Source organism: Aythya fuligula, chromosome 9, assembly GCF_009819795.1.
Source record: "Aythya fuligula isolate bAytFul2 chromosome 9, bAytFul2.pri, whole genome shotgun sequence".
NCBI lineage: Eukaryota > Metazoa > Chordata > Aves > Anseriformes > Anatidae > Aythya > Aythya fuligula.
Window position 1 is genome coordinate 2759874 of NC_045567.1, and position 233821 is coordinate 2993694.

The window sequence follows — 233821 nt, forward strand, 5'->3', positions numbered from 1 at the left end:
CCAGAAAACATATCTAATTCAGGTTTCATCCAGCAAATGACATTTACACTGGTTGTGCCCACTGCACAATTTTAATTTAATTTATTAAAACCCATACATAAGCTGCAGGCACTTTTACTTTGGTTCAACTTAGACTATTTTCTGTTTAACATAAATTGATCTAGTCTATGTCCAACCAAAATCAAATAGGCCTTTACAATAATTGACCACAGAACAATTTAGACCAACTTCAAGTTTGTTTAACGAAGTTACATTGGTGCATCTTTAGAAGAGACTTTGCATAGCCTAGCACACTCAGATGAAACCCTAATCCTGCTCTAGCTTTGCCTATCACTCTCCTTTCTTTCTTTTTTCCTTTCCTTGAACACATTACTGTTTTTTGTTTGTTTGTTTGTTTTAATTCATTTTTAATTCTAAATGAGCAAAGTATAAATATATGGTACACCTAGTCAAGTAAACATATCTGATAGTTTTTCATGATGAATGTCCCTGTGCACATGTGAAATGCAATAAAGCAAATTGTTCTTGGTTAATAAAAGCAACAGAAGAAATAATTATCTCCCTAACTTGAAGCAGGAGTTACCACAAAGGTACAGAAGTAGAATTATTCCTGAAGTTTCCCAAAGCAGAGAGCAACAAAGATGCTAGATATACTACCTTAAGTAAGGCAAGTGAAGAACATAACTAAAATCTTCTCCAGAAGAAAAATCACTGACAATAATGAGCATGTAAACAGACACTCAAGTACAGTAGGAAACGTTTACTTAATTAAGCAGAAGACACTGGTGCATGCTTACCTTGAGAAACTATTACACCCTCATAACCTGAAAATCATTCTTAGCAGGTAGAACTAGATCGAGAATGGTATCGTTGAAGACAGCCACAAATATTAAAGCCATACTTAAAACTTCAAACAAAACGAGAGCTTAAACACTGCAATTCAGTATGGTACTGCTATTCAGTGTGGTACTGCTATTCATGTACTAAGACTAGTTACAAGGGGACAAAAGGTAGCTTAAAGCTCACCTTTATGCCTTCCAGTGAGATAGAAAGTCAAGTTAGTAGCATATAATGATAAGAGAAGTAATTACTTTAGCATACCTTAGTTGAAGTTGAAAGAATATTCCACCATATCTTGAAACCAGAGCTCAACCACTATTATACATAATTTTATAAGCTCATATGACAGTACTGAACTATTGTAGGTTCACAAACAAGTATTTGTCACATGGGAAGCTCAGTTAAAGATTTAATATCAATTATATCTCTAATTTCAAGTACCTAGGTGAATTTCTCATAGGGCTGGGCATTCGGTAATATTTGTTGGGGGAAAAAATAATGAGAAAATTGAGTCTTTGGGGAAGAAAAAACCCACATATACTGTTGTATCTGATACCTTTTGCAGGAAAACCTTGATCCTCCAATAAGGAAAGCCCTGAAATGCAACACATTAGAAACTGCATTTCAGTTTCTGAAAGTCAAAATTTTCCTACATTGGTTGTGTTTTTGTGCTGGATTACAAACTTAATATTGCAGCATGACCAAAGAATTCCCAAATCTTCCCCCAAACAGCATGGATAAGATCTAACAATTGTGTACAGCTAGAGGCGGCAGATTATGGAAGAAGTAAAATACTATCAGGCATCCAAACTGTAAAACAACATCACAACATCACTAGACCAACATATTTAGTTTTGGACAAACCCACCCAATAGCAATATTTGCGTTTTTCCAATAAAGCATTATTTCCCCACAGGAACTATTTCCATTTTTCAAGCAACTCTACAGGAGATTTCCCTATGTATTTTATGCTTAACAAACATTCTCCTGGTAATAATTGCTTAATACTGTGTGAAACCATTACCGTGGAAGAGTTTGATTATTTTGGAAATAGGCTTTTTCAACATAATGGAGCACTTCCTGAGCTGATACAAAATGGCTTCCTCCTGCTGAAGTGAAGGAACTGTGCTTCAAACTATTCTAATTTAAGACATGTTGATAATTTGATGTAAATTAAGTCCTCTAAGTCATTACAAAACTATCTTGTTTAAGTGACCCTATAGAGAATTTGGTGCACTCTGGTTCATCGAGAACTCAAATTTTCAGTTTTACATCTCAAGGAAAAGACGCGACTACCATTGGTCTGGGTAGGCAATAGCTGGTACAGCATCCCTCAGGTTTGAAATTCAAATAAAATAGTACAAGTTGGAAAAATGTTCATCAGCTACAGATCTTTACTTAAGAAATTAGATTTATCTTAAAAAAAAAATGTTTCATGTGATATTACAGTAATTAAGCTGAAATTAATTTCATAACATCTGTTAATTTTTTTTTTTCCCTGATCCATCTGGCTTAAACATTTCACATGGCATCTTCTGTTAATCAAATAGGTTATTTATCAAGTGTCATCATTAAGACTTACAAACAAGCCCAAGATATAAAGGCAACGTTTAGTTAACTGTACAGTACCATTTTCAAAATGGAGGAACTATACTTGCAGCTTGCAACAGAGGCTCAGACCACTCACAACTTCTTAAAAACAACCAGTCCATAACCAGTAAATCAGTCACTTAGTTATGTCTCCTAACACTGAGAATTTATTGACAACACTAAGATTTTTTGGTTTGTTTTGGGGTTTATATAGAAATGACAAACATTCAGGTTGTTCACTGAAAAATCATTTTTTAATGATGTTTGAGATTAAGTGCTGTAGGATGGATTTTTTTTTTTTTTTTTTTTCCAACTTACAACTACAAATGCCAGAAAACTTAGTTTTCTGAAATGAAAACAGTTAGGTACAGGATTGTTGCTTTCTGCAAATACTGTGGTATTCTCAAAATCCAAAATAATACTCTCTGCTCAAAATTTATCAATTTAATCAGAAACTGATTTAAGATGTAAAAGAGAACAATAGACAGTAGGAGCAACAACAGATAAAGAACAAGAATGGTCCCCAGGAGCATTTGCCAAGTTACTTACATTATTTGTTCATGTTCTGTATATATTTGTTATAAAAAGTAGCTGCTGATCTCTGACCATATATATAAATCTGCAGTTACATGTTCAATAAAATTCAGTAGTCCTGTTACACAAGCAAATCATATATAGAACATTGCACAAAACAGTAATTTGGTATGCATCTGATGCCTTTCTTTTACAGTAAGCAACTAAAAATTTTAAAACATAAAATGCTTTGATTAGCGCTGGATTCATTAAATAGTGACAGATGCTAGTATTAATTATGCATTGAGTGGATCATTTTCCTATTACATTTCTTTTGTTACCAGCTTCATCTTTCTAGTTATCAGCCTGTCCTGTAAGCAGATTAAGCAGACTTTTTTTTCCTCCCTTCTTTTTTTGATGTCTATTGCTTGTTTGATCAAAACGAGTGACCGACCTTTTCTATACTATCCCACCATCTGGATTCCCCTCTTGCACTTTTCAAAGCCTGTACTTATAATCTGAAAGACAATTTATCAGAAATTTTATTTTGAAAGGTTGTTTGTGTGGTTATCTCAAGTCATTTTACGTTCCATGTTGTAAGCCCTATGATTTACTGCCTGCTTCATAAAAACAGATAATGTCTATTGTTGCTTGTGACAAACGTTGCCAAATTATAACTGGCATATCAAATATTAATTTGGCATTTCAAGAATGATTGAAGAACACGTACAATGAAAGGTAGCTGGAAAAGCATATGTTAAACAAGTTGCCATCTTTGTTGGCAGCCTCAAGCCAAAAAAAATAAATTCCCATTCTATGTAACATTATACACACAAAACGAACTATCCACTATTCCCATAAATTGTACAAGGATTCCCAATACACACAAGGATTTTATGGCCAAACATGTTTTCTAGTTAGTACATTTTTCCTGACAGGTACACCAACCTCTCCATAACAAACCAAAGCACTGCTGGAAAAAAAAAAAAAAAAAAAAAAAAAAAAAAAAATTGAAAGTACAAATGGCAAAGTCGTTCATTTACAAATAATTTCTGCAATAAACCAAAAGATTATGAATTGGAAGATGGCAGTGGAGAAGATAGATGTTGGAATAGTAATTGATCAAGGGATAATTGAGTCAGTAAAGTGATTTTGGTAGAGAAAGTTAAATACAATGCTAAAATTTAAATTACACAGAATTTTCCAGAAGACACAGGGAAGTAACAATACCTTTGCACTAGGCTCTCATAAGACTCACTGTTTAAAACAAAAGTTCAAATGGTAAGAAACACAGAGAAAAGATACTACAGTGACCAGGAAGTATAGTCTATTTTGTGATTGGAAACTGAAAAAAAAAAAAGAAGAGCATATTTATTAAAAATAATTGAAACATATACATACATGAACACGTATATATACAGAACATTGTTATCCACATATAATGGCATTATTTATGCTAAAGGACATCCACATAAAAATTAAACTGTAAATTAGCCTGTATAACCGCATTTTCTGCCATTAGAGAAGTATTGATCTGGAGCAGTTGTTCTGTCTGAAGCAGCAAGGCAAAAAGAAGCATCACCACCTTTGAAATACATCAAGCCCCATGTATGCTGTGAGGTTCTGTTCCATGGCTAGATGAAACAGTGTGCAGTAGGACTCAGTGGCTTGAGAAGTCTCCTTCAGTCTTCTGTTTCTGCAACTAAACTGGTAGATGCCCATGCAGGAAGAACACCTGGGATAGTTACCCTGCATTTGTGAAATTATGATTAAAGCCTTAAAATAACTATTTGAAAAAAAAATAAATCTTTTCACCACTGGTTCACAAGATTTCTTCTACACAACCCCGTTGAGCTGTATTCTGTGAATACTCATTTATACACCTGAACTTCTATACAGCTTTTATACAGTCTACTTTTAGAACTGTGTGCAATGAGTTACAAGGCTCCTCCTTCAGCTTCCTCCTTCAAGTATTTTATGCAGAAACTATTTGGCAATCTTCCCCTGTCAGTTTCTCAATGGAACTGCATACTTCCTAGTGAGTAATCGATACCTTTGTTTAAGAAGTCCTGATTAATGCCTCTATATTTAAAATATAAATTGTAATTGTAATTGAATTTGGATCTGAAATGGAAGCTGTTTCTTGCTGCAAAAGATAAAGTTAGCATCAGAGTCTCCTGGTCACATTTGGGCTGCAAATACATCCATGCAGATGAGAGGGTATATTTCCAGCTAATTTTTCCAACTACTGTTGCACACTTGATTAGTTAAAACAATTCAGAGTATCCTCTGCTTTTGTCTGGTTCCTATTCTCCTACCTTGCTTGCTTGCAGCAGGCCTTGCCTTCCTTTCTCCAGGTGTCCTACTTTCTCTAGATTTAGTAATAAATTAAATTAGCAATAAATGTTTTCTGACTTATTTTTGCAGTAATAAAATAATTTATGTGCTTACAGCAGATGTGTACCCTTGTAGTATCACACCTTTGGGACTTCTTTGTCCTGCTTTGTCCTCTGCCTTTTAATATTATCCTATACATAGACTCAGCAAACTTCTGCACGTATGCTTATCTCTGCTCTTAGAGACATCCTTTCTTTTAGTCTCTAGCAATTCCAATTCATTTATGGTTTGTCATACAATATACAATAACTTGGGCCTACTGTATTGATCATGAGACAGCAGTCGACTTCAAAAACGCCTTCTGGAGAACATTCCTGTTGTGGAAAACATCCCCATCTCCAGGCTGCATCATGGAAAAAAGATTTCAATTGCCTAGAGTGAAGGGAAAAAGCTAAACAAAACACACTGACTTTCCACAGGCTTCTCTGAACAGAAAGCATGCTGCAATGCACTGGCTTCTTCCTCAGGTGCGATTTCCTCGTCCAGCTGAGATTTTTGTCTTAGTAGTTTCTTAAAACTTTTTGCATTTGCACAGGATTTCTGATTCTACTATAGTTTGACTTGTAGTCATGGTCAGGCTTTCAGGGTATCAGCTAACTAACACGTATATACACTCCATAGCTGTATAAACCATTCCCAGTAAATCAGGAACTTCATCCTGGAAGAGTTGAATTTACTGCTCATGTAAGGCCCAAGAAGCCAATTCAAAGTAGAAACACACTCACAGAAATACAGGAGCCTTCATACAAATTCACCATCCAGTTACTTTTTTTTTAAAAAAAAAAAAAAAAAACAACAAACAATGCACCATTTTGAAACCACTGACTTTGAATAATGGCACTATTCAAAGTAGCAAACTTCAGCATTCATGTAACTATGTGCAAGGTTGTAGCCTTACACCACATGATCTTTCAGGCACTGGCGATCATTTATTAGGAGAACTGCTGAATAGCATACTGGAAACATGAACCAGTACCTGGGCCTCCCAGATGCTACCACAATACAGCTCAACATGCTTTATGTGACCCGTAACTTGGCACTTCAGCGATGCACACACCTTGAATTCCTATTTTTCTCACAGGCCTCTTCTCAGGAGGCTCCACAGCCTGCAGAAAGGCTAACTAGCAACCTAACTTTTACATATATAGCAGTTAAAACTGGAGAGATTACTATGTGAAGTTAGTTGTTTTCAACAATAGGTAATTGAAATGTGATTGAATTTGGAAGTTTTGCTGGAATTAGATACGTTAGCTCCAGAGGATACAATGATATGTCCAAGTACTTATATTCACTACATTATACTCAAATGAGCTTACTGTACTAAAATCAAATGCAAGTTTTTCAAATCACCAAAACCAACTAGTTTTCAATGACGCCAACTTCCTGATAATGCTTTTGTGCAATAAACACTTACAAAATAGTTGTTGTGTACTTCCACTGACTGTTGGCTTCTTGCACAGCTTACCATAACAGACTTCAGTTTAAGGATATACTTGGGCAACTGAAACCAAAACCAGACATCTGAAGTATTTCACAGGAAGCCTATAAGAGAACTGAAAAACTCTAGATAATATAAGAAACATCTTATTTTTATTATCTGGGTGCAAAAACAATCGTTAAACAGCCCGTAACACTCAACTGATATTCCACAAAGAAGCAGAGCACAGACGCGATTCCCATGAGGTCCACGGGAGAGGCCCCTTACAAGACCTCAGCTCTGGAACAACGCACACTTCTCTGCTGTCGCGCAGTGCCGTAACTGCTCAGTTCTGGTGGAACTCAAAGCTCCCCAAGGTTGCCCTGCAGAGCCATACCTGAAAGAAAGTTTTGGAGGAGATTGAAATAAACGCTGCTTCTGAAACCATTAAAGGCATTGGTGATTTAAGAAATCCTGGCACAAGAGAAACCAAGAGGAGCATACAAAATACAAAACACAGGTCATTTGGAACAGCAGCTTAGCTTCAGTTTCCCACCTCTCCCTACATTTAATTTCTGCATTGCCAACCTAAGGGTTCCCTCACCCCTCGATGGTAGGTTCTCTGTCTTCATTTAGAAGAATTCTAAATTCTAAATTCTTCTATTCCCATTCTTCATTTAGATCTTCTATGTGCATTTTTTTCTCAACCATAGTAGTTACTCTGAGAGCACAGCTAAGCTTTTTTTTTTTTTTTTTTTTTTTTTTTTTTTTTTTTTTTTTAAGAACACTGCGCTGTTGTTTAAGGATTTGTTGCTTGCTTGTTTATTTTCCACGTCAGTATCTCATTTATCCGCGATGCAGCTTCGCAGCGTTAGTCTGCTTCCAGGTGACGGAATCACAGACGCACACAAACTTTTCCCGGCTGCCAAGCCTCTGGGGGCATTCCCCCCTCTCAGCCCCCCCCCGGTGCCTACCCAGCCCCCTTCCCGTGGGCTCAGGACGCCGCGGGCAGCCCCCAGCCCCCAGCCCCGGCTCCCCTCCCGCACGGGCGCTCCCGGGAACGGGGGGGAGCCGCCCCCGGGCCGGGCGGCAGCGCCGCCATCTTGGGACGCCGGCAGGCGGTGCCCATGGCAACCAGGAAGAGGCGGACGGCGCGCGGGGTCACCGCCGGCCCGGCCCCCTCTTAAAGGCGCAGGCCCACCCCCGCCGCCGCGCCCGCCCGGGGTCCCGTCCGCCTTCCCCCCCCCCCCCGCCACACCGCGCCGCGCTCCCCCCGCCGCCCCCCGCCCGCCCTCACCGCCCCCCGCCGCGAGGGGAGGCCCCGAGCGGGCCGCGGGGCGCCGACCCCGGCGGAGGGATACGCCTGGCCGAACGGCGGCGCGCAGGCGGCGGGCCCCGCACGCACACGGGAGCCGCGGGGGCTGCGCGGGGGGCGGCGGCGGCGGCGGCGGCCGGGGCCGGGCGTGGAGCGCCCGCAGGGCCTGAGGGGGGGGGCGCGCGGAGCCCCGGCGCTGGGAGAAAGTAGTCCCCCGGGCCGCCCCCCCCCGCCCCCCCCCGCGCCGCTGGAAGGGGTTCGGCGGAGCCGGCGGAGGCGGCGCCGCTCGGTGCTGCGGCTTCAGCTGATAATTGAAGGGAGGAAGGCGGCTGCCGCCGGGAGGAGGGGAGGCGCGGAGCGTCTGCGGAGGCCGCACCGGGACAAACTAGGTACCCGCCGCCGGCCGTTGGGGGGGGGCTCCGGGGCTCCCCCCGCGCCCCCCGGGCCCCTTGTGTCGTCCCCGGCGTTCCGCCAGCCGGGGGGGCTGGGGGGTGGCGGCGCGGCGCCATCCCGGGGCATTGTTGTGGGCTGGGGGGGGCGCGGGGCCTCCGCCGGGGTGAGTGGGGAACGGGGCGGGGGGGGGCGTTGGGGGTCGGGGGTTGGAGGGGGGGGGGGCCGGGGAGGGGAGCGGGGCCTCAGAGCGGCCGGGCGCTGCGTGCCCCCCGCTGCGGGGCCGGCACGGCTCGGCCGGGTGTGCGGGGGGGGAGCGAGGCCTCCCCGGGGCCCCCCGGAGGCCGCAGGGGGCTGCCCCCCCCCCCCCCCCCCCTCGATCCGCTGCCCTTCCGCCTCCGCGGCCTCTCCCTCAGGGCTGCCCTTTCTTTTTTTTTTTTTTTCTTTTTTTTTTTTTTTTTTTCTTCCCCTCTTTCCTTATTTTGCGCATCGAATATCTCAGAGAGAGAGGAAAAAAAAAAAAAAAACCAACAAAACCACCAGCAGCAGCTCTTATTTCCTTCCCCTCCCCTCCCGGCTGGCTAAAAATGCTAAATAATGGCCCGGCGTCCATATTCCACGGGCTTTCGTGGTGGGGGGGATGGAGGGAGGAGGAGGAGGGCGGTGGGCAGGGAATGGAGGCGCTCGTCGGGCTGGAGCCCAGCGCCGGCCGCCTGGCAGGGCCATTATGTGCTCTCCTTTTCTTCCCGCAGCTCGCGCTTCGGAGCCGCTGGGTTATTTTGTTTTATTTTTATATTTTTTTTCTCGCTTTCGGTCGCGAAGCGAGCTGCCGGCTCCTCGCCTCCTCTTGCATAACGCCTCGCACTCGGCAGCTCCGGGCCCGGCCTCCCCCGGCCCGGCCTCCTCCTGCCCCCGGCCCGGGGGGGCGCTGGGGGCTGCCGGGCCCCGCCGGGCTGGCAGCGACCCCGGCCGTGTGCTGCGGGAGCCCCGCAGGCCCGTCTTCCTGCTGCTGCTGCTGCTGCTCAACTTTTTTATTGTTCCCCCTTCCTGCCCCCCCACCTCCCCTCCTCCCTCCTCCAGCGCTGCCTTTCTCCACACTCGGGGGGTTTTCAGGGCCCGGGAGCCCAAAAGTCTGGCCCGCGAGCTGGAAAATAATGGGGGGAAGAATGGAAAGTTGTGTCAAGGGCTTTGGGGGAAAAACATCGACGTATCGAACAAAGGTCCTGCCTGTGCTGGAGAGAGAGGCCTGCGTGTGAGGCCTGATTGTGTCGCATTTACACACGGGGAAGAAACGAGTGCTTGGTACCGGCCTAAATTTATTCTGTAACTCTGGCGTGCTGCTTGGAAAGGCTTTCAGAGTCCGTGCAGTGTGTTTTCAGGGTGGTTTGATTATGCGTGGCGATCTAATAATAATTTGAAATATTTGTTTTTTTTCCAGAAGACTGCTTAGTGTCTTTTTTTCCTACTTTGTTCAGCGGAAATAATATTGATCCAGGTGTTGAAACACCACAACGCAAAAGTTGACTCAAACGGGATAACTTCCCCAGTTTGTGTGCTGTGTATTACCAGTATTGAGCTTCCTGGTGCTTTAAAGGTTGGCAGAAAGAGGAGTTAATTAGTTACCACCTGACAAATATGAAGTACATCCTTCATAATTGGGAAGAAGAGGTATTCTAATGATTTAAATTTAAATTAATTTTGCAAGCTTTTCGTAGGAGAACTGTCACTGTGGATGTGCTTTCTTTAAAAGAAAGACTTGAGATGCAAGTGTTGCAGTGATTGCTTCTGTTTATCTCTGCTCTATTCTCTTTGCAGTTCTCTCTCTTCCCCCCACCCCAACACTGTAAATTTAACCCTGGGGTGGTTTTTTTTTTTTTGGTGTTTAGTTTCCCCTCAAACATATTTGAAAGTTTTTTTTTTCATTGTGGTTAAAAAAATATATTTTTTTAATATTTGCATATACAAATATAATCAACATGAAGGCAGTACTTGGAAAACAACTGTATACCTTTTTCTTGCTTGGTAGCCTATCTAATAAATATTGGCAGGGGTTACATATATTCATGAAAATATTAGTATTTCAGTTTCTGCAGCTAATATTTTAACACTAAACTAAGATGCTTAAAAGCAGGGTTCTGGTGAGTAAATACTGTAAATAACACTTCTAGTAGTTCTTACAAGCATACACGTCTTCAACTTGTCACAGTTTCTACATTTGTAAAATGTAGCTTATTGTGTGTGGTTCAGCTGTGTATATAGAGTAGCTTTCTGGTTTTGATCTTAATGGAAGGCTTTATCTAAAGCATTTGTTGTTCAATGTCTCTTGCGTTAGAAATATAGGTTGTCTGATTTTTCTTTCACTCCTAGGATTTATAAAAAATGCTGGGAGTAAGCTTGTCTTGATGATTTTTGAGTCGGCATGTTCTCCAGTCTCCAGATGGCTCCATAGGTAGGAGTCTAAACAGGCCTTAGTGTTAGTAGGGAAACTGTAGGTCATCCACGGTGTGGCATTACTGCTTATTAATACAGCAGATCTACTTCAGCAGGAGTGCTGCTGTGTTGAGTAAGAGGCTTAGGAAAATGGAGTCTTTTTGTGTCCTGCAAAAGTTCTTCTGGCCAGTGACCGGTAGGGAAATAACCTGTATCTTCCCAGTAAATGGCTGATGGCAGCTGTCATTCTCGATCAGGAGAGATGCGCAAGTTCATTTTCTTTGTTTTTCTTTTTATATTGTATTTTGACTGTCTTCAAACCCAAGATGGAATGATTTTATAAGAACAAGTCCTCACCATGATTTTCTTCTATGTTTACAAAATCTGAAGCCCAAAACTATGGGCCACAAGGACTCTGCATTGCTAGTATAGCATTTTCTTAGCGACCTAATATAGTTGACTTTAACTCATCACGGCTTGGTGCATGAAATTTTCTTGAGTCTTTAAGATTACTGATAAGTAGTTATTTACTTTGAGACAATCCAGTAAGATAACCTGACTAAATCCTTTTTGTTGCTCAGCAGTGAAGCTGAAGCCTGAGCAGGAAAACTGTTTGACTAACCTGCATGTTTGTACTTATTTTTCAGTGTAAGTGAAGCTCAGAACTATCTGTGTTAGTTCTTTAGGGTAAGCTACTTTTTCTAACTAGCTAATTAGTAAGCAGCAAGTAGAACACTTCTGGTCACAGGTCTGTCCTCTGTCACACGATACTAAATTACTGTGACAATGTATAATCAAATCCCAGAGTTGTTCAATGTGGTATGCTGTCCTGTTGTCAAAAACTTGGACCTGGAATATTGCTGGGATCTTCCATTGGCCAGTCTGATGATCTATGTCCTGTTAATCACCTGTAAAATTAGTAACACTCCCTATAAAGCACTTTGTGGACTCTATGACAAATTCATAGTCTTGGAAACTTCTCATCAGGCTGTCACCGCCCAATTCAGTACTGACTGTGAAGGTAGTAATACGTCTGAATTTCTTGGCAGTAGGATAACAGGCTACCTTTGGGTCAGTGGATTTACTTTCCCAAAGTAGTAATGTTTACTGTGAAATTGATCTTAATACTTTAATCTATGCACAGTATCAGAACAGGCTTATGGCAGTATATGAACCAATTTCTTAGAGTGCTTCCATGGTAAAGTTTTAATTTAGGCCATGAGCCTGGTTACTGGAATACAAAGTCACATTAACTCTTTCCTCATGAATTTTTTTTTTCAATGTACGTGAAATAATGTCTCTCAAGGAGCTAAACCATCTTCATGCTTCTCACTGGTAATCGAGCATCTGAATGTGACCAAATACTTACATGTAGCTGTTTGGTTCAGGATGTCTTTTAAACAAAGTAATTGCACACAAAACATGAAGTCAGTGATCTTGTATGAGCAGGAGATTTCTAGCTGCATGTGATACCAAGTCAGTGTGAAAAACAACCTAAATCAACTAGCAGCCATTGGGTGCTTTCAAAGTCTGGTGATGGTTACTTTACTGTGGAGGTTAGTTTTGAGGAGCAATTGTTCTCCAAATCCTGCCATGTGAGAAAATCTTTCTCATCAAGTTGGCAGAATCTAGCTGTGTAAATACACAATCATGTTCCCCTTTAATTCTGTCTGGCAGCCAGGGTTTGAGCGCACACAGCTGATCTGTTTACTCGCACTGTCTGTAAAAAGGCTTGTCTTGTAATGTACTGGCTGTTGCCAGTCTTACTTGACTCACAAACATACTCGGTACAAATGTGGCAGAAAACTGCTGTGTATGAGAGTAACAGTCTACTTTCAAAGTGAAGACTTGCGTAGGAAAAACTGGAAAAGTTAGGTGTGTATCAACAAGGTGTTCATCAGGGATCTAGTACTATCTGTGGTTTTCAAGCCATACTTGCCTTCAGCTGATCAAAGAAAGCCTTTCTTGCCATTGTTCATAGAAAAAGCAAGTTTAGAAAGGACTTCTGGAGGTCACTTGGTCCTGCTCCTGCTTGGCCTTTTCTGCTTTTGAATAAATAGGCTTTAATTGATTAGCAAACTGATAAAATTACACCATCTTCTTGAGTGATAAAAAAGGGAAGGAAAAAAAAAAAGAGGTGGATTCTGGAAGGCTTCCATGATGTGTAGCAGTATGGTGCTGTGTCACAGAAGGGGGGTGAAAAATCACGAATTTTTCAGTGTTTTCTGAATGAATTGGTCAGCTTTGTGATGCTGGCTGCCATGAAGTGCATGATAAGCTGCCAAGATTTGACCTTCTTAAAAGGTATGAAGGGACTGAGTCATCTCCTGGAATGTGAACCTTGTGTTGTAGGGAGCAATTTGGTATTTCAAAATGGAAGCTGAGCTCCCTGCTATTTGTACTCCTTGAACAAGAGGGCTTTCTTTAAGCTCTGAGAAGCAAGGTATATTTTGTGTTTTTTTTTCTCCATTCAGAATAACTTGTTATTGACCACCATTACTTTATTGCCTAACATCCAAGTAAGTAAACTTAGTGTAAAGAAAGGCGAATACTTGTTAGGCTTTTGCAAAAGTGGAAGGTTCAAAGATACTGTTTCCTGATGTGCATGTATTATTTGGAGGCAAGGGTGTTAAACTTCTAGATGGCTGACTAGTTATGAGGCAGGCATTACTGTGTATCTCTTTTAGGTTTGTGGCTGACTACTGTGCTGTTTTGAAAAAGTGGTTAATATTGTTGTTAAAGCAGAGCAGTAACTGTAATGGAGAGTTTGTACTTTGCACCTCACAGTTAGTTACTAAATGTAAAACCATTAGGAAAAAATAGGCCTCGGATAAAATTTCCTAGGTAATCTAGTACATACGTCTGCTCCAGGGTAACTAGGTCTAGCCTTTTGCTATCTTTGCTCTTTAGAAATCATGCGTGCTTGTACTGTTCTTCTTTCTCTGTGTCTTACTTGCTTCCCTGTGAGCTTGTTATGGCTTGTCTTATCTATCTGAATATATGATATGAGAAGGTGTCTCTGTGCCATGGGCTTCCATGTGATTTAACTCTGGTCTTCACCTCCTCTCTTAGTCTAAGGCTGGTTAAATATACAAGCACAGGTGAAGGAATGTGCAAATCAAAAATACGTATGTAGTATCTTTTTAGTTGAGAATGGATCTTTTTTAGGAGCAATGTAGGTGTTGCAGTTTTGCCCCCACTGCCTCTACCACCGCACATCAGGGACTTGCATTAATTGATGCTGGAATAATGAACACTTACTCAAACTCCTGGAGTTAGTGAGGCCTGCTGCCTTCATGTCATACACACTTGTAGCATATGACTGTGGTAGACGTCTACTTTTGGATCAAATAACAATGTAAGATGCAGTTAACAGCAGGGCTAGAAGATGACTTTTTTTTTTCCATGTTTGTGTTTTCAAATCCCTTCTGTAATTAAACTTATTCAGTATGAAGAGTGTCCTTTCCTGGTCTTAGGAAGGTGTGTGCACTGCAACTGAGCCTTCTGAACACAGCTGAAGTGGGGCAATGCACTTAAAGAGAACTCATGAAGAAATAGGCTGTCTGCTGAGTATAGGCTTGGAGCTCAGCCTTACGGAATGAATTTTCTCTTCCTCTTTATTTTGACGATAAGCTCAGTTATAATCAAGATACTGAGTGGGAGCCATGATTTCTGATTAGGACTTCTTATCTGACCTTCACAGCTCTTCCAGGTATAGCAATGTGATGAACTCATCCATCCTGAGTGGTGGGGGAGAGGTGGGAAGCCACCAGCTTGAACGGGGGGCCTGCAGGCAGTTGTAGTCTGCGTGGCTGAGCTGGAGTGAACGGTACCCAAAAAGATGTTGCATAGCTAGGTTTCAGGCCTTTGTTTTGACTGCTGGTGTTACTTAAATCGATTCAAGCGACAAAAAGGGCATAAATTTTATTGCTGTACGTTGAAATGCAACCTGAAGTTAAATCAGAACTTGAGGGGAGGCTGCCACTTTCACTGACTGTCACTGAAAGGAAGCGGTGGAAGCTGCGTGGCCTTGGCAAAACTTCAGTCAGGATTCCAAGTGTCAAAAGCAGTGCTTTACAGATGACCCATGTTCTGTCTTGTGCGCGTTTGTTTAATGAGCGTGCATGTTGCCATTTCTTACCGTGGTGGTTTCCAGCAGATAGTCAGCTTTCTGCAGTAAAGTAGTAGCAATAAGAATGAAGGCTGCTATTATACCGTAAGGTTATGGATAAGGATTAAAGGCATCAGTTCTGTTCCCTTCCTCTCTTACCAAAAGCTTGGCAGAAGAACAAATAAAATTCTTTCCCCCCCCAAAAAAAAAAGATAGCAAGTATGCTTTCTTCAGATCTCTTGTATGGCAACTCTAAAGTTGAAATAGTACTGCTGCATCCTCCCTAGTTGTCGTTTACCTCAATTATTTGTAGACTCATAGCTCAGTGTAGGTCCCAGCCACGTTTTATACTAGGCTATTGACAGAAGACGCCAGCTCAAAACTTTCATCAACACTTCAACTACAACTGAAAGAAGCATTTTTAAGAGAAATACCATTGTATGGCTTGATCTGGAAATTGCAATGCTTGATTGAGAGAATGGAAATAGAGTTCTCTTCAGGTTAACTGTGAAGGGCAGAGATGAATGTTGTGGAATTCAGTATGTGAAGGAATGCCCCATTAAATGCCTTTCATTCATGTTTAAACACTTGAGCACTATGGTCAAAGTAGGAAAAAAAAACCCCTCTTACTATTTTTTAATAGCACAGGGATTCTTAACATACTGCTGAAACCAAGCTGGAGCCGGAACAGAATGGGCACTGAAGGCTCTGCCTTGGCTGTGTGCAGATGTGTTCAAGTAAGCTAGACTCAGAGAAGTATAAATTTGGAAATACGAAGTAAACACAACTTCAGTAATGAGTTACTTCTTGAGAGCACACTTAGAATTAATGTTGCCGTTGCCTTTGAGACTTCACTGAAGTGACAATCAGTAATTTCAGTCTGTGTCAAAATACCCTACAGTGAACATATTTGTTGCTATATAGCTTCCAGAGGTGGTTTGGAGTAACGTATGTTGCCTGGGTACGTCAGGCTTTCCTCTGTGATAGACTTGGTCAAAAGCTGCTCAAACTACTTGTGTAGCTTTAAAGGTAAATTCCTGTTAGGTAACTGAACCCAGTGGATAAATTTAATGTAGCTGCATCATCTACTTTTCCAAACTCTACTCTGTGTATTTTGTTCAGGTAAGGTCGGGGTTTCTATCACATTGGGATCTTTACAAATTCTAACCATGATTCCTGCTGGCAGCATCTGCAGTGTCACCAGAACCACTCCATCCATTCCCTCCACTTGTTCTTAGTAGTTTGGTTGTCCTAAGCTCGCCTGGCTTCTGTCTGCACTGTTTCCTTGTTGCTTTTTTTTTTTTTTGTTTCATTCCCACTTAAAGCTACTGGAAACCCTGTTAGATATCACATGTACTACTAATGCAAGTGAATTTATTCTTACTGTAGCAGTGTTGGAGTATTTTTAAAAAGTTATTCAGAAGTAAGCCCAGTGGGTTGCTACGCGTCACAAAATTGTTGAATGTGTCTGACAGTTGTTGTCATCTAAAAGCTATTCCCCTTCAACTAAGAAATGGTTTCTTCCTAACAGACTTTTAGATTTGTGTTGGTTTCCTTTAACAAAATCCCAACAGGCTCTTTGGAAAGCCAGTGCAGTAAGATGGCAAATCAAAACTAGGTAGCAGGTGATACTGGAAATTGCTCTATCAGCAGAGTTAAGGTGATATTTTGTCCGTCTTTGTTTTGTAACCCATTCTGAAATAAGTTGTCTTAAATGTTTAATAACTCCATTGCAAAATCTGTGTTAACCTCTCCTAGTGCTCCCATGTTTTAGTCTGCTAGTTCTACAAGGAGCTCTTGCCAAAAAAAAAAAAAAGTGTAGTTGGTTTGGTTTTCTGAATGTATCAACTTCTGGCACTATTCCGACCCCACCCCTCCCTACATCTGGGAGATATCAAACTTGAACATATGGGCACAGAGTGACACAGCAAGAGGAGGATCGAGCTGGATAAACAACCTCTGCATAGAATAACCCTATCCAAGAGTGTGGAGTATGGTTTGTGGCTTTTTTATTTTAAATCCTAGAAGTCCCTGCTTATAGTGCAGTAAGTTGCTTTGTGGAGAGCTATCTTCTGCCTGCTCCCACCCGAGCAGGAGGTGTGGGTACAAGTTCTCTTCCCTTAGTTGCCACCAAGCTTATTCTTGGTAGGACCATGGGACGGCAAGGAAAACTTCAAACTGCAGACAGTAAAGGCGTGCTTCTTCCCACTGTCATCTCTGACCTCTTCACTGCTTGCCCCAAGTGTCTCAGTCCCGAGCAGCACTAGCATCTCCTTTCTGTTGGTTGGCCTACAGAACTTGGCATTCGTAAGCTGCATGTCAGGACAGTGAAGTACTGCTGCCTAGGAATAAGCTTAGTAAGGGACTTCTTAATGTCAAAAGTGTAATCTGCTAACGCTGTTTGTACATCGCGTAAATCTTCAATTTGCAAGTGTCTAAAAAGCAATTAAGTGCCTGTGTTAGTTTTGTTTCTATACTTTTTTAATTCTTCAGTCCTCCTGAAAGATTCTTTTGGCATGCCTTTTATTGAATTTAACTATTGTGCAGCTTCCAGCATGGAAGTTTGCATAGCTCTGTTCTGCCTGCTAACTGTTTTAGTACTGGACTCTCATTTAAAGTAACTTTCTTCTCATGGTGTCTTACCCTTGGCCCTTACAGAAGGCTTTTATAACCTTGATGTTGCCAGGCTAAATAATACAGGCTTTATTAGTCATCTCCTGTAAGAGCGTTTTTCTGTTCTTTCAACTGGAATTCCTCTCTGTTGACCAAGGCCAACTGTGACGGGATAGAGATGCCAGATAAAGGCTTTGTGCAAAAGCGCTGGAGGTTCATCGGTTACTCTGTTACTGTGGATGCCAAAGTATTGTTACCTCCCCAGCCTGTCCCCAGATACACAGCATATCAGCCTGTGAGTATTGGGAGTGTGTAGTCAGTAATGCTTATTTCAGCTGACAAGGTCTTGGCTTATAGTAAAACCTTTGGTGTAGTACTTGGGTATGGGATCTCCATGCTGCTTGGTATTACTGCACTTCATTGTATTGCAGGTATCTTGTTAGAGTAGTTTACTCTTCCATAATTTTGACACGTGATTAGTATTTTAGTTGAGGGAAGAAGTGAGGGGAATTTTACAGTTTTTGATTGTTTTGGAAAAATGTTACAAGGGAACAAATCTGGCTTTAGGTAACCACATAGGTAATATGATTATGTTGAAATAAGCGTAGACTGTAACAGTTATAAAGCTTTCATCTTATTTCATGCTTTCCTTCTGTGGATAATACTCTGCTCATCATTACAAATACTTTCTGCTAAACTCATTTTGTGGTGTATTCTATTTGGATGCTACTTAAGTGAACGGCTGTTTAAATAGTTTTGGATTCAACAAAACAAATAAAGCAGTGTGTGACCTCTCTTCCCTAAGCATGGAAGTAGTAGCAAGAGTTCTCCTTCCAAAAACATCTTATTTCTGGAATTTGAAGTTACCCTGTCACTGCTGAAATAATTGTTCAAGGCTTAAGTGCATCACAAATGTAAGGTTTATTGCCTGCCTTCAGATGTTAAAAAATATTTAAGCATCCATAACTTACAGGAACTGATTTCCAGTGTCTTTCTCAGCTTTGGGCTTCCAACCGTAGTAGCAGCATATGAGTATATGGAGTCTACCTATGACAGAAGGAACTACAATGCATTAGGCAATTATTCTTTCTCTCTGTAGTCTGCTTGCTGTAACAGACAGCTTTGGAACTGACAGGGGTGCAAAGCCGTAGTTTGATTGTCCTCATCAAAGAACACTTGGCCTCTTGCTAAACTCTGGTTCGGTGAGAATGTGTCTGCTGCTTTCACAGAGTAAACAAATACAATTTCATGCTGCTAATGATGTAGAGAAGGAAGGTAAGGGGAGGTAAGCTGTCCTGCGGAAAGTATTTGAAAGAACCAGTCTTAAATCTTAGTTTCTCAGAAAAGGGGAGTGCCCATTCCTGGAAATACTGTCAGCACTAATGGGATCTCTTTTTAAAGTGGTTTGGCTTTTTCTTTTGTTTTTAAAGCTAGGGAGATGATGATTCTTCATTGTGTTTCTGGATCATTTTTGGCTGAGGGTGCTTTAAATGCCTTATTTTTAGCCTGAAATACCTTGTTGGCAGCTAAAGGCAAAAAGGAAGAGGAAAAACCAAAGGTGATGGTATGTTTAAGCATTCAGTTTATATGCCACTGACTCTGGCCATGTTGTCATAAATATTATATCCGTGCCATCAATGCTAGTAGCTCGCACAGGGTTCTCTACACTTAGCTTCCTTGAGGGAAGGTGTTTGAAAGATATTAACCTGCCACGTGTCAGTCTTGAACAATTGTGGTGAGGCATTGAAGGACCTGAACTGAACTGTGTTCAGTTTTTGGGCCCCTCGCTACAAGAAGGACATGGAGGTGCTTGAGTGGGTGCAGAGAAGGGCGACGAAGCTGGTGAGGGGCCTGGAGAACAAGTCCTACGAGGAGCGGCTGAGGGAGCTGGGCTTGTTCAGCCTGGAGAAGAGGAGGCTCAGGGGTGACCTTATCGCTCTCTATAGGTACCTCAAGGGAGGCTCTAGTGAGGTGGGGGTTGGTCTGTTCTCCCACGTGCCTGGTGACAGGACGAGGGGGAATGGGCTTAAGTTGAGCCAGGGGAGTTTTAGGTTAGATGTTAGGAAGAACTTCTTTACCAAAAGGGTTGTGAGGCATTGGAACAGGCTGCCCAGGGAAGTGGTGGAGTCACCATCCCTGGAAGTCTTGAAAAGACGTTTAGATGTAGAGCTTAGGGATATGGTTTAGTGGGGACTGTTAGCGTTAGGTCAGAGGTTGGACTTGATGATCTTGAGGTCTCTTCCAACCTAGAAATTCTGTGACCTAGCGTTTTGTGCCAACTTCCATGAATGCTGCTTGGAGATGACAAAGTGCGACAAAAAGATGCAAACTATTCAATTTCCCCTGAAACTCAGAGAGTTGGTGTTAGGTGTAGGGGCTTCCAAGCACCAGCACTGTGTGTGTGTTACACATGATCTAACCTTTTTATAAAAAATAAATAAATAAATAAATAAACCACAAGAAATATCAAATAGCAAAGCTAACGCAGTCAAAAAAAGTCCCATGCTTACTTTAGAAGGGTTTGATCTTTTCTGCTGTTCATCATCAATGAAAGTGACAAGTGCAAGTCCAGACCTGTAGCAGCTACCAGCAGAAGCTCAACCTGCTCTAGAGTATAGCGATTTAAATGGGTACATTAAGTAGTGGTGCATCCAAAATTGAGGTAGTCGGTTGCTTGCTAATAGTGTTCCAGGTTATGGCATCAGACTTGAGTTGTACCTATTCTGATGTTTGCTATGGCACTGGGGAGGGTGGGGTTGTTGGTGGCCCAGCTCTGAGGTGGAAGGAATTTCAGCTTATGTATTTGTAACTGGCTATCAGCTACGCTGCGTTATTCTTTCTACTTTCATAGATTGAGCAACCATTTGTGGTGGTGAAGTTGATCTAATTTCAGGTTGTTTCAGCAGAATTTGGAAGGTTTTATTGCTGAGAACTGGTGATATAAACTTGTACAGATGCAGTCATCTGTATTTTGACCTAGCTCCTGAAGTTTGATACACCCAATTCAGCATGAAATCAGCCTGTGCAGGCATTAGAGTGAGGCTGACAATTGTACCTTATCCCCGTACTTTCTGAGATGTTTGTGTAAGAGCAGGGGCTTGGAGTAATGACATACTCCAAGGCAGCAGCTTTGGATAAATACATGTAGTCAGAGAGCATCTTCTGTCAAGTACCTAAGACTTTCACTTAGGTTTTGGGTGAGAGGAACTGACTTAATTCTAGCTCATTAAGGTGATCATGTTCACTAAGATGTCTCCCAAGAGCTGTGGTTGGGTTTTTACCCCCCTCAGTACTGGGGTACTCTATGGAGTACAGAGTGGAGTCCTGCTGCAAAACTGCACAATGATAGCTCCAGTGCTCTAATGACTGTTCTGTTCTCTCTCTGTAGTCTGTATGGTGACTTCAGTGGTAAGTTAAGTTGTGTATGAAGAGTATTGGAAGTGGGATTCAGTGTAATCACTATTGAGCTTAGCGTTAATAAAGATATTTAAAAAAAAAAAAAAAAACATCAATTTTTCGCTCAGTTTCTGTCATACTTGAATATGTGCAGAATGCTTATGGTGTCCTTTTAGTTAGGAAAATACCGGTTATCAAATGCACAATGCTACACTAGGTTTGAAACTTTTTTCTTAAAAAAAAAAAAAAAAAAAGGCACTCCCTCCACTGAAACTCTATCATGCAGCTGTTTAATGTAATGAATATTGTCATACTAGTGTATGGTGATGGCATATGCTAGCCCTGATATTTGAAACTGCAGCAGCAGGCTGTTGATGAAAAAAAATAAAATCATAAGCTTTATGCAATCCCCCTTCTTCTAACAAGTTAAAATAGATGTGCTATTAAGTAGTCTTTAATACTGCAACTTCAGTGGGCACTGTTTTCGAACTACTTCAGTTCTGTGTAAGTAGCTCATGGCTGGACTAGGCTGTTCTCAATTGCGGCACGGAGTAGCTGTGTCCCAAGACTGTTCTGCCAGGGAAGCCTTTAAATACAAAGAAAAGATACCAGTGAAGTTTAGACAGCATAGAAGGATAGATCCAAACTGAGTTCAATTAATTCAGCATCTTTGGTAGCAAATGGGTGTTGGAGATGCTGGGACTAATTACTTTGAAGACTTGAAGTGGGGAAATAAAGGTAGTAAAGATGCCATGATTACTCGAACACTTCATTGCTCCTTAATCGTATGTGGGATGTGGATGTGCATGTTGCTAGCTGAATATCTTTGATTAGCAAAACAGATGTAGGATAAGGAGAGGCTGCAGCCTGTAGGAAATAAGTAAATTTTGCTTTTAATATGATAAGATACTGTGCAGAGGGTAGGAAGAAACTGTACTTGCTTCTGGGCCTGCAGGTATTTTTCCTGTTCCTTCACAAGCCTGTCTGATTCATGTTTGTTCTTTAATCCTTCCCTGAAGTCAGTCAATTCCCTGTGTCTATTTTTTTTGTGCTCAAGTGTTGTCAGGAGGTGTTCTATCTTGCATTGTGATGAAGCAGCCCTCTTCAGCTAAATATCCTTTTGTTTGCCTTGAGTCTCCCCTGCAAGTGCATTTTATTAAATGGTGTAAAAAATAATAGTAAAGAGGAGAAGGAGGTGGAATAGTTATAAAGCTGCATGGGTGCTTTGTGGATTTTTTTTTTTGAAGAAAAAAACATCTTGCATAGAAGTTGAGAAGTGAAGCTTGCTTTTGAATTCAGTGCCATCTTAACAGTATGGGCTTTTTTCACATTTGCAAAAATCTTTCAGGTGCCTACCAAGATGGATGCATAGCTTTAGAGCCAAGTCCTTAGTCTTTGTAAACATATGATAATTAAGCCTTGTCTTCTTCCTCACCACATTTTCTTCCAGTTCTAGACAAGGTCAATACCAGTATTGTTTTTTCTTTTGGGGGTCTGGGTGGGATGGGGGTAAGTTGTAGCTTTACTTTTAAGGTATGGTGAAGTGTTAATGTAGGATAAAAGGTCACCTGTATAGGAGGCAACTGTTCAGTATTCTGATTGGGTCACAGAGCAAATTGCAAAAGCAGAGGCTTATCAAATCAGCTATTATAATATCTGACTCTGAGATAATCATCTTGGTCAAAAGATAAAACTGTAGAGGGCCTACAGTTCTGCTTATTCTTTCATAAGTATCTGGGAGCTGTGGAAAAAATTTGTTCTTCTGATCTCTGTTCTGTATTACTGACAGTCTGTGAATCTTTCCAGTACATCGGAGAGCAGGAGTTGAGCTGGAAGGTAACTAAAGAGCATTGAGCAGATTTGGGTGGCATCTACTGGATTGTCTCCTCGCTGGCAGTAAGAAGGCTTTCTTCCAACTCAGAAACACCGTCAGGAAGGTATTTGGGCTCTGGCAAACCTGACTGAGCTGTGACTCTGCATTTATAAATACTTCACTTTTTGTCAAGTACGAATCTAGTGAATTGTAAAATATAGGTGTAGTTGTGGGCCTTGTTTGGGCAAGGAAAGTGGGCAGGTAGCCTCAGAGAGTAAAGGTAAGAATTACCTCCACTGTACCTTATTCTACCTTACCATTGGTAAGGTAAAGCAGAAAAAAGAGCTGGTGGCTTTTATACATGGGAAGGAAGAGGGGAGTTGGTGATTCTTCTGTGTTTGGGGGCACAAAAAAAAAAAGGTGATGTGTTCTTGTCTAGTTTAAAGTTAAAACTAAGTAAAGCATCCTGCTAAAAAGCATTAGACTTCTAATATTTAAACTTGCTCAAGTTCAACATCTCAGTTCAGTCTCTGGATGTGTGTGCGCCTTTCACATTCTTTGTAATCCAGATGTACAATACCTTGTTCCTCTAACTCATTGTATTCATGGAGTAATGAGAAGGGGAGTGTGTGCATGCTCAGAGGGAAGGTAGTCTCATAGGTAAAGTGTACCATAAAGTTGTTTAATTTGTGCTTAAAGCCTGGTACTCAGGATTTTGACAGCTATTTTTCTCCTACTGCAAAGGTTGGAACATTCCTAAAATGCAAATGTATAAGCTAATATTGTATATTCTTGTGTGCAGTTCCTGTGAAAGAGTAGCTCTGAGCATAATAAAGTCCTGATCCCATCACTGATAGGACTAAAGACAGCTTAATCCTCAATCTAGCAGGTGTTGTTCTGGGTGTGCCTTCCATTTGCTCAGTTCTAAGCAGAACTTCTCTTCTGTGTACGTAAGTGAGGTTGCTTGGTTCATGGTTTTATACAGTTGTGTGGTAGTATGGTAAATGTTCTGGAGCTCACTAACTACATTGCTAAAAATTATGATGTTAATGTATAAAACTGTTTTTCCTGGGTTGAGAAAATTTACTTGGGACACAATTCCTAGATGCTGTTGCTTTGAGTGCTACCTGATTTAGAAACCTTAAACTTCTTAAAATCGCTCTGCTTTTTGTTGAGGTATCCTTGTGAGAGCTGAAGATCCGTGTGCAGATCTGGTGCTGAGGAAGCAGCAGTCTTGATCAGTTTTAATTAGATTTCTTCCTCAAGAAATCGCTTTCCCCAGTTGTCTTATGTGGTGTAGGAATCTTGCTATGTAGTAGGCTTATGGCCTGTTTTGTGTAGCTTGATGGAGAGAAGCCTTTGTTCAGGGCAGTTAACCAGCTTTAGATGGCTTTGGAAAAGAAGCCTTAGCAGACATCTGCTTGTGTTGGTACTAAATACCAGTGACTTTAAAACAAACACAAAAACCAACCACCTCCCAAGATCCTCCTGATCTGTCCAAGACTTTTCCAAATGATCTGTGAAAGATGCAAAAACCTGAGATCCATTTTAGTTTTGCAGGTAACAGGTGAGTATGTACCCTGCCAGTTTTTCTGGCTTGCAGCTGTCTTTAAGACCTGCTGGTAAGAGTGAGCAGGCCTCTCAACTTCAGGCATTTCTGTATATAAACTAGCCTCCAGCTGAAGCTGGACGCCATTGAAATGAAGACCCAGTCTCTTCCCTATTTACCTTTTTTTAATGGTAGATCTACATAATGCCTTTACTTAGATGTCTAATCTTGGTTTCCTCTGTGCAACTTTTCTCGCCTGTGTGTACAGGTCAGCTGTTCTCTGCTTCCTGCAGCAGCTTCTGTAAGAGCTGGCTTACGAAATTCTTCATTCTAAGAGCTAGTTAAAGTTCTTTTATTCTTGGTTTCCTCCTCTCCCTGAGTTATCTAGAAGACTGCTGAGATCATTGTATGTTGATTTAGTCTTTTGGTGGCCAAACCATGTTTTACGAGCACTAAGTCTGGTAGATCTTTTGTAATCTAAGACGCCATAAAATGGTGTAAGCTGATGAGGAGCTTGGCAGGGCTGAGGTGACCCCACCGTGCTGCAACCTGGGCTTTGTGTTGTGTAACAGGCTCTGCAGGTAGGACAGTGGTATGTACCGTATCAGTACTTGTCTTGTGGTGCTACTGCCTCCATCTCACTTCAGGATGGCAAATAAGGCAGCATCTGGCCTGTGGGACTGGAGTAAGGCTGAGGCTTGCTGTTGTAGCACAGGTTCTTGTTGTGGTTTAACCCGGCCGGCAGCTAAACACCACACAGCCCTTTGCTCACCCTCCCCCCTCCCTCTCTGGGATGGGGGAGAGAAGTGGGAAGTGAAGCCTGTGAGTTGACATAAAGACAGTTTATTAAGACAGGAAAATAATAACGATGATGATGATAGTAGTACTACTAATAATAATGTGCACAGACAAGTGAGGCACAATGCAATTGCTCACCACCCACTGACCGATGCCCAGCCTAACCCTGAGCAGTCTGGCCCCCCTCCCCCGGCTAGCCACCCCTATATATTGTTCAGCATGACCCCAGATGGTATGGAATACCCCTTTGGCCACTTTGGGTCACCTGTCCTGGGTCTGTCCCTTCCCAGCTCTTGCTGCACCCCCAGCCTGCCTTTGGCAGGACAGAGCAAGAAGCTGAGATGTCCTTGGCTTGGTGTAAGCACTGCTCTGCAACAATTAAAACATCGGGGTGTTATCAGCACTCTTCTCATCCTAAGCCAAAACATAGCACTCTACCAGCTACTAGGAGGAAAATTAACTCTGTCCTAACTGAAACCAGGACAGTTCTGCAGTCAAACTCATGTTAAAGTAAAGAAGCTGCCACCCCAAGGCAGCCAGGCATTAAGCACTGGGTAGGGCAGAACTGGAGTAGGTGGTGATGGCAGGTATTTCCTGGTTCACTTGCATGTGAATGCTGGATTTAACCTTCTGAACTGGAATTTGTACTAATTGCTCAACTGAATCTCTGCTACTTCACTGACAGTGACCCCCCTGTGCCTTCACTTGTTTGATCATATTTGACCACCTACCTGCTAGTTTGCCTCCATACTGGCAGTTTCACCACTTGGTACTTGTGAAGGATTCTGCAGTTCCATTCCCGTTGTCTCCCAGCCGGTGAGTGTTCCTCATTCAAATTCATTCCTGTCCTCCAAAGAGAATGTTCTCCCTCCAGCTTGCCAGGCGGCATGTTTGTTGTAATATTACTGAAAGCTGAAGACAGCACACAGATAAAATCCTGGCTTCTACTAAACATGGGTTTCTAGAGAAGCTGAAAATGAAGGACAGCATTTTTAACTTCTATTGCTTGTGATAGTTTTTGGGGATGTGCTAGAAACCAAGTTCACATCAGTTTGCTCTGGGTAGAAATCGAGTTTTGGGCAGAAGTTGGTTGTTCTGTTATTTTATTTTATATGTTATTTTCTTCCTTGAGATTGCAGCTGCTTGTTTTAATCTTTAATTAAAGTTAGTATTACTTCCACTGTTGCTAACAAGTTGAAAGCACACATGTATGAGCACCAGGTAGCAGAATTGCACACAGACTCGCACAGGGTAAGCTTCTCAGTTCAGCAGCTTCTCAGTAAGTAACAGTAATTTAAAGGCTCCTGTAGGGGTGGGGTCAAGCTCTTGGTGTAGGATGTGCTTTGTTGGAGAAATGTTGGTCTGACCCAAGTATGCAGAAGAAACACTGAAAGCACAGGTTCTTCCCTCTTCCCTTCTTTTCCATTGCTACCCTAAGGAAGGGAAATGATTTCTCAACCAAGAAACAAACTGGTTCAGTGTTCTGCAGTTAACATTCTCTGTACTGAGTTTTGAAGTACCCATGTGCTGATTCTCCTTGCATTATAACAAATCTTTCATGTTGAGGTGGCTTAAAAATCTCCAGGCTTCTTTTGAAGTGATGCTGTTGCTGACTGACTTGCAGCTATCCAGTTCAGACTGTCCTGTCAAATACAGATTGATCCAGAGGCTTCTGGGTTTCTGTGCTTTTCATAGCCTTCATACTGGTGAGCAGAAAAAAATTAACTGCTGCAGTATGGGCTGAAGCATGCAGAAGAACTTAATTTTTAGCTGGTTTTAAAAAGAGAACAAAAACAAACATCAAGGCACTGAAGACAGAAGCTACAGGTGTTGCAAACATGAAAAGTATTGAGTCACGGCATCCTGCTGCTGAGGGCATTCCCTTTCTTTGTTAATGAATTCACGATGAGTAATACACTGATGAAAAACTTGGGTTGAACTAGTTTTGACATGCCAGAAGGATGATATGGAAGGGTAACAAGCTTGCTTTCTTTGGAGAACAACTTAATTTGAATTTTAGTTTGAATTAGGTTGTGCTTTCCCCTTGTTAATAGCTATCCTAAGAGATTGTTTTCTGTAATAAACTTCATTGATGATACTCTCAGAAACAAGAGGAACAGTTGATTTTGATAGTAAAAGGTTTTTATTTTTGAAAGATGCAGAGCATTTAACTATTGAAAAGAAAGAATAAAATGAAATACATGGTACTACTCCTAACTTTTCCTTTGGATGAGGATCTAAGATTTGAATGGCACCAGTATACTTCTGTGAACCAAAATGCAATCCAATGAAGAGTGAAACAACTTGTATGTTTCCTGCCCCTGACATAGGACAAACAAAGCAATACGGTGACAGAACTGCAGAGGAATGCCCTCAGAACAGTATTGTTTGTTCCACGGAACTCCTTTACTTTGCCTCCTCATACTGCAGCTTCTTTTTCAGAAGAGAAGGAGAATGCAGAAGAGTATGAGGCATGAGTGCTTTTACATCCTTAGCATTAGGTAACCTTTGAACAGAGCTCTCATGCATCTCAGGATTTAGTTCTGGTTTAATTTCTCAGTGCACTAAAATAGTTTTTTCAGTATTGAAATGAAGCTAGGGATTCCTGTTACCGCTGGTTGGGGACACTAGCCCTGTACAAGCAGGCCTGCAACACCTGAGCTCAACTGGGTATCCTGTACAAGCGTACGGAGAAAGGAATGTGATTAGTGGTTTAGGGAATATTTCACTGTCCAACAGGTACATTTTTTAGCTTTATTGGTGGCTGTCCCTTCCACCCATAGGCTTCTCTTTGTACTGTAGGCTCTTCAGACAGTCATTGGTACTGTTGACTGGTAATGAAACCACCTGTCAGCAGGAGCAGTGCTTTCCTACAAGTCAGAATAGCATCCTCTTTGGTGTTTTTTTTTTTTTTTTTTTTTTTTTTTAATCTACAGCCCAAAAGGACTAGCAAAGGTTCTGATTGTAACATGGACAGTTCACTGTTTTCTTTCTAAACTGGTGTCTGCTTGTTCTCGAGCTCCGGTGTACTTTGCCCAATATCTTCCAGTCCTTTTGCCTAATAGAAACAAGGAGTTAAAGATGCTGCTGTGCTGGCTTGGGGTCATGGCATGTATAACTTATTGGATGACATAGGCCAACCTAACTGCCTTGTTGTTCTTGTGAGCAGCATTATGCATCTTTTCAGAGGTACTTTCAGTGCTCCTTTCTATTCTGGGAGTTTGTAAGTCTTCAGTTTGAGGTACTGAATACGCTAACTGCCGATTAGCAGCATAGTTCCCCTTAATTCTGAACTGAGATCACAAATGAATATATGTTTAACTTTTCTCTCTTCCTCTTTTTGCTCTTTTTTTTCCCAATCTCTCTGTTGGTTATTATAGACATGTACATAAAATGATGTACATGAAAATTGGTTATATCTGTTTGTGCTCCCAGCAACTTGCTTGCTGATTCTGTCAACGTGGCCTTGTGTGTTGCCACTGTCTCAGCTTGATTGCTGGGTGAGATCTAAGGTGTTGAAAGACTGTAGGGTAAAGCTTTCTAATGCAGCAAAAATCAAATGTTACCTTCATCTTGTGATGGGGCTGTCTGTGTTGTGAAGCCAGTGGAACAGTGAGTATCTCTTAATAATATTAAGATTTTTTTGTGGGTTCTGTATCTTGAGTGTACTTATGGCCCGCTGGTATTTCAGAAGCGTTCTGCAGTATCCATGACTCTTCCGTGTACTGAGGTATTTTTGAAGTGTTTCCACTTTGATTACAGAACAGCTGAATTAGCAGGAACTGTTCCATTGTAAGTGAATCTAGGAAAAGTATTGTATTGAAGCTATTTTTTGTCAGCAATCTGGAAAAATCTGTCTGTAGCTAAGTTGGTGTAACTTAGTTGGTGTAACAGCTTATACCTGGCATGGTATTTTGGTGTTTAATCAGTGATTTCTTCTTTTCCCTCCCTTCAGGGGATCACTTGTGATTTACCTTCTGCCTTTCTGTTCTTGCTTAGTCCTCTCTGTTTTGTCACTGAGGTTCAGGAACTGTCACTCGTCTGCAGAGTTCAGGAACTCTAATGTGAGTAAGGTCCTGCTTCCGACAGGAGGTTGGGCCAGAGAATCTCTGCAAGTCACTTCCAGCCTGGGATTCCTGGGGTTCTAACTTGGCACTTGGGCTGCTCTTGAGCCCTGTATCGAAAAGGCATCGGGTCTGAATGGGAGTTTGCCTTTGTATGCTGTTAAAGTCTGCTTGCCTTCCATGAATATTTTATTAATGTCTTCCAAGAGAACTAAGTCATGAAGCTTCTCAGTGTATAGAAATTCTATGCTGGAGCAGGTATAAAAATCTGTTTCATTAGCACCTAATGTTCTTAAGAACAAACTTCCTTGGCTCGTTTGTCTGCCTTCCCTGTGTTGAGGTATTGTTACAGAACTGAGAGGTTGTATGATGTTTTTAGCTGTTAATGTTCTACTCCATGTACTGAACTTGCTCTGGGATACATGTGTATGTGTTTTGGGCTGTTTTTTTCCTCATTTTAGCATTATGAGGGAGAATATAAAAATAACATAATCCAACCTTGTGTGTCATTCAGCACAGTTTCATATGTTTTTTGATATTAAAAGCAGTTAATCTGATAAAAGTCCCCTTGTGAATTTTGCATCAGTAGATGCAGTACAGCAGGTAAACTCTAGCATCTTTAGCTTATGGCTTTTTGTGGGTAGAACATAGGCATGAAAACAGATCAGAAAATAAGTGGTAACTTGCTTGCTTCTGCGCTGGGGTAAGAAAAGCTTGGCATTCCTTCAGGCCCAATGCTTTCAGGCAGCTGAATTACAGTCTTTACATCAATGCAGTTGAAATCCAGCATCCTTACTGTATTTCATGGGATAAGATCTCTTGCTTGTTGTGTAGAAACTTCTTGTCCGGCAGAAGGGAAAGATGATAATTTGGGAAATGTGGTCAGAAACTAATTTGTCTAGGAAATCTTTAGTAGTTGTTTTACCCAGTCATTCCATGAACTCTTTGTACGAGAATGGATGAGAGCTTACTAAAATGAGAATAAGGGCTTTTGCCTGCATGGAGCTTTGATGTGAAGGCTCACTTGTTTGGAGGTGAGGACTGCACTGGAAAGAGCTGGGCAGAGCTGAGAACTATTGAGTTCAGAGATTGTAGTGAGGAAGAGTGCTGTACGAAAATCAGCTGCACAGGACTTGGTTTAAACCAACTACTGGAGTAAAACTGCTACTTAAATTTGAGTTAGCTGGTGAAGTGGTAGAAGTAATTGAGTATTAGCAAGTGCTTGCTTGCAAGGCAAGAAAATAGGTGTGGATGTTTGCAGGTGAAGGAGAACCTTGTGTGCAGTGAGCAAAAATGAGGTGCAGCAATGAGATCAGTTGAAAATGAAGCAAGATCTGAAACTAATCAGTAGTTACTGAACGTTATGCAGTAAGATCTTCAGTTTGGTTGCAATTGCTTTCAACTCCTAAATGCGTTATGCTTATATATTTAGAATGCTGCTTTTACCCTAAATGACTAGATTTGTCACAGATATAGTTGATCAGCTAAATTCACCGCACTAAAGCGAGGGCATATGAATCTGAAGTCTCACAATTAACTTTTTCTGACAAATGTACTAAACTCTAGTTCTGGTTAGTACGTTTGCAACTTGCTGGAAGAAAATGTCCTGAACTTTCAAGGCACATAACATCCTCATGTCTTTCCTTCCTTCTTCTGTCCTTTTGCCTAATACTGGCTTCAGGGTGCTAAGCTTTTGTAACTTTGACAAACTGGTTTGCTGCTGCAGCATTAAAGAAGGCACTGTTTGGACCAAGGTGTGAAGGAGAGTGTGCTGACCAACACACTTAGCTCAAGTCCCAGCAGGTAACTGGCGTTGTAATGGGGTGCTGCAGGCAGGGGCCCTACATGGCCCTGAATACTCAGGAAGCTGGATTACAGGAGCCTGAGAAGCTGTTGCATACCAAGGCTCTTGCAAAGAACTTTGAGTACCAGTTGTGGAGGTGATCCAAGTAGATTCAGGAAGCCGCTTTCTCTTGAAAAGCCTTAGTTTCTTTTTCATGGGGATTTTTACCGGTTTCTCATCTAATGTGATTGAAGGCCTGAGGCCTGTTGGAGCACTTCTGTTTACTCCTTTTCCTCTCCATAGCGGACATCACAGTTCAGCATCTTTCAGCAAGTACTTCTGGGTGTTAAATAAAAGCTGATACAGGCTTGTTGTCTTTCATCTGTTGGCTTGCGAGCTACAGATGAGTGTCGGTCACTTCCTGTCATCTCTTTCAGGAGTGAGAAGGTAAACAGAAAAGCTTCCACTGCAAGCTGACAGGTGTTTTTTGTTTTTGTATTTTCTGGTCAATTGGGACTCTCTACAAGTAATACATTGGCATACACAACTTGTAGCTGTAACACTCATGATAGGTTTGTTAGGTCTGCAGAAACTGATTTCTACTTTTCTTCAGAGTAAGAAAGACAACAGGCAAACATAATAAGGAAGTGTTTACTAAAACAAGGATATTGTGCAAGATAACAGTTTGATGCCAGCACTGTTAGGTGTTGTGAATTTATTTGAAATACATTTTTTTTTTTTTTGGAGTTCATTCTTAGTCTAAAACACCTATGCTTATGAGGAGAGCTGCTGCAGGCCAGTGCTTTGGTATCGTTACAGCTAGGAGTATAGAGCTGTAAAACTTGAACTAAAATACCGTGTTTACAGAAAACTTTATACGAGCAAAGGACCTGAACTTAACATTTTCCGATGACAAAGCCTGTTAACTGAAGCACAAAGGTCTGGTGTACAGTTGTAACTTCATCTTATTGTGGGTGCGTGGAGTCAGCACTCAACGTGGTCAAGGAGATAGATGTCTTGCAGTGTGACAGGACTGCAGCTCAGCTGATGTGCTGGCATGTGCATCTTCTCTGAGGTAACCGGGCTCAGGTATCTAAGGCTGGGGAGGGGGTAATAAGCCTCACTCCCAGCACTTAGCTTACAGATGGATTGGAGGAACAAAGTTGAATGAGAACAGATGAGATTTAGGAACCTCAGGGTTCTCTTCTGTGGTTTTTTTTTTTTTTTTTTTTATAGCAGCTCTAGTCAGTTTTGACTCACTAAAAAGATCTCTTTCTTGCAGGGTTAACTGGGCACCTGATACTGTGTGTCATCGATACTTACAGGGGAAACTGAAGTTAATGCTTTGATGTCAAATGTTGTAGCCAAATCATGAGGCAGCATTATATTCATTGTATTGAAAGGCAAATGGGGAGTTGTGGTACCACTACACATCAAGAAACATTGAGTTGAGAGACTTCAATATATGTTGCAACCTGGGCATCGTCTTGATTTGATGGATGGCTTGCAGGGAAAGATGACTGCCAATTCATTTTTGGACACAGCTGAAAATGTCTTGGGTATAACAATGCTTTGTGCTGTGTAACTCTTAAAAGCAAATTGCTGAAAGTGGCTGTTTGATGCAGGCAGGCCACCATTGCATCAAGGTTTCTCTAGATGGTGCCAGGGTTGTGGGTATGATGCTTCCTTTAGCATCTTCTGGTGTTTTGTGGAGAAGTCTATGTGCTGGCCCTAGCAGGGGAAGCATGTGGCTGGGGTAGTAGAGCTCTAGTTAGCATTGCTCCTTGCACAGTGAGTCCTCGTGAAGTGCACGTTCTTGTAGGTTGTATGAGATTTATGGCAACCATTTTATAATATGACCGACAGTTTGACATAAGCACCTCACTTAATCCTCAAGCTGACCTCTGTACAGAGGATACTGTTTCTTCCTTACAGAAAGAGACTTGATAAAACTTGCCTCCTTGCTGGTGTTTACGCCGGGATGTAGTTTTCACTTGTGTTTGAATATAAAGAAATGAAGGAGAGTGCACAACAGTATTTGACAATGCCTGTGACTGGCTTCAGCTGGATCCTCTTGGCAGTGCTGGAACCTCAGTGGGCTTTTTGCCTGTTTAATGCTAGTAATGCAGGGTTACTGGGCTCACACCTGTCCTGTGTGCTCTGTAGAGAATGCTACCACCTAAACTTCCTTCAGCTGACTAACCTGCCTGTGCTAGCAAGCTGGCGTGACTTCCAGCTATAGCAGACCTTTTCCAATCCACTCTAAATCGTTCAAGTGTAAGAAGACTGCATCTGAGCTAGCGGGAGCCTGATGGCTGGCTTGTGCTGTGCAGGCATCTTGATCGCGTCTGTGTTCCTGTGGGCATGGTGCGCGGTGTGTGAGGTGCTGGTTTGCATAATACCAATTTATATGCCTGGTTTCCTACGGCCTCCAGTGAAATGGAGTAACTACGGAGTCTCTGCTATTTTCTGCTCACTTCTGTTCAATTCCATAAATCTTTCTAGAGGAATAGAAAGTGGCCGTCAAGAATCATCTGGCTGTAGTGATGTCTTCAGAGTTACTTTATTGGCGATACAGAATTTGAGCTGAGCCTTAGTTACCTACAGCTGAAGTGGTATCTCAAACCTTTCCTGTCAGACTTCTTGCTTACTGTGCTTACAGATAGAACAGATACTAAATCAGCCTGTAGACTGTGTTCTTAAGCTCGGGTTGTTTTCCTTGTGGCTTTTTTCACCTGTGAACATGTGTGGGGAATTGTGTGTTTACTGGTTTCCACACAACTTAAAAACAGTAAAACTGGATTTGCTGGTTGTGGTCCTGTTGCTGTACTTTCTGTTTGGAACCACTGATTTTACAGGATACCGGTCACCTCTCTTCACTGAGAACTTAAGCGAGAGTTAATCTTAGAATATCTCTGTTCCTGAAGTTTAGTTGGGCTTTATGGCATTTATATTTTTAAAGCAATAGTGCAGTTTAATTCTTTCACCTATAAAACTAAACATTTTCCCACTAGTTAGGCTCTCATGAATGATAAATTCTTGTTTCTAGTCAGATCTTTTTTTCTGAATTACTGTAGCTTTCGGTATAAATGGGAGTTGCGTAAATCTGATTAGAGAAAGAAGCAGATTTAAAAGCATAAGTTACTTCTGTTATCTTGTGGATACTGCTGCTTATTCTTGAAACTCATTGCAGGAGATGACAATACCAGTTAAAATACTTAAATACTGTTGGTTCTGTATCAAGCATTGAGTTTTTACTAGTTGGTGAGTTTTTTCCTTGATGTTGACAAATACAGGTGCTCTTAAACTGCATTCATCTTGGCTCCTTAAAAAAATTAATTGTAAAATAAGTTGTTGCTTTTTTGGTAGACTGTCTTCTGTTATAGATGCACTAGAAACTGGTTGTTCTACATAAGATTCTTCTGAAGGGTATTTATATCTCACCCTGTGTGTTTTTAACTAAACTTAAAATTAATAGTCTTTTTGTCTTAAGCTTTTGCTTAAACTATAGCATTTTACATGTGCTTTCTTTGAGGCATGGCTTGTGAGTCTTCATGCTTCACGTCTTAATGAGTCTCTCTCTTGTCTTTCAGTGAATGATAGTGTCTAGAAAGGGTATGTCCCTTCAGGAGAGAGGTGCCAATGTCCAACCGGCCTAATAACAATCCAGGGGGGTCACTGCGACGTTCACAGAGGAACACTGCTGGGGCCCAGCCACAAGACGACGCAGTAGGAGGAAGGTATGATTGTTGTTTCTGTGTTTTTTATGTATAAAGGCAAAGTTAAGGTAACTTTATTCTTTAATTAAAGTTTCTACCCTGAAATCCAAGCACTGAAACTTGAGTAAAAACTTCTTCTCCCCTCAAATGCTATCTGTAATATTGTTGCACGGCCTGAAAACATGGCTTACACATTATGATGCAGCTAGAATAGCAGTAGTAGATCTGTATGGAAGAAGCATAACTAGGCAATATTACAAAATCACAGGTAGTAACAAATTCCTTCCTCCTCTTCCTTGTCTTTTTAACAAGAGTCTCCAGAGGGCAAGGAGACTCACTGGTCTGTGGAATCTGGGAAAATCTATGTTGCTCTTAGAAAATATTAAGTAACTGGCATCTCTGTCTTGCATTGCATGTTAATTCTGTGCAGGTTTTGAATAATTCAAGAACGAAGAGCTTGTCATGTATTCATACTTGTGAGCAAGTGGGCTGGGTAGTATTTGTTTTGTAAGTAGCTGCATCTGTAATGCAGAACTGGATCCTTGAAACTTTCCTGTGTAATTATTATGTCAACTAAGGAAGTAGGAGTCTTTATCTGAGTGAAGCATGTAAGGATATGTCTTCCTTTAATTTTGTTAACCTTTCTTCATTACACTAATTTTACAGTACCATGGTAGGCAGCATCTGTCCATGCATTGCATTTCCTCAGAACTATTACTGGTGCAGTTGCTTGAATACATGAATTTTGGCCTTGGGTTCTATGGTATAAGAGTATTATTAAAATATTGCATTAAGTGGCACCACTTATTTTTCTGTACTAGAATTCAAATCCTTGATAGTATTTCTTACTGGTATATGGTCTAACTGAAAACAAGGTCACTGTTTGATGGGTGAAGGATGCTAACTGTTCTTTTAAGGAACCTTGTAGGAAATAACTTGATCCACAGAATTGGGTTTTACTTTTTCTAGACACTGCATAAATGGAAAAATGAAAGATGAAGCACTGGGCAGAAGCCTTGTGTTTTATAGCATGGGGAGGATAAAGCTGTTGCCTGATGTAGCTGGTTATTTTGCAGACCAGCACTGTTTCTAGAGAGTTCTCCTTAACTGAGGCATGGTGAACCCTTCATACTGTTCTGCATATCGTGTTATCTCTACATCCAAATAAATGTTAAGGTGGATACTGCCCTACCAACTCTTTTTTTCTTTTTCTCCTGATATTCTGTAGCAGAATGTCAGGAAGAAGCTCTACAATGAAGCAGACAATCTGAAGAGTTTTAGGAGTAACACTACTCTCTTACAATGAAAATCGTGTGTTTTTGTGCATTGCAACTTGTCTTAAATGTCTGAACATCTTCCATCTCTTACTAAGTCAATGTCAGTCAAAATTCTCTAAGTAAGAGGTTTATCAGAACTAAAGGTCTTTGTTTATTTGAAATTGATGGAAGCTTTCAAACCTGCTTACTTCTTTTTAGCACGATTTTGAAAATGTGGGTTCTCTAGAACGGGACCTCTGCTACCTTTGCAGCTATTTACGAGCATTTTTGGTTAGCAAAGCACATAAAGGCCTGGATAAAGCATACTTGCAAATATAAACATTATAATGAATTCCATTTCCTATTGTCTTCTGTATGTTCTCCTCAGTAAGGTTCCTCAAGTAAAGTCTGTTGTGAAGGAGGTCAGAGAAAGATATCTCTTCCAAGCTGAAATGCTAATTTGTATCTCTGATTCTTGTACATCTGAAAGGTTTCTTGCTAGAACTTCATTGATTTTTTTACTTGATGAGCAGCTATTCTTCACTTACATAAAGACTTTGGAAATTGTGAACTCCCGTCTGGTCTAATAAGTAAAAATAAATGTGGAATCTTCCTCCTTTGATATATAGTATTGGCAGATTTACCTTAACCTGGAAGCAATAGTGCGATCCTGTTTTGTTTTAGACTGGACTCTATTAGTGTCACCCCAATAACACTTCTGAATGGGGAAAGCCTGTGATGTGTTTTCTCCTGTTGTTTACTAGTGATTGCACATCTAGCTTGATAACTTGATTTGATATTTAAGTGTTTGATTTTTTTTTTTTTTTAAACAAATGTTTCTAAGTTCACAGGCCATGTGGAAAGATTGTTACAGCACAAATTGGCAGTAAGCTTAGCGTCTGCAATGTGCTTTTTTTAAAAACAAACAAACAAACAAAAAAAGCAAAAAAAAAAAAAAAAAAACACCCAGGAAAAACAACCAAAGGTATGTTTCTGAAAACAGATATATAAACAGGTGAACTGCCCCCCCTTTCCCTTCCATGTATGCACATACACATGCCTCAGTGAAGTTTGACTAATGTGTTTCTTCCTTTTTTTTTTTTTGTTAGTGATCTTGAAATAACTGCTTTGAATGCCCTGCTGTTGTGGATGATACAGTACTTTCAGCTTGAAAAGTACTTAATGGTATCCTCATAAAAGTAATTTTAAGTTATGATGGAACCCCCCCAATTGTACAACAAGAACTCCTGTCTGAACTCTTTCTTCTAGCACTTTGCATTGAACGTGGACTCTCAGGTTTGTAAGGAAGCAGGAGTGATAGTTTCCCTCTGCAAAGGGAAACTGAAGAGGATTGGGACACAGATCCATTAATAAGAGTGCTCTTTCTTGTGGGGAGTGAAAGGGCTAGGAGGTACTTACTGTTGCTTTAATTCCGTAACTACGTTGTCCTATGTATGTTGAAGAGCTACATCCTTGTGGCTTAAAACCCCAGTGAGGCCACAGACTGCTGCTGAGCCACTAGCATTTATTTTGAACAGCGGCCATTTGGAAGTGTTGTTGCAAGGCACATAAGATCTTTTCAGAAAGTATTGTGGATGACTGTTTCTTTCAGTTCTGAGCAATGCTTCAGTGTTTTGGTGCAGAGTGATGGAAGTGGTCCTGTGTGCAAGTATTGCAAAATACTATTTTTTTCCAGTGGCATGAAGTGAGTACTTAAACTGCATATCGTCAACTTTTCTGTGATCTTTAGGAAAAGTAATTCTAAAGTATGATTTCAATTTGACATGAGTGATGTACAGACTGTTGTAGCAAAAGTGTAATATTGTATGCAAAGTAGATTTTTGGAATATATTAAATATTCATGTGTGCTTGGGATTAGAGACTAAATGAGAAGCAAGAGTTGTAAACTGTATAGATAACATTGGAATACGTTTTAGTCTGACCCTTTTAAAATACTAAAGGCAGAAGAGCCTTTCTGTCAATTACATCACTTCTGTTCTGAACGGGATCTGGTTTTGGACCAGTCTCGATAATATGTTAAGAACTAACATCTTGCCTGAGGCTTGAGTTGCCTGAGGAGAGAGGCTTTTTTCATTTTTGGTTGTTTTGATTTACACAGCCTATTTCATGTGTACAATTACCTTTGTATCTTGCTTTTGGTAGAACTAAATGTTCTTAGTTTTGTAGATTTCATATTTGGAAGCACTGAGTGCTTTATTTTCAGCTACTGAGGAACAACAATTAGGTGAAACACTGGTTATTAACTAGCTTCAAAAGGTATCTTTTTGAGTAACTTTTTGAGGAAGGGTTCTAGTGAGATCTTCCTTATGCTTTTGCTAAAGAAAGCTAAGGGCTGGTGGTTTCCACAGGACTGTTTCTACAAATCTGGCAAGCTGGATGGTAGGTCACTTGTCAACTTATCTAAGTGTTATGCTGAACTGAGTGTCTGCCTGTGATTTAAAATGTGTATCAGCAGACAACTCAGCCCAGCTAAGTGAGCCTTGAAGTAATAATGACACTGTCCTCTTTGTTGTGGAAAAAACTCCTGAAGGTGCAGCAAGCCCTCAGTCTTTCTGGATCTGCCTCTGCGAATGAAAACAGACAAACACAAGCTCATACTTAACCTTCTTCCTCACTTATTCTCTCAAAATACTTCTTGCTGGAATATTTATTGAAATTAATTTTCTGAATGGAAGATTTATTAATGGGAAAAAATAAAGAGCTTGTAACTGGGCCAGTTAAGGTTAAAAGCCTTGAATCACATGTGAAATTACAGGCAGCTTACAGCCTTTTAACATGAATCAAACTTTCAACCGTCCATGCAACTCCCATAACACTTAGTTTTCAAAGTGTTCCTCATCTTGTTTCTATATCATTGGACTATTTTAACAACTTTTGAACATAAGTTAACTTTTAACAAGACCTTAAGCAAGCTGTCCCAATCCCAAAATAAATTGGGACATTTGTTAGTTGGTGTATAGTTCTAACCTTCTCTTACAATGTCTTTAAATTGCCAGTCTTTTTGCCATTGTATAGATCCTAGAGAAGGGAGTTGAATGTCATGCTCCTTTTAACTGATGTGCTACTATATGTATGGTTACTATTGTCTTGTGTACCTACTTGACCACATGCAAGGTGAATGATTAAACTTGAGTGAAAATTGAAAGCACAGTCTTCTGAAAATAAAATAATACTAATAAAAATCCTTGTCGCTTCTGACTACCTATTTGTTGTGCTTCTCATGTAACATTCCTGCTTTGGTTGTAGGCATTTACTACTAATAGTTTGGATAAAGAAAAAATGAATATGAATAGTCTTGCACAGTACAGCATTCACAATCCCTACAATATGGTTGTAGCGTGTCCATATGAATTGAACACTGGTATGGAATTACATCTGTAAAGCGTGTAAGAACCCGGAGGGTTCAGAGGTGGAAGGGAGCAAGCTTGGAATAAGTGGAAACTCTTCAGTGTATGCATTAAATACTTGATATGGTGGTGCACTGCTTTTTGCCATATTTTGGTTGAAAAGATTTTTTACTTATTTGCGTTCTGTGAATGCTTAAAGCACTAAGTTGAATCCAATTCTAATTAAATCAAAACAAAATCTTAAAATCAACTTCTCAAATGTATTTCAGAATAAATGAACTCTGATCAGCTAGCTTACATTAAAAAAAAAAAAAAAAAAAGACTAATATCAAGTGTAAACTATGTTATACTTCTATTGCTGGAGTAATGGAAGTTATCTTCAGGAGAACAGTAAATTTAATGCCGAAATCTTCTGTTGGGAAAAGAAAAATCTAAACACTCAGGATTGAGTGAAACATTCCCAAGGTTATTTTCATAGAATTTGCAGTTTTGAGACTAAGATTTACTTCATCTTTTGGGTAGTAAAAATTACTTTTCTTAATATGAGGAATAAAGACAAATTATTTGAGTATGGAGAAGATGCTGTTCAGTTAATCTCTTCAGACTTCCGTTGTTAGAAGTGTGAGCCACCACATATTGCTTTAATATGGGCCGTCTAGATGCCTTCATTAATTTCTGAGTAACTGGCTTTAGGAATACTTTAGGAAAAATACTTGAGGAGAATAAGAAAAGTCACTTCAGAAGGAAGTTTAAAAACGTAACAAAAATAACTTTAGGAAAAACTGATGAAGGAAAGTTACCAAGACAAACAGTTGTATTACTCAAATGTTAGTGTTTTGGCTCTAAGTATTATCATGTGGCTATCACTTAGTTGGTTAGTCATAGCAGGATTTTCCTCCTAAAGAAAGTGAACATGTCAGACATGACATGTAGTAGGCTTAGTTTTTTCCAGCCAAATCCCAGAAGTCTAGTAGTGTGGGCAGAGCTATCTGAAAGCTTGTGGAAATCACCTCTACTTGCTCCCTGGCCTAAACTTTTTGCTTGTTTGGGGACATAGGTTGGAATAGGACGCTTCGGTCTTAAATTCCCATTCCACCTCCCTTGCCTGTATGATTCACAAGTGTTTGCATAGCTCTGCTTGAAGGATGAGATGGGTAGCATTTTGATGTGATTCGTCTAGGCTCTTTGGAAACAATCAACGCTTGTTTAACTTGAAGTGTTGCTGCTTCCAGCATTAATACTTGGACAGTTTGAGGCTAATAAAGGTTGGTGCTCAGCTGTTCTATGTGGGTAGGATATGAATGGTTGAAATTTCCTAGTTAATGCTAAGTCAAAAGCGTGTTCTAGACAGGGAAGTAAAAGAAAGATGTCTGTTGCCTTAGCAATTATTTACACTGTGCTGTTTTATATGCTGATGAGCTGTCTCTTCTGAGTCTTGCAGATGGTGATACCCATTGGTTTTGAAACACAGATGTGGAATATTTTTGAAGATGTAACTTCGGTCTTAAATATTACTGAAAGTGTAATATGAACTTTGTCCTCTAGTCAGAGCTCATACAACAAACAAGCTTTTGCACATAGATGAAAGCTGCTTGAAAGAACTCTCGTAGCTTATCTATGTGAAACTTGCTCCTTTCTCTGACATCACAGGTTTCCCGTCTCATTTGTCTTCCTTCATCAGTAGCATGTGTTACTTTATTCCTCTCACTTCCAGAGAGTGCTCAGTCCTTTTGAGTTGGTGGAGCTGCAGCCATAGAAGAATTGGCAAGGTTGAGCTTTCCTACCAAGTGGAACTGGTTGCATTCCCATTCCAAGCATTGCTTTTTCTTACACTGAAGAGCAAAGAGACAAACTTGTAAATACTTGTAACTGCATAAAGTCTTAATGCATGGAATCTTGAGGTTGAGCGTATAGATATATCTGAGAGGAGGTCTTTGAGGGGTGGTCTGGTCTTGTGCCTTACTGTGCTGGCAAACACTGCTGAATTTTTCACTTAAGTATTCTTGCACACCAGAAAAATTTGGACTTACCTGCACAGCTTAGGCATGAGGAAATATTTGATTTACTTAAAATGAATAAAAAATTGTGCTGTACAAAACAGTGATATTGGTAGTGACTTGTAACCAGACCAGGTGATTCTCTTAAAATACTGCCTTAATGTGAAAGGGTTGATGTGTTAAGAGTTTGAAGTTGTACTTAATCTAATACTTTATTTGTAAAAGGTACAAACACAAACCTGTAGGTGGAATTTTTTAATCTGTGTCTCAGTATCCTGATAGCTTTCTGTTTTGACTTTCTGCTGACAGGTCACATTTAGGGCAGGCAAAACATAAGGCACATAGCCCTCCTGAGAGTAGAAAATCTATTTCAAAGACACCCAAAGTGCAGTCTAATACTACTTCTGAACAGTCCAAGGGGCACTTTTCCAGAAGGTAATTGCACTTCATATTCATATGTTATCAGTGTTATCTGCGCTTCATTATTGTATGTAATATGTCTGGCTATACAGAACTGTTATGAAATGTATGACAGGCTTTAAACTAGCATTATGTTCAATGGATTTGTTTCAGTGTCTTATGTTCTGTTCATGTTTTGTACTTGTAATTCAGCTAAGAGTATTCAGTCAGTGATTGGAGCATACACATTCTATATAACTAGTCCTGGAATACTTGCAGATTCTTTTCCTCTCTTCCCCCTTTGTTTTGGAGGAAGATAGACCAAGGAGTTCTGAGAGATGTCCAATATTAATTGAAACCTACAATCTAAGGAATGCCTGTTCAGAGTAATCATCTTGGTCATGTTTATTATTTATTTTCATACACTTCTGCTGTGTATGCACCGGAACAGCTTTTTAGCATATAGAGGAGAATTTTACACTTTTTGTTTCTTAAAATTAAGGTAATTAATCAGATAAGATTGAGAGACTTGGGTCTGACAGCCTTTAGTGAACTAGAATCCAGTTATGACCAGTTACACATTACTGAACAGTTCTTGTTCTCTTGTGGAATTACATTTTCAAACATTCCGCTTCATGGCTTGAATTTTTGTTTTAATGGATTTACATGTCTATATACAATCCTAGTGAAATCAATCTAGTAGCTTTTCTCGCTAAAAAGTAGCGCCCTGTGCTTTTATTTTGCAGTTCGTTTTAGTTCTCCTGCTAGCAAAGGTTTTTTTTTTTTTTTTGCAATGAAATCTGGAGTATGATCTTGTATAAGCATGCTTTTTGTATCAATGTCAATTTAATATTTGACAGGTTATTTTACCTGTTGTTTCCTTTATTATTAGAGATTGCAATGGTTTTGCAAGATAAGTGTCAGCAACAGCATGAGGTTCTTTGAGTTTAACACTAATGCTATTCCTGCTTGCTTCTACAGAGGCTGTAGTTCATCTGCTGTTTTAGTACCACAACAAGAAGATCCAGAAAGAGTCAATACTTCAGAAAAGCAAAAAACGGGGCAAGTGCCTAAGAAAGAAAATTCTCGAGGAGTTAAACGCAGTGCTAGTCCAGACTACAGCAGGACCAATTCTCCTAGCTCTGCTAAAAAACCCAAAGCACTTCAACACACTGAAACTTCCTTGGAAACTAACAAGCCACATACTAAATCTAAGAGAAGACACTCAGACCAAGAACAGTCTAAGTCTACACAATTGCCATCAACGAGCAAGGCTCACACCAGAAAGGGTGGAGCTGCTGGTAGCTCCCGAAGTCAGAAAAGGAAAAGGACAGAGAGTCTGTCTTGTATAAAGAGTGGTTCAGCAGTTGAATCAACTGGCGCTGAAGAGAAGTCAGCAAAACCCTCCAAGCTGGCTTCAAAATCGGTGACCTCAGCCAAAGCTGGGTGTAGCACCATCACTGATTCTTCTTCTTCAGCTTCGACGTCCTCTTCCTCTTCTGCTGTTGCCTCTGCTTCTTCTACTGTTCCTCAGGGTGCCAGAGTGAAACAGGGAAAGGACCAGAATAAGTCTAGACGTTCCCGTTCTGCATCCAGCCCCAGTCCAAGAAGGAGCAGCAGGGACAAAGAACAGAGTAAAACAGGTGGCTCTTCAAAGTTTGACTGGGCTGCTCGATTCAGTCCAAAAGTTAGTCTCCCTAAAACAAAACTGTCTCTACCAGGCTCTTCCAAGTCTGAGACATCAAAACCTGGACCTTCAGGACTACAGGCCAAGCTAGCAAGTAAGCTGCTCACTTTCTTTTACGGAAGAATATACATGTATGTTTTAAAACTAACTCTTCTAAACAAATACTTCCTTCATTGTTTACAGGGTTCTTGGGTCCTTGTTAAAGAGAAATAACTTTATTTTATTCTACTGAGCTTTTAGGTAAAGTTGTGACTGAAACCACTTAGATATATCTATATCATTTGTTTTATCTATATGTGTATATTGCTATATATATAGCAAATGATTTAGATAAAGCAAAAGTACGCCGTCTGTTCTGTAGGCCTAAGATACTTCTCTATCTTGCATGTCAATTTTTAAAATTTATACAAGATACTTGCATATCATTGTCATGGGACATACAAAATGAAGTTTTCTAACGTTTACTTGTTCTGTTTTAACTTCTTTTTTCATTTCCTTTAACTCTGTGCCCTGACTGGGAGTGATACTCACTGTTAAACAAGTTATCTAACTTGTGGTTTCTTTTTTCAGGTTAGGTTTGCTACTTTTTTTATGGTGCCAGTTTCTCATGTTAGTCTAAGATCAATAATATTTTAAACTTTAAAACTGGTATACATAGTGACTGTCATGTGAATTACTTTATCTTTTAAATTGTTCTTATAAAACATGTCCTCCCTAGTGCTGAATTGGAGTAGTAGGTACCTTTCTTGTATATTCTGATAAGGATTTAGGCTGTTTCTAAGCCAGAGCCGCTGCTCATTAGTGCGCGGTTATGCTTAGAGCTCTGTTTGCTTGAAAAACATGGTACACCAAGGCAGCATAATAAACTTCAAATGCTTTTTTCATAGCATATATTCTATAAAACTTGTTTTAATAGGTTGGATTCCTAAGCCTGGTAACTGTTGCACATTTACCTAGGCATGATCATGAGTAGCATGTCCCAACTAGGGCATGTCTATAGCTAATACTAATGCAGGAAATATGTGAAATAAACAAGAGGAACTGGATGGCTTCCTGTGTAATCAAAATAGATTTAATTGACCTAACAGGCTTGTTTTGGATAACTTGCATGACTGGAGTATTGATTCTAGAATGACCTAACCTAGTTGGGGAAGGATGGCATTGGGGAAGGGGAGAGGGGCTGCTCTCTTATGGCAAGACTTTACGTGTACCTGATTCAAGACTCCACTGTTTGGTGGGCTCCTGAGGGGGAAAACTGAATTTCCCCAGGATAATGAGATGAAGGAATGGGTAGGAATTGGACAAGACTGACTGACCATCAAGTTAGCTCTTAATGAAGCCTGCCTTTTAGTTATGGGCAACTCTTTGACAAAGGAGAAAAGCAACAGGGAGGTGAAAGAATGTACTTCTATGTGAACACAAAAAGGTGAAGGCAGAAGGTAATTTATATGACTGCTTATAACCCTTCAGCATGGAGTGAGAAAGGTGGGATAGCACAACCTGCGGTGGTGGGGTTGTGGAGTAGCTTGAAAAACAACATTGAGAATACAAGCTTAAATTATCTCAAAGAATGTACTGAGAAAGCCAGCTTGACTAGCTTTAGTTCTTTTGTGACCTGAAAGTCAGCTTTGGCATAAGATAAATGTAAGTAGAACTAAGATATTCAAGTAATGACAGAAAACCAAGTTGGTATAGACTGTAAATATGTATACTTAAAAAGTCAGTGTTAAGGGTTACAAAACATAGTAAGAATTTCTAGACTCCGTTTTAGTTTAAAGAAAGTTGCTTTCTCTAGGTAGCATCCCAGTTTGAGGAGGAAAGATGTGATATTGGGAAGTCTAAAATGTGTAATCTGTTTGGATTACAACAAAACTTAATTGAATAGCTATTATTGAATATCACTGGAGTATGATTATGCTAAATATCACTAAGATGTAAGAACTCCATCTAGAATAGATGGAGAGTGCTAATATTTGTATTTTCAAATAGTCTTAGCTTTTTGAATAGTGCATTAAAGCTCTGACAACAAATTGAAATAATCTGGGAATCAATAGTAATTATTTCTTAAATGGATAAGTTAATACTTGGCTGTTATACAGCTTCACTAACTAGAAAATACTGGTACAAGTTTGAAATATTTCAACAAGATACACATTTTGAATAATGTTGAGAAACGTCAAGAAAATATTAAGAAATAAGAAATCACAAGGGTAGGTTTTTAAGGAAGGAGGGGTCAGGTCAAACTTATTTTCTCTGGTAAGCTAATACCTTTGGAGGATAAGGGAGCAGGAGTAGCTGGTATCTCACACAAATAACCCTAAGGCCTTCTAAAGCAGTAAAGCAAATGGTGATCTAGATCAAACTGTGGTGTACTCCACTCTGGAGAAATGTACTTAGAAGTCATGGTAGTTCTCTTAGTAGAAGCTGAAACTCAGTAGATTTGTATAAAGGTATAATATGAAAGAACTGTTTAAAAATTGAACTAGGGCTGATAGAACTAGTATAAAATAAACAGCCATGGAAGAAGTCAGGAAAAATGCTGGTGGGGGAGTGGTTCTCTGAAGAATGGTCTGGGATGAGAGGGGAGATTATTGTGACTGGCCGATGTGGTCAGCCATGTCTGTGTAAATACAGTGCTGTTCATCTCTGGATATTGCAGTCAAAGAATGACATGGTTCAGTTTAAAGTAGTTTCAAGTACAAGAATTATTATTAGTGGTTGTGATCTTTGAAGGAAAAAACAGAAGAGCTGAGGTGGCTTACCCTATGGAAGAGAAGGATGAGGAGAGATGTGATTGCCATCTTTGCAGGAGCCTCCCACATACTGGAGGAGACAACCCTCAGGTTTCTTGTTCTGTCCTCACTGGATAAGTAATGGGCATTAAATGCAGCCAAGCTGACTTTCAGAGATTTCAGCTAGATACATAGCAGTTGTGTGTTGCAAGGGTAACTGAGTCAGTGGCATTACTGAATAAAGACTAGGAAGTTCACTGGAAAAATCAAAATAGACTGAAGGCTTCCACCTCTTGTTCTGCAGCTAAATATTTTGGTTAAAAAAGGCAAATTTTTAGTTTTGCTCTTGATTTGACTATTTTCATGTCCTTTCAAGCACTATAACTTTTAGAAATTTTGGAATGTTGCAAATTGTGTCAAATGACTTAAGCTTTTTTTTTTTTTATAGTTATTTATGCTTCTATTATCAGGGGAAATCTCTGCCTCTCTTTGTATGGGGTCTTACCTTTTAAGTAGGAAGAAGCTGTCAGTGATGGCTGGGATGATGCTGAGAGCAGGGTGACCTGGAGTAGCTATCCATAAATGAGAATCCTCAACCTAGTACTTGAAGATTTGGGGGGCTGAGAAGAGAAGGCTGATGTGAAAAGCCAGATAAAGGTGAACACAGAGCATGGTGGTGGTGTAACTCCTGACTTGAAAGGGGATGGGCAGGGGTGAGGAGAAGTCTGAAAATAGCTCTGAATTAGTTTATTTGCAATGGTAGGTGGCAATGCTGGCCTGTAGTGCCTGTATGTTGCATTAAGGAAATAAACTGACTAGGTAAGAGATGGTTATAGTTGTGGTGATGGGCTCTGTGGGGTTCTAGTTAACAGCTGAGGATGTCTGGGTTGGTATTGAGGGGCACAGTGGCATGTTAGAGAGACAGTAGGTGCCTTCCCCTGCCAATGGTGTTTTTACCCCACCTTTATTGCTTGAGCTAGAAAGCAGCTCAACGCAGGAGCCAATCTAAAATGTAAATTTACAGCCCTAAGAAGTAAATCTCTATTGATTATCTTTCTGAACTGCCAACAAATGGTGTTTGGGGTTATATACTTTGAAAATCTGACTTGGTTTTGGCTTATGTAATACACTCAGGCTGTTAAAATAAGTAAATATAGTATGGCTGCTTTCAGAACTTGTTTCTTTCATACAGCAAAAATGCCTGAAAAAAATGCTGACCAGTAAACAGACTTAAAAAAATAATAATCTGAAGAACATCTTCACTTTTTTTTTTTTTTTTTTACATTTTATTTTGGTAAGGCTACAGTGTTTCAGGTTTAGCCTGTTTGGTTCTCTTTTCCTTCAGACTCATTAACATGCGTGTTTGGCATGCAAATAAGATGATGTCATGGCATGAGCAATTTATCTGCTTGCCATAGGGAAACCTAGGGCTCTGCTTCAATTCTAAAGCTTCCATCTTGAAACTTCTGTAGTTGCCTAATATGAACTGCTTAAACCTATTTTTTTTCCGAAGGTGTGTCACACGTGGACATTTCCTAGCTCTTTGAAATGGATCTTACAGGGTTGCTCAGTCAGCGCCACCCCTGTAACAGACAGAGTTAACTTCTGGAGATGAACATGAAACTAGTTCACCTGAAAGCCCTTGCTGTCTGTGACAGCATGACTGGTGCTTTCCTTGGGCAGACAGCCATAGCGATCGTTTATTCCATCTACATGGATATAGGTTGTACCCTGCTTGCCAGTGAAGGCTTGGGGCTGTTTTCATCCTGTGACTCCCGTAGGTGCAGGACTAACTCCCAGGCAGGAGGCCTGCTAGCAGGATGTTCAGGGGAGGGTTAAATCTGAAAGTGTGAGGGAAAAAGGTCCGGTGCTGAAGGAGCTTAGCAGTCCTGAACTTGTGCTGGAAAGACTCGAAGGATTTCCCAAAATATGCAAGTGGTAAGACTGACTTAGCATTCTTAAACGATGAACTTTAAAGGCAGAGAGTGGCTACAGACAGCAGGAAGGGAACAAGTTCAGAGAAATCATTTGTCACTTCCTTTTTAGCCTGGGAAATGACTAGAGGGAGGTAGATGCACGCAAGTGCCATGGTAGATGTGTAGAAGAAAAGATTTGGGAAGAAAGAAACATGCAAAAAGATGTGATGAGCAGAGCACTCAATGAGTAGCAGGAGAAAATGAACTCAGCTTTCTGGGTGCTCAGCCTATGATGTGTTCTGCAGCTCATCCAGCAGGCAATAACGGGAAGCTCTATGTTCTCCAGAACCTTACTGAGGTAATTTGGTTTAAAGCGATGGCTCAACTAATTGAGTGCTTCTTATGGACAAGGGCAATCCCCTCTACAGCTTCATTGCCATCGTGTTTCGTGGTGGCTGTGCTCAGCTGATCCCTGTCCCGCTAGCTCAGCTCACTGGTCTGACAGAGAGCGACCAAGAGGAAGGTGTGCAGAGTGTGTGCTGGGCACCTCGGCCTTGGGTCAGGGTAGTAAGGCATGAGTGAGCAGAACCACACTGTTAGACACAGCAGCAGGCTGTTTAACTCCGCTGCCTTGTGAAACCGCTGCCCTTAGCTTATGTTAAGACAGGATTTATGCTAAGTCCGTTTCACTTCATTTTCAGTGAAGGTGGTGTCTGTCGTTGATCTGCCTATTGCGAATCTGCTAAGAACAAACCTCATGCTTAGGGCTGACCACTTGAAACAGAGAACCCGCAGATTTCAAGCAGCAGCTGACCTTCTGATGTGAGGAGCTCAAGTGTTTATTTTTCCAGTGAACATAAAGTTAATCTCTGATACAAATGTAAAGCAAAAGTACACCTCATTTTTAGAATCTCATCACGATGTTACATGGAGAAGTAGACTATTTGGTATCTGTAGCTAATGAGCTAATCTGTAGCTATGAACTCCTAGAGTGGCTGTTGTGGTCAAATGTAGTGCTATTATACTTAATGCATGCATTTTTTAATGTAAAATAGTCAGCTATGAGAGGAGTTTTGTTGAATCTGCATTTATAGGACTTGAAACATAGATAGCTGTGGCATAGGATCCTGCAGCAGCTGTTTCAAACTGCTCTTGTCTTCTCTCCAGCACTCCCCCTTCCTTCCCTACCACAAACAAGGCAAGTAATTTACTGGATGTAAATAGGGCTGGATTCATTAACTGCTTCTGTTTTAGCAACTTCAACCTAAGCTGTTGGTTTGCAACCATGCATAGTAAAAGTGCCACTGCTTTAGGAGTATTTTTTAAAAAAAAAAGTAAAATATATTAAAAAAAAAAAAGCATAATCTGTGTGTACAGACTGAAAATCCAGGTGGCTGCCTTGTTTCAGCTCAGTTTGCAGTAGCTGTTAGGTACAGTCGCTTGTTTTCTTAGGTTGCCAAGTTTCTGGGGTTAATAAGCCAGGTGTATGGTAAACACAGGAATATCAGGTTAACCTTAATCTGCATGGAACTTAATGCTGTATGCAGTTAATGTGTTCCTGGATCAAATATGGTGTAGTGTCCAGGGGACAGACTATTGACTAGGTCAGTAATAACTTTTCGGATTACATTCCCTTTTCTGTTAAGTATTCTATCAAGACTTACATAGTTACATAGTTGCTTCATTCTTAAGTATGACAATATTCCTGGATTTTTTTTTAGGAATAATTAGCAGAAGCCAGTTTGATAGGTACTGTGCTAAAATACAGTTCATGCTTAAATGTGTTCTGTTTCTGCTGTGTTGCCAGTAGAGGGAGCAGTGCTCTAATTATTTCCTCATAAACAAGAGCAAATTAATATCAGCTGTGTTAGTCTTCAACAGTGCAAATACTTCTAAATTAAAAACTCAATTCGTTCCCCAGAGTTGTGAAAATATTCTTGGTTATTTGCCTAAAGGAAGACATTACAGCAGTGATAGGGTTTGAAGGGATGTAGTTAAAACAAAAACACACACAAAACATTGCAGATCTCAATGTTGGCAGTGCTTGACTTCTGGAGGGTGGGGGAGTCTCATTTGGTTTTAAGGCAGTTATTGTTAAGCCATACTAATGTAGATCGAACTGCTTGTGACTAAAAGTTAAGATTTGTCTAGTGATTGTGGCTAAGTTAATGCTGCACACGTTTACCTAAGGGGTAGGGGCAAAACAGATATCCCCCCCCAAACACACTGTGGTTTCTTTTTCTCTATGCTTTAAAGCTAAATCATTTTTGTTTTAGGTGTTTTGAACATAAACACATGGAAATAATGTATCTTACAGTATTTGTTGAGCATGAGGAGGCCTACAAGCTCCTGTGTAACTGGAGCATATGGGTTACAAAAAGGTGTCTGAGTAACAATTCGGAGTTTGGTACAAAAAATAAATGAGTAAAAATAAGTTTTTAAGCCTTTCTTTCAGTGGAATAGCAGATCAGTGTAAGGTGACAAAAAGCTGTTGTAGACTTCCTGTAGTTATGTAGAAGCTGTCCTGTTTCACTTTGTAGAGCTGCTATGTATTTAAAGACTGACTTACTCTCAATCCCTTAAATATTACATAGGCCTAAGAAAATCCACCAAGAAGCGCAGTGAATCACCACCTGCTGAGCTCCCCAGTTTGCGGCGGAGCACACGGCAAAAGACCACGGGCTCCTGTGCTAGTACCAGGTAAAACTTAAAACAAGATGTGATTACTGCTGTGGATGGGTATTTATCTTTCATGGCTATTGCAGAAAGAGCTGCAGTTTTTCAGGCTTGCAGGGTCACCCTGTATACTAATGTCATGGATAATGCATGGAGTTTGGCACTATTACAACTCCTGTAGCTGAGGTACTTATTGAGGAAGGAGGGGAGGAAGTACCCAAAGGAAATGTCACAAATTTAAATAATCCTTTTCTTACAAAGGCTGTGTTTAAAAAGATAAAGTTCTAAACTTCTCTGTTATGAATAATAAAATCAATGACAACTTTGAAAAATAAAAGACCGTATGGTGCCACACGGGTGTCTGTTTTAATACTGTACCAATCAGTTTGTCAATAGCTGCATCTGAACAACTGGTATGGTGGATATTGAAGTACTTGATATGCCTGAGGTCTGTTCCTGTCGTCAGTTATGCACTTGAATTTGATGCCTTACATCATAAGCATATGTATATTTTTAGTAGTGACAATAGTAATGTTGAAAAAAGCAGATTTAGAAAGGCCAATGCCTTTAAACTTGATCTGCTATTGAAAATCAAGCTCAATGTCAGAGTTTTGTACTTTGAGTAGTTCAGAACTTTTTTTTAAAGATGAATACTCAGGCATCAAACTTCTTTTCAGATGCGTACAAATCAGTTACTTGGTTTGTAATTAAGTCACTTTAATTGTGATAATTTTGACTATTTTTAAATTCCCAAACGTTTGTTTTTTCAAATCTTTAGTCGGCGAGGCTCTGGCCTGGGCAAAAGAGGAGCAGCTGAAGCTCGCCGACAGGAGAAGATGGCTGATCCTGACAACAACCAGGATGGAGTTAACTCTTCAGCTGCGCGTACTGATGAGGCTCCCCAGGGAGCTGCAGGTAAAAAGAGATACCAGTTGCAGTGTTTTAGTATACATGTGGATACGAACTTCTTACATGGATTAAGTTCTGGGAGGAAGTTATGATTTAAGTTGGTACAGCTTCTGGAACATTTTGAATGAGAGGGACCTTAACTGAATCTGATCTCTTGGACATCTGGTACAAGCTTCAGTTATGCTACTTCATAGTCTCCAACCTATTTCCAATCAAGTACACTTTAAAAAAAAAAAAAAAAGCCTGAAAACTGATTTCAGTTAATGCTACATAAATGACTGTGCTGCTGACTGAAGAGATGCCAAACTGTTCAGAATATAGAAGACAAGTATTTATCTGTGAGAGTTCTTTAATAACTACTGGAAAATATTTTGTATGTTTTCTGTTGAAACTGCAAGCCTCTCTGTATTGGAGAAGTTTGTCTTTGGGTTAATTAATACATGTACTCCTGTTTATGCAGTTCTGTTAAATGGTACTTAATTTTATCACCTGGTCCTAATCAACAGTGATTCTGAAGGAGCTTTCCAACAATTATGCTGGGTGGTAGAAAAACTCAAAATGTCTGTGTTTTTAAAATTAGCTACATTGCTAATAAAAGCCAAAATGAACTAGATTGAAGGGCAGCATAACAAGAGAATAAAATTACTAAGAATGCAGGCAACTGTGTCCAAAGAAGAGCAATGAAGCTGGTGAAGGGTCTAGAAAAGGGGGCTAGGATTATTTAGTTTGGAGAAAATAAGGCTTAGGGAAGACCTTATTTAGAGTTTCCTTAAAGAGGGTTGTAATGAGGTAGGGATCAGGCTTTTCTCCCAAGCACCAAGTGATCAGACAATGGGAAATGGCCTCAAGTTGCACTGGGGAGGTTTAGGTTGGATATTAGAAGGAGCTCCTTTACTGAAGGAGTTGTGCAGCATTGGAGTAGGCTGCCCAGGGAAGTGGCTGAGTCCCCATCCCTGGAGGTCTTTAAGAAATACATAGTTCAATGGTGGACTTCAGTACTAGGATAAAGGTTGGACTAGATGATCTTAGAGGTCTTTTCCAACCTGAATGATTCTATGAAATACACATGAAATGTTATTTGCTGATCTGACTTCTTTCATAATCTTGTGTTGGTATAGCCTTTCTGTTAGTTTTTGGAAAGGCTGATCTCTAGACTGACATTGGTCTAATTGAAGTGACAATTGTACAAGTGTGGTGGCAGTATTAAATGCACAGCACTTTCTGATGGTGGATGCTTTTTTTGATGGTGGAGTCGATGCAAATTTTGTAGTTCTGTAGGTGCTTCAACTCATGTTAATCTATTTTATTTCTTTCAGCTTCTAGTTCTGTTGCTGGAGCTGTAGGTATGACAACATCTGGAGAAAGTGAGTCAGATGACTCTGAAATGGGAAGACTACAAGGTATAAAAGCTATAATTAATTTGCAATTTATTATTTGTTTGCAGCCTGTGAATAGCTGTACTGCCCCACGTCCTGTGTTATATAATGCGGGGAGGCTGAATCTTGTTTCTACGTCTGTGAATGTGTTGCTTTGCTTACTGTAGTTTTCATGAACTGTGACACTGCAAGCTTTAATTCACTGAAGATGTGAGAATTTGGAACTAATGTCTGTAGGGATTGGTTAGTGTCCTTATATGTTTCCATGGTGTGTAATACATTGCTATTGATTTTTTTTTTTCAGGTGGAGATAGGGGTTGGGAGGGAGGAGGAGAATTGAGAACTGAGTCCTATGAAGTGTGTAGGCTATTGTTGGAAGTATGAGAATGTTTTTTTGCAAGAATACGTTTCCAGTTGACAGGCTGGATTAGGTCTGCTGTTAATCTACCTGATTCTGGATAACTTCTTTTGTCCTTGTCATTGATAGCCATATAACTACAAGCTTTGATCAAAGTCTAAATGTTCTTAAAAATGCTTGCTTTCATGCTTTAGTTATAGAAGAATTCAGGTCTCTCATCTGAAACACAGGAAGGTACAAACTCAGTGTTTATGTCCTGCAGCTCTTCTAACAATTTTGTCACTACTGTGCAAGGAGTTCTGTGATGGTAATTTTCCTTGCAAATGACAGATTTGGTAAATCTGGATCACTAATGTGGAAGTGAGTGCTATGTCAGTATCAGTTCACTTGCTTATAGCCCCCAGTAAGCATAGGTATGCATTAGGAATGTTGAACTAATTTTTTATTATTATTGATCAGTATTTGTGTTGATCAAAAGTGGTCATGCTTGCTACCGTAAAAATTGGAATCACCCACTTAGTCTAGTTTAGGACTACTGAAAAGTGTTATTTAAAAAATGCTAATTTTTAGCAGAGATCTTGCCTTCCTATTCATCAGGAAGTAAAGCTGTGAAACTTGTGTCCTCTCCTCAGATTAATAATGCTACTTGAGTCCTGAACGTGTGAAGATAAGTTTAGCCAGTTTTGTGTAGCTTGAGTTCAGCTTTGAAATTACAGCCTATGTATCTGCTATTTTAGATCTAAACTTACAACGTTAATGTAGTAGACCAGATTTCTTCTGTAAAATATAAAGCTTTGAAAACTTGGTGGGTGACTTCTTAAGGGGCATTAATGCTCTGCGTATAAAAATGACCTATTTGTTCCTTAAGGGTCATCTTTTTGGTGTGTTTGAAACTGAAGTAACTACAGTCATCTAATCCTAACTCTTCTTTCCTAAAGTATCAAGATTCTAGTAGTCTTAAATTATAGCTTCATGGAATTTAAGCTTTTTAAAATATATGTAGAAGCTTTGACAATGGCTGTTATCCTCTGTTTGCTTTTAGCTCTATTAGAGGCTAGGGGTCTTCCTCCTCACCTGTTTGGCCCTCTTGGTCCTCGGATGTCGCAGCTCTTCCACAGGACAATTGGAAGTGGAGCTAGTAAGCCAAGTTTGTCTAATTTGACTTGATTCTTTCCACTTCCAGACGAGTAGAATTCAGCCACTAGTACATTCTAGTATTTGTGTTAGCTACATAATTTATATTTTCCATGTTGGAGATTTGTATGTCATGAGTGCTAGACCACTGGTCAGCAGCATTAATGAGTTTTTCTTCCTGTAAGGAAGAGAAATTTGCTTTAGCCATGTTTCCTTTCTTTTCTTTTCTCTTTTTTTTTTTTTTTTTTTAAACCTTGATGTTCCCTTCTAGGTGGGGAAGGGAGGGTTCTTGCCTTTTCACCCCTTCATTATCTTTTTCTCTTGCATGATGGGCTGCTTAGCAGAAGACCTCTGAACCCCCTTGGGTTTTTTGCTAGCTTTAAACAAGAGCTTAAGCTAGCTTTAGAACCAATACAACCTAACAGTTTTATGGTGCCTTGTTCAGAGCTTCAAAAGGGACTTAGTTCTCAGACTATGTCAGTGAGAACATGAGCTCTTAGTCTTGTTCCACCATATCTGCATTATGCAGCTGGCTAAGATGTGTACCTTCTAGTCCCAGCTGGTTTGGCTTTCGGGAGAGCCAAAGACAGCCTGTAACACTGCCTGCCAAGAAGAAGATGGGGTCTAATGGATACTCTACGTGCTGTATTATCTAGGGGGTATACTGAAACGTCCTTTACTTTATAAAGGTGGAGTGGTATGGGTTCTGTCACCCACTGTAGGTTGGCAAAGATGGCTATGGTGAGCAGTGTGGTGAACTCCCTGAGCTGTGACCAGTCTGCACTGGAAGGCCAGCTAAGAGTGAGATTTCATTTCTCTTTCCCTCCCCCTTTTTATGGCAGGGAAAGGAAGTGAAACTACAAATGCAGAGGAAGACAAACTGTCTCTCGTCTTCCACTCTGGCAGAAATATAGCGTAACAACTGCACTGAACACTTAAATTCTCTAATATCTTCTTTCCTAATCTTTTTTTTTTTTTTTCTGGATATATAGGTTCTAAAGCCCAACAGCTTTTACAAGGTCTGCAAGCCACTGATGAAAGTCAGCAACTACAGGCAGTGATTGAGATGTGCCAGCTGTTGGTCATGGGAAATGAAGAAACATTAGGAGGATTTCCAGTCAAGAGTGTTGTACCAGCTTTGGTAAAAACAAACAAAAAACTGTGTTTCTGTTGGAAGATAAAATATTTCACTTAATATCTTGCTTAAATGAAGTATTTAAAATGGAACAACAAATGCCTTTGACGTTAGCTTGCACATAGAACTAACACTGGAATTATCAATGTGTCATTTCTTTCTTCTCTTTTTAGTATGGAGTTCATTTTTGTGCACAGTTCTAATAATGTAACTCTTTATCTCTTAGAGCTAATAACTTGAATGGGTATATAAAAGATATCACTTTCTTGTGTTCCTGCAAATATATGAAGGGGATGTGTTTTGATGGTCTAAGGAATGAGTGTGTAATGTGTTACTAATTATACTAAAGTACTAACAAAAAAAAACAGGTGGCATGTAGTTTACTTTTCTTCCATAGCTTGCTTGCATTAGGTTCTGCAAATACTGTCTGTTCTTGCTCTATGATCTACTTTTTCCTGATCTGCTTTTTAGCATCAGTTTTTTTTCCTAAATAAGTTATGCTATACTGGGCCTCACTAGTCAGTATTTTTTTTAGAATTGATGAGGATTAGTGGGCCTAAAATTTAAAATACTTCCAGGAACAGTTCCTATTCTCCCTTCTTATTTGCATAGCCTTCAGGCTGTAGTATGTGTATTGTTGGGTATTTCTTCAGAAAAACAGCCCCCAGAACTTTGTGATTCCAGTAAATAGCCTTTAAGTTGCAGTTTAACAGAGTCTGCTTGCCATTGGGTCTTTCTCCTCTGGTAAGAATTGGTAAATGTCAGTGGAAAAAGTCCTTGCTGCACATGTTGTCAGTAAGGTAGTTGCTGCTTAGAAGGACTTAAATTTTATGCTGAAATGCAAACTGCAGCAAGTAGTCAAAAGTATACAGAAGTAGAACAGCAAACTTTTAAACAAAAACCACTAAAAATGCTTAGGGAAAAAAAAGCTCATTACATGTTTAAAGAGAAAATTGTCAAGTCTGCCCGCATTGTGAGATAAGGTCTGATAGATGGTTTTGAAGACAGTGCACTTACTTCAACGTAAGGTTATTGTATGCCTCTGGATACTATGGTCAGAACAAATGGAAGTGCTTTAAGAGAATATAGAAAATCCAATTCTGTAACCATCGATAATTTTCAGGATGGATGTAGTTCTTCCATGCCTGGAGGCAGGTGTGAGCCAAGAGAATGATGTATAGGAAAAAGTGAAACTTCTTCCACAGCTGTCTCATGGGTTAATTTACATTTAAGTGATTGTGCTTTTTTGTTGCAGCAAAATCTGTACAACTGGTGTATACTTGTATATTTAAAACAAAACAGAAAACCCACCACCACCTATGCTGATTCATATGATTCATATGATGTATTTCAATTAATATTGTGTAAACCATAGTCTAAAACTATGCATGGCTATGCATGGTTATGTATGTATGTTAGGTGGAGTGTGTGTGTATATATACACGTGTACTTAAAAAGCATTATCTGTTTTTGAGGGCACGTTTTGCAAAACTTTGTCTCATGAAGCTAAACTTTGTCTTGCTAATTCTGTAGTAGATCAAGAATAGGTAGTGACTCTTGTAACTTCTACTGAAATTCAAAGCCCCGAGTCAAAAGCTACAATATAGATTTGTGTTTGTTATGTTGAGATCTTTATACTCTTTACTAAGTTAAGAATCTTTTTTTTGAACAGATAACATTGCTGCAGATGGAGCACAACTTTGACATAGTAAGTAATCTGTAATTCTTAAGAAATGTTTTTGAACAAGTGTATCAGCTGAACTTGTAACAAATCTATATATTTAATAGATGAACCATGCTTGTCGGGCCTTAACATACATGATGGAAGCACTTCCTAGATCATCTGCTGTAGTGGTTGATGCAATTCCTGTCTTCTTGGAAAAGGTAACATGAAATCAAAACAGTATTGAAAAAATCTTAGGGGTTTCTGTCTTAACTTCTGTTTTAACTTCAGGATTACCCTCAATATAATAGTTTCTTTCATAGTTTATATGATGCTGCATAGCATATCAGAAGCTTCTAAGATGGGTTTACTCTTTATTCATATCCTTAATGAAAAGCACTCTCTGATTCACAGAAAACTTTGGTGTTGCAAAGATACTGAGTTATACAAACTAATAACGTGAGGAGTAGCTACATAGCTGATCTGGCCTTCAGTTACTTAATTTGGTTACCGCTAGCAGTGTAGCTGCATTAGCACGTCTTAGTCTAACATTAATGAAGAAAACTGTCTTTACAAAGCGATTTAACAATTGATCTACAAATATTCTTGTTCTATTCTAGTTGCAAGTTATTCAGTGCATTGATGTGGCGGAGCAGGCGCTGACAGCCCTGGAGATGTTATCACGCAGGCATAGTAAAGCCATTCTGCAGGCAGTAAGTATGAAAGAAATCATCCTTTACTTCGACATACCAATTCCCACATGGGTGGTCTGAAAGCTCTGTGAAGATGAAGCAAGAAAATCAGTTTCAGTAACTTTTAGTATTACTGAGAGTAAAAACCATTTCTTTGTTTTGTTATAGGGTGGGTTGGCAGACTGCTTGCTCTATCTGGAATTCTTCAGTATAAATGCACAGAGGAATGCACTAGCTATCGCTGCCAACTGCTGCCAGAGTATAACACCTGATGAGTTTCACTTTGTGGCAGACTCTTTGCCACTGCTTACACAAAGGTTAACCCATCAGGTAAGAAGCTATTACAAAGCAGAAAGTTTCACTTTGATCTGAAAGGAGTATAAAGCTACCTCCAGATACCTAGTTCTTACTGCGTATTGTTTGCCTTTGCAATCTGCTAACTACCTTAAAGCTTCTATACTGTCAAGCTGTGATACTTCGGTGTGCGTATGAGGCTCCTGTTTTTCTAACTGTGCTGTAAGGATTCATGACGCCCATGTTAACTTTGTAAAATGAGATAAGTAAGGTACCTGAACTGAGAGCATGACTGACTGTGGTTTTGTTGTCCTTACTTGTTGCCTCATCAATAAGAGTAAATCTTGTAGTAATGCTGTTCTTTTTTTTCCTAATAAAGGAGTTGCAAGGTTCTTTCCTACTTCTGGAAAGCTTGAGTTTCAATTAATGTTATGCTGTGAGGATTAGTTTGCTGGTTTGACCTTGGGGATGAATTTCGCTCTTTAAAAAAAAAAAAAAAGCGAAAAAAACAACACTTATTCCTGCACAATAGTTTCAAGTAGTTGGTTCTAAATCACGGAACTCTAAAGATCTGCCTATTCTGTAATGCTGCTGTGATAATAAATGGGCACTCATAATGACTATTGCACCAAAAGAAATTTGAACAATGCTGCTTAGTTGGCAGAGGGTGAAAAAAGACCATCTGACTGGTCTTTTTGAGATGTTTTATGAATGTCTTCATGACAGCCTAGTCTAACGAAAGTTAAAATTGTTTAATTCAAATAAATACTTAATGTTTTCTTTTAATAGGACAAAAAGTCTGTTGAAAGCACTTGTCTCTGTTTTGCACGGCTAGTGGACAACTTCCAGCATGAGGAGGTAAGGGGGTGTGTGTTCTTTTTTTCTGCAGGTGGGGTGGGTTTGTTTGTTTCCTTCCTTTGTCTGTCATAAGGGATTACCTTTTGAAATCGCATTAATGCTTTTGATTTTGTTTTCTTCTGAAGAACTTGCTCCAACAGGTTGCTTCCAAGGACTTGTTAACAAATATCCAGCAACTCTTGGTAGTGACGCCTCCAATCCTGAGCTCAGGAATGTTCATCATGGTGGTGCGCATGTTTTCCTTAATGTGCTCCAATTGTCCGACACTTGCAGTCCAACTTATGAAGCAAAGTGAGTTCTTGGTTTTTCGTGTCTTGGGGGCCTACTTAAAATTGTGCCTATGGTTAGGATCGAACTCTAAGCACTTGATTAAACAAATATGTTCTTTTTCTTTCTTACTGTGCTGCTTCTGGGATACAAAACTTTTAGTTAATCCCATTGAAAGTATTTGTTCTGTTTTCTGTTCCCCCCACTACCTCCCTTTCCTGTTTCTAGCTGTTGTCACTGCAATGCTCACCTGATCTTTTCTGAGTCTGTATTAACTCTGCAAGTTGCTTTTATTTCAACACAAATTATATAATTATTTAATATTTAGTAAGTAGGGGAAATGTGATTTAAGGGCTTTTTCAAAGGGAAAACATAATGAAAAGTAACTGCTGTGTAGCTGTTTTGGTCTGCTCTCTGTTCCTTCTTTTCATCTTGTGAAATTTGACTTGCAACTTCAACTGCCCTGTATGTTCCCCTGCTTTCTTCCCTGCCTTGTGTGTTTAGTGATATTCCCCACTCACTGCTTTCTCTTAAAGGAGAAGTGGGAGGTGGGGGGTGGAAATGAAAAACCCACAAACCCCATGTCAGAGAACAGACACGCATTTTGTAATGTCTAGAAAGATGTTTTTTGTCCTACGTTGTATTCTGCCTGTTTGTTTAGGGCAGTGACTATTTCTTCTATATAGCATTCAACACAAGCTGGAGTCTGTATACCAGTGTGAACAATCTGAATAATAATTTTACAGATATTGCAGAAACTCTTCACTTTCTCCTTTGTGGAGCCTCAAATGGGAGTTGTCAAGAACAAATTGACCTTGTTCCACGAAGTCCTCAAGAACTTTATGAGCTTACTTCTCTTATCTGGTAAGTTATCTACTTTAAGTTTTTGGATCTGGTAAAGGTGTTAAATTCTGTAACTCTAAAATGAAGGCAAAGAGCATTCAGCTCAGATGGACTTCATTGTATACTGCTAGTAAAATGCTGTTTTAATGATCGTTTCAGTGAACTGATGCCTTGTCTGCCAAAAGAGGGGATCTTTGCTGTCGATACTATGCTGAAGAAAGGAAATGCACAAAATACCGATGGCGCAATATGGCAGTGGCGAGATGACAGGGGTCTCTGGCATCCCTATAACAGGATTGATAGTCGAATAATAGAGGTATATCTGTGTGGTGATGTTCTTTAAAAGTCGTATAGGGAACTGAGTGCTTTTCTTTGTGGTTTTGAAACCAGACATCTTTTGAGAAAGAAGCACATGAATTTCTCAAACATCCTGCTGTAATGTAGCACTGGGTATTCAGTAATGGAGGAACTGTTGAATGCTTAATCACTGTTTTTATTGTATTTCTGTCCATCACTGGTTTTTGCTACTGTGTTGTGCCTCTCACCACTTTGGTATGAATTCCTTTTTTGCTAAGGCTTTCTTAACTTTAAACTCTTCTTTGTTTGTTCTTACCTTTAAACTCTACTTTGTCTTTAGGCAGCTCATCAGGTGGGTGAGGATGAAATAAGCCTGTCGACACTTGGGCGTGTCTATACTATTGATTTTAACTCTATGCAGCAAATAAATGAGGATACTGGAACAGCACGTGCCATTCAGCGGAAACCAAACCCTTTAGCCAATACAAACACTAGTAAGTATAGCTTACGAGACATCCAGCTATATATATCTAACTAATGCTGTATACAGTAGTCAATTTATTGGCCAATGCATTTCTTGTTTGATACATTTCTTGTTCCTATGGCACATCAAACTAGTTTGAATAACTGGAAGACAGCTTTACAACCATTCAAATTGAAATACATTATTTTAAACGTATGAACCTCCTTTTCAGCAGACTGAAAATGCATAAAAATTGGGGGACGGGGAGGCTTCCTGGCTTGGAGTTTTATGAAACAATGTTCATACTTCTTTTTTTTTGTTTTTGTTTTAAAAAAAAAAAAAAAAACAAAACACAAAAACAAACAAAAAACTTTGCTATGGCACAGAAATATATAACAATGGAATAAACACAATTTGGCATTGTTGGAAGAAGAGGATTTGTAGCTGTGTTCTTGATATCAGTTTGACTCTTGTTTACTAGATTAGCATATCTTTTCAGTTCAAGATCTAAACTTTTTCAGTTTCAAAAAAGAAAAACCAAACAAAAAACAAGCACTTTGGAGCAGAGATGCAAAGAACTATGCAGTGATTTGTTGCACAATTTCTCACAGGTGGACATTCAGATTTGAAGAAGGATGATGCCCGAGCACAACTAATGAAAGAAGACCCAGAACTGGCAAAATCCTTTATTAAAACATTGTTTGGTGTCCTTTATGAAGTATATAGTTCTTCAGCTGGACCTGCTGTTAGACACAAGTGCCTTAGAGCAATACTTAGGATAATTTATTTTGCTGATGCTGAACTTCTGAAGGATGTGCTGAAAAACCATGCTGTTTCAAGGTAGGTTCATGAAAAATTGTAAATGAAACTAGTTTGGATCTTACAGCTCAAATTGACTTATCTTTTATCTTTATAAATCCTTTTATTTGTTTGCCCAAAGCTGGGTCTGCCTAGCTTCTCAAGACTTTTTTAATCTTAGATTTTGCAGTAGGGCTGACTGTAGACTTCCATAATAGAAACTCTTATTACTTACATGGTTCTGTGTACTAGTTATGTCAAATATTACTACTTACTGTTTTTCCTAATTTCTAAAGTTTGCCTGTAGCAAGGTGAATTTTGAGGTAATATTCTGAACAATAACAGACTTCTCAGGCAATATGCTGGAAAGTTCAGTTCTATTCATGAAACATCCCCTACTTGCTATACTATTAGGATAGGGGTGTAGACAAAAGGATGCAGTTAGAAAACTGACTGCTTGCTTTGAAAAACTTTGTACCACCTTTGAAAAACTAAACTAATTTCCTTTGTGCCACATGTAAAAACTTGGCATAAGTGACTTAGGTGGCAGAAGAACTTTGTCTTTTACTTATAACTCTTATGAAAGTGCAGTGAAATTTGCTTGTTTCGAATTAATACTGAGAGCGTATGCAAGATGAACTGGCTTGATTTTCTTTTTTTTTTTTAAAAAACGACAAACCTGACTTTAACAAATCATCTGTTGTAGTCATATTGCCTCCATGCTGTCAAGTCAAGACCTTAAGATAGTAGTTGGAGCCCTGCAGATGGCAGAAATCTTAATGCAAAAGCTACCTGACATTTTTAGCGTTTACTTCAGAAGAGAAGGTAATCCTTTCTTTATTTCCCTCCTGTACCCCTCTGTGCCCCTCCCTCTGTAGTTAGTATTTTGGGGGTAGGGTGTGTGTCCAAATCCCCTTTCCCCAAATTGTAACAAGTCCATCTGTCAAGCGCAATAAAGGCAAATCCATGTAAGCTGTCCTCATGACTGGAGAGGAGCTGACCAAGGCTCTGGAGGAGACACATGTATTTTCTGACATCTGAAACAAGTTTGTACAGGCTTACTAGATGCTAGAGAACTTAAGTTTAGGCTGGAGAAGGCTAGCAGAAGTTACATGGGTAGTCTTACTGGACAAAATGAATGAATCTTAGGTGGGGAGTCTGAAGCTACTATGACTTTTTAGCCACTGTTAATGCTGTTGTCACTTTTCTTTTTAAACTGTAGGTTAATTTTTTTTCAGAAAGAATTAATCTGCTTTTAAAATATGTGCGCATGCAAAAGGTGCAATAGTCAAACCACAGGTTAAACCTATTTCTGTCTCTGCAAACACAATCCCCAACCTCCCCCTCAAAAAGCCCCAAAGACCCCCCAAGCATAAAGACTACTTCTTTTTTGAAGGAGTGATGCACCAAGTGAAAAACTTAGCAGAGTCAGAGGCTTTGCTAACAAGCCCACCAAAAGTATGCACTAATGGATCAGGAACGCTGGGTACCACTACAACAATAAGTACTGGAACAGCCACTGCTGCCAGTAATGCAGCTGCAGATTTGGGCTCTCCCAGCCTACAACACAGCCGGGAGGATTCTTTGGATCTGAGCCCACAGGGGTAAGTGTGCTATTTCTTCTGAACAAATGATCTGATCTTTTCTCTTCAAAAAAAAATAATCTTGACTGATGTGGGCTGCTACAGTATCAGCTGCATTTTGCTGTGTATTTTCCTCTCAAGTTAGTAAAATGAAGAGGTGTTGAAGTGACCAATTAGTAGCTCTAACTCATTTCATGTGAAATGCTTTAAAAAGCAAACAATTAAAACAAAGAAAAAAAAAACCACAACCAAACAAAAACTAGTGACCTGATACATATGATGTAATGGTAGGAAACAATCCATGCTTTTTGGGGAGAGACTGGAGAATGCCAAGAGCAACAGCTGTAGTCTCATGTAACTCTTGAGGACAGGGATTCTTTCAGAGGATTCTTTCAGAGAAGTGCTAGCTATGGTGTGTGGCTCCTTTCTGCTGGGGACTGGAGGGAGGAGTCATCCGTAACTTAATAATAAGGGGCAAGCAGGTCAAGTGTCTTTTGTTGTTTGTTCAATAATTTGTGTATATTTTGTATTAAATGCATTCAAATAAAGGAATGACGACATGTTATGAACAGTTATGACAGTTCCTCAGAATTCAAATGTCTTTATTCAGTGGTACTCCTGTCTGTATTTGACTGCCAGGGGTGACAGCAAGCCAAGTCCCTTCTTTCTCGATGGAGTAATCACTTTGTCCTTCCCATTAAATTAGAGTTGAGGCCCCCTCTGTCTGTTCTTCCCTTGTTTCCCCCTTGTTATGGATTGGAACCTTTTATATCCTTGAGGATATATCTGGTAGATGCATCTTGAATGGAAAGGATGGGTATGCCTATGAATGTGACAGATGGAATCATGATACTTTATTCTTAAATTTGGACAGACGACTGAGTGATGTTCTAAAGAGAAAAAGACTGCCAAAACGAGGGCCAAGGAGACCAAAATACTCTCCTCCAAGAGATGATGAGAAAGTAGACAATCAAGGTAAAATATGCATAATGTGACACTAACTCCTAAATTGAAAGTAAGCTTATAAGCTGTCAACAGTGCTAGCTCTAATAAACATTGATTCTAGGAGATCCTCTGAATTTTTTTTTGCTTTCTACAGCTAAAAGCCCTACAACTACTCAATCTCCTAAATCTTCCTTCTTGGCAAGTTTAAATCCTAAAACATGGGGAAGATTAAGCACACAGTCTAACAGTAATAACATTGAACCAGCACGAACAGCAGGAGTAAGTGGTCTTGCAAGGGCTGCTTCCAAGGATACAATTTCCAATAACAGGTATGCAAGTCAAAATACACATACTGTGAAGATGATTTTTAGGTGCAGCCACTTTGTTAAAAGCTATCAGGTGATTAGGTAGCACATCAATGATATTTTGGGGGTAAGCACTGTTAAAAACAATTCTAGGAAAAGAATGAAAAACTGTGGATTCATCACTCAGGGTATTCAAGGTTGGGTTGGGCAGGTCTTTGAGCAACCTGATCTAGTGAAAGATGGCTTTGTGCATGACGGGGGAGGGGGTTTGAGCTAGATCTTTGGACTAGATGATCTTCCCGACCCAGTCTTTAATAAGAATTTTAGGAAGAAAAAGTAACTTATTTTCCCTAGTACATTACTATATGCTATGAAAAGTTGGAGAATTGGGAAAAAATGTGTGCAACAAGTAATCAGCATAAAATGTCTTTATTACATTTGAATAAAAGGGAAGGCTTGTTATCTATGCTTGTTGTTAGGCATGGAGAGAAGTAGTCTGGTTGTTGTTACTTGTAATATTGAGATATGCAAATGCTAAGCGTATGGCCAAATGACTTGTATATGCTTCTTTACAGAGAAAAAATTAAGGGCTGGATTAAGGAGCAGGCCCATAAATTTGTAGACCGTTACTTTAGTTCTGAAAACATGGACGGAAGCAATCCTGCACTAAATGTTTTACAGAGACTTTGCACTGCAACTGAACAACTCAACCTCCAGGTTAGAAGTGACAGACTTGTTTGAAAGGGGTGGGAATTGAAGCAGTACAAGTGCTTAAGAGGAGGCCGTGGGTCTAGAGGAAAGCTGGCCATCTTAAACAATATGGCCAATATTTTAACTGTAGTTTTCGTTATTTTAAGCAACGATGCAATGTTTCTTAAACTTGTGGCTCTTTTTTTTTTTTTAATTTCTATATAACCTTTGACACATTATCTTTTATGATAAATGACTTGCGTTAACAGTGGTATTGTTTGTTCCTGGTGATGTATCACTTCAAGCATTTTCTTTCTGATTCAAAAATTCTGCAGTTAAGTGTTAGAGATTGACTTTCTACCTGCAGAAGAACATAATTTGTAGTCAGAACTTCAGGCAGGGGCTGTGGAGTGGTTAGTAGTATTTAGCTGAAAGGACAGAAGAAATACAGGTTGGGCCAAATGTAGTAGAATTTCAAGAATTTGAGCCTTGCTTGTCAGGCAGTTGTGATCCTTGACAAATAGCTACTTTACAAGTTCAAGATTTAGACTAAACAGTTGACTTAGGTTGACCTAAGGAATCATTAGAATATGAAACTTTACCACCTCCTTCTCTCCACACAGATGTACCGTACAAGTATTTATTTTTCTTTGCATTTTGTTTGGAGCTCATCTTTAGTTTACAGGAGACAGAAATAAGACCCTGCATTTCTTTTAAAAGCCGGGGGTGGTGGTGGTATATATAGTTACCTCTAATGTATACTTTTGAACAGAGAAGTTGCTTGTCCTCAATTTACTTTCTCAGTCATGACTTCTATTGAGTTACTAAAAAGAAACCTTTTTCCCTGTAAGAGCTCTTCTGTGTGGTGGGAGGAGAGTGTTTCTTAATCCCTTATTACTTGGGTAGTAAAATATCTTCATATTTTTTCAGGTGGATGGTGGAACAGAGTGCCTTGTAGAAATCCGTAGCATTGTCTCGGAATCTGACGTCTCCTCATTTGAAATCCAGCACAGTGGATTTGTGAAACAACTGCTGCTTTATTTGACATCTAAAAGTGAGAAAGATGCTGTAAGCAGGGATATCAGATTAAAAAGATTTCTTCACGTATTTTTTTCCTCTCCAGTAAGTTTTATTGTTTACTTGGGCATTCTTAGCTTTCTTTCTCTTAAGTTGTACATACGTGACTGTGGGAGAGGTTCAGCAATGACCTTAACTCTGAGGTGCTATAAGGAATGCTTTGTTTATGACTAAGATATGTAACACTACAATTTACACAGAATTCTGTGTCTTTAAAGAACAAAAATCTTTAGAATACCTTGTTTCAGTGAAGCTTCCTGCTCCTGGTTAGATTTAATAGCCTTACAGATTTTAAGCATTAATTGTTAAACTAAATGAAAAGTGCCTTCTTGAAACAAGTCTCATGTGCTATGTAGTCTAGTTGTTCTGATATTGCTAGTACTTTAAGTGAGAGCACTGAGTTCTAACCTTTTTGTGTACTGTGTGTGTTGAAAGTTATTGAAGGCGCATTAATTGAAGCATGTAACCAAAACATTTGAATATATTCCAGCTTCCTGGAGAAGAGCCACTTGGAAGATTAGAGCCATTAGAAAATGCACCTTTGTTGGCATTGGTCCATAAAATGAACAATTGCCTCAGTCAGATGGAACAGTTTCCGGTCAAAGTGCATGACTTCCCCAGTGGAAATGGAACAGGGAGCAGGTAAGGATTAATGCTCAGGTAACAGTTCCGTTGGAAGCTTTTGTTTGCCAAGCCTTGATTCAACCAACACTGAAAGTTCCAGGAGGTAATGGAGAATTCTGACCCTCTTAAAGACAAAAGCAGTTACACAGTTGCCTCTTTTTATTCAGAGAGGGGTTGAATATTTAAACAGATCTTTGGTGACAGTCCGAAACTACTTCCCCCTTAGAGTGGGGATGGATGCAGTCACTGAACTTAAACTTCAAAAATTCACATCTTCCTTGTCCCCATGTAACCAACACTAGAAAGACATAATCTTTGTTGGTAACACTTTTTTTAGTGAAGTGATGAACTGCTGCAAGTTTGTGTTACAGTGCTCAACTTTATTTGGACAGGTTCTCTTCTCTTGGATGATAATAGATTGAGTGATAACAGTTGGCTGTCATAGTTTAAAATAACTGTAGACATGTCCTGTGTCTTAATATAGATCTTAATATAGATTAAATTTAGAATCCTATTAAATATTTATGTTCTAAGTAACAAACTTGAACTACTGAAAACCTATTTCTGCAGTTTATTTTCTGTACTTTTCTGTAGTAAATCAATACTATTTTTCATTCAGTGTATAGCAGCTAGAAAGTCTACTAGAGTACAGGCTGCATGCGAGTTCTGGGAGTATTTTTGGTGCTACCTGAAGGCTCAGTTTAATTATATGGATATTCTTTGGACTACTCAAAAATTAAAGAATAGTTTTCAGAGCATATGTATATTTTCCACACTCCTTCCCTTTTAAAGCTTGAAGTGCCATAAACTTCTTTTTCAAGTAGCAAGACAGAGTGGACATTTTATCACCAGTTGTGATAGAACATCCATTATAATAGGTGTGTTAGAGCCTCATGCTGTAGCATAATGTACACTGAAGTTCAGTACTTGTTTAGTGAGACTTAAATAAAAATTACTGGGGATGAATGCAATATATGGTTTTCTAATACTTGAAGGAATTACTGTTCTTGGTGTTAGCTTTTTCAAATAGTGTATGCTCTGTAATCTTAATCCTTCCTAATATGCACTATGTTTATAAAAAGGGATAACTACAAAAGTCACACTTGCTAGTCATAAAAGAAAAATTCTGCTACTTTTTGTTAGAATACTAAATGTGGAAAGTCAGACTACTGCAGCAGTGTTTGACTGCTAGTCTTACTATAGATTATGTCAATTAAGATTTTGAGGCATTAAGATTTGGTAGTCTTTCACTAGTACCTGGAAACAGAAGCAGCACAAGAGTAAGAGGTTTGAGTAAGAACTATTAGCTTGAGTATTGATAGCTTGCAACATGCGTATAAACTATACTTGGCAAGAAAAAACAGAGAAGGTCTTGGTTTGTCTCTTTAGGTCATTAAAAAACATGAGAGAGATTTGCATTTTCCATCCTCAATTCCTATCCTCATAGTACTGCAGGTAAACACGGCTCTAACTCTTCTGTGTCATCAGCTGACCACTGAAGAACTTCATACCTCAAAGATGGGCAGTATAGGCCATATTATAATCAGACCTCGAACTGGACTTTCCCATAAACCATGCGGCTTCTGTTGGAAATAAAACTTTGTCCAACTTAGATTCTGGAATTCTTATAGAATAAAAACCTTCACCTGTATATCTGACTCTTCATAGTTTGTTCTTAAAGAAATAAGATGAGAAATTATACTCTGTGAATGAACACAAGTGGATTCTTAAATGCATGTATAAGCCTATTTTAATGCACTTTTAATGCAATTATGGTTATTAGATTCTTTGTGTAGCAACTTTTTTTCACAAATTATTTTGAGTTTTTCTCTTAACAGAGGATCACAAGCTTTAAAGTTCTTCAATACACATCAATTAAAATGCCAGCTGCAAAGACACCCAGACTGTGCTAATGTGAAACAGTGGAAGGGTGGACCTGTGAAGATTGATCCTCTGGCTTTGGTACAAGCCATTGAAAGATACCTTGTAGTTAGAGGTATTTGTCTTATGTTGTCATTGTGTGTATTTTGCTGCTTAATAAGATAAAGTCCTGTAAAAGCTTCTGAGGATTATGCTGAAGACAAACGTGAGGTACTTATAAATGTATCTCATTCACAGTGGGGGTAGAGTGAGGCTGAAAAATAAAGCTGCCTCTTCCTGGGACAAACGTTTCCTGTTTGTAAACAATTCTATCTAAATAACAGTAGGGTAGCCAATCTGATAGTGAACTTGATTATAATTTGGGGAGTTCGCAAATTTGAAATATATATATTTGAAAAATACTGAAATTTGTTCTAAAATGGATGAACCTTACATCTTTGAATTTACGTGTTTTGGAAGCGTTTTAAGAAGTGGGGTTTATAAAGGAGTACAAAAGCATTACTACATTTTGTGTAAAAGCAAGTAAGTATGTCTTTTTCCTTTCTTTTCTCAGGTTATGGAAGAGTTAGAGAAGATGATGAGGATAGTGATGATGATGGGTCAGATGAAGAAATAGATGAATCTTTGGTAAGGATTCCCTTTGTGGGTAAGGGAAGGGGATGGTATAGAAAGAAGCTTAAAGGAAAGCAACAAGTTTGAGGTGGGGGTTGGTCTGTTCTCCCACGTGCCTGGTGACAGGACGAGGGGGAATGGGCTTAAGTTGAGCCAGGGGAGTTTTAGGTTAGATGTTAGGAAGAACTTCTTTACTGAAAGGGTTGTGAGGCATTGGAACAGGCTGCCCAGGGAAGTGGTGGAGTCACCATCCCTGGAAGTCTTCAAAAGATGTTTAGATGTAGAGCTTAGGGATATGGTTTAGTGGGGACTGCTAGCGTTAGGTCAGAGGTTGGGCTCGATGATCTTGAGGTCTCTTCCAACCTAGAAATTCTGTGATTCTGTGAAGTTTCCTAACTTGTGTGGTTTTCTGGTTTTTGTTTTGTTCAGGCTGCTCAATTCTTAAATTCAGGGAATGTGAGACATAGACTGCAATTTTACATTGGAGATCACTTGCTGCCATATAATATGACTGTGTATCAAGCAGTTAGGCAGTACAGTTTGCAAGCTGAAGAGGAGAGGGAGTCTACGGATGATGAAAGCAACCCATTAGGAAGAGCTGGGATTTGGACAAAAACACATACCATTTGGTAAGTTGGCTGGAGAAATCAAGGGACAGCCTCTCCAGTTTGAGAGAGAGATATAAATAAAGAAAAATTGAATATAACTCAAGAACTGAAGTTTTTATTTCAGCTTTAACTTGCACTGAAGTAAATTTATGGTAGTCAAACTAACAGTTCTGTAACTTTTCCTTCCGTATATGCAATACTAATTTTGAATTACCTTTTTAGGTACAAACCTGTGCGAGAGGATGAAGATGGTAGTAAGGACTGCGTTGGTGGTAAAAGAGGAAGAGCACAAACTGCTCCAACAAAAACCTCACCTAGAAATTCTAAAAAGCATGATGAACTGTGGCACGGTGAGTGTGTTGCTGTGGTAGTATGTTAACTCGTGAAATTACTGAAAGGATAGGGAGGAAGAGAGACATTTTAAAGCATACGTAGTACAAGAAGCTTCCTTGAAAGCACACGTTAATGTTGATGTTAAAACTAAACATGTAGTACTAAATGAATTGTCTAATGAAGTTGTTTGGTTGAGTGAATACCCTATGACAATACTACCTAGGTTTCTAATGTAAATCTTAGGGAGACTTTTGATTGATAAGTGTTGATAACAGTTTTTCTTTTTCATGCTAGATGGTGTATGCCCTTCGGTATTAAATCCTTTAGAAGTTTACCTCATATCTTCTCCACCTGAAAACATAACGTTTGAAGATCCTTCATTAGATGTTATTCTTCTTTTGAGAGTTTTACATGCTATCAGTCGATACTGGTATTATTTGTATGATGTAAGTATAGCACTTGTAAAATCACTTTCATACTCGATACAAACAGCTGTCCAGAAACACCATAAAATAGCCTTCTCTCTCTGTTTGGTCTGTATCCTACACCCTGCCCTGCAATCAACCAACCAGAAAAAAAGAACAATGTAAATACTGTCTTCTTTCTCATACCTATTTATCTAACTTCTGATGAAGACTATGAATTCATATAGTCAGTCATGTATGCTTTAGCATGTTAAATGCTTTCCATGTTACTTTCTTCAAGTTCAAAAATATCATTAATCCAGGAAAGAAAATGTGTAGTAGAAACCTACTCACTCTGTCTTTTTAGTCAGACTCTATTCACTGCTAAAGTAGCAGTGAAACTTTTTTCCTGTGATAAGCAAATTGGAAGCGTTAAAATACTGTAGAAAGACTTTTTTTTCCCCCAATGTTTCTTTAACTAAAAATATCCTGTTCTTTAACATCGCAGAACGCAATCTGCAAGGAGATTATTCCAACATCAGAATTTATCAACAGTAAACTGACAGCAAAAGCAAACAGGCAGCTTCAGGATCCTTTGGTAATTATGACAGGAAACATACCAACCTGGCTGACAGAACTTGGAAAAACATGGTATGAATGACTTATTGTGTAGTATTTCTAATTTGAGTTCAGTAGGCCTCTTGGCTGAGCAACCCAGGTGCAGCATATATTTCACTTCTGAAAGTACTGGGGGAGAAAAAAGTGTAGTAACAAGTCTTAAGTTGCATAGTGAGGCTTGGATGATACACCTCTGCTGCATAATTTAAACCAAGCGTGGATGGTTAGACTGGCTGCAAAGTTTGGGCAACTTCTTAAGAGAATTCCTGAGCAGTTTAAAACTTTCTGATTGAAACAGAAATGTGGTTCTTTGTATCATTTATTCTCCTGTTAAATTGTGTAATGACTCTTATTTCATTGCATTTATCTTAGCACATTCAATATGGTATAAAAGGAAATATTTTTAAAACAATAGATAAAATACAGATCTTTTATCAAGTTCTTATGTTATAAGCTCTAAGACTTTTGCGCTTGAAAGAATGAGAAGTCAGGATTGACATTCATGCTTTTTTTCGAGCATGTTAATTGAAGCCACACTGGAAGTTCAACCCTAGAGAGACTACTTAGCCTTTTAATTTTCAGTGGTTCGATTTAATAATTTATTGTCCGGAATTTTTATTAAGAAATTTAGTGATTATCAGTGTATATTCTTATAAAAATATCTGTAGCGTTTACTCCATAAAACAATTTTTTCAGTTGTGATGTCAGTGGAGGACTACACTGTTAACATGCACAGGTCTTCAAGAATAGTAAAACTGACAAATAGGAAGCTTCTCTAATTGGTAGTCTTTTACAGATCATTTAAAGCGTTTCCGAAAATGATGAAAGGTAGAGTGCTTGTGCTGTTTCTAGGTTGGTTCCCTTTTTTCTCCTCTAAATACAGGAGCTTGAGCTATCTTAAGATCTTTTATCTGAATCAGATTTCCTAACTGCAAAGCAGTCTTCAACAAGTAAAGAAATACTTAATTTCTGGTACAGTACTGGAGTTGGTATCTCCTGGAAGAGTTCAGAATTTTCTTGGATTTGTGTGATGCCTTTTTAACTTCCCATCTCTATACTTTGGTCATAAGCATTGTCGTGCATTCCCCAGAGCTAATTCATGTCCTGGGGGTTTTCTTTGGAGGTTGCTTTTACCAGAGCATTTAATAAAGCACTGGCTTCAGGGCTACTACATTTGTGTTTTAAACTGTAGCCACAGATGCTAGTCAAATCTCAGCTAACAAATCCAATGCTCTTTACAGCCCATTTTTCTTTCCGTTTGATACCCGGCAAATGCTGTTTTATGTAACTGCTTTTGATCGTGATCGAGCCATGCAAAGACTACTGGATACTAATCCAGAAATCAATCAGTCAGATTCTCAGGATAGCAGAGTGGCACCACGACTGGACAGGAAAAAAGTAGGTATATATTGTTCAAAAATGGAATGAGTGACTTGTTAATTTTGCTATTGTTTCTAAGAATATCATTGTGAGAAGTTTAAGACATCAACTTTTGGTAGTATACAGGTAAAGGGGAGGCTTGTTTTCATTCGTTTCCAAGTCCCAGTGTTGAAAGCACAATGTCTTCTAGATATCTGCCATTAGATGGCAGAAGGCACTACAGTATACTCCACACTGCTTTTCCAGAACCAGCCTAATTTGGAAGTGGAATCTTTACAGTTTCTGAAATTATACACCAGGAATGAATGTCAAATTTTAGGTTATGTTAGTGATATTTCTGTAGGTTTGTCTGTAAACCCCTGATTTGCTTCAGGTAAAACTCTGAAATTCAGCCTATAGGATGTAGAGGCAGTGTTACTTGAATAAATGGCAACATTATCCTTCTATGCTGGGAGAATACTGTCACAACATGATGAAATGAAGCCATGACTATTTTTAATGGAGAGTGTGTTGGTGTCTGCCTTGAGTCCGGAGAGAGATTATCCTTACTATACAGCAGATCTTAGTTTTAGATCTGCATGTTTTTGAATATCTCTGGAAGAAAAGAAGTGAGAATCTAGCCAACTAGAACATAGCTTCCACCATGAATCCTAGTGGTGTTCTCTTAGAAGCCTTCCACTTCCCCTACTAGAGAATCCGAGAGGGCAGAACAGAATATTATTTCCTTAAGTTTTTGGACTTGGGCATCTCTAGTCTGGTTCTAACATGTTACTTTGAGGTATGTAAAAGCACATTACAACACTTCTGTTGTGTTACAGTCCTGCTGCCAGATTCCTAGTAGGAGTAGTACCTGTTAAGTTATTATATATATACAACCGTGAAGTGTTTTTCATTTTTAATTGAATGTTTTATTCCTAGTCAGTTTTTATTTAGGAGAGAATTATTTTATAGAAGTATTAACTTAGAAATTGTTGAACTGTGGAACTAACTAGCATGGGGTGGAAAAAACTTGCATAACTTTTTCCTGTTGTAACTGCCTTGGGAACTGGGACTTACAGACGTAATTTCACTACTTAAAACTTCTCTAATGTGTAGCGCACTGTGAACAGAGATGAGCTGTTGAAACAGGCAGAATCTGTGATGCAGGATCTAGGCAGTTCAAGAGCCATGTTGGAAATCCAGTATGAGAATGAAGTAAGTAATGTCAATGCAGTCTAATTTACCCCCCTTTTTGATGAAGATTAATACAAAAAGCTACAACTTCCTTAGAATGACTTGGTCAGACTCTTGGTCCTTATCATTGCTGGTGCTACAAAACTTTGTTAATTATCCCTCTTTCACTTGGCTATGATTCTTAGTTGCTAGGAAAAACTTAGATTTGTTATGCTAAATCTTATCAATCCTATTCTGAAGAGTACATTTTCTCTAACTCTGGGGAACAGCTACATTTCTATAATATGATCATTAGGTGGTTGATACTTTTATTCCATTATTTTTTGCTCCAATATGTGGTCTTCCTAAGCTGCTTCAATTGTATTGTAAATGTTGGCATAGCTATACTGTCTAGAGGCTTTTTGCAGTGCAGTTGTCATATAGCCTGTCACATACTATATTTTCTCAGTGTAAGTTGGGGTTTAGATATTCAAAGTGATCTAATAGACTCTTGTTTACTTACTTATTTTTCTCCCCCCTCCCCGCTCCTCTCCCTTCCCTGCACCCTGCTTTCCCCTCTGAAGGTTGGCACAGGCCTAGGCCCTACACTAGAGTTCTATGCACTTGTATCTCAGGAACTACAGAGAGCGGATTTAGGCCTTTGGAGGGGAGAAGAAGTAACTTTAGCCAATCCAAAAGGTAAATGCTTTACTACCTGAGCTACCGGTGTTGTTTTGATACTGAATTGATTCTAAGTCTATGGATGTTTTCTTTTATAATCTTACAAGAAATTCTAAGTTGATACTTACCTGATAGCTTTTTGAAACTTGTCCAGAATGAAACTAGCAATGTGTATGTTGAACTTTTTTTTTCCCCTCACCCTTTCTCAACAGGAAGCCAGGAAGGTACCAAGTATATTCATAATCTTCAAGGCCTTTTTGCACTTCCTTTTGGTAGAACTGCCAAGCCAGCTCACATTGCAAAAGTTAAAATGAAGTTCCGCTTTTTGGGAAAACTAATGGCAAAGGCAATCATGGATTTTAGACTGGTAAGCTTAAAACAGAAAACATGATACTAAAGGGTTAGATAAGAATTCTAGTTCCCAGTTGTTGAAGGGAAAAAGTATCATTAAGAATCCTATGAAAATGTTTTGGTGATCTTGTGGGTCCCTTCCAACTTAGGCTATTCTGCGATTTTCATCTTTAGCAGATTGGGTCAAGAAACGCAGTTGAGCCTTTTTGAAAAGGGGGAAAGGATAGTGTATGTTGAAGATCTTTACAGTAACTCCTAAGACTATGAAAAAAGGAAAAGCAAATGTCTGCCTTGCGTTGCTATCTCTTCAATCTTTTTTCAAGATCATTTTAGGATAATTATTATACCAGCTGTTAACTTGGTGGATGTTCTAAGACGTGCTTTAGGCAGTCACCTGTATTTACTCAACTGTAAATACCTCAACTAAAAACACTTAGTGTTTTGGTATGTGGGAGAGTTATGAATTAGTAAATATTCTAGATCTAGGCAAGAGATAAAAATTTTGTAAGATAATAGTTTAAAAAGACTAACAGTTCAGCAATACATTTTTTCAATTCTTAGGTGGACCTTCCTCTTGGACTTCCTTTTTATAAGTGGATGTTACGGCAGGAAACTTCCTTGACGTCACATGACTTGTTCAGTATTGATCCAGTAGTAGCCAAATCAATATATCACCTTGAAGATATTGTAAGACAAAAGAAAAGACTTGAACAGGACAAAACGCAGGTGGGAAAGTGAACTTAAGGAAGGAGGAGTACATCTTTATATGTGTTTGGATTTTGAAGTAGCTGTAATTGAGAATGTATGATAGTGCTTAATACTGGGGTAGCACTGATAATGTTTTTAATAGAAGGAGCAGTTTTAACGTTACTGATTCAGTGGCTAGTAATTATAATGGTCTTCTTTGTAGACTTCATGATAAATCCGTTCTAGGAAATCTGTTCTAACATTAGAAATTTATTACAGAATTTTTGCGTGTGATTAAACATGGGCAAGAAATGGCTAGAACTGAGATGCCTGTATAAGGGAGTGTCTCCTTTTGGTTCATCTTGAAAAGATTACCAACTTTAGTATCAGGGAAAAGCTCTATCCTTATTTTTTTTTCTTGAACATTCAAAAAGGCTTGGGTTTATTGGTTTGATCAGTCTTTCAGGCTTTCTTGAAAAGTGCCTTTTGTGTGTGTTTTTTCCCATTGAAAAAGCTATTATGTAGAAATGGTATAAATTGACTTCACATGTGAACAAGTTTTTACAGATGCAGAGGAATCCCAATTTTTTTCACAAGGTTATCAACTCTTAGCTATAAATAACACTTACAGAGTGGTGATAAAAATACTTGTGGAATGCATATTCTTTTGTAGCATCCATTGTTAATCAATTCAGGTGGTAATAACCTAATTTCTATTCTTAATGTGTCTGCTTTGTTACTAGTTGAAGGTATTGCAAGCTTGTGGGCCCTTGTTCCTCTTCATCTCACTGTATCACTTTCTCCTTGATCACTACTTTTAAATTCTCAGCAAGAGTTTGAGAAACCTGAAACCTGATGGATGAAAGCTGAAAAATGGCAGTATGCCTGCCAAGTATGAATGCTATTCACTGTTGTAAGGAAAAAACAGGTTAAGAACTCTTGTATTACACATCTCATTCTCTTGCAACAGTATTTTCTAAATAATTACGTGAGAAGTTAAAATTATCCCAGAGTTGCTAGAGAAAATCCTACTGTTAAGATCTTTCAGGCTTATCCTTTGAGATGGTTTATTTGGTTTGTTTTGGCTTACTGTTATGTTTGAAAAATACAGAGGAAAGCAAGGAGTACTGTAACATATTAACAATAATACTTCTCTGGAAATGTTTGTCAAAATTGTTTTAAAAGTAATAACTTTTTGGATAAGTTGATGTTAATGAATTCTTCTTGCTGTTTTTTGTTTGCAACTTTTCTAGACCAAAGAAAGTCTACAGTATGCATTGGAGGCTCTGACTATGAATGGCTGCTCAGTGGAAGATCTAGGGCTGGACTTCACACTCCCTGGGTTTCCTAATATAGAGCTGAAAAAAGGGGGAAAAGACACGCCAGTCACCATCCATAATTTAGAGGAATACCTCAGAGTATGTAACAAGCAAAGCTAGGACTATATTTTTTAATTGTTCCTCACCTTAATCCAAAGCAGTTCATTTCATTATGTTTCAGTTCATGCTCATTAACTGGGAACAGTGAAGAATTTCCTACTCATTGCCTCTGTACTAGCTTATTACAGTAAAGGGGAGGAAGAAAGCAATCCACACCCACCCCAAACACCAAACTCTGAATCAGTTCACCTTAATTGTAAATTCTGTAGTACAAAAAAGTTTGGCATATGTATAAGGAATACCTAGAAGCATGTTTTTTTGGATTAAAAATATTGTAGTAATTGGGTTAATTTGAGTTGTGGGCTTTCAGAATCTTTAACAAGTCTTCATGCTTCTGTATGATAGTAAACCTACTACCACACTTGAGTGGGCTTTGAGCCTTTACAGTAATAATGAAAATTCTTGGAGACAGACTTAAGAAAATACCAGCTTAGTTGCGAGTAGAAATCAAGGCAACAGTGTTAAAAAATAAAAATGGACAGAACGGAACAATACAGTGCCATAATAAGTTGACTGTATACCTTCATCTTAATCGATTCCTATGTTAGAAGGGACATAAAACCTAGAAAAACTAAAGATAGAGTTGAATGGTTTAGGTTTAAAAACAGTACTGAATTCTTCCCTCCTGTCCCCCCCTCTCTTTACTATACTATAACATGAAGGCATGAGCAGAATGGGGATAGGAATAATGGACTGCATCATGAAAATGCATTATTCCAATTGGTAAATAAGACACTTTCTGCCTGGCTAGTCTGCTGCCAGTTTTACTCAAAGGGCTGAAATTTTTTTCAAGTACAATTTCAAAGAATAATAAAATTGTATACGTAACGTTATGGTAGAAGTGTTTTGATAACGGCCATATAAGCTGTTGGATATAAATTAAAAACTTTGAAGTTATTCCATAGTTTTCACAGCTGAATAATGAATAATCCCAGTTAATTTTCCACATTCAAGCTGTTACACACAGCCAGTTCTCATCACCTTTTGTTCAAAGTGTGGTCTGGTATTCAGGAAGAGCTTAAAGGATTAAACATATTTGGATATAAAGCTGTTTGCAGACTTTGTCAGAAACAACATTTGTGTTCCTGATTTACTGAGGAAAGCTTAAGAAAGATTACTTTCAAGTCTGACTTCCATACACTTTGCAGTCAGTTTTTCCCTCTAGGCAGCCTGTATCAGGTGTCTAATATGGTGAGAGTCTTACAGGCATCTCAGATGTCCTGTAGTTGTTTTATTGCAGGCATCTGACATTTTAAATGAAAAGTAGATCATTACATAAACTTTGCTTTTTGTAAACAGCTAGCTTTTGGGACTGTTTTCTTTAAAGGACATCTGTATAGCTTTTCTATTCTTGTCTTTATATTCAGGCCTTAAAGGAGAGCTTAAACTAGATGGTGTTAATTAGTAGTACAGACTTGATGGTAAATAAAAAGTAATCAGAGAAAACATTGGTATCTATATCAAAATTAAGATGAATTGCTATATAGAAACAGTATATTTATCAAGTATTCTGCATAGTTTCCTGTGCGTCAATTGCACTGCTATTGGACACTGTCATTTTGATTTGGAATACAATTGAGAGTAATTCATAAAGCTGGAATAACCTTCCCCGTTATGCATCTCTCTCCCTCTCCTGCAGTTGTCATTCTACCTTCCCACAGGACTTAACTTTTAAATATTGTGACAGAGTTAATTATGTGCTTCAGTCCAGCAGTATCAATAAGATTTTTCTGATCATACTCAGGTGCATCATTAGAGGCCTTCCAAAGCTTTTTACAGGTCAGAGCTTTTAAGACACTTAAAAATAAGCTGTGTGTTGACATCCTCCTTTACAACCAGTCTTCATTTCCTGCTACAGCTGAGGATATCCAAGGCTAGTGTGATAGTCAGTAGCACTAACTGACAAGAGTGAGCTTTGCATGCAATCGGTCATGTATAAAATACTTTTGAACCTAGTGGTTGTTAGTACTTACTGCAGGTTGTGGAAAAGAAATCTAGTATCGTTTGTGTCATGTCTTCCCTGCTCCCCTCTTCTCCTGCCCAGGTGACCAGGATTGTTGTTCAAGTATGTGCTGTTTTCTTTGGAAGGTCTGTTTAATCCTGAGGGAGCAACTGCAAATACCAAAACAAGCAAGAACTCACCCCCAAAACCTACCCTATTTGTCTTACTGTCTTTTGCCTTATGATTCTTAAAATGACTTAAAATCAAGGTATCCCCCCCCCCCCGGCTCCCCTCATTTCCATATGGATTAAAACACTTAACTTTTTTTTTTTTTTTACTATATTATTTCCTCTACCTATATATTAGAAAAGGAATTTACATGTTTCTCTAGAGGAGAAACTAATGCAATATTGCAATATTGAAACAAATCCTTTAAGCATCATGGTCAGTGTTAAAGAGAGAAGCGTATGAAGATTCTTAGCCTTGTAAAAGTATCTGAAACTCTTTTTGGAGTAGGTTTAGATTTGTTTTTGCAATATTCTGTTGAATAGAATCGTTTTAACCAGCTCTTTTGATTTCTGTGTGTTAGCTTTGTTTTATCAGAAATAAAATCAGTGAAGTTGTTGAAATTAGTCTGAGTTGTATGCTTAGGGTATTCTATGAGGCTTGTTTGAACTCAAATGACTTTTGCTAATCTGCAATGACAGACCACTTGAGATTTGTTGCAACTGTGTTGCGCTGCACTAGAACACATGCAGCAGTCCAAGCTTATAAATGAAGGCAGAACGAGGCAATGCTGTAGAACAGCTCCATGAATTAACGCTCTAATTTTACTGAAACTGTAGTGAGCATATGGCTAGGCTTATATGGAGGTGTTTTTTTTTTTTTCTGTAGTTTTAGTCTTTGTGCAATTTTGATCATTCTACTGTTCCTTTATTTAAATAAACTTTTTCCTCCCACCTTTGCAGTTGGTGATATTCTGGGCACTAAATGAAGGCGTTGCCAGACAGTTTGACTCTTTCAGAGATGGGTTTGAATCGGTCTTCCCCCTCAGTCATCTTCAGTACTTCTATCCTGAGGAGGTTAGTATGAGTTCTTAAATGATGCTTTTATAACCTTATGACTAAATACGTAGGAACAGTCTGAACTGAGGTATGCACTGAATGCTGTGCGGTCCTAACACATGCTGTCTGACAGCATTACGCATCTGCTGCACAGTAGTGAAATTTGGTGTCTTTTAAATCACAAATTGAAATGTTTGAGATTTGTGTTCAATAGTCATTTGCTCTTTTTATTATGAACAGTTTTCTTTAAAGATAAGTGGATCCAGCTATGCTTAGAGAAGGGCTTCTGTTTATGTATACAGGCTCTATACTGTCATGGAAACTACCTAGTTCCTTATAGTATCTCTTAATAGCTATAGGTAAAGATGTGGATGATACCTTAATGTTCTATTAAAAAACATAATCTGCTTTTTTATTACAGTTTTAGGCAGTAACAGAAAGTAAAGAACAGAATAGTTGATCTTGATGCCTTGTTTTCACACCTACCACATTAACTGTTAAAGTGGACTGAACTGAGACACAACTATGGTTGTCCAGACTAGAAAAGAGAACTTTTTAATACTCTGCCTTTGGGAAGTTTATTTGAAGACTATATTTTCAAGGATTGGCCTTCATAAACCTTCATAAACTTACACCTTTGACTTCATGAAGAAATGTTACATGCTTTGAAAATGTTAGTGAAGTCTTCATGGAAATCTTCACATACACCACATAAACCTTTTGTTCTTGATGCTTTGCAGTGTAAGAGTTTCTTAGAGCTTAGATCTGTGTCTGCTAGTATTGATTCTTTTTCATGACTTTCTCTTGATACTACTTGCAGAGAATACCACTATTTTTTTTTCTCTGTAACAAATGTAAGGCTATTAAAAAAGCGAATTCATGTAGTTCAAGTGGCATACTTACCCTTTTCCTTTCCACAGGATGTGGATGGGATTCTGTTCTGTCGCTGTTTGCCATGGTTTAATGCATGTTTCTCTTTGGAAACGTCAAAATGCTGACACCAGTCTATTGCTAATCTACAAATATAGTTGATCTAAATAGAGCAATGGGAGTTGTACCAAATAAGATACCTTGTCCTTAATAGGATATATGTGTGGGATGTAGGGTTCTGTTGCTGATAGTCTATCAAGCCATTTGATCCTCTTCATAAGCCCTCTAAGCGATTATAAAGAACTTGTAGAATTCTACTTTTGTTCACAAAGAGAAACTATTTTCACTGAGATCTGGGCTTTACAACTCCTTGTCTATCCTGGAAGAACATCTCTAAAAGCTTTTAATGCTTTGGCTGTAGCATGTCAACTCTGCTTACCCATGTGCATAGAAAGAACAAGCAAGAAAAGCTGAAATAAAAATCAGAAACTACCGTCTGACAGATATACCTCTAATAATTACATCTTTTTTTCTTTCAGAGAAGAGAACAGATTTCTAAAAAAGCAAGTGTAAATAATCTAGTCTTTCAATTTCCCTAGTTGTCTTCAAAATAGTAAAGTTTTAACATCTTTATAACTGTAAAAATTGTATTAAAATATTTAAGGCATTTTTAGTCCCCCAGTGTAAGTTGCTTATTACAGCTGCATCACCTTCCTAAGAGATACATGCCACATCTCATGTAGGAGTGGATTGAGTGCGAAGGCGGGTTGAGCAAATGAGGCTGTCATTTGGCTAAAGCTATTGCATTCAAAAAACAGGGTGGGGAGGGAGGCTGTTTGGTGTGACTAAGGTCGTTTTGAAGCAAGGTATTCCAAAAAGCAGATTAGGATACTATTGCTACTATAGTAGTAATCAAAACACAATACTCACTCTGCATTGAGTTCTGAAAGGGAAAAATTCCTTTTTTTTTTTTTATTTTATAGTTGGAGCAGCTCTTGTGTGGCAGCAAAACTGACACCTGGGATGCAAAGACATTAATGGAGTGTTGCAGGCCAGATCACGGTTATACACATGACAGGTAATATGGTGCTGGTCTCTTTTTTATTTAAAAAAAAAAAAAAAAAGTACTGGCAATAGAACATGCGCATCCAAATAACCTTTATATGTGTTCAAGCTGTGGAAATTATGTATTTGAAGATTCATTGCACTGAAGATGACTGCAATTATTTTAAATACAAATTTTAAATTCTCTCTTTTTCCCCCTCTTAGTCGAGCAGTGAAGTATCTCTTTGAAATTCTCAGTAGCTTTGATAGTGAGCAGCAAAGACTATTTCTTCAGTTTGTGACGGGTAGCCCCAGACTGCCTGTAGGAGGTAGGTTTTGTTTTTTGCATATTACTGCATGTGATATCAAGACTTACCGATCTATTTCAGAATAGGTGGATTGATCCCTTCAGTAAAAGGGGAAAATAAATCTTGTTTATTTTACTTCATATGTTTGCAATTTCTAGTTTTAGGAGTGTTTTGTGGTAGACTTAAAGTAGAGTTATACATGTACTATGAACTCCGTGTTAATCTTATGATATTCTCATGTGAGGGACTCTCTCCTAGTTTAATTCATGTTACCAGATAACCTATCTGAGGGCAAAGTTCAAAATATGTAGAACTTCTAAGCAAAACTGAAATTCTAATATTTAGTACCATTATTCCTTGTTTTTTGAATGTCAAAGTTTTTTTTGGGGGGGGCGGGAGGCTGAGGAATTAGCTGTGTTTGCTGGGCATCATTAGAAAATACATCTCTTGCCATACTCTTGTCTGGACACTACTAAAATTCTCTACTAGAGATAGGAAGATACCTAGATAAAGGAAGAATTGACATAAGGACAAGTTGCTTTAAGAAATGTTTATTTTTTTTTTTTTTAAATCTCTTTTGGGGAGAGAGTGCAGGTAGGATTGAGGGTTAGGAGTATAAAAACCTTAGCTAGAGAACATGTGGTTGGTACCGCAGTCAAATTTGGAGAATCATAGAAAATGTGTATGAATAACAAAACATGCTTGGAACAGTATGTCTTTTTCCCCGAAATAAAGAATGCGACTAAAAATAGAGGGGTCTAGTTTATTTCTTTTATTAATATTGGAAAGCTACTCTACAGAAAAGATTGATTTGTTCCATGGCCTTGTAAAGCCATATACTAAACTTTGAAAAGCATGGATTGAGAGCTGGTTTTCGGAGATGTCTGCCTGCTGTCGCTGTTCTGAATCTCTTCTCTTCTCAATAGGCTTTCGAAGTTTGAATCCTCCACTGACAATTGTACGCAAAACATTTGAGTCTACAGAGAATCCAGATGACTTCCTGCCCTCAGTAATGACTTGTGTGAACTATCTCAAATTGCCGGACTATTCAACCATTGAGATAATGCGTGAAAAACTCTTAATAGCTGCAAGAGAAGGGCAGCAGTCATTCCATCTTTCCTGATCACAATGAAAAATGCAATGTCTGCCTGTTACAGCAAACAAGAAACTCATGATTCTTTTCTAAATATATCACCTGAGTCAAGGAAACGTGTTACGCCTTCTTGTTGTAGAAAAACGGCTTGCAGATTATAAGCAAAAGACACTTGGTTGATATTCATTAAAGGCCCCTTTGGACTTAAAGTGATCAGGCCCTAAAAAGTTGTTGTGACAAGGTTTCTTTAGCAAGTTCTTGTTTAAATTATCATTTATTTGATGAGTGAAGTTTTTAACTTGCTTTGCTGTGTGAAATTTAAAAAGGGATGTTTTTCCAGGCTGGAACAATAAATGTCGCTGTGCAGTTTAATACTGGGCTGTGTGTATCCATCTAGCTGAAGTCTGAAGTTTTTCCTCCAAAGACAACTTTTGTACATAAGTACAGAAATTAAAATACACCATGTATTTGACAAATCTAGTTTAGTAGACTAGTTCTGTGTACCCTCACCTGCCTCTAATTTTACCCATCCTCATGTATTGTCTGATGTGCAATTCACTTGGTTCTTTTTGTGTGCAACATTCAACAATTGTTATGTTTTGGTTAGCATGAGCATTTAACTGCTCCATGCCTCTTTCTCTGATTAAGATAATTTAAATTTTACTGAAATCAAATATATATTGTCAATATAATTCAGCCTTTGTAACTAGGTAGAACCTTTCTTATAGCATAGTTTTACTGTAGTGGTAAGATATACTGGTGACAGTCTTTACCAGTCTGCGCTCTAGAGCTGTTTACACAGTGATTCAGGCAGCAGAAGCCTCTTACTAGAGGCTAGGAAGAATTTCATGTAGTTGAAGTCCAACAGCTTGGGCTGGCCAGTGTGTATTGTGGTAAGGCCAGAGCATTTCGAATTGATGTAAAGTTTTTTAAAAGACAAATTAGCTGTTTCATTCCCTGTTTGAGTAAACGATTTTCTTGTTCTTGATCTAAGTTCCTGGTTACTTTTGTAGTTTTTTTTGTCCCCTCAGCGCTAGCTTGGAACAGACAGTTCAGCCTTTGTCTTTTGACACAGATAAAGCACCTGTAAGCAATGCTCTGTCCAACTGTTTTATGTGCTGATTTCTCAAATCTGCAATAATTTACTTCATCAGGTTAATGTTTTTACCTGAATATAAATAAAAAAAGTTTGCTTCACCTTTTTGTTCATAGTTTTGTACTGTATGCATAAAGTTCAATTGTGTAAATTGCTGTAATGCAAGTAAATCATCCTAAACCTACTTGGCTAACAGCCTGCAACTTGTGGATGATTTACTATTAAAACAAGACCTTTTAAGACCTCCAACTTAGAGGGATTTTTTTCTGTTCTGTGGGTTCAAAAAATGGGCGATTACAAATATTCCTGAGATGTACATGCTATTTAGTTCATCTCTATGAAAATATAATAGTTAATTACTTTTATTCAACTTTGAGAAATCAAAATTCATTTCAGTGCTTAGTAATTGTTAAATTCTGGCTAATCAGGCTAGTCTTTCCCCTCAACTAACAATAACAAACTTTCTTTTATCTAGCTGAAGAACTTGTACTTTCAGATTATGTATTTCAACACATGTACGGACATTCTTACAGTGAACATTCACAGAATTACATGTGGTTGCTCATACCAGTGCAACTGAAATGTAACGCAAATCTGTCATGAGCATGAGTAGAATGTGAAATCCTTGCACAAAGAACCTGATAACTGAACAGTTTCTACTACGGTATTAAAACTGAAAGAAGGCGCTTCACACTGTACATATAATGGTAGTGCACAGTGCGGCATAGTTTTCATAAAACTTCAAGGCAGTGTTTATGGACTGGTGTTTAAATTGTTCTGATAACTTGATCAAACTGAGCACAAAGAAGTGTTTATAGTGTGTGGATAGCAATTTGTTCATTTTTTTTAAGGTTCTATATTTTAAAAAACTGACTTGTGTAAAAAAAAAAAAAAGCTAATATTTTGTATTAAAATATCATGTGTATTGATATTTTTTTACCCCTGTTGTCTCCCTCCAGAATCTGGCTTTCATCGACCTTGAGGTGTTTTCAGATTTGATTTACAGCCATTTGTGTAACTGTTTCAGTGGGAAAGTAAGTTGTTGGTTGCCTGTTTCAAAAGGAAGGGAAAAAGAAGTACCTCCTGTGACAATTGATCTTTGTTGTTGTTCTAGCTGTCATTATCAGCACAGAGCAGGATAAGGATGCAGTTGGCCAGAAAAAGCAACTTAAACTCTTTTCATAGAATCATAGAATACCCCAAGTTGGAAGGGACCTATAGGATCATGAAGTCCAACTCCTGGCACCGCACAGGTCTGCCCAAAAGTTTAGACCATGTAACTAAGAGCACAGTCCAGTCTCTTAAGTTCAGACAGGCTTGGTGCAGTGGCTACATCCCTGGGGAGACTGTTCCAGTGTGCAACCACCTTCTCGGTGACACTTTTGTGTGACACTTTCTCCCCCAACTGCCCTGTGTCCCCTAGTGCAGCTTATATTGTGTTGGCAGAGCAGTCTGTCTTAAAAGGTTAAAGGCAGTTGGCTATTAGAACAAATTGAAGTTACAGTTTGCAGGACTGCAGTACTTACTGTGAGGAGAAACGTAGTATCTAAGAGTAGCAGAGAACCAGCAGAGGGGTGGGGCAGAATGTTAGGTGTTCCTCCTTCAGGAGCTTTCAGAGAAAAACTTGCTAACAGCAGTTGTAGCTGTGTTCAGATGTAGATGTTTCAGATTATGTAGAACTCCTAAGAGTATGTAATACGTCTAGGACTGAACTGCTTTGTGTACCTTTGTCAGAAGAAAGTCTTATTTTTGAAAATAGAGGCCTTTTTAAACATGGTAACACTTAACAGATTTTGAGAACACGATCGCTACTCTATTGGTTGAGTTTCAAATCCTTCAGAATAATTTTTATTGCTGCTTTTAATTCATGAAAACAGTGCCACCTAAGCACTGATGCATGTTACTGAACTTGGGCAGTGATTTTTTTTGTTGTCCTTAAAGGGTTGCTTTATACAGAAATCCTTTGCATAGGGAATATTGAAGTAGTGCAAAGTCTGAAATGAAATTAGTAAGTTGCAGTGCTGCTTTAATTTAGGTTCTGTAGGAAGATGTACAAGAATCAGCTCCAAGTATGTATAAAATTGCTATGGCTAGTGTCGAACTTGATCAGATAGAAAAAAATAAATATGGTTGAGGGGAACAGAGATTCTCAGCAATTAAATCTTGCAAGCCATCTGTGTGTGGAATTTTTACCATCTCCTTTCCCTGCCAAGCTTTCATTGACTGAGAAGGTGGGCACCTCAGGCAGGGATTGAAATTCCAAGTGCCTGGGTTACTTGTGCCCTCTTTCCTGGTGGTAGGTGTGTAATCTGCAGAGTTTCTGAGCCCTGTCCTACATCTTTTCAGCAACCTGTCTTCAAGTGTAATATCAGTTCCTGTGATTCTGAACCCTATACCTGACTTCAGGACCAAGGATAATGCAGGATCCCACTCCCCTGCCCCCCACAAACAAAACCAAAAAAAAACTTTTCTATAGGTAACAGTGACAGAGCTAAGGAAAAGTGAAATTTACTGAGAGATTACAATAAAAATGTTGGAAAGGGGAAAAGGTTTTACTGATAATTCAGTCATGTTAGGGCTTGTTCTGTGTTTTTTTTTTTTTTTCCCCACTTTCCTAGTTTCACTTTCCTAGTCTCTTTACAGTTGGAGCTACACAACTAATATGCTCTGTTTCCTAAGGCCTAAAAGAAGTTCTCTGTCATGGCAGAAGAAATGTGTTCTCTCCGTGTGCTCTTTCCTGTTTTTAATAAGTTTGCTCAGCTGAGTGTAGTTGGTTGCAGGAGTAGTCACCCCCCTGCAGCGCTCCACCAGTGCAAGGGTATAAACTGTGCCATCAAACACTTCTAAACAGAACATTAATGCGTGTTTATATAGCAGCTAGGAAACACACTTCATGGTTTTACTGTCTCTGAGCTCAAAGAATAACTTTCAGTGGGCTAACAGAGAATATGCCTTTAAAGAAATACCATGTCTGCGTCCTTTACGGAAACATGCATGCATTGAACAAACATGTGCCTTTTTGAGGGATTAGAGGAGGAACTGATGTTGGGTCTCCTTTGCTGTGTGCATGTTGGGAGTTGTCAAGTCTTGAAGCAGAAACAGAATGAAACAGTGCGTGTGCCTGTGTATGTGTCAAACAATGAAGATGTATCTAATGTTTTCAAGGCACCAGGCTAAAAAAGGCCCTGATGTGTCTTGCTGTAACTACAGTTTGGTTACAAGTTCTGCAACCTGGGCCAGAAAAAAAGACAAAAAAAAAAAAAAAGAAGTAAGAGGAGAGATGAAAGTGAATGAAGTAAATGCCTTCTACCTCCTAAACAAAATGTGGAGGGGGAACCTCCTGTGAAATTTTCTTCATCTTATAGTTAAGGAAAATGTCCTATTCAACCTGTAAGCAGCAGGTTGGAAGAGGGGAGGGAGGCAGACAAAAGTGTTATGATTCTTTTGGTTGCTTCCCCCTGCTTTGATTGGCTGTAGCTATTTTTGAGTCCCCATTAAAGACAGCAGGTAGGTAAGCCTGGGCATAAATGGGAGACAGCAATTATTCTGCCCCCGCTTTCTGAGAATGTGACAAAGGGAAGAGGTGGAAGGAGGAGGTTCCCCTTTGCACAGGTAAGCTTCAACACCGCCATCTCAGACTGAAAGCCAAGGCAGGTTGCTGCTGCCATGGTCCTTAAGTAACGAAGTTCTCATCTAAACAGCTATTTCCCAAAAATAAAACGGAGAAGGTAATGTCATGAGATTTCCATAGCTATATAGCTGTCTATGCAGCCAGCACTTTGCAGCCAGCAGGTTGTACCTGTTTTTAACTGTCTTGGGTGCTGCGATGCTACAGGAAGGGAAAATAGTGCATTTTTCTGTTTCTTCCCTCGTATGCAAGAGTACTATAATAAGTATGAGAATTTGTGGCAAATATGTACATGTATCTGTAAACAATGCTATTTGTGGCATTCAATTCAGGAGCTAGGTATTATGGAATCATACTTCATTGCTTTGCAGAAGCCTGTCCTCCCATTCTGTGACTCCCCTTTCTTCCAGTTTTATCTCACAAGACTCACAAGACTCCTGTGGCGACTTCACATGGTGGATGAGCTTAAATATTGAAAGGATTTGATGTAGTAGTTTCTGATAAAAATCAGGGTAAATATCTTAGATCTTCACTAAAGGGAAGTTTATTTCAGGGCAGATAGCAACCTTAGCGTGCTTTCAAGTCCGTTAAGAAATAAGTCCTAGGAGAAAAAAATAACTTATTTAAATTTTGTTTGGTGTAGAAAGGCCCTGACCTAGAATTGATGAGAAACAGTATTTAAAGAAAATGTGTTTTGTTTTACTCTTCCTTCAGTTGTAGTTGCTATCCATGTGTTCTAGGCTAAATAAGCTAGGCTTGGTCTGACTGCAGCTGCTTTGTTCTTTGGACTTCTTGTATGCAGAAGCCTCTCTGGCAGGCAGGGGTGATGCAAAACGTGGTGCAGAAATAGTCTGTGAGGTGGCACTTTATTTCCCAGCTTTCCCCAACCTGATTCTTTCCTAAAACCAGCACTTCCCAGGAGCAAGCTGTATTCTGGGAAGCTAAAACTACAGAAGTTCTTCAAAAGGCAGGAGGAGGGGGAAGAATACAGTGGGGAAAAGTAAAATTATCCCAACTTTAGTAGCGCTGAGTTCTACGACTGGTAACTTCCAATTTAAGACCAGAAGCATCGTGTTCTTCTAGTAGACAAGGAATTAGAGACAAAAGGATTAACTATGTGGAGAACAGCTCTGCTGAAAAAGGCTGAATTCAGGTCAGCATTGTGCCCTGGCAGCAAATAAAGGCAGTAACATCCTGTGCTGCGCTAACAGGAGCGTGGCTGGTAGACTGAGGGAAGGGGTTATCCCCATTTCACATCCCCAGAGAGATTGTGCAGTCCCCATCCCTGGGTTTTTCAAGACCCAACTAGATAAATCAGTTTTAGTAAAACACGTTGCAGTTCCAAAATTAGCTGACTATATTTAGAATATAAAATCAAAACTACATGCATACATTTACTAATAACTGAGAATCAGAAAGAAGTTGATATGCATCTTAAATAGTCTTGCTCTGTTTTGTACTACTCTATCAATTTAAATAAGTTCAACAGAAGAAATTTATATGCAGAGAGGTTTTCTAAATTTTCCAATAAAATGAGTGGAAGTGACAAGGGTCTCTGCAGCTGCAGATCATGAGTAATCTTTGTCTTCATAGGACTCTGTTTCGACTGAAAGAAAATTACAGGCCTTAATTGCTTCTACTTCTCTTACTTAGAATGGGTTTTTATTTCAAAAATTTATTGTGGCATGTTATTTAATATTTAGTGAAGTGATATTTACCTGTGTCCAGGAGTTATGTCTCATAGTTTCTCTCTGTCCTAGCAGATGTCATCTCCAACTTCTTCCAGGATAAGTAGTTAACATGATTTGACAGCAATTACGGAGATGTCATAATTCCATATACAGGATTTTCTGGAAAGAGCAGTTTTTACATGTATTAGCCAAAAATATCATCTAGACATTGCCTGAAATTTGAAAGATTAGGTAAAATGAAGACTGTGAAATGTGAAAGACTTACATATATGTATTTGTAACTCCTATCCCAAATGTGGAATCTGAATAGGTGAATGATGACAGTAATGGTTTGTATGTCCATAGTGGTGCTCAAGATGTTTCTGACCATGTTATGTAATTTAACCTTCTGTGTTATAGTGCTACTGGCTAACTTTTTAGTAACCTGCGCCTGCAAAATTCATCTTCTATATAGTCCCCTATGCAGTTTACAGATTATTTTAGATTTTTACGCTATGGGTGAAGGAACAGAATGAGATGCTGTTTGATATGGGATGCATGTTTCTCTCAGTGAATTGTACATTCAAGCTCAATAACATCTGATATTAGTTTTGACAGCTGTGGGATACCTGATCTTGAGCTGATACAGATCTTGCATGTCATAATAGCATAAACAGAAAAAGGTGTAGAAAACTAGCAAATAGCTGAGATCAACTAGGATTTCCCTGTGTATGGATCTTTTTTTTTTTTTTTTTGCGTGTCTCTTAGCTCCCCTTTCTCCACCACATTAAACATAGTTATTGTCTTTCAGTGCTCCAAAAAGAACCTGTAGAACTTTGTCGAAGTGCGTGACTTCCCCTTCAGAGCAAGGACTACGTATTTTCCATTTGCTGCTAGGCTGTAAGCAGCATGGATATGTATTGTGCTGCTGCTTTTCTAAACAACATGGTAGTCACAAAAGACTGCTACAGCACCTGTGCAAGTAGCTGAAACTGTCGTATGGATGAAAGATTATTTTTGCCATGCATTTTTTTAATGTAGTAAAGAAATACTTAATACCTTGCCTTTTGAACTACAGAGTGTAGAAAAAAAATCATGTGACAGTGGAAAATTTGGTCAATATGCATACATAAAAAAAGAAAAAAGAGAAAAGGAGGCTCAGGGGCGACCTTATTGCTCTCTACAGATACCTTAAAGGAGGCTGTAGCGAGGTGGGGGTTGGTCTATTCTCCCACGTGCCTGGTGACAAGACGAGGGGGAATGGGCTAAAGTTGCACCAGGGGAGTTTTAGGTTAGATGTTAGGAAGAACTTCTTTACCGAAAGGGTTGTGAGGCATTGGAATGGGCTGCCCAGGGAAGTGGTGGAGTCACCATCCCTGGAGGTCTTTAAAAGACGTTTAGGTGTAGAGCTTAGGGATATGGTTTAGTGGGGACTGTTAGCGTTAGGTCAGAGGTTGGACTCAATGATCTTGAGGTCTCTTCTAACCTAGAAATTCTGTGATTCTGTGATAAAAGTGCACTTTGGTTTTCAAGTTTACAATTTATGTATCTTTTTTGAAAAATCTTTAGTAAGCATGGTAATGTCAGTAACTCAAAAAAAGTTCCTTTGTTTTTAAATTGCTATGATAGTTTTTTTATTTTTATTTTTATTTTTTTATATAATTGGTAATGATGGAGGAAAGGAACTGTTTATTTTAAGGTAGGTGATCAATACCTTGACACGGTCATTTTCAAAAACCACCAGCCTTCCTCCCCAGAGTAAAACTTCATTTACAGAGGTATTACCTAATGGAAAAAATGCCTGCCTGGCTGATGAAGGCCATTTGTGACACTACAGCATATGCACACCAAAAATGTATGCATTTTGCTGAAATAACTAGACGCATCTTTGAGATAGCATGTTAAGTTTTTATTGCCTGGATTTCTCATTACTTGAACAAAACCCTATGCACTAGGGAATTCGGTATGTGGCCATGTACTCCAGAGAATCCTGTAAGTATACTTTCTTTCCTTCTAGTTAATAGGCATACATCCATTTTAAATTAAAAAAGTTAAAGCTGAATATAGAATAAAAATGAAAGAATCTGTATTCCCTATTTTGAATCATTGACTTTTTAAACCATGTAAGAACTTTATAGACACTTACTGAGCTACACAGGAAGACAAAGAAAATAAAAATTTGCTCATTGATGTTCTTAGTACTGCAGATTTCTATAATTTTCTAGTCATTTTCAGAAACATAAAATGTTAATATACAATTTACTCAGAACTATAGGGAGTATAGGGAGTAATTCCACCTACTAATGTTACATAGGATCAGCTAGCTGAAAAAAGTTGGGCTGGCATATTCATGTCTCTCCCTAAGATTTTTGGGTTGAGTCATGATATGTCCTAAATCACTTTCTATCCAATTATCCCAAATACTGAATTATTCTAGTAGCATTAAGGCACAGAATAAGGATGTCTGTATTTTGTGTGTCCAAGTCCCAAAAAATGTTCAGGGCCAAAGTGATGCAGCCACGTTTAAACCATACTGCAAACCATACTGCAGTTGACCTAAACACCTGCCTAACAACGCCTGTCCTGCTATGATAAGTAAAAACAGTTAAGAAACCTTATTTCTATTTGTATGAGTAATAAATTTAACATCACATTTTACAGTTGTTATTTATGTGTAAGTGACACTTATGCACTCTGGCATTTATTTCTGAAGCTTTTTATGGTATAAGAAAAATTCCATGTAACTTCTTGGTTTATTCCATATGCAGCTTTTCCAGGCTCACTGTAAGCTAAACACAATACCTGCTTCCTCAGAACACGAGGATTGTTAACAGGAGGAAACTGTATGAAGAACGTGTATTTGCAATGATTATACATGGAGAAATGGTGAGCAGTCAGCATGTATTGCCATGAATTCTCCCTGTGAGCTATAACACACTGAAAAATACAGTGACTAAGAGGTGTTCATCTAAAAGCATGTTAACAATTGCTTGATCTTAGTGTAGAATAACCTACAGAAGTAAAAACCTACAAAAAAGACTCTGATAGCATATAGCTCCTTAGTCTGTCAGGAAAAAAAAGCAAAATGAGATCCAATGGATGACTGAAGAAACTAGATTGATGCAAATTAAAACTAAGATTTAGATTATTGAGGAAAATACACCTGAAGTCTTTTATTGCTTGCAGTCTCCAAGTAAGGACAGGATACTGTTATTCAAGCATACTTCTAGTCTAGTCTTGGCATAATATAAATGAGGGAGGGTTTTTTATGTGGGAGGTCAAATGAAAATTGTCCCAGAAGTGTCTTAGAACATTACCATTTTGTTTTCAAAAGGTCTTAAGAAACACAGTACAATATGTAACAGGCTGTCATTAACTCTGACCATTGACTATGTGAAGTGCCCAGTGCACACCCACTCCCTCTGCAAAATGTACTAGTACCTTGAATCCATTAAGTCTCTGTTTCCTTAACTTTATTTGACATTAACAACGTATATATTAATTACACAGTGCCTCCTCTTTCAGTGTAAGTGTCAGTCAGACTGGCTGCATTTTTTTCCCATAAATAGTGCACAAATGAAATCTATTCTTATTTTTTACAGAATTTAGGGCCTGGTTGTTTTATTTAGCAAAAGTTTTCATTGCTTAACTGAGCAGTTTAGAGCAATAGGATGAATTTTCTATTTACCACTGGTTTCCTGTAGTATGCTAGGCAAGAATCCAACTTGTTGGTTAGGTGCCTAAAGCGTTTAGAATCTGGCCTGGAGCTTCACCCGTAAAATTGGAATAGTAGTACTTGCACATCTCAGGGGAGGGTGGTGAGGATGTGGTGAGTTGTGATCAGCACTGAATAAGTTAGTTGGGAGCCTGATGATTCAAGGTATGAAGGCATCGAGGTATTTTGTGGATCCCCATTGACTGAAATAGAGGTATACATCTCTCAATTGAAAGAAATGCCTAGGGAGAGAAGGAAATTGAAAAGAAAGTTTGAACTAAGGCATAATCTAGTACTTTAAAATGAGGTGTAAGAGAACATGGATAGAAAAGGCAGTATCTATCTATGAATTCTAAATCTAGTGAGGGTAGTGTTATTGAGGAATAAATAAAAAAAAAAAAAGGAAAAACAGCTAGAAATAATAACAAAGGAAAACAAAACAACACACCACCAATTAAGTTCTGTATTTGCTCTCAGATTTTGTGTTGAAATAAAAATGTTAATAGCTGCTCTCTTTAAGATGTTTTACCTTCCAGCTGCTGCCTTTAAAATCACAGGTGCTGTCCCTTTCCAACCACAAACCTTGAAACCTGTAGCATCACCTTTTTGTTTATTGCTCAGGAAGAATATCAAAGAGAAAAGTTAAGGCTTAATATTTTTCACTAGAACACCTTGTGATTTGCTTTTGTTTCAGTAAAAGGTCTTTCAGAATTTTATTTGTCCTTCTCTTCTCCTCTGTACAGCTTCTGATGTGGAAGTTTTTCCACTCAACAAGAATACAGACATCATGTCCTCTGACACATGCACCTTGAAATTCATATAAATAAAGAAGTCATTTATTTATTGACTATAAAAATAGCTCTTCAGATCTAGTAGTTCAAATTCTCATGGTCAAATACTTATTCTGATAACTGTCATTAATTTGAGTTGTTGAAACATCTATGCAAATTCTAAAAGATCTAAGATCATTCTGACATTAAGATTGTGCTTTCCATTTGCTCTGTTTCTGACTGGAAAAAAAATAGTCTATGAATGATGCCTTAAATTATTTATCTCTATTGAAATTGTGGTCACATTGTCATCTTTTCAGAGCTAAAGACATGGCTGAAAGAACAGAGGAAAGACTTGTAAATGCCAAAACCCATACATTCTCTCAATTATTTTATACCTATATAATAGGACTTAAATGTCTTAAGCTACAGTTCTGTGAATAGCACAAAACAAATGTTGAAACTAATTTGAGAGATTTTTCAAACAAGCTCATTGGAAGTTGATTCAAACACGGTATAAATATACATGATTTTACCCACCTGTAGCTTTATTTACTTAGACATGGGTCCAGATCAATCATGTCTTCTAAGTTTACTGTACTTCATGAAATAAGAAATTAATACTTGCTGTAATACCACACAACATGACACTAAAAAATCATTAAAAGAGCATAAAGCACAGTTTTGCTGTGAAAGTCTCTAGTTTCAAATTACATATACAGCTTACTAGAGAAAGGTAGGGTAGCTAGTGAGACATTCATTTTTTCTGGTGACTTCCAGAGAAAGACTTTAAATTGCTGACAGTCATTTTGTTTGTAAAACAACTATGCTGTTTACAGGTGTGGATTAATTTCAGTCCATTGCTCTAAATCCATAAACCAATATTCAGGATGATGAAAGTTCTTGTGAGTCAAAGAGATGAATGCTGCTGACTGTCACACTGATAAAAACAGGTGTCAGGGATTTCCATTGCACAGTGTTTTTGTGCTCCCCAGTCTAAAAGCTTAACTTCTGCCATATGGATGCCCTCTTAGAATGTGGCAACTTCCCAAGACCACAGTGAAGAATGTTTCTGTACCTGGGCTGGCAACTCTCTTGATAGTAGTTGCATTACTGTCTCTCTTTGTATTACAGATCCCCCTAAACTGCAAATGTTAAATAACAATAGATACTTTCACTATTGACAGTGGTAAACACATCATTATCACCAGTTTCCAAAATCAAAGTTAACAAACAAAAAAAACTTGCATGTTTCAAGCAGCTTAATAATACAGTGCAGAAAAATAAATGGAAATGTAAGGTCTGGGGAGGAAAGCAGATAAAACCATACACATTGTCATGGTGCAGGGTGTTTTCCAATCTCTGTCAAGATAAAAGAAAAATAGCAATTGTTCAGTTGTGTATAAAAATAAACCAATATTTTCCTCTCATCCACCTATAGCAGTAAAGTTTTTTTTTTTTTTATATAATTTTGTCTCTGTTCAGAGCCTTAAGCTAATCTCCTATTGTCACCAAAAATTCCCTTGGCAACGCAAACTCACGACCATCAGCCAAAATAAGTTACAATGTGAAGCACTTGGTTATGCAACTTGAAAGGTCACTGGATTCTGTGGGCTGCTTATATGCTTAAGCAGATACTTTAGTACTTTGATAGACTGAAGCACGGGTCATTCAAATAGTTATAATAATAGAATGTGCCTGAATAGAAGGCACGTACTTAGGAAGGAAAATTAAAAGCATGTAGAAAACATTTTGAATAGCATTATAAACCCTACGAAACACAACATTAAAAACCCACTAATAGTTTCAGTGACTGAGGCAATGATTTTCAAAAGGATTTTAGCTTTAGCAGCTATTGGATATGGGATTGGGAACATAATGAGCAATTTGGGGAATTTGTCTCCAGTTGCATTAATGGGACACTTTTGAAGTATCTCATATAAAATTTAAAACCTAGTCCTTTTGATAAATTGGAAGTGAAGCACCTGAGATATTTAAGGTAGGCACAAGCTGAGGGAGAGATGAGGAAAATATCAGTGCTGTGCTCTGACAACCAGATCATAAAGACAGGATTGCAGCTTGACCTAAAACATGAAACAGAAAAGAATTAGTCCAGGTACTATTCAGAGAAGTCTCAACACAGTGACTATCTCATCTAAATAAGTCCTATACTATTAAAATAAAATTTAATTAAGGTAGGTGGTTTTAAAAGATTTCATCAATATTAAAAAAAAAAAAAAATCATTGTTGTTATGGGGGACATTCCCCTTGGGAAATCAGAGATTTTTGTTCCTCACTAAATATTTGATCATAACAGATAAAAAAAAAAAAAAAAAAAAAAAGGCAAAATCTCTTTTAAGTCACTAGAGGGTGAGCACTTCTACATCAAAATAAGTAGTTAAGCTGCAATGTAGCTTAGCTTATTAGTGTGTCTTAAATATTAGACGTAATACAATTCACATTCTAGCAAGTGTAAATGAGGCAGACAGCTTGCAATCCTTACTGAATATTTCAATTAGTAATTTGTTTGTAGAAAGCTGACTAAAATTATTTAAACTATGCATATTGGAACATTAAAATGCATAAAAATACAGCATTTTCGACAATCACTAGCTAATCACTAGATAGGCATAATATGTTGTGTTGCACAGTTAAATATTTTCTTATGGAAACGGCATGTATAATGCAAATGCTGCTTATATAATCTGTAAAACACAAAAGGAACATGTGATATAGTTATGTCCTGCTCAGGTGGATGTGTTGACTAGCTTAATTTTCAAGTTGTTCTCTTTTTTGCAAATACCACATTCCTATGTGAACAGAATTCAATATCTTATCTAGCTGTCAGTCTTGAAACCTCACTTCCCAACACTTATTTAATTATATTAAGTATAAGGCCACTGAAAAGCCTTAGACATAGGTCAGAATTCCATCAGAATTAGTAAAACCTTTGGGGGTACAAAGACCAACTAAAAAAATAGGGGTACTCCCTACCTAGCCTATTCAGGCATCCTGTTCATTACAAAGATCCATCAGGAGCTCAAGCAAAAAGAAAGATCAGGTTAGAGAGCAGAACATCTCAACTTGTCCTGATGATTTGCTCTAGAAGATGTTTAGAGAACAGCATGAAACTCTATGAACAACTATCTTTGAAAACCACTGTGGAAGGGTGAAGTCCTAGGAGACTAGAACAGAGCAAACTTTTTTACTGAAAAGGTGGAAATGAAGAATTACAGCCTAGCTGCTTTAACATCAAATGCCCTAGAATTCCGGGCTATATGTACATTATTGCAGAGCATTTAGAAGATAACAAGGAGACAAGTAGAAACCTCTGTGGACTTATCGGGAATAAATCATGTCAAGCCAAATAATTTTCTTGTAGAACAAGGCAACAGATCTCATGAATGGAATAGAAAAAAGTGGTTACAACTTAATATGGGCATGGCCTTTGGGATTGTTTTCTATGACATTATTAAGAACAAACTTAGCAAATTAAGAACTTTTTGTTTTCTCATGGTGCACAATGGTTGTAAAAAATGCTTGGAAAAAAAACAAGCACCCAAAAACCAAACAACAACAACAACAAAAAAACAAACCCACCATACTTAAAGAACAGTAAGTCATAGTTCAGTTTCAAAGTAGAAGAATTGCTTTCAAGTTCCTGTTTTTTTGCAGAGATATGACATTTGACAATGATCAGTAAAGAAAGGATGATGAACTCATCTGATAAAAGTACAGCAGTTTTTGTGTGAAGAGCTCTGATATTGAGAGAAAAAGTAACCCGAAGGAGAAGATAGTTGTAATAAAAAGAAGCAACTTAATTTGAGTTATGTGCATATATATTTAAAATTTACATTACCATGGTACCATCAGGACCCACCGCTACCTGGGGTTGAGAGGAGCCGAATCAGAGCCGCTTGAACGAGCTGGTCCAAGGAGTTAGGGACGCAGTGGGAACAGGGCCAGCAGAGGGAGCCAGTGTGGCACAGAAATGGGACTGAAGGGCAGGGGAAGTGAACCAGAGCAAGGCAGGTCAGGGAACAGAAAGCGGGGACGCCTCAGCCTGGAAGCGGGGCTGCAGCAGTGCCTCCAGGCTGCACAGCCCGGGGGACGCGGCTCAGTCAGCGTTGCCAGTTGCTTCTGGCCAGGACACAGGTTTCAGCCTTTATTGCACGAGAAGCTGGAGGGTTTCTAAAAACTGAGAGCTGCTGCTGCTGCCCCTTCTCCTGCAACCCGCTGGCAGAGATATGAAAGCCGATTAGTTACTAGAGGCTTAAATGCTCCTCTTCTGTGGGAGTGGCAGCACGGAAGGCCAGGGGCCGCTCACTGGTTCGTACATCACTCGGCTCAGAGGCAGGGGCAGAGAGACAGAGACGGGTTTAAAAAAACGGACCTAGCTAAACGCAAACGTGCAATTTCTCAAGTTTTTTCCCCCCACTGCGAGCAGGCGCAGGGATCGTTTTAATGCCCTTTGCCTCCTTTGTTCTTGATACGCTTTCAGCCCCAGCTGCTCACTGAGCGGCACTCCCAGGCTCAGGGGCTGCTGTCCACGGCCTCAGCCGAAGCCAGTGGCCGGGGGGGGGAACTGGACGGCGCCCCCCGTCCCCCCGTCCCCGTCCCTCAGCCCCTCAGCCCCTCAGGCCGCCTGGCGCGGGGGGCCGGCGGCTGCCCCCTGCCGGGCCGGCGGAGCGCGGCGGGCTCCTCCCCGCCCAGTCCCCGCCCGCGGGTTGCCCGGGGAACGAGGGCAGGGAGCTGCCGGGCGGCCGCTGCCTCCTCCCTCCCTGCTTCCACCCTTCCCTCCATCCATCCCTCCATCCCTCCATCCCCTCCTTCTCTCTCTCCCAGGCGGAGCGGCGCCCCGACCCCGCCGCCATGCCCCGAGCCGCCCCGCTGCTCCTGCTCCTCCTGCTGGCCCTGGCGCAGCGCCGCGCCTGCCTCCCGGGGCCGGCCACCGCCGCGCCCCCCGGCGCGGACCCCTGCCTCAGCCAGCCCTGCCGAAACAACGGCACCTGCTCCCCGGGGCCGGCCCGCGGCCCCGCCGCGCCCCGCCGCCCACAGCCCCCGGCCGCCTACCGCTGCTCCTGCCCCCCGGGGGTCACCGGCGCCTCCTGCCAGGTAAGGGCTGTCCCCCCGAGCTCCCCCGGGGGTCGCGGGGAGCCCACCGAGCCCACCGAGCCGGCCGCCGCCCTTCCCGGGGGGAGAAGCGGCCCCGGAGCGCCGGGCGGCAAATCGCGGCCCCCCCGGGCATCGCCCCGCCAAGGGGGGCCCGGACCCGGCCGTGGGGGGGTCCCGGCACGGCCCGCTCCGGATTGCCGGAGGGCAAAGCGCCCGGGAGCTGAGACCCGAGACACCGCCACCGACGTCCTTCTGACTTGCTTGGTCATATCAGGGCTTCGTGTCATCGAAATTAATTCTCACCGTCGTGCGGAGACGTCTTCTTCTTTGCCTCTGTCAGTGAGGATGAAAAATCCCCGTTATCGTGCTCGGAAATGCCCAAGTTCATCTTCTGTATCCTCAGATGAGGAAAAGCAGGTGCAGGGACAAAGAGGTTTGGTTCCCGCATGCATGCATGGTGCCTCGGGTTACCTTGTGGCAGCAGCGTAGGAGAGGCGGTACGGGCTGCCTTCCATTTCCACGGACAATGCCTTCTGTTTTACATGGATTTGATGTAAAAGCAGATGAATTCAAGTAAAAGCAGTCAGTTTCACTATTCATTTATTTATTCACTGCTCCTTGGTTGGATAGTACCCAAACTGTGCTGCTGAACAGATGAAAGGGATAATACCTTTACTGAAGACTTAAGGTGTAGGTGAATTTGGAAGTCATTGTGAGGTAGGAGTGCTTTGCTCCGAGCTCTGTGCCGGCCTTGAAGCATCTCGGATGAGTCAGTGTAACAGGGAAAGTGAAAATATTAACGCTAATGAGATTCTGCAAAATCAGAGAGATTAAAGAGGATTAAATAGAATTCTCTCTGGCTAATTTTAGCTGTTGGTCTCTCAAGAGTTTACTACATTTCTATTGCTACAAAGAGAGGGAGAGAGCGCTGAATGTTTGCCTCTGCTTGCTGCTGTTAGACTTGGTGTCTGCGAGCCAGGACTGAAGGATTAATGACCCTTCTAAAGACTTAGTAAAATGTAACGCTTGCTGGCATCGTACCTCCTGTGAAGTGTTGTGTCTGGGGAATGGGGTTTAATTGTTTCTCTAATACAAGAGAGGCAATATTCTCACAGCAGTTACGCTTTTTATTAAGTAATAAGAGGAGGCTTTGAGTGTCATGCATTTTGTTTCTTTTTATGAAATACCGAGTAATGACCCTTGAAACAGAATCTGTTAAACAAGTGAATGCCGCTTCTGGCTGTTATGTCAGCAGCTGAAGTATGGATATTAGTTAGCTGTGGAAAGTTAATATGGTTTTGAAATGCAACTTTAACTGTAGAGCAGGTGGGTGGTTTAGAATTTAAAGGGATAAAGACATTGCTTTTATCCACAGCTGAGGTTTTGCTCTTTCTATCAAAATAGGAATTAAATAAACATTGTACAAATGCGTTAATTCTTGTGTTTTGCTATTGTATTATTCAGTGAAAATAAATAAGTAAAAGGATTGTAACCCTTAGAGGATAGGAGGAAAACTATAGGCTAAATCAGGGGGACCATGGGGATATATTTAGCCAGGTGGTTTCCAACTTACTGCTGAGGTTGTTATGGAGGTTGGGCTTGGAGAAGTGACTACCAACAGGGAAATAAGAGCAGTAATTTTTTCGCTTAAACACCCAGATCATACATGTAGAAGGTAAGTTTGAGGTTATACAGGTTGTGATGAAACTGGAGTTCTCTGGAACTACACTTGCCTAAAGGTACAGAATCACTTTTGTGGTACTTTTTGTAGCAAAGGCAATATTTCTCTCCTTCTGCTCAGATGCGTTAAGGCATGGAATGAGGGAAAAATGTTCCAAATATACCTGCAAATCAACTGGGTGCAGTGAAGTTGATAATGTAGAGGGACTGATAACAAAGTTGGAGATTGCCACAGATTGTGTTGCTGAAGTTTTTACTGTAACTGGCTTTGATGCACTTGGTGGAGCTGGTGCTGGCACAGGCAAAGTGGCAAAGAATAAAACTGTCATCACATGCATGAGATGCTTTTAGAGGTCTAGAGCTTTCCTATCACCAAGTGAAGTATTTAACTTGGACTTAATCCAGTTCTATGATCTTATGTTATAGTTGTTTCAGGAACTCATTATTTATTCAACAAAAGCTATCTCAGTATATCCATTCCATGCATTATGCATGTCTATATGTATCACGTTACTTAGGGTTTGAGTGTACTTTGCTCTGCAGACTTCAAGATTGTGTTGTTATGGATTGTTTGGCTTCACACTGTGGGACGTTGCTGTACTTTAACTCCACTTCTTTTCATGGATATGAATTTTTCCCACTTCTCTGTGCCATGTTTCTAGCTTGTATAGGGAATAAATAGAATCACTGTATCTTAAACTTTAGTCTGAGCAGAGAAATCACACACATTCTTTGTGAAATTGTAGAAAAATCATAGTGAATTTGGGTGCCTTTCTGCAGGAATTTTAAGTTGTCCTATTCTCAGCTTTATTCTGAGAAAATTTGATGAAATAAATTGAAATAAACTGAGTGACAGATGTTAAAGTTATGCTGACACACACCTATTTTTTTTTAACCTATGTTTTACTTTGAAAAGCAATCTTTAACCTTTATTTCTAACCACTAGTCTAATGACTACTCTGTTATTTCCAATGACATGGTATAACCTAATAAAATTATTTTCTTGTTCAGGAAGGTTTTATGTAAAAATTGTATTATCTGTGCCTTTTGAAATAATTTTAGAGACCTAAGGTACAGAATAACTAAATAAAAATGAAAAAAAATCGTGACAGACTTGATTGTTTGCTTAAAAAATACCAAATCTGAACACAGTTAATTTCATTCAATCGTATTATGTTTATTTGCTTCAACACTAGTGCTAATTTCATTAAAAGACTATTGTGTGAAGAAACATTGATTTATTAATGATTTTTACCTACTATCATACATGCTTGGTTTGGTTTTGATTTTTGTTTCTTCCTTTTCTTTTTTTCATTTTTCCTTTTTTTTTTTTTTCCCCCTTTTTCTCCTTTTGTTGACAGTTTTCCCCACTGTTTATTTCTTCAGTAATTTTAATGTACTTTTAGTTACTTTATAGTTTCTGTCAGCAATTAAAGCTAGGAATCAGGTAGTGTCTCTGAGCTGGCACGCACAGCTTGGAACCAGCCTTCTCGCTTGGCTGCCATCTCCAGCTCCCTGCTGTATGGTCTGCAGTGGTGGCACGACCTCCGTGTACTTCTCAGGGTGATGTGGTGGCCCCTGATGTAGCTGGTTTTTGAGTTAGTATTGAAAGTAGTATTTTAGTAGCCAAAAAATCTCATTAGTCTTGAGGAGAATTTGTTGTGTTCATTCTTATGGTTATCTTCCTGCGACTACAGTGGAAAATATTATATATAATATTTTTAAATGTAATTGTGGACAGTTTAATTCAAATGGAATTTTAGAAAGGTGAAAGCTGAGTTTAAAACTGTCAGGGAAGGAACTCATAAAAACTAATGCAGATGGACTGCAGGTTATTTTTAAATTTTCTTCCCAGAGTGACTTGTTGTTGGTCATTCAGCTACATTAAAGTGAAGTGCCTTCATTTAAATATAGATTTTTTTTTTCAAAGCACCCTGGGAAAAATGTTTCTTTTCATATTTTAGTCATCTTCTAAGTTAGCAATAATGGCAGGTTGTGCTCTTTTCCCTAAATTTTACTAGAAATAAACTTCTTGCTGTTTTATTTGGATTCCAGGTACTGTGCATTTCCATTATTTCCTTGGGGAAGTTCTGTTGTGTGCTATTTTTCTTTTTCCTTGAATTTCAGCCTGATTATGTTTGCCTTCGTTCTCTCCCCCCCCCCCCTTTTTTTTTTTTTTTTTTGTGCTTTTGAATACAAGGTGAATTTATTCTTGTCTTTTGATCATAGTATTTGAATACTTGTAGACTATAATACAATAACTTCAGATTTTTACTCTGTGCCCCCTACTTCTATTTTTTAAATCTCCTGTTGGGTTTTTGTTACTTTTTCTTTGAATTCGTTCCTGTTCTCAGTATACTTCTGATAATGTGCTCTTTAATGCTGAATGTAGAAATCCAAGGCTAGCAAACTGAGAAGGATTATCATTTCTTGACTCAGTGGTCTACTTCTGAGCAAGCAGTAGGACTTTCATTGGCCAGGTTATTTCGGGTTGCAGTAGTAAAGGGACATCCTTTAATCTAACTGCTAATTCACCTTCATGTCACTATCCTGATTAATTCTTCACAAGTTCCTGTTTTCTATTAAGTGCTGACATCTGTACTGAAAGGTCTCTAAGTAATCCTTCACAATGAGTTCTCTAGCATATTAAAATGCTATCACTTTTTTGTTCTCTACTCATTATTCAAGGACATATTCTTAGATTATATGGCTACTGTGATGCAAGTATTTTGCTATGTGACCACTCTGTTCTCTCTTTTATGAAATTGCGTAGCTATTAAGAGGAAATTGTATAGTTAGCAAGTGCCCTGGTGTTTTGTTGTTTTTTTTTTTTGAATGTAGTTTAGCTGAGTTCTGAGGCACCATGTCGTGTCCTGCTGACTAACTGTGCTAATGCTTGCAATGCTTTAAAGTTACCAACTTTAAATATTTGCATTGATGCATGAGAAGAGGCTCTGAGAGCTCAGTTTGCTCTCCTTGAAGAGGAAACTAAGTGACATCTCTGGCTACCTAATGGATGGTCATAGAGAAGATGGAACAAAACTTCTCTGACATGCAGCCAGTGAAAGGATGAGAGGTGGCAGACACACGTTACAGTAGGGGAAGTTTCTGTGAAATTTAAGAAAAACGTCGCAATGATGGTGATCAAACACTGGAACAGGTACTCAGAATGGTTGTGGGATCTTCATCCTTGGAGATGTGAAGGCCCTGAGTACCATGGCCTAGTGTCAGACTTGGCCTAAGCAGGGGTTGGACCCTACCGACCTAAATCCTTCCGTCATTCTGTTCTGTGATCCCATATAAACATGTGTGTATGTTTTTTTGTTACTCTTGTCCTGTTCCTGTCTCCCCCTTTCCTGGATATTCTACTAAATGATTTCTATATTATTATACGAATGCGTATTACTTACATCAAGTCTAGACTATACCTTGATGGACTTGTGTGCAGTGCAGACAGGAGTTTTAACACTGCAATATTAATATTAGATAAGACATCTGAAAAATCTTTAATATTAATTTCAAATCACTGTGTCTACAGCCACTTTAGTCACAAATTAGTATACTCATGTTTCTACCCACTTCATTTTAGCTATTTTAAAGTGTTTTCTGTAACTGTAGTAAAAATATATTTCCATTCAGAACCTTAAGCTTTTCAAATTAGCATTTTGCCTTGAAGCATATCATGTGAAAATTTGTAAGAGAACTGTAATTCAACAGTTCCTGAATCAGTTGATAAAGAATTGTGCTGTGATATTTTGCCATGGGATCTAAACAAATTATTCTAAATTTCTGTAGAATAGAACTGAAGTGATTTAATAATCCAAATTTTCTCAATTATATGTCGATTTCAATCTGTTGAAACAGTCACTTTAAATTGGTTCAAAATAGTTCCTTATAAATGCTAGTAAGGTCATTTAAGAACCAAGTAATATGTGCTTTGTAAAATTCCATCATATAAGTAAAGGTTTTAAGTGTTGGTTTTACTTATGTTTTTGTAAGTAAAGGTTGCAAAGAAACAGATCAGATATAGAGTAATTGAATAATAGTAGAAGATATGCCATACTAGGATGCTTCAGCTTTTTCATAGATCATATTTCATTGTATTTCAGTTTCATTTCATTGCATTTCTTATTTATTTATTTATTTATTTATTTTCCTGAGAGAACTGCTTTGCAATGCTATCTGGTTAAAAACTACAATTGCTTTACCTTCTTTTGAAATACTAAAATCGATGTTACTGTTTGTATATGTGTAGCTCTGGAAATGCTCTTTAATGGAGTAGACTCACAATGTATTAGGAGAATAACAGGAGAATGCCTTATCTTGAATACAAGATAAGAATGCAAGAGAAGAAATTGGATATGGACGGTGAAACACGTAAACAAGAATATTGTTCAAAATAGTGGACCTGTCTGATGATTCACTATTGCAGGAGGCAGTTAGCCTCTCCTGAAGGGCTCTTGTAGAATCATCTGCATATTGCCTTCCTGAGAAGAAGTATGAGTTTGAGGTTATTAATTTCAGAGGTGACATTTAGCAGAATTTCAGCTTCATCATGTCATTGGGAGACCAGAAAACTTAGAAGATGATGCAAGAAATTCCATTTTAATAGGCAGGCATGAGTCTGAGGAAAACAGTGCCCGCTTAACCCTAATAAGAGTTAAATTGAAGTCTTAATTGGCATGGCACTTTCTCTCATAGCTCACTCTGTTCTTATTAAATATCAAGGCCCTCATTTATTCCTAGTAACTTTTATGGCTGTGGTACTTTTGTGTTCCTATGAATCCCACACATTAACTGCATGGAAAAATTATTTTATTAGGTTTTATTTTCTGTCTTTCTATTTAATTGAATGTTATTGTTTTTTTTTTCCTTTTTTTTTTTTTTTTTTTTTCTTTTTCCCCTGTTAAAAGTGATTTATTCCATTCTTCTCTCCCTGTCCCAATAATGAATATTGGATACTGCAGTTTCCTTTCTGAGCTGAGTGAATTGAGTTAATAACAATACTCCTGTTGGTTACTGCTCGATCTTAATGTGATCTGCTTTGTATAATGCTGAATCTCATTCTTTATTTATGCTGAAAGATAACCTGTTCTTTTGACTACTGCATTTGAGAGTAGTCTTCAATAACCACACCCTTCACCTCCCTGCTTTTTTTCTTGTGTTATTATTTTTCATTGATATTGGTGAATAGAACTCAATAACCTAGAAGTGTCTGATTGTGGAGCAAAGATCCCAAAACAAAAGTATCTATATTTAAAGAACATCCATGTCGACTGAAAGCACTGCGTTTGGTGAGGGTAGAGTTAACTTCATCAAAAATAACTTATTGGCATGTAGGTCAAAATCTGAAGGGAAAAGCAGTCCAGTATGTGCATTTGACATTGTAGAGCAGCGTTTATTAAGTCTTAAATTAGCTCTCTACTTTTTAAGCAAAAAAAATAATTTTGTTCAACTTCTCGTTTCAATATGTTTTTGTAAATTTATACACAAGTAGTGTGAATGCTGAAATATATACTGTCTGGTCAGAAACTTGTAACTCATCAATATGAGCTGTATAAAACATAATTTTGAATTGGATCATTAGGAAAACAAATCTTAAAGAACAGTACAATTGTTGCAGTTTTCCAAGAGTTTTGAACAGCGGAAATGTACATAAAGATAAAAATTAAGAAAAGAAATGTTTGCTTGATAGGAAAATTAATGATTTTTTTTCTATTGGCAAGGTATAATCTCTCTTGCAGAAGCACTCTTGCACTCAAAAGCTGATTTGTAGGCTGCAGATAAGCTGTTAGAGTTCAGCAATACATATTACTGCCCTGTGTTGTTCTTCAGCTTTGCCTTGGCTTGGTTTACAGTTACACAGGTTGTATTAAGTGTTACAATTATACTGTATTATTTTTGCATTACATTCTGCTGTAAACCTGAAAAAAAAAAAAAACCAAAAAACAACAAAACACAAAACACAAACATCTCTAAACCTCCTAGGGAAAGGTTTGAAGTGAAATATCATGGGTAGGAATTGGAGTATCAGGGCTTAGTGTTTGGACTTCTCACTGCCTGTCTAGGCCATACTGGGCAAAACTCTTACTTTTTTACTTAAATTTCTCCTCTATAAATTAAGATAATTTTGGATGTTCAAATGGTTCATTTGTGAATGTGTTCAAAAGCTTTAAGAAAGTACAGTGAAAAACACTTAATTTAGTGTTTTAATACACTTATTCTGAATTACATGTCGGGGCCTATCAGACTATATTCAAGTTGTAAGGGGAAAAAAAGCCTTATTTAAAAAAAAAAATCAACCATTTATATTACTTTGTCTGGCAAAGTATTCAGGCTAGCAGTCTACTGATTAATTCAGTTCTGTAATTTTCTTTCCCTCTATCAGGGGCAATAGATCAGTGATCAGTATTTCAAAGACTTTTGTAGCAAAGGTGTCTATGAACAAGGTGTTCTTGAATAAGGTAAGAATAGGATTCAATTTGACTGTGAAAGTAGGATTGTTATACTGAGTTCAGGACACTGAATTTTAATGATTTTGGGAACTTCGTTGTACTTGATGTATTAGTTACAGCAGCAACCATGTTATCAATTTGAGAAGACGTTTTTTTGAGCATGTCAATGAATAGGAGCTGTAAAAAGGGTAACCAGATACAATTCCTTTTATTTACAACAAACTTCATTTTTCAGTCCAGGTTGCCTTTACGTGATCCTTTGTGCTGTATGTAATAAAGTTGAAACTTGTCAAGAAATGCACAGGACAAGGAATCATTTCAGCTAACCACACATATTCTAAACAATGATTATCTGGGAGGAAGACCTATATGTTCTTGGTTGTATGTTAATAATAATCCTTAGTGAGCATTAGTGCTCAAAATGCAAATAATTTAAAGACGTGCAGATAATGCCAAGAGAAGAGAAGCAGTTTAAGAATGCTGTTCTCTTCTAAGCTGAGTAGTACTTAATCCCTTGAAATCAACTCCAGGTGACTTCACTTACAAGATAAAGAGGGCAGAAATAGATAGGACCCAGCCAGAAGGGCAGCAAAAGTGATTAGTAGATGTGGAAGGAGTTGAATAATCTGGGAGAAACAACTCATTCACTTTCATGTTGAGAAAATCAAGAAGATATGAATAAAAGGTATTTTTGGCCAATGCTTTAAAAAACAAACTATGGGAATTGGAAATTCTTCAGGGCATCAGCTAGTCACTGACTAACATGGCTAAAGGAAGAATATGGACAATTTTTGGTGATTTCCACACCTGGTATGTTACTCTGATCTCCCTTTCAAGTGTTTGCTAGTGGCTTTTATCATTAAGGGCAGTAGCTGTGACCTTGAATAACTATAGCAATTCCTGTATTTCTTGTTCAGCCCTGATGATTTGTGCTTAAAATTTATCGAATGTGTAAAACTTCATGCCAATTTGATTTTTATTTTTGTTACAAAGATTTTAATTTTTGTAATGGTTATAATGTATGGTTTCATCTGCCGAAGAAATAAGGTAAATTATTAAATACTATTAATCAAAAATAACTTTATAAATGAATCTCAGTAATGCCAAACCAAAATATATGGCTTAGGTTTCATATAGACTTAGCAGTCTGTTAACAACTCGTGAGAGTCTTACTTATACATGTACTTCTTTTGTAACCTATTTTTCGGGCAGGCTTAAATGAACATTAATAAATTAAAGGGGGTAAAGCTGGCCTTGTAGATATCTCAAAATTTGTGAAATAAGTACCTCCTGCGTTGAGAGACTTAATTCCATAGTTCTGTTATTATGGAGCATCAAAATACCTTTCATGTATCTGGGTCTGAGAAACTTTCTCATTTGAATATACCTTTGAATTTCAGTAAGTTGAGTTACAAGAAGATTGTTGATACAGGTAGGATCTGTAAGACCAAATACTCGATGGTCATTTTCAAGGCTACAGCATACTGCATGATGATGCCGTATGTGACAATGAAAGGAAACGGTGTTGAGTCCTCGGGGAAATTAACATGCTTAATTGAGGGAGGGACAAATTAAAACTTAATTTATGTAACTGTAATAGGACTCTAATGTTAAAGTTTGGCCAGTTATTACCTCTTAAAAGGAGTAGAAAGGTACTGGGTTAAAGTTGTAGAAATGTCTGAGGGTGCAGGCTGGTAGAGAATATAAGAATGTGGAGCATTTTCTTTAAAGGGCTGCTTGAGGATTCATTTTGACATCTCTAAAAGGTGAAGTAAACTCACAGTCATTACATTTATTCCTTCTAAAGACCAAGAAAATTTAGAACTAATTATTTCAGTAACCATTGGAGCTTTGTTTTCTCTGTGCGAAGTGTACCAAAGAAATTCTCCAAGGTGAATGAAAGCTGGAGCAAGGTCAGCTCTGCCACTTGCTTACAAGGTGCTTTCCTCCCCAGTTAAACATCACCCCTTGCAACACCAAATTTTCACTCTTTTTGTAGACAAATGTGATAGATTAATAATTATAGTGGGTCTGCCTTTTCATGATCCCCTGATCAAAAACTGGGTAATTTATCACTTGAGGGTAAAGCCTCTGATTATTAAGTCCTGCTATTGGCAGCAAGGAGCAAACCCATGTATGGACCAAAGCTCACTATATTTAATTTAGGAATATAGAGGGTTTTCTGTTATGGTTAAATTACTCATTAATATGTTGCACCGTTGTACATTTATATGCGATAGTCCACTGAAGGACACTCTGAAATGACACCTGTGCTAGTAAATCTTATTGTGCAAATGACATACAGGAAACTTAAGAACAGTATCTCAGTTGCCTTCTGCATGATATAAATGCTTTTCACTTTGTGAAAACTACTGCAGCAGCTTCCAACTTGAGGTTTCTAGTTCTGAGGTTAGTTTTCTTTTTCAAATTGAGTTTCCAGTTCTATTTTGTATTTTCAGGTGTTCTAGGCTCCTTGCCTAGGACACGAAAGTAAACCCTGCTTGAAGGTGGGGCCTTTACTGCAAGCACCTGCTGGCTGATAGAAGTTCTTCTGCCCAGTGTCAGGAGGCTTAGGGCTCTTCTGTGATGCTGGGAAGTCTTGAAAGCTTCAAGTTATCCTGGGAGTCTTTTGGCTTTTAAACTCTTTCTGGGACTTGGAGAGCAGAGCTTCAGGGTGTTGTTTCCAGGTCTTTGAGGAGAGCACAGGCAAGGTGTCACCAGAAAGCTTCCATCAGGTTCAGGTCTGTGGTTTGGCTTCCTGAAATGAGATGCGTTGGCACAGAACACTATTCAATGAAATGGTGTTTTCTGCTGAGCACAGTGTTCAGTCAGAACTTTCTACTGAATTTAAGAAGCATGGTGCGGTGGTGTCTAGTGGGAAAAATTCTCTAATATTTCCTTGTGTGCATTTAGAAGTTGATGCTGCCATTATCTAATCTAATTTTGGAGATGATTAGAGCATCACTTGCAGATCTTCACATAGTATTTTTCTCTAATATTTTGAAGTAGTTGATGTTCTCTGTGTTTTTCAAGGGAATTACATCCACATGTGCAGCAGTGCTCCTGAACCACCAAGCTGCCCTTGTCTTTGACCTTCGCAGTGTTTGCAACAATATAAAAATAAAATGTGTTTTCAATACTAGTTAGATGAGTAAACAGATAGAAGTGGCTATTAGAAGGCAATTTTATAAAAGGCAATTTTACTTTAAATAATTTCTATATACATTTTCCTGGTTTCATTCTACCTTGTTAAGAATGACTTCACTTCAATGCCTGGTTCTTACAAGGCCCCTAGGGCTGAAAAAGCCTGATGGCTTCTTTTCTTGCTTGAATGCATTGCAGTGGCATTGTGGGATTTTCATTTCAGTACCAACAATTCTTTAGGTATAAGTAGAAAGGATTGTTGGTTTGAATCTTCTGTGTATGTATAAGATGTATATTCACATATCTTATTTCAGAGAATTTGACTGTTGGCCTTTTCTTCAGCACCTGCCTGTATTCCAGGTCTGAAAAAAAAAAAAAAAAAAAAAAAAAAAGTACTAATAATACTGTATAGTGTTCCAGGTTCCTTTATCTTACTCACACTCATGGATATAAAAAGACCAAATTTCTGTATTCCTATTATATGTTATGTACCATTGTTCAAGTGGATTCAGCAATCCAAATTATTTTTAATAGTTATCTGTATGGCTTTCTAAATTTTACTGTCTCTTAAAACAGCCTGGGTTTATAATATAGGGTCAGACAGGTATTTAGACATCTGTCATAGGATACATGGACAAGAATAGAAATAAGAGGAATAAGGTAATAATAAGTATAAGAATTAATTTTGTCATTAGTGTATGAGTCTGAATATACAAGGAGTAGATTTGTGACTAAGATGATGCCATTTATTAACATACAGCATAAGGTATGAGGTAAGTGTTTATTCATTCAGTAGGCCATTTGGATATTCTCGTGTTACTTCCCTTTAGGATTAGGTACAGGTAGAATTAGTTGAGTCTACAGATTGTCAGTGTAAGCGTAAAGAAATGTTTTTCAAGACAAAGTTTAATGCAAAACATATAATCATTTAAATAGTTACTCTTAGCTTTTAGTTAAGAGAGGGGAAAAAAGTCATTTTTCATTGCTGATGATTCTTCAACAGTAATAATAGTTAATTCTTGCTCTCTTTCTCCCCCCTCTCCCCCCAGCAAATATGATTTCCATTTTTATAGGGAATGCCAGAGAACTAACTAGAATGATCCAGTTAGTTTTCATTAACTCTTATTATATGCATCATGTACGTTTCATAGGTAAAATGATATTGTTCAGCAATAGTAATTACAACAATGGCTTAAAACAGTTAGAAGTATTTTACTGCATTGCAGATCTGAAGAATTAAGTAAAATTTGCTACACACTTGACAAATTTATAGAATTTCCATAAGTTTGCATAACTTAACCATGCTCAATTTTAAGCAATGCAGTTATTTATTTTCACTTCAACAGACAGCATCAAGATCTTATTTCCACTTTGGCCAATAACCATGCAGAAGTTGCATACTAAGGGCACAGTGCACAGTCATCTACATCAATCTGGAAGTGGGAGTGCATTGCTTCTGCTCTTATTCCAGATGTAATGAGATGATTCTTCAGGAAAAGTTTCTCTGAAATACAGTTTTGTATTTTTATTCCAGGGTACATTCTGTACTATTCTTCTCTGCAAATCTCTTGAGGGGTTCAACAGCTCTTCCTAATTTATTTTCATCTACGTATTTACTTAGTATGCATTCAACTCCTGTGTCCAGTATTTTTAGAAAAACACTGAAGAGAACTGGCTCTAAAGTGGAGCCCTGGTGAACTTCACTAGTAGCTGGCTGCCAGCTTGATGTAACCCCACTTACTATCACCCTTTGAGTACAGTTTTTCAGCCAGTTGTTTGCCCATCATATTACGTACTTCCTGGACTCCTTCCTGATCTGTTAACGTTTGCTTTTTAATCCAAAGGTTTGGAAACTTCATTTTGTAAAGCTTGACTTTTAGTCTGGTCTTAGGAAGTTTCTCAAAAGATTCTTCACCACCAGAAGTTTTTTTTTTTTGTTTTTGTTTTTTTTTTTTTTTTTATATCTATAGTGTTGAGAAAAAATGTATTCATGCTTCATTCTGCACACTTCCAAATATTATGAAGAAAAGGAGATCTTCAGACCACAAAGTGGTCTATGTAATTTTAATTTCAAAGAGTACAAACTTTCTGGTACAGTCTCACAATCTGGTGACCCTTCACAGGTAAAGGAGGTGCACTGCAGATCTGGTAATTACTGTGGCTTCTTTCTTCAGTCTGACACTAATTTACTTTCATTATAGCCCATTTCACATTTTCCTATAAGTTTTTTAGTATGTGATCAAACAACCTACTGGATTTTGGTCCTGTATTTAGTTATGGCAAGGTCTTAATTTGATCCTTCTTTTATTTTTACTTTTCCTACTTTGCCTTGTCACAGGATGCTATTCTAGTAAATTGTTCATCTAATTTATTTTAATTTCTGGGGATTTGTTCTGTGTCACTGGAAGTGTTCCCCCGTGTAGACTAAACTTCTGAAATGCTCAGTAAACTCTTCCCATTATAATGAAACATTTCCCCTCTATAGTAAGTAGCAAGTGCACTAAATGCACGTTTAATTTTTAATGATATTGCAGGTTTTATTTGTGCACCTGTAACAATGCTAAGGGCCTGCCTTCTTCTACAGGTTAATTTGGTTGACCTTCTCACTTGTATGTGTTTTTGGGGAAAGGAAGTGTATATAAGTGCACGGCTGAAACAAGTGGAACAGCTACAGCAAAAATCTTTCTTCTGCTCATAGACTACTTTCCATTGCCTTTGTTATTGGGGAAATAGAATACTCCACATGGAAGAAAGTCCCACGGTACTGATGAGGGTCATGTGGAGTCACCTACATTTGTCTATGTAGAGCTGAGCTTTATTTAGAAGGGCTAATGCTGATCAGGAGCTAACAAAGCTCCTGACTCCCTGCCAGCTCTATGCACAATTACTCTGGTCCCTGGAGTGTGGTGCTGAAGCACTGCAGCTGACTGGTAATGCAGCATCCTGCCAGAATTAACCCTGCTGAGCCAGCTCCAGTGTTTTCCCCTTCCATGGTCTGGTTCATTTCCACACTGAAAAATCTGCTAGCAAGCAAAAATTGAATGGAGCCATAAAATTGTCCACACGAAATTCCTCCTGTAATGTACGAATATGGTCTAGTTCTAATGCTATGTCCTAGGAGATTTCATAGTGTGCTCCTTACTAATTACGGTAACCTACAGATGCAGAAATATTTTTCTGTTCATTGCTCCTTGGCTGCCAGGTCGACTCATGATAGAGTTTGATTCACCTCCAGCTTTCTCCCAGCTGATTGCCTACTAATTGCAAAAGTCAATATTTTAATGTCAGCAAATCACTTTTTTTTTTTTTTTTGGACTTGGTTAAAGTCAAGAAGTCTTCCTTGTGAGTTGGCTTTTGCAAATAAGTTTTGGAAGTAAACTCATCGTTTCTGAGGAATCCATATTTGTCTGTTTCTTCTCCCCTCCCTGGATATTATACCACCAATGACTTCTGTAAGTGCCGCACAGAACGAGCCTTCTCTGGGAGAACCACCTTACAGTTCACGTGCTTATCACCTGGAAAGAAGCCAGTCTTGGAGTGCAACTGCTTGAACAGGTTTTCTGTTTGTAGATTAGAGGCAGAGTGTTCATGGAAAAGGTAGATTTTGCTCAATTCATTGTTCAGTTTATCTTGACCCATAATTAAACTCTGTTTCTTAGGAATTCAAAATCTTATTCCTATAAGATATATATTCCTATATATAAGATCTTATATACCTTATAGGAATATAAGATATATATAAACGTCCTATTTTGTTCATCAACTTTTCCTTTTGTCTGTATATGTAATTCTGAAAAACAATTTTTTCTTTTGCTGTTAGGAATAGATGCACATGGTAATAGAAAGTGTCAAAAACAATTGGATTCCTCTAAAGAAAGATTAAAACATTAAAAAAATGGACATTGTGTATTCTTGTTATACACCAATGGTCTTTGGACAAATTGTTGGTACTGGCTTAACTGAATAAAAAAGTCAGTTAAGAATTCAGCCATTATTATTATTTTTATTTTTAGGAATGAAATAAACTTCTCCCACAGAATAAATTACATCTGAGAAAGTTATTTTAAAAGTTCTGATTATATTGCCATCTGTATGCTAACTGTCCTTGTAGTCTTAAAATATAATTGAAAATATTAATTTCATTTTGGTAGTCCTCAAGTATAAATGTGTTGCCTTTCAATAGGTGAATGTTAAACCCTTTGAGCAAATGAATGTTGAAAACTAAGTTTTACGTGCCTTCTTTATTTCAGAAGACAGACTGCATGATTTTATATTGCATGAGCTTAGTTGAGAATCATTGTTTTATATCACTAGATTTCCTTGGCTTCTTAATGAATGGAAAGTAATCAGCATCTCTGGGTCTTAATTGTTGAAATTGTCCGAGTATTACCCAAAGCACATGCAAAGCATTTAAACGATAGTGTAAAGTTGGTACAGCTGCGTTGCAAGTTCCTGGGGAGAAACTAAAATTGTAAAATCGAATAATAGGGAACCTGTAATAGAAAGACCTAATAATGTGGAACAATTCTTTACAAGGAGGGATTTCCACACCGTGCAAGGATTTTTGGATGTTGCATAAGATGGCTGCTAAAAACTAATTATGTACTGTGAGTCTTTTTGTAGACTCCCCTTTATTACAAAATTTACTTAGGCTGTGGTCCTTGATGAGGAGGATATGGCAGGAGGACCAATCCTACCTGAGCTCTCTGAAATAAAGCTGTTAGCAGCTTGCTTAGCAGCAGACCCTTCATTGATTCAACAGCACATTAATATCCATGCTTGAATCTGTCACCTATCAGCAAAGATGATCCGTGACAAAAATGCCACTGATAATGGTTGGAAAATGAATGCTTCCCATGAGAGATTTCTGGCAGGGGAAGTGCTCATGATACCGCAGCTTCGAGCGTGCTGGTGTCTGTCAGGCTGCCCCATCCTGCTCTCCTTGTCCTTCAGCCTGGCCAAGGCTGCTTATTGCCACGGGATGAAGTTCTCCATCCTCTCCAGGGGACAGGAGGTCAGCAGGGGTGAGGGTACCTTGTTGGTCATGACAAAGCAGCGAGCATCAAAACATTTCAGCCCAGGGCGCTCCGTCATCACTAGATGCTTTCTTGTCATATTGCAATGCTGTCTGCACCCTGTTTTTCCAGTCTCCTGAAATATCCTTACCACATTATTTGCACTTATTGTGGGGATGGGCTCAATTAGTAAAGGAAATATCATGTGACCTTTTATGTTAAAATAAAATGGAAAAGGTCTATGAAACAAAGAAATTTGGAGCCAGAAGTTTTCTAACTTGTCTATAAGTAAGAGGAAACATTTTTATTATTATTTTTTTTTGCCAAATTTCTTTAATCTGGGATTGTAAAAACAGTAACAATAGGGCATTCTGTTATTGCTGCGTGCAAGGGGAGAAATGATTTTTATTCAGCTTACTTTTATGAAATGAAACAAATAGTTCTGGCAAATGGACACTAGAGTCTGCTTTGGGCTAGAATGCTACTTCAGCTGTCCAGCTTCATTGTTATATTGTCTGACTTCTGTGGTCCCACTAAGAGTACGAGATATTTTACTGGGTTGCACAATTTCAGATAATAGTATTAGTCTGAGAATACCATCAACCATGCCAGACTATAGTGTTCTTTACCAATAAAATGACTTTCCAAGCTTGCACATTCCTTGTGTGTGCCTAGGATTGTCCAGATGCAGCTGTGTCAGTGAATTGGTTCATTAATGTTGTAAAAAAAAAACAGCTTATTTCTTAGACGCTTTTAAAAATATGAAATCTTTGGAGTTCTGTCCTAGCCAAAAGTACAAATTTAGGATTGCTTTTGTCATGAAACATGCAGTTCTTGAAATTGTGTGATTTTTTTTCCTTTTTTTTTTTTTTTTTTTTTTTAAATTTTCTTTTTGGAACTGCAGAAAACCTGGTCTTTTTGATTCAAAACATACTGTTAATATTTTTTGAGTTCTAAAATGTGCTTTTCTATCTTGATGTCTAATAAGGATTTCAACATTTGCCTCATTGGCAAATTATTATTTACTTTTTGCCTCCACTAAGAGCATATATGTAACTGTGCTCTACACTATCTTAAAAAAAAAAAATAAAAAAAAAAATCATTTGTATCTTGCCTATCTTCTGACAGTTATTCTGTGGCCCATTGTTTTTTGTTCATCTGACAGATACGTACTTCTTAGTCTTTTGTCTGGAGTGCTGGGCTGTTACTTTTTTGAACTCTACTCCTTGATTACGTATAAGGCATGCTGAAGGGATAGGATAGACAGTTTGAGCAAAGAAGTTAGTCTTAATGATAAGTAATATTAACAACTAATAAGTAATGTACAAAATGAGAAATGAAGGGTGAGGGTGGGAAGAAACTGTTACTTCTGCTTATAGTTTCCAGATATTATAAATAACGTGAATTATAGCTGTCTACTCTTTTGAGCCAGTGTGGTGTCATGGAATAATGTCACTTTTAGCATCTTCTACATTACGTGGTTTTTAAGATTCCACTTGTTCCATAACAGTGGTGGCATTTGGTGCTATCTCCTAATAAGTCTCAATTTATTTCTGGATTTGCTTATTGTCATTAATAATACTTAAACTCACTCCATGATAAGTAGAAAAAAATGCTAAGAAACATTCCTTGGTTAGTATTAATGACGGAATTTCTGTTGATTGTAAAAATAAATGTTAGTGCTCTTCCTGTCCCAGAATTATTTAACTCTATGGTTTTTTATGTTTGTTTGATTTTTAACTGCATACTTCCTCAGTATTTGAGGTAGTAAGCCTCCCAGTTTTATTGCAGTTCTGGCTGACTATCGCTGTTATCGATTGCTTCAGGCTTCTAGTAACAATGTGCTATTTTTCCATTTATCTCTTTGCTTTCTGCTTTTGAATAGTTAGGCACAGCATTAAATTTTAATGTTCCGTAATAGCATGACAAGTTTGACAAGCACAGTGGTTAATGAAATCACAACAAATATTTTCAATAACTTTTCAAGAAGGTATTTATTTACATATGATTTGAGATCTTGCCAGTTCACATTAGGTCTGATTTTGGCATCATATTTCTAAATAAAAATGGAAAAATTGAAAGTTTATGAAGGTGCCTGTATAAACTATATAACAATTTCTGGAACAATTTCAACGCTTTTTGGTTTAACTAAAAAAGTAAATCGCCCTACACAGAACATTCAATAGATAATGAATTCACAATTATACATAGTAACATGAATAGACATGGAGAGGTCTGGCATTATGCAGAAATTGAATCCAAATGTATCAGTGACCACTAGCACATACTCTGTTTAGTAAAATGTAAATAGTTACCCTTAATTATTTGTAGCTAAAGAAACGAAAAAGAATTTGTCTAGTTTTTATCAATGTGCTTGAGAGCTCATTATTGAAAAGAAACTTTGTCTGACTAAAATACTGCCTGTTAGATGATTTTTTTTTTTTCTTCTTACATAATACTTTAGTACCAGGGAGTATTGTTTCACATTGAAATCTGGATAATTTCAATGGCATGCATTTTTTTCATACTTGTGAAAAAGAATGTACGTGTATTTTTCTTGTTTTAAGAGCTGTTGAACAGAAAAAAGTTGTGCTGTAGTGAAAACAGAAATAATTTTATTGACATAATGCAAATGGGAAAATTCATAGTCACTTCTTATTCCTTTATTTGACCATCATATAGGTTTATATTTTGGGAGAATTCATAATAAATTACATAAAACATTTGAATCATTTTTTTTCAGTCTTTTTTGGGTCTTTTTATAGGAGAAACTGATGGGATGCTAATTTAAATAAAGGATTTAAAAAGACAGCCTTCTATGTTGCTTTGTATGCTAGAAGGGGTAAAAGCGAGTGTATGAAGATATTTCTCACACGTTTTTCTTCTGTAAGTCATACTATTCCAATAAGAAACTAAAAACACTTTCAGCCAGTGAATTGATATTGTGGAAGGGACCAGGAACATGAAGTAGTATCCTGATTTCAACTCAGACACATGACGCTGAAAAGACATCTCATGTTTAATGGGTAAACCTTGTACAACAAGCCTCCAAATAATGTACTATTATTGGGTTGGTGAAAACTTAATTTAGAATATTAATCTAATAAACACTGTGAAGACTAATAATATTAAATGTTTGGATAAGAGTACATAATCTTGTTTTATGTTATCATAATAAATCTATTTTCATTTTTGTTTCAGAAAGTGTATGCGTATTTTAATATATTTTAAAAATAATGTAGTAGTGTCTTGTAACATAGCGTGTTTTCTGAAAAACCAAGTTCCTCCCGTGGGGGAAAAGTTAAAGAGAAATTTCTGAAGCTGGTAAGTGCATAACCAAAGGCTGTTAAATATAATGTAGTCTTGCTCATGCTCACAGAGCATGCAGAGTCTATTAGGAAAAGTGTGTCTTCAGTTACCTCTTCTATCAGACTATCAGGATTTGATTTCTCCCAGACATATTGGTTCATATATCAGGATCTAACTAATTAACAGAATGGTCTAAAACTGGAAAAGCAAACTCTCAGAGTAATATTAATCAACCTTGGGTAACGTTGGCTGGAGCTGTGGTTGTTATCATGTATAGTTGGAGAGCAGCAAACACTGAAATATAGGTCTCTCTATAGAAACAACTAAATGTGACAGCAAAACTTCTGGACTTTTTTTCTTTCCCCCCCCCCCTCCACAGCATGCATTAGTATTCATCTCTATCTCTTTCACTTTCCATCAGCTGGCTGTTCATTCTGGACAACAATTTAAGGGTTGAACACTATTTAATATAAACAGAGAAATAATTTTAGTCAGGTAAACTATTAGCTGTAAAAAGTATGCTTTAACTGCTTTGTTACTTTTCCACTTCATGTAGGCTGTGTGATTCTGGTTTCAAAATATGATGTTTTCCTCTGCAGGTTTTTCATAGGCTATCTGAGGTAATTCTTGAGGCATTTGAGCTCCAAATATAGCATGGCCACAATAGAATTCCAAATGAAAGCTTCAAGTCTGTTCCTGCATGTTTTATTTAACAGCTTTTCAATTTAGGGTCACATGTTTTGGATTCCAGCTAGTTAAATTTTTAGCAGACTTTAAGGACAACATGAGTTACTACGCTCTTGCATCTAGGCTCTACGTAGATAGTCTCATGTGCAGTAGCTGAAAAGTGAAGTGTAACTTTTCTGAAGCCACCTCAGATAAAACTTTTGAGTTATTTAACTGCTTCTCCTGGATGTAGACTCCTTGCTAGATAACAGCAATCAGCAAAGGAAAGTATATCCTTCTTGGGCACATAATTTCAAGCAGAGTGTATAAAATATTCTCTAAAATGCTTATGCTTATGTTGAGAGGTGTTCAAGCTGATTATCTTCTGGAGAGACGGAGTTTGCAGAGCCGTCAAATTTGGGTCACTTTAAGCCTGCTGCAAAAACCTCCCAAAATAAGAACATGAATTTGCAGCACTGATATCAACCAAGACCACCACCTGGTACTCTCCTGCTGTAGTAATTTGTGTGTGTCATTATAGCATCTAGAAAATAAGCCATGAATGAGGAACCTGCAGTACTTCTACAAACAAAGATGGAATGAATGACTCCTGTGTGAGAAATATTCCAGTTTGTCACAAATGAAAATGGATGGCTTGACATGGAGACGGATTAGTGTTTGCTCCATGACTGGTTTATCATCACAGTGTTGAAAAACATACAACATAGAGTTGAAGCATACAGCTTTCAACATACACTTGAAAGCTTGGTTAATAGGACACAAAACCAAAATATTTTGCTTTCTACTATCTACTGAAGGTACTAGGAAAGCTGCCTGACTCCAGTCTAATAACCTCCTTGATCTGTGTGCCTACTGCCTTGAATCTGCCCAATAATAAAAGCAGAGGACTTTGAAGGTGAAAGTTTTCTTTACTAGGATTATGTACAATTCTCATGTGATGACAATAGCACAGCCTTACAGACGCAGTTTACGTTGTGTCCTATCATACTTCTATGTCCTTACACAAAGAGTATCAGTCCAACCAAACCAATTTCAGTTAACATGGTGTGATTTCTGTGTGTGGCCATCAACCAGATTCTGTGGTGAGTGCATGCATTCTGCAAGGCTGTGCCTGCCAGTGACTCATGTTTTCTGTTTAAATGCTGTTTTCTGGTTCATGTATTCTTCTTGAGTTCTCAGAGTTGAAGTTGCTATTTCTGGTGTTGCTAAAATACTAATAGAAGCTTACCTTTATTCCTTTCTGTCTGACATGTGCTAACCCAGCCGGATGCAGTAGCACTTTGCATGTGCTTTATCTGCATTTTTACCACTTTACTGAAGTAAAACAAGACCTGGTTGCCAGATTTATCACACATCTTAATTCAGACAATAAATTTTTACAGACTCTAGAATTTTTCCTAAGAAAAGTACCAAAGGTTACAGGGTCCCAAACTACTTGCTTGCTTTGCACTCTTCCAAAGGCTAACAGTCTGACTTGCAGTTTATCACTAAAATGCAGGGCTAAACGTGGGAGTGTGTGTTAAGAAAACATTGGGTGAAGGAGGCTTTCCACTGTCAGTCAGCACTATTTTCTACTTGTTTTCTGTGTTGGTGAGGTTTCAGGTCCATGCTTACACACACAGAGCAGTATGTTAGATTAGTTGCATTAATGAGTTAGTTATTAAAACTGTAGGGTTAGGGTTAGTTATTAAAAAATTCAATTTCTTCCCAGATGTTCTGCATGTTTATCTACAGTATATTTGTTTAATTACATGGAATACTACCTTAGCATCTCACTTTGTACTTTGAGTTTATGTTGTGAAGATCTATTTCAGATTGGGAAGGGAAAAGACTGTTGATACCCAGTGAAGAAAGCATTTTGTAGGTTACTGTGTGTCCCCAGAGCATCCTGGGCTTCAGTTAGAGTCCAGTTTCTTATTCAGAATACTTAACCAACTCAGCTTGTAACATGTGAACTGACATTATAGTGACAGAGCCCTGAACTGGTTGCCAAAATATGACCTTTATAAGTCTTTACTGTAGACTTTTTATTTTTATTTAAAGATTTTTATTGTTGCTGTCCATGTTTTTCCTTCCAAGTACCTGCCCCACTGTGAATGGATAACCTCTCTCATTTCATTATTCACCTCATTGCTTCTTTCAGTACTTATCCTCAAAAGACTCTTTTTGGAAGCATCTTAAAATCTTGCTTCAGTTAAAATATCTAACATATTTAAAAACATCAACAGTCTTTTTCTTCCCTACATTTACAAAGTGTAGGTACATGACTGCTTTGGTTAGTTATGGCAATTCATAGCTATGTAAAGTCTATGGGGACACAAAAGTACAAAAACAAATTACACAGCCTTGGAATATGACAAGACAGACATTTCTATTGTAGCAAGGTAAGCTTTTAAAAACAAACAAACAAAAAACAGCAAAATAATCAGGACCCCTTTAATTGTTTCAGAGGTAAAAAAAAAAATAAAATAAAAATACTGTTAGTTTGGTAAATGCTTAAACTTTTCAACTATTTTAGGGAAATTCTTTAAACACCTTAAGCTTTTATAAATTACAGAAAATAATCTGTTTTTAATGGGTACAGCTGTGGCTTGTGAGATTCTTTTCTTATTGCTTTTATCTCATGTTTTTTACTCTCATAAACCTTTGGTGAAAATATTTCATGGTTTTGGATCATGACATCATCTTTGTTTTAGCCACTGCTCTTGAGCAAATGTATGTCCTTTCTGGAAAGTACAACACTCCTAGCACACTACTGTAATGTGAAACATAGTTTTTCTGCTTTGGAAGAAAGAAATACTTCAATAAAAATTACTTATGATTTTTGTTCCATTATTGAAAAAGAGTTGAGATGAGATCTTCAAAAATGTGCTATTAACACAAGAAAATGGGAGAGAAAATTATTAAAATTACTGAAATATGGTAGAAAAAATTATTTTTCAAATACAAATACAACTACAGGAATATGACTTGTACAGTAGGAATCAATCTACATGCTGTCAGTAAGGGAGCTCTTCTGGAAAACAATGCATAGTTAGGAGCAGTGGTCTGAACTTACAGCATCTGCCCCTTCTGTTGTCTTATATTCACTTCCCACTTTCAGTTAAAAGATGAGGAACCCCAAAAGAATCACTTGCAGTCACTATTGTTAACCTTGAGCTGTTGCATCTTCAGGTTTCTGCATGGGAACCTAATGAACTGCATGCAAACTGCAGTATTGTTCACTAAATTTTAGGAGTGTTCATTTCTTATGATAAACATGCATATTTATGATAAATAGTTCCTGTTTATAATACCTAAGTGTCATCCTCAATGTGATGATATGAAGCAACATAGAAATCAGCAGTTCATATTCTGAAAACACAAAAATACACTTGAGAAGTCTTCTGCTGAATATGATTTAGGAAGAGTAGTCTGGAATAAAATTGCTGCTGAACTCAGTGGAATTGGATCACATACCCAGGAAGGCATGTGTATATTTTCCTGAACTAAGGCTCTGACATTTTTTGCTAAACAGGTCATTGTAGTCCAAATTTTTTGAAGGGCTTTACACTTTCAGGAGTCTTGTTAGGGAAGAATCCCTTCTTGTTTGCAGAGAATAAAGATTATATCATTTTATTAAAATATAATTTCTGAAAGGTTATTTTCTGGACCAAGCGATACCTCTCAGTTAGAAGCAGTAACTGTATCTAGAACAATTCTAGGATTTTATTTTCTAAAAAAAAAAAAAAAAAACATAAAACTATAGTGTTATGAATCCTTTGCTTCAGTACAATGTGCAATTCAAACTGAAAAATTTTTGTGGGCCAGCTCACTAATATTTTACATGTAAAAAAGTATTTAAGTGGGAAAATATAGATAAAATTATTCTAATTTGATATATATATTGTGAGGCACAAAAGCTTTGTTTTAAATGATCTGTGACAGTGCATAGGTAGATGACATTTGTCTTATGATCTAAGGCTATGAATCAAAATACGTCATGTGCCTGTTCTGACTGAAGTTTGATATTTTTATGTTGTTACTGTCACTACTGTTTTGTTTCAAAACAGTGAACATGTCAACATATCCTTTATTTTTCTTTTAACTCCAGTTATTGTACTAGTTACATGATTTAAAAACAAAACAAAAACAAAGATATGAAATGAGTACATTTAAACCCGTGATGTAATCCTTTAGTACAGATTAAAGAAAATTTGAACAGTTCTACCTAAGTCAGTGTCAGCTAACAAAACCCCTGCTGTTTCACTTTTTTACTTACTGATAACCCCAACAGTTTTGACATGAATGAGTTTGTGATGGCTCCTGGATGGAAATGCTTGCACAGCTGGAGGTTTTGGTGTCAGGTGTAGTCAGTTCGTATTGATGCCCGAGTAAGACAGCTCGTGTGTGTAGCTGCCTGAAGTACCACTGGGAACACTGAGAAATTCTCACAAGCTGGTCACAACAACAGCTCTTCAAAGACCTGGAGGCCCGTTTGACTTGCCAGTACTGGTAGTACATGGACTTTGAAACTATAAAAGTTAATTCTAAAAGATAACAAACTTCTTAAAACTGTAGTATCAGCTTCTGTGGTAAAGTTGTGTTACTGCACCCATCTTAGCACAAAAATACCACGAAGTGTGGGCAGGGACCACTGGTTCCTTTACCCTGCACCTATCATAGGAATGCTCTGTGACACAAAAGTAAAAAGCTCAGCCTACAATTGTCAATTTGGAGTGAAATTAGGAATTAAAGCTAAGCATTGAAAAAGGAAGTAGAACTAAATTGAAAAAAAAAGAGGTAGTAATAATAGGAAGACATTTAGTGATCTTTTTCTCTTTATCTCAGGTACGCTTAGAACTCAGAAGCTTGGAGAGGTTGCATCAGGTGTTCCTAAATTTTCTTCACTGAATTACACCCAGAGGAAAATTTTCTTTGGGGCGTATTACAGAACTCTTATAGAAGTGCAGTCAGGATGGAGAGAAAATGTAGGCACCAAATACTTGAAGACCAGCATGTTAGATACATCCAGGAAAACAGCTTTTGCACAATGCAGGTCCCACGGGGGCTCTAGATCTCAAGAGAATGAGGCAGGATGCCCGGATGACCGAACATTTGACCTCTCACTTTACAGTCAGTTAATGAGACAAAAGTAACTCTCCCATTTTAGTCTTGCTGAAATTTTTGTTCTCTCAGGCTTAAAATATTTTTTATTTTCTTATTTTTTATTTATTTATTGTTCTTCTAGTCTGTGTTGGGTCTCTGTGTTGTAAGCCCTTATGATTAACTATTTTTTATTGGATGGTGCCTGTGTATATCCTTTATGGAGTTCTGTGAATTCCATTGCTGTTCTGTGATTACACTTAATGATTAAGGTTTTTATATGGCAAAAGACAGTATACGTCCATGTTTGTGTGGCCAACCCTTGAACCATCTAAGTCAATTATGTCTTCTCCTAATCTCCTAAGCGATAGCAAACGCCTAGTTCAGTATGGAGCAACCCCTCCTTTATGCTGCACGATCAATGTAAAGAGAAATTTTTCTTTGTTTTGTTTTGTTTTGTTTAGCCTTCCTCCCCTCCCTGCAGGAGAAATTCCTTTCTGTTGTTGTAAATACATGAAATCCATAAAGAATGGTGATCCTGAATGACTGTCTGAACTCTGAGTGAGTTGCCCATATTTGTATGGATAGAACAGATTAGGATGATAAAAGTGTCAGTCTGGGATTTTTTTTCCCTAAATCCTCCTTATTTCTCTATAGTAGAACTTCACATTTTTACCAAGCCTTGTTTTCAAAGCTGTGTTTTTTGGAATAACCTGTTTCAGTCTTATTCTGAAGGAATGGATTCCTGCTTGGCTTTGGAAATACAGGTCACTGTCACAGCTGTGGTTTCAGTTCATCCACTACAGCTAGTTCTGGGTGCTGTAGAATTCTGACAATGAGGTGTTATTATTTTCTATAGGTCACCTTGAGGATCCAAGAACAGAAATCAGATAAGAAGAAGCAGCTGGAAAGAAAATGTGAAAAGTGTATCTTTTAATAGCAATCTAATTGGGTAAAACCTCTACTGCAGAGGTAGCAAAGCCTCAATTTCAATTAAAGACATAGTCTATGCCCTCCCATTTCTGGATATAAGATAATTTGTGAGGTTCATAAATTTGCATATCTTCATCAGAAGAATATCAGTCTGTTAAGCAGTGTAGGCTAACCATGTGTGCCTTTTTTTTTTTTTTTGGGGGGGGGGGTATAATCTTGGTGAAAATGAATTCTAGTGGATATATATGTACTTCTTTTTTTTCAGAGATAAACACCATGCAGGAGATTGCATATTGGAAAGGTTCTTTCCTCCTGCCTCTAATTTTAAGCATCTTCTAGTTAACTTAGAAATGTAGTACTTAGCAGCCGAGAATATCCTGCAGTATATGAAATCTCTATTTCAAACAGCTCCAGCTGCAGCTCATTGTACAACTACAGATTTCTGAACTTGTTCTTGAATTACAGAAGCCTTTGCTTGAGAGTGACATGTTCCCTAACTACCAAAACACACTCTCATGTATTCTGTTGATATTAAAGGATTGTGAGTGGAGTAAATTCCTACTTCATTAAACAAGCACTATAGTGAAATGTAATATTCTCCCATTTGATCAAGGTGAAAACACAGCTTGAATGTAGTACATGGAGAAAGATGTTGGAACAAAGAATGGAGCAGGTACAGTAAAAAGATGGCTGTAAAATGGAGGCATATCTTCTCTATGTCTCAACTACTCTTGATCCTGGAAGTGTAGAAAGAGCATATCTGAGATTTACATGATTCACCACTTTTTTTCCCCTCTTGTGTAAAGATAGCACCACCTTTCTAAAACAGTGACCCAGATTTTCACTATCTGTGTATGAGAGCATTTACAGGATGGGACCTACAACTTAAATCACAGGAATTTGCACTTTAGTGATGACCATGCATACCCTCTGTGCCTGGCTTTTCGTTTGTGGTTGTAGTGGGTTTATGTGGCAAGGTTTTGGTAGCAGGGGGCCAGAGGGGTGGTTTCTGTGAGAAGGATCTAGAAGCTGCCCCATGCTTGGTAAGGGCCCCACTGTTGACCTGAGCCGAGACAATAAGCGATGTTGTTTTGCGCCTCTGTGAGAGCATATTTAAGACAGGGAAAAAAATGCTGTATCACACAGCAACTGGGAGAGTAAGAGGAGTGAGGAACAGCCTTGCAGGCACCAAGGTTAGTGCCGAAGGAGGGGGAGAGGTGCTCCAGGCGCCGGAGCAGAAGTCCCCTGCGGCCTGTGGTGAGGCCCATGGTGAAGCAGGATGTCCCCCTGCAGCCCATGGAGTACCACGGTGGAGCAGGGTTCCATGCTGCAGCCCGTGGAGGACACCACGCAGGAGCAGGTGGACCTGGACTGGGGACATAAGGGTGAGCTGTTTGTAGCTTGATGGGCCCATGAAACATCAGGACATTTGGGGAGGGATGCCACATACAGATGGGCTCGTGATCGAGGGGTGGACCTAACCATTGAAGCCATTACACAGGTTACCCATCAGTGTGAGACCTGTGCTGCAATCAAACGAGCCATGAGGGTAAAGTCTCCTTGGAATAGGGGGAGATGGCTTGGATTTCGATATGGTGAGGCCTGGCAGATTGACTACATTGGACCACTTCTACAAACCCGCCAAGGTAAACGTTACATACTTACCATGGTAGAAGCAATAAATCTTACTATCTCTCTATGCAGAGTCTGTTTTTGCCCGTTACAATAATTACTGCATGATCTCCTCATCCTTATCTCAACCTTTGAGCCCTTTTCATCATATTTTCTCCCCATTCCTCTTTGAGGAGGGGTAGTGAGAGAGCGGCTGTGGTGGAGCTCGGCTGCCCACTTGAGCGGGACTAAGACAGTCCTTTCTGGAATATTTCCTTTTCGGTTCCTGGAGCACCTCTCCTCCTGCAGCCTGTGGTGAGGACCATGGTGAAGCAGGATGTCCCCCTGCAGCCCATGGAGTACCACGGTGGAGCAGGGTTCCATGCTGCAGCCCGTGGAGGAGACCACGGTGGAGGGTACTCTGTGGGCTGCAGGGGGACATCCTGCTTCACCATGGGCCTCACCACAGGCTGCAGGGGACTTCTGCTCCGGCGCCTGGAGCACCTCTCTCCCTCCTGACCTTGGCGCCTGCAAGGCTGTTCCTCACTCCTCTCACTCTCCCAGCTGCTGTGTGGCGCAGCGTTTTTTTCCCTGTCTTAAATATGCTCTCACAGAGGCGCAAAACAACATCACTTATTGTCTCGGCTCAGGTCAACAATGGGGCCCTTACCAAGCATGGGGCAGTTTCTAGATCCTTCCCACAGAAACCACCCTTATGGCCCCCTGCTACCAAAACCTTGACACGTAAACCCACTACAGTGGTAAATATTGATTGTAAGAAAAACATTGAGGATGATCGTTTGATATTGGTATTTCACTTGATAGGACAAAGGGTAGTGGCTTTAAACCAAAGAAGGGTAGATCTAGATTAAATATAAGAAATTATTTACTCTGAAGGTGGCGAGGCCCAGGCTGCCTAGAGAAGCTGTGGATGCCCCATCCCTGGAGGTGTTCAAGGTTGAATGGGGCTTTGGGCTTTTTTATTATTATTATCTTAATAATAAGCAGAACAGGGACTTATAAGATTAGAGGAAAAAAAAAGTACTCAGTGCACTGGATTTGCTGATGTGTGGTAATGTAGCCTGGCTGTAGAAAGACTGATGGAGATACAGGATGTGTCTACTGGGATGGAAATAAAAAGATAATTCTGTTTTGGTAATACTTCTAAAATAATAAGAGAAAGGTAAATAGGTGGAACAGATTTAGTAATATGGTGGACTTCATTAAAAAAAAAAAAAAAAAAAAAAAAGGAGGGGATGGGCAGGGAGGAAACAAAACCAACCCTGGTATAACAGCTAGTGCTTTGTTTTGGAAGGTCATTGCAGTTTGAAATCTAATAAGAGTTGATGATGAAGAACAGTAATAAATTTTCAAACAGAATTTCCTATGTTGAATAAAAGAACAAGTATCGTTGCAGTAGGGTATTTCCTAAGTGTGAGTATAATTCTGTTTTCTGCACTCCTGCATGCATTTTTAGTTCCGAACTAATTGTATTATGGGACAAGAAAATGCGGTTAGTTACCAACATATGGAAAGTTATTCTAAAGGAAACAATAATTATTTTAGGCATTTTACCAGATGGTTTGTCAAAAACTGCTTTACTTTACTTTTTTTTTTTTTAATTAATTATTTTTTTTTTCCCATCTAACTTTTGTCAGTGTTGACCTGAGGAGGAAGGGATCCTGAAGAAATTTAGGATGGGATAGTGCCTTGCTTCAATTTGCCCCAAATACTTGCCGTCTACTCTCTAGGCACTCACCTGGCAGATTTTCTTCCACGCTTATAGTGGAGTATGGCTGTTTTCCACAGTGCTCCATGACACACCAAGGAACATTGCATATGCTTACAACACGACTTGCTGTAATTCAACTGGTTTTGTGAAGGGGAAGGTTTCTGTGGTTAGTTATGCAGTTAAGATACCCCCCAAAATTTTTAGTTTTATTTCTGACGTAAATAATACTGACCAATCTCCCCACGTGACTAGAATAAGTAGTTTGCATTTTGATATTTTGCTGTAGAGTGAGGAGGTATGTAAATATTTCAGTATTATTTTTAAACAAATCACAGTGTGAGGAATTCATAAATCAGCCAGTCTAAAGGTGTTTTTTTTTTTTTTTTTTTTTTTTTTTTTTCCCATTTTTAGGTTTTCTGGAGAAGTATTCTATGGCTTATCAACATTCAAATCTTGTTTTAGATAATTAATTAAAATGAAATTGCTAATTATTTTGTCCTTACTTGGCATCTTTCTGTGTAAGAAATTATTCTTGAAAGTCTTTATGAAATATACAGTCTGTTCCATTAAACGTTAATAGAAAAATAACAGAGGTGTGACAAATCAAGCTGGAAATATATTGGCAAAGCTCTGTAGCAAAGCTTGAGCAAGAGCCACCTGCTTTTTTCTTATCTTTCAGTTTCTCACTTTTTCCAAATTCAATACTGACATACAAGCCTAGAAAGACAAAGATCCCATAAAAATTTCTATGACTCGTGGGCTTCTCTTTACTGTCTCAATCTGAGAGACAGTAAATCAGTGTGGCTGGCCAGAACTGGACTAGTAATAACCTGGCTACATGTAGTCACTCAATTCCAGTCAAACTGTCTTAGGCACCAGTTTGTTCATGGTATGCTTTTTTTTTTTTTTTTTAATTATTTTTTCAAAATAGTTAAATGGAAGTGAAGTTAGAGAAATGACAGCTCTGAGTATAATTATTAGACTTTGTATATACCTGTGTTTTAAATAGATTTGTTCTGGCTGATTATTTATGGAGTTGTTGATACTGGTTTGAGGCTGACTTCTTGTGTTTGGCTTTCCCGTGATCCATCCCTATTATCTGTTTGGTATGGTGAAAGCAGATAATGAGCCAAATTCAATCTTGCTGAAAGCAGTAATGAACACAATGGTTTATCTGATTTCAATGGGAATTTAACATTTTATTTGTCCTTTTTTTGCTGTTGTTGTCACAGAAAGTCAGTGATTTGTCAGAGGAGGCCATAAGAATAGAAGTAACTTTTTATGTACACTTGACCCACTAATTTTAAGAACCAAGACCACGAAGACTTAGTATGTGTCTGGTTGTCATAAAAATCAAAAGGAAAATACTATGAGACTAAGACCATTAATGATTTTTGTTTTGTTTTGTTTCCTGTCTTTCTTTCTTTCTGTCTTTTTTTCTCCTCCCCTATGTGGTCCTGGAATTTCAGGAATTATTAACTGTGGATGCATATACAGAGCAAATAATTAAAACTGACTTGAGTTTCTCATAATCAAATGCGGGAAAAGTACAATAATGAATTGGTTACTTCCAAGAGGTATTGATCCTTCCAGATAAGCTTGTAATTAAACATCAGATTGTTTGAGAAAAAGATTACATTGGTCTGGTAAGATAGAAAAGGTTGTAAAGAGAATGCTTTTTCTTCAGCCATTTTATAGGGGAGAGTAGATTTTACAAAGTGCAGTAAGAAGGCTTCAGGACTGCCTTGTAACCCAAGCTTCCTAGGATAGCCTGCAGAGTTGATGAGGAATTTTGCTCAGATGTTGTTGTTTCTCATCCAGCTGTACTTCTTTTCTATCATTTTCTCCTGGTAAAGTAAGGGCATATAATCTCAGTGCCGGAGTGTTAATTCACTTCACCGTCATTTCTTTGTTGGTTGCAAACAATGAGCTGAGCAAGTCCAGAGTGAAATAGCTTTTGAAGATACGAGGGAGTTTCTCCTGAAACAAAGTGCTTGGACATTTGGATGATAGTGTCCACCAAATGGGACTGAGAGGTTGGGGTCGCACTTGGATGTGTGCCTAAGAATTTTGACAGAGAGACAATATTAAAACTTGTACCAGCAAATCAAATGATCAAATGCTGCTGAAATCCAGGCTTCATTATGAAGGTCTGCATGTTTGTGAATATCCACCAGAACTTTGTGGGAGACATCAGAGTTGTTGACCACTTAATTCCTAATACCTTCTAGGTAGAGTAACAGTACTTTATAGGATGGATATATATATATATATATATATATCTGACACCTCCTTACTCTGGGGTGATTAAGTCCACAGCTTGTTAGCAGCTAGGTTATAATGTATGTTAGACTATCCATTGGATAATAAAAATAAAAGTAAAAAAAAAAGGAGGGTCTAAAGATCTGTAGTCTTCAAGGATGTTATTGGAGTAGGTGTCCTCTGATGGCACTGCAATCATAATATATTTCAGCTTTTATAGACACCTTACAAAACATTTGAACAAGAAGTAGTAGTGGAGTGTTGAAGATCTTCACAAGAAAGCCTTTCGGAAGCTGAGCAAGAGCCTGATTTTTTCCAGAAGAGGGGAAAGATGGGACTAGATCAGCCCCCCAGACTAGTTATTTCTGTTGCAAACAGGATGTCTCAATAGTTCTAAAAAGACTTTCTGCTGTGTGCCCTGCAATAGATGGATTTCTTAATTCTTTCTAGTGTTAACCTTGTAAGTAAAAGCAATGATGTGGATTATTTATACATGTATGGTATGTATGTATAAATAACATTTTTGTCTTCAACTGGTTTAGAATTTAACTAGTTTTCCTCTGCATTCAGTGTCCAGCTGCCTCTTTATTCCAATGTTTCAGAAAGTAATACTCATATTACAGTTCTTTCTTAGTTTTTCATTTTTAATGGTAGTAATTCATATTCTATGAGTGTCTTGCAGCTGAATGCTTCAAGGACGTGTCCTTAGGTGGAGATTTCAGGTTAAAGATACAGCACAAAGCCTAGCGAGTATTTAGTGCTGACTCATTTTTCATGATTTTACATGGGAATATGAAAACATGGAGTAATAGTTCTTTTATTCTATGATTTTACATGAGAATGTTAGCAAGCATAAAAATATACATAAAAATACTTGTATTTATATACAAAAAATACTTGTATTCTTCTGTCTTTGCAACACAAATCAATTTCTTTGTGCTGAAAGCTGTACTGACCATGTTTCTCCCTCTGTTTCATCTGTAACTGTCTTGTTGCTATAAAGAACTGAAACCCATGATTCATCTTCTTCAATGTTAGAAAGTCAAACAGATCCTGTGACTAGATGTTTTGATTAACGTAATACTTCTTTCTCTTGTGTTGTCAAAATACATTTTAGCTCTCCCGATTAACTGCTCTTAGCTTCTTTTGTTCTTGTTCTAGAATCAGCATTTCTTTCCTGTCTGATTTCGGACTTGTCCCTGTTCCACACTATGAATTTTGTTTTTGAGAAATGAGGAATTACTAAACAGAACCTTTTATGAAGATAATTTTGTCTTAAATCTTATATCTCAGAAAAATATCATAAACATCTTTAATTCAAAAAATTTCCTGTAAGGAAATTTGTCAGCTTTGTTAACCATTCATATGAATTAAAAGAATTTTTGAAGCAACTAACAATTCAGGAATAGGGACTAATAATAATAATAATAATAATAAAAGCATAATGAGGTTATGTTGTTGATTGTCATTTTGCAGATACAGCATTAAGAATCTTTTCCTACCCCATTGTACTTTCCATCCTCAGAGGGAATAGCCGTTGTGTAGTATCTTAAAATATAATGTAACCTGACACAATAAGATATGTAAGATATGGCACATCAGGGATTTAATGAATCATTTTTTTTCCTATCATCTGAAGCTTCCTATATGGCACACCTGTAACAGAGGTTTAAAATACTTACGTTTCTTTTCCAGTTTTCCCAATTTTTTATTTAGTTTGTTTCAGTATTTATATGTTTGTTGAAGGTGAAGAATGAAATACTGTTGCAAGATGTAGAAGTGTAGTTCTCAATAATTTTCAAGAATATTTAACATGTATCAAAAGATTCTGTCTCATCCTGTGATGTAAATCCATGCATGTCCAAACCGAATTTTACCAAGTTGGGTGGGCCACTAGAGAGATACTGTTGTGCAAAACAGACTATACTGCTTTGCTATTTGTAGACTCAGTGCTTGGCTGCCTCTTCAAATGTTTCCTAAACCATCAGCTTTCAATGCAGTTACAACAGGAAATGTAGCATTTTTAATATTGTGACTAACATGAGAGATAAACCTTGAGAGACATGAGGCATGCAAGTGCCTCATGAATGCATGTGACCAGGAGGCAATAGGCTGGCTGAAAATGACAGGAACAACCTGGGTTTCTTTTACAGTAGCAGGGAAAATTCCCTTGAATTCTTGCAGCTGTTTCAGAAGGAGGTTGTGGTAGTGTACCTTTCAGAAGCCCTGATGTTTGCCACCAAAAAATGAATGTTGTGCCACAAGAATTAATGAAATCCTGGGAAAGCAAACAAAATAAACCCACTACCAAACCCAACCATAACAAGCAAACGTACAAAATCCAGAAAAATTAATAAAAAATGCAAACATGCATACTGGACTCCAATTAACAAAAAGCTGTTAAATCCATCTTCAGGAGACAGAATCCTGCTGCTGTTGTCTCTGTAGTACTTACAATGCTTCCCAGCATAATCATGATCAGATCTGTAAATCCTTACCTTTTTGATTCATGTGGTAATTGTCATGGTGTATCCTACATGTGTGCAGGAGAATAATGTACAGAACCTCGTAAAGTTTGTGCCTAACCCAGTAAAGGCAAAGAATATTTAATAAATCTCATGGAATAAGGGGTAGGGATATATAATGAAATTACCAGGCAGAAAATTTAAATCAGACAAAAGGAGCATTTCCTCATTCAGCACAAAAGTTCTGCAATTTAGTTATTGCCATCAGTTTTTAGATGCAATGAAGTATTGTTGAGTTCAAAAAATGATGAACATAATTCATAGCATCAAAACAATAAGGGACTGTGTGATTTACATAACAGAAACATAAATTAGTATAGGGATTATTAGCTAAGATTGCAGGTTTGAAATCATACGAAGAAGATTTGGTGAAATCAAACCAAAAAACACATGGGGAATGACCCATGACATGTTTCAGCTCAGTTGCAATTAGTCTTTACTAATTAGTGAGGGTAATCGACCAAAAGGTAAATTTGTAGAAGTGATAGAAGCTCTAGAACAGTATTGTTTAAAAATAAAACAAAAACAACCCTCCCTTCCCCCCCCCACACACCCCCCTCCGAAAAAAAAAAAAAATTAAAAAAACCTACAACTCTTGTCCCTTGGGCTTGTAGTGGACAGCAAAGTGATGGTGTGCACACTGTGTAATTTGGTGACAGATATGATTTTTTTTTTAATATAGTGAATTCATAGAAGGTCTTGTTTAGGTCACAGACCTGCCTTCTACAGTCCTAGGAAAATGGGCTGTATTTTATCTGATTTTGTGTATTCCAAAGATTCCTAAGAGAGAGTTTAGCACAAAAGACCCCACTATAATAATTACTAACAAAGGGGAACATCTTCATCTAGAGGGGAGATAAGTCCTTTCCAGGCAGTGTTCATTAATATTGTAATGCGTTTGGTAACAGTTACATTCTTTAGGGCAGATTTGAAATGATAGATGATGAATTTGGTTGCTTGGCACTACTTTACTGAAAGTCATCTTACCTTTTCTAGATGTATCTTTCATCGTGTTGAACAATGAGTATAAATGGTATCCTGGGCACGCCAGAAGGAAGATCTTATGACAAACAACTTTCTGCTTGCTATCTCTGATGTGATCAAGAGGAACAAATAAATAAATAAAAGCACACTGAGGAGTAATTCTGTTATTTGTAATGACAGGTTCCCTGTAACTTGCTACAGGAGCCTTGAGAATGGATGCCACTGTTCCAGAGGCATGGGCTAAATTCAAAATTTCCATTTCCCTCAACCTGAGATTTTTGAGGTAGATTCCAGTCTGAATTTTCCTAGCGTGAAGACTGGGCCTCTGCACTAAAGAAATGAAAAGTCTAATTATAAATAGAAGTCATGAGAGTGATCTAGAGACTGAAATTATAAGAAAATAATCAAAACCTGACATTAGAAAAAATATATTGGCATTGACTAGAAAGATAAAACCCTAAACAATTGTTACTGTGTATGTTATGTAAATCATCAAGTTTATTCCTAATGAAAATTTAGAAGGTCTTTTGGAGTGCAAGATAAATTTGGTTTAAAAAGACATTCCCCAAAAGGTTGTTCTACTGACTTTAATGATGACACAAAGAAATACTCTTTGGGCAAAATAACTATTTCAATTGAGGATAAAAAGGCACTACCTCTAGCCAGCGAATATAGAGACCTATTTTATGCATCTGAAGATCTCAAGGTGCAGGCATATGCTGCTGCTGTCATCTCTTAACAAGTTACTGTGTGTTAGCTGCCAGGAAGTAACCAAGTTCACTCAGCCTGTCACAAAATGTGAGATAAAATTTTGTAGTTCAAACTGCTTTCACAGAGCAAGAATCACAGGGCCACAGTGAGTGAGGATGGGAAGGAGCGTCAGCGGGACTGACTGATGGAGTGCGAGCAAGGAGGAGCGGAGAAATTTTGGGTTCTTATCTCTGTTCAAATATTTAATCCAATTACTTTTGCATTAAATGATAAATTCTTAGGGGATGTTGGTTTGAAACTCTTTGGCAATTGTTCTTTACGTGCAGACAGACACTTTGGTTATGAGACAAAGACACTGACTTTTCTACATTGCCTCCGACCCTGATTTAAAGAAAAAACAAGTGAGTTAATCACTTGTAACCAGAAAATCTGTCTAGGTTCCCAATTCAAGAAAGAAGGCTGCGAATCCTACTTTCTGTGACGACCAAACTGAGAACTGAAGGCAACTACGTCAGATTGGCATCTCTCTTCTCTGGTTCCCTTTAAGATGTCAGTTCTGCTGAACGTGAAGTGTTTACCCCCAATAACTACGTGCAAAATTTAGCTGGGTTTTGCAGTTCTAATCCAGGGCCCAAATGATTAAAACCAAAATAATATGCACAGGAAAAAGTTTTTAAAATAGCAATAATGGGAAGTAACACAGCACTACAGCAATGCAGAGAATGCTGAGAGAACATGTTCATGTGTTGGCATGTGTTGACATACCTGAATAGAGGCTATATCATGCTGCTGATGTTTATGTTGATTCAAGATGTTTAATTTCAAAGTTAAGTTCATTTGAATTGGTTTATCTTTTGTTTTTAAAAATCTTCTAAAATCTTTGCATATGAGTTGGAATATTTGCTTGCTTCTTTCTATAGAATGCTACATATCATTAAGATCAATTAATGACTTCTAGAACAATATGAAGAAGTATATTCTAGGAATGGTCTTTACTTAATTTCAGTCTCTCACAAGTGAATGATGTGTTTGAAACTAGTAGAAAGGTCATTCTAGAAGTAAATATGTTATGAATTTTCATATCATCGCATATCACAATTTCCTAGCATAAAATATTTTGTGCACCCGACTGTTATGCAAGAAAAAAACACTTCTGAAAATGGAAACAATATTAAGAATAAAGACACCATTGATGATTCTTTCACTGTTTGATGTTTTCATAATGAAATAATAGCATAAGATATAAACAAAACAATGTGTTGTGTTACTGTAATGAAGTTAATGGTTTCTGTTCAGAATGACCCGTCAGTTTTACCAGCAGTAATGTGAGTGCCACTGGGGTCCTGTTCAACAATGACACTGTAGGTTGCCAATACTTACTGAGAGTAAAATGAGATGATGCTGAGCTGTAAAAAAACTTCACTGCTAATCTTTACAGATCTATAGGTACTTCCTATATTCTTTCTGCCAGGTAGTTGACCTATTTTATCTTCAGAATGGATACTCTGTCTTCATTTTCTTTTTAAAAAAAACATCTTGGCTACATGTAAGTGCAGGAATTGCTGAAAAACAGGGTAAGTCGGTTTAGCTTGTCTACTGGAAGTGTAATATTAAATCCATTGTATCTACAGAAATAGCAAACAATTTGAATGGCCTTTCCCAGCGGGATATAGGAAAATATACCAAAAAACAGTACTAACAATAATCTGATGAGAAAAGCTGAGGAAAAACTATAAAGTGCTTCTCAATAATTATTTATGTGTATGCTCACATCTAGCAGTACTCCATGGTTACTGTGAAGTAGATATTTTCCTTTTGTTGAGGCAGGCAGAAAGCAATCTCAATTTATTTTGTAGTTATTTCAGTATGCCTCAAGGTTAGACTGTGCCTGAGGATAGGTATAGCAAAGCAGCTGATGTATGGTAACTTATTATGCAAGGGTAGCTTATCCATTTGCTGGCACTTTGCTTTTAAAATCTATCATGTTGTTTAAAATTTGCCTTGTTATGTTTGCTGGTTTTCCAAATAGATTTGGGCAGCCATGCTTTTGGTCTCAATTAGACAGACAATTTCTTTAGGCATTTTTTTGCTGCTTCACTGAAGTAAAGAAAATGTTTTCTATCCATTTATTACATTCACTGGCAGTTTCATTACTCTGGGTATTCAAAACTCATAGGATGAGAATGGCAGCTTGGAAGCAATCCAAAATAGTCACAGTTAACGGTGTTTCAAAGAATCATGTTCTGAGTTATCTGATAAAGGTTTCTCTTCTTTATTGCACTTATTGATGTCTTTCCTGATGGGCTGGGGCATCGAGTGGAACTGCTGAGGGAAAATAGTAAATGTTTATTTCTAGAAGAATGTTGCTTACATTGTCACTTCAGCAGGATACTGTTTTTGACATTAGCTTTCTAAATTTTGATTAATTCCCACTGTGCTGCAGATGTAGTGAGTATCTAATAAATGAAACTGATGTAGTTGCCATATTAATGTTTTATGCAATATATAAGGTGTTGTTTTTTTTTTTTTTTCTCCTTGCTTACATGGTGTTCCAGGATGGGAAAAAAAGTCCTGATTGTTCTGACTTCCAGGACTTTATTATAAAGCACTTTCCAATACTTTGTGGCCTGCCTATTCTTTAAAGTTGCAGATACCCAAGGCTCAGACTGATGTAGTTCACAGCAGGCAATAGCTACTTCTAGTTAGAAATAGTACCATACAGGCATCTTTTATTTATTTATTTATTTACTTATTTTTAATCTGACAAACTGTGACATTCTCATTCCTGTATGGACACGGTGGTACCTGATCAAGTTGCAAGTCATCACCGTGTCCTGTCAGGCAATATTTCACCATGACTTAGTACTATATTTTTCCACATATGGTAGGAGAACTACTTCAGTGTAGGTAGCCAGACTGTTCTTAAACATATGCAAAAGTGTTTGAAGGTAACTTTTCAGGAACATTTAAGGTGGAGAAGTCTGTGTGTGCCAAGGTGCTGATACTGGTTAATTTTTACATTCTTATGAGATGATCTCATTCATCCTAACTTTCTGAGCCCAGGGCATAAACCACTCTTTTATTTATGTATTTATTATTGTCATTATTATTATTTTGTTCATAATTGGAAAATTAATATACTTTTCAAGCTGCTTGTTTTCAAGCAGACCTTGTTTTGATGATAAGCATAGTGTCTAAGCATGCAGTATTGATAGGATTTTGCTGTCTTTCAAGGATTAATTAGAAAAGAACATATACACTATAAATATTTACTAACTTTAAAGTGTTTTTTTTTTTTTTTTTTTTTTTTTTCTGGATATTTATATTTACACCTCTGTTTGTCTAAGCATACAAGTGTTCAGTAGAAACCTGAATAGCCATAGAAAGAAACAAGAAAGATGGAATAAGAAATAAACAAACGTGAATAGCCACAGGTCACAGGTTTAGCCTTGTTGTGTTTCCCTGTTCTATTTATTTGTATTTCACTCCCACCAGGGATTTCCTATCTGTGTTGGCCCTGTGCTTCCCATTGTGAAAAAAAATTGTTCTGTTCAAATAACACAGGGGATGTGAGGAAAGAAATGTAATCTCCATTTTAGCTAGAAAAGAGGTGGAGGTAATCTGACTGTTTGTTCCCTGGTCACGCAGGATGTCTCAGGGAGTCAGAAATTGAACCCACATTGTTTGTTTGAGGCCCACTAAGTCCTAAAAATGTATTTCCGTAAAATAGAATGGAATCATTAGTTTAACTTACTAATTTCCATACTTCTGTGGACACTCTTTGGAACATCTGATTTTTTTTTTTCTATTTCAATTAATCCTGTTTTCTTGTCTTCCATTTCCTACTTTGCATTAACAATTATTGTGGGATTTAAAAATTCAATGGACTGAAGGTTTGAATAAGACTAACTTTAAATAATAATTTGAACATAAACCATTTTTTCAAAGAGATTGCATTTCTAGATAATCTTTATTGTCATTGCTATATAAAAGATTTAAATCTGTTTCCATTTTTTTCATAAATTGCTGCATATGCAAATATGGTATGATATTTCAGATGTGCATATAAGAATAAAACAGTTGCAAGATTTTTTCTGCTTAAAGTATTAGAAAAAAATTGATAATATCTTAAGAGTGTAGGTTTTAATTATTTTCTTACTAAAGTATTCAGAATTTGGTAGCTTTTAATGTATAGTGCATAGATTGAAGTTGGTGCATTCAATCCTTTTTCTGGGCTGGTAGTACAGGGTGGATCTTCCCATGATCTATTCCTGTAGAGCAGTTGTCTGCTTTTGTATCAGGGCATTTCTTCAACAATGTAGGTGCCAGTTTCTTCTACTGCTTTAAATTTCTCTTAAGATCTGTTTCTAGCTGAACACATGAAGGTGAATATATTTAGTCTAAATTACAACCAGCTCAAATCAATTTACGTATTTGAAAACCATAACTTTCATTCTTTACGTAGAAAAAAAACATCTCAGGGATCCAAAGCCAGTGGCTTTTGGCCTCTGTTGGCTTTTAATATCTGAAGATGGTTTTGGAGGTTTCGAGTGCTGCTGAACACAAATGTAAAATGCCAGCCTTTGACATTGTTGTGGCAGCTTGGCTTTGTTAGCAGATTAGAAATCAGAACATAGAATGATTTTAAAAAATTAGCTGAATACCTAACCTGAGTACTTTTTTTTTTTTTTCTTCCCTATGTTTCTTTCCATATTTTACCAAAGCTAAGTTAGAAGTTGGTATAAGGTAATCTGTGATTGTAAGAAATGGTTATAAGAACTGAACCAAAACTTAGTTCTTACAAACATATCTGAGAGGAGGCTTGCAAATGGGAGACAGGTTTTGCATAGTGTTTAGCAGCTCATTTTAACCTTCTCTTTAGGTTTATTATTTTATTTTTTGAAGCTCTCCCAAGAGTCCTTTCTGACCATGTTCAGGTAGAACAAGTGCAACCACCCTGGGGAGACACTGAGTGAGCATTAAATGACAAATCGGTGTCACCACAAAGAGTACTGGTGAAAAGATCTTGCGGATATACATCTTGCTGTGTTTTATCTGAAACTAAAACCTTAGGAAACAATTGGACTGACTTGCAAACAATCTAACAATCTATGTTTGTGAATGTGATTCTTAAACAAGCCTCATTTTTGTACAGTACCTGTGTTAATATTCTATCTGCCTTTGGAAAAAGAACTGCAATATCAAGGCCACCTTGATATGTATCAATCTTAGGATTTTATTGGAAGAATACTCTAAAATTACATCTGTTCACATAGAGATAGCAATTACATGAGCATAGATATTATGATTTTTAATTTAGCTTTGTCAGCTAACTACTGAAATGCTGAATGTACCTAATTAGTTAATGTATATATTATGAAAACAGACTATTAAACAGAGAAATTAGGATAAAACCAACAAGAGACTTACATACAAAATATACTTTATCAAGATTATTGAAATTCTACATCTTAACATCTGGATTTTTGGTAGTGTTACATTCTTATGTAATTTATGTAATTAATAATTCTTATTAATACATTCTTATTTAATTAGTAGCTATGTTGATACCTGTTACTTGTGTCCTCTGTGCAGCAATATTTCAAAATGCTGTGAACTTCACAAGGAATGCCTTAAAAAAAAAATAAAAAAAAAAAATCAAGGAAGTTTTTTACTCTTTTTCTGTGGACTTCAAAAGTTCTTTGAAGGTTTAGCCCTGAAATTTTGCTACCCTTTTTTTTTTGTTCTGCTGTAGGTGTGTTGTCCACTGTGTCCTGTTGTTTCTCAGAGCCCTCCAGAACCATTGCTGCCACCTAAGACAGGGCCACAGAAAGTCCATAACCAACACCAATTAATCAGTTTTGTTTCCTCATCTCTTTGTAACCACCAATCAAAATAAACATTATTTGGTTCAATAGAGAATCTACATGCAAAATGAACATTTGTTCATTTTGACAAGCTTCCTGAAAGGAAAAAGAGCTTTAGAATTGATAGTAGCTAGAAAAAAGGGGAAAGGTATCTTAAAAACTCTTATGAAGTACTTCATAAAACTCAATTCTGAGAAAGCATGTAGTGAAGTTCTCCACCTACGCTCAACAATTTTAATTCTTCGTATAAACCAAGCAGTCTTAACTGTATTCACTGCAGCGTGTGGGGAATGTTAGTGGCAGCTCCCAAGGCCGGTGGTGTTCGGTGTGTGGCACGGACAGCAAGGAGGAGTGCTTGTTGGCAAGCACATCTCCTCCTGCTCAGTGCTTGGCCAAGCTCAAAAACATTTACAGCAAGGAACATCCATCACAGCACACTTCTGATTATTTTGCTTGTAAAATGAATGGATATATTGACTTGAGAGGAAAAAAGTGCCCTTTGTGACTGTTTGAAAAGATTTTTTGCTTTTGCGTTCCTAGGGTTTGCCAGTAATAACATTAACATTTCACGTGTGACAAAAACAATTAAATTTCCTCAGAGCAGAATGAATGTTGATTCATTAATCAAAACGAGTTAAGGTAAATTTGGATTAATTGTGAAAGAATGAGTAAAGAGCTTATCTAACAATAGGAGAGCTGCATGCCTTTGAAACTCAGATCCAGTCCAAGCCACCAGAACATGAAAAACTGTTCCAAACAATAGTTGAACTGGGCTTTGTTCGCATTTCAACAATTTTATCTTCAACGCTCTAAAAGGAAAAGAAAATTGCCACAAAAAATTATTCTACTTGGAACTGAAAGCAAGCTTAAAATATAGTTAAACTATAGAACAAGCTGGGTTTTGTCCCTTGCCCTTGTCCTTGTCCTTTCTCTCACTGAGAGGTGGTCTAGAAAGCGTTCTCTGACAACATTGATGTTCTATTGATTTGAAGGACAAAGAGACTTTAAGGAGATAAGCCAACTTTACCACAAAAGTCAATGCTTCTTTGATTCTTGATATATTAAATATATATAAACTCAATATACAGTTGGATTTTAAAAATAAAGAAGTCAGAGTTTGTGCCTGATGTCAGATATATCATTCAATATGCATGAGATGTGTCCCCATGCAAAGCAAATAACATTCAGAGCTATAACCGAGTGACAAGATAGGCAAGGATACTGTATATTTTGGACTGTCTTCCATGGCTTGTAACTCTCCTGCCTCAGTCAGTGCAAAATCTAACATTCATGATTAACTGTTTCCAAAATTAACTTTTATAGTAAAGTTTCCTCTGTTTTCTGTCTAAAAATATTACAGAGGTCAATATTAGTGCTGTTTCAGATACATGTAAAAAATGTAACGTTAGGATTTGTTACCCCTGATACGTGGCCTTTGAACCGGTGGGAAGGTAAAGTTCCTAGCGTAGTTTCAATACCTGTCTTTATCTCTGAGGATTCTGAAATTAGGGACATTAAGTGACTGTTATGTTTTGCTATAAGTAAAGTTATCCCAGGTCATTTCTAGAGGGATAGGAATTTTCAAATTAATGATATATAAAGCTTATGCAATTCCTATTTATTATTAAATACTTGTTAAGACTATCATAACTGTGGTGTTTTAGAGAAATATATTAAGAAGCAGCATTGCCTATGCAGGGAAGGACTGAAATACTGTACAGGAAAGAACTAGGTACCTTACAGTACTGGAACACTTGCATGAAATTTGCATGTAAAGACTGAAAATGTCTGTTTCCACTGATGGACTGATTATCATTTAATGTGAGGACAAACCAAGGGAACTGCCAGGCTGTATTGGTTGCTCAGATGGTGACAGTGAATCAGCAGTGTGATGTAGCTTTGACTAAGACAAAAATTTCTTAGGTAGTATCAGGAAGCTATCTGCAGGACAGACAGAAGTCTTGATGCATTGGAAAGGCAGTGCTAGGCCTCGGAGTGCAAGTTGTGAGAACAGCCCCCTTAACACAGGGCTTGTCCTGCACTGGGAGACTGAGCAAGCCTGGTTCGTTTAGTCTATCAGGTGAAACTTGAGATGAGTTTGTAAGCATATTCAGTAAATACCTTGTGGATGTGAACACTGGTGTGGAAGAGGGAAGAGACATTTCACCTAGAAGTCAATGATGATGTAAGAAACTGAGTTCAAGCTAGCTGGTAGATAAGGCAGAAATCAGTGGAAAGCAGGTGAGCATAAGACAGAATTTTTCTCACATCACTGAGCTCCCATTCTATTCTATTACAAATGCTGTCTTAAAAATAATATTTTTTACCCCCTAATCATTCATGTTAGGAAGTTTTCAGCACCTGAACGAGTAAGATTCTGAAGCTGCTGTCCTCTAAATGAAGTGCAGGCAAAAGACCTGGCTGTTATAAAACAGAATTTATGTCCATAAACCTGGCTGCATGATGAGGTGAACTCTGACAACACACAGCTACATCCTGAGCTGGTGACCTCTGTGAGGTCAATGTCCCATTCCTACTTCTGTTACTGCCTTAAATTTCTAGGTTTTTGTTCTTTTCCCTAGACAAGTTACTCTGAAGATTGTTTTGAAAATTACTGGTTATGAGCAGTGGCCAGGCTATTTCACGTTCATTGCTTTGCTTGCAATATTTTGAGAGCAGTGCTGAATCTAGATTAATTTATATTATTTAATCCTTTAAATTTACTTTCTTTAAGATGTATCAAAGATGAGCTTTATTCATAAATACGTTTAGAAGACAAATACAGAAGGGGAAAAGAATCTTGTTTTATGGTATTTGTGAAGCATACGCACATCTTTTATATGCAGTAATTGACCCATATGATGTTTTTTTCCTGCAGTTCGTTTCAGACCCTTGTGCCAGCAACCCCTGTCACCATGGCAACTGCAGCACGAGCGGTGATGGCTACCTCTGCATCTGCAGTGAAGGCTATGAAGGAACAAACTGTGAGCATTCATTTCGCAGCCTTCCGGCCTCTGAGCCAATGGAACCATTGCCACCAAGCCAAAGCAGGCCAGTCTCATCCACACTGGAACCCGACATCGTTCTTCCACACTCAAGAGCAACGGTGACGTTACCAACGTGGCAGCCGAAAGCAGGACAGAAAGTTGTAGATCTGAAATGGGATGAAATAGAGGTGAGAGTATTCTGTTTAAGTAAAAATGCACAGAAAGGAACTTCTGAGTGTTATGGTTGTTGGGTTGTCATTTGTACATGACGTCATGGAAGTCTACATGAGAAGGGCTGAAGATACAGACTCTGCCTTGAGTAAATTTTCTGGTAAAATTAAATACACAAATAACGTTATTTATTAAAGGTAATGGGCTTTTAATCTTGGCCTTTTTAAGATGTATTTTATTAGATAATTCTTCAAAATCAGATTTTTATTTATCTTTTATTCCAGTTATTCATATGACCCCATATCTCCAATTATATAAATTTAGGGAAATCAGAAGGTTAAAACAATACCTTTGACAAATACATATATATATTATAATCCCATGGTGTTTTGAAAACTGTCCCTGTAGTGTTAAGAAAACATAGCTACTTGAGGATTAAAAATGGCAGTCAGTCACTACATCCCACATCACATAACTGCAGAGATCCAATGGTGTTGAAGGAATAACTGAAAATTTTAAATATTTGTTGTACCTCTTAGTAAAACCATAACCTTACAATATTTAGCAAAACTACAACTAGAAAGCACAGAACATAACAATCCTTAAGAAGAAATGATCTTTATTTTCTACTATTTCTGTGCACTCTTTGTTTTAAGAGCAGTTTTTAGATGTCTTACATAGACATCTGTAGAATTACAGACTTACCCAGTTACTCTTTAATATTTGTCTTTACATGTGCAAATCATGTGTAGGTGGGAAGTACATTTGTTCACCAACTTGACTGAGGAGAATCAATTATTTATTTCTTGATACCTTTTCCATGTGTATATTGAATTCATTCTGTCACATGACCATTCTTCTCCCTGCTGCTTTCATGTCTGTCGCTGCAAAGATGGTTTAGAACTGCATTTCTGTTCTCTTTCTTGAAGATGTGAGGCCAGTGCTAGTGCATATGTTGTTCCTACAGCAGTTGGTACTGGAAGTCTCCAACTGATCTGGAGATCAGCTGTAATAATACCGCATATGTGCAAAATGCATACCAAAGAACAGTCTCTGCCATAGATATGAACATATGTTTTGGGGCAGTGGGGCTGCAGGGAAGCGTGTTTGTGAAGAAATAATTTAATTTCAGTAAACAAAGAATTAAAACCCTTGTGCCATCTTTTTCTTAATGAAGAACGCATTGTAGAAGAAAGTCACTTCATTTGTGTTTATTCAGGATTAAATAAGTGAAATGTCAGCTGTCTCTGTTTCTAACATTTCATGAAGCATGATACTTCTGAGGTGTATTGACACACTACCTAATGAAAAAGTGAAAAAGTTTGAGTTTAATTCCTGAAAATGTTAAATTTTTCATTATTCTTTGCTAGCCCAAACAAATATATTCCTGTGTCTACTTTAACATTTATTTAAATCAGCTTTTGAAAATTAAATCAACCTGTGTAAAATATATATTGGATATGTTATGACTCTCGTTTTAAATTTGAGGTACAAATAGTTATAGGGCTGTATCATATTTTGTTGAGAGTTTGGGTCACCAATATCTGGAGGACAAAGCTTTATTTCTTGAAAAGTCTTTACCCATACCTATTATTTTACAGTAGAATATATGTCAGGTACTGAGGATGGGTTTTGGAGAGAAAGCACTGAAGCAGAAACAAATACTGATCTGCTATTATTAGTTAGTTTAAATGCAGTGTCATCTCTGTGTGGGTGCTTTGTATGTCCTGATCAATTAAGGGCAAGCCATTCCCTGTGCCTGTCTTGCCTCGTGTGTCTTCCTCAGTCTGTGGTCTGGTATTGTATAAGTAACATTTCTGCCTGGTTTATGTTTTCAGATAGATTCACTAAGCATTTCAGCCAAACGCATAGTTCACAAGTAGGTATTTTAATAGCTGAAATTCATCAGTTCACAAGCTGAAATTCATCCTTCTTCATGTCTTCTCTTACCTTCAATTCTTAAAATTGAATTTATCAATCACATTAGTAACTCTGATATGGAGGTTAGTTGTCATACTATTAGAAATTACTTGCCCTGATATGTTTTTAATTCATTGTGATAGATCTTGTATTTTTTTCAGTCTTTCTTATGTAACATAGTGATCTTGTGTTCTTTGGAATTCACAGTAAGAGAGAGGTACCTCTGTGGAAGAAAACCATTCCAGTTGCTAATACAGGACCTTTTCTCTGACCTATATTAAACCAAAGGGAGAGCTGATATGCGTGAAGATCTATATTCCAAAACCTCTTTGGAGGAGGCTTCAAGAGTAAAGGGTTAAATGTTAATCAGGAAAATACTACCCTTCCTAGTAGCTTTAAAAGTTTTGCAAAGCTTGATCCTTTCTTGCCCTCTCTTAAAAGAAGAAGAAAAAAATTAACTGTAGGTTTTGTATTGCAAAAATCTACTCCTTTGATCTTCCTTGAGATTAAGAGGCCACAAAGGCTGTTTTTGTTTTTTTGGTCTTCCAAGTCAGCCTGTTTTTCACCTTTATCTGTACTGATGCCACAAATGAGCCAATGTTCTTCAAACTCTTTTGTTTGTCTGTCTGCACAGAGAGAAATTTTGTCAGAATCTCTCCAAATGAAAGCTCTCTCAATACTGCAAGGATGAATTTTCCATGGTAGGTGTCTCAGGAAGGACTCCTGAGAGAAGTATATCTTCTAAGAGAGGCATGACATATGGTTAGAGTTGGAAAGTTTTCTTCATTCCTTAGATACTAGGATCATACTTTTCAATGCATACTTGACCAAGCTGTCTCAATAAGGCCTGAAGGAGTAAACAACATACAGAAGTCTTTGGATACAGTTTAATTTTCTAACAGAGTTCTAGCTATAACAAAATAATCTTTTCTTCATATGCAAATTTGCTAAAACTACAAACCATTTAGGGAAAAAAATTGTCTGTTGTTTGCTTTAATAGAACGGGGATTTATCTTTGTACTCAGATACTGAGAGATATTTTTTTTCCCCACTTCAGGCAACTTGCAAGAGAGATACAAATAGCAGCCCAAATTTCTCCAGTCCAATGATCCTTCAGGTTACAATGTAGAAAAGATAGATATATTAGCCAATAATAGAAAGAAAAAAAAAGTTTTTTTTGTTTTTTTGTTTTTTTTTTTTTCCATTAATACTTATCAAATAATAGATTCAACAAAGGCTGCAGTGTAAAAATCAACTGTAAGAATACCAGTATCCTCCTCCCATATATTACTTTTCCTTAATAGTGCTCATTTTTTTTTCCAAAGGAAATCAGCAGTATTATTCACATTTTACAGATGGAGACACTGAAGCACAGAGCAGTAAAGTGATTTGCCACGTGCACAGCCAGGAATTAGAATGCTAAGCATGTGAGTCCTAGTCTAACATTCATTTATACTGCAGTACTACTGCTCAGTTTCTAGGTTTTGGAACTAGTGATTAGGGGCTACAGTAAATGTATAATTCCCCCTGTAATGGGGACAACATTTGTTTTACATGTGTTTCCAGTCAGTAAACTCTATACCTTTTAAAGATTTGTGGCTGGGCCACGTGGAAGCTCCTGAAAGAGGGTGCTCCTGCTCTTTGGCAACTGAATATGCTTAAGGAATAATTGTGCTTGAAACAGAGACCCTTGAATCTTTGAGTGCTTTCTGTGTTGCTAAATGTTCATTTGTTTTCTTCCCTTCCGCCCTTCCTTCCTTCCTGCCTTCTGTGGGTAGAGGAGGAGACCAAACAGAGTCATGGAGGAGAGATCCATTTAAGGTTAATAAACACATAGAAACTCCATCCTTAGAAATGAAAATTTAGGAAAACGTTTGGCTTGCAAACGAGTGGAGGCTAGTGGAAACATGCTTGCCCTTTTCTTAACCAATTTTCTTGGCATTCCTTCTTATAACTGCTATTGGAGTTAAAGTATTGGAATATGTAGACTTTTAGTTTGACTTTGGACCTGTTCTCATACCTGTGTGTAAGATTTGTTTCAGAAGTCTGTATTACTTTTCTTATACCTTTAGAAAAAAATTATCTTAGGAACAAAGGAGACTGGCAGAAACAAAGATTTCATTAGAATAATCTTAACTTTTTTAATAATCTGTAATTTCATCAAATTTTTCCTCTACAATATATGTGTATGGAACTTTTTATACAAATGCCATTCTAATAGACGACTTGGTATATGCATTGCTTTATAAGTGATACCCTTAAAATTATTAAAAAACAAAAATAAAACAAACAAACCCAACGACTCCAAAACATCTGTGTAGTATCCTCAAACAAAACTGAAGAGAAGCTCACAGAATTAATATTTTAATATACTCCATTGCTGAAAGATGTTTAATAGATAGTCATGAATACTAGCTTTCCTAACATCAAAATCCTCCTATCCCCTTTCAGAACAAAACTACCATATAGAAAATTCTTGAGAGTGTAATTATGACAAGATATTGAAGCCCTGCCGGTATGGATCTATATTGATGGGTGGGGGGCTCAGGACTTATTTTTTTGACAGCATGATGCTGTCTTTAAGAAGTATCTGGATTCTTAGCTACTCTTTCAGCCACTTTGAAGTTTTGGAGCATCTGAGTGAAAGAACACCTGAAAGTGGTGTTTTTTTTTTTTTTTTTTTTTTTTTTTTTTTTTTTTTTTTTTTTTCATTGCTTTGATGTAAAAGCACATGGAGTAGAAGTATCTCTGGCTGACCTGACAGACTTTGGTGAAGTTTACTTCCTAGCTTTTACTCCAATGACCTGAGCTTGTAGTCTTCATGTAAAGGTTTGACGGTGTGGAGTTTTTGCTTTAAGAGCTTGTTTTTACAGTGCTTACCTCTATTATTCAGAACAGCTCCATATGCTCTGGTGTAAGAAATGACCATTACTTGTTCAAGGAAATAATATCGATCTAATGATTTACTGTAAGATTTTATGAAGGTGGCATTCATTTTGGTGTCCAGCTTGAGACAAGAAGGCATCTGACTAATATGATTACCCAGGTAATTTATCTGAGAAACTGTCATTGTTTAAGATAACCTACTATGCTTGCTAAAGCACCTACCGCTTCATGTAATATTGACATTAATAACCTTTGTCAGTAATACAAAGGTTTAGTAATGCTATCTAGAAGATTGCTGCACATCAGAATCTTCTGTTCCTGCATCTTCTTGGCAATGTGACTGCTGACTCTACAAAGTAGCTTTAGCTCATCTGAGCAAAGAAACACAAACTGTCTGTGACAGAATTTGCTGGGTAGATATGTAGACTTCCTTCCATTAAATTTCAGTGCTACAATAACTGGCAAGCCTTCTTCATCTGATACTGTTTTTGGATGCAGTCTGTCAGCCTTCCCTTGGTGCTCTTCAGGGAGGCACTACTCCTACTCTAAACACTTCTGCATTTCTCTCCCACTGGTGAGATATGTTAGAAGGAAGCCTTTATTTTCTTTCTGTTCTGGTTTTCTTTCAGGCATCATCCCATATGAGGCTCTTGAGGGTAGAGGCAAATACACTTGTGTGGGGTTTAAGCTGTATAACACCAGCTTTCTGGAAGCGGTAGCTTTTTCATGCTGCAGGACAAAGGAACTGCTTTTCTTTTATAATTTTGTTCTGAATGAGGTTTCTGTGCCAGAAATGATCCTGGCTTATTGCTTGGCATCTTGTTTAAAATAAGATAGTAATTGATCCCTCTCTTCTCATTCTATTAGGTTGGCTTTTCCTACATCCCTTTTCCTTTTTAATTTTCTGCAGACAGCAGTTCAAGATCTTGTAGTCAATATCTAACCTGTTTAAATTCTCTACGGTACTTTTTCCCTTGCGTAAATGACAGCTGACAGACATGTTATATTTCTCAGAAAATAAAAGATATTTCTTGACACCCTTTGAGATCTGGAAAAGAAGAAATCCTGCAGGCTTTAACCTGATGGAAAAGTAGTTATATGTTTAGAAGAGGCAAATCTGGAAGTTATGAAACTTACTTTATTGAATTAAAAGTTAATATGCAATCCATTGGAAAAAGATTTGAAAGAGTATTTGCAAGAACACTCTTCATAATGCATTCATCACAACTGTTTCTGTGCTCCTGAAGAAAGGAAAGGTTGTTTTTCTTAATGACCACATCAGTTTTCATGGGAGACCACCCTAACACAGTCTTGTTTTTCTCAAAGAACTAATATTCATACTTTCTTTATTAACATGATGTCTTTTCAAATATGCTTAAGCACATGTTTAAATTTTTAAGCCTAGAGCATTCTTTCCCTGTAAGTACTACTTTTTTCTTGACAATTTTATTGAAGATAAGTGTATGTACAGCTCTTTTATTTAGTTCAAGAAGAATGCATGGGAATGATATGTTTGTTCATGTATTCTGTTTAATTCCAGACCAGTTTGCCCAACTTCACTTTGGCTGCAAGGCTGTGCAGGTTTCTTTCTTGCCCCATTAGGAGTAATAGCTGGAGAATGGTTTTTGAGATGGAAAGATAAGAGAATAACCAAAGAGAACTTTCAGAGCTAATAGAGAAGGAAAGTGCCACTTCACATTGCATGACTGTTTGCACATATCTATAAGTTTCTTTATTTGTGTAACCCTTGGGAATGTTTTCAAAACGAAGCGCTTGTTTTGTATGCTGGAGTGGGGTTTTGTGAAAGCTGAGATATCACTGAAGTTACAATGACAATTTACAGGAAAGAGTTAGTAGACAGTTGGCTCATGAAGAGAATTTTTATTCACAGAATCACAGCATAGGTGAGATTGGAAGAGAACACTGAAGACCACCTAGTCCAACTCCCTTGCTCAAAGCAGGGTCAACTAGAACAGGTTGCTCAGAACTGTGTTCAGTCAAGTCTTGAATACCTCCAAGGATAGGGAGTCTTCAAAATTCCTGGTCAAAATGTTCTATGATTGGAAATATTCATTACTATTCGGAAATACTCATCACTATCTTATTAACAGGGTATTGTGAAACCGCTAAGGCTAATGTGTTTGGTCATTACTTTTAAGTTTGAGGACAGTGTGGTGTATTTTGCAGGAAGTAGAAGCTTTCTGCAGTCCTTTAAGCTTGGAGAGTTGAGATACAGAAGACGTGAACATTTATCACTGTAGCAGAATGACTGTGTTTTTGCATTGTTCAGGATTAGCCTACCAGTGATGATAAGGCTTTGTAAAATTGCAAATGCCAGTGTGGTCAGCTTTCCAAGAAACATGCTTTGAAATTTAATTTACAACAAATATCTTCAGAGAACTATTATCAGTAGTGAAAGACTTCGTATAGGTATGCTATGTGGTCTTAGAATCTGTATGTTACTTTTTTTAGCCTCATCAAGTTAAAGATCAGTACAGTTAATCTACCAAAGTAATAAAAAGACCAATGTAAAAATATTCCCTTGGGATCTCTGTCCGTGTTCCAGGACATGTTGAATTATGTGTGTTTATGGAGATTTTATGTGACTGTCTCCACAATTCACATTATTTAATTTTTTAGAAAAGGTATAGTATAGAAGAGCAGAATCTGTTGATCTCTTCCTAGGTAGTGCAGCTGATTTCCTTTTCAATCTCATCTATGCTAGTACTATGGACTGATGAGGTAATCATCTAGTCAAGTCACTGCTGTCTTTTTAATGTCCAGGGAGATACTGTAGTAATAGATGTTCTTCTGGAGACTCCCCTCTTGCTTTCTCAGACACCGCTCTTCTTTTACTCATGTAAAGACTCAAAAAATTAACACTATTAAAACTGTTGAAACAGAAATGTAGTTTTTGTATATTGTGTTCTATTTAAAAACAAAACAAAAACACGAAAACATGATTAAGACACAAACTTATGGAATATATATATATAAAGGGGAATACTATATTTCCTGTCAGAAATTTGGTATTCAAAAAGTCTAAACTGTAAGTAATATATTGAAGAGCATAAGATCTGTGCTGATGTGGGAGCTTATCTTTGTAAACACCTCCTAACCATACCTCAGGCTCTGGCAGGTGCATGAAGATTTAGTTTTTTTTGGTGACTATTTTTAAAATAGCTGCATCATTTGTGTTGTATCTGTAAGTCTGTTCCCCAAGGAGCTTCCTTGCTGGCTTAACGGATCTGTACTACTGGATGCAGCAGGGGAGTATTGGAAGAGTTTGATCTCATTGAAGGCATATGTGTTCTTGTTTTGTTTTGTTTGTTTGTTTTTGAAAATTTATTTTTAAATGACTAAGTGGTCTGTTTGTATTTTTAACTATAACCATCTCACTTTAAAATTTTGAATAGTGATTAGAATAGGAAGTTGGAGTTTATCATATGCTCTTCATTCTACCTTCTCTAAATTATTTCACTCTATTTTCCAGTAAGTTCTGTTTTAGGTCTCCACTGGTTCTTTCAGTGCATTTTTTTTTTTGTTTTGAATGAGACCCACAGATTGTTTTAATCTTTTTGGCGTCCTTTATTATTGTAATGTATTTGTCTTCTTTGCCCTTATTCTTCAGTCTTTCAGTTTTGCAGGTTGTTCTGTTAAGACAGGAGAGACACGCTTAAAAATCTTTGTACAGATATCCCACGGATACAAAAACAAAACAAAACAAAACAAAAAAACTCGCTGTAATTTATTTGCTAATTCAGGTGTCAAAACTGTCATTTTTGTCTCCATAGTATTTGTCTGAAATAGAGTACTGCTGGCACCATTTTTTGACCTTATGAGTGCTGCTGTTTCTTCCTTTTTTATTGTTTTTTTTTTGTCTGATCCAAGTACCATTTTAGTAGTAGAAAAAAGTCAATTTTCAGCTGTTGTAAAATTCCATCATTCACCACATTTAGCATCCTACTGGTTTGGATAATTATTTTATCAGATTCATAACAAATGACATCAGGGACAATTACAAGGTGTTTCTACTTGGAGAAGGACATCAAACGTTACAGGTATTCCTAGCAGAGGAGTCAAACCCCTGTATTTTGCTTTTTGCTCTGCTGGTTACCAATAAAATATTTTCTACTTGGGCTTTTTATGCTGAATAATCCTTAATTCTGATTGCTTTGCAAACCATATTTTTTCCCCATTTTCACAGGATTAACTCAGCTCTCATTATGAAGCCAATTTTTTTCAATTCTTGCTTTATTATCATTGTTGTTTTTGTTATTATAGTTTCAAAGATAGATCTACCTTTTACTTTACAAACTTCTAATATAGAATAGTAAAGTAAATGAAGAGCTTAAATTACCTTTTTTTTCCTCCTTGTATTCCAAGGTAAAAGATGCATGAAATGTGGAACTATATAAATATTCTAATGAGTATATTTTTGGATATACCATGAGACTGTGTAAAAACAAAGATATTGATTTTTTTTCTTTTCTTTGTTCCAGTAGGCATTAGATTCTCAAAGAAAATGAAAGTATAAATGTTGGCAAATTTAAGAGGAAGAGTGTTAACCAAACTCCTTTTTGTTTCATCATGCTTTGAAATTTTTACTTCCAGGATTCAGAAATTTTAATGGGTATATTACCCTTTAAAACTATTATTATTTCTTTAAGGAAAGAATAAAATTGCATCTCATTTTATTTTCATAAAATATATGTATTCATATTATATAAACAAGAGAATGAAGTAAGGAAGAAGTAAGTCGAGTAATGTGTATATTTTGTGGAGATGTGAATATTGAGCATTTGTCTTGCCTGAATCAAAATCAACTAAGCCCCCTAAAAACAGTTACTTCCTTCATATTCTGGACTTCTATTTTTTGTGTTTTCACAGGTGTTCCACAGTAACATTTAAAATATGAATTTGAATTATAAATATAATTACAAATTAGATTCTGGCTTTTTTGTTAGTGGATGATTAATTCATGGAAGTGTGTCAGGTATAAGTTTTCACTTCACCAGTAAGGCTAATGTAAAAAGGTTGTACACACATTCCAGGTAACTAAAAAATAGCATGGCAAAATCTGCCTAATAATTTTATGGTGAGATTGACTGATTTTTTTTTTTTTTTCAATTTAATGTGTTATTTCATAGCTGATGAAGATACCGGAGAACTGCTTAACAGAAATAGAAAGAGCCAATTATCCTATATAAAATATTACTTATTTGAAATAAAGGTGTAATTGGAAATGGTAATGGTTCTTAAACTGCCTTTATGAAATTATGTCGTGGTTTAACCTGGCCGGCAGCTAAACACCACGCAGCCGTTCGCTCATCCTCCCCCTCCCTCTCTGGGATGGGGGAGAGAAATGGAAAGTGAAGCCCGTGAGTTGAGATAAAGACAGTTTAATAAGACAGGAAAATAATAATAACAAAAGTAATAATAACAATAATAACAATAATAATACAATGATGATAATAGTACTACTACTAATAATATGTACAAACAAGTGATGCACAATGCAATTGCTCACCACCCGCTGACCGATGCCCAGCCTAACTCCGAGCAGTCCGGCCCCCTCCCCCCGGCTAGCCACCCCTATGTATTGTTTAGCATGACCCCAGATGGTATGGAATACCCCTTTGGCTAGTTTGGGTCACCTGTCCTGGGTCTGTCCCCTCCCAGCTCTTACTGCACCGCCAGCCTGCCTGTTGGCAGGACAGAGCAAAAGGCTGAGATGTCCTTGGTTTGGTATAAGCACTGCTCTGCAACAATTAAAACATCGGGGTGTTATCAGCACTCTTCTCATCCTAAGCCAAAACACAGCATTCCACCAGCTACTAGGAAGAAAATTAATTCTGTTCTAAATGAAACTTCTGTTCTAACTGAAACCAGGACAAATTACTATTCCACAAGTAAGTATGTGGAGGTCTCTGTGATTTCTCAGTGTTGTATGCCATCCTGCATGGCGTCCTGATCCAGCTCATGCAGTAGCTGATTTCCATGCCTACTAGTTGCAGGAGACTTGGCAAATAAGTCCCTTCACTCTTAACTGTACTCATCATTTTTCTCCATCTGAAAGCTCCATTTATTGAAGCAACTTGTATTTGGAAATAATATTATCAAGTTTTGTTAGAGCAAATGGGAAAATATTTTTAAAAGTAAGCAGTCTGGAAAAAAAAAAAAAAAAAAAAAGAAAAAACACAAACATTTCAATATAGTAGAAAGACAGTATCAGTATCTGCTGTTATAAATCTTCCAGAATTGCCTATATTAATGATGCAACATTTTTTGGATGTGGCAAATGTTAGAGCTTTATTTAATATTTCAAAAGACTAGAAGCCCACTTATCTTTTTCTAATTATGTGATCACTTTTAAAGGAAGATACCTTTAGAAGTCCACAGTTGTATGCAAGAAGGTTTTGTTAGAACAAAAAATTAAAAGGTTACTTAAATTAATTTTCATATTGTTTGTTTCTAATGTAAATATTTTGGTGAATGATTTTGCCCATCCTGAAAAGATAGTTGCTGTATCATTGGTGCTTTATTTTATTTGTTTTTTTGGTCAGATTTTGTGGTTTAGTGTTAAATAAAGCTATTTTTATTTTCAGGTAACCCCAGATATGGCTTGTGGAAATGCCAGTTCCAATACCTCTGCTGGAGGCCGGCTTGTCTCCTTTGAAGTTCCACAGAACACATCAGTAAAGTAAGAATATTTGTCCTATGTGATAGAATTTAAAAATGCTTTTATTTTAATTCACTTTGCTATTTTAGACAACTGTTTTATGGATACACAGGTTTGTCAAATGGTTTAAAGTATATGAAAGAACTTCAGACAGCCATCAGGCATCTAGCAGTGCCATGAAAGCTCTTTGCTTGATATAACTTTTCCCACATATTTAATGTTTTAGGAGATGCAAGCATGTAAACTGTCTCTGGGCCATCAGAATGTGTTAGGAATTAGGGCAGGCATGCTGAAGATGTCAGTTTGGAGAAGATGCAATGTTTCCTTTCTCCTTCATGCAGTGAACACATTTTTTCTTTAACCCCCAAATGCATTTCCTTATGGAAAGTGATTATCAATAATTATATAAATACACTTATTTCATGCATTTTTATTTAATTTCTGGAATATAGCTTTGGGTGTCATCAGTCAGCCATAACATTTTTGATGCGAATGTTCTACAAATAACATTTTTCAAAAATCTGAATTTATTTTGTTAATCACTTTTAAAATTCATGCTTTTTTCAATAAAATGCTTGGTTTGTAACTTTTAATTAACAGAACCTGACTTCCTAGAAATATCTGATTCTATCAGCTGGTATAAAGCATTTTCTATTGAAAATATTATTTCAAATAAAAATCTGCCAACATAGTTCTTCTCTGGCTCACAACTTTACTGCAATTTTAGACTTAGATTTTCCCCAAATAGCCTACTTTTCTCATACTGTCATCTTATCTTTCAGAATGCCAGCTTTCAGTTAAAAAAGGCCATGGTTACAGGAAAAAACAAACTGCTGCGAGCAGACAAGCTGCAGACAGTTTGGAGCAGTAACTGTAAACGTAGGAGCTGTCCTGTGCTTCCCACAGGACTTTGAATCATTCTCATTCATGAGCATTTAAGCCTAAGTAAGGAAGAGACCTGTGAGTGTGGATGCTCTAGCTGACTAGAATATGTAAGCAAATGAGATTTATTATTATTTTTTTTTATTAGGAATAAACTGAAGTTTGTAGATTCTATAACTGTAAGACTCATGACAGAATGACCCCATTTTAAAAAGGTTTGCAGAGTATACAGGGTTGGTTTTGGTCATTTTTTATACAATGTACTTTCAATAGTGTTTTATTTTGTCAGTTAATCTGGACAGATAAATGCAGGTTGATATCCATCTTCATGACATTGTATTTCCTTTGTTAAGCACCAAAGTAGTAGGACCTCTGGTGCAAAGGCTGCACTCATGACAAATATAATTGGAACACTTTGCATTTCTTGTTTTGAACTCTAATAATAATATAAAAAAATGAGAGAGACCACCCTGTGTTCTCAGTAGGATTGAAACAATTTCATTATAGGAAATTGTGCAACAGAATTTCATCTCCTGGTATTTGGAGTCTTCTTTTTGGCAAGCGAGAATTAGCAGTTCTCAGCAGTACGATGGTGTTGCGATTGAACTCTTGTGGGATTGTTCAAACTCATTTGTGATTTATCAGATGAAATTAGTGCAAATGTTTGGGAACTTGCCAGAAATACTACAGATTTTTATTTTGTCTTTATGAGGTTAGTGGAAGAAAGTATCCTGAGAGGGAAGCAACACCAACATAGATACAGTGCTCCCTAGTGGAGCCAGCAGTATATATGCAGTTGTAGATGCTTATCCAACCTGTCAATATTTAGGAAGGCACCACTGACTCAGTGACCTTGGGAGCATTACACGACTCATTTGATTTGCAGGAATAAATTGTTCTGAACCTTCGATCTGGTATATCAAACAAATGAGTGTTTCTACCAGGATCTATCTCCCTGTATTGAATGAACATTGAATGCTCTTCAGTAGGCAAGAGAAGAAAATGATAGTGTTGTAGTTGTAGAATGGAGGTACTATTCAAAAGCCATAATTTCAGCCGGTGAAGAAGGCTGCTTTACTATTATGTACTGTTTTTATATAAAACACTTATTGGACACTAAGATGGTGTCCTTCAAATATTAGAAATTGAGACTCTGTACGATTAAATCTGCCTTTATGTATACTGTTATACAAGTCTTACTGTTGAAGCATTTATTTATTTTATGGACACAATGAAAGCCTTCAGGCCTTTTTCTGGTTCCAAATTTGCTACATTTAAGTTCTTCTTCTCTGATGATAAGCTTTTGTTTGATGTACTTGCTGATAACACCAATTTTCCTTGCTGTAAGTATTCTTATTGTTTATTTTCTTAGAATAAGGCAAGATGCTACTGCTTCTCTTATCCTGCTGTGGAAGGTGACAACCACTGGGTTTAAGCAGTGTTCGCTTATTGATGGCAGAAGTGTCACTCTCCTCCAGGCACTGGGTGGACTTGTTCTTTCTGAAGAAATGCTTGCATTAGGAAACAACTACTTTATTGGTGAGTAGCAAACTGACTTTTTATCACTTCTACGTGACGGTCAGTAGCTTACCCAACATTTAGAGAAACAAAGAGATAATTGTCCTAATTTAGGTACTGCCAAAAAATCCAGACTTGATAGCATGGCCATGTTTTAGACATTGTTTCATTCAGAGCAGACAAGGTACACTAATTTCTTAACAAGTGGCACTATTCAATTGAAATCTAGATGATGAATGATTTTGTATATGCTCTTTTATAATAAACTGTAAAATTTTTGGTAAATGATAAAGCAAAAAACTCCAACTGTTCAAAGTGTACAAGGTATTCAAGCTTAAGCCTGTACACAGTAAAAAATATAATGGGAGATCTGATCTTCTGACAGCATTTATTTCCACCATTTTTAGTCATCAAGTTTTGCCTTTGTAAATATGAAACTTCAGATATACTGCATGTTTCATTGGGCAATTAAATGTGAAGTATCTTTGTAAAAGGGGTATAATGAAAATAGGCTGATATGGTATTTTTAAGTGTATGGGAAATAATATTGATTTAAATGCGTCCTTTGTGCTAGACATAATAGACTTAATTAAATTGAGCTTTCTGGGTATATTGTTTGTTGTACCAATGACATGAAACGAAAGACATTGCAGTAACAGCATTTGTTGTAATGTTCTTGAAATGCTGTCTCTCTTTAAATGAAGCATAAGCTGCCACAAATTGTTATTCAGCAACTTGTCATGTTAATAAATGTGAAATAAAATTCATTCTGATGCAGAAGTATTGGGACAAATTCTGTGTGTGTGTCTAATACAGAGAGAAACCCAAATGCAGTAGTGCCATGTTCTCTCATTTATGAGTTGTCACTTAACACAGATACTGCTTGAGGGTTGTTAGTGTAATCATTTATTAACTATCAGCTGTGGTTTCTTTAACAATTTTTTTTTTCCTGCAAATAATTTTTTAGTTCCTTATGTTTTCATTATCCTTTACTTCTTTCCAAGAACTAAAAGATTAATAATATTTTTTTTTCTCCCTCCCTTTTTTTCCCTTTTATTCTAGTTTTGATTTTATTTTATCGGAGTTAAAAAGTGCCTTCCTCAGGGATAAATTTTTGCTTTGGCTTTGGGGTAGTTAATGGTTAGTAAAAATAAATAAAAGCTTGCCTGACATAGAATAATTTGTAACTTTCCTGCACTCACAAAGACATGTAGCTAAATGTATGTTTCAGTTAATATGCCCCCAGACAGAGGGCCTAAGATGCTCTGTGAATGTTCCACCAGGCTATAGCATAGGCTATTGATTTAGATACCTAAAATGAATATTGTCTTACTCTGTCATATCGTTTGCCTTGTCCTAGTTGCCCTTCTGTCCTGGGGGTTTTTGCTTTGAATAGTTTACTGTATGCTAGTTAACATGAGCAGAAAAGACACCTTTTCCTTAATGAATATAAAATCAAGTTTAGTTCATAAGCAAGACCATTAGTACAATTCTTATCTGATGCAGTACAAGTTTTCTGAGGCATCTTATTTTACTTTCACCTACTTTCTGGTATTTCTGTGGTCTCAGTTTCCTGGTACTGAAATTCTTTGTAGATTTTTTTCCAGTCATTGTAGTGTAATTTGATTTATGTTAAGAACATGAATCATAAATGTGTATACAGGAACAGCAGGGAGACTCCAATAATACAGTGATACATTCATGAATGGGAGCATCTGAGTGCTTAGTGAAGATAAGTGCAGATACAGTGCATTTGAATTTTTAAAAATCTTAAATTTATTTTATCAAATGGAATGATTACCCATAGTGCTTTTGATAGAAAATGAATATGAAATATTTTGTCTGCACACCTTTTAGTTCTGAGAAATTGTGACTCCATTCTATGAGATAATCAAGTAGTGAGATAACTCATCAGTTTTCTGGACTAGATTATTTTATGTGGCCTTAGTTTAGCTATAGGTCTTCCCAGAATTAACTTGTTTTAATAAAACACTTGAAAAGAAAAAGAGTGAAATGCTAAAGTGATAAGGAAACCGAAATATTCATTTGTTAGTTTAAAAATGTTTGTGACCTATCACCATTTATTGTAAGAAAGAGAAAACAAGGCATCCTATAGATTTGTTTCTTATTCATATAGAAATATTCTGCTTGCTTTCCATCACTAATTCTCATCCAATAAATTGTATGTCTTGGGTGTATAGCTTGCACGCAAACTTAGTCAATTGGTGTAAAAAATGATTAACTCCACTGAAATCCATAATTCAGGTAAGGTTTACATAATTAAGTTAAAATGGATGCTTTTATAAAAACAACAGTAATCTAGCATGTGTTTTTATTGATGATACTTAAGACAGAACAATTGAGGTGCTGTGGGATGCTGTAAGCAGAGCAATGCTTTACTCTTCGGACCATGCCAACCAATATATTTACTTTATATACTTAAAAAAAACAACAAACATTTTCCTTCCATTTTCAAAGGATTTTTAAAGGGATTCTTCTATTAATTGGCAAATTCTGTACAATGCAACTTTGTTACCTCCTACAAATCTTTCTGAATAAGATGGTTATGTCAAAGATTGTGGGAAATATTACTTGTTTTTTGTGTTACCTTATGGCAACTAATTAAAAAAAAAACAACATTCATTTAAAGATGCTTTGACAAGATTGAAAAGAATTAGAAGCTGGAAATAACGTATGGATTTGCTGATCGTGTGATCTAGGACACAGTTTTGGAGACTGGAAATAATGCTATCTCTGAGATACAGAAATAGAGAATTTGATTATCCTGGAGACAGTCGAAATGCCTGTACTGTGAGGTGGAAGGGCTTGAGGGAAGGAGAAGAGTTTAAGCACAATTAAACCAAAAACTTTGGTCTGTTTTCCATGATGTGATGGCTATGAAATGGCTGCTGCAACTGAACAGACTTCGGCAGGGCAGGAAAGGACCTGTGATGCTAAGAGTGTGCAGTATGATTATGTTGTTAAATTACAACACTTGTCCCCATTAACATGAGCCCCTGCAGATGGGAAAGGATACTGAGCTGAATGAAGCCCATGCTTTCTCACTCTGCCTGCTTTGCATAGAGTACTTATTAATGCATTTCTGGCCACAAATTGGGCAGTCTTCTAAAATAATGTATTAAGTTTTATTAGAAAGTTTACTTATCAGCCAGTGGAAAAAAGAAATGCCCAATATGGTTTAGGTCGTGAAGTGAAAAAGACCCTGAGAATACTGATTCACTCAGTAGGCTAATTGGGTTAGGTGGAGGATGAAGCATAGAGTATATCCCAAGGTGCCAATGACATTTAAAACCACACTAATGCTAGACAAAAGTAATCTGTAGTAAAGGCCAGGTGAACTGTCAATCTCTGCCCAGCTGTTTGCAAGAAAAATGCTTCATTTGATGCCATTAAAATTTAAAAAGTTTTGTCCCCAAATTCAGGAGTTTTTTTTTTTAAAAAAAAAAAAAAAAAAGAAAAAGAAAAAGAAAAAAGTGTGTTATTGAAGGCATTTTGTACTCTCAGAATAGCACCCAAAATAACTATTGTGTAAAGTGGAATGCTAAGGGTGGATATCAAGATTTGGAAAAGAGATAGCTGGGAAGTGAACGAGAAGGTAGAATTCATTTTTAAATAAGAGATGAAGAGATGGTGATAAAGGAATCAAAATTTAAACATAGTAACTCATTGAAAGTCTGCCTTTTACAAAAGTTAACAGCTTCACAGTATTTGTCCCAATATTCTTTGAAGGTAATGAGTCATTATTTGTAAGCTATTTGTCATGTTTATAAAATGTATCATCCATATTGCTTTTAATTCAGAATCTTTGTATCAACATTTGTACTAGAATATATGAAAATGACTAATTGTAAAACCTAGTCTTATTACAGTGGCATACCTATTCTTTATTGCAATGTATCACAAAAAATGAAAATCAGATGAAAGGCATTTTACAAGTCTGAAAAAATGAGATAAGCATGCCCTGATGCACTGTCAGTCTGTGCATGAGTCTTTCAGACTGAAGTTATCCTGAATATTATTAGTTTACAGCCAGGGTTCTCCATAGTTGAAAGTGTTGCTTGCTATATGTTTGACAGGGGTCTAATACACCTAAAATTATGCACTTCTCTCTTTCAGGGAATATATATTGCATCTTGGCATAAGTACAGGAACATGTATATCTTTTTCTATTCAAGTTTGTTGCAAGTGCATAAGATTTACTAAATTGATTAAATAATATCTCTCATGAGAAAATAATGCATTAATGATTTCCTTTCAAAAATATAAAAAGGCCTTGTTAATGGATGATGAAGGATATTTTCAGCTTTTATAGCAACTCTATTGTAATATTCTATAATTTCTTGCATGCATCTTATTTATACAAATGTGCAATCACCCTGTAATTGAAAACTAGAACATTTATTCTGGAAATACGGTCTGCTATCCAAATGGTCGAAAAGCAAAACCAACTCCCCAAAAGCATTAAACACTTTATTCTCTTAATGCTGAGATATTTAGAAGTTCTATAGAAACTGTATACCATCTATTACATATCTTAGTCTGTTAATTTACTCTGGCAATAAATTCACATAATTGTTCACTACACTAACAATTCTGTCCTTCATGACTAAAGATGCTTCAACTCTAACATCCACGGGTGTCAGTTGTCATTTTCCATTTTCAAATTTATCTTGTAGTCTGGTACAGGTAAACCTGTATTGGTATACATTTAGCAATTGTATGATTTGCTATTGAGTTTTTGCATTAGAAAATGATATTTAATGCTAGTTATATGATACTTAACAGTCCTATTCTACTAATAACCAAAGCCATCATTGCTAATATTTTTTGGTGAATTTGGGTATTAAAATTACATATGTGATAATCACTTAAGTTTTAAGAAGTATTTATTTTGAGGTTTTGAGCATAAGGTTAGAACAGGGAGTTGGCATTACTGACTGTGCAGCAACAGTGTCCTTCCTTTCTCCCCCCCCCCCCCCCCCCCCCAAGTGAAAAAACCCCACAATTATTGTTTCACTAGTAAAATATTTTCTATGCTTTTAGGTCTTCAGTATGCTTATTATGATATTGACAGTGTTGACAAAATGTGTTCCTCATCAGGTTCTATGATAAAATGTTGAAAAGACTGCTTTTCTGCCTTGTTGTGCCTGCTGCTGAAGATACAGTGAGGGGACATGTTTCAGAAAAATAGCAAAGCAAGGACAGATTGGTTGGTGTTAGTGTTTAGCCTCCATTTCCCCATAATTAATACACTAGAAAAGTTTGTATATCTATACCTATCTATAATTGTTTAAAGAGAGGAAAAAAAGCATGTAAATAACTTGAAATTATTTGCTTTGCAATTTTTGCTCTATGTAGCATTTCCACTGTGCAGCATAAAAGCAGTGTTCATGTCATATTGCTACATTAGCTTTTAGATTGTCTGTCTATAAAATGAGGAAGAAATTAATAAGCAAAATTGCTATTTGTCTGTTAAGACATTGCAAATAATAAGGCAGAAGGTTTAACGTGTAATATGCATGAAAACAATGCATTTTTATATGAACTGCAAATAGATTATCCAGAAAAATCTTTAAATTATAATGTTTATTTTAAACTGCTATTTCCACTGCAGCAAAGAAGTCTGATGCAGACCTATAGTAGATCTGTAATCTGTTTTCCTGCAAGACGCCAAGTCTTTTTTGATAATACAATTTAACTAGTTTAAACTGTAACTACAAAGGGTTTGAAAAGTGGTCACTGCACAAACTCACTTGAAAGTGGATGCTATAGCATCTTTATGGTGTAATGAAAAACACTGATGATTTTCAAATGCTGTCATCAATAAGGCAGCTTGCTTGGATCACTTTAAAAAGTATTTCTTAGAAAGGAAAATTAATGCTTGGATACTCAACAGAAGCGATCTGGTAAATTTGTAAAAGAATGGGATCCATATGTACATATGTACAGAGATGTTTTGCTATCTGAAATGCTGTCCCGCCTCTCTAATCAAGCAAAGTCCTGTCTTTAATATTTTTACACTGAGCAGTAGGGCATCTCTCTTTTTACATTTCAATTATTTGCTCTTTTGATGCACTTTAGTTCACTTCATGAATCTCCTTGCAACATCTCATCATACATCAACAAATGGTCACCACTAATACAGACTGCAGGGATACGAATAGCCAAAATGAAAGTTAATGTACAAAATTCTTCATTAAAATAAAGAATATAGAGAAATATTTTGAAAAAAAAAAATTATTTTATCTGTTTTTATCTGTTTTTAAAGAGGTTCAGATTAGGATGCAAATTTTACTTCTGTCTTTTAGATGGTAAGTTTTGTGTAGTATATGTTTAAAACATGCGTTTTTTTCCACCAAAAGAGAACAATTTGCTGCATATTGAAATTGTATTTGCTTAAGCAAAACTGAAATAGGACAAATTTATTTCGTAATAGGAATGTGTGAAATGAATTCACTGAAAACTACGTAGTCAAGTTATTCCAGCTTTAGCAAGTTACCATGTGCCAGCTGAGCGTGGTGTGAGCTCTCAGCCCATGGCATATGTGCGGTCATTTGACTTAACTCTCTTTCACTCTGGACTAAATTAAATCCCATTGCCTTGCACATGCCACAGCTGGAGTGTTTGTGCTGCTGTACCAATGTGCAGCTACCTGAGCTTCTGTGACTGTTTAGTTACTTTAGTGCAAGTCAGCATTACTAGTGGGAAATTTGAAAAGAACCACTCCAGTTAATGGGATTTTCATTTTCATGTGCACAATTTGCCTGTAATGGCCCTACTGTAGGCTGTATTGAGTATTGTCCTTAGCTGTGAACATTTCCCTGGGGTTCTGGGCATAAGAGCTAACCTCATGGAAAATGGCCTTTTGATAAACAGTAGCAGCAGCAGCAGCAGTGTGAGCAGCACAAACAGTTCAATGAAGTGTTGATTTTAGTGACTTTTTCAAAGGATGGTCTTATACCCTATACAGCAAGAAGTTAAGCATCTAGCTAAAAAAAAAAAATAATAATAAAAATCTGAAAAATGCTGTTATGCTATACAAGAAAGGGTATTTTAAAAAGTATATAAAAAATCAGTATCCTGTCCTGCCCATCATGATTGAGTTATGTGTGTCTTGTCTAAACATACACAGATGTAAACATATGGCTATTCACTTTTTTTTTTTTGGTAGATCGTTTTAAGCTAATATCCAAATAACTTTTACTCTTTAATTAATAACTAATTTAAATTTAAATTAAATTAAAATAACTAAATAACTTTAACTTCTTTAATTAATTACTAAATTTTTAGTATTTTTATCCACTGCTGCTTTTACCAAACAATGGTGGGAAATATTTCTTCTAGTCTATATCTGGAGGTTTATATGCTCAAATTGGTAATACTTGGCAAAATACCTTCAATTTTCTTGTTGTTGAAGATTTCTCTTTATTCAAATACAACTCTTATGACCAGTTCACAGATAATTACATTCAGTTGATCATGTGGTTGTTTGCATTGTGAGACCTTGGACAGATTGTTTACCATGATCTATAAAATGAGGATACTAATGCATAATGTAAAAGAAAATGTGAGACATATTCTAATAAAATGTGTAAAGTGCTTTGAGATCTTCAGCTGGTAGTGTAGCAGTAAGTGCAGTGTATTTAAATATAGGGTAGCTACTCTTCTGTTTTTAAGTTGAGACAGTTGCTATAGATAAATCCTAGCTGACTGTGCCACCCATGCAATCTACTGCAGCTCCTCTTTTTGCAGTCCTAGCTATGTCATTTGTATTCCATCACATACTGCTTTTGTTAAGTGTCATATCAGAAATTCTGGTGGGCTACATTTGTGCCCAAAATAGTTCACTGCCAGCTTGGCAGCACTGTGGAGATACTGATAAATAAGCACATAATGGGGAAACCGTGATACAGGAAATCTATCAGTGGATTAGTCTTGTCACCCTTCCCTGTGCTTTCACCATTATCTTGGACAGTAAGCAGAGTCCTTGAAGCCATGATAGGTCACACTCTAAACTAGTGCCACATCTCTTTAATAAGCTGTATGCAAGTGGTTTTGTAAGTGTAAGCATACTCTTGCTAACTGACTATTTCATAATCCCATCATGGGTTTTGGTCCAGCCAAAAAAATTGGTTATTTTATTTTATTTTATTTTATTTTATTTTATTTTATTTTATTTTATTTTATTTTATTTTATTTTATTTTATTTTATTTTATTTTATTTTATTTTATTTTATTTTATTTTATTTTATTGTTTAGGAATAATGAAATTTTGAAATTGCTGTTTGTTATAGAGGAGACGCATACATAGATCATGTATTTGAGAATTTTTGTATGGTACGTGTATCCAAGTAATTTGCTGAGTTCATAAATGTACTTTAACTCCCAGTCCTGCATTACTCAGGACTTGAAAGTCAAGCTGTGTGCTGTTTCTTCCCAAAGTTTTGCTATCAATTTTCTGACAACCAATTTTTGCTTTCTGTTACACCTGCGTATAACTACCATTGTCAATCTGGTTCTTATGGCACTGCAGAAATGTTACTGAGAATATCACTTGACCAACACAATGCTTATCTTTATCATTGTAATGGTGATTGCAAACAAAGTGTATGTTTGTTTTTTCAGAGTCCAGGATGACTTTACAGTGCTGGTAGTGAAAGAAGAAAGCATACCTATTTTTAAACAGAATGTGACTATGATATCAACTGGGGTGAGGGGAAAGCAATGAGAAGTTTTGCAGTCCCTTGTCAGTGAAGAAAATACTCTTTAAATGGCTGTGTTTCATGTGATGCTTTGAAAAATAAAGTATTAAAAAAACATCTCTTGAACTGATTCTCACTGAAGCCTATTTATCGCAATGGGAATCAGATAACAATACTTTTAAAAGCAGTATCTGACCAAGGCTTTAGTGACAAAACACAGTAAGCATGCTGGTTTGTATTGAAGCTGGGATATTTGATTAGTTGTATCACTTATAAATAACACTATTTGTGGGCAAAATAGCAGTTCTGTTATTGCAGCTGTATTTTTGAATCCCCAGATGCTGTGTATCATTAGTATCATTAGAGAATGATTTTAGATGTTCTGTACAATCATCCTACGGCACTGATGTCCCAGAAGTACTGCATCAAAGATTGTCAATGTCATTGTCTACCTGTTTCTCACTTCTGCTTAATCTTTTGGAGTGGGCAAGTGCAGAGGGAAAAAAAGAGGACAGATAGAAACTGATAGACATTCCACTGCTGTCTTATTTCCTCAGGAAACCAGACTAAAAATACTTTGAAATCTTGGGACTGATGCTTCATAAGTGTCCTAACTCCTTGGCAATCACTCTCTCTCATTCAAAGAATCTTTAGGTGGAGTTAAAGACCTATTCCCTAAGTGTGACTTAAAAGACTTGCATACTTTTGTGAATCAGAACCTTGGTGAAAGGAACTATTGCTGTATTTCTGAAGTAAAATTATAATCTATTATTTAGCAGTAGCTAAATATCTATTAAAATTGCAATAGAGAAAATACATTTGAGCCAATTACAATAGGAGATTGGTTACAATTTGTAGTACGATCTTATGTGTCACATTATCATAATATGCAATAAGATAAGAATAAATGCATTGCAGGAAGATATTGTTCAGAAATGGATGCTGCTAAGGAAGCAAATCAGTTTGTGTAGCACAGCAAAATCCACAGTCAATCAGTACTTGAGTACTTCTTTTGTAAAATAAATAAATAAATGAATAAATCCTTCATGTAGTTGAAGTGAAATTCAAAATCTACAAATGTACTACTGGTGATCATAAAAGTATGGAGGGGATGGGGCATTCTGCAAGTAAATAGTAGCACAAGAAAGTAGTCACTCCTTATTTACTTTGTTGTGCATATGGATGCTAACTTAATCTACAGTTTTGACTAAATACAGGTGTAAGGAAATCATATGTGACTGGGACAAAAGATATAGCAGTAATCTGAATGGCATAATATGATCTTGTTGAAAGTAGCTGAATACAAATAATATTGTCAGCTTTTATTTTATTTTATTTTATTTTATTTTATTTTATTTTATTTTATTTTATTATTTTATTTATTTTTCATTCTCACCTTGTTGACAGTAAGAATCTTGGAGAAACAGGAGTATTCGTGCTTTGTGCTTGTGGGTTTAAGTAGGTGAATCTACCAGGATGGAAGGAATTGTAGCATATTTTACCATGAATGCTGTCAATGAAATCATTCAGGCACTTCTCAGACTATCAGCTTTGTGTGCAGAAAGCTTGAAAATGCCTCCACTGCAACATAAATGACTTGTCACATCATATTCTGATTTATTAGGTTTTAATAATTTCTGTAATAGTACTGTAAGTAGTTCAACCCTGAATTCTTCAACTTAAAATACCTTGATGTCATTGTTTTAAGTAGATTTAGAAAACCAGTAAGATTTAACTGAACTTTTGCTATGAAAAACAGTAAAATTTTTCTCCAGACCTGAGATGAAGGGAGCTCTAAATACGCTTCTGAAAATGTTCTCCTAGCTAGAAGTTAAAAATAAGCTTAAAACTCACTCTAGTTTAGTCACTGTTACAGGAATTGGAGAAGGAATTAGTTAACCTGCATTAAGCAGGGAGTCACATTTAGATGAGCAAACTTCTTCTAGCCTTAAAACTTACAGATTTCAGAAAGTTGTGTGCAACTTCCATAGAAGGAAAATAGTCATATTTTTATCTTTTTGTATTTAGAAATTAGGTGAGATAATTAGAAATTACAGGAAACTGTTTGGCTTTCTGGTGAGAATAATGATTTCTTCAGTGTTTTGCCTAAGGGGTGTTGATACCAAAATAGTAACAAGACTCAAAGTAGAAGGTTGATTTAATACTCCTTTAGGGAACTGTCCCGAAGAATACGTAACAACCTGCTTCAGACAAGCAAATGTGAACCCAAAGACATTTTCTAAATATCACATTCTTCTGAGCATTCACATATAATTGCATGACTGTCTGTGACAATCACATTCAATTGTTAAAGGAAACAATTCTGGCTGCATGTTTGAACAGATGGGTAAAAATGTGGTGTGTAGTGAGGCCAGAATTAAATGGCTGTTTTAGAAGAGTTCAACAGATTACAATAATCTCTGCTAGCCAAAATAGACCATTAGACGTGCAACTGTACCTTATACAGTTTTAATCTTATTTTCTTGAATATTTAGATTTAGCTAACTTGTGGCAGCTGTACTCAAGCTGCTGATAATTGTATTGGACATGAGATTTTCCTGGTTTGAAGATATGATTTGGTGTTTCTAATATAGACAACTCTTTGTTCAAAGGATGCAGCATTTTAAAAAGCAAAATCTAAAAACGAAGAACAGAGAATGAAAGTCTTCCATACAATTTTCTTTGGAATTTGTAGAATTATTCATGTTCGACACTTTTATATGCAGAATGCGAGTAATTTTTAACAGCTGTTCTGGAAAGAAAATTCACTTGGAGTTCAGACTATTTCCTGAAACATTGTTCATTGTAAATATTATATTGTACTGTTTTTTCTATTTGACCAAGTATTGTTACATCTCTAGTCTGTAGCACAAGAAGCTGGACTGCATCCTGAATGCTCCTTTGAGGTTTATGCCATAAATGTATCCTAGAATTTAAAGAAGAAAATATTAGGAAAAAAGTCATACGCTTCCTGCATGTATTTGCTGTCATACTTTGTGAAATTACAGCTATTCAGATTAAGAAAAAGCATCTATTTTTCCTTAAGTTCTATTAATTTCTGAAGTATAATCCTGCATTCATTCTCTGTCTGCAACTTTCCAAACAGATACTGGAACAATCTTAGAACCTTACAAGTCTCCCTATGTTAAGGGTAGTGAAATAAAATAAGGTTCAACATAAGGTTATAGAAGGATTTATTTTATTTTATTTTTTTTATTTTTTTATTTTTTTTAACGCATGTATTCTGCATAAAATATACACTGTACCAAAACCACACTCGTGACATCACTTCACATATATTCTGCTACAAGTTCCCAGGTCAAAGCAGAAACAGCTAACTGATGCCACAAGCACAAGGGCTGTAACCCAGGAGTCTAATCACAGTGGTGGAATGGTGCAGTTTGAGCACAAGTGAAATGGACTATATGTATTTCTGACTTAACTGTGTATGTTATGGGCTGTGTATTTCCATGTTTTGTCTTTCCTGTTCTTGACTTTTTATTTTACAGATATTTCTATTAGAAATACAGGTGATAAAAATGATCTTGTTATGCTCCAGTGCATTTTAATCGCTTCCAATGTTTTTTTTTTTTTGTTTTTTTTTTTCAAACTTTCATACAACTACAGATGCTAGCCAGAAATTCATGAATTTTCCTTATCAAATGTTATCACTTCTGTGTTTTGTTCACCTTTATCACCTATGCCTAGAATCACCTTCTACAGTGATAAGATCTGACATTCAGTAATACTTGTACTGCAAATATTCAAAATAATGCCGTCAAAATGAGCATGTATGTATTTGCAGACTCCATCAAAAACACAGCAAAGAAACTGTCCATCTTTTACTGTAATGCTGTTTATGATCTGTGTGCTTTCTAGTTCTATCTAAAGTAACTGTTGAAAATTCAGGTAAACGTTTTTCTCCACTGAGTATGTTTTTAATATTCTTTGCCATTAAAAGTTAGGGAAATATAAACTATCAAAAAGCAAATAAAAGTGGTTGATTATTAGAGACCTAAGAAATTGTAGCAGATTACAGCCCAGGAGGCAGATCTGTTTCACCAGCCTGTCTTCCTTTTGTTAATCAATATGATGACCAGTTCTTTCCAGACTCCGTTCCAATTTGCATTTACATGCATTAAATTTTGGTAGGTCTGTATGAAATATGAGCAATGATGTTCTTATTTGATAGTTTCTTTCAATTCTATTTTATTTGTTTGTCTAGCATCAACATATATTAGCATAACTTCTTGTATTTTCTCATATATTAAGATTATTTTTTTTATTTTATGTTTTTTATTTTTAAAGGTTTTTTAAATGATTCAGTTACAAAGTGCATCGTGGCTTTACGCTTGACTGTGATCGTGAAAGTCAGCACCTGCATGCCTGTGGGAAGCCATTCAGATAAATTCCCATGTTCAGGGAAGGGAAAATGCATCACCAAACCAGACAAGGTAAGGTGAACTTATCAAGATCTTTGTGTAATGTGGAAAGTCCATGCCAATATAAATACAGGGGTCCTCTGAGTGTGCATATACCTTGATGTTATGAAATAGGCTTCAAATGCTCACTGATGTTACTAAATAATAACAGTGTATTAATTACCTATTCATAAAAATGAAGCGGTTAAAAAAAAAAGGACTGATAAGAAATGCCGAGTCAGATGCTGCCCTGACAATAAAAAAACAATTATTCAAAGCAGGTATATAAGGTAATGTATACTGCATCTGCCTGTTGTTACACAAGCATAATTCTTTTTGAGATGAGAAGATGTGGTGGGCACTTCGTATCCCCAATCTCCGGAGCGGTGTGCTCCAGTTTGTGAATCTTCAGCCTTTGTTCTTCAGGTCTGATTTACTCTAAACTTACCTCTCCACATCTCAGTTGTTCACAAATCAGTGAACAGTATCATGGAATTCTCTGAGCATTATAATGAGAAGTAATAGAATGGAGTAATTTGGTAATGTCTGAAAGTTTTCCTGTATAGTTCTTTCCTTAAATTAACACTATTGGGAGACTACAATGGTGACAGGAATTCCACCGGCCACTTCGTGGTTTTTGATTGTTTGTTTGTTGTACAATCTAGTAACATGAAAAAAATAAGAATCAGATGTGTTAAATTGGCATTCTATGTACTGCTTTGGCAAAACCAGGCTGGCCTTCTATGTACAAGAACCTGTATGCTCTGCCACATTCTATATGTGTTGATTTTATTTCTTGGATTAAAAGTCATTTGCAGCACAAATATGTGCAGTTAATCTTTGGTTTTATTAATATTCATTTGGGAGATAAAAGCAATAGTAACTGTTGAGTAAATATTAACAGCTGTGAGCCTGCTGTGAGCACAGAAAATTTGGCATATTTAGGGAATTCACTGATAGTTCATCTGCTACCATTTTCTGATTTAAATTCTCAATAAGCATGTTTGATAGAAAAATGACAATTTGAATTGTAACAACAATAATTAAATTGCTGCAGTAATCTATATATGCATGGCAATGCTAACATCTGGAAGACAAGAAAATCTTTATTTCTTAAAGATAAAAATTTAAATTGCTTGAGGTAATGTGTGAACACAATTACTGCAAGATGCAGTTAGAAGTAAATGATACTCTACCATAACAGTTGACTGATATCCCCAGAATTTATTCATTCATAGTGTACTATTTCATAGTTCAGTTTATTTCTTCCTGCTTTACTGTATTTAATGTTTTTCTTCACACATTTTGAATTTGCATTTCAGCATTTTGAATTTGATTAATGTAAGTAATATGTTCAAACATATTATGTGTAATGGCATATCAAAATATCTTCCCTTTTTTCATTTTTTTTATCAGGTTGTGAGTTAAAGGCTTTGATAAATAGTCTTATTTTCTGTTTTTCGTGTTGTTAGTCCTTTATTATGTCTCTAATTTCTTTCTTTTACTGCAGGCTATATATCACAAAGAGAAAATATGTTAATTCTTGTATGTATGCAGAAGAACTAATATATTTTTATACTAAGGAAAATGCATATATTGCTTTTAATAATCACTTATGTTTCAAAAATCTCTGAGACATGGCATTTGACTTACAAGGAAAATAAAATAATCTTTAAAAAGACAGACAAACTAGCTTCTTGGCCGCAAAGGGGAGCTGTTATTTCACTCAAAAAAAAAAAAAAAAAGAAGAGAACTCATTACCTGTACTTCCCCACCTTTTATCATCACATTGAAAGTATTATAGGTTACAACTAGAACTGTTAGTGACAAAAGAACTCTCTCATGTGCATGCAGTGTGTTCCTTTCCATGGAAAATTAACAGGATTTTTTTTCCTGTATTTCCACCTACTTTTCTCCTGAGGATTAATAACAGCAAACTTTATAAGGTAGTATTTTTGACATAACATGCACAAGGTTGTAGTTGATGGACACCCCTGTAGCTGAAGCTATGAGATGTAGAAACCATGCTGAAGTCCATTTCTGAAGAGGCATCTACCAGTTCATGGTAGTCAGTGAACTGGTATTTGTGGGATTCTTTAAATCTTGTCTCTTCAAATAAATTATTAACTTCAGAAGTATGTTTTTTCTCACTGCTCCTGATTTTCCAGACCTTCAACACATGAAGAATGTCCCCAGTGATCCTCTGAAGTGTCATCAAACCTACGCCAGGTAGTGATCTGGCTGGGGGTAACTCAGTAAAACTTCAGTGTTTCCAAATGTTGCTAATTTATGACCAGACTCCTACTCCAGGGAAAGTAAAAATCTTATGTTGTCTGTCCAGCCATAATGATTTTTCAAATCTGTCAGTTTTCCTCACTCTTCAGCTTATTAGTTGCATAATAGAATTTCAGCCAGGAAACTAATTCAGGCCCAGCATAAGCATCATAGTTAAAAATAGAAGGTGAATGTTTTGTTAAGCAGGATGGTTTTGCTATTGTTTAACTCATTTTAGGTGAGATATACCCTAAAATGTATTAGTCATTTCCCTAATGACAGTGCAAACAACTGCCAAAACTACATGCTTGACATGTACCAACTGCTGTATTGGTTTATCCCAAGACGCGTCCTCTGCATCTCTTTTTTTCAGAACTGAAACTTTATTTTTCTTTAGATTTCCAACATGCCCTTTGTGATTTGGTGTTTGTTTTTATCTGTAACTCACTCTGTTTGCACAATCTAGTCATGCAGGATGAAAAACAACTTCTTAGAAGAATACATATAAGTCCTAATGTGGTGAATGGGCTCAGAGCTGTGCTGGCTGTAGTCATTTTGTTTCCAGTGCCAAGAAGATTAATGACCGTCTTTGTGTTTTTATGTACTTCATAGTTTTATTCCATATCGAGTTTAATGTAATAGAATGTAGTAACACATCTGTTTAACGGGAAAGTTAAATGTAATTAACAATCTGCAGTTACATAAGTGCAGTGGCATACAGTCATCTGTGGAGTGCATAAAACCTGTAAACAAATGAATTCTAGTCTAACCTGGAAGTTCTGGCCAGTTTTCACTCATTCCTTACTGAGTTAGATGTTTTTTTTTTTTTTTTTTTGTTTTTTTTTTTTGTTTTTTAATATAGAATGTGGACATGCAATTACAAGCTCATAACGACAGTTTCTTTTTCTATAGTAGTTGTCATTGAACATAAAATTCACAGCTTTGAACTATGAACTTCTGTGAAGTGAGGTGATGCTGAACCAAAGTGACACCTTTTCCTTCTTTTGTACAAACGTTGTACCACAGCTTTGCTGCCATACTTGCTGTTTTTCCACAATGGAAGAATGAATGTGTCAAAAAAATAAAAGATCTTGGCATCATCACCATATAAATATCAGATTTGAAATTATATACTCAACTTTCAACCAGAATAAGTTGTCCACAAACAAGTTAGCTGTGAATAGAAGAGAGAAATCTTAGTACAAATCTAAAGTGAGATATATTTAGTGTGAATTTCTGATTTGGTGAAGGTTTTTAAAGTGAACTGTGGGCATCCATTGGATTTGAGAGCCACAACTTTGCTTACATATAGAGATATAATGATTTCTTTCACAGATTGCTCTGGTCCATAACTTCAGCTCTCCTGTGTAAAATGTAGAAGAGCAGATTGTGTAAATATGAAATTTTATTGCTAGAATTAGAACCCTTGAGATTTATACAAAAATAACTGGCCTCTGCCTACATTAAGAAATAATGGATTGAACTGAATAGTGATTGTTTCCATGTACTCTATATGGGTTATAAGTTCACGGGGTAAATCCACTTGATTATATTTGCAGAAAGGTGTGGTGGTTTTACAGTGCTAGGCAGCTAAACACCACAACCACTCTCTCACTCCCCCTCCTTAGATGACGAGAAAAGTAAAGATGAGAAGTAAAGTAAAGAACAATTCACGGGTTGAGATAAGGATAATTTAATTAAAGGGAAAAATAACAATAATAATAATTATTATTAAGAAAAGGTTATTATTAACTAAACAATTTAACTAAAGGGGAAAAAAAAAGGAAAGGGGAAAGGGAGGGGGGAAAGAGAAAAAAAGGAAAAACAAACAAACAAACAAAACAAATAAAGGCTATGTGGAAGTGCAGAGGAAATAAATTACTCTCTACTTCCCACAAATGAGTGATGGTTGACCATGTCCTTGCAGCAGGGCCTCAACGCATGTAGCTGGTGTTTGGGAGGAGGACCAACGTTTTCACGAGAGCCCACCCCTCCTCTCTTCTTCCTGTTTCCACCTTTTGTTGCTGAGTGTGACATCATGTGGTATGGAATAGCCCTTTGGTTGGTTTAGGTCAGCTGCCCTGGTGATGTTTCTTTCCTCACTTTTTTGCCCACCCCCTAGGAGGGTTAGAGAGAGTCCTGATGCTGTGCCAGCACTGCTCAGCAGCAGACACAACACTGGTGTGCTACCACTGCTGTTCTAGCTACAAATGCAGACCACAGGCTTGTATGGGCTGCTGCAGGAAAAGTTAACACCCCAGCCAGACCCACTACAAAAGACTGATTATAAAATACCCCGCTGCATGTCTAAAGGCAATTTCTCCTGCATAATTACTTAGTTTCCAGGATATTCCTAAATACAATATATTTATCACAGTTATGTTTTGCCCAAACAACTTACTGTAATGTTTGCAACGAATGCTGAAAGTCTTTCTCAATGAGAGAAAGCCTAGACATTCATTTTGTTCTAGTCCACTTACGAGCTTCTTTTCTACAGAAGAAGGAAAAAAAAAAAAAAAAAAGTTGCGGTCTTATGGTCTCTCTTCAGTCTGAAATTTCTGAATCTGATGAGCACAGTATTTATAAATCTGCTTACTTACAATAGGGAAAAATACACTGTATTCCAACTACGTTTCTAATATTGTGTCTTAGACACTATTTGCTTGGGTAAAAGCAAATTATTTTAAATAATTTATGTTACTGTCCAAAATAATACACATCTTCTATATGATAGATCTGTAATTCCATAATCAAATAAAATACACAGATGAGCTGTCTACTGATGGACAGTCATGGAATTATCAGATAGTGACTTCAATACTAGCATTACGGCAATGTGTAGTTTCTCCTTGACATAGTTTTCCTGAGTTTGCTAGTACATGTCATCTAGTCAAGAGAAAAAATAATAGTATAATTTGGAAAAAGTGAAGATGACATGCCTAATAAAACCAATGACACCTAATCTTATCTACAGAATAACTTGTCTGCATCTCATAACTATTATATGTCGTTATGAATTTCAGTTTGAAGTGTTACAACGCTTTTCTTGTGCTGCCTTCAAAACCCATTTTGTTAACTACTTTTTAGGGTAATTTGATCCTTATATCATGCTCTTAGAGAGATATCAGTATTATCTGAGCTTTTTAAAAACTTTTTATTTCATTAATATCGTTGAGGCAACGACATCACTGCATTGTTTAAATATGTTGTTAATACTTACGATATTAGCTACTGTTGCTTTGAGATGAGATTTTAGTGAAGGCTGAGCCATGCTATTTGTGTCTGAGTGGACAGTCCAGACATCTGTCATCATCCTCCTCTCTGATGAACGTTTCACGTAGTTTTGTATTTTATTCTCAGACTTAACATAAAGCAGCCACAAAGTGAGCCTTCCAAACAAACAGGTACCAAACTCTCTGTTTTGACGGAGTTAACTCTGATGGGATGTTACACTTGGATGTCTTGCCAAAGTGTATCTCTAGTGACAGATGTGGATCAGCCCATTCTCATTTTCAGTGCATATGCAAGGATGAGACACACATTTAAATAGGATCAAGACTCTGATCTCTTTGAACAGGGCACAGAATCTAGGCACAGTGCATGTATCTTTACTGGTACTCTCTTCATGTCCATTTTAAGCTGTAACAATTCTTTCAATAGCACAAAGACAGTAGTAGCACCAACACAATGTCTTCAGTGTATTTGTATTTTTTATCTCTATTAATGAAAAGATCTCAACAAGCTCAGAATGTTAACTGTTTAAATGAAGGTATTAGTCTAAGAAAAACTGAATGCATATGGCTACGTGAATGCAGAGAGAATCTGTATTTCAGAGAGAAATATGGGATACTTAGAAGAAATATTCACAACAGATCATGGCTAGATATTTGAATATAAGGTGAAACTGCAGGTTTCTAAACATTATTAGAAATAAGGTTTTAACTTTATAAGGAATTATTATTTTCTGATGCAGAATTTCCCATTTTAATCATACTCCTGGTTATACTCTGAAGAGTATATTTGTTATGATTTATTTTTATTTTTAGATGTTGCTATTCTAAGTTTCAGTACTATATTTATCAGATATGAGATTTGTACTACCTGAAATATTATTTTTGATAGGAAAGATAGTTCTATAATTCAGACCTGGCCTTTATTTCTGTAGCGTGAAAAGCAAAATTATTGTATACATATTTGCTTCCAGCAAATTCATAATCAGTGGCAAAAAATAAAATAAAATAAAATGCATCAACTAGGAATAATCTTTAAAGGTATAAAAAACATACTAGATTAATAATGATTTTCAGAGAAATAGATACAATTGAGACTGGAGTTAAAAATTGGAGGTTTATTCCTCTCAACTCCTCTATTTGATTCCTTTGACATGACATTGACGGTAAGGAAGGCACACAGTGTAGGACTGGTGTCCTACAGTAATTGTTTCCACTGTAAAAGGAAGTCAGGCTAGGTGATTCTTATGTGTTTGATGATGAATTGATATTGGGGATTATCTTTATAATAATTTTTTGTTTGATTGTTTTTATCCAGGTTGTCTAGTTTATACTTCTAGCTGCCTAATATCTATATTCCACGGCCATTTATCAATATTGATGTAGAAAACCATGTCATTTTTGAAACTATTTATTTCTACTTCCATTAGCATTAGTCCAGCCATCTGTATCTGTCTCCAAGTGCTTCATAAAGGGGAGAAGGGGAAACAGGACTTAAGATGCATCATGCCATGGAGCACAATTTTACCTGCTGTGGTATGATGTACATACATTGGAAACACAACCCAATAGCCTGGAATAACAGCAATGCTGCCTTGGTGGGCAGTGCAAATCTTCAACTGTTTGCCCATCTTTCCTTTCTGTTGAACTACAGCCTCATATGGAAACCTGGCACTGCTAACATGAGAGATTCGGAGCACTTTTGTGAACAGGCTTGGGTAAATATCATAACATGCATAGGGCATGTTCCTAGCTGGTACTTTTGGTGCTCCTTATAAATACAGACGTTGTTTTGAGTTTTGGAAATGTATAATGTTAATCCTTGTTTAGATTCTACCAGTGCAGTATTTTTAAGGAAAAATGTGTTTTACTGAGAACATATTTTTTTCTATGAAGATTTTCTTTTCTCCTTAAGACACAGCTTTATTTCTATGAAGCAAACAGAAGTAAAAATAGAAGATAAAATACTAACCCCATCTCTTTGTTCCATGCACATCCTGTACTTTGCATTACAATGTTTGTGCATGAGACAGCTGCATGTTTCTAGCCTAAATGATCCAGCTTGGAAATGTGAAAGAGAGTGAATGGGGTTGCCATCTAGTGTTTAATGAACAAAGAAAGTAAGGTATTTAATCTAAATGGATAGAACAGTTGAGAACTTTTCTTGCTTCTGTCTTTTGAGACAACCTTAACAATCTCAGCAATATAAAGATTTTTCAAATCTAGTATTAATTATTGTACTACTAACAAAGATGATAAATGACACACTATGCCTACAACAGGCCTTTTAGATTCACTGTGAAGTATAGATTCTGTTTTTTTTTTTTTTTTTTTTTTTTTTTTTCTTAGGCAACCTTTTTCTGTGACTGTGAGGATGAGTACCAAGGCTCCCAGTGTGAGGAATTTGATGCTTGTCAAAGCCAGCCCTGTCAGAACAACGCAACCTGCACCGACCTATTACAGAAACACGATGGGAACAATTTCACCTGCAGTTGCCTGGCTGGTGGGTATCATATTGTGCTGTGAATAATGCATTTTGTTTTAACATTTGGTGCATATCTTCTGCAGAGCAGTCAACTGTGTGTCTTCAGATAGCGGGAAAGTAGGAAAATAAAACCACATAAAGGCAGTTTTAAAAGGCTGTAAGACTCTTCACGTGTGAATAGTGCCACAAAAGCACACCACCATACAGACAAGCCATAATGTAATGAGGGAATTGTTCATAGCTGATAGAACTTTACCTAGTAAGAAAAGATGACCAAAATTAGTTGGTTTGCTGCCTAACATCAGCTTTCTCTTAATGTTTCTCTCTCTCTTTTTTTTTTTTTTTTTTTTCAAATTTAGATTTTAAGTATACGTTGTAGCTAACCCTTCAATGAAGATGCCTTAATTATTACTAGTAAACTCTTTTATTTAGTTACACTGGTGACACAGAACAATGTTTCTCCAAACTATGCAGCTGTTAAATTACCTTAAATTTTTGAAAACTTTTTTAAAATTCAGAAACTAAACTGAGTAACTTGTGGATTTGATTAATGATCAAGTGCCTGAGTTCTCTGAAGTTATTTTAAGAACATTTGCCATTAAAATTTGATCAAATGAACATAGACATCTTAATTGAAATTAAAATTAAACTAAATATGATGGTCATAGTTGAATGCTGGAGGATAAATTAACGTTACATGCTGATGGAAAAACTTTACAAAATGACTGTTATAGAAAACTCAGTGTTATCTCAAATCTTACATTTCAAAGATAAGCTCTATTATTGTAATAGAACATTTACTTTATTTCTAAATAATTTTAGAAAATTAAAGTACAATAAAAGTTGTATAAGATTAAGATAAATATCAGGTAATTTATTTTGCCTCCTACAAACATTTTACTGTACATTTTTATTTCTGTCAAAAAACTGAGCAATTTACTGGCTAATGAGTTATGAAATCACTTACTGGTCACTTGACATAAGAGTGAAAGGGGTCTTATCTGGGAAAAATGAAAATGGAAGATGCTTCTGGAACAGATCATCAGCTCTGCAGAATATAAAAAGCAGATGGAGAAATGAATAATTTGGTCAGGCTTCCAGTGGTTGTCTCTAAATGGTTGTCTAAAGATACACATTAATGCTGGATGGCTATTTATTTGTATGAACTAAAAAAAATAAATATGAAATATATGGTAACAACACTTTATTCTGACCTAAGGTGAGATCATGGAGTGGGCATTCTTACATTCTCTTAGAGATGGATATACTCTTATTTCTTACCCCTATAATAATAAAAACAAACATGAACAACAATAACAACAACAAAACACTATTTGTTTTGTGTGTGTTTGTTTGTTAATAGTGAACAATAGTCTATTCAGGTGGCCTACTCATTGTTAACTTGTGTTTCTACCCATTAAAAAATAATGTATATAGAAAAATATTAAAGATGGGAAAATAAGAGTTTAATCACAGCAACAGTAGTTTAATTATTGTTTTCTTTTGCAAAATTCAGAACCATTCACTGTATGAACAGTATTTTGTTTTCCAAATCTTGCTAGAAGGAAATGATATGAAAATCTATAACAGCACAAAATGAATAGGTGTAATGATTCTTTAAGTATTTGACCAGCAAACATTTTTTTTCCTACAATGATTGCTTAGCACCTCTAAATTTGTAGCACTTGCAACATACTTAGCATTAAACTCCCTAATCATATTCTCTTGCAGATGGACAAAACATGCCCTATAGATAATATTAAGATGGAACATATTTATTTTCATAAGGCTGACATAAAATATTATCTCTGATGAGTTTTGCCTCAAGCTATAGTGACATTCACAAGAAGCCAGAAAATTCGTTCAGCAAGCTTCAGAGCAACAAAATCAGTTATGCTTTTCTGTGCTAACATTCTTTTGGATGCACACTGAATTCCTGTGTAATTCTTAGCTCTCACATACTTACAATGATTTGAAGATGGAAAAATGTTTTAATGATTTAAGTGCATTAAACACTTCATTATGATTCATAAAAATAATCAGCTGAATGTGAGAACTGGGAAGCATGTAGATGAAACAAATCAGTTGATGTAGTCTCTAGTATTTCATTTCTGGTTTTGTAAATGTTATGTTAATTTAAGACCGATTAGAATTAGATAAAATCCCTGACTAAGAATAAGGCTGAGGTCTCTCCACATGCCCCCTGGTCCAGAGGAGCTATCTCACAAGAGCACAGTTCTGGTTTTCAACCTTATTCCTCTTGAGTTTAGGTTACTTATGGGCATTAATCTAGATACAACAGAGTTGCTTTTTCCAGGCTTCACATTGCAGAAAGTAGGATCATAATGTAGTTCTCAATAGCATATAAAAGCGGTAAGGTACACAGAGAAGAAAGTCTTAGAGATTCTTTTCTATAGTAGTGCAACTCCAAATATAACAATCTGTGTTGAGACCTACTTTCTGGTGACATGAATAGATTTGAAAAGACAACTATTAGCCTGATGAAAAGGTTTTAATTAAATACAATTATTTAATCACAATAACAAAAACACACACACCTTTTTTATTATTTTTGGTTTTATTTTTTCCTTTCCTGCATAAGCAAAATCTTAGTCCAGGCATGTCCTCTGCCTCATTTTGAAGTCTTTGTCTCAGATACCTGCTCACAGCAGTGTTCTAACAGTGTCATCTAGTCCTAGCTTATGGGTCTTTAACACCAGCCATGGTGCTTATGATTTTATTTATTTATTTATTTTTAAGTAAAACACCTAGTATATAGTGTGTAGTTTCTTCTGTTATTGATTCAAGACAGTTTCTAGGAAGTAAATAAAAATTAGAACAGGAATTTGTGTTGTATTTGTTGAGGTATTTAAGTTAGGAGTATTTAATGATTTAGATTATGCTTTGTAAGTTTGTTCATTTTTTGGATGTTACAGACTTCAGACATATGGAACAAAGCAAACTGACGGTCAAATAATGGAGTACACACAATCTGTAGCTTGTGAACTTATAGAAGCTTATTTGGAAGAGTTTGCAATTGTGCTGAGCAGTTCTTCACAGCTCCCACTTAAAATAAACACCCTCTCTGAAGCCCAGAAGTAGGAACAAATAACAGTCATTCAGCATATGCACAAATATTTCAGATGACAAGTCTTGTTTGAAGTCTTCCTAAAGATTTTTCACTTGAGATTCAAGATGCATTTGAAAATCATTCAAAATGACCTTTTTTTTGGTTGTATGGGTCCTGATGAGAACCCATCACCAGTAAAATGCAATTTGATATAATCTCTAGATTTCCACCACTTATTTATGTTTCTCCAGTGAAGTGTAAGTTCTTATTAAAAATCTCATTTTATAAGAAATTAGGAGACTGTCCCAGTTTCTATTTATTACTTTGGTTAATTCTGTTTAAGGAAACTAATATTAGTGTTTCGGTGACCTAATAATATGTTTAGTGAGAAAATCTCATTTTCCCTAAATTTTCTGAATGTTGTGTGCTGTTTTTGTAGGTTACACTGGAGAGCTGTGCCAGTCAGAGATTGATCATTGCATCCAGCAGCCATGCCAAAATGGAGGTACCTGCTCATCCAACATCCATGGATTCGCTTGTCAGTGTCCAGAAGGTAAACAGTAATGATTTTTCTTGTACCTTGTACAAAGTGGTGTTCCATGGGGTGTACTTAGTCTGAACTTTCAGTTACATGAAAATACATTCAAAGTTGTACCTTAGGCCATAACTATAAGCAGAAAAAAATCCAGATGAGATATCTCTGTGTCATCAATAACACACAGAGTATGGTAAGAGCTTAGTGTTTCAGGGCATATGTTGCACAGAAATGTTCTCTCTATTTGCTTTCACCTCCACAATAGAAATTAGGCTCCAGCACTGTGAGAAAGATAAGACAATCTGAGGATCTAGCGTTTGTTCTGGTTTTTGTGTTGTCCAGTAAATGTGTGACAAAAGCTGCCTTCCATGCATTATTTGCATTTTTCTGGATCTGGGTCAGCTGGGTAAAGACTAAATGAATATTTTCAGTCCCCAAAATATTTAATTCATTTTCCTTTCTATTTGGAATTTGTTTCTTTTCCTACATGATCCTTTCAGTGATTCTCATTGGTAAACTTTGTAAATGTAACTATGTGAGATGAGGACACTGTGATGGCGATGTGCATGCTTTTGTAACGTTTTGCTGAATGGAATGGCAGATAAAGTTATCGGGAGTGAAAGCTCTCAATTATGAATTCTTCTATTAGTTATTTATAATTAAGATTAAAACCTTGAACTAATTATATTTCTGATGTCAGTTAATATGCGGATGTTTTTGTCATGTCAGCACCCTGGGTTTGCTCTAAGGGTACGACTGATAACTATTCTGGTAATGCATAATTGCTTAATAATGAAAGATTATTTGTAATTTCTTTAGACTGATTCCTCACTTTTCTAGATTATTATACTTTAATGAGTGACCTACTTAAAACTGTGTTGAAACACAGACATGTTTTGACATCAGGGCAGATTTTGCATTTGGAAGAATTTTAGTGATTGTCTTACAACTAGTGGTAAAATTCAGTGAGAAAATTTTTCAATATTAGACTTGGTCAGTTATTTATTTGCATTTTTCTTAGGAAATCTGTTCAAGGGCTTCTGTGTGTCATGTAACTTAACTCCTTGCTCCTAATGACCTATTAATCAATATGACAACCAACGCTCAACTTCTTTTACTGCTGTTTGAGGCTCTGGCCATGACAACAGGGCTGTGTGTGGGTCAGGGTCCCCATGAGCCACCCTCTGCTGTGTGAGTGCTGTGGTGCTGCAACTAGGAAACAGTGCTCAAAGACTAGCTGCTTGGTGCCCTGCTGAAAGTCATTTATACCTTGATTATTGTGTGGGGTTGCGGCTGCTCTCCTGCCCAGGGAGCTCATGCCAGCAGTGGGTCATCCATGAGGGGTCCGGGGCAGGCCCCGGTGTAGGCATCAGGGGCAGGAGTGCCCAGGGCCTTTGCAGCTCCTCTCTGTGGTGTGAGAGAGCCCGTTGGCTGGGAGCAGGCCCAGCACAGGAGAGAAAACAGCCTCCCTTCATCCCTCTCAAGAACTGTTCTACCTGAAGAGAGGGATGGAGAGGTTATTTGATGTGCCATTGCTCGATGTGTAGTGTTCTTCTTATTAATAGTAGGTTTTCTGCTGCAGGAGGACCAAGTTACTTGTGCTTCTCTCTTATCGTCAGTCTTATTTCTATTTGGCTATCTCTGTGCAATGCCACTTGGTCCTACAGCCTTGTTGGCTGCTTTGTGTCTCCAATATTTCCCAGCATAATTTCTGTAATTCTAAGAGCAGCCACATTACAGAGCCAGGACGAAGTTGCTGAAGGAGCTGTTGCTCTGATTACTTATTTATTTGTCTAACATGCTCACATGCTATAAATATTCTCCTCCTCAAAAAGCAATGGGTCATCCCAAGGTAAAAATTGTACTGAAATACATTTACAACTCTTGTTAAAATCAATTTTTGTACATTGACCTGAATTATTCCCAATGTAGAGGGAAAACAACAACAACAACAAAAAACACTTTTGGAGAGAAGAGAAGGTTTCAGGAATCACCTTCTGAAGAATCACTTTCTGGACTGGCCAGGGTTATTCTCCTTGGAAAGAATAGTCTTGTATACTTCTGATTCTGAGTCCCTTGGAAATTAGCATTTTCTGAGAAAATCATTCTTAGGCTTGTAGAACACATGCCATCTTTTGTGCATGGTTGCTTTTCTATAGTGAGCCTGTGATAGAATAACAGAATGGTTTGGGTCGGAAGGGACCTTAAAGTCCACCGAGTCCCAACTCCCTGCCAAGGGCAGGGATAATTCCCACCAGCCCAGGCTGCCCAAATCCCATCCAGCCTGGCCTTGGGCAGTGTGAGGAGTGGGCCACCCACAGCTTCTCTGGGCAGCCTTTAACAGTGCCTCACCACCCTTGTAGAGAAGACTTTCTTCCTTAGATTTAATCTAAATCTACCCTCTTTTAGTTTAAATTTACTACTTGTCCACTACGCTCCCTGATGAAGTGTCCCTCTCCAGCGTTCCTGTAGGCCACCTTTAGTTACTGGAAGACCATTGTAAGGTCTTCCTGAAGTCTTCATGATAACAGCAGCTCCAGGGGTTTTCCTTGACTTTCTAGTAATTACTGCTGTTTCAAAGGGTGAATACTTCTGATGAGGTTATGTAGTCGTGTTTCCTGCTTATGTCCTCACCATAAAGAGAGAAGAGCATTGCTGCAGAAATGATGCTTGGCATATTTGCAAGGGCCAATGCTGCTGCTGTGGAGTAGCCAGTAGGCTCTTAGATAGTAAGGTGTTCCTTTTACATCTTGTTTTGGAAGACCTACTAATGCCAACAAGCTCAGGAATTCATGTATTGTGGTGGAGGGAGAGAAAGGTTTCATTTTTCTAGATGCTTTTTGAGACCTTATTCTCTCACAGAGGCATATTTTGAGTGCTTTTGATTGGTTTTGAAGAGATTTGGTTATTTTTGTAGATACAACAAAAAATAATTAATTGAAAATTACAGGTGCTGCAACTTGCAGATTTGCTTTTTTTTTAGTGTGCTCAAATTTTCCATTAAAAATAAAACACACACACAAAAACCATGACAGATTTTCTAATTTAAGTAAGATCTCTAGCTCTGCTGCTGTTCTCCTGCTGTGTGTAATAGCAATTGCTTGTTGAGAAAAGGCCTTTCTTTCTGTAGTGCTAATTCAGCACAGTTGGGGAAAACTAGCCAAAGAGCTTATACATGTGTAAAAACTAAAACTGGAGATATAGTGTGGACAGGCAGAAAACGATAAGAGCAGATGGAAAATGTCATAAAGGGAGAAGAAAAAGATGGCAGAAAAATGAATGAGATGGAAACAATGAGGAATGTTCTAGAGACTGTACAGTTCTTTTAGAAATGAGATCTGTGGCTCATGAAAGAGGCATGTGATAACTTACAGAAGGTGAGATTTGAGTGAAAAATCTCTGAAAAAGAAGCCTAGAATGAATACGAAAATGTCGTGATTATTCTTTAGACAAATTTATTCTCTTAATAAGGTGAAGTTTTTTACACTTGAAGGTTTCATTTTCTGTGACACATTGTAGAATTTAATGTGTCCAAAATGCTCAAAAATAAATTGCTGTATGAAATTTGATGAGTAACCTTTTATTAAAGAGCAAATTGTATTTTACGCTCAAATCTGTAATGAATAAACCTGAGCAATATTAAGGACTGAAAAATGTATTTTAAAATTTCACATTATTATTATTGTGAAGGGGTTATTCATTGCAATATTTGTTAAAATAAATAAATATAGAAATAATAATCATTTGTGATAAGGAAATGCAAGTGTTACTAATCTGCTATCACGCATGCAAATCTTGTCAAATTGGTAGAATGAAAGACTTGATATTTTTTTATATATAATATGTTTGTATTTTATGTATTTTAAACATTTGAAGAGCTTTTGCCAAGTTCATTCATAAGATATTATTAAATCAATAGTGGAATATGATAGATAGATATGTTTTATCTGAACAAAGCCAGATGAAAATAAACAAAGAGTGGATCAGTTATAAGAAAGAAACAAACTCCTGTAAGATGTTTAGATGTTTCTGAAATTCTCTTATATGCAATTTCAATGTCCTGATAATATCTGCAGATGAACTTTATCCAGTACTGTCGGAATACATTGATTTTCAATTAAAAAAAAAAAAAAAAAAAAAAAAAAGGCATGTAGTTGACCAGCCACGTGAAACCGTCCTAGATTCTTGGGATTTTGCTTCTTCCTCTATCTGGAGGTTACCGGCTCTGATAGGAGTCACAGAAAACTTTTAATCCAGATTAATATAAAATACTCTTCAGCAGTAAGTTTCATAACCAGTCTGTAGAAAGAACTAGAGAGAAAACAATGTTATGTTTAAGAGTTAAATGTTTAGATTACTTGAAATTCACGTTTCAGGACTGATTTTATTTTATTGTTGTCAGTTTGATTTGTCTAGCTGCAGGTAATTATAGCTAGGTAACATACAGAGCAAAAGTGCTCTGAAACACCTGCTTATAATTGGAAAACAGCAAATTAATGTTCTTATTGTGGTTTCTGCAATTTACAAAATACAGAGCTTGACAACTATAGAAGATGCTAAGCTGTGATTCATATGTGTTGATTTGCAACAGCAGCTAGAAAATGCACATTATCGCCATGAATTTTAAATGACAGGGAGAAAATAAGTTATTTTCCTATATTAAGAATTAGTTTTTATGATTTTCACTTCTTCTGGGCTTCATTGTTCATGTAAAAGCCTTTTTCTAGATCATATCTTGCAAATGTAATTCTAGCTTCTTCAGGTTTACGTACTTGAACCTCTTTATTATCTTGATTCCAGGAAACTAGGATACACAGCTGTTGTATCTGTAAGATTTCCCAAGGTTACCAGTGATTACAGAATGCAGAATACTTCATATTACCAGAAGAGAGTCTAATTTACCTGTAGAACATTTTGTTGTTAATTAAAAATTTTATGGCTGTTTAGTTTCTGATACTTTATGCTAATCCTGTGTTTTTACCTGGCATTGTCCCAAATTGACCCTATTTTTAGTAGACTTCTTGTTAATTTTTCAACATGTTTAGCCTCTGTTTGTTGAGACTTAGCTAGGGTGAATTTCAATCAAAATCTTGCAACTACTTTTTAATCATTTCTTGTTTCCTTATGATATGTTTTTCCCTTTACAGAATCCTGGTTAAATTCCATCAGACATCTTGTATTTCCTCATAAAACAATTTTCTGTAAGGAAAGTAACAAATTGCTTGTTTTTCTTTCAGTATTTATCCATGGATTTCAAACCTAAATGTTTTCTAATCACTAGTCATAGCAATTCACAAGTTTATATTTCCACATTTGCGTTTTTCTTGGAATTAGGTCTAAGATAACATTCGGGCAATCTGGTTGTTTCACAGACTGTATAAAAAGCAGTTGTACAACATCTTCAGAAAATGTTTGACTTCCTTGATTTATTGCTTGACTCTTGCTTTCAATAGCCAAGTAATTAAAATCTCACCATGATGAGAAATCTGGCTTTTATCCAGAGCTTTTTTATCTCTGAAAACATTTTCTGATCTACTTTCTGTCATTGCCCTGGAGGTCTGTAGCAATATAGAAAGAATATCACCTGACTGGCTACCTTTTTTCTTGACAACTAACCACATGGTTTGTTCAGTGTAAGCACAAATATTGCATTGTGTCTTTGAACAGTATAACTCTTTTCTAATATTGCCTTTCCCCTTTGCTTTCTGTGTTATTCCTTTGGTAAATTTTGCTTCCAGAAATTTTAAATCATCAGTAGTCTTTACATTTTAGTCACGTCCCTGTTACATGAATAATGACCTAGATGCAGGGTTGTGTTTGTCAGCTAGCTGAAGAACAATTCAGGGGATAATCTTCTGCCGTTAAATGTAATCCTCATTCTTTTTTCTTCCAGCATTTTACTCTGTTTTCAATCAATACATCTCTGCATTTGATTTTTAAATTTATTGACATTTTTTGTTTTCAACAATTTTATTGATATGGACACAAAGGTACAATCATAAATGTTGAAATAATACATGTTTGATGCAGATGTGTGACTACTGTTGATTCTAGTACTTTTAGATACTTAACTCGTACCATAAGATTTAAACTTCCAGAAGAACTGAACACATTTCACAGTGCAGTCAAAGATAGCACAAGGGCAATATGTTTTAGTATATTTTAAACTTGCATATGTTCTTGAAGTGCTTTGTCACTTGAAACATTAGCCATCTGCCAGTAAGCTTCTCTTTGTAGGGAAGATTATGGCAAAGGTTGTAGTGAAGCAGCATTAGTGTAATGTGTGACCTCAGATCTCCTTGATCCTTTTTAATCCGGTTTCAGAGTTAGTGTAGAGATTTCCCCAGACTCATTGGTTGATCTCCTGGTAATACTTAAAAGTCCTTGCAGATTCTTTTAAATCCATCTAGGGTTTTATGGTAAAAGTAAAGGCTTTTCTAATTTGCCAGCAAACTGTTGCTGGAATTAGATATTTGATTTTAGGGTCTCCATTCCCTTCAGTTTCTGATGGCTATGCAGCTACCATCTACAGGAGGGACCTCTACTACAGGATTCCCCGATATCTGTTTTTAGGTTGTCTCTTTTCCACATTACTGTGCAGGTGGTACTGATAAAGCCCGTGAAGCAATCTGAGCCATAGGACATCAGAGAGGGAAGAATGTCCTTACCGATCTTCTTTGCCAGAACACTGCCATATCTACATTTCTTTCCTGGTCTGTAGCTGAGGTTAGGAGTTATTTATAGTTAACTGTTAATGATTTCAATCTCTGTTTTTTTTTGTTTTTGTTTTTGTTTTTTTTTTTAAACTGTTCATTCCATATGTCTGGCATGAGTTATGAACATATGAGGGAAATGTGGCTTTTTCAGTTCCTAAAAGCCTCCTGCCAAAAGTGTCCAAGAATATGTTGATTTTGTCTAGAACTCACAGGGCAGTTGTTACCTTTCCATCTTTTCTGTAGCTACAATAATCTGTGGTTTGTTAATTCTCTGAATAGAACCCTGTAATACACTCTGTGTAGGTTACTAATTTTTTTATACCCATTTTCCCCTCTTTCTCACATAGTTCAATGAGTTTTTGTGGATCTATAAAATAGTGTGCCTCTCTCTGAGGGATCCCTCAGGAGGTTTCAAATTAATTGCCAGTTTATTTTATTTTATTTTATTTTATTTTATTTTATTTTATTTTATTTTATTGTGTGTGCTGGAAACTTTAACATCTTTAGGTTAGTTATCTCAATTCTCACTAGCTCTTCAAGTCTTGGAGCTCAGTCAAGTTGACAGACCATGCTCAGTTCACTAGATCTTTCTGGACCAGGTTTTTAACAAACCTAAATAAGAACAAACTAGAGTTTGAACCTGTTCACAATATTTTTGTTACGCTTTAAAATGCAAATTGATCTATTTCTTATATATTTTTTTTCAGAAATGCAAACTTCTTGACTTGCTATCCATGATTACAGTGCTGGAAGTACAGTAGAAACTCGTATGCTCTGAAACTAACGCATCTGTCAAATTTAACTTAAAACCATTTCCTCATGTATCTTGCTTGAAACGTGAAATGATACTGTTTAGAACAAAAAATATTTACACAGTAAGATAATGAGATGCTGTAAAGTTTATACTGAATATAGTATTTTGTCTCACTTGCAATATTCATCATATGCTTTATGCAATAGAGAGATTCAGTTCTCGTACATTTGTTTTTAATCCAACATTGAGGCTTTATAAATATAAAACCTATAGCTATATGGCCAAAAATCCTCTTCATTCCATCAGGGATAAGATTTTAAACATTGAGTGTTAATCCAAAGTGTCACCTGTCATTATTTGTCTTCATGCTCTGAGATGTTGGCAGGCTGCTATAGAACAGAGCCAGCTCCTCCATCTTCATCGCTCCTGTCAATAGTAGGCAAATGCTGTGGGATTTCTGTTATCATTATTTCTTTTTATTTCATTTTCTATTTTTCTGATTAAATATTTTTGGTCTGTTAAAATAATTTTTCATGCGTTTGCTTATTTTCTTCTCTTGTTCTGAAGGGTGTCTGAGATGGGGCTGCAACCTCCTCAGTAGCTGTGGCCATGTGGCTTTGTGGCTTGTTCTCTTTTAGACTGGCACAACTGCCATAGTTTATGCTTTCCATTAGAGCAGATTTGTTCAGCTGGCTTGATGGGTCTCGAGTGGAGGCTGGCCTGATTTGCTCCTGATTTGGCATTCCGAGTGATTACAGTATTGAAATTTTAAGAGCTGTTCTACGATGTCAGATATGCCAGGGAATTTTGACCAGACGTGTTTGCTGAGCAAAAGTGATGATCTGTAGGAATGAGCCATACCATTTCCACGAGGAAATCGTTTTAAAAAAAAATAAAAATTGAAAGGATGGTTTGCTCTTTTATTTGGACGGGTAATAGAATTTGAATATTCTTCTTGGACTTGCTTTACATACAATAATGTTACTATGTAACTGATGTATGCATATATGTGTGATACAAACTATAGTAAATAAAATAATATTTCATAATAATTATGAATTTTATGCAAGTATTATTCTTTTCTACATTTAAGACAAAACAGAACTCCTCCCTTGCAATGATATTCTTTTCTTTATGCTGAATTTTACATGGTGTTGCTTCAATAAATCATTGTCAGCTAATAAGAGGTATGTTCTTCAAAAAATGAATTCTTTTAAATTATTATAGATTAGTTAAACTCATGGGGTCCTTTAGAGTTGTTATTCTTAACCAACACATTAGCAGTAATGAAAAAAGATCAATTTTGGATTTTTTTTTTTTTTTTTCCTTCCAGGCTAGTCTGTTAATAAGTTACTGATCCCTAGAAAATTTCTTCCACTTTTCTAGCCATATGTACTTAAAGTGGATAAGCCCTGTCAGAATCAACAAATACTTTTGGACTTCACTGTTTTAATCATGTGATAGTATGATGCTATCTGAAATATCTTGTATCATACAATGTTAACTGGTAAAATTAGAATTTAAAGTATATAGGGAGTCTGTATTTTTCTCATTGTCATAGAATAAAAAATGTAGATATGTCCATGTCTTAATTTTAACTTGGTTTAATTATTACAATTGTATGTTTAACTATCAAAACCATTTATTTCTTTTAGGGTTTTTAGGAACCTCTTGTGAAGACAAAATAGACCCTTGTGCATCATCTCCCTGCCAGAACAATGGAACCTGTTATGCCGATAGACTTGTCTTCTCCTGCAGTTGTAGTCCTGGATTTACAGGACCTATGTGTGCTCAGCTGATTGACTTCTGTGCTCTGAATCCTTGTGCACATGGCATTTGTCGCAGTGTTGGAACCAGCTACAAATGCCTCTGTATCCCCGGTTTGTACCAAACAATTACATTACATGTTTTATAAATCTTCCAAGGTTTTATACGTAGATTCCAATATATAGTTTATATATAGTTTAAATATATATAGTTTAAAATTAATTCCTCTTTTCTTTTCAGTATGTAAAACACGTTGAGCAGATGTTCTATCTGTTTAGAATGACAATAGGAATCTTTTGATTTAGAAAATCAAAAATTGCAGGGTAAGCACTGAAAATACCCACTGAGATCCATATGGGTTGGTGATATTTACAGCTGTGTTATAAAAGAGTATTGTGCAGGATAAACCTTTCTAAGGTGAGGTATCACTGTCATCGAAATTACAAAATTTGATAGAGAGAATGGAAAACATGACAGCAATGTTGGGGAAGGAATGGAAACAGACAAGGTAGTTCAACAAAGGAAGGAAAAAAATGGTTACCCTAAAGGGTTTAGTTCTGCCATGCTTGTATAAGTTATCTCTCTTCAGAAGTTCCAGTGGTACTGCTCAGGTGAGTACAGCTGGTGGGCTTGGGTGGTACCTGCTTGATGACACAGCTTGTCTGTGCATGGTGTCTGGGTTGCGTTTTTCTTAGGTCTAGATATTTTTTTCTTTATTATACCAATGTTGTAAAGTATTGAGCTTTTATGGCCCCTTTAAATATTTTAGCCCTGAAAACTAATAGGTAGAGTAATTGAATGAATTATACCATATGTGTAGAAAAAGATTATATTTTAGTGCACACCCACTACCACTTATGCATTTACAGGGTAAAAAACAATAATCTTTCTTTTGGTTTAAATAATTTTTGCACTATTGTTTAAAAGAAAAAAAAAAAAAGTTCCTATGCAGCTATAAACTTGAAATCTGCAAAAGTTAAGTGGAAAATAAATCCCCAGTGCACAAGGATGAGTTAAGGAGTGAAGCTGGATAGTTAGTAACTACATAAACGTGACACTGCGATGTGCGTATTGTTTTGGAAGCTCCTTTTGGAGAAATGCCTGCTCTCTGCTTTGACTTGTCTTCTGGGAAGCCAGTCGCAAGTCTCCATCTCCAGCTCTTTTCCTTGTCTCCTCAGTTAGCAAGTTGTGGAGCTACCCTACCAATCATAAAGCCTGAAGTAGATTGCTAATCTGAGTATTAGTATGTACAGCATCCCAATGCTTTCTTTTGGCTTGTACATAGAAAGAAGGTGGCTTCTTTCTCTTCCAGAGAAGTTTCTCTTTCTGCTCCCTAGAAGGAAGCCCACAATCTGTTCCTATAATGCGTTTCTTCTCACAGTAGTATAGTGAGTATTAAGACAAAAACAGGGTAAAAATAGGTGTTTCATTTGACTTTCAAGTATTGTTGGCATTTTGAGGAAGAAAGATCCAATGTCCCTTCTTGCTGCTTGTGTTTCTTATGCCTTCTTAGAGCAAGGTGAAATATAGGCAACTCTTCTATTTTCCTTGACAGGAGTGAGGTTTTATCTAAGATTCTGTAGCCCGTAAAACTGGTATCTCATCTGAAAAAAGATCTCTGAAGACACAAGTAAGAACTACCAGCTTATATTTTGGATTGTATATTTAGTGCACACTTCAAAGTGTTAGTTTCAGTAACTGATATATATGATCATCAAGGAAGTTCCATATGTTGAGAAGAAAGTTTGAAACTGGTCAAGGATGAAAGCATTCACCGCTTTGTAGGAATAATGGATTGATTTTTGAAAATAAGTTATCACTCATTAAATCAATAGATGTGGAAAGAACAGGTTTCAGCATTATGAATACTTCAGCATAAGGAATCATGCTGTGTAGCAAGATTCTTGCTGATGTATGCTATCCTGAGAGGGAGGCCAAAATATGGTTGTATAGTTTCACAGCTTTATTGCTGAGATTTTGTTCTTTCATTGTGTTTTGATTTTGGGAAGAAGACACTTCTGGTAATAGGTCAGACACTAACATTAATCATCGCTACTTAGACACAATGAAAGAACCATCAGAACCTTTTTTTTTTTTTTTTTTTTTTTTTTTTTGAGAAGTACTCACAAATGAACAGAAGTTAATGGAAATTACAGGTTTATAATCAAAATACATTCTACATTCTGCTTTATAAAAGGAGAAAGATATAAATGTGAAGTGCAGACTCTACCATAGCAGTATAGCAGTGTTATAATTTATTTCTTGTTCAGGAAATGAGAAATTATACCTATGGTATTATAAAAATCTCATGATATCATATAGGAACTTCTGTAAGCATCGAGACATATTACCTCATTTAAAACAAAACAAACATCACTACCCCCCCAACAAAAATAAATAAACAAATAAATAAAAGCTTGCAGCTTTTCTGAAACTAGAGTGTAGGTAGATTTGTTTGTTTGTTTGTTTGTTTGTTTTGGTGGCATGATAGGTGAGGATATTTAAGTGACTTCAGAATACAGAAGTAGTATGACCTATCATTTGGTTTCTGTTATATACTTCAGGAAGTGAAGATGACAATTCTTTCATTTCAAATTTTCAGTCCTCCTTTTTGAAGTGTTTAAATGCTTTGCCATTGTATTGCATAACAGAGGAACCCCTAGAGAATATAACTGATTATTGAGATGAAAAGCAACATACTTAATCATATTTAAATAGAGCTAGCATACCTGTCTTATTGAGAGAACAAGCTAGAATTCATATAAGTTGATAATTAGTTCCATGTCTGAAAAAATATCTTTTGATTGCAAGTGGTTGAATTTTCCAGGTGATATTTTCCTGAATTCTTTATTAGAACTAATAACGTGATAGTTTAATATTTACTCATTCACTGTTCTTTTCCTTGCCCAGTCCTCAGAAGGACTAAATAGCAGAGGGCGTGAACAGGAGAAAACGGGTTGTGATTCTAAATAAATAAATATCTACACCTGTAGATATGATGTGGAGGGGAACACTTGACAGGTAGGAACATGAAAGTTGCTTGGTAGCATCAAGCTATTCCTTGCTTGGCTAGTGTGTATTTTGTTAACTTGTTCAGATTCTGAATAGAAAAGGGCTGTTTTTCTAGCTGTTGCATAGTGCAAGCAGTTAGGGCATGGTCAAGAAAAATCTCTACAGAGGATGGTGAAACTATTGAGATGAGGAGCTGCCTAACTCTGGAGGACATGGAAAGTGATGAAAATATATCTATATGGTTTGATTCTTCAGTGGTTTTTGATGTATGACTGAAACCAGAGTTAACTGGGGGAAAAAAAAAGACCTACAAAGAGTACAAAGAGCATTTTAAAAAAAAATACCTGTGCTGTGTATGCTCTGGAAAGTTCTGAAAAGAATAGACAGGAGACAAATGCTTTGAATTATAGAAACTGAAAAACAAAGAAAGATATTTTACCCTTGGATAACTGATGCATTACGTCATCCGAAGCCTGAACTTCCCAGTTAGTGTCAAAATTTTCTCCTACGTTTCTAGCACAAAAAGGGATCCAACTTGGAACTGTAGTATCAGGAGCTGTCCAGCACAAGGGCTCTCCTGAGGCGTCCCTGAAAGGCGATGCTAGGCATTTCTTGTTCTGGGAAAACCAGAGAAGGCTTAAGAATCTTCAGTATGTCTTCTACCTGTCTTCTACCTCTCATATATTATGGAAACTTATTTTTATTTAAATAATATTTGTGATCTTAAAAGTTAGCCAGGTAAGAAGCCATAGAGGTTGTATCCAAGACCCTATATTACCCTTCTTAAAGTTGTACTTTTTTGCATTGCTCCACATGTGAAATTTTATTAGAAGTATTTAAAAAAATGATTTCTTTTTTAAAAACATTAAAACCATTGTTTACGATTGACTGCTGCAATTTCAATTTTAAAATGATTATTTGTTTTAGAAGGACTTCCCTCTAAATAGGATTACCTGCTTCATATAGTGGTAAAACTAAAGGCCAAATTATGAAATTGTTCTTTTAACTTGTAAATAATTGAAAAATTTGGATGATTTATTTCTGAAGGTCATTAGAACAGCACTCAAGATGTAGGAAAATAGGAATAGTGAAAATTGTTTTCTTGTGCCTTTTAATGGTTATGAATCTTTATTTCTTTTTTTTTTTTTTTTTTTTTTTTTTATATATAGATTATCAGCAGAATTTTAACAACCTACTTTCAGAGATTTTCCCCATAGTTTAATGGCACAGCAGACAAATGGAAATTGAGTTCTTTATAGTTCAGTGTTTAGAAGTCACCATAACGCAAACTTTGCAAATGGTTTCCATAATTTTTTTAAAGACAGCCAAGAACAATTAAATTTTAGGATTTCAATGTTACAACTCCTAAAAAGCTAAAGTAGAGACTATAGAGCATGGCCCAACACGTTTTTGCTATCCTCATTAAAAAGCAGTGTGATAAAGTGCATGAATTAGGCCTCAGCTGTATTAAAAACCTGGATTCTATTTACAATTTTGCCTGCAGAGATTTTGATAGTCTCTGCTACATTACTTGTAAAGTGGGTGAATAAAATTTGCGTGCAGTTTGGCAGCATTATCAAGGTTTAATAATAAACATTCTGGACTAAACGGAGATGTTACAATATATTAGTAAGAAAGAAACGATCCCTTCTTCTTGAGCCTGGGGCTTTCTGACTTGCAGGCTCTCAGCATCAGTGTGCCAGCTCCAGGACTACAAACTTCTTTGTGAGGGTGTCTCTCACTTTCAAACATATCACTGAATTCATATATGTAATGTAGAAACATTAATGGTAGGACTATTAAATTACATTTTAGATCTCTCTTCTGTCTTGGTTGTACAGTATATCTGGAACCTGCTACTTAAATTAAAAAGGCAAAGCAAACAAACAAACAAAAAAAGGAAATAAAATAAATAAAACAAAACAAAACAACCCATAACTTTAGAAGTTGCCAATTTCACTTTTTGTGTGTGTGTTCAGTCCTAGGATGCCATGTTCTTTTTATGAGGTATTTGGCAGGGGATGTAATTTCTTATTACAGAAGCAAAGCACTGCAGAGTTTTGCTTGTATCTGTGACCTGAATGCCATCCTTCCTTTATTCACAGTTTCTACCAGCAGGCATACAGTGTCAGCTGGATTTTCATCTGTGTTACTTCTGTCTCAGAAATTAAACAGGAGAGGAATTTTAAACAGTTCCAATCAGCACAAGGTCTGCAAGTCTCCTTGTTTAGTAGGCAATTTGGATTCTTTTTTTTTTTCTTTTTCTTTCTTTTTTTTTTTTTTTTTTTTTTTGCCAGCTTACAGATTTAAAGAATGATAAATGATCATTATTGAACTTGCCTATCTGCACAATTTGCAGAACACACACAACCAGGCATTTGATACTGATTTTCTTTTTGTGTTGGCTCTCGTGAGCATGGTTATGGATAACCTACATCATCTAATAGCTTGTATAGAAAACCTAATTTGTATAAATTAACTTGGAAAGCTGTCTAATGCTTTTGAATGCTCCCGTTCCCAAATGTAGGGGGTAGGAAGCATAAGTCATCTCTAAATTGAATATGTATCTTTTTCAAATGTCCTGCTGAGAGGGTTAGTTGGAACTTAAAAGCCTGTACAACAAATTCTAAAACTGTTTCTTATTTATGTGTAGTTTCTCAATTGTATGTGAATTCTTACATTTCACATTTACATTTATTTAGTCCTTGAATCCCAGAGCCGTTTCTTTCTCGTCTTAAGCCTTTCCACCTCTTTATTCTCTATTCATTTAATAAAGCTGCTTTTGCTAGTTTCAAATGCAAACATTTAATATATTCTTTTATTATTTTTTCTGCCTCAAAGTGAAGACATCTATCTAGAAACTGAATAACTTACTATTGCAGCAAACTTTTGCATTTGGCTTTTTTTTAAAGACATAGGAGTAAGGAGTTTGAAACTGCAAAACACACATACAGACATAAACACTTCTCCCCTGCTTTGTAAGCATATATGATAGCAAAAAGAGAGAATTTGAAAATAAGAGGAGTGTCAGAAAAAAATCCCCAGGGTATGAAAAGTGGTGGCAATTTCAGATGTAGTGCCTTGGAGTATTTCGTCTGCACTTGGCTTTTTGCTCATGTGTCTAAATAGCTGGGCGTGGGAGCGTAGGTTTATCTTAGTGCATCTGCAGAGGCAGGTGCAACACTTGCCTACAGCAATAGCAATTTTTCTTTTCTCTGTCTTTCCCCTTCCCATATTTTGGAGCTGGGGTGGGAAATGCAAACTCTGGCAGAAGTGACTTCAGGTTAATTCTAGTTCCAGACTCTCTATGAGCCCTTTATTGCCTCTGGTTCCTCATCTTGTTTCCACCTCTACTTTAAGACTGCCCTGAATGCAATCTGCCCATGGCAGGCTGGTAAGCATGCCTCCCTACATTCCTGCCATCTGGAGCAGCTTTTCTCTCTTTCTCACTTATTTAATTTCTATATAAGCTCAGGTTTTAACCGATAACATTTATTTCTTGACCATATAATAAGCAACTCTGTTAGTGAGGGGCTATGTATGAACTGACGTTCCCTGTGAATTAGAGCACTCTATTGCATTTTATCCCATTAGGCCTTCCAAATAAAGGTGTTTTTTTTGTCTTGCTGTCTTGATTTGCTGAAGTGTTAAGTGTGAATAAGCACAGGGAATCACTGCTGAGGGGCTAGTGTCTGAGAAAGCGTCAAAAGCTTTCAACTTTGTTCTTTATTGATTTGTAAAGGGAGAGCAAGCATTTCTCTCTCCCTTTTGTTAACCTGTTAGTGCAGATATTCTCAAGAGGTTGGCAAGCACTGCTGTACTTTTTGCCCCATCAACTGTTCTTCAGGGCTTTGATAAAACCCATGGCTTCTTCTCATCAGCCTGTTTGACACAGATTGTGTGCTCCCTTTCATGTTTTCTCCCTTTGCAATTTTTAACACAGACATGTGAAAAACTACCTTGGTGTACGTAGCTGTCTACAGCCCAAGCCTCTCCGTTGCTTCACAGAGAAGGATTTGGGAATCCATAGGAGGGTGGCAGCCAAAAAAACAATAACAAAAGGATGGTCGTGTAGAGGGAGAAGGCATAATGTAGGGACACTTTCTTTTAATTAAATTTTAATTATTTTGTATTTTTTAGTTTACTTGTCCCTTCCCCAATTCTCCGAAGAGCGCATATCAAATCAACTGGCGAGTTCTGCTTGCGTGCATGAAGGCATAGTTACTGAAGGCATATTCGCTTTGTAGTGACTTGGAGAAAAAAAAAAAAAAAAGAGTTTAATAATTTTAGGTGCCCTTTTTGAAGCTGCAATGTCAAATGTGCTTGTTTTTTTTTGTTTGTTTGTTTTTGCTGCCCAGGACACAGAAGCTAGAGTAGTGTTGTTCATGTAGATATCATTTCTTTCTTTCTGAATATGTCCACAGAAATGTTACACCACAAAATAGGCAAAGAGCTCTGTTTGCCATTGCCTGTGAATACAAAAATATCAGAATTCACGTTACAACGAAGAAAGGTAACAACCCTGCTAGAACCCGTTATTCTGAAGTTATCTCTGAAAAATTCTCCCATTTCCATCTAATTCTTTGATAAAAGATACAAGCATTCTACTGTTGCCTTTTTGAAGACATATGTATGCATTCAGCATCATACATGGTTTATATAAGTACAATTTAAAAGCGTGGGGCTGGCGAGGGGGGACCATGCATGGGCAAGATGTGCCTTGTCAAGGAGACTGAAAGCACCTTTTCCTCCCTGTGTACCACGCCTTCCATGCCATGTTTCCCATGGGTTTTGGGGAGTGGGCAAGGATTTTCAAGGATTCTTGTCTCTGGGAAGGGTGAAAAGTGTGGGACACGTGGCAAGCACCGGCTCTTGACCTGCAGGCAGAGGAAGGAGGGTGGCACTTAGCTCATCAGTTCTGTGGTGCCTGGCTAGCAGCTTCCGACAAAGTGTTTCTGAAGTTTTTCTTAGTAAGCTACTTGTCCAACTACGGACTATTGAAAGATAATTGTGTGCAAAACCATGGTATTGTGGATGTATCTTGTGCAGTACTAATATCTGGTGTATCTTCAGGCAGCCTTACTTTTAATTATATGTAATGGGAGGAGAGGGAGTGAAACGGTGTCTGGAGGTGCCATTTGTCCTCTTTTCTGTGGTTCTGTGACAATTTGGGGAAAACTTTAGACTACGAGAGTGAATATAGGTTGCCCCTTACTAAGATGAGAATCTGCCCCTCTTTTTGGTTGCTTCTACTTGAAAGATATCCTCACTTCATATCTGCAAGCTTTTGCAACCTAGAGACTATCTGAGAAAGTAAAATTGCTCTGAAATACTACACGTTGTAATTCGTCCTTTTTGGCATCTTTATCCATGCCCTTAGCATCTGTGTTCATGGTATACTCATTCACCTGTTGCTTTTATAGTTAGCACATAAATCAAGATTTGAAAAAACATAAACTGTGTTCCAATGCACAGCATTGTATTGTAGATTACAAGCACATATTTATGGTATTGCATCATGCTAACAAGAGGTCAAGAGGGAAATATTGGCTATGATGAGTTAGGAAGATTAAATGTATAACTGCTTTAACCTAAATTAATCCATGGTAGGGGTTGGAAGAGTAGCTTTATGTAGTGTTAATGTATCATGACATATCTTTTCTGTATGCTTGTTCTTTGTGAAATAGTGTTTTTAACGTGAAAGCAAATCTGAAACTGCCTGTTTCAACTGCCTGTTGATGGATTAATTACCTACAAATGTAGATATCGTTTCTGGAGCTGGAAAGCCCCTACTTGGGATAAAAAAAAAAAAAAAAAAAAAAAAAAAAGAGAGAGAGAAAAAAAAAAGTAGAAAGTAGAAGGCAGAAGAGAGGAAGCTTTTCATTAGTAGAAGTATAACCTGAGTTTATTGGAGGAATTAAATAAGCTAAGGTAACAAATTGTCTTCAAAATGACCAGGATTACGATTCTTCTTATTTAATCCTAAATAACCAATATAATCAAGAGATTATTATTACTGCATTGCAGTTGGTTTATTTCAATTTTTATACTGTACTAATTTATATTGTTGCTTAAGAATAGGTATTGCTTTGATCTTATCTACTATATCTAGAAAGTTATTTCAACTACTGTTAAAACTGATGATCACATGATAAGCTGAATCATAAGAAAAGCATTATTTCAAGCAGATTAATTCCGTATTTCTTATTTCATGATAGAATTGACTTAGTAAGTGGCTATTAGCAGGTCTTGAACATCTCTTGTGCTCCTGTTTTCTTCAGACCACAATACCTGCCTACTACTTGTGAATACTGCAAAAATAATATATCTTAATGCTTCTAAATTGTTTTGACATAGTAGAGCATTAAAGTTGAAATACATAAACTATTATCATTCTAACTACAGTTATACAGTTATCACCTCATTGATGAAAAGCCTCTTTGATGCAAGGATTCAAGAAAACTCAAAGACATGTAGATAATAGATTATTCTATTTTGCAGAGTGCAGTTGTTTGCATTGTCTGTAGTGGCCTTGGCCAGCTGCCTTGGTGCTTACTGCCTTTCTGTGGTTCATCGCATTGGTAGTGGCTGGGGCATCTCTCAGAAAATTGTGCTTCCTGTTTTTCTTTTTTTTTCCTTTTTTTTCTTTTTTTTTTTTTTTCTTTTTTTGATAATTTTACCTGGGAAGTAGATGCCCTTAAAATCAATGTCTTAACATGCATCTGTCTGTACGGTATATTTCAATTAACACGTCTGCCTGCAATCTATGAAGACTTAGTTGTTAATTTTTACTGGGAAGTGTTTTGTTGATGGTTTTATTTCCTCTTCACATGATTTAGGTTACCACGGCCTTTACTGTGAAGAGGAATATAATGAATGCCTTTCTGCACCCTGCCAGAATGGGGCCACCTGCAGAGACCTCGTCAATAGCTATGAGTGTGCGTGTCTTGCTGAATATGAAGGTAAAACGGTTTTTGCCTCTTGTTCTTTGAATTGTTCTTAGTTTCTTATAATAGGTTCTTCTACAAACAGATATAAAATATCCTCCATTGAGCAAAAAGAAAACCCACATGTGAAATTAACAGAAACAAACTCTAACATAGATCGTGATCCCATAGTCTTTATTCAAGTGAGTCATTCAGATGCTGCTGACCTGTTACAAATATATGTCCTTGTAATGTGGACAAATAGTTTGTCTGTTCTTCTTAGGTATTACTTCTCTTCCCCTTCCCCTTCTTCTTTTTTTTTTTTTTAATTTATATATTTTTATATATTTTTAAGCTGTTTTTAAGACACTTTAGAAAGTGATACGTTTCTAAAAGACATCATAACAGTTAAATAAAATTTTTCATCAGCTATTCTTGGGAGACGTGATAAGGAGGTCTTTCTAAAACATATTTTGTATTTTCCTAGTGAAGGGAAATAAAAACACAGTACTAAAATATCAGTATTTGAAACAGATCAACATAAAGGAGAAAAAAATAAAGTTTTTATTCTGGTTGTTCATTTAGAAGACTGTAAAGCCCAGAGACAGCAGTAGTTCTGTGATTTCTCCTGTTAACCACATGTAGTCCTGGATATATTTGAATGGAATATGTCTTCAGTTCTTCATAAGTAATTTATCAAATACAGCAGAAAAGTGTGTGTTCAGATGTAGAATTTTTTTTATCTTCAGATAGACTTCAGTTTTAGACAGCGTAGTACATATCGGCTCTCTGCGATACATCCCTTTATGTAGGGATAAAATGCTACTATGTTTTGTGTATTCTGTTTTGAATCATGCTGTGAGAAAATTTTGAATTTATATATTATTGCTATTAAAAATAAATATATTTTACATTGGATGACTATGTTCTGTGGAACATTAACCCAGCATTTTTCTCATTAAGAGTACCAATATCTGTGTTGATAAGTAACACTCACTCACAGCTTCATTTCATGCTGGTGATTGCACTGTTCTTGGACAATAGAGAATTCATCATTTTAGAGGCTTAGTGAGGAAATGACCCTCAGCTTTTCATGACAGTTTAAAGAGCACTTAACCATAATGTTATGACTTCATGTTCTGTTTTCAGCCATCGTGTACACACAAGTGAGAGCACTATGTGTTCAGCACATTGTGCTTCAAATGAAAGCAGGGGACCTGGTCCTCTGAACAGTTTTTCCTGATAACTGAGCTTCCTTCATTCCATACCTAAGGTATTCAGTGACACTAATGAATGGAGCAGAGGTAACCAGCTCAAGATATTATGTGGGCTTCAATTTTACTAACACCTGCCCCTGTCTGCAGTCCCCAATCCTGCCTCCACACCCCCTGCCTTCCCCTGCGTGGGCTCCAGGCTGTTAGCACTGCTCTGGACTGCAGCTTGGGCCAGCATGCACGGGTGGGCTTCTGGCTATGCTGGCTTCTGCTGCTGTGCTGCAGGACTAGTGGCAAGAAGCTGATTAACTAAACTGAGCTGTTTACTTATAAGTATACATTTGAATAAATTAATGTCTCCTCTTATTGACTTAGCTGTACTCCTCAGTGTCCTGCAAAAGTCACTCAGAGGTATCAGAATGCCTATTAAAGGAATTCTTACATCACATTACTACTGAAGATGATTATTGTTTAAATAATATATTGAGGAATAATATCATACATATAACACATAATATAAAAACAAATTTAATAAATAATGAAAAATATATTATATGATATGTATCATATTGAGGAATGTTACATAGCTGATCAGATTATGCTTTATTGTACCATTGGTTTTTCATAGAAACTCCAGCAGTTCTTGGTAGCAGAAACTTCCCTACCTCCCTTGGTGGGTCAGAAGGGAAGCACATGCGTTAAAAGTTTAGCCAGCATAAAATACAGGGCTTTGGTTTTATGGTAGGCTTGACAGCTGGACATTGTTGTGCTCATCCAGATGAAGTTATCACCTGTTCTGACTTCAGACTGTCAGCGTGGGTAAAGTTAACAGCAGTTACTAATTTTTCCCATTCAGGAAGGCACTGTGAATTATACAAAGACCCTTGCATTAACATCAACTGTCAGAATGGTGGCACTTGTGACAGCGAAGGACTGAATGCTACGTGTATTTGTGCACCTGGATATGCAGGCAAGTTAATTTGTGTAGTACACAGGATGTCAGTGTTTGCAGTGTCCAAGACAAATACCATGTAAAACAACATCTCTTCAAGAAAACAAATTAATTTGGACATCGGTGAATTGTAATCAGTCTGGTGAGAATGAAAAGTTATTGATATTACTTGCAACTGCTTTGATATTTAATAATTTTGCAAAAAAAAAAACAAAAAACAAACTATGGCTAAAGAGAATTTACTAGACTAAGAGCTGTTTAATATGCTTTCTGGCGTTTCTGCTTGCGACTAGATTACATTTTAAAAATAACATTTTGAAGAATTTCAGGTAAGTTATTGTACTAATTGGACACTGTTGAAACTGGAGGATGTTTTAACCTTGACCTATTAGTTATTGTGAGCTGAAGAAACAGCTCATTCTGTTACCTGAATATGCAATTGCTAAAAGCCCTAAAGTGCTTGTTACAAATCAATTTGTGCTTTCAGAGTAATGGTAAGCAGCCCATTTAATCCTTTGGCCTTGTATTTAAATTGACATGATTGGTGTAATCCAAATATCTGCTGTCAAAATAATTTGCAACCTGATGTTCTGTTAGTCATATAAGGTAATAGACGAGTCGTGGGAATAGATGAACCTGTTCATAGCCTTTTTGTAGATCAAATGGTGCTCTTTGTTCTGTGATTGTTAAAGGCCATTAAAAAACAAACAAACAAACAAAAAACAGAAAAATTTAGCTTTCTCTTGCACAATGGCTGTTTCTTAGAGGCACTGATTACTTATAATTACTCTAGCACTTCAGGATATATGTAGCAAATTGTTATATCATATTTGCTTTGGAAGGAACTCGTATTTAAAGAAAGGGGAGATGGATAATCTAAGTGAGGTCAGTCGAGTCACTTAGCCCTCAGGCTTTGTTTTCACCTGTTTGAATGAGGATTTTTCCTTTTTAGGGGCTCTGTGAGACTGACTTCTTGAAACATTATGGAATACTTCTGATGTTCTGAGACTAAAGATGCTATTGAGCTATAAGGTGTTATGCAGTTAAAGAAAAATCAAATGACATTGATGACATACCTGATATACAGATTATATACTTGCTATATAGATTTTTTTTCTTTTTCTCCATTATATAAGGTGAAGAATGTGAAATTGATATTAATGACTGTGACAGCAACCCCTGTCATCATGCTGGAACTTGCATAGATCAGCCCAGTGGTTACACCTGCCATTGTCCACATGGATGGGTTGGTGCAAACTGCGAAATACGTAAGTTTTGTAAAAACTTTATAGAACTTTTTAAAATTATATATGTAGTAAAGTTCATAAAAACTTTACAAAAGTTTTATGCATATATAGCTATGTAGTTAGTTGTCCTAAAAACTTCTAAAAGCGATACAGATGTTACAGAAATTTACACTTGTCTCTAAATATCTGTCTGCTGCACTCTAAATCATCTGTAAATCATCAAAATTCTGTTAAATGTGTTTTATAGGAAAATGCTGAACCAGATTTGGATGATAGGGATGAAGCATAAGGTTGATTTGGATGAAGGTGAGACTGTAACTGTTCAAAAGTGTCTATGGAAGATAGAAAATTCTGTTTCTGGGCACCCTGCTTGGTTGAGGTGCTGGACCAGATTGTCAAAGATGCTGTTTCACAGTTGGGCACTAAGCAGTTTGCCTTTTAATTGCATGTATGCCTCAGAGCTTGTTTTCATACTTGCCTTGTGTAAAGGATACTTCCACAGAGCCATAAGCAAGGTGCTAACAGACTGGTACCAACTTCTAAGCACCTGCAGTTCCAGCAGTGTTTCTGCAAAACTGTTTTGAACTTGCTTACCTAAGGAAACAAATCCTGTGTAATTCTGCTGACTGGTGTATGCATGCTGTCACTGTCTTTTTCAGGACTAATTTTTCTAACCCTAGGCCAATTTCCACTAGGTTTGTTAGAAAGGTAAAGGTCTCCAGAACAAAGTATTTTCTAATATTTAGTAAGACTTACAGAGGTTCCGGGGTTGGGTCTAGTAACAGCTCCAGTGTAATCCTTCTTAGCATGGAAAAAGCTTTAGTGTAAATTCACACTAAAGCCTAATTGTGGAAGATTTAAAACAGAAATTAGACTTCATTATTTCTCCTGCTTTGAGAGCTGCTTTGGATTTCGCTGATGGCTTGTTCTTGGGCTTCAGATGTCTTCTTTATTAGAGTTTCGCCATGTATTTAACTGCTTCAATGCTCAGATACTGTGCTCATGGATCCCCTCGAGATATTGCACAGATATACACGTTTCTGTGAGGGGATTTACACCTGTTAGCACAGCTAATGTTGCAGTGATATGCCACATATTAAAAAAAATAAACAGAAGGGACTCAGGACTCAGAAAACTCCTATTGTACACTCCTGAGAAAATGCCTACCTAAAGGATGGAATAAAAATGTTTTCCTTATCTCACTTCCACAAGGAGGATATGAAACTTCTCTCTTTACTTACACATTACTTAAACATATCAACTGTTTTTTAAGTTTATTTCTATTCTATTCTGTTGCCCTACAGTCACTAAGTTTGGCTCTTTGCACCACATATACCTGGTGTAAACACCTGAGAAGATGGGTGAAGCAGAATGTTTTCTATTGCCTAGCTGCTCAACTATTCCTGCTTGCCCCTGTAAGGGATGCATGCCCCTAAGCACTGTGTAAGGCAGGTGAGGTTCAGGCTTACATCTGCGAGTAGTCAACACCAATTCCTTTCTGACCCCGTTAGTAAGTTGGCTGGAGGGAGAGTGGATAAAACTATGCTTGAAATTTCATTCTCTTGAGGGAGGAGATGTCTCTGCTTAGTGCATATTTCTCTACATGTAGCATCTGCTTATACTTGAACCACAGTGGCCTTGTCTGCTGCTCAGGAACCTGGTGTTTCTGCTCATTACACATGCATAAACTTTGTAAGTTTAAATGATAGGAAGGAGCAATAGCACATAGTTGTTGCTGTTTTAAGCCTTTCACTACTGATTTTTCTTTTATCCTGTGATTGCAGTAGTAGGAGGCAGAGAATTATCTAAGTTAACTGGCATTGATAATACTGCAAGTCTGATTCTCAACCAGAAATACTGGACCTTTTGTTTTTTCCATCTCAATATTTGGAGAAAAAAATCATGTAGTTATTTTCATGGCAATTGCTCTCAATTAAAGAGGTTAAAGTTATTTATTTATTTATTTATTTTCTCCAAACAAATCAGGACAGCTACTAGAGTGTGCATATGTAATAATAATAACATAGCAGATATTAAAAATCCAATCTAAAATTTCTGGTTTGGATTAGCCTTAAAGGAGTGAAAATGGGAAAAAAAAATCTTTGCATAATCATGCAGAGATATATTTTGAAGGACAATTACATTTAAAATTTACCAAAAGTTTCTTCAATAAGCATAACATCAGCAAAGGTCACACATTCCCTTGCTATTAGTTACTTTGAAACAGCATCAAGGTAAAGTGCTGTGTTATTAGGGGGCCCTGCGATGCTTCACAACAGTCAGATCTAAGTATGGACATACAGCCTCTCTAATCAATGCAGTGGCTTATACCCAAAGCTGTGGAAGCTTTCCTAAACCGTCTGGATTTTAACAGGTACATAAAGGATTATGCAAATAGACAGGGACTGAGTTTTGAAGAAATCACTTTGCAGAAGGATTTGAAAGCATTTTGATCTGCAGATTTTTCTAGAGAACTGTCTATTCCCAGGAAGTTCTTTGTGTTGGTTCTCTCCTGCACTGGGTTATCCAGCTATTCCGAACCCAATCCTGATCATGACCAGAAACAGAAAGGCCTTCTCTAATTTCCCTTTTCTAACCTGGTGCAGTACATCTGGACTTGCTGGAGTTCAGTCAATGGTGCATTGGATTCCTGTCCACCTCTAAAGATTGAATCTTTTGGTATTTCTGCTTCTGTTAGTCTCTCCATAGCCCCTTGAAATATTTATCATATCGCTTCAGCATTTTGTGCATAATGGTTAATATTGTATTGGAAATTAAATTTAAACCCTGTGCACTGGCTTCCTCACTGGATCATCCCTCTGAATGCTGGAAAAAGACAGGATAAAGCCAGGCTTCAGGCTGCTCAAAAGGGGAACAGTCAGGGCTGTAGGAGTCATTTGACTGGGTGGACCACGTTTTATCTTAGGTGATATTCTGTTAGTAGCCATAAAGCATGAAAGAGAGTGATGTACTGATGTACTTTTTTTTTTTTTTTTTTCCTGGAAAAACTCTGTAATTGCTGTTAGTAGTTCCCAATTTTTTTCCACTAGCTGTCTGTTTTATGGGCTTGAAGTGACTACCCTAGCAAGATTTCAGGGTTATCTTTTTGTCAAACTGCACTCTTCAATTTTCAAGTGCTGTATATACAAAAAAACAGCCAAGTGAAATGTAATGTGCCTAGGTGAACTGTGATATTTATTATATCATCTTATTGTTCTTACCAGTGTTAGCAGTACTGATCAATTATGATTAATTTGATCTTAAGTATAAAGAGTAGATTTTTCTTTTCAAGATGAACTGTATTTGCCTAAAAAGTTAATGGAGCATTCAGTGTAAAAATGCTACAAAACATCTCTCATGAATCCCCTAATGCCTGCTTGTTACTTGTTAATATCATAACCTTTGCCACTTCTTAATTATTAATGTGGTTACCAAGGTAAGCCAAGCCATGTGGTTACTTGAGTACTAATATTAAAAAGTATTTGTAGTGCAGACTGTATGGTGCTCATTGAAATCTAATTCTTAATTAATTTTATTAATATTACTGTGACAACTGAGTATACAGTAATTTTCAGCTGTCATGTGTTCTTTCTAATCTTTGGAGTATGAGCTGTTAATCTTTGTATTTTTATCTGCTGGAGAAGCAAGGAGGAAATATCTCTCATACTTATCATCCAGAGATGGAAGACACAGAGTCTAAATCAGAACCGTCTTCCCATATATCTGCTCACATTAGATCTGATTTGGCTTAGTCTGACAACCTGACAGAAACCACCATGTGTGACGAATGTGCTGCAGAACAAAAATAGAAACCCATCCAAAACTGCAAGGAGCACAGCTGCATTCACTCCTCAGAGCCTGACTGAGCAAATAGCAGTAACAGCACTTCAGAAACATTAAATCCCCAAATGATTCAAGCTGATCAAAACTTCACTGATCTCTGAGGAAGATAACACAAACAAGGGGTCCTGTAAACTCAGCTCATGTTTGCGAACAAAAAGTCTAAGCCATTCCAAGTGCAGGGGTGCATCAGGACAGCCCTTTACTATTGGAAACAAAAAGTAGCTATTTGTTCAAACTGCCCAGATGAATCCCACATGTCAAACTTTCCGGCTTTCTCCCTACCTTACTCTGAGGATTTTTTTTTTTCTAGTCTGACATCGATAGATGATAGTTAGAATATCAAGAATATTTGAAAAAAAAAAAAAAAAAAAAAAAAAAAAAAGGTTTGGAATATTTAAATGCAAGAAGCCTCTTCTAGATTAGCATTACTTTAAGGTCTGCTTTGAGACACTTTGAGACCTCTCAGGGAAATTATGCTCTAGAGGACTCTAGTGCTCTCAGTATAATGAAATGCCCTTTTTGTCCTTGAAATGATGTTCTCTAGAGATGATTCTCTAAGGCATATCTGCCTTCTGGAGCTTTCCAGAGCACTATACACCTTACAAGATGAATGAAAGAGGCACAGTTTTTCTTGAGCACAACAGTTTTATGTGAAAGGACCCAAACATGTTCATGTCCCAATGTGTTCCAAAACCAACATCTTCCAAGTCTTACCACACATCATTCAAAGAGTGAATCCCAAACATAAGGTCTTTGGCAGAATGAAGTTGGAAGATGTTAGTGCAAAATGTAATAGGTTTCTTGAGCAAAGCATCATGCCTACATGTAGGAGGGAACTCCTAGACCTGTATTGTTATATTTCTGGCTTCTGGTGATATTGTATTATTACATACTTCTGGCTTCAAAAGCCTGCACAAAAATATGGAAAGTGAATATAATAAAATAATTCTATTCAGCAGGAAGGATATAAAATACTATTGAATACTATAAAATACTATTGAATACTACAAAATACTATTTAATACTACAAAATACTAATTATACCTTTTATTTCTCATTGGCAGATCTGCAGTGGAAGTCTGGGCATATGGCAGAGAGTCTAACAAACATGCCTCGTCACTCCCTCTACATCATAATTGGGGCTCTTTGTGTAGCATTTGTCCTGATGCTGATCATTCTGATTGTGGGAATATGTCGCATCAGCCGCATTGAATACCAAGGCTCTTCCAGGCCAGCCTATGAAGAATTTTACAATTGCAGAAGCATCGACAGTGAATTCAGTAATGCAATTGCTTCTATCCGACATGCCAGGTTTGTTCTGGGGATGGTAACTTTAACAAAAATCTGTTATGAAACGTAATTTCAGTCCATGCGTATTGCAGTTAACCACTGCTGGCAGAGAATGGGCTGCTTTGTTGTGAAAAGACAGGATCACCGGCATTGCTCCTTGTTCTTTTTGATCCCTATTCTGTTCTCAGCTCAAGTATGATAATCCAGCACAACTCCTTGAAGACAGTGGGAGTTATCCTGATCTTATTTGGTGTGACTGGTGAAGAGAGACAGATGCAGTTCCTAGCCTGTAAGATTTTTGGGGGATGTAAACACACTCTAACAGATGCACACAAATAATTTGATTAGACAGCAAAGCCACTTGTTGATTTTATGACTAATTTACCAGGCTATTCAGTGAGACTCTTTTCAAATCACTGATTTTTTGTGCCCCTGTTTGCCTCCAGATGAGGATCTTTCTTACTTGCTTTTCTAGAGATTGTAATCTCTTGACATTTAATTTTAATAGAGCACTGGCAAGCCAGGGCATTGGGTGTCAGAATAATACAAAAGTAGGGCTGGAATGGATTCAACAACTGCAGTGCAAGCTATTGTACTGATGTAACATGAATTATATCTAGCTCCATTCCTCCCTTTCCCTCTAAACAAAGCAGAACTACTTTTTTAACTCACAGACTAAGCTAACCCATTCTTTCAGTATCTTCTCCTGGATCGTGTCAGCTTCTTTACTGGTTCTGTCACATGTTCTGGATTGTCTTTTCTTTTCTGAAATATGGCCCCCAAAACTGGAAATAGTTCTCCAGCTGAAGCTTTACCTGTGCCAAACAAACTAAGCAATCACCTCCTGTATCTTATGTCATTACTGTTCATACATTTGAAAATTAAACTTTTTTTTTTTTTTTTTTTAATTAGTATTACACTAGGGATGTTTTAATTTTGTGACCTGTTAGACCCCTTCCTCACCTGCAAGATCCTTTCTGCCTTGTTGCTTCCTAGCCAGTGCTATTTTTTCAGTATTTGACATCTCTCTTAATAGCTTTCAAATTTCTTTTTTCTTTTTCCCATTTCTTCAATTTGTCAAGATCACTTTGAATTCCAACAAAAGCATTCATATGTGTTACCATTCAAATGCTTTTAAAAGAATGGAGGGAGACATGTTCCTGTGCAGTGACATGGAGAAATGTGTGCATGTTGGTTGGTGATTGCTGGTAATTCATTTTCTGAATGCTCTATTTCTGTTTCAGTGCAAATTAAGAAGGTTAATTTGTACCAGCACTGAAGTTTTCTAAGTTATCTGAAATACATGTAGATGAGGAATTCCCACAGGTTCAATTAATCACATCACACCTTTGGGCAGTAGCTCTTTAAACTGGTCTAACTAGGTTTACACTAAAACATTTGTTCATTGTCAACACGTCAACCAGTAAATGTTTTAAAAGGACAGTTCTGTATAGTTTATTTAACATAACAATCTAAATAATATGAGTGTTCTTTCAACTCTTCCCTTGACATCTCCTTTGCCACTAAACCTTACACCTCTTCTACTCAGCATCTCCACACCATACACATCCTGAGAAGTGGTTTTTCTTTCAGTGGTGTATTGGAAGAGGAGGAAGTTGCTTTATGGCCCATAAAAAAGCTTTATAGCTTTTTATTATTTGGCCTTGTGCACGTCTACTGTTATGTACTGCTCATCTCCAAGGGTGGAGAGCAAGGTGCAAAATGATACTGTTAATCTTTCAAATCAGACACCTCTCTTACTACAGCAGCAGTGACGAATGTGTCATTCCTGTTCAGTTTCTACTCACTGAGGTGGTACTTTGTGCTTCCCAAAGGCTGGGAATGGTCTCCTGAGGAACAGCAGGAGACACCTGAGTTTTCTTAATTACTTCTCAAAGCAAATTTGGCAGCTCTCTATCCAAGGGCACCAAGGAAAGGAATACCAACAAGACAGGATCTTTAGGATATGAATTCTCCCTGCTTTTTAGAGTTTTGCTTGCAGGTAATGGAAATGGTAAAACATTTTCCTGTATGAAACCTTTCAAAAAGAAATTGGGCAAGGTCAGGTCTTTTCACTACTCTCTGGATTACTCTGAATAAATTGCCACTTATAACAAAGGGCAGAAGTTTATAAAAAAAATAAATAAGTTTGCATAAGGGTTAAATAACTTCCAAAGAAGTCTTTAAAGTGGGATGCATTCATGATGATTTTTCAGATCTATATTATGCTGTTAAATATCATGTTATTGGAACCTTTCCATAGGCTTTCCATACCTTGGGAAAGGTGTTTCTATGTAATGCAAATGAAAATAAATGTTTTCATTCCAAATAATAATTCTTTGACTCTCAGAAAATGGATGCAGTATAAAAAGCCAAGATAGAGCTGCCAAGTCAGGTAATTCAAAGAGATTTAGCGTGAAGATTATTGTGTTCGTTTTGGCTTCAGGAACATATTAAATTCTGTTTTGGTCATTTCAATCCAGGAAAAGATGCACAACTTTTAAAGTTATTTTTGCATAAAACTACAAATCTGCATACTAAGAATACCCAACTCTGACTTTTCAGTTATCATATTTAAGAGACTTGACTTTCAAATAATAGGTTCTCAGCGTTTTCTGAAAATCATCCCCCTTTCTCAGTTAGATACCAGAAGTTATTAGTAATTTTGGAAAATGTAGGTCTTGAGAAAAGTGGGTAGATTATTTCCTTTAAATGTAAGATTTCTGTTGAAGTCAGTAGGCATCCAGGGAGTGTGGATGCCTGTTGCATATTCAGTAAATTATTTTAAGATCACTTGTTCAGTTTTTTCAGATCTTTAACCAGATCGCTTTTTACAATTTGATCTCTGCTAATCAAGGTGCTTGCTGTAAGCAAAAATGAACATGATCATTAATAAGTGTCTACTTTTAGTGAATGTTCTTAGGATTAGCAGACAGAACTAGACAGTATTCTAACAAACTGAAGCACAACTGTCTTTACTATTAATTATGCAGAGTAAATAAATACTCCAGTTATATTCATTTTATCTTTAAAGCTTATAAATTTTAAGGCCAAAGAGAATATTGTTATGAAATAATTGACCACTTGCTAATGCAGATTTAAGACTTCACTAAATAGGAACCAGAAACTGCTGCTGAAACTGGATCATTCACTTCAGAAAAGCATCTGTATTGACTTCGTAAGATATCCAGTCTCAAAGATGGAACTGCTGTAAATTTTTCTTGTGTTTTGATATCATTAGCATTAGATTCCAAGCATTTCTTCCAGTGTAGCTTGCTTAATTCTAACTTCCACATGCTGACTCTTGTTCTGTCTATGTGTGGGCTGGAGAGTGTGGTTCATCAGCCTCTGATTAAGTCATCTTGTCACAGCAGGGTAAGCTTCCCCCCACCACATGTCCTATGCATGTTCCGTGCAGTGAACATGCTCCTGTGTTTGAGTCTGCTGTGTCAGACTGCAACATCTGAGGCTTCCTCAATCTGATGAGTTTCAGTATATTCTCTTTTTTTATCCTCTACCAGCATCTCAGCTTTGTGGAAACTCTAGGATTACAGTTCAGTTATATTAAGGAATGCACAATACCACTTGTTAACTATTTTTTTTTCAGTGAATAATGCAGAGGAAATTATTTTCTCATTATTCTCCTCCTGTGGAGAGAAGAATAATCTCTTCCTCCTGTGGGTATGGATTTTCTTTTTCTGATCTCTCTCTTTTTCTTCTCCTGTTTAAACTTATTTGTGGACTCCTTATATGAATTGCTGTTTTTGAGCAGAGTCACAATGTGTGGTTTCTTTCTTCTGCTTTTGGGACCACTCCAAACTCCAGCCTATCTCACAGCAGTTGGAGGTTATCATTTCCTTAAGGCTTGGCCATAAATTTTCTCAAAGTTCTACTTGAATGGAATTGGAGAGGTTAACGACTCTCTATGGTTAGCCATCTTTTGAAATGCCCTTTAAGAAGTGGATAGGCAGCCCTGTGCCATGCTTGAAGTAGAATTTGCAGACAGACAAACAGGGAGCAGCCTGTGCCAGGAAGAATTCCTGCACTGAATAGGATGTCCCCAAAGTTGTCATGGAGCCCCCAGTCTCTTAGGCAAGTTACGCAGGTTGATTATACTCAGTGTTTCATTATGAAGTGTATTTTCCAAATTTCATGCTCTCTATGCCACTAGGAAATATCTCTGATACATACATTGGCTCAGTATCATTGCTCATGAATAGTCATGTCAATGCTAAATGTAGAGGTCATAGAACTTTCCCAGTCCTCCTGATATGCTCTGTTTATAGATCCAAACTAAAAATTGTTCTTCAGATGCACTGTCATGGTAAAGCTAATGTTAAAATGATTATCTTTCACATCCCTTCTGTCTTTTTCCAGTATGTGTGCATCTCAGGACTGAGGTTTAGCCATCTGGTGTACAATCTTTGCTCATAGATGAATAATCTTGTATTTGGTCATAGTTGTCTATTTCATTTATTATTTTTTTTTCTTTCTTTCTTTCTTTCTTTTTTTTTTTTTTTTTTTTTTTTTGTAAGCAGTCTATTAATTGATCTGGTGCAGTTTGTAGCAGGAAACTGCATCTTTTCACTATTTATTACCCCTTTAATCATTGTTTTTACAGATTGTATTGGCAATTGTTTTATGTTTTTGTCATCAATTAAACTGTGCAACAGCATCAGATCTGTGTGCGACACTACTAGATACGCACCTATTGAAGTAGGATATCCCACTTAGCAATTCTGCTTTGAGACCTTCAAGTTTTGTGTTAACTATGTTTAATGTTACGAGCTGGGACTGGCTTCTGAACAGCCTGATCAAAGCAATGTGGTCTACCAGTTAGATGGCTCAGCCAGGCCACAAACAACTAGCATATGTTGTGGTCTTTCCTCAGCATTTTCTAATTAGGGGCACATGTCAACTCTGACCTGCACAAGAGAACAGATTTTGTACTGTTTCACCATATGCAACAAGCCATGTGTTCTCTGTACCTGTCAAAAGGGCAAAATTTTACTTAAATCCCTGGAGAATTTTCATCATCATTTGTGTCTGTGAAAAAAGCTCTGTTTCCTTTAAACCCTTGAGAATGATGCAGAAATTCAGAATTCACTGCTGCCTTTGATTGGTAAGATGCCATAACTTGATTCCTTGATTTGATTCTTGGAATTTCATCCTATATATAGAAAAGCAGATTTATCAGTTATGAAGCTGATGAGGGAACATGACCTGTCTATATTAAAGTAAACTATAGAAGAAAGCAGACATTCCTGCACGGAAATGTTATCTAGTGTGGCCTTATTGACAGCTGAAATACTTAGAAGAATGAGATTACCAACAGATAGATCATAATACTTCCAGCAATTTTAATTTTATCAACAATTCTAGATCATTTAAAATAGCCCAGAATTAAATTGGAGTGGTCAGGAAGTTGAATTAAAATCTTGGAAGAAAATCAAGTTAAATTTGTTTTCATAAAAATATTATCCTCAAAATCTGAATTTTCTGAACCTCACCTTCAAATGTGCACAAATTAAATTAACATGGAGTTAACATGGTACATAGGAAGGGAATAAAAAGAATCCTTTGTTTGGATCACTATACAAATAAGTCTTTCTGTTTCTGTGTTAATATTTTTTTCTCTGCATCAGGTCTACAGGGAAGGCAGTTTTTGGCACTCTTTTGCCTCATTTTTATATAATCCTTTTCATTATTTATAATTCCTGTAATTGTATTCATTTTTAACACATAAGTCATGTTTCTGCATTCAAATTGCATTTTAGCACTGTATCTTAATAAATGATAAGATGCGTGTGTTGTGGTTTAACCCGGCTGGCAGCTAAACACCACGCAGCCATTCGCTCACCCTCCCCCCTCCCTCTCTGGGATGGGGGAGAGAAACAGAAAGTGAAGCCCGTGAGTTGAGATAAAGACAGTTTAATAAGACAGGAAAATAATAATAACAAAAGTAATAATAACAATAATAATAATAATAATAATAACAATGATGATAATAGTACTACTACTAATAATATGCACAAACAAGTGCTGACTGATGCCCAGCCTAACCCCGAGCAGTCCGCCCCCTCCCCCGGCTAGCCACCCCTATATATTGTTTAGCATGACCCCAGATGGTATGGAATACCCCTTTGGCTAGTTTGGGTCACCTGTCCTGGGTCTGTCCCCTCCCAGCTCTTACTGCACCCCCAGCCTGCCTGTTGGCAGGACAGAGCGAAAGGCTGAGATGTCCTTGGCTTGGTATAAGCACTGCTCTGCAACAATTAAAACATCGGGGTGTTATCAGCACTCTTCTCATCCTAAGCCAAAACATAGCACTCTACCAGCTACTAGGAGGAAAATTAACTCTGTCCTAACTGAAACCAGGACAGCATGACAGATTGTCTATGCAGTGCAAAGGCACCTAGATGAGTTTTGGACGTGCCGGCACTACTGGGACCACAATGATATAGCCACAGGAAATCTCTGTACTCTGTTGCTTATGATGCCTTTGCAAGGCTGCAAGACTGGTAGGTTTATGTAGCATTGCAATAATCTAACTGCCATTAATTTTGGTCAGTGTTGCAAATAGCGTGCTGAATGTTGATAATTTCAACTTGCTTCTCAAGTGGATGTCAGGTGAGCAAAGTCTTCAAAAAATTTTTTTTAATCCTTTATCTACAGTTTGCAACTCAATTCACTGCACAGCTGTTGCTTTTTTTTTTTTTTTTTTTTTTTTTTATTATATATGACCTGACCTCGATGTTGGTTGTTAGCGTGGGCTCTAAAATAAAATTCTGGCCTTGTTGAAATTGTATCAGTTTCACTCTTGCCTTCCACCATCTTCCCAGATTCTGGTACTGCTGAATTTCAGGAGCTAAATTCCTGCAGAATTCCTTTGATACGCAACCTGTTTATTGTGCTGTTGTTATTATTAATCTGATGCATTTATTTTCAAAATTACAGTTCAGATATTTAAATATTTGTACTTCCAGAATGTTGCAATGCAATTTAGAATTTACCTAGGCTCTCTGGGTTTGTTTCTCACAACATACCATCACTCAGTGGGCTGTTGCCATTAACTTGTTCATACTTCTGTTTGTCACCACAAGTTTTCTTTTGTTTCCAGGTTTGGCAAGAAATCCCGACCTGCAATGTATGATGCAACCCCCATTGCCTATGAAGATTACAGCCCAGATGACAAACCTTTGGTTACACTGATTAAGACAAAAGATTTGTAACCTAGTGTATCTTTTTTGCATTATTTTTCAAAAGGATGGGCTACTAACCTAATTTAAATATTTTTAAGAAGAAAGCATAAGTAATTTAAAAACATTAGATGCTTCAGAATTTTCTGTAGAATATTTAAGAACCAATTTTCTGCAGCTTTTAGTTTGGAAAAATATTTTAAAACAGAATTTGTGAACTTCATGAATTACATTTTAATGTACCTTGAGCTCTATAAACTATAAGCTTACGATAGTGTGTGCTTTTTTTCTTGGTAGACACTATTACTAAACCCAGATGAGTTTCTTGTGGTTGTTACAGAACAGAAAACAATAATTAATGAGGAATTCTTTATGACATGTCAGTGCCAGCTTTCTCAGTAGAGGTAGGAAAAATGTGAAGCATAATATGATATATAATATATCCATTAATTAAAAAAGTCTAAAATGTTTGTGTTGTGAAAAAGAAACTAGTAAAAATTATTATTCCTAATCTGAATGAATTAGCTTTTGCCTTATTCCATGCATGGATAGACAACCTATTTCTCCATTATTTCCTGAAAGTTGCTGGAACATATTCTTGAGTTGATGTTTGACATTTTTGTAATAGTATTCAGGCTAGGCCTTGTAAAATAATTAAAGTGCCTCCTGAGGCAAAGTAAGGGCATGATCCTTTAAGCATTGAAATCAATGAGAACATTTCCATTGAATTCAGTGGGCATGGGATTAGATCCTACAATTGGACTGAATCTATATTTTTCTTTAAAAGTTAAAGTTTTTTATATTGTGAGTAAACTAAGCATATGGTTTGAGTTGTTCGTTTCCTAAGGTTGTTGATGTACAGTATCGTTTCATGAAATATTGTGTATTTCTCACAGTGCTTCTAATTTAGGATCAGTATATTTTTTTGTTTGGTTGTTGTTTGTTTTTTTTTTTTTTTTCCTTTTTTTTTGTGGCTGTATTTGATTGCTTATGGGCTTCTTAAAATTCTTGCTTATTTCAGAAAATATCAAATAAATGTTATCAAGTGAAGACTGGAGCTGTTTCTTTTGTTTTTCTTAATTTGAAAATGCAATGTTGTCTATAAATTTGAAAAGATATTCATGTATGTGCTATAAGTAATGCCTAAGAAGATATTCCAGATGTTAACCTGAAAAATAAAACAAAAAAAAAAGTACTTTGTTTACAAGGTAAGTTATTTTAGCAAAAGTTAGCTTGGAGAATGGCGGAAATTGAGAACTATGTGATATTTCTGTTGAAGTATCTGTTTAAGCTTTCAGTACAAGATAAAGACAGGTGAGTGATGAGGTTTCTCTGTCTTTAGGTTTAAGGAATTGGGTCAAGGAGGAGAAAGCTCAGGTTCAAATCCCTGATTAGTTTAGGATGACCTGCAATGAAAAGTTCTACTCTGGTTAGCTCTAAAACTCTAATGCTCATTTTGGTGTGGAGATGGTAGTAAACCTGGGAGTAAAGTCTGTAGTAAATGACTTAGTAAAACTGCTCCCTGTTATAGAGAAGCACTGCTCAAGATAGTCTCTTACTGTTATGAATGGCTGGATGGCTGAATATGTAGGTTAGTAACAGCACACTGTCTGAATTATGTAAATGCCAAATGCATCTCTGAAATACAGAACACCTTCCCTCACATCCTGTATCTGCTACCATGGGTTTTCAGTGATGTTGGCATAAGACAGTAATTGATACTAAGAGACATAAAGAAACTAGACTTAAGCCTCCCTTTCATTTTTCAGGCACAGTTTGAACAAAGGTGGCGTATTTGCATCTGATGGCTGTCATACTATTTTTTAAAAATTCTTTTTTATTCCAGGTATGAAAACTTTTTTATTATGGTGACTTCCAAGTGACTTCCAGAAATGCTTTAAGAACTCCTGCCAGAATAACACTGTCAGAAGCTATACCCTATGCCATTTTTCATATCTCTTGTGGAACAGGCAAATACATTTGAGTTATAATTTATTTGCTAATCTGGTAGAAAAGAAATACTCATTCTTCAGAGTTTTTGGTCCTTTTAGTGGCAGAATAAATGATTTATCTTTGAAGAAGAACTACAAATCTATGCAAAGTATGTAAACAAGGAACTTGGTTGTTCTAAGGAACATACATATTCATGGTGCATATTTTACAAGAGAGATGTTGCAATGAGCAGTAGCCCTTCTGCATATAAATCATGTCTTGGTAGGGATTCTTGACCATTCTGTATTTCTCTCAAGTGACTAACCTGAAAGATAAGTAATTTGTGAGGAGCTATTTTCCTGTCAGCTTGGAGCCTCTGGCTTCTGTAAATCATCCTGTGGTTCCTGTGAATTGTCCTTTGAAAGTTACTTTTCCTCCTTCCAATTTATTTTATTGAACTCTGATGGCATGTTATGTGCATGTATCAGTGCACTTCTCAGACATTTGTGAGGCAATGCACTACCTGCCAGATGGAGCTTAGACCTTAGACCTGAGGGACACAAAGCTGTCCTGAGGTACTTCATCCCAGCTCTGAAGCTGCTAGAACAAGTTGGTTATAGCCTCTAAGCTACACCATGTCTTTCTGGGGATAGACGTGAATGTGACAAAGGACATTGGCTATTCCACACCCTATTTCTAAACTACAGAGAACAAATATACCTGTATAGCAAATACCACCTGCTATTAATATACCACACTCCCTCCTCCTCCGCAAATCATCCAGATGCAGAAAAGGGCTGGTTTTATGTGCTCTTTCCCCTGGCAATGGGCTAATGGCCTACAGATCGCCTGTAGTTGGGGACAAGTCTCAGGGCTTGTCATTGACCTTCAGCGCTTGTGTGCTCCCTGAGTTTGCCCCCTTTTTCTTCCTTCTCCCTCTGGGAATAGGAGAACATCCCTAACTGTTCCTCCCCAGCAGTGCGGACAACTCATCGTGCATCTGGAAAACTGCGTCCAGTTCTGGTCTCCCTGGCACAAAAAAGACAGGGATCTCCTGGAAAGACTCCAGTGGAGGGCCACAAAGATGATACGGGGCCTGGAGCAGCTTCCCTATGAGGACCTGAAAGGCTCAGTGACCTGGGTCTGTTCAGCCTTGAGAAAAGAAGACCGAGAGGGGATCTTATCAATATTTACAAATATCTTAAGTGTGGGAGACAGAGGGATTTAGCCAACCTCTTTTCAGTGATTTGTGGGGACAGGACAAGGGGCAATGGCCAAAAAATGGATCACAGGAAGCTCCGCACCAACATGTGAAAGAACTTCTTCACAGTGAGGGGGGTGGGGCACTGGGACAGGCTGCCCAGGGACATTGTGGGGTCTCCTTCTCTGGAGATGTTCAAGGCTCACCTGGATGCCTACCTGGGCAGCCTGCTCTAGGGAACCTGCTTTGGCAGGGGGGTTGGACCCGATGGCCTCTGGAGGTCACTTCCAACCCCTAGAATCCTGTGATTCTGTGATATCTCCTGTGAAACTTGCAGCTAGGGCTCAGAGTTGTGACACGTGTGCTAACAGGAAAATGTCGTGATTTACATAGACTCTGGATGGAGTCAACCCAAAATGTTGAAGACAGCATCCCTGTTCTTGTGGTTGGGTTAACTTCAAGGCCCAAAGAGAACAACTGAGCACAAGAGCTAGAAAACACATTGACTAAAAACACACAAATTTTCCTCCCGTGTGGTCTCTAAAGGTGATGTGCAGCCAGCCCCTTGGGTGACCGTGGCTAGAGGAGAACCTTGGTCCCTCGGGGACTGGTTTTCAGTCGCTCGGAAGAGGCCGGACCTCCATCTTCCACGGGCTCTAACAAACTTCATCTTCCAAGCCAGAGCGAGAGCTGACACAGAGGGCAGCGCGCAGCTGGGAGGGAGCCAGGGCTGCCCGGCGGGGCGGGCTGCGGCCCGGCGGGCGGCCAGGAGCGACACCCCCGGGATGGCGGCACCGCGGGGTGGCAGCACCCCGGGGGCGCCCGCCTCGCCTCGCCTCGCCGTGCTAAGGGCCGGTCCGGGCGTGCAGTGTCAGTGCGGGCCGGGCAGGCGGCAGCAGAGGCGCTGCTGTGAGCTCCGCGGGAAGCTCGGGAGGGGGCCCGGCCGGCTCCGGGCTCCTGCCGTGCTGGGGGAAGCGGGCGAGGGGAGGAGGCTGTGCCAGCCCGGGCTGGGGAAGGCCTCCTGCCAAAGCCAGCCGGCCGGCCTGGCCCTGCAGGAGGGCTGGGAAGGGTGAAGCCTCACGAGGTGAAACTTCAGTCGCAGCACTGATGTTTTCATCCCATCTTGGCTTCGTTTCTGGAAACGGCGTTCCTCCAGCGGGCCTTTGCTGAGAAGCACCTGAGCAGATACGATGTTCCTCAGGATGTGTAGTTTCTCCTTTATAGCAACAGACACTTGATGGGGAATAAATTCAACACCTCTGAATGTAATTATGTGTGTGGATGGCTGAGAGGAATAAAGCAGCGCCTCCTCACTTGTCTGGCTGGAGTTACTACTACAGGGAACTACTTTGCCCCTTCACATGGCTAAATCCTTCTGTACCCCAAATTTCCCTGGTTCCATTCCCATTTTGCCCTCAGCCTCTGAGCTCCGGTAGAGCAGCTCCGTGTGCTGCATGCAGTAGGTAGCGCTGTGCCGCTTCCCTCCAGCAGAGCAAATCCAGCCCAGCCTCCCGCCGGGTGCCTCCAGTCCCATTTCTGTGTGAGCACCACTGGCTGTGGGAGCCTCTTCTGCCTTCACTGCCACCATGTTTCCAAGCTCCACATGCTATGTGGTGCTGGCTGGGCTGAAGCCTGCCATTTGTAGGTGCTCTGCTCTCATGGTCCTGGCCTTGGCGGGGGAGCAGAAGCCTCCCATCAGCCTCCTATTGGCCTTTTCTTCCTGCCTGGACAGGGGAAGCCAAAAAAAAAAACAACACAATTTGACTCAGGGAAGGGGTTGGTCTCTCAGGCTATTCCTTGTTATGTATAATTAAAATAAAAGAGTGTGTTATTAAGAAGAGCTAATGAGTTCATACACATTCCTAACATAAGAAATGGGAGCCTCAGGGCAGTCCAGTATGCACCTAAAGACTCGTCAGACCTGTGGGCTACTGTGAAAGCGATGTGCTGGGTTATGGCTTTCGGTCACCTTCTATTTTGCAACAAAAAGTGTGGGGGGAATTGTTTGTTTGTTTAAAATGTGCTTTATCTCTTGGAGCCTAATACTCCTGTGAAACGCTCTGTACAAGCTGGTGAGCAGTGGGAGAAGGGCAAAGCACTTAGTAGGTGCCAGATGAGAGATACGGAGCAGAACTGGGCTTTGACCTGCCTTTTTCTCCTCTTCACAAGTTTGTCTTCTGTTCCTGGAAACCTTGGCTGCATATCTGCCAACACTATGGGGCCATGCAGGGTCAGAAGGGATGGCATGAAGTAAATTTGAGTCCGAGTCACCTTTATGGCCATTTTAAGCATCTTATCAGGGAAATGGGACTGGCCTAAGGCCAGAGTCAGAGCAATCTGAATTCTGGTGCTGCCTCAAATAGCTGGAGATTGTCATGAAGATGGGCTGAGCGCTGTGCTCTCAGCTCCCACAGTAATGTGGCGGTCACTGGTGAGGGCTCACGCATAAGCTGTCTTTGTACTTCCTGGCTCTCCGCTTTCTGCTTGCACTGGAGGTGATCCCACTAGTGCAATTTCTGTGCTGCAGAGCAGCTTCTGTGGGATCCAGCTTCTGAATCTGTTATATCGTTTCCTAGCCCCTCATAATTTGGAAGCACTCCAATTAGGTGAAGGTGATTCTTTCTGATGGGGAGTGGGTCAACCAGTGAAAACAAACAAAACTTCAAAGTGGTTATGCCACATCAAACCCCATCTGGGCTCAGTTGGCTTCATTCCTTCTGCAGTGCAAAATGGATAACAAAAATGACCTCTCTGGAAAAGTCAGCTTTCTCAGTTATTATGAATTCCATTTCTGAATCCTCTTTTTAAGAAGTTTATGATAAGATGATTATTGTAAATAAGCTTCCCCTTTAGCAAAGAATAAATCATCAGATAGGCTTTGTTTGGTGAGATCTTTGGCAAAGGAATGTAAATAAATAAGCTAACTGAATAAACTTCTTTATCTGATGTGCTGAGCAGAAAAGGCACAAAGTTAATCATTTAGGAAAATAAGCTGGTCTGCTGTGCTTGCTTCAATAACAGGCCAGGAAGAGTCTAAGGGAAACAATCTGCTCTAGCTCACTGACCCCAGACTTTTTGCTAGAGTCCCACAGACCCAAAGTGATCCTGTTTGTCAGTCTGGAGACAATGGTGTCTTCTCAAGGAGATGCTCTTTGGTTTAGATTTTTGTTTAGCTTCTTTTCCTGTAGACTGGTCTTCTTCACTTTAGGGTTAGCTCCCTGCAGCAGAACAGAAATCTTAAGAAGCCAGCTGTGACTTCTCTTCCACCTCCTGGGAACAGTATATACATGAACAGTAATCTGAATTTGTAGTGTCTGAAGCTTTGGAGTCCATTCTTGTTTCCAGATGAGCAAGGTAACGTCCTTGTGCATGGGATGATACATGGATGTCAGCCCATCAATGCCCAAAGAAATTAGAGTGTGACTGTTCTGATCTTTACCTCAGCTTTTTATTGACTTAGATGGATTTGAGCTAATCTGAAGTAAATCTGGTTGGAACCTGAGCCGAAGAGCCAGAAACAAGTTGCACATATCACCAAAAATGTGCATAGCTGTTGTGGAACCAGAAAATCACTGAATGCAACTTAGATGACTTTGGCACATAGTAACTGCAATCACACTTAGTTTGTCAGCAGATTTAATTCTTACCTCCTCTCCCCCTAGTGGCTTGAGGGATGATCATTGCCTCATCATCCTGTGCTTTTTCCCTTTGCTTGTGCTGTATCTTCTAGCGTGCCATTCTTGAGCGTTGCATCAGGCAGTTAGTATCTCAGAGTGACACTGCTTGACCAGGGCTATACAATTTAACACCTAAATGAAACATGAATAGAGATAGTGGTCTGTAGCCTTTGTGAATGCCCCATTTTGTTCTCAAGCCATGGCTTTCTGTTGTTCCTTGTTTCAAACACTCAGTGTTTTGGCATAGTTGCATTTCTGCCCCTTTGCAGTGTTTGACTTAAAATCATGAAGTCAAGATTGCTTGGAAAGATAAGTGTCTACAACAGAGGTAGAATACATTTATGCCAAAATATCAGCACGAGATGGTTCTGTTAACGGACAGACCTTATGGCTTTGACTTGTAAATGTGTCCACAGGAAAAGAAGCAGCACAGCTTTGCTCCTCAGGCTGGTGGCTTGGAACACTTCCATGGTTTGAGTGAAAGCTCTTGCAGATGCAGAAGTGACCTTGTGAGCATTGTTCTGGAGTGGGTGGAAACCACAGGAGATTCCTGGGTTCTTACCATGGATCTACAACTATTAGCACAGCCCTTAAATTCACAGGTTAGTAATTTTTTATAAATTCAAACTGCATGTAATTAAATTTGCCTTCTATGCATGTCTCAAATGTTCTGAGATCTTTTCATGAAAGTCAATTTGTGTGTCCATGATTCTAAAATAAAGTTTCACCAAACTTCCCCTTTATCTAACCACTTACATTGTGGTTTAGTACCTGTAAAATTTATGAATCTGTGTAAAATCTAACAAAAAATATCTCAGTCAGGTTGAAAAAAATATGATCAATGCCCTGTTGAATGTGGAAGCAATATTTATGACAAACCTTTACTGCCAACTCTTTTATGGTCTTTGCTTAGTGTATCTGCCTTTGGGCAATCCACAATTTGTTAAAATACCATCAGGAAGGCTATTTAAAAATAGTTGTCCCATATGATGGCTTAGCGTCCATTCTTGTATTAAAAGAATTGAAATATAATAGTATACTCACTTGCAATATCTTTCTGGAAATTATATCTTATGCCCTCAAGCCTATGAAACCAAGATGTAGAATCTCAGCTCATACATCTTGCATCTGAAAATGTGACCACTACTAGCTTCAAGAAAATACTTAGGTAACGAATATCAGGGCCATGAGGCCAATTTCCTACACAATAAAGCTTCATTTACCCCAGCCACTTTCCAGAAGTTTGGCTTTGGCTTTTCTTTGGAAAAAACAATGGCTCATGGATACAGACCATTCAGTGTCCTAAAGTTAGCTTATTTCTTACACTGTGTTGGGGTAAAGAGCACATATGATATGTTCCAGTTCAGAATCACTTTCCATTTTTTAATATAAATCACAACTCAAACTAGACACAAATCTAAATATCCACCTATACCTGCTTTCTTCCTTGGTGTAAGAACAGCTGTAGGAAAGCATAAAGCTGTGTCTGCATTTGATCAGAATACCCTGGCACCACTGCAGGGGCTGTAAAAGGAGGAGAGCCCGTACCAAATCTCCCCTCTGGTACATTGCAGCAAAGCTGCTTGCAGGTCAGAAGAGAGCAGTGACCTTGCTGCTCGTGTCTAGGCTTACAGAGGGGTAAGCTTTATCCCTCGCAGTCCCTAAGGAGCAGGGGTGGGAAGGTGGCCCTCAGTTTTATCCACTGATAGCCCTATTCTAGCGAGCCAGTGTTATTCTTTTGAGGGATAAGACTAATGTAGCTAAATCAAAACCAGAATGTAGGGTTGCTGACAGACCTTTTAATTGCATCCCTGCACAGGAGTGACAGGCAATTTCCACAGCCTCTGCTGCCTCTGCACTACAGGGCTGTGAGGCACCACAAGGGCATCCTGCTTAGGGCCACGCAGCTGCTACTTTGGAAATTATTTTCTAACCAGCATGGAGGGATTCTTTTTTTTCTTCCCTTGGGTAATTTGGCCATGTACCCACTGTCAAAATAGGCCTTTAAAGTCAACCCACGAAACTGTGGTGACGTGGCTAACCAGGTGGGAGGAGGCGCTGGGTGGCTGTGGAGGCAGGGGGCTGGCAGGCGCTTGGCAGCTGCTCTGTCCCCCTGGGTTTTGTGTGAGGGTTTCCTTCCTGAGCTGCTCAGCCTAGACTGACTCCCTGCCACAGGAGTTCTGGGGGATGTGGTGGGTGGCACTGGCTTGGCCTTCCCGTCCCCGTCCAAGGAGGAGTGAGGCAGGTGGGCCAGCAGAGAGAAGCCGGAGCGATTCTGCTCATTGCTCGAGCTGGCTGCTCTGGCTGCCTGCTGGCTGCCCGCCCATGCTTCAGCATAGTGTTGACAGGCATGTACAGCTTATTGTCTGCAAATGCTGATTTTTCCTGCCTGTCATAGGCCTGACTGCTTCCTGTGACACATGAAAGGACTGGTTTTGACTTGAGTCTCAGTCCACTCTGTATATTTAGTTTGAAGGTGCAATTTTGGGCTGCTCCTCTTGCTCCTAGAGGAGATCTTTCCAATGGGTCTAGAAACTTCTCCGTGGTTTTATCACTATGCCTGTGCTTTGCAAGCCTGTCACCAGGCAGTAGAAAGAGTAGCAGGTCGCTTCCAGAAGTCATTCAGAAGACACATACACTGGGAAATGCAACTTTCCGCTATGGAAGTGTGTGGGGTCTTTCACTTGGTGAGGGAACTTCCCTGCGTGGCCCAGGGGAGGACACAGCCTTGGTGCTCTTGGATGGCTGCACGGAATGGAAATTGGGGGCACATGAGGACAGTGCAACACTTGGGATCTCAGGGATCTCAGATCAGTGTTAACTTGCTGAAAACATGGTGTTTGTAGATCCTGCTATATGGCATTGATATTCTACAGAGCAGCCTGTAATTGTTTGACTCACTATGTTGCATCTGTCATGTGAAGAAGGCAACCAGGCAATAACTGTCACGATGAAGAATAATTTCTTTCAAGGATTTTGTACCGAAGATGTGCTATCCATAATGCCTTATTTATGATCTGTATGTAATGCCAATTCCTCCTGTTATTTTAATTTTAACATGTATTTTGGTTGTTTTCCTTTTGTATTGCTCTTGATAGAACAGGTCTGTCAAAACAAAACTGGCAAAAACCTCATGTATTTAAGAAAGGATCTGCTTTCACACGTGCCTATTATGTCATCCTGCCATGAATTTGAAATTGTTATTGTTCTACATATCGCAGCTGATGACCAGCTTTTTAAAATCCCCAGTACTCAAAAAGCTGCTTCTTCCTTTCCCCTCACCCTGTGTTATTCCATGTGTGGTAATGACAAAGCCTGGAGAAGACTTTTAGAGCATTGAATTAGGTGTGGAGTTTATCAGTTTTCCTCTGTCTTTCACCCACTTCATTTCCACAGACAGATCGTCTTACAATTCCAGGGAGGTCCCTTAATTCCTCATAAACTTTGAAGAGTTTACTCTGTTTTAATACACGTGATATTTAAAATAGGGTAGTAAGTTAGCAGTAATGACAGACATGCTAGGTTTAAATCAAAATGTCTCACAGTTGTGATTTACTTGGTGATACACACTGCTGAATTTTGAAAGAGTTCACTTGGAATAGGCTATTGAATGGTAAATATGGTGAGGCTTTAATGACATTTTAAAGTTTCATGCAACGCACTACAAAATATCTGTACAAACTGGTTAATATTTTCTAATTTTGCTCCACTTTAGGGGACTCCTGTCTGCAGAAAAAAAACATCTCCCAACAAAACAACTACCATACCCTGGCAGCAGGGCTGGCACTACCCATGTTTTTTCAATTGTTTTTCAAGAAGCCCTGATTTTGTATAAACAGGTTTTTTTTTATTATTATTATTATTTCTCTTTTTCCATCTGGCAGTACCTCTTAAGAAGGGCAGAAATTGCAGACAGAGAAATATCTGACTTCAAATTAACAGTTAAATGCACTCTTCATTCAGAAGCAACTGAGATTTCTGAGAATTCATTGTATCTCTCTTTTTCATTTGTATATTGCCTCTGATTTACATCCCTGTTCTTCAAACCTCAGTGTCAGGGGTGATTTATGAGTGCAATTTTCTGTGTAACATTCTGCAGCAATAGTTGGCAAATCCCTTCCCTCAGCATGGGGATGTATTTGTTACACACCAAAGAGGCACACAACTCCTAAATCTCTTTAAAAAGACAATGTTTAATACATTTTTGAAAGGAAAATACAAATCCCATCTCATAATGGATAAACAAATTATGTTACAAGTAGATATGTTACCTGTGCAATAATTGCCCTGCCTGCATGCCGATGGCAGTTTGTGGGATGGAGCCACCCAGCCCCACATCGGTCTGCTTAACTGATCTCTTGCTTTTAGCTTGGACCAAGTTCCCAGATGGTGCTGAGGCAAAACACGAGCCCAGCTGCACTGCTGTGCTAGGGACTGCTCACGTTGAAATTTAAGCAGGAGCTAAGTGAAGGACTTTTGAGATTTGTCAATTTTCTGTTATGTATTTTTGCCTCTTCTAGGGCTGAAAAGGTATACATATTTGTAGAGTGCATTTATGAGTTGCAAAACTTGGTAAAATCATGTGTGAAATGTTGATGGCATCAGCCTTGTACCTTCAGCATTGACTCATTCACTCTGGTTCCCAAAAACTTAGAAGGGACTTAAGCCCCATTAAATTACCATCCACAAGAGTTGGTTCTTGGGCTTCTCCGAATGCTTTGCAAATCTATATTTACTACCTCCATAGGTATTTGTCAGTGAATCAATTCACATCAGCCCAGCAGCATGTGTCTGAAATCTTCCCAATAATCTGTGCAGTGCCCATGGACTGAGAAGGAAGTGGTTGGCAATTGCGAAATCTAAATGACATTGCAAACCGTTTTCTTGCTGCAGTGTTGTACTGCAAACAATTTTAACCATAGATGGTCAAAAGTCTCTTTCCTTAGTAAATTTTCTTATTCTGAGGGGATATCCAGTACCTATAAAATTGTCTCATTATTTATCACCTATGACTCTTCATTCATTCATTTTGTAATTTCACTGTCTCTAGTACTTTCCCTAAAAACAGCTTCTCTATATACACATGATTCTTCCCTTGTTTATGTTGCTATAAATCAGAAGTATTTCACATTAAGTTCACGGTGTCTCACCTGTGCAACTCACAGAAGAGTCATGAACAGGAGCTGTAAGCAAGTCATGGACTTAGCCTGGTGTAAAAGTGATGTGGGGTGATTGTGATCTCTGAATGTGTTTCTGGAGGGAATATAACATAGACAAATAAGTATTTAATAATCATCAGAAGTAATTCACAAATAAAACCAGTAAAATCTAGGGTGCATGGAGCTGATGGGGGTCTTTAAAGGTTTTGTTTCAAATTCTTCTGGTCCTAGAAGAGAATAAAGACAGAAATGTCTGGCATGTGTCAAACCCCAAATTGTGTGTTATTTTCTGCTGCTTACAAGATTACATTACAAACTGAACTTGATATTCTTTGTGTTTGTTAAGGCAAAATTGGCTGCTAGAGGCACTCTGGGAACGTCTTTGTCCCCGCATGGCAGTGTCTGGCGAACAGCTGTGTCACTGGTGCTGTGGTGGGAGTGTTCCCTGGAGATGAGGACTTCTGTCCCTTCTGCCTCGTCCTTCCTGTGTCACCCCACATGTGGTCACCATCCCTGAAATGCTCTGTGTTCTGGCTCCCTCAGGCTCTGGGCCTCTGCTTTTCCCGTTTCCCATCCTCACTGTCCCCTCTCCTCCGTGCGGGTCCCGCTGGGCTCCTGCCCATGACCCCATGTCCTGTGGCTCAGCCTTTCCTGTCACCACTGCTGTAGACCAGAGCCTGCCAAAATCACTCTCTGCTGTGGTCTTACCTCCTTTTCTGAATAGCCCAGATTTGGGAGGCTTGGGCTCCCTGGTGCTTCCTGACGGACAGTACTAGGCCGCAGCGTGTGGAGCCAGGAGGAGCTGGCTGAGCTCCTGGCAGGCTCTTGCCCTTCCCTGGCTGCTCCACCATTGACCAAATCTATGGATTTGGTCTTGTAAAGCCATGCAAGCCATTTGTGGTGAACTGCTGTCTGCAGTTGTTGGCCTGCCTTGGTTTTGGTGCCTTGTTTGTGGCGCTGGTGACACCTCATCTTTTTGTTGTGGGCAGAGGAGGAGAAGCTGTTTGGTGCTCCAGGAAGGCAGTGGGACAGTTCCAGCTGAAGATGCCACTGGGGACATGAACATTTTTGGCACCAGCATGGCTGACAAAAAGTACCTGGTTACCACGGTAACCCCAGCAAGTGCTTCTCAGGCACGTTGGAAATCAGGACTTCATAGCACCCGGCAAGCCTGGCACAGAGGGGCTGCAGAATATGCCATCTCCAAAACTGAATTATCTCCCTTCTCTGGGATACTTATCACTGCCTCAATTTCACAAATCATTAACACCCTGTTGCTTCAGGTTTAGAGGATCTCCCAGTGCCATTTAAAAATATTTGTGAAGAGGATAATCAGCCAGATGCACCACGAGCAGAAGCGGCCTCAGCTGAACCACTACTGGTGGAGCTGCACTGCCGCATCTGCAGGCATCCCAAAGCACCTAAGTAATCAGAATAAAGACGACTACCTAAATAGATGGTGCTGCACGGGTGGGATTATACAGTAAGCAAGTATGTCAATAATTTTTTCTTTCAATTTACCAAAGCACAATGCTGAAAGGCAATGGAGATATGTGCTCTGCATTTTGTCAGTATTTGAAAGAAATAATCTTGCTGTTCAATTGCTGTGACTCTAACAGCAGCCATCCTATATCTCCTGGGTAGGGAATACAGAGCCAGATCTATAGATGTGGCTGTACCTATTAAAGGACAGGTATCTGCCATTTAGAAGTTGCTGTAATTTAAGTTGCCTCTCAGGAGCTACTGAAGCCAGCAGGTGAATGAGTCCCCTCAGAACCCAGGCTGCTGATGTTGGCAGCTTGCCTGCGTCCCACGGCCAGACGCGGCGCTGGAGGCCCAGCCTGGCTGCATCTTCCCTGAGCAGCACCGGCACCACCGCTCTGCCATGCTGAGCCTCCAAGTACACGTGGCACCAATGGAACTGGAAATCTCTGACTTGGTTCTTCACTCTGTCCTCTTTGTATCAGTTAGACAGAAAGCAGAGTTAATTCCATACGATCTAGCTTTGCCTTCTGTGAACGATGAAGTTCTACTTAAAAATACATTTATTGTTAATTTGTATGTTGAAGTATGATAAAGCTGTCAAAAACAAAACAAAACAAAACAAACAAACACAAAACACTAAAGTCTCCATTACTTGGATACTGTATTTTGGGTTGCTTAGGCACAAAACGTTTTTTCAGAAAGATATCACTCATACAATGTACTCGATGTACTTCATCTATGCAAGGATGCTATGTTGGCTTGCAGTGAGTTGACAACATGTTTAAGAGTGAATTTAGATTTTGGAAGGACATTGTTAATTACAGCTCTTTACAGGACATTAAAGTCATCAATTAGGCAAACTCTTACTCTGCAACAGCAAAAACAAGGTAAACTGAATTCTGAAAAGAAAAAAAAGATGCATTTAATGACTCATGTGTACACTTGATAAACTTGCACAATCAAAATGAGGATCTTGAAAACTGGAGTTGCAAAGTCTGCACAATATTTGGGGAAGCAGCATTTAAGTAACAGGATGACTTTTCTAGTGAGATGTTTCAGTGTGAAACTGTAGTGCCCCTAATGCTAATGGAGCTTGTTAAGTCCAATTATACATTGGGGTTGGCAATCAGACAATTTTAGGTAATTAAAAAGGCAATGTCTACAGAAAAAAAAAAAAAAAGAAAAAAAGAAAAAAAAAAAAGATTGGTTTTGTTTTTGAAAGCAGAGGAGCCACGTTGCTATACACACCTTATATTAGTTAGTGTATGAGATGGCCCCAAAGGGAAGACAAAGAGCCATTGAGAGAGAAAATACCTGGAGTCACTGGAGAAGCTTCAAATTTGCTTTGTGAATAAAACTGAAATTGGCTTATTCCATCAAATACTCCCTTTTGAAATGGGAGAGCACCCCTGGCTTCAGTAGTTCTGCCTCATGACCACTGAGCGACGTGGGCCTAACCTGGGCAATGCTTTGCAGTCTTTGGAAAGAATTATCTTCATATTAACTCATTACAAGAAGAGAAATCCCAGAATTTGGCACAGGGGAAGGAAAATTAATAGAAAAAATATCTGTATCTTCTTACAAGCACATTCTGGAACATGGCACATCCTGGAAATATTAATTCACACTATTTATTTAAGCAAAAGCAAAAGATTTCTGACTGGCTGGGGACGGAACTTCCCTAATGCAGAACAGCTCAGATACCCAATAAAAAACGGTGCTCGGATTAAAATATTAGAACGTCTAGGTAAAAATGACTTCATCTTGGTGAGACTGTGACATGAAATCACCCAAGCTTAATTGATCATTTCCTGAACTCGGCCCTCTCTGGTCCCTTACCAGTCTAGCCGAAAAATGAGTTTCCTGCAGAGGTGTGGCGGGGAGCCTCAGGACAGGAGGGGACGCTGCGCTTGTGCTGGGGACAGGAGGAGCATGTCTCAAGGGGCTGAATCTCCTGGGACAACAGGAACCCGTAGGGCAGCCGAGTGCTGCTGGAGGCTGCAGGCCCCATCACAGAGCAGCTCTGCGGCTGCCTCGCTGCTGCTGTGAGGGACAGTGCCTGGGGAGGCTCCGGGAGCTCGCATGGTGCTTTGATGTCAGAAAGCAGCCAGCCTGATTTCAG

General features: G+C 37.7%; 2 protein-coding genes across 6 annotated transcripts; both read left to right on the plus strand.

Annotated features, from left to right (window-relative positions):
• The first annotated feature begins 8258 nt into the window (after positions 1 to 8258).
• TRIP12 (thyroid hormone receptor interactor 12) lies at positions 8259 to 84892 on the plus strand. Of its 5 annotated transcripts, none has more exons than XM_032193426.1 (42): positions 8260 to 8461; positions 34613 to 34759; positions 41669 to 41794; positions 42740 to 43539; positions 50688 to 50793; positions 51548 to 51684; positions 52995 to 53078; positions 54455 to 54550; positions 55539 to 55687; positions 57354 to 57389; positions 57470 to 57565; positions 57965 to 58057; positions 58205 to 58366; positions 59120 to 59188; positions 59314 to 59479; positions 60202 to 60319; positions 60458 to 60614; positions 60936 to 61089; positions 61670 to 61898; positions 62563 to 62681; positions 63253 to 63460; positions 64314 to 64414; positions 64539 to 64713; positions 65265 to 65406; positions 66310 to 66501; positions 66947 to 67098; positions 68904 to 69076; positions 69515 to 69588; positions 70003 to 70202; positions 70404 to 70531; positions 70809 to 70960; positions 71427 to 71569; positions 72778 to 72934; positions 74012 to 74110; positions 74653 to 74767; positions 74962 to 75116; positions 75662 to 75826; positions 77041 to 77205; positions 80137 to 80250; positions 82086 to 82180; positions 82372 to 82475; positions 83381 to 84892. In XM_032193426.1, the coding sequence occupies exons 2-42, from the start codon at positions 34662 to 34664 to the stop codon at positions 83575 to 83577; spliced, it is 6201 nt and encodes a 2066-aa protein (XP_032049317.1). In that variant the 5' UTR covers positions 8260 to 8461; positions 34613 to 34661; the 3' UTR covers positions 83578 to 84892. The 5 variants fall into 5 exon arrangements, with proteins under 5 accessions (XP_032049321.1, XP_032049317.1, XP_032049319.1 ...); XM_032193428.1 differs by having other exon boundaries at positions 68919 to 69076; XM_032193427.1 differs by lacking the exon at positions 8260 to 8461 and adding an exon at positions 9904 to 10130.
• A 14330-nt stretch (positions 84893 to 99222) lies between these two features.
• DNER (delta/notch like EGF repeat containing) lies at positions 99223 to 219192 on the plus strand. The gene is made up of 13 exons (XM_032193157.1): positions 99223 to 99541; positions 144420 to 144716; positions 156114 to 156208; positions 158442 to 158608; positions 171619 to 171764; positions 179585 to 179738; positions 183230 to 183343; positions 192451 to 192675; positions 202414 to 202536; positions 204571 to 204684; positions 205803 to 205934; positions 210821 to 211067; positions 218167 to 219192. Exons 1-13 carry the CDS (start codon positions 99299 to 99301, stop codon positions 218276 to 218278), a joined length of 2169 nt encoding a protein of 722 aa, XP_032049048.1. The 5' UTR covers positions 99223 to 99298; the 3' UTR covers positions 218279 to 219192.
• The last annotated feature ends 14629 nt before the right edge of the window (positions 219193 to 233821 follow it).

What these genes read in the sequence shown, in the direction of transcription:
- TRIP12 (XM_032193426.1), top strand. Translation starts at nt 34,662, where the DNA reads ATGTCCAACCGGCCTAATAACAATCCAGGGGGGTCACTGCGACGTTCA. An exon ending in TGAAATGGGAAGACTACAAG is followed by an intron (nt 53,079 to 54,454) that starts GTATAAAAGCTA and finishes GTTTGCTTTTAG; the next exon opens with CTCTATTAGAGGCTAGGGGT. An exon ending in AACTTTAGCCAATCCAAAAG is followed by an intron (nt 74,768 to 74,961) that starts GTAAATGCTTTA and finishes CTTTCTCAACAG; the next exon opens with GAAGCCAGGAAGGTACCAAG.
- DNER (XM_032193157.1), top strand. Translation starts at nt 99,299, where the DNA reads ATGCCCCGAGCCGCCCCGCTGCTCCTGCTCCTCCTGCTGGCCCTGGCG. An exon ending in TTGTGCACCTGGATATGCAG is followed by an intron (nt 204,685 to 205,802) that starts GCAAGTTAATTT and finishes CCATTATATAAG; the next exon opens with GTGAAGAATGTGAAATTGAT. An exon ending in TGGTGCAAACTGCGAAATAC is followed by an intron (nt 205,935 to 210,820) that starts GTAAGTTTTGTA and finishes TCTCATTGGCAG; the next exon opens with ATCTGCAGTGGAAGTCTGGG.